The sequence below is a fragment of the Lissotriton helveticus genome, chromosome 6 (assembly GCF_964261635.1).
Source record: "Lissotriton helveticus chromosome 6, aLisHel1.1, whole genome shotgun sequence".
Classification (NCBI taxonomy): Eukaryota; Metazoa; Chordata; class Amphibia; order Caudata; family Salamandridae; genus Lissotriton; species Lissotriton helveticus.
Genome location: NC_136067.1, coordinates 1,680,585,773 through 1,680,874,130, shown reverse-complemented (window position 1 = coordinate 1,680,874,130; position 288,358 = coordinate 1,680,585,773). Strand labels below are relative to the sequence as shown.

At 44.5% G+C, this 288,358-nt stretch overlaps 1 protein-coding gene and 1 pseudogene across 1 annotated transcript; both read right to left on the bottom strand.

The window, feature by feature from the left end:
- Positions 1 to 59,682: 59,682 nt before the first annotated feature.
- On the bottom strand, positions 59,683 to 237,040 carry LOC144763693 (D-beta-hydroxybutyrate dehydrogenase, mitochondrial-like). Its single transcript, XM_078649529.1, has 4 exons — positions 236,323 to 237,040; positions 180,701 to 180,853; positions 131,466 to 131,596; positions 59,683 to 62,955 (listed from the first exon to the last, which is right to left on the bottom strand). The coding sequence occupies exons 1-4, from the start codon at positions 236,720 to 236,722 to the stop codon at positions 62,623 to 62,625; spliced, it is 1,017 nt and encodes a 338-aa protein (XP_078505655.1). The 5' UTR covers positions 236,723 to 237,040; the 3' UTR covers positions 59,683 to 62,622.
- A 3,872-nt stretch (positions 237,041 to 240,912) lies between these two features.
- LOC144762835 (uncharacterized) lies at positions 240,913 to 286,490 on the bottom strand (annotated as a pseudogene).
- Positions 286,491 to 288,358: the final 1,868 nt, after the last annotated feature.

The following is a 288,358-nucleotide window of genomic DNA, read 5'->3' as shown; positions in this document are numbered from 1 at the left end:
TGGTCTAAGGAGGAATATATGAAGGAAGCCATGTCCCAATTAACTGATCGGACTTGTTATAGGCTCAGCAGTGCATCAGTCATCAAGGAAACTGCCAATGCTTTTTATATGAAACTAATTGCCTGGAAAAGTACTGGTCTCATAATAAATGATGAATACCAATTTATGAGAAACGATTACCCAGTCATTCCAAACATTTATTTCAATCCGAAAGTGCATAAAAATGCCCTAAAACCACCGGGACGTCCAATTATCTCGGCCAGATTGAGCCTCTTAGAAAATGCTTCAAAATACATTGACTTCTTTTTGCATGACTGTGTAACTAGCCTGGCATCGTATCTAAGGGATACTAGTGACTTTTTAAGTAAAATCAAGGACTTCAAGTGGAATTCTAACTTTCACCTCTTGACATTAGATGTATCATCTTTGTACACTTGTAGTGACCACAAGGATTGTCTAAGGGCTTTGGAATTTTTTTTGAATAAGAGAAGAGCAATGTGCCCTGAACATGATAACATGCTGTTAGACATGGTCACTTTCTGTCTAAATAACAATATGTTTTCCTTTAACCAAACATTCTATCAGCAAACGAGAGGTGTGGCTATGGGGGCCAGCTTCTCCCCCAGTTATGCCTGTATCTTTATGGGCTGGTGGGAGGAGCTGGTCCTCAGAGGCACGCATGCTGAATGGTATAACAAGCATGTAAAACTATATTACAGGTACATAGACGATTTGTTTTTTGTCTGGGATGGTTCAGTGGAGGAGGCCCAAGATTGGGTCAAGGTTCTTAACACAAATAATGTTAATTTGCATTTCACCTCATCCATTGATATTGCTAGTATCTTCTTTTTGGACGTGGAATTTTATGTGGCCAACAACAAAGTGGAAACCAAGCTACATAGAAAAAGTACAGCTGGCAATTCGGTCTTGCATTTTTCCAGTTTTCACCCTAGGCACCTAATACATAGCATTCCCTATGGGGAAATGCTAAGAATAAAAAGAATCTGTAGTAATCCATTAGACCTAGTGGAGGCCCAACTTCCATGCAAGGAAAGATTCCTTGCTAGGGGTTACCCGTTGAAAACTATACAAACGGCTATCAATAAAACATCAAAATTAGATAGGGATACTCTCCTTGTCCCCAAAAAACTCAGGGAATCAGCTGGTAATGATGAAAGTAACCCTGAACCTGTGAGACTAATCATACCCTATAGTGCCCAGGAAAAAGCGATCACTAAGATCATTAATAAAAACTGGGCCCTTGTAAGAAATGATCCTGTGATTGGTACTGATATGCCATCAAGACCTAGCATAACGTTCAGGAGGGCAACCTCTATGTATAACAACCTGGTATCCAGTTGCCCTGAGTCCACTTTGTCCAACAAATGGTTAAAGACATCCAATGGTTTTACCAAATGCAATTCATGCAAGGCGTGTGAATATGGTGTAAACAAGAAAAGTTATTATACAGCCTTTAGTGGGAAAGAAATTAAAATCTCCAAGCCCCTTCATTGCAAAACAGAATACGCCATCTATGTTTTGGAATGCACTTGCCCATTAAAATATGTGGGCAGTACCAAACTTCCTGCTAATAAGAGGGTTTTGCAACACATTCGGGCCATTGTTAATCATGACCCAACTTACCCTGTCGCCAGACACTTTCAAGAGGTCCACAATAACAGCTTGCAGGACCTCTCATACTATGTAATTGACACCATCCCCAAAACTAAAAAGGGAGGCGACAGGGAACATAAAATGCGCAAACTGGAGACACAATATATTCTTAATTTCAATGGCAAGAACCCAGGAGGCTTAAACACCACGGAAGACCTACACACATGCATATGAAGAATATGAAAAATATGTAAAACAATTAGCATTTGTCTCCTCCATTTTGCTTAACTTTACCCCATAAATCCTTTTTCAATTTGGCCTTCAAAATGCTCTAATATGACTTATATATACATGGTAATTGAATACCGCTTTTTAAGTCATTATGAATCAACAACTTAAATTGAATATATTTGATTTTTAAATGATCAAAAATGTTTCTTCTTTTTTTCCATGAGCCGCCGACAGCTTTCCTCAACCATACAATATGTTGGTTTTTTAACCTTTAGTCACCTTATGCACTTTTTCTCTAATCACGTTTCCTTATTTCTTTGGCAATAACGAATTTTGGAGTATCATACAAGGTTTCACTCACGTTTGTAAGCCTTATTTCAAGAAACAAGCATTTAAAGCTAAACATTTCAAATTAAACCAGTATGGCAAACTTATACAGCAGGTCAGATAGATTACGACACTGCATGCAATTACTGTATCATTGGCAATTTTTCAATGCATTCATGCAAGTATTTTTAAATCAAAAACATTGTGAATATAACATGTTTTTTATTGATCTCAAATACAAGTCCATATATATTTTTGTACTATAATATATTTTTGTACTAAATATATTTTTTGCATTATGATATAGAGAATATATGTATTTATATCAATGTGTAAACCAATGTATTTATACAGTAATCACTTATGCTTGCCTTGTAAATACTGGGATAGAAAGATTACAACTTATTTTAAAGGTCGTCTTGTAATATGAGGAAACGAAAATTTCTTTTATGTCTATTATTCACTGCATAGTCACGTGCAATGGTGCGTTTTTTTAACTGGTCTACAATCTGTTTGGCGTTGTCATGTGATCAAGCCACCTCGGTGGTGAAACGCGTAATGGCGGATTACACGCGAAAGCATTTTTTGCACTAAAACTGGGTCTGTGTCTGCTTGCTGCAAAACATTTCCTGGAGGTGGCGTTCACACTCGCTCCTGTTATACCGAGGCCGGATCACTCCTGGACGGGTGCTGTGCGTGGCAGTGCCCCACGAAATATCCTCGCTCCAACTCGCTTTCTTGTCATAAAGACTTAAGTACTCGCGGGGAGAGTTTTCAGACGTTGTTTATTTTATCACAGCAAGTAGACAAACGCATTTCGGTATTCCTTCTTCAGTGTCTACCATCGACACTGTTTACGGCCATTTTAAAGCATGTGACATCACATTTCTGAAACATAGACAAGAGCCTTCCTAGGTAAAGTGACTTTCGTCCATCTTTAAATAATCAAATACTTTTAAACGTTATTTCATTGTCAAATTACATTAATTTGTTTACATCAGATATATTTTAAAATGCTTGGGTTGTTCCGCATGAATTTAAGCATTTTATAAACATTTTGTAAAAACATTATAGAAAAAACAAAACATTCTTTTATGCTTCTAATTTTAAACCGTTAAGTGCTATCATGCCGCATTTTTAGATTTGAGTGCGATATAAAGCCTCTAAGGGGCATATCATCTCTGAAATATATCTATTGATGACTTTGCCCATATTTATTTGGTCTTACGAGACCTCACCAAGCACATTACGTTATTCAGCTGTGGATCGGCAATTGTCACTGTATCCTGTTACTATATATTGCCATGTATTGGCACATCTCGTACACTTCAAAAAGTTAACACTCTGGAACAAGTTAAAATATGAATCCTGTATCTATTTACCCAAATGTGCTGACAATTCCTCGCTTTTATTCAATCCATTAGGTGTTTTGGTCCCTAGATCAATTATATACCGAGACTCTAGTCTCCTCAGTTTCCGTACCTGGTCCCCATCCCTTGGGCTGGCTGGGACATTGTCTAGGGCAAAATATTGCAACAGGTCCCTGTTGCTTTTATGTTTTATAGCGAAGTGTCTTGCCACTGGGTAATTAAAATCTTTATTTGCAATGGCACGTTGGTGTTCTAAAATAATGATCTTTTGTATGAGATGTGCCAATACATGGCGAGATATTAGTAGCAGGATACAGTGACAATTGCCAGGAGTTGGAGCGAGGATATATATATATATATATATATATATATATATATATATATATATATATATATATATATATATATATATATATATATATATATATATATATATATTCTAAAAGGTTGTGCTCTGCAAATGAGGACACCCACGCAACGTTAGTTTCTTCCTTTTAATGGTAGGACAGCAGCAGTGGAGCCAAATGTTCCTTCGAGCAAATATTTTTGTGGCCGGCTCGGGTCACGAGGACTACCCCACCGCTTCCGGCGGGTCAGTGTGTTTCAGTGTAAACACACAAAACAGAACAACGTGCCTGGCAGCAATCAGCGGAAGAAAAGCAGCCGATCTGAGTGTTTCCGAAGAACAACCCGATGGTAAATAATAATTGGAGGGGAGTGAAGAAAGCGGCATCCACTATGGACTATAGACATTGCTGGGTACTACATTGACCACAGTGCTTTACTGCTGCCACGCCCGGAGGGGCGGGACTCATCAACACCTGCAGTATGCTGCATAAAAACCCTGACGCTTTCATTTCCCACCTACCAGCACCAAGCCATGACTAAGGGAGAACACTTTCCAGAAACGCGTAGGCACAGATGGTGCGAAATTTGCTCGAAGGAACATTTGGCTCCACTGCTGCTGTCCTGCCATTAAAAGGAAGAAACTAACGTTGCGTGGGTGTCCTCATTTGCAGAGCGCAACCTTTTAGAATATTTTGTGGCCGGCTCAGGTCACGAGGAATACCCCACCGCTTCCGGCGGGTCCGTGTGTTTCAGTGTAAACACACAAAACGGAACAACGTGCCTGGCAGCAATCAGCGGAAGAAAAGCAGCCGATCTGAGTGTTTCCGAAGAACAACCCGATGGTAAATAATAATTGGAGGGAAGTGAAGAAAGCGGCATCCACTATGGACTATAGACATTGCTGGGTACTACATTGACCACAGTGCTTTACTGCTGCCACGCCGCGAGGGGCGGGACTCATCAACACCTGCAGTACGCTGCATAAAAACCCTGCCGCTTTCATTTCCCACCTACCAGCACCAAGCCATGACTAAGGGAGAACACTTTCCAGAAACGCGTAGGCACAGATGGTGCGAAATTTTCTCGAAGGAACATTTGGCTCCACTGCTGCTGTCCTGCCATTAAAAGGAAGAAACTAACGTTGCGTGGGTGTCCTCATTTGCAGAGCGCAACCTTTTAGAATATTTTGTGGCCGGCTCGGGTCACGAGGACTACCCCACCGCTTCCGGCGGGTCCGTGTGTTTCAGTGTATACACACAAAACGGAACAACATGCCTGGCAGCAATCAGCGGAAGAAAAGCAGCCGATCTGAGTGTTTCCGAAGAACAACCCGATGGTAAATAATAATTGGAGGGGAGTGAAGAAAGCGGCATCCACTATGGACTATAGACATTGCTGGGTACTACATTGACCACAGTGCTTTACTGCTGCCACGCCCGGAGGGGCGGGACTGATCAACACCTGCAGTACGCTGCATAAAAACCCTGCCGCTTTCATTTCCCACCTACCAGCACCAAGCCATGACTAAGGGAGAACACTTTCCAGAAACGCGTAGGCACAGATGGTGCGAAATTTGCTCGAAGGAACATTTGGCTCCACTGCTGCTGTCCTGCCATTAAAAGGAAGAAACTAACATTGCGTGGGTGTCCTCATTTGCAGAGCGCAACCTTTTAGAATATTTTGTGGCCGGCTCGGGTCACGAGGACTACCCCACCGCTTCCGGCGGGTCCGTGTGTTTCAGTGTAAACACACAAAACGGAACAACATGCCTGGCAGCAATCAGCGGAAGAAAAGCAGCCGATCTGAGTGTTTCCGAAGAACAACCCGATGGTAAATAATAATTGGAGGGGAGTGAAGAAAGCGGCATCCACTATGGACTATAGACATTGCTGGGTACTACATTGACCACAGTGCTTTACTGCTGCCACGCCCGGAGGGGCGGGACTCATCAACACCTGCAGTACGCTGCATAAAAACCCTGCCGCTTTCATTTCCCACCTACCAGCACCAAGCCATGACTAAGGGAGAACACTTTCCAGAAACGCGTAGGCACAGATGGTGCGAAATTTGCTCGAAGGAACATTTGGCTCCACTGCTGCTGTCCTGCCATTAAAAGGAAGAAACTAACGTTGCGTGGGTGTCCTCATTTGCAGAGCGCAACCTTTTAGAATATTTGGTGGCCGGCTCGGGTCACGAGGACTACCCCACCGCTTCCGGCGGGTCCGTGTGTTTCAGTGTAAACACACAAAATGGAACAACGTGCCTGGCAGCAATCAGCGGAAGAAAAGCAGCCGATCTGAGTGTTTCCGAAGAACAACCCGATGGTAAATAATAATTGGAGGGGAGTGAAGAAAGCGGCATCCACTATGGACTATAGACATTGCTGGGTACTACATTGACCACAGTGCTTTACTGCTGCCACGCCCGGAGGGGCGGGACTCATCAACACCTGCAGTACGCTGCATAAAAACCCTGCCGCTTTCATTTCCCACCTACCAGCACCAAGCCATGACTAAGGGAGAACACTTTCCAGAAACGCGTAGGCACAGATGGTGCGAAATTTGCTCGAAGGAACATTTGGCTCCACTGCTGCTGTCCTGCCATTAAAAGGAAGAAACTAACGTTGCGTGGGTGTCCTCATTTGCAGAGCGCAACCTTTTAGAATATATATATATATATATATATATATATATATATATATATTCACTGAAAAAAACATAGGTTTCAGGAGTTATATAGTTAGGAATTAGTTTTTAAAAAACCTTTGAAATTCACTCAAAAAACTATAAGTTTTAGTGGTGTTATAGTTAGCTGGACATTTTACTCATACAAAACCAATGAAATTGCTCCTATATAGCTAGTTGTACTAACTATATTTCGCGCACCCGCAATCCACTGCTGATGATGTCACATATTAGATCATTCATGACATGGTCAGTGACATCACTGATGACATCTCAAATGACATCACTGATGACATCATCCAGTGAATGTGGTTTGCTTCGTTATTTAAATATGCATTATATATATAGCAATTTACATTGAAGAATGAGTGGATATATATAAATAAATATTTGGATGGAGGATTTAGTAGCAGTGTAATTGACTGTTTACTTGACCAATTTATAATGTCTCACTAAATATAGTAGATAGTGACTAAACTGTGTGAATATCTGTATCACTTTGTCAGTTGTTGTGTAAACTGATTCTACAGTTGGTTACTAGCTATGTGAAAGTCTATATTAGTTATTGATTAGTTAACTGAGTATTTGTATGGGAGTGTGAAAGTGTGTGTGGTTCGGTGGGGGGGGTGTGACTGTCCAAAGATGTGTGAATAGTTGATTCAGTAGATATATGAAGTTAAAACTGGATGTTCTAACAGTTTGGGTGAGGGAATCTCTTTATGGGTGTGGTGATGAGCAAATATATTTCTCAAAGGTACAGGTCCAACAAACTAGAAAAATAAAAGGCAGTGTATGTGTCAGTTGTTGTATATAAATAAGTATACATAAGACACAATGATTGTGTGAGTGACTGTATGGATAACTGTATATTTGTAATAATGATTTTATAATTCACTAAGTATGACTTACTATCTAAATGAATAGAAGAAGTGGTGTTTGTATAAGTGTTTTGCTAAGTAAATATGTAAGTATGATCCATTGTTTGCATAAGTGAGTAGGATGACTTCATATGTGAATAGGATGCGTGCTGTTGTTTAATGTCGATATAGATGTATAAGTATTTCTGATAGTGTTCTATTGTTCATTGACAGCATGTATGAGTGAATCCATAGGTAAGTGATTAGATGTGTGTATACATTTATGAATCACTGAGTGGATTTTTAGATACTTGTATTGCTGTGACAATGGATTTAAATATGATACTCTGTATTTTACAAACAGTGATGAAAAATTGTAATAGTGTATGAAAAGGTGTATGTGATTGTCACGTGGATGATGTCATCAGTGATGTCATTTGAGATGTCATCAGTGATGTCACTGACCATGTCATGAATGATCTAATATGTGACATCATCAGCAGTGGATTGCGGGTGCGCGAAATATAGTTAGTACAACTAACTATATAGGAGAAATTTCATTGGTTTTGTATGAGTAAAATGTCCAGCTAACTATAACACCACTAAAACTTATAGTTTTTTGAGTGAATTTCAAAGGTTTTTTAAAAACGAATTCCTAACTATATAACTCCTGAAACCTATGGTTTTTTCAGTGAATTTCAAAGGTTTTTTTAAATGCTAATTCCTCACTATATAAGGCCTGAAACCTAGGGTTTTTTTCAGTGAATTTCAAAGGTTTTTTAAATGCTGATTCCTAACTATATAAGGCCTGAAACCTATGGTTTTTTCAGTGAATTTCAAAGGTTTTTTAAATGCTAATTCCTAACTATAACTGGTGTGTAACCTATGGTTTTTTCAGTGAATATATATATATATATATATATATATATATATATATATATATATATAAAATTTCTATGGCAAAATGAAACCCCTCATTTTGTTCCTTTTCAAATTAAATGTATTAAGTGTTACCACTTTATTCCAATCAAGATGACTTCAGGTGTGCCATACTTTTGTCATAAGTAAGACTGTTAGCGTTCTAGTTGTTCTTTAGAACACTCTGGGACATTCTGCCATTGGGCTATAGTTGGGCTACATCTGGCTGATATTTGGGCTACATTTGGGCTCTTTTGTCTCTGGTGGCCATCTTGGGAGACTGCATATCAGAATTTTTTTAATGAAATATAAGAGGATTTGAGAAGTCACTCAAAATGTGCCCTAATTTTTCTTTCTTCAGCACTAATCATAATTTCTATGGCAAAATGAACCCCCTCATTTTGTTCCTTTGCAAATTAAATGTTTTAAGTGTTAACACTTTATTCCAATCAAGATGACTTCAGGTGTGCCATACTTTTGTCATAAGTAAGACTGTTAGCGCTCTAGTTGTTCTTTAGAACACTCTGGGACATTCTGTCATTGGGCTATAGTTGGGCTACATCTGGCTGATATTTGGGCTACATTTGTTTTTTTTTGTCTCCGGTGGCCATCTTTGGGCTACATTGGGCTACATTGGGCTACATTTGGGCTCTAACATATATATAGCCCAATGTAGCCCAATATATATTTTTTCAAAGTTAATTTTCGTAAAAACCACTGGAGCACATATCTTGAGACATAGCAAAGGCACATCGGGCTACCAGTCCCTACAATTTTGCCAAGTTTGGTGGAAAACCATTCAGCCGTTCGGGCTAAAAGTGAGTCCAACCGCCCTATGGAAATTAACATGGGGAAAACACGTTTTGGGACCCCCCTTTTATCTCGGCCCCCGCTTGACGAATCCCCCCCAAACTTTCAGGGAAGGAGCGGAGTGCCGCGGGGCAAAGTTAAGAAAAATTTCAGGAAGATTCCTCAACCGGCGCCAAAGTTATTACCAATAGAATATTGCGATTTCCCTATGGAAAACAATCCTAACTATATATACCTACTGGCTATCGCCAGTACGTAATAAAATTTCTATGGCAAAATGAAATCCCTCATTTTGTTCCTTTTCAAATTAAATGTATTAAGTGTTACCAATTTATTCCAATCAAGATGACTTCAGGTGTGCCATACTTTTGTCATAAGTAAGACTGCTAGTGTTCTAGTTGTTCTTTAGAACACTCTGGGACATTCTGTCATTGGGCTATAGTTGGGCTACATCTGGCTGATATTTGGGCTACATTTGGGCTCTTTTGTCTCTGGTGGCCATCTTGGGAGACTGCATATCAGATTTTTTTTAATGAAATATAAGAGGATTTGAGAAGTCACTCAAAATGTGCCCTAATGTTTCTTTCTTCAGCACTAATCATAATTTCTATGGCAAAATGAACCCCCTCATTTTGTTCCTTTGCAAATTAAATGTTTTAAGTGTTAACACTTTATTCCAATCAAGATGACTTCAGGTGTGCCATACTTTTGTCATAAGTAAGACTGTTAGCGCTCTAGTTGTTCTTTAGAACACTGTGGGACATTCTGTCATTGGGCTATAGTTGGGCTACATCTGGCTGATATTTGGGCTACATTTGTTTTCTTTTTGTCTCAGGTGGCCATCTTTGGGCTACATTGGGCTATATTGGGCTACATTTGGGCTCTAACATATATATATAGCCCAATGTAGCCCAATATATATTTTTCCAAAGTTAATTTTCGTAAAAACCACTGGAGCACATATCTTGAGACATAGCAAAGGCACATCGGGCTACCAGTCCCTACAATTTTACCAAGTTTGGTGGAAAACCATTCAGCTGTTCGGGCTAAAAGTGAGTCCAACCGCCCTATGGAAATTAACATGGGGAAAACACGTTTTGGGACCCCCCTTTTATCTCGGCCCCCGCTTGACGAATCCCCCCCAAACTTTCAGGGAAGGAGCAGAGCGCCGCGAGGCAAAGTTAAGAAAAATTTCAGGACGATTCCTCAACCGGCGCCAAAGTTATTCCCAATAGAATGTTGCGATTACCCTATGGAAAACAATCCTAACTATATATACCTACTGGCTATCGCCAGTAGGTAATAACATTTCTATGGCAAAATGAAACCCCTCATTTTGTTCCTTTTCAAATTAAATGTATTAAGTGTTACCAATTTATTCCAATCAAGATGACTTCAGGTGTGCCATACTTTTGTCATAAGTAAGACTGTTAGCGCTCTAGTTGTTCTTTAGAACACTCTGGGACATTCTGTCATTGGGCTATAGTTGGGCTACATCTGGCTGATATTTGGGCTACATTTGGGCTCTTTTGTCTCTGGTGGCCATCTTGGGAGACTGCATATCAGAATTTTTTTAATGAAATATAAGAGGATTTGAGAAGTCACTCAAAATCTGCCCTAATTTTTCTTTCTTCAGCACTAATCATAATTTCTATGGCAAAATGAACCCCCTCATTTTGTTCCTTTGCAAATTAAATGTTTTAAGTGTTAACACTTCATTCCAATCAAGATGACTTCAGGTGTGCCATACTTTTGTCATAAGTAAGACTGTTAGCGATCTAGTTGTTCTTTAGAACACTCTGGGACATTCTGTCATTGGGCTATAGTTGGGCTACATCTGGCTGATATTTGGGCTACATTTGTTTTTTTTGTCTCTGGTGGCCATCTTTGGGCTACATTGGGCTACATTGGGCTACATTGGGCTACATTGGGCTACATTTGGGCTCTAACATATATATAGCCCAATGTAGCCCAATATATATTTTTTCAAAGTTAATTTTCGTAAAAACCACTGGAGCACATATCTTGAGACATAGCAAAGGCACATCGGGCTACCAGTCCCTACAATTTTGCCAAGTTTGGTGGAAAACCATTCAGCCGTTCGGGCTAAAAGTGAGTCCAACCGCCCTATGGAAATTAACATGGGGAAAACACATTTTGGGACCCCCCTTTTATCTCGGCCCCCGCTTGACGAATCCCCCCCAAACTTTCAGTGGAGGAGCGGAGCGCTGCGAGGCAAAGTTAAGGAAAATTGCAGGAATATTCCTCAACCGGCGCCAAAGTTATTACCAATAGAATTTTGCGATTTCCCTATGGAAAACAATCCTAACTATATATACCTACTGGCTGTTGCCAGTAGGTAATAAATATATATATATATATATATATATATATATATATATATATATATATATATATATATATTTCACAAATCTCCTTGAAGGAAGAATAAGTCGGCACTCACGAAGCTTTTCCTAATCTTCTTTTTATTTCCTTTTAATCACTCCAGCATAGCAAAAAAATAACCAACGCGTTTCGCAACTGAACGTCGCTTGTTCACGGTTAGTAAAACAAATTGTTTCTCCCTCCTATATTACGAAGGACCCATCAGTGACTTTCTCATCGTGATCTCACTTCCTGTTAGGTAAACAGAAAGTTAGATGGGAGTTGTAGTTTTTACATTTTTTATTGTTTTTTAAATTATTCTCTTTTTGTGTGGCAGGTGGCAGTTGTAATCTATGACTAAGTCTCGCATGCTAACCACCCTCAAGGATTTTTATAGTTCATTGCATGGTCTTTCCACTTAATTATTTGCTTGCATATCGAAATGTATTCGGTAACATGAAAATATCGCCCTCTAGTGGGCATAACAATTCATTTCATTTCGGTCCTTACAATTACTTATTTCCATAAATTATATCAAAATCATGCCCTCTGGTGGGCTGAAACAATTTCCATATTTAACAAGTAATTACAGACCTAATTATTTGATTTCTACCAAGGTATTCGAAAAACATCTCACGTGCCTTTAGACCAATACAATTAATTTTTATTTTTGTAGGGATTGCGTGCTGTACATATAACACTCTATGTAGACTTTTTTATATATATATAATGAAAAAGGGGGGCCACCTACACCACATCCCATCATTGTCTTTTAGTTATTATCACATTTGTCCATTATTTATATTAACAGTCTATTATCTGTTTGTACTTTGTTATTACTGTTTTCTCCTCTTTGAATTTCAGGATCTACCATATTACAATTATGTCCATCCAACGAAGCTTATAAATGTACATAAAGTTCTTCACTCTGATTTAAGCCCCATGGAGTCATTGTTCGAAAATTTAGGATTTGCCTTGATTCTCTACATCTCAGTTTCCGTTCTTGATCTCCTCCCCTCTCATGTGGCAGAATGCATTCAAGTGCATAAACTTTTAGGAGTTTCCAATCACTGTTATGCATCACCTCCATGTGCTTGGCTACTGCATTACTCCTATCTTGGTTTGTTGTTGCTCTTACATGTTCCAAAATGCGTTTCTTGAATTCATTTTTGGTGCTACCAATATATTTTAGTGAGCACGGGCATTCGATCACATATACCACAAGTGAGTCCAACCGCCCTATGGAAATTAACATGGGGAAAACACGTTTTGGGACCCCCTTTTATCTCGGCCCCCGCTTGACGTATCCCCCCCAAACTTTTAGTGGAGGAGTGGAGCGCTGCGAGGCAAAGTTAAGGAAAATTTCAGGAATATTCCTCAACCGGCGCCAAAGTTATTCCCAATAGAATGTTGCGATTTCCCTATGGAAAACAATCCTAACTATATATACCTACTGGCTATTGCCAGTAGGTAATAAATATATATATAGCACCAAACCCAAGGAAGATTCTATATCGATGGTATACGAGATTGGTGCATCAGGTGCTACAATACATATTTGATAATGGCAACGGGATTAGAAGCTCGTAGGAAGCAAACTGCGGATAAATTATTCTTTGCACAAAGTGGAGCAAGCAGTCACTCGTCACACCCATTACCAGTAATCTCGGATGAAATTAAATTGCAGAATCTCTTTACAAGTTTGGAAAAACTTTATAAGAAAGAACTTGCAAAATGGTGGGAGGCGGAGTCTCTTCAGCTCTATATAGTAGTAAAACGTGTGCCACGTGGGCTCCGCATTTTTACCATTCCCACATATGAAGATCCGGATGAGGAGATGATAGATGAATGGTCTAGTAATTCAACCTCATGCTCAATGAACATGATGCGGATCCTAGTAAAGTATGCACAGAGAGATCGTGCCAAATTAATTGCAGAAATAGACAAAGTTCTAGAAGAAATTGGTAAAATCATTAGTAAGGAGGCACTAGAAGAGCACATGAAAAATCTAATGAAAAAAGTGGACAAATGGGAGGAGGAGATAACAGCTAGAAAACAACGAAAGTTCTTACGAGATTACAAGGACTACCAAGCTGGGAGAACCTTGACCTTTAATCGTAAATACGATCATTTATTCGAGAAAGGAGGCACATCTAATATCCCAGCGGTTGGCAATAGAAGAATGACAGAGGAGATTACTGAAAGTGATGTATCAGATGGGAACTTGTCGGATGCTTCAACATCAGCCATGAATCAGGAAATCACCCAGGATCAACAGAAAAAGGCGAATAATTTTTTGTTACAGTTTCAAATTATGAGCCAAAATCGGACAGAATTCCATCAGGATGGAGGGGCCCAGAGGGGCCGCGGACGAGGAAACAGAGGAAAAACCAGAGGAATAGGCAAGCCAAGCAAAGGAGGAACAAACGAAGGAAAAGCTCCAGTGGGAATGGATACCAGGAGCCGAACACAAAGAACATGACTGTGGTGAACCTTTCCAAAAGGTCTCTTTCAAAGGATGAAATAGAGACCTTAGAATTAGGTTTATCATTCTGTCCATCATCCAATTTAAATTTTGCTCAAACGAGAATTGATCTTTTTTTATTTTCTCGTAAATTGAAACTGAAGAAATGGTTTAACACGGCAGTAAAAAACAACAAAAATGTGAGTAATCAGAACACTGTAAGCTCTATTTCCCTGGGTGATGTTGAACTATTGAATGAACTAGATGACATCAATGATATCAGTGGTAATACGACAAATGCAACCACTGAGTGGGAAGGCTGGGTAGATAACTTGAGTGGCAATCCAGGCAGTAAATTCAAACCCAAATCTGTTTTTTTACCAAATGTACAGTGTGAGGCCATTGATGTCTTCGAAAAGGGGGTTCTGAAGGACCTTAAGAAAATGAGATATGTTAAAATGCCCTGGAATAAGAAAAACCTAACAGATGCACAGAATATTGCCATTGATAAATTGAAATGTGACTCTAGTATTGTCATTCGACAATCTGATAAAGGTGGCAATGTGGTTGTCTTAGACAAACAGAAATACCTGGCTGAGGGACTTAGACAACTAAGTGACATAAACTGTTATTCCAAATGCACCATGACAGAAGTCTTGAAATTCTATACGGAATATAGGGGCTTACTAACTGATTGGCTAGATAGAGGATTTAGCACAAATATTTATATTGTGCCCATCCTAGGATTCCCGTCCTCTACCTACTTCCCAAACTCCATAAGAGTATACTTGATCCTCCAGGGAGACCCATAGTCTCATCTATAGGATCAATGCTGGAAAACACTTCGAGATTTATCGACTACTATCTCAGACCTTATGTTACTGCACTGCCATCCTACCTCAGAGACACTACACATTTTCTCACAGTGATTGATGACATTTACTGGGAGAAAAATTACATACTTGTTACATTAGATGTGTGTAGCTTGTATACGTGCATCAGACATGAGTTGGGACTCCAGGCCATACAACACTTCTTTAAAACTAGATCTATGACCTTTTATCATCATTCACAAATGATAGTGAAAATGATTGAGATATGTTTGACCAACAATTTCTTTTTCTTTGACGATGACATCTATAGGCAGTCACAGGGCACAGCCATGGGAACCTGCTTCGCCCCCAGCTACGCGAATTTATTCATGGGCTGGTGGGAGGAGCAGGTTGTCAGAGAGATGGCTGAATTTACCAACATTGCCCTGTGGCTGCGCTATATCGATGATATTTTTTTCATTTGGTGTGGGACAGAGGACTCGGTAAAATCTTTTGTTGACAAATTGAATGTGAATGTTTTAAATCTCCAGTTCACAAGCCATGTTAGCAATACTCATATGGAGTTCCTAGATGTTTGGTGGAGGTGAAACAGGATAAACTGACTTCCAAGCTATTTCGCAAAAGCACAGCTGGGAACAGCATACTGGAAGCAAATAGCAGCCATCCCCACAATCTGGTACGCAGCATCCCCTATGGGGAACTGCTGCGTGCAAAAAGAAATTGTAGCACTGAGACTTCCTTTCAAAATGAACAAATGACTATGTGTCAAAGGTTCTTGGAGAGAGGATACAATAAGAAGATCATAAAAGAAGCAGTTGAAAGGGTAAAGTTGAAAACAAGAAATGACCTGTTGCACTACAAAAAACAGGATGAGGATAGTGAATCTATCAGATTCATCACTACATTTTCTGGACAGGCCAATGCTTTGAGACAAATTTTCAAAAAGCATTGGCATGTGTTACTAACGGACAGTCACCTCAGTAAGAATCTGAGTAGCAACCCTCAAATCACATTTAAGAAAAGTAGATCTTTGAGGGATGAATTAAGTCACAATCATGTTCGATCGACCACATCTGAAGAAACCTTGAAGCCAGGTGGCTTCAGATGTTGTAAGAAATGCAAAGCCTGCAGGTACAGCAAGGACTGTGATGGTTTGATAGTACCTAATTCCAACAGGGAATTCAAAATCAGAAAAGATCTTTCATGCAATACCACACATTGTGTATATGTCTTAATATGCCCTTGCCAGAAATGGTATATTGGTAGTACCAAACATGAAGCCAAGAAACGTGTGCTAGAACACCTGCGGGCAATTAAGAACAAGAACAAACAGTACCCGGTGTCTCGCCATTTCACAGAGAAACATTTGAGTGACGAAAAACTAGTACGCATGGTGGTGATCGATTGTGTCAATATGGGTGTCAGAGGGGGGAATCGGGAACTCTCCCTACGAAAACTAGAATCCAAGTATATTGTAGATCTAGAAAGTCTTGCTCCAAACGGTCTGAATATAAGTGAAGAATTGGCAATTCATTTATATGAATAATCTGTTTTTGATCCGTATACAGTTTTGCTAAATGTAATTTTATCATGTTTTTATTGTAGATAATTTGAGCACTGAAAATTGACAAATGACGGCCTGAAGATTAATGGATTGCACAAAATGAAATAACATAAATTGTAAGGATTGAAATTGTATACATGAACTAAAATTACAGGGATGGCCCACTTGGGCAAAGCCGAGCTGAGAACCCAATAACTGAGATAAGAATTCTGCCCACTTGGGCATGCAGTATGATTAACAAGTGTTATTCATTCCACAAATACTTATTTCATAAGTGGCGTTAGACAGTGAAAGTTCGTCCCTTGAATGCATGGTTCACGAACAATTCTTGTATACTGTCACCTGAATTATAACAAATAATCACAATGAAATATATTTTATACATTTATATATTTTTCATGTTCAGTGCAAAAAAACGTATAATTTTCCATCAGGAAAGGAGCTATTAATATCTTTATGATTTAGGTAATGTTTATTTGCACATTACAAAATGGCCGCCGTTGTTCCTTTGATTGTCACATGATGTGTTTACTGTGTGTTGTTCACGTATTTAAACATGGTGGTTTATGGTACACACGAGCGTGATCAAGGGCTTACCCCCGAAACGCGTCGTTTTTCCCTTGCTGAATAAATTTGGATACAGCACCTGAAGAGTCTGAGTGGTTCCTTGGAATAGGGAGCCTTGTAGAGAATTGTTGGAAAGCGCCGGCTTTCGGGACTCGGACCGCCAAGACAGCCTTGGTCTCTTTTCCGGCAATCGTGAAGCGGAGATATATATATATATATATATATATATATATATATATATATATGTCATGTGATCAAGGCACTTTTGGTGCTGAAATGCGTAATGGCTGACTGAGCGCAATCTAATAAAGGATTCTGTGCACTTAATGGTGGTCCGTGCTCCTGTTTCTTGTGGAATTGCAAACGCCGGCTGGCAGAGGAATTTGTTGCGATATATAAATATAAATATATATATATATATATATATATATATAATATACTGCTTCAGTAGTTTGCAATAAAGTGTTGAGAAAGCATTATATATATTTACTTTGAAAACTGGCATTTCTCCAGGAGCTAATCACCAAGTTGCAAGATTGTGAAAGGGCCAGGCCCATAAATTCTGGACCTGTTCTAGAGACACAATCTTATAGTTCTTTTTCGCAGCATGAAAGCATAAAGGGTAGAAAAGTCATTAGGAGGTCAATCAATTAATCAATAATCCTCTTGGACACATAGTAACCACAGACAACTACTTAAGGTTAGTTGATTTATTGTAGAGCCAAAAATAATTGAACATAAACACACCTCAATACGAGAGTGTAGAAATACATCGGAATCAGCATGAGGCCAAATCTGCACATCCAGTTTAAATGATGCAGCATAAGCAATACAATTAGTTCAAGAAGTAAAATGCAAAAGATCAGGAGTCCAAATTTCCCTGCATCGAGGGTTGGTGAGTGAAAAGCATTAAATCTGTATCTACTCAAAGACTAAGATGACTTACCTACTGAAGCATGTTCAGGAGGAAGAAATAAAAGGTGTCAGCCTATGGAGACTTCCTAGAGTACCATCAATGGGTGATGCAGCATGACGCTACCAAGACAGAGCTCGTTCTGAGATGCTCTCTCTAAGAAGGCGAGAAAAGAAGTGGATGCTTTCCCTATTCCCAATGACACATTATTCTTATGTAGCATTCTCGGATTTTTGTGCAAGTCACTCCATCTGCTCTGGGTACGATCCCGAAGGTGTTTTCCACGGGACAATGGTGTTCTTTCTTTGATACATTGTGTCCTTGGTTCCCAGGCCTCTCCTCTGTGAAGCAAAACGACCTTCCTTTATCAACTCAAGCCACAGGATTGTAATTTCTTCCCTCCTTGCCAGACTAGTAAAATAAAGACATTATTCTATCTAACAAGAGAATTTCTTTCACCTGCTATACAAAATGTGAGAAACAACAGATTCCACTGTAGTGTAGTTCCTATATTCCCAATAGGCTCTTGGCATTGGAATAATATACCCTGCAGCTTAGACGTAAGACTGAGGTCTACTAGGTCTCTGCCAAATATATTAGACTTAATTGTGAGTGCCAGCTAGCTCAGAGGTCACTAGAAACTTCCTCGAATAAACAAGAAGGGATTAGTCCCTGACAACCATATAACATGACAACTTTGTTTCCCCTGAATGAAACGTATCTCTAGAGTCGCGGAAACAATAGACGGCTATTTCACTCAGAGGTGCATGCTTCGTTTCACCAGAGTTGCTTAGAAATAGAGAGACCGGCTTTTTCAATAAAATATTTATTGAGCAGTCTTATTTCTTAAGCATAAGAAATGCACTGCTACAATTGAAATGCTAGTTAAGAAGTACACTGCATATAATACGAATAGTATTATAAAATAGTACTGTAAAAGCATTATATGGTTTCTGAGCCATATACATAAAATACATAGAATGCATAAAATACATACAATGATAAAAGAGTGGCTAAAAGTACTCAACTGGTGCTTCTAACATACGCCTACCCCGGTGTATCTAACCTAACCCTAGTACGAGGGAGGAAGTAAGTGAGGAGTAGTTTAAGTATTTCTCTGCCAAGAATCTGTTCAAGAATTCTCTAGGGATCTAATCAGCTCCGTACCTTGGTTTTAGAATGATAGAGGTCTTGTATCTCTCTCTCAGGACTCGATCTCCCAGCACCCGGCAAGGGTAGCCTGGAAACACCGGAGCTGGATTTCTTGGCAAGAGAAAAGACAGCGTCTTTTCAGTGCGTCAGTTGGAGGGTCGGCTTCCTTCCGCACTTGCAGCAGCAGGGCGTCGGGCAAGTAGTTAGTCGATCTGCTCCTGAACCACCGTGCACTTGACTGGGCAAATGTAGGCATATTTATACCCCTGAAGGTGCTGAGTCTGACATAAGATTGGACATAATATCATCACTAGTGCCTCAGTTCCTTGAAAACTCCCGGATTTCTTGGATAAATCAGTATTCAAGCAGGGGGAGGTTCCTGACTGCTGAAGGCTGGTTTTACCACAAAATCAATGTGGATTCTCGGAGTTTAGTGGAAGTAGCCATGCCGTATTAGGGCTGCACAGGCAATAACTAAATAAGGCAATGATTCTTTATGCCTATATAAGGACTGGGTGATTTATACCTATGTATGGGCAAGAATCGGGAAAAATTACACTAGGGTCCTAGATTCCCACATAACTCCACAGCACACATGAAATGTAACTGTTAATTTTAAAGCAAGAGTTTCAGGTAACTGCATTTAAGGTCTAAACATTCAGCTAACATAAGTAAACATCACATGAACTTTATGAATTAGCATAGAAATAAGGCACTTTCAATTAATGCATGTACCTACATGTGAAATGACATGATCAATAAACACATTGAACACATAAATAAACTGCACAACACCAGTTCTTCACAATAACATTTTCTGCTACCTACATCCACTTTCTACGTTAATGTCCAATGCTACTTATCACTGGCCTAGAATACCTCACATTTTCATGTCATTACACTCCACAATTCTAACACTTCATGTTAATGCAACAAAGGATTATATGCGGGTGCGGTCTAAACATGCTTATAATGCACACCTAGAAATAAAATGTGATTTCCTCTCTTTCAGGTTGGTATATACAAAACTAATGGATGTACACCCAATAATTAATAACTAATGTGATCTCAAATATATAACTGGAAACATATACAGTGTAAAATATGTGATTACTATTGGTCTAACAAGACATAAAGACAATGAAAAACCACATCAATAGGTGTTGTATTTTCAATCAAAAAACACATAATTTAAAATAGGGAACCAGCAAAGGAGTAAAATGTCAGAATGTCATTATTGAGTAAAAAGTGCACAAAAGTATAAGAAATGCAACTGTGTGTTTTGGCCTCCTTGTAAAAGCTGATTTGGATCCCCTTAGAACGTTCTGGAAAGTGTACAGGGAACCTCCATAATGTATTTCTTCTTTAAACACAAAGGGATACCTTAAATTAAAGTCTTCTTTCTTTATTATTCAAAAATCTGAAATGTGTTGATGCATGGAATGCACCTTCTCTGAATAACGTCTGACTTCTTGACCGAGTCATGTTTGCTTTAGCATTTAAATCATTAATTTCATTTTTTGTAACATTTGTAGTAGATTTCAAACAAGTACCTAATTAGTGCAAAACTACCTTTAACTGTGGGATCCTACTCCATAAGCCTGGATATGCCTTAAGTGGCGAAAAGCTCCCACATAGGTGGAAATTCATTTTGCTTAATTGCAGAATAAGCTGAGACCAAAACTTGAAGTTATCAGACCTATTGATGACTTTCCAGAGGAAATTGGGCATAAGAAAGCCAACTCAGTGAATAAGAGAATGCTATGGAAGGCTGTGTACAGTCACGTATGTTTCTATAAACAGACATAATTAGTCTCTGAAGCTCCTTCGACTCTTTACCAGCACTCAGGATTCCAAGCTTACAGTCTTTTTTTTACCTTTTTTTTTATAAATCTTTTTATTAAACAAAGGAATCAACATTACAAGGCATCATTATTCATGACATTCTTCAGACTTAATACCGATCTTACATAACAATTAAGGTCTGAAATATTGGTTGGAAACATTATTATGGCGATGGGAGATCTTCCTGGGGTGTCAACACGGGAGAGTACAGATATTGCCCCGATATACATTCCAATCAGTCTATATGTGGGACCACTTTTTAGGACACCCCCTAGACACATTCACCGTCTTCTCCTGGAACATACACCAATCCATGTCCCTTTTCCAAGCTGACATGGCTGGCACCTGTATAGATCCCCACAATTTGGCAATATTTCACTTTGCCACCATCAATCCCAAAGTGACCCAGGTGATTTGTTTGTTGTTGAGATCTGTTGGCTCCCACATATTCAGGAGACACTGCTTGTCCTCTATGGGAACAGTAAGTGCAAGGACCTCACTAATGGTGTTGTGTATTTTCTTCCAATACCGCTGGATATATGGCCATTCCCAGAGTATGCATAGGAATGTGTCTTCACTTCCACAGCCCCTCCTACAGTTGTAATCCTCCGCCCTCCACATTCTCAGTAGACACGGTCCAGTCTTATAGATAAGGTGCAACATTTTAAGTTGGACTAGTTATAGTCTGGGTGATATAGCCACTTCTTGCGGGTAAGCAATCGCCTCCACCCAGTCTTCGTCATCCAATATAATGCCGTCCCTCTCACATTTCTCCCGTAGTTGCTTTAGGGGTTCAGCTGAATTATTTACTAACTTTCTATAGGTTAGGGAAATGGCTTTCGTAGGCAAGTAGCCGTCCAAAATCTTATCCTCCAGGGGTGAGGATTCAGGAGGGTTTTCGCCCCTGTGGAGGCATTACTGTAATGCGTGTCAAACCTGTAAGTATCTAAAGTGTTCAGTTGCGGCCAGATCATGCTCCTGCTGTAGGGTGGGAAATGATTTAACCTCCCCCTTCACCCAGAGGTCACCAATCCTAGGGAGGTCTATAAGGTCCCACTTGTCGAAGCCCCTAGTTTTCCACAAGTTACCAAGTAGGTAGGACTCCCACAGGGGGGTAGCTAATGTTGGTTTGCCCTCCCACCCCAAACTTCTCATAGCTGGTTGGCAGATTTCTACAGAGTGCTTGGTCGACCCAGTCAGATGGTGCTTCCCCTTGCATGTGTACAGAGCCCTGTTGTATGTCCCTCCCGGCAATAACCATCTGTCCATTGCGTAGCCAGGATCATCTTTCCACCTATACGTCACATGATGGATGGCAGCCAGGTGCACTGCCCAGTAGTATCTTTTGAGGTCGGGAGGCTAATGCCCCCATCCTACCAGGTGAGATTTAGTTTGGAGAGTGCTATACGTGGCCGGCCACTCCACAGCAGGCCTCTCTGCAGGCTTTCATTCTGCAACACATACAGGAAGCGCGACAAGGACAAGTAAGGATGCCCTGCCCAACAAAGAGAGTGTAAGCAACTTCAAGCGTTCTGAGTCTCTCTGCAATCGCTGTAGGGGTGGGAGGAGAATACAAGCAAATCTTCTAGAGGGGTCGGCTGTGATATAGGTGCCTAGGTACTTAAAGCCTGTCATGGTAATCTGCATCGGACACCCCCTGGGGAGGTCAGGCTGGGGTCCACGGAGGACATATAGTATTGATTTACTCCAGTTAATCGAGTATCCGGAATATCTGCCAAAGATTGTGAATATGTCCAGCACAGCCATTAGGTATGCCTTTGGGGAGGCCAGAAACAGGAGCACGTCATCAGCATACAGTGAGATACGGTCTTCCCACGTGGCTGCCCACCTGAGTCCGCGTATAACTGGATCCTTCCGTATCCAGGATGCCAGGGGTTTCAGTGCCAGTGCAAATAAGAGCGGGGAGAGAGGGCAGCCCTGACGAGTTCCCGTACTCAGGGTGAAGACTGCCGACTTTTTGTTGTTAACGACCACTTGGGCTAGAGGCTTTGAGTATAGGAGCTGTACCCACTGTGTAAACCGGGGGCCAAACCCCTTTTTTCCCAGGACGGCAAATAGATACGGCCACTCAATTCTATCGAACGCCTTTGTGGCATCTAGTGACACGATAAACGCTGCTTCCTGTATGGTGGCTGCTCTCCCCAGTACCGTACTCCATGTACTCTACGTAGATTCAAGGCAGTGTTGCGCTGCGGCATGAAGCCTGATCACCTTGGCCAGCCGAATGTCAAGGAGTTTAGCCAGAATCTTAGGTTCAGCATTAAGTAAGGAGATTGGCCTGTATGAGCCACAATCTGTTCCTAGACTTGCCTTCCTTGTGTATTGTCACCAGGGTCGCTATCCATTGGTCCCGTGGCAATTCCCCCTTTTCCCTACTTTCTTCGAACATTGCCCATAGATGTGGGGCAATTATGTCAGGTCTATGATTGTAGAGTTCAATCGGCAAGCCATTGGGAATTGATGCCTTCCCCGATTTCTGGTGTTTGATCGCTAGGGCAATCTCATCCGCCGTGAGAGCAACCTCTAAGTAGTCCCTGTCGGCAGCCGACAGTAGTGGCAGAGTGATATCTGTAAGAAGTTCTTGGGAGTCGTGAAGTGTATATGGTGCCTGCGAGCTATACGTCTCCTCATGCTGTGTGGCAAATGTGTTGGCAATCTCTTGTGGTTCAGTAATCCAGTGTCTTGTCCCATCAAGTAGCACTGGTACTAATCTACTGGCCAGTTCAGTTTTGTCCAGCCATGCAATTAGTTTCCCTGCCTTGTCCCCCTTAGTCATATATTCTGTCCTGCGTCTCTCTTCCCACGACTTTGGCTCTGTCAGTCACTAATGCTTTATAGCTATCTCTCTTTAGCTGGAGGATGTGGAGCATATCCGGGTCGGACCCCTACAGTCTCCTCTTCCAAATGGGATATTTCGTCCTCTAGCGCAACTTCCTCCTTCGCTTTCTCCTTCTGTGCCCCTGCAATATGAGAGAGTGCCTGTCCCCTTACCACTGTTTTGAACGCTTTCCACAGTGTCTGGTGGGAGTGTACTGAGCCCCCGCTTTCTTGGAAGTATTGTTCTATTGATGCGTGCAATGCTTTACGGACCCCCGGGTTATGGAGGTGCCAGGGCTTAATAGGTGAAATTCGGCCCACTCTATGTTAGCCCACAACCAAGTGGATATAGAAAATAGGGAGCGACCACAGGGTACCTCAAGTAATGATCAAAATGAACTCTCTTGGACCAAATCAAAGGTTATGTTATTCACTCTCATTCAAAGCTATTCAGACTTTCACCAAACGGTCATACCAATACCGCACAAAAGACATAAACTTGAACCCAGAAAACAACTGCATAGACACATATATCTATAACCACATTCAATAAGAAAAAACATGTTTTTATTATTATTGACAATTCATCATAGTATAAAATTCTCTTTGATCAAAAACTAAAAACATTTTATATCAAATTTCACACAACAGATACATATACAGAATCAAAAAATGCGAGAGACTACTGGCATGTGAAACATTAAAAACATCATCAAATGGTTATTCCAACCGTAATCATTCCGAATACTAAAAGGTCCACTGTTCAATAGTTAAGTAGGACCATACAAGTTCCTTGGATATAACCTCAACAATTATGGTGTCAACGCGTTTCGGTGGGGAAAACCTGATTATACAACCCCCTTCATCAGTACACGATTAATAAGTAGTCTCTCTTAGCACCTTTACGTGGTGTGGCTCTAACTGCTATATGATAATGGTACAGCAGAATTAAAACTGGAAATGTATCGTCCCTTTGTGGTATTAATTGATTTTAAGACTGCGTTTTCATCAAGTCTTGCTCACTCTCGAGAATAATAGTGGGGCACCAGTGGCAGTGACAGCCCCGCCTTTCACAGTAGCCCACGCATACGCAGGTAAACTGGCACTGCGCTGGCGCGGAAGTGCGGGTCCCGTGCTCGGGCTGGGATTGCATTTAAGACGCCATCTGATGCTTCCACGTCCTCCGGCTCCTTCTCCCAGTGCCACGTGAGGGTAGGTTGACTGATGCAATGTGCTCCGGCACTAGGTAAGTGCGAGTGCCGCCGACGGGACCTTGGTGGCTCACTCTCATGGCGGACCTCCGCCCCTTGGTACCAGCGAACCTCCCACCATGCACGGGTAATTTTGCATTGCGCCTGGATATTGTGTGTCGGTTGCTGGACACTTTGGGCTTGTGGCTCACTTGGGGCAACGGTTGTGTGACACTGCACTTGGATCCCCGGGCTGAGGCAAACCCCCACCCCCGGTCGCTCATGGGTCACCACGCCTCCGCGGCCGCTTCATTGCCGCCGTATGATAGATTAATGCAGTGCCCCACGTTGTTTCCTACCGGCCACATGCCTTTGCCGAACACCGCACCCAGTTATATTAGAAGCGCTGTAACTTTGCCAGCGATGGCACGTACTACCTGGGGTATTGGTACTATTGGGGTCGCTGGCACAACCATTGAAAGCTGGCTAGCTACCTAATCTACAAACCCCCCAATCCGCCCCTCAAGGTGGCCCCTTTTAATCACTGTTCCCTACTTCCTTCCATCAGGGCACATACTTTTGAAGTGCTCGTTTTGACGGGAGGAGACCGTTGAAGCCATACACGGCACACCTTAGGGTGAGGATAAGCAGTAATTTTGTTTTCTCCCTATTTTGAGACATGTACCTGACATCTCATGATTACTCCGTTGTTGATTTTCTTGTGCCTTGTTTTTAATTGTTTTTATTTGTGTGGTTACTTACCATGTACCTTGACTGGGGTGAATCCCTCCACCCTTGTCTAGATGTGTACCTTTGAGTGAACGGTTGACCAATGGGCTTGACTCCAAGTCCATTTCTCCACGTTCATACCTACCTTTTGCTTTTTCATCCCCAGGTTCCACTAAGAGGTGGTAGGACCTCCGGCCTACCTTTGAACTCCCTGTGGAGTAGGTAATCTTCTCTCCTTCCACATCGTGTAGATAGTTTTTATAGTTTTTAGGTCTTGATGAATTGCTCTGTATCCTTTAGAACAATTGCATGAAACATGTTGACCAACCACCAACTGACCACCTGGTAGAGTATACTTCCCTGGATCCTAGCACCAGGAAGTTTTCTCTCCCTACTGTTTTTACTAAGGTAGATAGCCACACCATTAAAACACTTTGCGGACTGCCTAACCTTTTTTAATAATCACCACCACCACTTTCGCACATCTACACACTTCCCACTAGGCCCTCATACCCACATGCACCAACTGGCAGGGACAAAAGATCTCCGATAAAGAGCCCCATCTGGGTGCCTGTCAGACATTGCAGCGCCAGTATGACGAGGAGCAAAACCCAGATGATGAAGCATGACACCTAGCTTGCTGGGTGTGTGAGGGTTTTAGCCCCAAAAGGGAGGATCCTCCTCCCCTTTCCCCTTTTCCTTCTTATGTCTATACCTGGCCTCTGTAGCTTCACTCCTTGAGTACACTTTACTTAGGGAACTGCGTACCTCTCTTTGTTGACACACGATAACCATGTTCCCAGAAACCATCAGTGAAATCCTTAAATGGGACCTCTAAAGGAAAATAAAGGGACATCACCACCGCAATAATCTTTTTGGTAATCTTCAGTATTGGAACGGTGCACCGGGAAGCGTTATTTCAATTATGTGGTCACCCTTTAGGTTTGCCTTTTCTTTCAATTTGTAAACGGACACTTGGTCATCAAGTAGTCCCCCGTGTTGAATGCGCGCATATTTGTATCTGTTGTGTAAAATTTGATATAAATGTTTTTACTTTTTGATCAAGGAGAATTTTATACTATGATGAATTGTCAATAATAATCAAAAACATGTCTTTTTTAAATTGATTGTGGTTATAGATATATGTGTCTATGTCTTTTGTGCGGTATCGGTATGACCGTTTGGTGAAAGTCTGAATAGCTTTGAATGAGAGTGAATAACATAACTTTTGATTTGGTCGAAGAGAGTTAATTTTGATCACCACAACGAAGTGGGCCCACAAGGTGGATTGATCCGAGATTTCCCTCTCCATGTGTCTGACCTCCTTAATATGTGCTAGTCGTTCTGGAGGGACCACCAGGTAATCAATTTGCGACTGGCTATTGTGAGCACCAGAGTGAAAGGTGTACTGGGTGGTGTCAGGGAGATATGCTCGCCAAGTGTCAAGGAGCCCTAGGGCACCCAGAAAGTCCGGGAGCCAAGGATTTGAAGGGCGGAGCTCTCGCAGAGGGCATCTGTCTAGCGTACCAGAGACCACAGAGTTGAAGTCTCCTCCAACCACTAGGAGACCATCCGTAACCGCCAGCAGGATAGAACCCAGGTCTTTGAATGCAAGTCCCAGTAGTATACCTGTTCCCCGCGAGCCCGTGGTGAAGCCTCCATGCGCCACTCATTTGTAACCCCAGCGGTCTAGGGCTCTACATGTGTTTCCCACCCACATCTGGGGCATGTCTTCTGATATATTGCAACACTACACAGCGATTCACCTTGTCCCCCAGACCATTCACAATCCAACTCATTAATTCAACACTCTTATCCCATTGCATTGTCATGAGGGTTCACGTATTACCAATCGACACTCGTAGCGGATCTTCGGTGCCTTGTCGATTCAAAACAAACAAACAACAAAACCACAACTCCTCCCAACAACCCCCCTCCCTGCTCTCCTGCACTCTCGGCTCGGAACTGCTCATGACTCACTTAATGGAGAATGCCTGTCGCCCCAAAACTATACTAAGAGAGGAAAATGGGGGGGGGGGGGAATACAGCTCTGTTCCCCCCTCCCCCCGCCCCCTCCCTTCTTCCCCCTCGACAACATAAGCAAGTAGTGACACTGGATATGGCCAGCCTTATGCTATAGTGGAATATTCAGATTAAGCCGCAGTATCTATATCAATCCCCCTTGTGCCTTATTCGCCCGGAGTCCATACAATAAGCAGTCTATATGTGACTGAGGGTCATCAACTTTACAAATTCAAAACCTGGTTGTTGGAGCATTCCTGTGCCAGCTACTGTTCGTGTGAGTTTTGTTCCACCGGGTCTCTCCAGCTGTCCAGGCATTCTGTAGCTTCCTCCGGAACGTCGAAGAAACTGACTTACCCCCGGCCTCCACTCAAAGTTGAGCCGGGAACAACATTGCGTACTTCAGGCCCTTGTCCCTCAGTCTCTTCTTGACCGTCAAGAACGATCTGTGCTGTCTCTGAACCGCCTGGGTGAAGTACGGAAAGAAGGTGATTACGGAGTTCTACCACCGGAGCTGGGGTGCAATCCTGGTCATTTGGAGAATAACATCCCTGTCCCGATAGTTCAGGAGTCTGGCCAGCATTGGGTGGAAGGAGCCCCGACCTTCTGGCGGCCTCCTGGTACCCCATGGGCTCTTTCCACAACAAAAATGTTCGACAAGCCTTTCGGTTGGAGATGAGTTGTGATTAGGTTCTCTACGAAAAGATCTGTAGCCTGGCCTTCAGCTTTCCCTGGCACACCTAGGATGTGTACATTGTTACGCCTCGATCGTCCTTCATAGTTTAATTTCCCTTCAGCGAACTTGCGGAATGCTTGTAGCTCCCTGACTTCATTTTGTAGCTAGTTGGTGTCATCAACGAGGCTCGTGGCTGTTATTTCGTGTTGTTTGACCTTTTCCCTGTTTGTAGATTCCACCCCGGTACCGACACTCCCCCCCAGGAGCGGGGCCTCCGCCACAAGTGCGGAGGCCATTTATGAATCAGGTCCACAATCTTTTAGTTTAGCTGTCTAACTGATTTTTTGGCTAATCACTTGCCATTTAAGCAGTACACATATACTGATAACATTCAATATAAATGGTTCCTGCATCAATTCAATTAAAAAAATGTAATGTTTGATTAAATAAAAGCACACAATACATATATCAAATCTATCGCAAACATCAGAATAACAAGTGGAGAGTGGAAATATGAGCCTGCATTTGAAAAATAAAATAACCTTAGTCACTAGAAGCAAATACACATAAAACCAAATATTAAGTATTAATTTTCTGAATAACATCCACAATTTCACATATTTTCTGATGGTAATGCTGTTTGTCACAGTCAAGCAATAGATTATTGCCTGATCACAATTCCTAAACGCTGCTTTATTCTATTCGTTCCTGTCCTGCTTCGCACTCCCAAATAGGAGACTACAGCACTCCCACACGGAGGCACACACATGGCGTAGCAATAAAAAAAACACCTGGAAAAGGAGTTTCACTCTCATAAAATGAGGCTCATAAAAAGACAGTTAAAAAAAAAAGCATGTGGTTATATTTGTACAACACTGTCTAACAGAAAGGCTTTCCCAGATGTCAAATGAAACAACATGTAAATGTATATATATGTACAAACAATAATAACTCACTTACAAATCAAATGCAACTGTTAAATGCATGGGAATCAAAATACATGCAGATAATAATGATAATATTACTGGAAGAAATAGGCACTGTTAAATCCAAGTAATCAGACACAGTGAATCAAAGGAAAGCATGATAAGATATAGAGATATATACACAGACAACATCAGATAATTATGACCACTGGAGACTTGAATCTGCACAAAGACACACTCACACATCACAATGCCAATGCCTCACTGACTGACAGGGCCATCCATGGTCAAGGGCCAGCGTATCTGAGGAGACGCTTTGTCCTGCATATGCCGAACCGCCCTCTTCGTTCTGCCACTCAGCGTCGGCTGGTCATCCCACGGTTCCGTAGGGCGCGTTTAGGTGGCCAGTCCATCTCTGTGAAAGCAGCTGTTGCCTGGAACGCCCTTCCTGTGGAGCTTCGGCAAACTCAGGACTTCGGGCTTTTTAAAAAATCACTAAAAACGTATCTCTTCAAAACGGTCAAGGACATTTTTCCTGCCCACTCTGTTACTGTTGTGCACGCGCCAGGACACTCCAGAGTATTTGAGCGTGCTACAAAACCCTGTATAACGTAACATAACTGCAATAACTTCATCTTAGCCCACACCAGACTGGGGGATTCACAGCTGCAGTCAAGAGACTCCACAATGAATAAGACGCGTCTGTCATTCAGATCCAAAACCCCGCTTTCCAAGTCAAGAAACCACAGTTTTAGGATCGCAATGCACTAGAAGTTTCAGAGAAGACTTCCTCTGCGCCAAGGGAACTTATTGGAGCTGGCCGATCTGCCACAAGCATTACAAAGGAAAAGGAGTTCTCATGTAATCTGTGCTCCCACATGTTCTAGACCCTTATCTGAATGAAGCTTGAGAAAGTAGAAAACATCTAAATGGAGGAGTACCCCCTGGAGGCTTCTCAGTGCCTCCGTCCATAGAATATATCGAGGTGCCACAAAGTAGAGGACAGGTTTTGTCCTTTGTTAGAAGACCCCTCACTCACCAACCTAGTTGGTGACATGCTTCATCATCGGTGTCCCACCCGGACAGCCGAGTGCCATCCGAGGGTGCTGCGACACCTGACTACAGTGGAGCGGGTTTTTTGATTTTTATATGTGAAGAGTGAAAGATTGAAAGTGAATATTAAAAATTGTCCCATGAGCTACTCACTAGTAAAACTTTATTCTGGAGTGATTGGGCAACAGATAAAATTAAGTGGAACACCTTTGTCTGATAACGTAGGCTGGTGGTGTCAAAACAATCGTGTAGTGAATTAAAATTTAGGTCTACATGTTTCAACCATAATGCGAGTGTAAGGTTTTCGTCAGGACCAGTGGGGGTAGTCCGGGTGGTGTGCTCACGCTAAGGCATACCCTGCCCTTGACTACGTGAAAAGACACATCCATAAATTAATGGTCGGTAAAACGCAGTAGTTCCTCTCCAGAATTCCTAGAAAAAACCTGTAAAGACAAAAAAAGGGGGGGGGGGGGCTACAAACACACAGTACATAAACATTAAACACAAAGTGTGCTTGAGGTGCTCCTCATGCGTAACATCCAACCAAGTGATGACAGTATTGTGGATCTTATGGGATGACTCGTACATTAGTCATACATAAGTGCCCAAACGATGGCACTGTAATGCTTTGGAATGTGCCTGTAACATTATTTGATACAACCCACAAAGTGAGGTGTTTGTCCGCATTCATGTCCCACTCCTTCGCACAAAAAGCGTGGGTGGGTGAACCCTGATTCACACGGAGATGATTATAAGTGGGTGTCAAATTCTCACGGAAACTGCGAGTGAAGCGTAAGTTGGCCAACTACAATACGTACGTGGTTTAACTTTAAAAATGTTTCGTGCTTCAAACTCTCCGCACATAGAGCATTGTTGGTCCATGGTTGTGAGCACGTTGTTTGCCGGGTGCCTGCTTAAATTTTGTTTTTGCAAAACATTTTTAAAGTTAAACCACGTATGTATGGTAGTTGGCCAACTTACGCTTCACTCGCAGTTTCTGTGAGAATTTGACACCCACTTATAATCATCTCCGTGTGAATCAGTGATCATCCACCATATGTCTTTGTGTTTGAGACCAGAAAGGAGCCCATTGGTGTGTCGGCGGGACTGCATTCTCTACAACAGTGGCAGTGCCTGCTCAGGCACCACCATAGGGATTACAATGTCCTTTTCCGCCAGCCGTTTCATGGAGGTTAACCCGCTATGAAAAGGCAGGCAAAAGTGACTTGGGGGCCCGTAGTGGGCTCTCTTCTCTCCAGGCCCTCCGATATGGCTTGTCGGGCAGTCCTGTTCCAGACAGGATGGTGGTCGGACACGCATCCGACCGCCATCATAATCAGACCCAAAGATATAGGCACAAATTATGGGACACTATGCAGGGAAGAATATAGCTTCCTCAGGGAGATGCCCCCATGAAAGGGCCGATATATGTTTTTGTTTTTTTAGAGGGCCATCATTACCATTAGTGCAGTAGGTACTGGGGACAAGAATGTACGTGGTCACTGCACTCCAATTATAGCTTTCTTCCTAAAATCAGAGTGTGGCCCATTGTCCTTGCAAGCATTAAATCCCTGCCACCATTGCTGCTCTTTTATCACTAATGGGCAGACAGTATCATTGGGGCTGTAGGTAGAGGTACCAGGGCCCAGCGGTAAGAGGAATCAACTCAACCCCAGTAATGGCTATTTCACCATCCTTCCTTGCTTGCATTGGGCCCAGTGTACACTTACTATTCCAGTGTTGCTTTGACCCTTGGAGCAAGGGGAACATGTAAGCAGAGAGGACACTTCAGTTTGGATTCAGGAAGTCGCCAGGGAGGCGGTGTGGCAAGATAGGAGCCCTATTTTTAACAAAAGGCATAGGAAACAGCCCACTTTGCAAGACAGTAGCTCTCATTAGTGAAGCAGGTGCAACAGCACTGGGTGCCAGCAGTCTGAGGTACCCACTGCATCACAATATGATAATAAAAAAGGGGCATGGAGGCTTATTTTCCTTTCTAGCAGTAGGGCCGAGGGCAGCCTTTCAGGAAAAAAGGGGACAAGATGTGGGAAGCTTCTTTAAAGATTGTTGTTCGGGCATGGTGGGGAAGACGGGAAAGTGGCAGAGGTTATAGCCTGCTACTCGGGTCCTCAGTTATCATTAGTGAAGCAGATGAAGTTGCATTGGGGCCCATGAGTGTCAGGGAGCAGCATTTTGGGGTCAAATAATTACTGGTGCTTGTTTGATGCATTTGCTGTTTATAAGTCTCACATTTAATGTGGCTCATGATTTTCAGATAAAGTGCCCCTGGAATGATGTCATAAACCCCACCCCCTGCACTCACCTGGCCCTCCAGCTCCGCCAATCCTTGCTATAAAGTTTCCAATCATTTTGCTTTAGTCTTCATAGCAAAAAGGTTTAGAGACGATCTGAGGAAGTAGATAGCCAGGGCAACTAGAATTAAGGGATAGGTGAGGACCAAATTATGTAGTAGAGCTGACTGAATTATGCAGCAAGACAAGGCAAGGTATGCAGCATAATGAGGCACATTTAGTGTTAGTATTACCTCATTATTTTGGAACTAATGAGGTTTTGCCTCATTAGTACCACTCAGCCATGGCCCCTGCAGATAAGAATGGGTGGGGGGGCGTGGAGTCGGGTTGGGGGATGATTCGACAGGCGACCACGAGGGGAAATTAAATAAATATTTCATTTTCTCTCATCATTGTCTGTCTGAATCCCGCCCCAACCGACCCCACTGCCCCACCGATCTTACCTGCACTGGCGGCAGCTGGTACCACTTTGACACTAAAATACAGAAATGAAAAAAACACAGCAATGTTACCAGTCAACTTTTACAAAAGGCCTTCCTCTGCCCGGCAACAGGTGTCACAGAGCTTTTAGTAACTTTTTATCCATTTGAGCTAGAAACATTTTTTTTTGTTGAAGTCTGCAACTCAAATAATGGCAAAGCCAGCTATTCCACCTCTCAAATCAAAATTCATATTAGTTTTTACACCCATAAGGCTTTGGCATATGGCTTTCATTAAGCCACACTTTTAAAAGTGCTAAGATGCAAAGACACTTTCACTTACAGACAAGTGTGAACCAGGAATGTGTTAGGTTTTTTACACATGAATATTTGATTGGGGCCATGGTCATATTTATTTATTTAGGGTTCATATTTGGGACAGTTATGTTAAAAAGTATGATGTCTGAGCCCGTTAGGACATCAGCAGAAAATGTACATTGACGAAGCAAAATCAGTCTGTACCGAGTGCGTGTGCTTCGGTAGCCTGTTTACATTCATTAGCAGTTCGTTATTGATAGAAGGAACCTCATCATATTAAATTGGTTTTGATTGCAGCCTAATGTGAATCTCCTGTTTAAAGCCTTCCATCGGCCTTCAATTAGTAAAAAGGCATGGTAAAATAGTAAAATACATTTTCAAGTGAAATGCAACTGAACTCAGAATCACAATTCCCTAACTCCAGGCCATGTTCACCACACTAGGTACACCTGGCCCCATTGGGACCTAAACCACGACAACAAATTTGCAATGCATATTCTCTGGCTGTAGACTGCATGATGCACCATAAGTAGCTAAGGCACTTTAACCCCCAGAGAAAATGTTACATTAACATCCATGACAACAGTAACTAACTAGCGCATTTTTCTTTAACACACGATGATATGAGTTCCATGCGCTGTCTTTTTACTGATGTAGACCGAAAAGGCAGTATACAAAAACCCCAACAAAATGTGCGCAATGGTAACATGTTGTAAAAATGGCAAGCACAGCTTTAATTTATGTGAATTTTTCAACTGCAATACCATTTCTTTGATAATTGCAAGCGGCTGCAAACCAAACCATAAAAAAGGGGTTTAATTCCTCGTTTAACCTTTTTGCTGTATTTCATGAGCTGATGCCTCTCTATGCGGAGAGATATGTGGCCACCCCAATCTTATTTCTCAATAATTGTCTGGACTACGTTGTTTGCTTATAAGCACGATGTGGTACCTTATGGTAATGCTTCCTAGAACCTAATTGCCACAGGTGCACAAACACCGAGTTTGAATTGGTGCATGCTCCCAATGGGTGCTCCGTGTAACCCGTGTTCTTGGGGCCCCGGGCAGACATATATTTGGGCCCCATGTTTGGAACAACTTTGTATATTACTTCTTCTAATTCAAGCCTGCATCAAGAAAACAATATTGAATTTGAAATATACATCTATATTTACTTCTCTCTCCCGCTCTCTCTCTCTCTCTCTCTCTCTCTCTCTATATATATATATATATATATATATATATATATATATATATATATATATATATATGAATAAATAAATAAATATATATATATATATATATATATATACGTTCCATCACCCCCTCCAACGACGAGAGTGAAGAGGCCAACAATAGGAGAACAGGTGGAAACTGCATTTAATCCATTTGAGCAGGTAATGGTTTCTTGTAACACCCGCTGTAGTGCGAATGCATTTCGGCTTTAGATTAGCCTTCGTCAGCGCCACGGGTGTAGCTGCTCCAGGTGGGTGCCATTTTTACTGATCCAAATATCACGCCCCTCCTTATAGTCCAGCCATTTCCCCGCCCCTTCTGGCTCCAATGCCTATTGCAATTGTCCGTTTCGTGGTCGCATAGTTAGCCGCGACTACCAAACCCAGAATGCAGTTCGTTTGATCATTTTCTGGTAGCGGTTGCGTGGGGGTTGGGAAACGCTGTAATTGTCCAAGTCTTCATACCCTGCCGCCGTAGAGCAAACCGTTCCCTCCTGTCTCCAACCGTCTTAACCTCCGTGTGTCTGGAAGCGGGGACAGGATGACATGCTATCCTGCCCGTGTGAAGCCTAAAAAGTCTTCTTACACCGCTGCAATTTTATCCAGGTTGGGAGGTGGGTCCTAACAAATCCCGGTACCCCAGGTAAATCCACAACGCCACCGAAGTAGCACCCAGTATGGTCAGGACCAACTTTGCAAGACGGGAGCCCCTTTGCACGGTATATATATTCACTGAAAAAACCATAGGTTATAGACCATATATAGTTAGGGATTAGCATTTAAAAAACCTTATTTTACTCACACAAAACCATTGAAATTCCATATATAGTTAGTTGCACTAACTATATATCGCGCACCCGCAATCCATTGCTGATGATGTCACATATTACATCATTCATGACATGGTCAGTGACATCACTGATGACATCTCAAATGACATCACTGATGACAACATCCAGTGACTGTATGTTTCTGTAAAGTTAAAATATGTCTTACATAGTGAAGAATGAGTAGATGTATAAGTGTCTGGACGAAGTATTTAGTAGGTGCATGACTGAATGTATGAGTGAGTGATTAAATGTGTCTCACTGAGTGCATGTTATGAGTAACTATATGGTTTATTGATTGATTGCCCAAGTATTTGTATGGGAGACTGAGTGTGTGTGTGGCTGGCTGGGAGGTGTGTGACTCTGTGCAGATCAATGTGTACTTGTATCAATGATTGTATAAGAGAGTAAGTATGTGTTAGTATATGTTTCAAAATGTAAGGTGCTCTATGTTTAACTGTATAGATTAGAAAATGGAAGTGTGATTGATTATTTACAGGACTGACTAGGTGTGTGAGTAACTCCATGGATGAGTGACAGAGTGTGAGAGTCTGTATAGGTGTATGAGTGCATATGATAGTGTTGTAAAGATGAGTGATTGTATGTATGAATGATTGTATGGGTAAATGAGTGAATGTGTGTGTAAACATAGGAATCACTGAGTGCGTATGTAGTAACTAGTATTGGTGTGTCAATGGTTTCAAAAATTATACTCTGTATTTAACACTGGGTGTAACAGAGGTTATATTAAAGTGTGAGGAGATGCATTGTATTGTCACATGAATGATATCATCAGTGATGTGGTCATTGATGTCAAATGAGATGTCATCAGTGATGTCATCAGTGATGTCATTTGAAATGTCATCAGTGATGTCATTTGAGATGTTATCAGTGATGTCATTTGAGATGTCATCAGTGATGTCATCAGTGATGTCATTTGAGATGTCATCAGTGATGTCATCAGTGATGTCACTGACCATGTCATGAATGATGTAATATGTGACATCATCAGCAGTGGATTGCGGGTGCGCGATATATAGTTAGTGCAACTAACTATATATGGAATTTCAATGGTTTTGTGTGAGTAAAATAAGGTTTTTTAAATGCTAATCCCTAACTATATATGGACTATAACCTATGGTTTTTTCAGTGAATTTTCAAGGTTTTTTAAATGCTAATTCCTAACTATATATGGTCTCTAACCTATGGTTTTTTCAGTGAATTTCAATGGTTTTTTAATAGCAAATATCATAAGCTGTCGAATGTCAAGTACGTGGTAAGTAAAAACATTTTCGTGTTTATGCACACTGATCTGCTTTGAATGCTGCCCCCCCTCCCCCTCATTTCTATTAGGAGTACTCTCTCTTTGCAGATAGTGAAGGGTAGTTAACGCAGGCCTTTGCCCCCGTTGTAATCCGTCGTGCCTGCTTCTCTCTCCATTTGATTGATTGTTATCCAAGCATTTACTGTTTTAGAATTGGTTCTCTTTGGTTCATTCTCTATTTACAAACAAGCACAGAGTCGCAATACTCTGTTTAGTCTTTGCAGATAGCGAAAAATCGTGTAAAAAAACAAAAGGAATCGAGCAAAATCAGTCGGCCACTAATGGGATCTCTTTTTGACCTCGCTAAAATAGAAACATTAGGAACAACCCCTCATGACAAACACGAAACTATTGAGATGAATTGAACTCCACACCATGATGGCTGCAATACAGCTCGGCTCCGCCACCCACCCCGCCCAAAATAACGATAAACTCTATGCAAATATTACAAATATATACAACACACCAGCAAAGTAACAGGGTAAAACATTTTATTAAACAACTATTTACATAACTATTTTATACTTTTTGTTGCCCGATCCGGCTAGCTCAATCGATCGAGCATGAAACTCATGCACTCTGATGGTTCAAAGTTTTGAGGAGTGCTTGTAACACTGTCTGAAGCTTATTTGCACTTGCTTCAGCTTCACTATTCTCAAAGTAAAGTGGGGGCTGTTTGAGGACGTTACTGCATTTGTGAACAATGTAATGCGGTGCCACCCTGAACCGCTTGACGGAGGCCCCCGAGGGACGGTGTGATGGCGCGGACTCGGAGGGGGCGCTTGGCTCCGGCTCCCTTCCCAAGTCGTGTTCTCCTGGTGTAGCCTGAGATCGCCCCCGACATAGGTGGCCGGCTCCCGGGATCAAGCGGAACTTTTTGCCTTTTGGTAACTCTTCCATTCTTGACCTTGTCCCACAATCCGTTTCACCTAAAGACACGCTGTAGTGGGGCGCCCCTTTACCATTTCAGTTGCCATTCCGCCCGCTTTTGCTACACTGTGCCTCTTCCGCTATTCAGCTGTTTACCGCCCGCTCTTTCGACTACAGCGTCTCGCTCACCATGTAGTTGAGTTGCTCCCGCTCTTGCGGTGCAGCGATAGCCGGCTGCCACAGTACTCTCAAAATGGCAGCCGGCTCTTCAGATTTGGGCGTGGTCCACTAAAATTGCCCTGCGACACCTTGAAACTCGGACGCTTGTCTGCTAGAGATTGGGCTCCATTCTCGAAAGCGTCCCCTCAGCCTTGAAGATTCTACAAAAGTATTGGGGGCCCCCGACTCCCGCAGGCTTCTGGTGGGGAGCGGCTAGCATTATTGCTCGTCGAATGGCCACGACGGAGCTACGAAATGGCGGTGCTCTCATGCTAACGCCAGCTTCAGTCTGAAACATCCAGAAACACTGTAGACTACCAATTCGATCAGTTCCGGTAGCGCCCCAACGTGTCCCGGTAGAGAAGAACTAGCCCTCCCCTCTTTGACTGATGGTTCTTGTTGCCTGTCCCTTCTGTTGTCATTTAACAGAACTATTTAGCCTGCTGAAAGGGGTTGTGTTCCGACCGCTGGTTGGTGGAGACATTTTGACTATATTCTGGACCTGCGTTGTCGCGTAATGCGTCATATGACGCGCCGCGTTAGCGCATCCGGAAGTGATCCGGGGCACGACGCGCAGCGCGTAACGTAAGCATAACAGGTCATGTGACTTGTTAATAAAACTTTTCATTGGTTCATTTTACTTTTCTTATTCTAATGATGAAAGGCTTGGTCATATGACCTAAAAATTACGCTTTTTATTACTTTCGAACATTATTTTTTCTTAAATATATGTTATAATGTTCCAGGCTAATGTACTTTCCCGGAAAATTTACAACTGTCCTGCAAGTAAAATATATTCCTTTTTCGAGAAAAATGGCGTTTCTTCGTCCCATGACGGAGCCGTTGAGCAAAAGGGGGTCGGCCTGCTGTCTTAGTCGCCGATACGCCTGAATATGAGATTCTTATCGATCACTTTATGTTGCAGGAGTAGAAAACACAACAGCCCTTGACCATTTATCTTTACTGCGTTCCTGCGTATTATACCTTTTACCCTTCATGTAATTGGTCTGCTTTATTTCACTTGCCTTTTCCTGATTCTAAAACAGTGACTATTATTAAAAACTTTACCAATGTATATACTACTACCATGTTTTCTTTTAAAAACCTTTATTGTGAAAATGTCATTATACAAATACGGGCCTATAACCACGTGGGCCGGCCACGGAGCAAACTGTAATCGTATATGATGAGTAGATATTTACACTGTAGAGGAACGTAACGGGCGGGCCATTAGGTTGCAAGAACTAAAGTGTCTAACAGTTGCGGAATCGGTGGACGTACATTTTATAATTAAAATACGACAGGGCCAGTTACAATAAAATTATCTAGATATACATTTGCGGGCAAGTACCATGGGTGACGTTAATTCGAACTTTCAATAGTACAGTAATCAATAACACATCAGAACTTAATATCAATAGGGATATCGAAATATTCAATCTATTCTCGTCCCCGCCCGCCATGTGCTTCAAAACTGCATACGTATCTCGTGATATCAAGGTTGTGCAACCAGTACACAACAAGGAGTTACGAGTCCCATTTATTCCGGCGCCATTTTGGGCGAGGACGGGCAGGTCCAGGATATAGTCAAAATGTCTCTACCAACCATCGACTATGATGATGTTCATATGCTGTATTTATTGGAGTAACACTCATCTGTCCACATGAAATTAATTTGCCACAATCTAAACATGTCATTTTAATCTTTCCAAAGTTCTTCTAAATATTTGGGACCGTTTCCCTTGCCTCTGATGCTGTCAGTGCCACTTCTTTGATGAATGTACTGGCAGGTCGGGGGTTCTCCTCCAAATCTCTCTTTTATGCAGCACTATAATTAATCGGTGCCACCTCTCCATATGACGATGCATGGTATAGTTACCATAACTATATTTTTTTTCGGTTCCTCTGGAGAGTACATCGTGGCAGATGAAGCGTGTAACGTACCGGGCATTTACCTTTTTTTGCATGTAGAGGAAAGGAAAAAAAATTGGAGCGTCCGAGTTCTAAGGTGTCCCAGGGCCATTTTAGTGGACCAGGCCCAAATCCAAAGAACAGGCCGCCATTTTGAGAGTCCTGTTGCAGCCGCCTGTCGCTGTAGCATCAAGAGCGGCCGAAACTCAGCTGAATGGCAACTGAAACGGTAAAGGGGCACCCCACTACAGCAGACGAGCCTCCACCTAGGAAGGCCCGTTCACGCCGCCTCCCCCCACCCCCCCCCTTCAGGCACCCCACGCCGTTATTCGGAGAAGGATTGTAGGATGGCCACACCAGTACGGCAACTTGCTAGACACCACCTCGGTGCCTACCGAATCTCAGCGCCTTGTGGTGTCTTCTATTCAGAAAACATTGTTGTGCTGCCTTCGACCTATTCGCCGCAAGTGCGCACGCAACTCAGCTGCATAGCTTTCTAGACACCACCTCGTGCTAACCGAATCTCAGCGCCTTGTGGTGTCTTCTATTCCGAAAATATTGTTGCGCTGCCTTTGGCCCCATTCGCACATTGGTCCGCTACTGACGCCATCTCACAGGCCAACGGGGCGCCCCACGCCGACTTTCAGCATTGTAGGATGGCCACACCAGTGCGGCAACTTGCTAGACACCACCTCGGTGCCATCCGGATCTTGGCATCTCAGCGCCTTGTGGTGTCTTCTATTCAGAAAATATTGTTGCGCTGCCTTTGGCCCCATTCGCACATCGGTCCGCTACTGCCGCCATCTCACAGGCCAACGGGGCGCCCCACGCCGACTTTCAGCATTGTAGGATGGCCACACCAGTGCGACAACTTGCTAGACACCACCTCGGTGCCATCCGGATCTTGGCATCTCAGCGCCTTGTGGTGTCTTCTATTCAGAAAATATTGTTGCGCTGCCTTTGGCCCCATTCGCACATCGGTCCGCTACTGCCGCCATCTCACAGGCCAACGGGGCGCCCCACGCCGACTTTCAGCATTGTAGGATGGCCACACCAGTGCGACAACTTGCTAGACACCACCTCGGTGCCATCCGGATCTTGGCGCGTTGTGCTGCCTTCGGCCTATTCGCACATCGGTCCGCTACTGACGCGAACTCACAGGCCAACGGGGCGCCCCACGCCGACTTTCAGCATTGTAGGATGGCCACACCAGTGCGACAACTTGCTGGACACCACCTCGGTGCCATCCGGATCTTGGCGCGTTGTGCTGCCTACGGCCTATTCGCACATCGGTCCGCTACTGACGCCGCCTCACGTGCCAACGGATTTTCTACGCTTTTTATACCCTATGCCGCATAACAGGTCATGTGACTTGTTTATAAAACTTTTCATTGGTTCATTTTACTTTTGGTTTCCTAATGATGGAAGGCTTGATCATATGACCTAAAAATAACACTTTTCATTGGATGAAAACTATTTTCTTTTCCCAAACTATGAAAGCCCCACCTTGTTTCTGGATGTTTCAGACTGAAGCTGGCGTCAGCATGAAAGCACCACCATCTCGTGGCTCCGTCGTGGTCATTCCGCGAGCAATCATGGCAGCCGCTCCCCACCGGAAGCCTGCAGGAGTCGGGGGCCCCCAAGACTTTTGTAGAATCCTCAAGGCGGAGGGGACGCTTTCGAGAATGGGGTCCAAGACCTAGCAGACAAGCGTCCGATTTCCAAGGTGTCCCAGGGCCATTTCAGTGGACCAGGCCCAAAAAGGAAAGAGCCTGCCGCCATTTTGAGAGTCCTGTGACAGCCGCCTATCGCTGCACCGCAAGAGTGGGCGCAACTCAGCTGAATTGCTGATTTTGACACAGTGGACCAAAAGCGGACGGAATGGCAACTGAAACGGTAAAGGGGCACCCCACTACAGCAGACGAGGCTCCACCTGGGGAGGCCCGTTCACGCCGCCTCCCCCCCCCCCCGGGGCACCCCACGCCGTTATTCGGAGGGCAGCAACTTACTGGACATCACCTTGGTGCCATCCACATTTCAGCGCGTTCTGCTGCCTTGGAACTATTCGCACAACAGACCGCTACTGACGAGCCACCCCCCGCCGTTATTCGGAGCAGCATTGTAGGATACCCAAAACCAGTGCGGCACCCAGGCAACATCACCTGGGTGCCATCCAGAACTCAGGACGTTGTGCTGCCTTGGGACTATTCGCACAACCGACCGCTACTGACCATTGTTCCTTCTTTTTCCCTAAAAATGTTTAAATGTTTTTACTGTTTTTGTTTTGTTGTATATATTTATAAGTTATTAAAGTTTTATAATCCTACTACTTTGTTGGAGTGCTATATATTTTTAATGTGACACATAATTGTAAAAACTTTGATGTACAAAGAGTCATCCCTGGAATCTTCCGCTTCAGGCTCGGTCCCCTCCCCAATCACAATACAGGATGGTTTTCAGATAGTAGGAACGCGTGTGGTGTGACGGATCTCATCGGGTGTGGGCCTTGATCTACTATAACTCCTTTGAAGAGGGGTGATTCTTTACAGCTGGGGCCATAAACTACATCTCCAGGGCTAGCTGATAGCCTGGGACCGGCCTGGACAATCGGACACAGAGGAAGAGGAGTGTCAGAGGGTGCGGTAGTGAATAGGGCGAAAGGGAGGTGTCGGGCGGGCACAGGGTGTGATTCTCAGGGAAGAGCAGCGCAGATGGGGGGAGGTTTATTGCCCATGCATAAGACAGAGAGCGGGGGTGACCAGTGCCTGGGGGAGATGCTTGCGAGGGTGGGGAGCCATGCTAAGGATCGACAGCGTGCAGAGAGTGGGTCTGGTCAAGGCATCTAAAATGGCTGCCGTGCACGACAAAAGTGTGGCATTTGAAAAAAGGCAAGATGGCGCAGACAATGTTTTTCAACACTTCCTGATTTCCTTCGAATCGAACGTTAACAGACGTTGGGGCATATTACCAAAGTTAAGCGATATTTATCCCTAACGATGCTTAGCAACGAATTTTTTACCGCTAAGCATCGTCAGAAATTATCGCAGATAAACCTTGCTATTATCAAGGTTTATCGCAAATGCGATAAAAAACGGCCGCAATGCATTAATATCGCTGAAAAGTCAGCGATATTCATGCATTACCGAGCTAATGCTCTTAGCCATGTTATCCACCTCCCATTGGATAACATGGCTAAGAACTGCTCAGGGCAGGTGTTACTTTTTGGAGATATTCGCGCTTAGCGCGAATATCTCCAAAAGTTGGTAATAGGAGATAGCGATGTTAGCGACTGTTTCCAGTCGCTAACATCTTGGCATGCCCACTTTGCATGTCATTAGTGATAAATATCACTGACATGCAAAGTGGGGCCCAAGATGGTCGCTATCTCCTACTAGCGGTCGCTAACTGGTGTTAGCGACAGCTAGGTAATACGGAGATAATTTTATCTCCGCTTTCTTGGCTTTTAAAGCCAAAAAAGCGGAGATAAACCCCCTTGATAATATGCCCCGTTATCTCTCCCACACTACCGGTCCCCCTGGGCTTAAACGCCGAGATGGTAGGGACTGCATCCCGTGAAGATAGGCCGAGACGTCACTCAGCAGAAAAAAAAGTTAAAAAAAGTCTATAAACATACAATAAGTTAAAAGTCAATCATTGTTCATTCCTTGTAGTACACTCCCCAGTCCGCTTCCCGTTACGCTAACCGGGCGCACCCCACCAAAAAAACGATTTTTTTTTTTTTTTGCCCCGCGGAGCCCTTTTAAAGCCTCCACATCAAACCTATGGGGTCAGGGAGGATCTACTATGCCCCCTTATGGTCATTTGCCCCTTCGCTTTGGCCTCCTCTTGTCTCTCGATCCTACCGAGAGACAAGATGGCGGCCGCTACGGACTGTTTGGAATGTTTACAGACGCCGGAGAACCAATCAGCTTCGCTTCACAAAGCTCCGTAACGCGAAAAGTACGCGAAGTGGAGCGCTGCCCGGAGCGCTGTTACAGATATATATCTTTTTTTGAACGTTCATTTCTCAAAATCCACTGGAGCACATATATTGAGACGTAGCAAAGGCACATCGGGCTACCAGTCCCTACAATTTTGCCAAGTTTCGTGCAAATCCATTCAGCCGTTCGATTATTATTATTATTTTTTTTTTTTGCCCCGCGGGGCCCTTTTAAAACCTCCACATCAAACCTAGGGGGTCAGGGAGGATCTACTATGCCCCCTTATGGTCATTTGCCCCTTCGCTTTGGCCTCCTCTTGTCTCTCGATCCTACCGAGAGACAAGATGGTGGCCGCTACGGACTGTTTGGAATGTTTACAGACGCCGGAGAACCAATCAGCTTCGCTTCACAAAGCTCCGTAACGCGAAAAGTACGCGAACTGGAGCGCTGCCCGGTCCGCTGTTACAGATATATATCTTTTTTTGAACGTTAATTTCTCAAAATCCACTGGAGCACATATATTGAGACGTAGCAAAGGCACATCGGGCTACCAGTCCCTACAATTTTGCCAAGTTTCGTGCAAATCCATTCAGCATTTCGATTATTATTATTATTATTTTTTTTTGCCCCGCGGGGCCCTTTTAAAACCTCCACATCAAACCTAGGGGGTCAGGGAGGATCTACTATGCCCCCTTATGGTCATTTGCCCCTTCGCTTTGGCCTCCTCTTGTCTCTCGATCCTACCGAGAGACAAGATGGTGGCCGCTACGGACTGTTTGGAATGTTTACAGATGCCGGAGAACCAATCAGCTTCGCTTCACAAAGCTCCGTAACGCGAAAAGTACGCGAACTGGAGCGCTGCCCGGTCCGCTGTTACAGATATATATCTTTTTTTGAACGTTAATTTCTCAAAATCCACTGGAGCACATATATTGAGACCTAGCAAAGGCACATCGGGCTACCAGTCCCTACAATTTTGCCAAGTTTCGTGCAAATCCATTCAGCCGTTCGGGCTAAAAGTGAGGCCAACCGCCCTATGGAAAACTCAATGTTAAAAACACGTTATGGGACCCCCATATTTTTTCTCGGCCCCCCCTTGACGAAACCCCCCCAAATTTTCAGGGGCTGCTCAGAAACAAAATGTTCCATTTTCCTGAAAATTTCAGCCAATTCCGTCCGCAAACGCCAAAGTTATTAGACATAGAATTTTCAAAAATCCCATAGAGAAAAAATCCTAACTATATATACCTACTGGCGACCGCCAGTAGGTAATACATATATATATATCAAACAAATTCTCCACCTTCGGAAAGAAAAAGCTGCACTCGCAAAGATGGCAGTCTGTAATTTTAATAATACATAGTATCTGCAGTCCTGACGCGTTTTGGTCAAACTGACCTTTTTCAAAGCTAAGCCTTAGCACCATTGTTTTTTTTTTTTTTTTTTTTTTTTTAAAAACCTTTATTTGAGCAAGCAGAAAGGTACAAGGATGGGCCTACAACCACACGGGCCAGCCGCTAAAAAGGAGTAGACACATATCATATATGCCCGCAGAGGTAACCGTCAATCAACAATGCAATATTCTACATTATATACAGGACCAAAACAGGTTTTATATATATGAAAGAACAAACATACAGAAAGGCGAGAGTGTATCACTGAAGGTCAGCCCAAGGGACGCAAGGGGGGGACAGCAGCGGAGGTGCAGTAGCAATATCCTAAGCACTAAGGAGTATGGAGTGGGGGGGGGGGGGGGGGGGAGGGGGGCAGAGATCAGGAAGAAGAAGGGGGGAAGAGCCGGAGACACCAGCTCAGTCCCTATATGAAGATTCCGGGAACGCTAGCCTAAGGAGATAGGGTAATCTCGATAGTGTCCACAAGGGGAGGAGTACAAATGTCGCCACGGTATTCGTTCCATTGACCCCACACCTTCACCCATGCCCTGGGTCTGCCCCTGGCCACATAGACAGTTTTCTCACGGAACATGGACCAATCCATATTATCCTCCCATTGCGAGAGGGCAGGGGGCCTGGAGGCCCCCCAGAGTTGCGCAATATCTCGCTTCACAATCATATAGCCCAGGGTGGCCCATCTAGTCTGTGCCACCGAATAGTCCGTGGGCTCCCAAACATTCAAAAGACAGCGACGAGGTTCCGGTCGCAAGGATATCCCTGTCACCACAGTCATCAGATCAAGCACGGCCACCCAATAAGCAGCCACCATCGGGCACTCCCAAAGAATATGCAGGAAAGTAGCACGCAAACCACATCCACGCTTACACAGGCCATCGGAGGAAAAGCCCATCACCATCAGTCGCGGTCCCGTCACGTACACCCGATGAAGGATCTTCAATTGGACCAGACAGAGTCGAGCCGGTATAGCCACCTCCTTTGGAGAGGAGAGGGCCGATTGCCAATCCTCATCATCAAGTTCCAACCCATCTCCCATCCACTGTTCCCGAAGTCGGGCCAATAAGTCAGTCCGATTGTTAATCAACTTTTTATAGATCAGGGAGATAGTGCTATCAGGAAGATGTTCGTCAAGGATACGGTCTTCAAGTGGGGAAGAGTCAGGCGGAATCTCACCAGGAGCAAACACCGAAACCAAAGCGTGCCTGATCTGTAAATAACGAAAGAATTCCCGACTACTCAGGCCGTAGTCAGCCTGGAGGGCCTGAAACGGGCGCACAGAACCCTTAGAATATACATCCCCCACTTTAGAGATCCCAATCAAGTCCCAACGGTCAAAACCCTTGGAAGACCAAAGACCGCCCAGACGTTCTGAAGCATAAAGCGGCGTCGCCAACGTCAAGCGATCCTCCCAGCCCAGGCTCACATTCGCAGCACGCCACACTGTCAAAGCAGTCAAAGTAGGTCCCACAAGATGGCGCCCAGCGGAGCGAGAATAGAGCACTCTATTAAAGTCACCTCCCGGAAGCTGAAGTTTATCCATCTCAAACGCCGGATTACGACCCGGAGAGAACATAGCGTGATTAATAGCGGACAGATGGGAAGCCCAGTAGTATCTCTTAATATCGGGGAGCGCCATGCCCCCATCGTACCATGGGATGGAAAGTTTCGCGAGAGCAATGCGCGGTCGCCCATCCCAAATAAGTTGCCTCTGAAGGCTCTCAATCTCCCGAAAATAGGTCTTGGGGATAGGATCATAATAATTCTGGAGAGCGTAGAGAAACCGCGGTAGTGACATCATCTTAAACAGGGCCGCCCGACCCAGTGGAGACAGGGGAAGTTTGCGCCAGCGGGCAACGTCCAAACGGAGCCTAAGCAACGGGGGAAGGAGATTACGATCAAAACGAAGGGACGGATCCAAGGTAACGAAAACCCCCAAGTATTTGAAACCATCCCGGACCACCTGAAGAGGAAGTCTACTCGGCAACGGAGGCAAGATACCAGATAAAACGTATACACAGGATTTAGACCAGTTGATGACGAGGCCTGAGTTAGCGCCAAAGGACGCAAGAACGTCAAATAAAACAGATAAAGACTTGCGAGGAGAAGTAAGATACAAGAGGATGTCGTCCGCATAAAGCGAGACGCGGTCTTCGAAGTCCGGGGCCCAACGAATACCTTTAAGGGACGGCTCCCAACGGAGCCAGGCCGCCAACGGTTCAAGAGCGAGCGCGAACAACAGAGGGGACAAGGGGCAACCCTGACGGGTACCCCTGCCCAAGGAGAAGGGGGCCGACACTCTACCGTTCACTACAACTTGCGCCAGAGGTTCCGCGTACAACAGCCTAACCCAGCTAATAAACTCGCACCCGAATCCAAATTTCTCAAGTGTCGCCCATAAATAGGGCCACTCCACAGTATCAAAGGCCATGGAGGCATCCAGGGACGCCAAAATGGCCGGTTCAGTCAAAAGCCCCGCCCTCGCCAGCGCGCCGTGGAGGCGACGTAAATTCAGAGCAGTGTTGCGATGCGGGATAAAGCCAGATTGATCCGGATGGACCAACTCCCCAAGAACCGAAAGGAGACGGGTCGCCAAAAGTTTAGCCAACACCTTAGGTTCAACATTTAATAGGGATATGGGCCTATACGAGGAACAGAGGTCACGCGGTTTACCCTCTTTGGGAATGACGACGATTGTCGCCAGACGCTGATCATAAGGAAGTATGTTCCGCTCACGAGATTCTAGAAACATGGCGCGGAGATACGGCGCCACCTTATCGGGGCGTAATTTGTACAACTCAATAGGCAAACCGTTCGGGCCCAGTGCTTTGCCCGAACGGAGCGATCGAACTGCATTGGCTATCTCATCATTCGTAAAAGGGGAGTCCAAAGCAATACGGTCCAAGTCGGTGACACAGGGCAAAGTGATATCACGCAGAAGAAGGCGGGAGTCGGCAACATCCCTCACAGACACGGGAGCATATACCACACGGAAATATTCCGCAAAACGATCAACAATGGCGGTCGGATCAATCACATTCTCACCACTCGCAGACTGAATCACGGGCACCACACGATTAACTCTTTCTTTCTTGTCCAACCACGCTAGGAGTTTGCCCGCCTTGTCACCCACATCGTACAATCTGCCCTGCTGCTCACGAAACATCACCTTTGCAGCGTCAGTGACCAGAGATTTATATGCAAACTGTTTTAGACCCAGGGCATGGAGTTTCTCAGGCGTGACACCAGATTCCAACTCGTCCTCCAAAGCAGAGATCTCCCCCTCAAGGTCCACCACCTCCTTCCTCCCTGCCCTCTTAGCTTCAACAATCAAGGAAAGGGCCTGTCCACGAATCACAGTTTTAAAAGCTTCCCACAGGGACACAGCCGAAGAGACCGACCCCTCATTTTCCAGGAAATATGCATCCATGGACTTGAGCAAGAGGGTACGAGTCTCAGGGGAGGAAAGATACCAAGGGTTAATGGGAGCCACTCGGCCCGCCGCCTCTACCCCAACCTCGAAACGAAGCCAGAGCGGCGAGTGATCAGAAATACCCCTCGGCAAATGTAAAATCTCGCGAACCGCCGATGATTGGGCTGCGGGCATCAGGAAATAATCCAGCCGGGACAGACTGCCATGGGCCCCAGAATGGAAGGTGTATTGGAGCTGAGTAGGATGCAACAGTCGCCAGCAGTCCACAAGGCCAAAGGTATCTAAAAACCCACCCAACCACTGCTGAGCCTGCGGGGTATCTCTAGGGGGATGGCGATCGTGAATGCCGGAAAGCACCGAATTAAAATCACCGGCAAGAAAGAGAGTGCTATCAGGGAGATCTAACAAAACACGGCCCAAGTCAGTAAAAGTAGAGGCCTGCAAACCCGGGGGAACATAAACATTGAAGAGAGATAGGGTGCGGCCTTCATACCTACCCACCAGGACAGTATATCTCCCACGGTCATCATGAATCACCTCATCGATAGCCAGGGGGCTTAGCACCATTGTTACTGATTACGAATCACAAGGCAATTGCATCCATTTATATTTTTTGCCCCCTAGTGGACACCTCAATGGGTCTTTTGTGTTGCATGCTGGTACTTACGGTTCTATACCCAGTATCCATTATATCCCTCCAGTGGGTGATGCCAATATTATTGCTGTTAAAATGTTTTTGGGTTATTTCTTGAGGTCAAGGTTGTAATTCCTGCTAACCGTTAGTCTGTAGCAGTCCTATTCTCAAGGCTGCTGGGATCCATGCCATAGTCAGTCTTCCGGCAGCACGTTACCCATTGTCGCTTTCACGAAAACACAGAGTTGGTCCTAATTGAGTAATTATGGCACTCTTGCTGGTGGTGCATTGCTTGTCTCAGAACCAAGTCGCTAAACAGCAAACAAATTCTCCCCCTTCGGAAAGAAGAAGCCGCACTCGCAAAAATGGCAGTCTGTAATTTTAATAATACACAGCATTGGTAGTCCTGACATGTTTCGGTCAAACTGACTTTTTTCAAGGGTATGCCTTGGCACCATTGTTACTGATTACGAACCACAAATCAATTGCATCCATTTATAGTTTTTGCCTCCTAGTGGACACCCCAATGGGTGTTTTGTGTTGTGTGCTGGTACTTGCGGTGCTATATCCAGTATCCATTATATTGCTCCAGCGGGTGATGGCAATAATATTGCTGGTACATTTTTTGGGAGTTGGTTTTTGAGTTTCAGGTTGTAATTCCTGCTCACCGTTGCTCCGTAGCAGTCCTATTCTCATTTTTATATATATATATATATATATATATATATATATATATATATATATATATATATATATATATATATATATATATATATATATATATATATATATATGTATTACCCAGTTATGGTCGCCACTGGGTAGTTATAGTTATGATCGTGTTTCCAAAGCAAAAGCATTTTTTGGTTTGCATATAAATGTGGCGCTGTTTCACAAATCTCCACAAAACTCTCTGAAAAAATGCTCTTTCACCTCAGTTCCTTGCTGCAACGTTTTGGGGTTTTCTGTCAAGCGGGGGGCATAAAATATGGGTCCTAAACTATATTTTCTCCATTCATTTTTCCATATGAACTTTAGCCACAGATACAGCCCTAAATGCCTGAACCGATTGACACCAAATTTGGCAGAAATCTAGAACATGGTCCAGACAGCATGCTTTGTGTGATTTGGTGTAAATCCGTTCAGTAGTTTTTTAGCAACTAATGCATAAATGAATGTATATATCAAGCAGCAGAAGATCTGCGGACCTGAAAGATCTCAAGCTGAGATCTGATTGGCTATCAACATATCAACAGCGACGAGACGGCAGCCAGCATAGTTCTCAGGAGTTAGTCGTGAGTCCTAGAAAGAAACACACAAAAAAGAATATGCGGGGACAGGGTATGGGATACCCTGCCCGCCTAGGTCTGGTAGGGAGTCCTAGAGGACTACTTGCTGCAAATTTGCAGAGGATCTGCAAGCCCACGGCAATTAAAAAAAAAAAAAGCATGAGCTCCAGCTCTACTAAAATTACCCCCATTGGGTGGGCCTGGGCCCGGGTGGGAGACACAGTACAGTATGGGGGAGAATAAGGGGGGGCAAGTGGTCCCCCTTTCCTAATCTCTGGGAGGCCCTGAGGATGCCAGCCCCCTGGGGACAACATCAATAGAAAGAGGAGGTGGGAGCACCACCCCACCCCCATGCCTGAAAAGGCCCCGGAGACCCCATCATCCCCCGGGAGCAAATAGGAAAAAAAAGGGGCAGGGTTATGCTGCCATTGCCCGACCCCATACCCCGGGGCTGACATCATTACAAAGGGGTGGGGGGCATGTGCCAGGTCCGAACTTAAATTAAAGGGGATAGGGGTGCACAGACTCCCCTCCCTCAGCCTATAAAGACCCCAGGGTCCCCATCCACAAGACCAGCTGAGTCATTGTGCCCTAGAGGCAGGCAAATATATGTCTGCTTCAACCTGGTGGGAGCTTTAATAATGCTCCTGCTGGGAGGGGGCAGACTTTTGTTTTCCTTCTCATGCGGACACGGAAACTCAAATTTCTCCTGGCCAGAGAGAGCAAGCAAAATCAGATGCTTCCTCCGGGCAGGAGCAAAGCCGGCTCTCAATGCACCTGGGATAGGTGTATTTGAGAAGCCAGCACCCCGGCTGGAGAGTGGTGTGGCTGCCCCAGGCATGCACCAAGGCACATGGGCGATGGGGTCCCCATAGGCACTATTGGCTCGGAGACGGGGGGCTGTGCGCCACCCTCCTCTTAAAAAAGAAAAGGCCCAAGTGATGTAGGTCCCTGGGAAACCATTGGCTCAGGAAGGGGGACACGTTTCCCCTCCACTTTAAATACATGTTTAGGCCCTGGGGATGGGCTCCCCGGGTCATTATTGACTCATGGAGGGGGCCACGCACCCTCCCTCCCTTTAAAAATAAGTTTAAGCCTGGAAGGATAGGGTCCCCAGGGCCTCTAATAGCTCTGGAAGGGCCATGGCCCTCAACCCTTACAATAAAAAAAAAAGTTCCTGGGGGATGGGGTCCCCAGGCCACTTTTGGCGCTGGGAGGGGAACTGCATGCCCCTCTCTCCTTAATCAAATAAAATATCCCTGGGACCCTAAAGGCTCAGGCCACCCATGTCGGGGTTGTCTGTCCGTTGGAGTTGGACACAGGGCCAACCCCCTCATTGGGGGTTGACTTTGTATGGTAATAAAATATTATTTGATAATGACAGCGCGACACATGAAAAGGATTCTAAAATCAAAACCTCATTCATTTAAGCTTCAATGGCACGTCAGAAAAAAACTGGGAATGTGTATCCCCTTGAATTGCTCACAAGTGCACAAGGTACAACCAGTCCAGGGTACACACTTTGAGCAGAGATGTTGGGGTGTCTAACTTAGCCACACGGAATCACACAGCTCACGAAAGGCCATTGATGAGGGCACCGTGGCAAACTGAGATTTGTGTGATTCCCTTTGACACACGGCATATTCAATTGTGTGGAACAGTCTTACCTACATTGAACTATAAATATGTTCTAAAGCGATTGACTCACAGGACTAATTGGTCTGTCCCAAGCCCCCAGTTGGTGATTTAAGTAGACCCCTGCCCCTTAGTTGACATGAGCTGCTACATAAATGTTTTATGTGACTGTAAAGGTTTTAACTAACCAAACAATAAAGATACTTTCTATGATGACTAGAGACTCCATTTGTAGTGGCAAACCTTTGTAAGACTCTTACATTGCTGCAGAAATAATGCTCTTTCTAAATAAATTAGTAAAGGGGGCAGAACTAGCCGATGGCCAAGATGATTGGGTTTCTTTTTAGCTTCTGCTAATGGCTCCCTTTCCTTAGCTGGTCTTGGTCTCGCAATGACCGCAGAGGCGCCAGGGGAGATTCAAGTCAGCAGGAGTGCTGGTACCTATAATGCCTTTTCTCACTGCCAGAAACCTGCGAGATGAGCCGGTTTGAGGTCCTATCATTTCCCTCACGGTTGGCTAGTGATGGGGAGCTCAAAGAGCAGGTGGTGGAAACCTGGCCACTTACCAGGATTGCTAAAGGGGAGCTATAGAGAATGCTGAGGCCAAGCTGGGAGCAAAGAATAAAACTGCTGAGACAGGTCCGAACTAGTGCCAGACGAGACAGTCTTATTTGCAAAATATTTGAATGTAACAAATGCAATCTAGTCATGCCTCTAATAGATTTTATTTTTACATTGATGGTTATGTGTTTGCATTTTGCGTTTCCAATTTGCATTGGAAAGTTGCCTAAAGGCAGGCAAAATAGCTAGTAAGGCAAAATAGAAGGGTAATCTCCGTGATCAAAACCTATGATTGATGGAATTTAACACACCCTTGTCCTATGGCACTGTGTGTTGGCGCATGGGAACCCAAAGTGCGGCAGCGCAGGGAGAGAGGAAAATACTACCATATATTAGTAGATATGGTGCTGTTCTACTCTCTCTCTCTCTCTTTCAAACAAGACAGAGGAGCAACTTTGGTTGCTGTGCTGAGTTTCATGTAAAGACTCCGAAGCTACCCCTTGATGTTTGCTCAGTATTTCACAGTTTCTATGGCATCAGTAATTTTACAATTTTGACTCAATAGAAATATTCCGTTTATGCTGGGCTGTTTAATTTCACTTTTGTTACTCCCACCAGGGTCGAAGGTCATATGATGTAATTTCCTGTGATGTCATGAGGGCCAAAGGGCATATGATGTCACTTCCACTACCCCTAGCGTTTTGACATCCATGCACCTTCTGCTACAGAATGCCAACTAGAGGACTGAGTAACTGTTGTGAGGTTTCTCTTCACTTAAGTATCTGCAGGGAGCAGCTCCTTCAGCCTAAAATACTTGTATGTACACACTTCTATTTGTTTTCCTGGTTATAAAAATGGCATAAAAGAAAAAAAAATAAACAGGAGAGAAGTTAAAGCCAAGGGTACCATCACACAGCGTCACAAAAGTCCAATGCTGAAGGAGGAACAAGATGGGGGAAAAATACCTCCCATGAATGGACCGAGGACACTTTTTACTAAACCGCTACTTAGTGAGCGGAAGATGCGAAGGAAGGGAATAGCTGTTAAAGTGAATGCAGTTGAACACAATATTGAAACCCTTACAGGAAGGATGGTGAACTTTGAGCAAGCACTATACAAATCTGAAAGCACCTTAAAGCGTTGGAACAATGCAAATCAGTGGTTAGCTACTCTATGACAGACCAGCAGTGGAATTTAGTGAGTGTGTAGTGGACAGTATGATCAAGTTGGGTATGACCATGAAAGCTCGGGATACTATGCAAAGTGGAGTTCAAGTGAGAGTGTTGCGAGCTTCAGGAAGGATTTCTTCACACATTCTGCAGTCTTAATTTGAGGGAATGCAGCTGGATCTACTGGAAGTATGTGAGAGGTTGTAGAGATCCCTGATTTAACGTATATTACTGCTGCAGTTCCTTGTTAGGTGATACTGATGTGGGTGCTATAGTGCTGTTGGGGCTGGAGGTTGGAGAGGCAGTGGTGAGGGTTCCAAGTTCAGCACTTATAAGAGTTGGTGGAAGAGGGGCTCATTTTGGCTTCCTCCATGGCCTCCGTGGTCTAGACCATAGCAGCTATCATAATTATGACTAGCAGAAACGCTAGAGGAGATATAGCCTTAGTACTCTTGTTAATTGTGAGCACTTTGAGAAGGGAGCCGGGAGCTGTTATGTTAGGTATTTTCTGCTCTCTTTTTCTCTCCTCCATGCAGTGTTCCATATGTTGTGAGTTTTCCTCTTGCAAAAGATATTAACATAAAAACAAAGATGAAAATGAATGTGTATGCACTGACTTACACCATTCCAATTGTGAGAAACTAAAGTCAGCAAGATCCATTTTCATTTTGCATTTTTATAAAAGTGTGCAACATGTCGACCATACATTTTGACACACTGAGTAATCAAAAATCAAAATGCAAAATGTGTGTGTTGCGGTCAGCTGCTCACTGCTGGAATAATCTAATTTACATAGATATCGAGGTCTTTATTTACACGATAGTTTAGTGCAATTTAATTGTGGGTATGTCCTCTACAAACTTAAATGTGTTACACTTCCAACTCTTTTCGAACCCTCAAAGTGTACCAAATTTAGAAATGGAACGGACTATACTGTAATCCAGAGAGAACTATATAGCTGTTTGAAGCCCCAGTCTTTTCCTTTCAACTCGGAAGCAAGTAAGAATGTCCCTAAGCTCTTCAAAAAGAAGTAACGTACCAGCAGGCTTGGTGACATAAGGGCAGAAAGTAAGATCAGCTTAGATAGTAATACCAACATTATTGGTCATACTAGCTGGGGATGGGTGTTGGTTAAGTGCCAGTAACTACCAAGCGGGGTCCAGTCCAGGTGCAAAGATGATCCCATAGAACCAACATCTCCATTTTATTTGCATTCAATTTCTAAAGATTATTGGGCAACAAACGTGCCCCTATACTAATGTATTCCTTAAGTTTAAGAGAAAAATCAGTTACTACCATTTTGTTGTATCATGAATTGAATATCAACCGCATAATTCAAAAAGGAAAAAAGGAAAAGTCAAACAAATGAATTAATGCAACTAAAGTGGTGAGATAAATGATAAAGACTTCCATTAACTGCACAATAATTCTTAATACAACAATGTCCAGTGTTTTTACTTTTAAAATGAAGAAACACTTTAATTCACATACAGCTAAGTACTAAAAACTTACAAATGTACACAATGGAAACAAGATATCTCTAGCACCACATCCTAAAGCTCTGTGTCAGAAGGTCTCCTAGTTTGAAATAGTTTGTAGCATCTCCTTGTGGTGTTCGTCAACGAGATGATAAAGAAAATTATTCCTATGACAGTTGTCAAAGAGTTCTCAATATAACATTATTTCCACTTTCATATAAAACATGGCTCTTAGGGTATTGAGCCTATCAAAGTGAGAGGGTTATCCTGTCTTTTTCATCCCTTGAAAGCAGTATGTGGTGGATAGTGGGACGCGGGAATCTTATAGATTTTATAAAAGAATCCTCACCCACAGGTACCACCTCTGGAATGCTTCATCATCGGGTCCTCACCCACCACATCTAGTGTGAGTGGGTGGGCTCAACGTGATCTGTAAATGGAGCACTTTACTATAAAGGGAGTGGTAATTAAAATTGCCTACAGTTTTCTCTAATCTGTTGTTTATTGTGACAACCTTTGGCAAGGTTAAAAACAGGTTTGCAAAATGATGCTATTAGGGTCCATTATGACCCAAAGACCAGAGGTCAGCATGTTTCAGCCCTGTTGATTGCCCCTCAGCATCGCTGGGCTTTTTTCAGGACCAAGACATGTTTCAGCACAGCGTATTGCCCTTCAGAATCATTGGGTTTTCTTCATGTCCAAATTTATTTTATAATCTCTATTCTCTGTGTATTTATTTTTACCAATCTGCAATATAGTATAACGGTGTGAAATTATCACATTCTGAAACATGCAGATATGTACAAACCATAAAGTGGGAATTTCCCTGTTTTTGTCTAGAACAAAAAGAAGAGAGACATATTTATCATCAGTCATATAGTGGCACATACTTGTGCTATTATGTACCGTATTCATTTGTAACCATGCACTGTGCATGTCTCAAGTCATGCACAATCGTGAATCCCCTTCATTCAATAAAAAGTTGTAGAAACACTCAAGTGGGAACATTCTCACATAATAAAAACCACAAGGAGTGTTGTTTAAGGTGCGGTATACACTCATGTGCAAGAGGAAAAAGTCCTAAGACCTACACTGGTGAAAGTCTGATTTATGGTTTCCTAACGTCTCTGGGGAGAAGTGACCCTGTAGGCGCACTCTGTTAATAGAGAAAAGTATGCTTGTATGCATAGGTTCATTATATAGTTAAGTGCATTAAGAGCTCAAAGTGTCCCAGTAACAGAGTAGCTAAAATACAAGTACCCTCATGAGATATATGCCCCAAGACTTACTTCGTCAAGAGTTCACACCCTGCCCAATACCTATTTTGTGTCCTCTGAGCCTCGTATCTTGCCCGCTTCTGACATTTCTCTTAGTTTTATCTGGACATTGTACCTCTATAATGGGGAGGGCACGGATGAGTCAAAATGCTGTGCAATAGAGACTAGGGACCTATTACTAAGGAGGCCGCTAAGTGGCGATAATTCTATTGCCCTATTTACAAACTGTCGCTAACAGCAGTTAGCGACAGCTTGTAGGCGATATCGAGCCGTTTGGGGCCCGCTTTGCATGTCAGCGATATTTATCGCTAATGACATGCAAAGGGGGCGTACCAAACCCGTTAGCGACTGAAAGCAGTCGATAACGACGCTATCGCCTATTAGCAAGTCAGGCATAGCGATGGAAATATTCGCGCTAAGCGCGAATATCTCCAAATACTAACACCTGCCCAGACCAGTTCTTATCCATGTTATCCAATGGGAGGTGGATAACATGGCTAAGAGTATTTTGCTGCTAATGCGTGAATATCGCTGTATTCTCAGCGATATTCACGCATTTCGCTGCTATCGCCTGGATTTTTATCGCTTTTGAGATAAACCTTGCTAATAGCAAGTTATCTCAGCGATCAAAAAACCGTGATGCGCGGCGATAAAAATATTGCCGCTAAGCCTACTTAGCGATAAATATCGCTATTTGTTGGTAATATGCCCCTAGGTCCCATGGGTCCCCCAGCGCTTGCTGCACATGCACGAGTGGGTGAAAGGAGCTTTTGTGGAAATGGATTACTGGATACAATGTATTGCATCCACAGCATCACCTGAGAACAACCTAATACATAAAGTAAAAATTTTCAATAATGGCAAACCTTGTTCTGATATATCCTGTGGGAGGTCTAGATGGTAATTTAACAAGGCACCCAAGGTTAATAAACCGTAGGGGTTCATGCCCTCGGCCATAGTATGTTCATAACGATTACAGTATGTTGTACATAAGCACTTGTGCTGTGATACATCAGTGTATTCTGTTGTGTATAGAAGTGGATACTGTGCTAAACCAATATACACCTGTCTGTCATTCATATAAAATAATTATCTGACGTGTGGGCCCATATCTCTTAGCCTAGTGTTGGAATGTATATTACAGGTTTTTTAAGGTATTGAGACAGAGCAATTGACGGCTGACTGAGGGAGTGCTTGTGAACTTGAATATCAGAAAAGAGCAACAGACAAATATACCCCTCAATAAATGAATGTCCAACCAAAGTATTTTCTTTAAAAAAGAAAGGCACTTTAATGCACATATTACTGAAATACTATATTCAAAATGACAAATTACAATATTTCATATGGCTTTACAAATTGAAGCACCTCCTTTAGTGGCTTGCAGGTTGAAAATGTTGTACCCCTAAGAAAAACTACATGGGGGAACTAATTTTGTGCAAGTAGTCAGCTTCCATGATCTTTGAGGTACCATGTGGCAATGTGTGTATCAGAAGGCTTTAACCATAAAAATACAGAAATTGTCATGTATATGACTATTGGAAAACATGAATTTTTCACAAAGAAAATGGTTAAGTCTTAAGGCTTTGTCAAGTTGTTCACTATGAAACAAGAAAGGCTTACTGTGTTTTGTCGTCATATTTAATACTCAAGCCTGTTAGCTACAGCCTTACATCATTCGATCTGAGAGAGACTCACCAAACAATTTATGTAGACCCAAAGCATTGATTGACATGAAAACTAACTCTTCTTATTAGAGGCACAAGCATTTACGTTGGCTTGACTCAAAAGGAAATATATATTCTAAATCCCTTGCTATTGCATTTGTCATGGAGTTGACAATGTAAAACCCATTCCTGTTTAATTTGTCAGATATTTGAAAAAATATAACCACTTCCTATTGATTTCTCAGACGGTACCCAATTTAAGGCTCCTGACTACGATGTTAAATATTTTACCATGCAAAAATCCTTTCCTGTGTTATTTCCTTTTGTATTGTTCGGGAAACATCCTTTACAACGCAACTTTTACCACGCAGTGCCTTTACGACGCAACCTTTACAACGCAAACCATTACAACGCATTGCGCTGGGGGGCGCTCTAGGATAGGGAATAGATTTAATTTACTATCCAACACCTTCCCTACTATCCACGGGGACTGGAGTTGGAATAGTAAATTAAACTATTCACTATCCAGCGCCCCAAAGCACTATGCGTTGTAAAGGTATTCGTTGTAAATACCGCGTTGTAAAGGCATGCGTGGTAAAAGCATGCGTTGTAATGTCATACATCCGTATTGTTCACGGGGTTACAGCATACAAAGCTGTATTTGACCTGATGTCTACATTAACAATGTCACTTCCAGTTATGATGAAAGAACCTACTTCTTGGGTGGGCTAACACAACTAATTTTCAACCAATTACTTGTAGAGAAGAAGATCAACATGTGGGCAGAGCCACGACCACTCTCTTAGTATCCCTTACAGCTCTTTTTCTGGTGATCACATAAGCCATCACAGACAGCTGCATGGTAAAGACAGGCCTAAACATCAATGAAATATTAAAAGCCATGGTTTGTAAGAGGGGATAACCAAAACCCTTGCCTACCACAGTAATCTGTGTGAAACAACATTAAAAACGTTTGTCTATTGGCTTTAATAATAATAGGCCACCCATAAAAACCTATTGGCTTTAATGTATGCTTTTTCACTATTAATAAATCAGGTCTAATGCCTTTCTCATAAATGTTCCTAAGTTTCAGACTGGCTCTATGGCATCTGAAATAATTTCCCCCCGTGAACCAATAAAACCTACAGTCTTTTTCAGTCTCTTGTTACCATAATCAACTCAGGCCTAACACATTGAGCATAATCTGTGCAACAAGCACTTTTTCCAGTGGATTCAAACAACTTCTTCCCAATCAAATCTAGTAGGGAGGGAGATCAACGTGCGGGTAGAGCCAAAAGATCTCTCAGTAGTGTTTCTTAAAAGCTCTTTTTCTGCTGATCACATTAGGTCAGACAATAACTGCGCTGTCCAGGAGACTAAAAAATTAGGCAAATTGTCTGGGTTTCAGCCACAAATTTTTTTATTGAGATTGAAATGCTCAGCTGAATATTTTTCATTTTTTTTCATAAAAGCCAAGCCCTTAGTATGGCCTAAAAACCTGAAGAATGAAATAGATGTTCCATAAGACATTAAGGGCCTGATTTAGAGTTTCCCGGATGGGGAACTCCATCACAAGTGCCCAATTACAAGTGCATTATATCCTGTGTTCTGTGGCACTTGCAAACATTGTAACATCTTCTCATGTTATTATAGGGGGACTCAATGAAAGGACCAAACTTTAGACCCTTATTACAAGTGAAGGAGTAAATATGGGAGCAAAAGACCTTGGTGCCCAATACTGAATAGTGAGTTGAGCGAAATTAGTATGCTTTGTGTTTTTTTCACACCACCAATTTATCTTGGTGTTGTCTGGAGGAATTTCCATGAGTAAAGAGGTTGTAACTTGGTGAAAAGTGCGGAATTCAGATGCAATACAATCTCAGCACTACTTTTTCCCCATTCCAAGCTCATTAACGTAGATTTGCAGAAGGGTAATATCTCTGATTGTAGAAAAGGACTTAAAGCTGAACACTGGACCTCAGAGAGGTCCTCAGAGTGTTACGCTATTAGCCTTCCCTATCATTGTAACTAACCTTTGTTTTATACAATAATTATAACCAGAACCCAGAAGAAGTAATATTTTTTTAAATGGCAGAAGTAGTTTGCTTTTGGCCTTTGCTGTGTAACAGGTGCATCATAACGAAAACTCTTCAAACTCACCCTAAAATGTATTTCTATAACATGCAGATGCCTTTCAACTTAGTACATCAGATAATATCAGTGCATCGAGAGGTATTTATTAAAAGTGACCGTTTTTAAACATATACTTAAAACTATTCATGCCCCCTGTGTGACATGACGATCATGCCATTAGTGAATTAAAAAGCAAGACAGCTATTATGTGCACCCTATATGTGGGCTGGATTTTTAGGAGGAGCAACATTGTATTCTATTTAAATCAGACACAAGAGAGGGCATGTATAGCACACACCCTCACCTCACGTATTTCAAAGAGCTCTCAAAAGCAATAAGGAAACAGGAAGTACTGTGAAATAAAATATTTGCCTAGAAGCACGCATTTAAGTCAAGCGGGACGTCAGGAATAATTCCACGTTTTCTCCAATCATATTGTGCCATTCAGCCACTCCTGACTTGTGCTTTGGTAGCCCTAGTTCAGCCCTTGAACCTATGGTCCATGGTATCAAGCCAGTACTACCAGCAACAGAAAATAAGTAGAGGTCTCTGTGTAGGGTGGCCAACCATCCAGCATTTTGCAGGAATGGCTCCTGTTCTTCTGGCTGCACAGAGTCACTGAGGGATACTCATAGCCCTGCATTTCGGTTCGCTGCCTTTGTAAAAGACTAGGAACCCTCACTCTTTCATTTCAGCCCTTTATGAGCTGCCAAAGTGGTACCTGTCGCTGGCTGGGAGGGAGGAGCTGCAACACAGGAGGAGTCTTGCTGCACAATGCATCTTCAATTCAGCTGTTGAGATGCAAATCCAGACACCTAGTGATAGTTAGCCCTGAATGTATGAATGTGAACCATGCTGGTAACCTGCCCTGATAGTATGCTCTCTGTGTTTATTTCTTCCATTAAGCCGGATTCAAAGTGCTGACATTGTGTCATATTAGAGCAAAGGCAGAGCATGACTTGTCAAGGATTCAACAGTTTGTTAGAGTAGTACACCCCAGACAGCACCACATTGCTACTTGATGCAGAGGCTATACATTTACCACCATATTGCATTTTGGTGAATATTCTTTGACACTGGGCACTTCTCTCCTCCCCAAGGTAATATCTAGTCCCTTTTTTAAACCGCACCATTACAAGCAGCCTTTAAACTGATTAATGTTAAATACTGCCCATCTTGCTGAAAAGGGAGCAGAAGAAAAGTTCAAAAAGTGATTGGCCAAGAGCACAAAATGTTTGCCAAATGGGGTCTTTGCTTAAAAATTAAAAAGTATGTCTCCTGGTTCTATGTTTCCAAGTTATCCAGTAGACAACAACTGGGCTGGCAGTGAATCTGAAGGCAAGGCCAAGGGACTGACCTTCCCAGGGGAATATCACTGTGCTGTGGACCCTGCCCAGATTTACAATGTAATGTTTTTTTCCTGCACACATGGGTGAAGTGGTAAAGCCAAGGTTAGATGTCAAGTAGTATTGCGTCATGGCTAAATTGTACCCAATACACCAGGTCCTTTGGCAATAGGTGGTTATTGGACAGTATGCATAGCAGAGATTGATATTTACCACTGGCGTTTCAGAGCTTAACACTAGATCGTTGTATTTGGATACCAGTGTCCGCTTGTGCAATGTATCTCTATACATACAAAACATCTTACGAAGTGATAACGTCAAGTTGCCCAGCCTATCTCAGAACCATGTTAATTTTCTGTTAAAACATCTAACGGGTTTATGAAGGGGTGTAAAGTGTGAAGAGTCAACTCAGTGACGTCAATAGGTGATGGTGTCGAAGAAAGTGTGTGCATTATGTGGGGACAAGAGGTGGAGAGGAAGTGTGGTCTAGTGGCAAGAGCTGCCAACTTTGTAACCTGGGGAACCTCGTTTGAATCCTGGCATTTGCGCTTGACTCTACATCATGTGATTCTGGCCAAATCACATACTCTCCCAGAGCCTAAAAATGTGAAATGTCATATTTGCATTGTGTTACAGTATGCCCCACTTGATGTACACAATCTTGTATTTTGTCTCCCATTTCTCCAAGTAATGTAAAGTGATCCGTTGCTTCCTAGCATAACACCAAGTACATTATGCCACTCCTGATACTTCTGAAATTGAGTGACTCGACATCCAGCATCCTCTTTCAGGAAAATACATGCCTATACTATACAAGATGAGGTCGGATAAAATCAAGTCCTTGGAAATATAAAATTGTGATTAATGTTTAACATGTATACCTATAAAGAAATTCCTTACTTATTTAAATTTTAAAGACAAGAGTGCATCCAGCCAAGAGGTTGGGCAAATATTGAACATAAAAACCAATATCTTCTCCTTTACACTTGCAACCAAGTACCGGGCCTTTGGGGTGGCGGATGTTAAAGCTTCTACAATAGCGTCTAGAACTTCATGTGCCTTGCTGCTTCCTTCCTTCAGCTTCGCATTAACGACGTCGGAGAGATCTTTCACATATTCCTGGCTGTATATCGCCTTCATTTCCTCACTGAGTCCGTTCCAGATTTCCTCTGCAGGCCTTTGTGGCTGGATGTTAGTTGCTTGTGCATAGTTTCCGGGTTCGATAATGCTTACCTGAAATAGAAGCACATATGCGGAACATATTAAATCACATAAACACTGCACTTCCTAGGTCAAGTAGATTAAGCGCTCTCCTACAAGCAAATATTCCTGGAAGGATCTCAGATTTGTTTTGTTTCCACTGAAAATGAACATTTTGAATCATAAGTACATGTAACATCTTTTGCATACTGCTAGTGGATATTTGCAGAAATCCAGCCAAGGAAACTCCAAGGCTCAGAAGTAAATTCTGATTTGTGGGGCTAGAGTATTCAACATAATCTACGAGCTTTCAAAGTGGCAGGAGACTACACCACACCCCCATCTAGTCTAAGCCACACTCGAGTGAAGTTTGGTCTTTTTTTTTACCATGCCCCCTTTAGCAATATGTCTATGGTCCTATTGCACCATTGGTTGTAGCCCTTCTAGACCATGCTTCATGATCTTTTCCCTCTGTGTATCTAATATGGCCTGTTACCATGACACCACCATTTTAAGAGGTATGCCCATCGCCCTCATTATGTAATTTTTGGATTATCTGCACTCCGCTGTTGTCTTTATCTGATTGAGACCACACCCAGTGCAGCCATTGTATTTTTTCAGTTACATAATGTGTGATCTGAATTATTTAGGGGCACATGTGCCAAATCGTGTTTAGTTTGGAGACAGAGTCACACATTAATTAGCTCTGTAGAAATCACCAGAATCCAATAGCTCTAGTGAGGTGGGCCCACGAAGGCCGCCTATCCCTTTACATGAACCAGTAGTTAACCACATTATTGAGGACTGAATTGTAGCACACACATCCAGCAAAGACCTGCGGGATGGGGGCCTAAAATATGTTTAGCCACCCTGCAAACTCCATTAATTCAGGGTCTTCTTTGGAAGAACAAAGCACTATTGCCATTTCTCCAACAGGCTGATTGATTGATTGATTTGAGAAGTTCTTCTCCTGAAGTGATAATACTCGTTCTCATGTGACATTGCAGATTGCAGATCCTCAACATGACACTAACTCAACCTAATCCTCTGTATAACTCTAGAAGCACAATTTACCACATCAGAACATTTCACAGTCCATCGTAAATGCCAATGGGCGTTGTAGGACATATCAGTTAAGAATTCTATTAAAACACACAGAATCTACATTTTCAGGATAATTCAGGGCGTATATAACTCAACAATTATGAGCTGCAGCTCATCAGAAATGATATCTTGCCTTTACGTCTGCCTAGCAACAGACTCTCCAATCTACCAATAATGATGTGGCAAACTTCTCCAGGAAGGCTATGGTGTTAGGGTCTTCCCATCGTGACCTGCTTACCTATCACAATCTAGTTTAGGCCCATCACACACTTTTCCATGTTTTACACAGGAGTTAGCAGTAGAAGAGGCATGAGGACAGCAGTCCAGAGCATGGAAGATGGAGGATGTCAGACAGAAAGATATCTCCAGCAATCTACATGTAGGTGGCAGAGAAAGGAGCCAAGGCCCGAAAAGAAAGGAGGATGAAATAGAAGTGGGGTGGGATTGGAACAAGATGAAAATACCAAAGAAGGATCACAGGGAAAGCAACACCCACAGCCCAAGGACATCCGGAGCTGACCCATGACCAGTTCGGAGATGGGACCGCGAGGAGCAATGGGGAAAAAGAATGGAAATAGAGTCCGAATCGCAGCTTCAGAGCAGTGACAAGAGCTGTCATTGGGAAGAACCTGGCGGTCCGCTTCTCTCCATATGACCCAAGAATGGGTTGTGGCTTCAGTGGAAAACCTAGTGGGATGTGCCCTTGCCCGCAGGTACTCTAGATAGTGTGTTAATTTTTCAGAGTGGCCTATCACAATCTGTGAGTAGCAGCAGCACTTATCATCTTGTATAACTCCAGCAACAGTTTTGTTTGTATAGCACTTCTAGCCTTAAGTGCGATGGGTATGAGACATCATTCCCTTGCTCACTGTGCCACTGGATTCAAAATAGCCTGGCTGATGAGGGGTCATACCCAGAAACCGATCACAGGATGCTTGTTGCTGGTCCATGAAGGACCATACTTGGCAGTTCGGGCTGGTCTGTTCCCATGAGGAGCTGGGTCAAAACTGATTTGCATATGGCTGGGTCTAAACTGAGATGGCATAGTGAGCAAAATAATAATGGATTTAACCGAGTTTTCTTTACTTGGGGGTGAATGTGTGATTTATTCAGCATTCTGTCCTTCATTTGTTTGCGTAACACTTTTCGCCCTAAGTGGGATGGGTATATCCAGATGTTGGTCCCTTGCTCACTGTGCCACTGGTTTCAAGCTAGCCTGGCTGATTAAGGGTAATACTGCAAAAACGGTCCCAGGATGCTTGTTGCTGATGCAGGAAGGACCTGACTTGGCAGATCGTGCTGGACTGTTCCATGAGGAGCAGGGTCAAGACTATTTTGCATATGGCTGGGTCTAATCTGGGGTGGCATAGTGAGCAAAAGAACAATGGATTTATCCAGATCTCTTGACTGGGGTGAATGTGTGATTTATTCAGCATTCGTGACATTTAACTAGGCCGGGGGGAAGTCAAATCAGTGGTCCTTTGCCATGCCTACATGGGTGGTGCAAAATATGCCATGACAGCATCACTGGTGATGTTTTGTACTTAAAATGAGTAAACAAAACTCATCATTTCCTTCCTGTGTCCCATTGTTCAGAATTCCAAGCTGCCCTTAAAGCCCCAAATAAGGCTAATTTGTACCTTGAAAACCATTCAGGGCTCCAGGAGAATGGATACATCCTCTCGAATGACCACCCTCTGTCTCTCGGTGTGTATGTATTGGGAAGTGCTCTGGCAAGCCCAAGGTGAGAACGCCAGGGACCTGGTTTCCATGCACCATCTCACAAAGTCTCCATCATGGTTTCCATGCGCCATCTCACAAAGTTTCCAGTATGGGAACCCACAGGCCTGAGGAGACCTCCCCTGTTTGACAGGAATGGGAAGCTTTAACTGGGTCAGAGTTCCGACTGGTCCAGGGGTGGAAGCCCCCAGCCCTGGGCTGCGTTACTTGGTCCACATTGTCACTTGGAGCCCGGGACATGGACCCACAGGTCCCTGGAGGATTTCTCTGCTTGCCCGGGATAAAAAGCCAAGACTGGGCCTAGGCCAGATTTCCAAATAGCCTGGGTATAGAGGCACCTGTCCTTGGGCTCCCTTCTAAGACCTGCCATGGTACAAAGTGCCTGGGATGGGGTCTCACAGGCCTGCGGAGGTCTCCCCTGCTTGTATGAGGTTAGAAGCCCTGACGAGGCCCCAGTACAGAGCCCTGGAAGGCCTTGAATTGGAAGCCCCAGGCTCAGAATTCACACGGCAACCAAATGAACTTCCTTCAGGTCCAGACATCTGGTCGCCCCGAACCCTGGAGATTTACTCAGGTGCAATGAGTTCCTATGGTGCGTCTAGGTGGTCGGTCTGCTCTGGAAGTCCCAAAGCAAGCCCATTAGACTTGTCAAGCTCAGTCAGGGCTCCTGGAGGTTCGGTGCAGTTTCACCAACACCCTTCTCTGTCACTTGGTGCACAAGACTACAAGAAAGGGGGAAAGCCTTGCTCCAGATTAGTAGGGACAGAGTCTCTGGGACCCCTTTGTTGTCTGGCCATTCTCACCCAGGTGAGACTTACTGGCAAGGAAGCCTACCAGCCCTCCCTGGTAAAATGTGTACAGTCATCCCAGCACAGGAGTGGACAGAAAATACTCACACGTGCCCCGAAAAATGCACCGGAACTTGTTTTGATTCTTCTCTTGTGAAAACAAGAGAGTAAAATTCCCTGTCTGAATGGCCATTCATCATGCTGTATATGTACCTGGAAATAGAATTCCAAAGCTGTGGTATTCATATCTAGTATGCTAATGCTATCATTGTATTACAATATGGTTTATTAGATTTGTCATAGTATTTTTATATCCCCAAAAAATCTCCTTTCTGATGTTGTGTTCTTTGTGTTTACATTTGTAAATGTGCCCTTATCCCATCCTATACTTTTCTTGTTGTCTGCCCAACGGACTACACCCACAAAAAAGGAAGTAAATCATCTGCAGAAAGGGATAACATTATAACAACTGATACTTTCAAGTATGTGAAAATTGAGATCACAGACTAAAACGTTTTAAAGCAAATTACATACGTTGAGACATTTAAATGTCATAAAAAAGTTGAAGGTCACTTTGTGACAAGTAAAAAGTTTAAATTGCAATTAGCAGTCAATAATAATGTCATAGCAATACAATTAAAAGTACTTCCTTGTAATCCTGTGCATGTTATGAAATAGTAAATCCTCTTGTTCTTAGTCTTTTCTCTCTTTCTACGATCTATGTTACCTCCCTTCCTCAACCTCTAAAATGGCAACTAGGCTGGTCGGGCACTGAGTGAGTCGTACATCTGCAGGGATCTACTCCCTTTAGAGCACCACACACCATCTGACCCCACTTCCGGCAGCCAGGAGTGTGGAGTGTTTGAGGCTCTTGTCTGACCAAACAAAGCCAACCACCAGTCTGCTGCTGCTGTTCAAGGCATACTAAAGCAGAAGCCTAGCAGAGTGGAGAATGCGCGTCATCTTGCCCTATGGGGAAACTCTCTGCTGCTCACTCACCTTTGTGCTTGCCCAATATTATCTGCCATATGGGACAGTGGCACATGGCAGAAGGGAACAAAAGAGAGGTTGCTCGCTGATCAGTCCGTTTGTCAAGGAGATACGTGTATGATTACAACAGACAAGCCTCTGCCCTGGTGACCAGCTGCCCAGAGGAGTGGTGAATTAATCATGTAGGAAGTCTGAACCCGAGGCTGCAAAGCTTTAGGTGCTTGGGAGAGTCCCCCCCCCCACCACCACCCACCACCCGGCTGGTAAGTAAGCCTTCCTGTAGTGGGGGGGATGCAGGCAATGAGAAGAAGAAGCCTCCTGTGATGACAGCATATGGGGCAACTTGCTGAATGAAGCTAGTGGGGGCTACCACAAGTAGGGGAGTGATGAGGGAATAAATAGTCTGCAGCCCAAGAAATATAGACATGAGGCCAAACTTATGAGATAACCATACAATTTCATGAGTAGGCCGATCCACATTTGACATCAAAATTCCCCCAACTGGGTTAGAGGATAGCGGAAGGTGATATAGCGGAAGGCTTGGGCTGTGACTTGGCCGTAACTAGGTGCTGCAGCAAAGTCCATTGTCAGTAGTGTCGCACTACGCCAGCATAAGAGCCTATATAGGGAAGAAGCATGCAATGGACAACATACCTTCTGTTCAGAAGCATTGTTGCATGACTAAGAAACATTGAAAGGGGCAGGAGGTGGGCCCAACACAGGTTGCCCAAGTACAGCTCACTGAAAAGAAGCATCACAGACACTGAGAAGAGCTTTAAAAGCACAAAGATGTAGCAACCGTAGCAGGAGGCTGGCTTTGGAGAGACAAGATAGAAGGATACCTCCTCCTGGTGAGGTTCTCGCCTGCTGCCCGCTCCACTGCCCGATCCTGCCTGCCTAGGATCCTGCCTGCCTTCAACCCGCTCCATGTCAGGCCCCTAGCCTGCAGCCCTTAGCCAATGCTTGTTCTCCCGCCACCGCTTTATTTAATTTAAACTTTATTTTTATTTTTTCATTGTTCTCACCGCTGCTACCCTTGTGGCTCCTCCCCTCCCAGACAGCCCCCGCTCCCGCCTCCCAGCCTCCCATCCCTCCCCCCTCGCCTATTTAATTGTGGACGCTCCGCGGGAGCGTAAGTAAGACCGCTGACCCCCTGATTTAGGTCGAATCCCTTCCCAGCAGCTCCGCTGTGCTGTCGCCGCTCCTCAGTCCTCCGACCGAGGGGAGAGGGAAGAGACAGGTGCCTGGGAGGGGGAAGTGGGGGCTGTCCAGGAGGAGGTGCCTCGGGGGCAACAGCGGCGGGAACAATGAAAAAATAAAAATAACGTTGTTTATGGTTGTGCTTTTAAAGCTCTTCTCAGTCTCTGTGATGCTTCTTTTTAGTGAGCTGTACTTGGGCAACCTGTGTTGGGCCCACCTCCTGCCCCTTTCAATGTTTCTTAGTCATGCAACAATGCTTCAGAACAGAAGGTATGTTGTCCATTGCATGCAGGTGTGATAATGCATAAGCGTTTTACCTGCTTCTGACTATAAAATCCTGATGGCTTTGCAAGACTATCCTTAGCCCCATATGCTAAGCCCATAAGCATTTGGGACAAAACATGGTCTTGCCAAGCCAGTCGACAATGCCTTTATGAGCTAAATTTAATACAGAGGAAGAAAGTTACCAAATTGCAGGCAAGCCTCTTACAACAAAAGGAGGAAAGACATTGGACCCAACCATAAACACTAAAATCAACTTTAAAGATAAACATGTAACAGAACGCAAGTGAGAAATATATGGATGAGAAAAGATCCATTTAGAAATCTGTACAGGAAAATCTTCAGTAGCAAACTGAATAAAATTACCTTTTAGACATTCAGGAACAGCTGCAATTTCTTACGATGGTTGAAAGGTAGGTAATGTTCACGCATTTCCCTTCATCACTAAGACATGAACGCAACCTCACCAGAATGCTCTCCATATGTGGAAGCATGCTTCGGAGGGTCAGTCCCACAATGTTTTGACCACTGCACCGAGATCTTTCAATAAGTCTAATGGGGGCATTCCAGGTAAAATTAGATTTTTCTTCAGTACAATGTGAATTTAACAATTGTGGAATTGTTTTTCAAGGTATTTCACTTAATGGTTTCAATTTACTCTCACCGGGAGAAAACGAAAGTACTATCAAGCAAATTCAGTAATCTGTTGTTTAAAAGAAACTCAGATTTAGAAGCCTGTAACTTTATATTATCTGTAAATAAGGGATATGCAGTCGTTGACCGATACAAATTCCATGACATGAAATTTTGGCTTCAAAAGACAAAGAATACATTATCAAGTATAAGGCCTTGAGGAGGGTTTTGGAGAAAGGAACAACAGAGTTTTGTTAAAGCGTTATTTAGTAAAGTGTTTACAAATACAGGACTGAATGCGATTTGCCTCTTAAAAAATAGCACAATGTGTTCTGTTTCATATTTAAGCGCTGGAGCCTAGACTAAACATAATTTAAGTATGAAACTTCATGCTAAGGGAAAAGCTACTTGCGTCATCTGGATTTAATAAGCCAGGTTGCAGACAGTGATCTATTCTTCCCAATCTGGAATCAATCTGGAATCAATGACTAACCATCGTAACTCAACTAACGAATGTTTTGCCAGTAGCATGTGAGGGCTTGGTCTCTCTACAAGTAGGAACAATAATGCATGCCTCGAGAGTTCAAACCACGGGAACATACTTTACATTCCAATGCCTGATGATGAATGCGTTTTAGAAGTATGGGCTCCTTGAGATGATTAGCTCACCTGCTGGTCATTACTACTAATAATAATACTCACAGAGGACCTGCTCCAGGAACATTAAATGTAGGCAATGGTGGAAAGGAAAGAAGAGAGGATAGAGAGAGTGGACGTGGGACGAAGGATTTAAAAGTGAAGAAGTATGAAAGTTTGCAGAAAGGTGACACGGGGAGGAGGAGATGGAGATGAAAATGTAGGGTGGAGATATTAGATACCAATCTAACTGCTGTTTCTTCCAACAGTTAGAAAGAGAATGCTTAGGTCGCCTGACTATAAAGAAGCAATGGTAGCGAGACCAGGCATAATATCAGTAAAGTTCCTCACATGTTTCCCTGTGACAATCAAATTTTGTGTCCAGGTGTTCTACCCTTCGATTTTGAGAATGCATTTGACACAGTGGACTGGGGACATTTCCTTTTAGTCCTGACAAAAATGAACGTCCCAAATTTCACACACTGTTAATACTTCCTACATCAAGCCGAGAGGTAGAGTGAGTGTTGATGAAACGCGGTATATCACCTTCCCCTCCTGTTCCTCCTTGCTATTGACCATCTGGTGGAATTGATCCTGAGGGATGCACTGGTTCATGGATTTGGTTGGAAGGGTTTACAAGGGTGCAAGGTGCCATTTACACAGATGATCTCTGATGTGTTTGTTATCCACAGTTGTCTAGTAGACCACTGATTAAAATCTTAAGAGATTTGCTCACCTGAAGGTCATCTGGGATACATCTGTCTTTTTTCTGATGCACGGGTGAAATGGGCAACTGAGTGGGCTGTGGATTCCTCTCCAACTGTTTCAAACTTGGGATGAATGTTATTGTCTCAGCAGTTGTCTTAAAACCCCTTTTGGTTTGGCTATAGACAGCATTGACTGTGTAGCAAAACCACACCTCACCACTTCAAACACCACAGACTTCACAATTTATACTATCCAATGTACCATAAAATATACAACATCCCAGGGGGTTATGTCATTTTCACTTTAGCCATTAGCTTATCTGAGTGAACACCCTTCTGACATTGTCTTGATGGGTTGCCCGCCACGGTTTGGGACAGTCCACAGCATTCCGTGGATTTCTTCATTGTAATTGTTACAATTTACATTGATAAGGTCAAAAGGTAGTCCCTCACAGATATGCAGATACTGCAACACCACTGACTGCAGTCTTCCTGGTGCTCAGTAGGAGTAATGGGGAGATACACAGAGGTAGTAAATTACTTTAAAACACAAGTTGATGAAGTTTGCTAGTGACAAGGTTTGGTGTGTACTTTTGTTTACAATAACGAGCCCGGCTTATTAGAACCACATTATAAACTGAGAGGTATCCTCCCGGGTGTGACGATTGGCTAGTAACATTACATGCTGAAAGGAATCCCTTAGATAAGATGGCCGCTGTGTCAAAGCCGTGATGCAATAGCCATCTTGCATGAGGAAATTAAATGGGCTGTAATATTAAGAATGAAGGACTTCTAAAAGAATGGCAAGGGAAAGGACATGAGTGCAAAAATGTAAGGCAATGCAGCAGGGAACAGAGCATCAAAAGCAGCCCACTGGAATGCAGTTCCTCTGGCCATTCCCTCCTCTGCACCCTTGCTAGCAGGCTATATCAATCACGGCACATCATAGGTGCATCTTGCACTCACAGATAATAATGCCTTAATAGGGCTCAGTGTGCACTCAAATGATACACATCCCTTTTGTTCACAAGTCCCTATACACTGAAATTTACAGTGTCTCATGGGACAAAAAAATGCACCTCCCATAACATCTCACAGAGCAGTGTGCACCCATGCACTGAGTAGGGCTAGCATGCACATGAATGCCACCTCTTATAGGACACCTAATGCACCCCAGCATGGCATACACCCCGCACAGTGAACAGCGGGAAACATCCTTTACGACGCAACTTTTACCATGCAGTGCCTTTACAACGCATGTTTTTCAACGCAAGTCATTACAACGAATTGCACTGGGGGGCGCTCTAGGATAGGTAATAGTTTAATTTACTATCCAACACCTTCCCTACTATCCACGGGGACTGGAGTTGGAATAGTAAATTAAACTATTCACTATCCAGCACCCCCCAACGCAAGTCGTTGTAACGTCTTGCGTTGAAAAACCTGCGTTGTAACGGCATGCGTAGTAAAAGCATGCGTTGTAACAACGTACATCCGTGAACAGCTTGTACTCACAAAAAGAAAAACCTCCCTGTGTGTAGGACAGCACTTGGAGGAGGGCAGGCAGCTCAAGACTGATTCATCTTTGGAAGATAGCAAGAAATGGGTCTTCCAAGGCTACAATTACTCCACAAGCCGTTATCACTCAAATATTGCAAAGCATAAGCTCTCAATTTCTGCATAATGTACTTGAAAGCAGCATTACTACTGTACCTCGTTGTGCTGTGCTTCTTCTGGTCTTCCCTGTCCTCCCAAAGTAGAAGCTGTGATGTCCCTATTTGGAGCTGTGCTCAGGTGGCAGATGTGCAGCAACTGGAGCACCTGTTCAACAAGGCTGGATACGTACACATAGAACTGCCACTGAGGGCTGTCACAGAGACACATGTGTCCCTCCTCACGAGCTTAGAAGCATGCTTCTGCCACTGGTATACAGATGAGAATCTAGAAGGCAGCCATAGAGACACATGTGTACCTCCCTCTGAGCCGTACACTGATCACTGGCAAACAGGCGAGACTCTAGAAAGTTACCAGAGAATTCCAAGCAAAACTATGATGAATTACACTGCATGGTCTGGGTAAGTCCACAATCAAGTTCTATCAAAGGAGCAGAGATTGCTATCATTGAGTACATGTGCTAGCATGGAACCAATCACCTGGGGAACGGGGGGGAATCATACTGCAAGTCTAGTCAATAGTGTGGCACAGGTCACCAGGCCACACTGTCATGATCCAGTCAGAGGTTAAAGCAGTGGCTGGTGGTTTATTGAATACAAATGAGGGGAAATAGGGTGCTATAGTGACAAGTGCCAAGATGGACACTCTTAAGTGTGTTTCATGGCACAACCGCTCTGTAATATGAAGATCCGGATAAAATACTGACATCCTAGCACTACAATTCAAGGAACTGATGAGGTGTCAACTGGGAAAATTAAGCAGAAGATCTGGGCAAGCTGAGGCGAGTGCAGAAATGGAGAGGGCTGCAGTCTTAGGCAAGATGAGAGAGTTATATGGAGGCACATTCAAAGTCTTCCCAGGACGATGGATGAGGCTTGGAGCCTTAAGGATTTCCAACAGTCTATCAGCACCTACTGAACTCTTTTAAAGCATCTGTAACAGGGTAAATAAAAGGCTCAAGGAGTAAAGATCCATAACTTCCCAAAGAACGTTGAAACCTTGACTGACATCTGAGGGGGTGAAGTTTGATGACCTGCAACAGTTAGTGAGATTAACTACTAAATTTAACCAGTTAATTCTGTGAATCAAAAGTGACATGTCATTTGTAAAATGGGCAAGATTGATAAGCAGCTGCCAAAGTCTCCTTCAAGAGGAGGTAGGAGGTACTGAAGATGTAAGAGGATGGGCATCATATCTACGGCCACCCATCGGAGAACATACAGATTTTGATGCCCTGATATGTAAATTGAAGCATAAGCAGACAAAATTATAAAAGGTGTGTGACCCTATTTGCAAGTTGAGCACTGAATCTCTGACCTTAAGTAGGCAGATGTTTGAACACTGTCTCAGTGAGTAAATTACAATCACAAATGCTACAGGTCTAATCTAAAGTCGATGACCTAGAAGAAAGACCTCGAAGGAACAATATTGTTACAGTAGCTATTGATGAAAATAAACAGGGAATATGGAGGACTTTGTGGGGCGCCTGCTGGGGTTGCTTTTGGGGAGCAATGTTTTTTTAGCTAATTTGTTGCAGAACAAGCACACCAATCATTATCTTTGGGCAGACACCTAGAATAGTCATTGCTCTGCTTTTGAATTATAGGAACAGAAACACGAACTTGGGAAATGGCTTATGGAAAGTGAGCCCTTTATGATGAAAGCTCCAGACATTCCAGCTTCTGTCCAGGGGTCTTCAAAGTCATTAAGTGAGGTGAATAAGCTGCAATCTGAGAATAAATTCAAGTAAGCAGTAATGTATACTTTGAAACTGCATGTGCAAGCACTTTAGGAAGAGGTCCCATTGTTTCAGCCCATTGGAAGAAACTAAGGAACATGTTGACCGAAATATTGTGGCTCTGCATGAAAGCACATCAGGGGCGAGGCACATGGAGGCTCAGGAATATGGACAGGTAGTGATAATGTAATATATGACTAATATAGTAACTTGCACCTGCTGCTCGGAAAAGAAAACAGACAATGGCAGAAGCAGAGATCTTTGTAATGGACCCTGGTCTGACAAAATGAAATGACAGACCCTCTCTAACACTTATTAGATCTAATGCAAGGTATTAGTCAACACCCCTTGCCATTATTGATGTGTGTGTGACTGTTCAGCTTAGTAAAAGATACTACAGCGAACACGGTGGAAATAGTAATAAAATGTCTGAGATAAAGAAAACCAGCAGTTGTTGTGGCACCAAGACATGGTACCTCTTGAGAGGCCACTCAGTTTATGGGACAGTTTAGAGTTTTTGGGGAGCAAGAAAGGTTCAAAGATCATTGATACTGATGGTTGTGGGGTTATCAGTAGGGTGGGAGTGGAGGGTTATGGGTAATGGATGTAAAATGAGGCCAATCACCGAACTCACAGGACAGACTGTAGATGTTAGGAACCAGTTGCTGCTTCAGAGCTACACAGGTTTCAGACCAGAAGCACACATCTGGGAGTGAAAACTGCAAAGCATATAAATATTCCTACATGGAATGTGGGGGCTTCACCACCCTGTTGAGGCCAAGAATGTAGAGGCTAATCTAGAGAAGCACAAGGAGAATATAGAATTATTACAGGAAAGTCATTTACTGTGAGAGGGACCTTTGTCAGAAAATGGAAGTGTGATAGGAATTTCTTATCATATTCCACAAATTCTTGGGGGAACTAACACTATTTCATAAATGTATCAACTTCAAAATGGACAAATTCATTGGGTACCCTGCAGGCCACATTGTGATTCCACAAGTATGTATAGAGGATCATAAGGTTACACTGGTGAATGTATACAGCTCCAACACAGACGATGCAGCATTCCATGAGGAAGAAACAGTGAGAGGAAGAGCCCAGGCATGATGTTTATTGGGCTGCTCGGGAAAGACCATGGCCGTACTATGATCCTGGGTGTTAGAAACCATAAGGATGTGATAGTAAACAAACCAAGTTATAGCAATGCAGAATTTGACCAATATTACAAGTTGCTCTACGTGGTACAGAGGACTGCTCCTACTGACATGATTACACAATACTGTAATCAAGTTGTGCTCCTATGGATTGAGGGGGCCCTGAGAAAACAGAGGGGCTGACCAGTGACTTACATTTTTTTTTTATTAGAAAACACTAGTGCCACACAAAGACAGTAAGGTGGCTTTTATGATATAGCTATTGAAACCCAGAAAAGCTGTCCATGCATGAGGGTCATATAGAATCCTGTTGGTCAAATAGAATCCTTGTCACTCATTAGTGTTGAATGCAAAATTCCTGCTAAAGCAGTTGCTAATCGCCTGCTGCTCTTAATGATGCAATTGGTGTTCCCAGACCAAGTGAGACTTATATTGAGCATATCCATTCCAAAGAACCTCAGAAGAGTGCTTGCCACTCTACCTCACGTTCTCTCATATGTGAGGGCGGTCTTGGTAACTGCTGATGCAGAGACTCCATTGAGTAGCCTTTTCTGAGAAAAGTCCTCTGATTAACAGAGGTTAGTGCTCTTGATTTGACTATGGCAACGCCCTATCTATCTGCCTATCTATCTATCTATCTATCTATCTATCTATCTATATATATATATCTCAGTAGTAATTAACAAATTATGCTATGTCTGACTCAAGGAGGGCTAGACAGGAGTGCCAACCATCTCCTCTTTTGTTTGTTCTGGCTTTTAAGCCGATGGCCTGTTTGCTGCATGAGAAAATTGCATATAATGGAATATATTTTTGGACAAGCTGTTGTTGCTTTGTGTGTAGACAAATGGCATCCTATTATATATATATATATAAGGGACCCAGAGGAGAACCCTCGACCTATGGTACAAGAGGTGACCCTATTTGGATAATAGTCTGGCCTTACAATTAGGTGGAGTAAATCAGAAAGCATGCCTTTGACAGAGAGCACTGAAATCACAGATAGTGACCTGGGGGTCATATGGAAAACCAACACCAAACACTACTTAGCAGTCAATGTCAAGGCATTTGAAGCCTTTTTAAATATAGTTACAGAGCACTGCTGAGACATTAGAAGTCCTATCCACGACATGGATTAAACTGCTGCTGTCGATAATTGGTAGGAAATTATTACTAACAATGGTGGTGCTTCACCCTCTGGAGACAACTTCTGCTGCTTATGTGGCATACGTACCAGTCTAACAGGGGCTTAAGGCCAACCCAGGTTAGTCTGGGATACCTTGGTGAGACCTTACGATAGTCCATTGTGGACTCTGACTTTCAAATACATTATTTAATGGCACAGGTGCACTGTGTGCAGGGGTGTAGCTATCGAAAGTGTAGCTGGTGCAGTGGCATCGACGCCCAAGGACTTGAGAGGCCCATTCCACTCCAAATACAGCTGTTTTTTTTACTACTAAACCAGGGGACAGGTCGGCCAATTTCCTTGCTTGCATTAGGGCTCTTGGCATCCGTGCTATATCACTGATTTTGTGTTATAAAAGAGGGAGGCTCGCCCACGTTTTCAGGTGGAGAATGCAATGGCGTATCTGATGGAAATAGAGGGGGGGTACACTTGGTAAAGTCCCAAAATCTAGAAAAAGATTAAACAGCTGGAGCACGGTGGGCTGGGCATGGAAACAATTGGAGGAGAGAATGGGTTGCCTATGGCATACGTGCCATCCCTTCTGTGTACAAATATCTCCAGGTTCGCTGTGATCTTTGAACAGGGATAGCTAGCGGGCTTTAATTCATCAATTACACATGATGTTTATGGTCAATTTCATCAGGGTAAATACAAAAGCTACTGCGTTTCAAGTATATATGCCAAATGTAGCACACCCCAAAAGAACCACAACGTGTGTAAATGGATTCTTCCAGCGGATGCAGAAAATGCCACCCAGATGGCGTTGATTTTTTGCATTTAGTGCCGATGCCCAACCATTCAACCATTCTGGAGAGAAGGTAGTAGTTTTACGGAAATAACAAGTAGAATGAGACTTCCAAGTGACTCCATGAGACCCACGGGGGATCCTGAACGCCATGAGGAGGATGGTTTCAACAACTTTTCTGATAACAAAATGCAGGATTGTGATGTGTTGGAGTAGAAAGGGTGAGTGTTAGATTTGGGGGTCCCTGGTTGGCACAGGTAGGCACTTGTGACACGCAGGGACCCTCTCCTCTAGTCAGGGTAAGGGACTCACTCCTCAGAATAACCCCTGCTCACCCTCTAGGTAGTGTGGCGCGAGCAGACAAGGCTAAACTTCAGGGCGTCTTAGTCAGTTAAGCATTTATGATCACACACAGCAATAAAATGACCCACCACAAATGGACACCAGGCGTAGTTATGTATCAAAAATACGTAGGCTTCATGTAAAAATAATAGATAGATGCAGGCTTAATACAAGACCAGTACAACGTTTAAATGAGGCCACAGTGCTTTGGGATAAAAATAGTTATTTCAAATGCTTCCACAGAGACTTAATTCACCAGTTCTATTCCCTTAAAAACGGTTCCACAATATCAAAAGCATCTTCCAGCTCTATAGTACGGTCTTTCAGGAAGGTAGGGCACGTTGCAGCGCTCCTGTGCGCTTCGTACGGTTCGAAGAGCGAGCCTCACCGACTTTCAAGCGCCGCACGGACTCTCTAGTCCGAGGCGCAGCACTTGGTGCGAGGAGTACCGCGCTGCAGGCTCGCACTGGGGTACGAGTCATTGTACTCCCGTGTGACGTGTACAGCGCTAGAGGGGAAGGGCTTTACCAAAGCGTACGCGCCTCGCGGACACTGCAGTCCGGGGCGCAGCGTACTGCACGATGCTTCCACAGTACTTTGGGAGGGAGGTCGCATGGCCACAAGTGAAGGCGGGCCCGGGGTTGAAAGTGGTTCACGGGGCGAGGCGTCTGTTTAGGTGTGCGAGGCGTCCTCCTCCAATACGCAGTTGCAGGTTGACGTACCTTCGGGTCTGCAGGGGGGTGGGCACGATGTTCCAGGCAGGCAGGTGTGGCACTGAACTCCTAGTACGGACCGTACTGGAGACCTCGTGGGTGTGCTGCACGGCCCTTCCGATGCAGGAGTGCTGAGCGGGGCGGCCGGGTACGTTTGCGAACGTCCCGGCCGTCCGAGGCAGGAGAACAGTGCTCCTATCGGATTCCGGCGGGAGGGGTGATGGGCGTACAGCACGCTCCAGGCAAGCGAGGTGACAGGGGAGCGGGCGGCCCGGCACAGCGTAGGGAGAGCGGCTCGAACTCGAGCGGGGCTCTCACCAGGCAGGGCGGTCAGGCTCCAGAGTGTCACGGCCCAAGGAGGGGGCGAAGGCACCAGAGGTCACGGCTCCAGCGAGGGGGGAACACAACAGCCCAGCAGCAGACGGGCGAAGGCAGGATGAGCCCAATGGTCCCGGGGCTCAGGTCACGGGGCAAGCTCGTTTCTCAAGCCCTTGGAGATCGTTTCAGGCACAAGTTCTACAAAGTCCTTTCTGGTCTTTTCCTCTCCTTTGCTCAGCAAGGCACCTTCTGCAGGCCAGTCTCCCAGGTCAGAGACAGTAATCCTCCTCCAGCTTCTCCAGGTCCTTCTAGTCGGGCAGAGATTCTTCGTGGTCAAAACAGGATCTAAGGTTTAGGAGCAGGGCTCCTACTTTTATACACAGTTTCTTTTGTCTTTGCAGGCCAGGGGGCCTGAGTCTGGTTCAACCCAGTTTTGGAGCACTTTGTTTTGGAGACTCTTGCTGTTTCTTTCAGGGTGCAGGGCAGAGACATCAGACGCTCTGCAGGAGGTGGAGCCAGCATTGTGGTGGCAGAGCACAGCCCTATTCAGAGTCAAGGGACACTCCACCCACCTATCCTGGGGGTAATCCCTCTATTCACCACCTGGCAGCCCAGACTGTCTCCGGGAATCCCCCAGCCCTGTCACTCACAGAAACCAGAGAGCAGATACACATCCTAGCAGAGGCGGGCTGAAATGGTCAGGCAAGCAAATGCTAACTTTCTAAAAGTAGCATTTGCAAACACAGGATATTAAAATAAACTTTACTAAAAGAAGTATTTTATTATTCTGAGTTCAGGCATACTAAACTTGACTTTCTACCATGTTACCTGAGCCTGCTGGGGTCATAGAGTGTAATAATTCCAGCAGCCCATTCTGGCCTATGAGAACAGGTAACCTTACAATAGTGAAAAACGAAAATGGCTGTAATTCACTATTATGACATGCCACACACATCAGGGCTTGTCCTACCTTATGCTTACAATGCACCCTGTCCTTGGGCCTACCTTAGGGGTGACTCACATGTAGTAAAGGGAAGGTTTAGAGGCTGGCAAGTGGGCGCACTTGCCCAGCCAGCATGACAGTATCAGACTGCACGCAGGGGCTGCAATGGCAGACCTTAGACACATTTTACTAGGCCGCTTCTGTGGGTGGCACAACCAGTGCTGCAGGCCCACCAGCAGCATTTGTATTTACAAGCCCTGGCACTCCTGGTGCACTTTACTGGGGACTGACAGCAAAACAAATAAGCCAATCATGGAAGTCAATTATATGTACACTTTTCTTAGGGAGCACTTGCACTGTGGCACTGATTGGCAGTGGCACAGTGCCCTGAGCAGCTAACACCAGCAAAACATCTGAGGCACATCAGCAAAAAGTGGAAGGGAGACTCATGCCATGGTGCCAGGTCTAAAAGTGAGCAAGATCCAAGCACCGGTTACCAGAGCCAAGGAAATGTCATGGGCTTGAGGAAAAATATTTAAAAGAAAATGAATCAAAGATTATGCCTGAAACATATATTTATTTCACTTGTACCACACCTCCCGTGGTGTACTAATGTTAGTATAGCACCTAGAATCAAGCACACCACCCAGGAGACGGGGTATCACTATAGAGAAGCACTATGATAGTTAGTTTCCCCTAACACATCTCGATAAAATACACTTGGTGAATCAAAGCTCATGCCCGAAACATATCTCGGCCAGCGGCGGTGCGTCCATTGGGGCGTTCGGGCGTTGCCCCACCAACCAATGCGCACCGCCATCTGAAACTTCACCGGCCGCACCAGATGTAGCTTATAGGGGAGAAAGTGGATGGGGCTGTACTTGATCGGGTTGTTGTGAGCGTGCGTGCTCACGCTGCTCAGCAGTGCTACTGGTGCTGGCGCGCATGTTTGCTTTGGGCTGGTCATTTTTCTGACCAGCCCGAACATGCGCAGTAGCCTCCCCCTTGGGAGACCGAGGGTTGCCTCATGCCGCAGCCTCCGGTCTCCGAATGGGGCAGGGAGTTACGCTGCTCCACAGCCAATCCTGGCGCTGATAAGCAACGGAGACCGCTTTTTTGCGGTTCCCAAGGGGATTGCAGAGGACACCGATTTAGAATGAAAGGTGGTCTTTTGGACAAATAAAATGACACATTTGACACCATTCTGACAGCGTAGTTGACCCGAGTATAAATATCTAGGAAGACTGATGAAATTGTTATGATACAACAGCACCAGCATTGGTGTCACTCTCGAGCAAACCACCAATACCGTGTAAGTAAGAATTCCAACACCCTTTGTCACAAACCAGACTCACCTGTCACCCGCCTATGTGCAGACTCCTGTTATCAAAATAACAAGATGTTGCGTGTGCACACTTTTGGAAGTGCACAGACCGTCACGCATATGCTTTATTTCACACTTTAACCTTTTCTTTGTGGCTAAGTAAAACCATCTAATGTGTGACACCTTCAAGTTGGTTCGGCGATTTAGATAACAGGATGTTGCATTCTGGGATTAGTAGTTTTGCTTTAAAAATCGTGCAGTTTTTTTAAAATGTTTGTATTTATTTCATGCGATTTTCTATTACGAGTAACTAGGAGATTCAAGTAAGCTGACCTCAATAAACATCCTAAAGAATACAAAAGGTGATGGATGGAATTCTTGAATTCATCAGGTGATTACACAGGCTGCATTCCAATTCGTTGTTTTTGTGCACACAATGTCACCTTAATTTGGACCCAGCTATACGCAAACCAGTCTTCACCCTGCTCCAAACGGAACAGTCCAGCATGGACGGCCAAGCCAGTTCATACATAAAGACAATTTTTTTTTGGGGGTGGGGGGGAGTGAGGGGGGTTTGTTCGGGTACGCGCGCTACGCCTCACCACTTTCAAATGTCACCAGCCGCCACTGATCTCGGCTTCATTTGTAGCACACCTCCTGTGGTGTAGGGATGTCAGAATAGCACGCAGATGCAGGGATAGGATCAAGGAGAAGGGATAGTGCTACAGAACAGCACTATGATAGTTCCCAAAAACGCAACACGACGGAAAGCACGAGGTTTAGACCATGAGTGGTTAACAGCGTTAAAGACATTGATTTCACAGTCCTCGAGGGAGAGTGAGGCAGCAGAGCAAGGCGGCGCCTGATACCATGACCTCGTCTGCCCTTGAGATAATGTGTTGTACAACTGCTGCAGGAATGAAAGGCATCTTGGCAGTTACTTAACCCCTTCGGGGCTGATGACGAGCTGGGCTCGTCATGGCGTAGCCTCCTCGCACGCTCATGACGAGCCCAGCTCGTCATGAGCCCCACCCTCGGGGGAAGCGCCAGCGCTCCCTCCGAGTCTGCCTGATTTTTTTTGTTTTTGCGGGGATGGCAGGGGAAGACCTTCCCCTGCCTCCCCCCGCCCTCCCCGCCCACGTCATCAATGACGTCAGCGCGCGAGGCGCGCTGACGTCACCGGAGGCTTCCTTTGTTTACAGACGCGCAGGGAAGCCATTTGCTTCCTGCTCGTCGTTGCACAAAGAGGTTAGTTTTGCGGCTGGGGCGGGGGGGATTGTGATGCAACTTGCATCAAGGGAAAGGAAAGGCTTTTCCTTTCCCTCGGTGGCATTTTAGAGGTTTCCTGCTGCACGATCGTGCGATCGTGCAGCAGGAATGTTAGGGATTTTTTTTTTTTGGGGGTTTTGTGATCAGTTTCTTAGTTCGGGGAGCGGCCCCTTGGGGAAGGGTCGCTCCCCTTGTTGGGGGAACATTATCTATGAAGTCTTTTCTTGGCTGCAATGTTTTGGAAAGGCCGTTTTTTGTACAAAAATGCTGATGGGGGTCATTTATAAAGTAAAATGATAGTGCATTGTAATGAAGGATGCAAGTGCCTCTGTCCTTCATTACTTATACTGATGTGTGTTTCTGAAGTGGCTAAAAAACACACCTGTGCTGCCTAGGCAAAGCTCACTAGTGTTTTTGGCCTGATGAATGTTTTTTTTTGTGTGCTGCTTTTCAAACACATGCTTTGTCTCCAGTGACCATGTGTGTGTTACTATGCCATGTGCGAAGGGGTCCCTTGAGTGAGCTGTCCATCATAGTGGGAAGCTCACAAATGTTTTTGGGCTGTTGATTGTTACCTGAATTTGTGCTGCAACTCTAGCGCCATCTTTGTCTCCATTGACCATGTGTGCGTTACTATGCAACTGCACAAATGTGCGCAGGGGTCCCTTGAGTGAGCTGTCCATCATAGTGGGAAGCTCACAAATGTTTTTGTGTTGATGATTGTTTTCCTGAGTTTGTGCCGCAACTCGAGCGCCATCTCCAGTGTCCATGTGTGCGTTACTATGCAATTGCACAGATGTGCGCAGGGGTCCCTTGTGTGAGCTGTCCATCATAGTGCTTGGTGTATGCACGAAACATGTCGACGATAGGAGTTGATAGGTACATCTGGACAATTTACGTTTAGGGCAGCCTATCTTTCCACCCCGTTTATTACCACCTAGAGGCAAGAATAAAGTTTATTGTAAACCTACTGGGCAGGTATTTCACACATCACATAGTCCACTCCTCAAATACACATGCACCACACATAGTCTAATAAAGTGCTCCTACGTAACTTTCGCAAGTCGCAGCACGCCCCAGCCCGTAGAGGACTGGGATGGCCCCAATGATGAAGCATGTCACCGTGGGGCAACCCTGGTGAGTGAGGGGACACCTAAAAGAGGAGCATTTCTCCCCTTTTTTGTACACAATACCATATTTTCACAATCGACCCCAATCGACCCCAGTGTGTGTTGGTTGTTATCTGAATAAACTAGCAAGGCTCTTAGGTATCTGGAAACAGAGACCATTTGTTCATCATAGTGGGAAGTTCACAAATGTTTTTGGGCTGATGATTGCTTTCCTGAGTTTGTGCTGCAACTCGAGCCCCATCTTTGTCTCCAGTGTCCATGTGTGCGTTACTATGCAATTGCACAGATGTGCGCAGGGGTCCCTTGTGTGAGCTGTGAATCATAGTGGGAAGGTCACAAATGTTTTTGGGCTGATGAATGTTTTCCTGAATTTGTGCTGCAACTCGAGCGCTTGCTTTGTCTCCAGTGTCCGTGTGTGTTACTATGCCATCGCACCAATGTGTGCACAGGTCCCTTGAGTGAGCTGTCCATCATAGTGGGTAAATTTAGGAAAGATGGTGCACTCTGCTAGTTGGTGGGCGTTGCCAATAGGGGATCTTCTGTGTGAGTTCACATGCCTCTTATGTGTATAAATGGTCAGAGACTGTTGAGAGCAGCAGATGGGGAGAAAGAAGCTCCTGGTCATAGGAACTGTTTTAGGATTGCGCTTGTGAAAATCAAGGATGCAAGTGCCTCTGTCCAGCATCGCAGTTAACCACAGTAATTCTGTTGTCCCCCTCCCCATGAGAATCCCTGATGATGTCAGCGCGCACAGCACGCGCCAACATCTTCAGGGATTCCCAGGCGGTCGGGAAGCCATTTGCTTCCTGCGCCTGGAGGTGTTAGGTTGGTTTTGAGATATTTGGGGGGGTTTGCAAAGAGGCTTCAGGGGAGAGGTAAGTGATTTTCCTCTCTTCTGATGTCTCTTTGCAGGGCATTTCTGGCTCACGGTCGCGCACAGCATTGCGATTGTGCGGTGGAAATGCCCTCACTAGCACCAGGGATTTTATTTTAGATTGTAGGAAGTGACCCATTGTGCAAGGGTCGCTTTCAGGTGGGTTGGATTTTAAATTTAGATTTTCTGCCCCCCCCCCCCCCGGTGGGCAAATCAACCCGTACTTTTGTCCGTTTTGCCCTTTTTGATGGCCCATCTGTGTGGATGTGATTTTGGGGGTACATTTGTGTATTGTTTATTCATTTGTTATGTTGTTTGTGAAATGTAGTATTAAATTATTTTTTTTCTTCTTTGTTTTTGATCCAGGCTTTTGCTGTTTGTATTGGTGTAGGTTGTGGTTCGGTTAATGCTGGTTTTGCAGCTTGTGTAGTTGCATGTGCTTGGTAAGTAAATGTTTTTTGTACTATTTTTCCTAGATAAAGTAATTGCTGTTTGTGTGGCTTTGTGTTTCTTGATTGTTAACTTTTTTTTTTGTATTGCTGCTTGATGTGTACTTTGTCTAATCTATACTTGTTTTTTTTTCTTTCCAGTGGGATTTCCTTTCTTTTTGCTGTGTTTCAGCAGAGTAGGTGCTGGTGAGTCTTCTTATATTTGGTTAGATTTGAATTGTTTTTGAGTGTATTGATTTTTGTGTGAAGACTCTACCTTGTTTACTTCTTCCTTTGCACAGTGTAGGTTGTTGTTCACTTGTGTGTGTAGTCTTCTTGATTTGTAAGGATAATGGCTGCTCGCAGGATTACTGCTAAGCAGGTTGTTAGTTTGCTTTTTGAGTCTTCCTCTGACCATGGTCCAGACACTGACTCCGATTCGGAGCTTGAGTTAGGTGCAGAAGATTCAGGCAGTGAGTTTTCTCTTCGCATGGTATCATCGGATGATGATTCTTCTTCTAGTGCTGATGAAGTGCCTGTGGTAGAGAGGGACATTGATGTGCCGGTAGAGAGGGAAGAGCCATGTGAGCGGCAGCCTAGGTCCTCAAGGTTTCCCTTTTTTTCTCGTCAGGAACAGGCAAGTGTGGGAAAGGCTGCGCCCAAAAGGTTTCACATTGCTGTGGTGCGCCAAAGGTTATCTGGTGCTGCTAGTCTTCCTGTTGTTGAGCAGCATGAGGCATCTGGTGCTGCTAGTCTTTCTGTTGTTGTTGAGCAGCAAGTGGCATCTGGGGATGCGAGTTCTTCTGTTGATGTTGAGATGCAAGAGGCAGCTGGGGATGTGAGTTCTTCTGTTGGTGTAGTGAGGCAAGAGGCATCTGGGGATGCTAGTGTTCCCGTTGATGTAGTGCAGCAAGAGGCATCTGGCCTGCAGGCTAGGGTGGCTTCTTCTCCTCATGTTAGTGATGACGTCTGGGTTGCCCCTGGCATGGTGCAGCCGGAATTGCCAGACTTCACTGGTGTTCCAGGGTGTAGAGTGGATACTGACAATTTTTTGCCAATTCAATATTTTCAATTGTTTTTTGATGATGAGTTTTTGCAGGAGATAGTGGAGCAAACTAATTTGTATGCAGAGCAGTATTTGAGGGACCACAGTGCCAGCCTTAAGCCCCATTCCAGAGCTACCCATTGGTCTCCCACATATGTTGAAGAGATGAAGAAGTTTTTGGGATTAACTTTTTTGATGGGCTTGCTAAGGAAGCCATCAATGTCTTCTTATTGGTCCACTAGTCCCTTGATGGCAACATCTATATTTCCAGCACTTATGACTCGTGATCGATATATGCTTCTTCTTCGCATGATGCATTTTGTTGATAATGATTTAGCGTTGCCACGCGATCACCCTGATTGTGACCGTCTTTTTAAGATTCGGCCTGTCCTTGATCACTTTGTTGATCGTTTTCCTGAGATGTTTGCACCTGGAAGAGAAATAGCTGTGGACGAGTCTTTGGTGTTGTTCAAGGGCCGCTTGGTTTTTAGGCAATACATTCCTAGTAAGAGGGCACGCTATGGCATCAAACTGTATATGCTGTGTGACAGTGAGACTGGATATGTTTATAATTTCAGGGTGTACACCGGTAAGGATTCCAGCATTAACACTTCTGCTTGTCCGTCCACTTTTGGAGTGACTGAGAAAATTGTGTGGGAACTAGGTAGACGATTATTTAACAAAGGCCACCATTTATATGTAGATAACTTCTACACTAGTGTGCGTTTGTTCAAGGAGTTGGCCAAAGTGGGCACTGTTGCATGTGGCACGATGCGCAGTAACCGGAAAGGTTTTCCAATAGAACTTGTTTGCAAAAGGCTTGTGCGGGGACAGTCTACTGCATTGCGATGTGGGAAGCTTCTAGCTGTGAAGTTTTCAGACAGGAGAGATGTTTACATGCTGACTACTATCCATGACGAAAGCACTGAAGCTCTGCCAGTTCGGGGTGAGACTGCTGAAGTGCGTAAACCTGTGTGCATTTTAGACTATAATAGGCACATGGGTGGTGTTGACAGAGTAGATCAGAGGTTGGAACCTTATGCTGCTCTTCGAAAGGCTTACGTTTGGTACAAGAAGTTGGCTATCCATCTTTTCCACTTGGCATCCTTTAATGCTTTTGTTGTTTTCCAGAAATCTTGTCCTGAGTCAAAGATGCCTTTTGTTAAGTTTCAGGAGACTATAATAGGCAGCCTTGTACTAGTGGAACAGGCAAGTGTGCCAAGATTTGGAGTGGTGGAGGAAGTGGCTAGACTGAAAGATCGCCACTTTCCAGAATACATTCCTCCCACAACTGCAAAAGACAAACCCACTAAAAGATGTAGAGTCTGTTGGCGAAGAGAAGTGCGGAGGGAGTCTCGTATGCACTGTCCTGACTGTCCTTCAAATCCTGGATTGTGTGTGCCAGCTTGTTTTAAATCGTACCACACACAAAAGAAGTTTTGGGAGTTTCATTGAGCTTGTAAGTGTACTGTCTGGTTTGTTTTCTGTAATATTTTTTTGTTTGCTTTTAGGTTTGCATTAGTGCAAAGCATTTAGGTTTTGAATTTGTGTTAGCAGATTTGTAGGTTTCTACATTTGATTTGTGGTATTTCTTTAAAAAATTCTAATTTCGATGGTGGTGTGTGCAGGATTGTGCTTGGATTGTTGGTGTGCGTGGACAGGCGCTTGGCTGGTGGTGTGCGTGGTCTGGTGCTTGGCTGGAATAGTGCATGGATTGGAGTTGTGCTGGGGGGGTTAGTGGATTTTTGCTTGGCTGGCGGAGTGTATGGTTAGGTGCTTGGCTGGCGGTGTGAGTGGAGTGGTGCTTGGCTGGCGGTGTGTGTGGAGTGGTGCTTGGCTGGCGGCGTGTGTGGAGTGGTGCTTGGATGGTGTTGTGTTTGTGGAGTGGCGCTTGGCTGGTGGTGTGCGTGGAGTGATGCTTGGCTGGTGGTGTGTGTGGAGTGGTAGTTGGCTGTCGGTGTGCGCTGAGTGGTGTTTGGCTGGCAGTGTGCATGGTCTGGTGCTTGGATGGTGGTGTGGGTGGACTGGCGCTCGGCAGGCGGTGTGTGAGTAGTTACTTTCTGTTGGTCACTACACACACTGCTAGTTGAGTGACACTCCACACAGTCCATCATTTTGTGTAGTTGCAGTGTCAGAAATGTGGGCGTGTGAAAGTGATGGGCCCTTGAATGGCGCTGTTTGCTGGTGTGAGTGTTGAAATGTGATGGGTCCGCGGCTGGCGGTGTGAATGTTTTGTATGTGTCACGCGTACGAAAGGTGTATGAATGGCCTGTAAAGAGGTTGGTGCCTTGACGTGGCTTTACAGCTCACGAGCTGCGAGTCAGTGGTTCAGTTTATCATACTTTCAATTATACGCAGTGTATTTCATTTATGATGAAATTACTTGCGTATCCAATTGTATGTACTGAATCATCACTCACCCTCGTGCCAAATCCAACCAGTATGTGTGTGTGCTTGCGGATTAGATGGGTGTGCAGTAATAATTGTTTTTTTTCTAATTTCTGCAGTAGGGTGTACCTTGCCCCTTATTGTGATTGTTGTTATGTGTTGCTTTTCCATTCGGATGGTGTCAATGGTCTGGTTTGTATCAGGTATGAAAGGTGCGTGAATGGCCTGTAAAACGGTTGGTGCCTTGTCGTGGCTTTACAGCTCACGAGTTGCGAGTCACTGGTTCAGTTTTTATGCATTTATTTATTGACAGAGCATTTCATTTTTTTGAAATATCTTGTTAATAAAATTTTATGTACTGAACCATCACTCGCCCTCGTGCCAAATCCAACCTGTATGTGTGTGTCTTTGAGGAATAGATAGCCGTGCTTGAATGTTTGACTTTTGAGTAACTCTGTTAAGGTGTGGTATCCTTTTACTTGGGAGAACAAGGGGAGCGCAGGGTGGTAGGACTTTTTTGCCGGCACGGCGATCCCACGCCAAAATGTTTGGAAAAGTGCTATTTTTACCTATTTTTAAGGTTTGCAAGGAGTTCTGGGTAGGAAAACATTGGTGGACCCACACATGCCATACCTCCCTGGACTCTCCCGGGTGTCTAGTTTTCAGAACTGTTTGGGTTTGCTACTTTCCAAAGAATACCACCCACCCCGGGCCAAAAACTCAGGTGCCTCCCCCCCAAAAAATCAAAGTTATATTGCTTCAGGGTATTTTATATTCACCACTGTTAGATTTGGACCTTTTCCTGTTGCAGCCACTATGGCTACCCACGCAAGTGAGGTACCATTTTTATCGGGAGACCTTGGGGAACGCTGGGTGGGAGGTAATTTGTGTGTGCCCAGTGATGCCACGCTTTCCCACACTAAAACGTGTGAAAAAACTGATTTTTTACCATGCAAAAATTGAGGTTTGCAAGGGATTCTGGGTAAAGGAACGTTGGCGGATCCACGCAAGCCATACCTCCTTGGAAGCGCCCGGGTGTCTAATTTTCAGAAATGTGTGGGTTTGGTAGGTTTCCATAGATGGCTGTCTCGCAGGGGGCCAGAAACCCAGGTAACCCCTAAGTCCACCAGCTTTTGCAAGAGGGGTTACCTGGGTTTTTGGCCCCGTGCGAGACAGCCATCTAGGGAAACCTACCAATCTCACACATTTCTGAAAAGTAGACAACCGGGGGCTTCCAAGGAGGTATGGCTTGCGTGGATCCTCCAACGTTCCTTTACCCAGAATCCCTTGCAAACCTCATTTTTTGCATGGTAAAAAATCAGTTTTTTCACACGTTTTAGTGTGGGAAAGCGTGGCATCACTGGGCACACACAAATTACCTCCCACCCAGCGTTCCCCAAGGTCTCCCGATAAAAATGGTACCTCACTTGCGTGGGTAGGCATAGCGGCTGCTTTAGGAAAAGGCCCAATTCATACTGTGGAGACAAAAACTTTACCTTTAGCCAAATAATCTTATTTTTTGAGGGGGTCACCTGAGCTTTTGGCCCGGGGCTTGGCAGGCATCTTTGGAAACTACCAAACCCAAACAGTTCTGAGAACTAGACACCCGGGGGAGTCCAGGGTGGTATGGCATGCGTGGGTCCCCCAATGTTTTCCTACCCAGAAACCCCTGCAAACCTGAAATTTTGGTCAAAAAACCCACTTTTCCATACTTTTTTGGGTGGGATCTCGCTGCCGGAACAAATGTCCTACCACCCAGTGTTTCCCTTGTTCTCCCGAGTAAAATGATACCTCACTTGTGTGGGTGGGCCAAAGGCATGTGACTTAGGCTGGGGTGCTTAATTTGTAAAACGTAAATATGAGTAAAAACTACTTTTTTCAAAATTCATTTTTGGCGTATTCTGCTTTGGGGCACCCACACAAGTGAGGTATCCTTTTACTCGGGAGAACAAGGGGAACGCAGGGTGGTATGACTTTTTTGCCGACCCGGCGATCCCACGCCAAAAAGTTTGGAAAAGTGCAATTTTTACCTAATTTTAAGGTTTGCAGAGAGTTCTGGGTAGGAAAACATTGGGGGACCCATGCATGCCATACCTCCCTGGAGTCCCCCGGGTGTCTAGTTTTCAGAACTGTTTGGGTTTGCTACTTTGCAAAGAATACCACCGAGCCCCGGGCCACAAACTCAGATGCCCCCCCCCAAAATCAAGGTAGTTTTGCAATAAGGTAATGTAAATTCACCACCGTACAATTTGAACCGTTTCCTGTTGCAGCCACTATGTTTACCCACGCAAGTGAGGTACCGTTTTTTTCGGGAGACCTGGGGGCACGCTGGGTGGGTGGAAATTTGTTGATCCACGCACATTCCAGAACTTTCCACCACAGAAATGTGAGGAAAATGTGTTTTTTTGGTCAAATTTTTATGTTTGCAAGGGATTCTGGGTAACAAAACCTGGGGGTAGGCAGGCGAGTCACCCCATCCTGAATTCCCCTGGGTGTCTAGTTTTCAAAAATGTATAGGTTTGCTAGGTTTCCCTAGGTGCTGGCAGAGCTACGGCGCAAAAACAAAAGGTAGTCTTTTTGTCCGAATCGTGCTAAATTTCACTGGGAAATTGAGGTGCGACCATGCTGCGTTTTGCGCTGTTTCATGTCGCAGCCACTATGCCTACCCACGCAAGTGAGGTACCGTTTTTTTCGGGAGACCTGGGGGCACGCTGGGTGGGTGGAAATTTGTTGATCCACGCAGATTCCAGAACTTTCCACCACAGAAATGTGAGGAAAATGTGTTTTTTTGGTCAAATTTTTATGTTTGCAAGGGATTCTGGGTAACAAAACCTGGGGGTGGTCAGGCGAGTCACCCTATCCTAAATTCCCCTGGGTGTCTAGTTTTCAAAAATGTATAGGTTTGCTAGGTTTCCCTAGGTGCTGGCAGAGCTACGGCGCAAAAACAAAAGGTAGTCTTTTTGTCCGAATCGTGCTAAATTTCACTGGGAAATTGAGGTGCGACCATGCTGCGTTTTGCGCTGTTTCATGTCGCAGCCACTATGCCTACCCACGCAAGTGAGGTACCGTTTTTTTTGGGAGACCTGGGGGCACGCTGGGTGGGTGGAAATTTGTTGATCCACGCAGATTCCAGAACTTTCCACCACAGAAATGTGAGGAAAATGTGTTTTTTTGGTCAAAGTTTTATGTTTGCAAGGGATTCTGGGTAACAAAACCTGGGGGTAGGCAGGCGAGTCACCCCATCCTGAATTTCCCTGGGTGTCTAGTTTTCAAAAATGTATAGGTTTGCTAGGTTTCCCTAGGTGCTGGCAGAGCTACGGCGCAAAAACAAAAGGTAGTCTTTTTGTCCGAATCGTGCTAAATTTCACTGGGAAATTGAGGTGCGACCATGCTGCGTTTTGCGCTGTTTCATGTCGCAGCCACTATGCCTACCCACGCAAGTGAGGTACCGTTTTTTTCGGGAGACCTGGGGGCACGCTGGGTGGGTGGAAATTTGTTGATCCACGCAGATTCCAGAACTTTCCACCACAGAAATGTGAGGAAAATGTGTTTTTTTGGTCAAATTTTTATGTTTGCAAGGGATTCTGGGTACCAAAACCTGGGGGTAGGCAGGCGAGTCACCCCATCCTGAATTCCCCTGGGTGTCTAGTTTTCAAAAATGTATAGGTTTGCTAGGTTTCCCTTGGTGCTGGCAGAGCTACGGCGCAAAAACAAAAGGTAGTCTTTTTGTCCGAATCGTGCTAAATTTCACTGGGAAATTGAGGTGCGACCATGCTGCTTTTTGCGCTGTTTCATGTCGCAGCCACTATGCCTACCCACGCAAGTGAGGTACCGTTTTTTTCGGGAGACCTGGGGGCACGCTGGGTGGGTGGAAATTTGTTGATCCACGCAGATTCCAGAACTTTCCACCACAGAAATGTGAGGAAAATGTGTTTTTTTGGTCAAATTTTTATGTTTGCAAGGGATTCTGGGTAACAAAACCTGGGGGTAGGCAGGCGAGTCACCCCATCCTGAATTCCCCTGGGTGTCTAGTTTTCAAAAATGTATAGGTTTGCTAGGTTTCCCTAGGTGCTGGCAGAGCTACGGCGCAAAAACAAAAGGTAGTCTTTTTGTCCGAATCGTGCTAAATTTCACTGGGAAATTGAGGTGCGACCATGCTGCGTTTTGCGCTGTTTCATGTCGCAGCCACTATGCCTACCCACGCAAGTGAGGTACCGTTTTTTTCGGGAGACATGGGGGCACGCTGGGTGGGTGGAAATTTGTTGATCCACGCAGATTCCAGAACTTTCCACCACAGAAATGTGAGGAAAATGTGTTTTTTTGGTCAAATGTTTATGTTTGCAAGGGATTCTGGGTAATAAAACCTGGGGGTAGGCAGGCGAGTCACCCCATCCTGAATTCCCCTGGGTGTCTAGTTTTCAAAAATGTATAGGTTTGCTAGGTTTCCCTAGGTGCTGGCAGAGCTACGGCGCACAAACAAAAGGTAGTCTTTTTGTCCGAATCGTGCTAAATTTCACTGGGAAATTGAGGTGCGACCATGCTGCGTTTTGCGCTGTTTCATGTCGCAGCCACTATGCCTACCCACGCAAGTGAGGTACCGTTTTTTTCGGGAGACCTGGGGGCACGCTGGGTGGGTGGAAATTTGTTGATCCACGCAGATTCCAGAACTTTCCACCACAGAAATGTGAGGAAAATGTGTTTTTTTGGTCAAATTTTTATGTTTGCAAGGGATTCTGGGTAACAAAACCTGGGGGTGAGCAGGCGAGTCACCCCATCCTGAATTCCCCTGGGTGTCTAGTTTTCAAAAATGTATAGGTTTGCTAGGTTTCCCTAGGTGCTGGCAGAGCTACGGCGCAAAAACAAAAGGTAGTCTTTTTGTCCGAATCGTGCTAAATTTCACTGGGAAATTGAGGTGCGACCATGCTGCGTTTTGCGCTGTTTCATGTCGCAGCCACTATGCCTACCCACGCAAGTGAGGTACCGTTTTTTTCGGGAGACCTGGGGGCACGCTGGGTGGGTGGAAATTTGTTGATCCACGCAGATTCCAGAACTTTCCACCACAGAAATGTGAGGAAAATGTGTTTTTTTGGTCAAATTTTTATGTTTGCAAGGGATTCTGGGTAACAAAACCTGGGGGTAGGCAGGCGAGTCACCCCATCCTGAATTCCCCTGGGTGTCTAGTTTTCAAAAATGTATAGGTTTGCTAGGTTTCCCTAGGTGCTGGCAGAGCTACGGCGCAAAAACAAAAGGTAGTCTTTTTGTCCGAATCGTGCTAAATTTCACTGGGAAATTGAGGTGCGACCATGCTGCGTTTTGCGCTGTTTCATGTCGCAGCCACTATGCCTACCCACGCAAGTGAGGTACCGTTTTTTTCGGGAGACCTGGGGGCACGCTGGGTGGGTGGAAATTTGTTGATCCACGCAGATTCCAGAACTTTCCACCACAGAAATGTGAGGAAAATGTGTTTTTTTGGTCAAATTTTTATGTTTGCAAGGGATTCTGGGTAACAAAACCTGGGGGTAGGCAGGCGAGTCACCCCATCCTGAATTCCCCTGGGTGTCTACTTTTCAAAAATGTATAGGTTTGCTAGGTTTCCCTAGGTGCTGGCAGAGCTACGGCGCACAAACAAAAGGTAGTCTTTTTGTCCGAATCGTGCTAAATTTCACTGGGAAATTGAGGTGCGACCATGCTGCGTTTTGCGCTGTTTCATGTCGCAGCCACTATGCCTACCCACGCAAGTGAGGTACCGTTTTTTTCGGGAGACCTGGGGGCACGCTGGGTGGGTGGAAATTTGTTGATCCACGCAGATTCCAGAACTTTCCACCACAGAAATGTGAGGAAAATGTGTTTTTTTGGTCAAATTTTTATGTTTGCAAGGGATTCTGGGTAACAAAACCTGGGGGTGGGCAGGCGAGTCACCCCATCCTGAATTCCCCTGGGTGTCTAGTTTTCAAAAATGTATAGGTTTGCTAGGTTTCCCTAGGTGCTGGCAGAGCTACGGCGCAAAAACAAAAGGTAGTCTTTTTGTCCGAATCGTGCTAAATTTCACTGGGAAATTGAGGTGCGACCATGCTGCGTTTTGCGCTGTTTCATGTCGCAGCCACTATGCCTACCCACGCAAGTGAGGTACTGTTTTTTTCGGGAGACCTGGGGGCACGCTGGGTGGGTGGAAATTTGTTGATCCACGCAGATTCCAGAACTTTCCACCACAGAAATGTGAGGAAAATGTGTTTTTTTGGTCAAATTTTTATGTTTGCAAGGGATTCTGGGTAACAAAACCTGGGGGTAGGCAGGCGAGTCACCCCATACTGAATTCCCCTGGGTGTCTAGTTTTCAAAAATTTATAGGTTTGCTAGGTTTCCCTAGGTGCTGGCAGAGCTACGGCGCAAAAACAAAAGGTAGTCTTTTTGTCCGAATCGTGCTAAATTTCACTGGGAAATTGAGGTGCGACCATGCTGCGTTTTGCGCTGTTTCATGTCGCAGCCACTATGCCTACCCACGCAAGTGAGGTACCGTTTTTTTCGGGAGACCTGGGGGCACGCTGGGTGGGTGGAAATTTGTTGATTCACGCAGATTCCAGAACTTTCCACCACAGAAATGTGAGGAAAATGTGTTTTTTTGGTCAAATTTTTATGTTTTCAAGGGATTCTGGGTAACAAAACCTGGGGGTAGGCAGGCGAGTCACCCCATCCTGAATTGCCCTGGGTGTCTAGTTTTCAAAAATGTATAGGTTTGCTAGGTTTCCCTAGGTGCTGGCAGAGCTACGGCGCAAAAACAAAAGGTAGTCTTTTTGTCCGAATCGTGCTAAATTTCACTGGGAAATTGAGGTGCGACCATGCTGCGTTTTGCGCTGTTTCATGTCGCAGCCACTATGCCTACCCACGCAAGTGAGGTACCATTTTTTTCGGGAGACCTGGGGGCATGCTGGGTGGGTGGAAATTTGTTGATCCACGCAGATTCCAGAACTTTCCACCACAGAAATGTGAGGAAAATGTGTTTATTTTGTGAAAAACTTAGCTTTGCAAGGGATTCTGGGTAACAAAACCTGGTGGTAGGCAGTCGAGTCACCCCATCCTGAATTCCCCTGGGTGTCTACTTTTCAAAAATGTATAGGTTTTCAAGGTTTCCCTAGGTGCCGGCAGAGCTAGGGTGCAAAAACTACAGGTAGGCACTTTGCCAAAAAAGGGTCAATTTGTAACTGCTAAATTTAGGTGTGACCACGTTGCATTTTCCGCCGTTTCCTGTCGCAGGCACAAGGCCGACCCACACAAGTGAGGTACCGTTTTTATCGGGACACTTGGGGTAATTCAGATTTGTAAATCAACTGTTATTACCAATTGAGCTTTCATGCATTTCTCCCTTTGAATGAAAGACATTGAGTAAAAAAAAAATCTTTATGAAAAATGACCAATAATTCTCATGCTAGTATGAGTATTCCCAACTTTGAAAATGTGCAATTATATACTGTTTCTGAAGTCTATAATTTGTACCCAATTCAGAAATACATAGGTGTCTTTCATACAGATTATTCCATGTATACATTTTCCAAGACAAAGTGCACTATACCCAGTAAATGAAAAAATACCATTGCAAGTTGCTGCTCAGTTTTTGGATCTGGGTTCGTCGGGTTCTTGGTGAAACTACAAGTCCTATATATCCCCACAACCAGGAAGGTCTAACGGATGTAACGGTATATTGCTTTCCAAGAGCTGTCAAAATTAGAAAAAGTTATAGGTGAAAACGTTGAGACAAAAGGCTGTTTTTTTCAACAAAATTTCAAATATTCCAATATCTAACTGTTAGTTTCTATAACGAAACCTTCATGGATTTAGACAAATGACCCCTTTCTGGATTCAGAATTTTGTCTACTTTTCGAAAATGTAAAGCTTTCCAGGATCCATTATTGCTTTTAAACTCATTTCTACCATTAACTGGAAGGAGGTTGAAAGCTCTAAAAATAGCAAAAATAGGCTATGTCCCAGAAAAATGCCAAAACTGAGTGAAAAATTTCGGTTCTCTGACAAAAGTCTGTCATTCCCTGAAAGCTGAGAAAATGGAGATTTCAGCCCCACAAACCTTTTTGTGATACCATTTTCAGGGAAACACCCAGAGGCTTTCATTTGCAGCCCGTTTTTCCCATTTTTCTGAAAAAAACAAAAAAATCACTATATTTTGCTAAATTTCTGGGCCCCCTCCAAGGGAATCCACAAACCCAGGGCGCCTTTAGAATCCACATGATGTTGGAAGAAAAGGACGCAAATTTGGCGTGGATACCTTATGTGGTCAAAAAGTTACAAGGGCCTAAGCGCGCACTACTCCAAAACGCCAAAAAAAGCCTCAGCACAGGAGGGGAAAAGGCCTAGCAGCGAAGGGGTTAAACACTGGACGCATGCACGACTGTGAACTCAACGCTAAAATATATCTGTTTATGCTGCAGAGTCTACCTTATCGCGCGAGGGCGGCCGCGAGCCGTGCCAGCCTGCGAGAAACTACGGGAATGGTGTGTAATACCTGCACGGTGGACTTTAGGAAACAGCGCCAAGAATGCTAGCGGTTCACCTGCAGGAGGCTGCTTTGCATGCATCTGTTTGATCCTCGACAGGAGCAAGCACCCAGGGTTCTTGCCATCTCGCTCAGCCATCTTGTCCCACAGTTGCACCAGGGTCTCAACTTGGTGTTGGTTTCTGAAACTGACGATTGATGACAGACCAACGGAGAAACACTCAAAGGCACACGAGAAAGAAGCTGTGTTTTCTTTTTCATTACTTTGCCCTAGCTTGACCTCTGCTTAGATATATGTGTATATGCACGTTATTGAAACATCTCTATGGTTGTTAAAAAAAATACAGTTACAACAGATTCATGTTTTTTGTTCTGAAAGAGTATGCAACTTACTCAAACTGTATCACCAAAAAGTACCTGGCTGTGGGCTATCAGTGTAGTTAGTACAACCCAGCCCGAGACGCCTCCTGAATAACAATTCAAACGCTTATAATGAGACCAACTGAAGATAAGAGGATGAGACTGGATGGGCACATTACACTGGAGCGATGTGTGAGGGTGCGGTGCTTCGAGGGTGCGGAGGGGTGTGGCCTCAAGAGGGGAATAACAAAATATACTCTTCCTGGTGTGGATAATGTGATTGATGTATATCATGTAGAGAATAAACAAAAGTTTAAAAGTAAATGAAAGTGCAGGTTCAGTCACGCTCTTTAGGTATTCAATATCCGAGGAGCCCCTACTCTTCCACCCTGTGGCGTGGCCTCTGGCTGCTGTTTGTGCTTCCCGTGGGCTACTCTCCACCCCGAGTAGCCTCTAGGTCATCCTTCTTATTGCATAGGTACTAGCCGGACACTGGAATTGGTGGGGGGGTCAGCAGCACATGCTTGGGGTGGTGGGCAGGAAGTAGGTGGTTGCTGTATGGTAGTTGTTTGCTGCTGTCCCCCAGACTGTGGCCAAGAGTAAATAAATGTAAATAATTTTTTTTTAAAAGGTAGGTAGGTGTTCATAGGTTTGATTTTTAGTACAATAAATGTCAAAAACACACTCCACTTTTGTATCACGGCACAGACGTCTCGTTTTATAAACGAAAAAAAAAAACGATTAAGATTTAGATAAAGAATCATCCTTCGTTCCAGTTGGAAATTTTAAGATCCCTCTTGCCACACTAAGCCGTCCAGACGTTTAGCTGCTCTAGGGGTTTACTACAAGCTACCTCTCGCTTCCTGCTTTCCAAACAATGATGCTATGGAAACAATCTCCTCGCTTGAATTGATGGGTATTTAATGTTTCAAATCACTTTAGGGTAAAAAGAAAAAAATCGGTAGTCTCCAGGTGAAGTGAGTGATAACATGGGTGGAACCACATCTTCAAATTTTACCCTCAAGGAAACTGCGTCCCCGCCTAGTTGGCGACTTCATATACCCAGCAATGAATGTGCATAGCAATCAATCTAACAATAAACTCACCAGAGACAGTGCTAACAATATATAGTCATTTTCAAGAACCACACATATATGATGGTTTGAAACAATCTGCCTCTCTTTTTAATCTTTACGTTCTTTCTGTAGCCCAGCTCCTTGGTTCAGCAGGGTGACGCATCATCTGATCTGAAGGCGACATGGATTCTAATGTCCCTTGATGATCAATCCCAGGATACAAGAGACATTCTTCAGAAATGCTTGATGAAAGTTTTGCCTTCGATAGGTAATAACTCCCTTAAATTGAGCACTGACAGAATAGACATTCTGGTGGTCTCTGTCCAGAAAAACATTCACTCCTTACCTGCTGACTTTGGACCCTCTGAGTTAGTTCCCCTTACCTTACCTGTTGTCTCTGATTGGAATCCTAGAATCCATCTTGATCAGGACCTTCCTCTTTCTACTCAAGTTAATAAACTATCCTTTTTCTGCTAGTTCCACCAGACACTAATTTGGAAAAATCTTCTATCCACTCAGATTCGTGCCATGCTTGATCAAGCTTTCATACTCAGCCACATTCACTATAGCAATTGCCTCTATCTTGGATCTTCTTTATACTTCCTACAGCGTCATCAGCGGAATCAGAATACAGCTTTGCTGTTCTTTCATCTACTTCTTCCTGCTTCCCATCCCTTCACTGTTTACCAGTTACCAAATAAATAATCTAAAAACCCTTATGCCTGGTGTTGTCATGTATTCCTATAGGTTCTGAATCGATCCCCCTATTCCTGGCCCTATTCTGGTTAAACTAACTATCAAGTTAACTAACAGTCAGCCCATGAGGCAAGAAAAGCCCCCATGATGCAGATACCGTTATCTGACGCAGTCACACTACGGCACAGGAACGTGTTATCTGATTAGGTCATAACGCTTGAGATCTAATTAGACAAGCGACATTCCTCCAGCCCCTGATAAGGCATACGACGTTCTCATAACAAATCAAACCTATGACAACCTGGAAAATCCGTGCGGCCATTGTTTTGATTTCACAGAGAACTTCAGTAAAAGAATGTGCTAACGAGCAAGTCGTATGACATCTTTATTGACGTATCTATGTCCATCCTTACGTCAATCTCGGCACCTTTAAGGTATAAATATTGCCGATCTTGCCCTATGCAAACACACGCGTGGTGACGAGACGGAGCAGTCATACTTGCCGAAGCCAAGAGCAGAGCAGACCCCGCTGGCAGCAGCCCCGCCTTCCTGACGCGCTGAGAGACGCGCTGCTATCTCCTGCCGAGAGACCCAGCACCGGCGCTTTCGGGCAGCCCTCGCAGGCGGCCTGGAATATCGAGAGCAGAGAAAGAGATACCATTCCTCATTTCATCCTAACTTCCAGGTACAGAACTGAATAACCCCTCACAGAGAATTCTTTAGTTATTCACTTGGCAAAAACAAACTTAACTTAAACTGTAACTTTCTATTCCCGCCCACGCATTAGACTTAGGTCAGGTACACGGGGTAGGCGTATTTAGAAACACCAGTTGAGTACGTTTAGTCAAATGTATATGTGTATGTAATATATTTTAATCATTTTAAACATCATATGGCTCAGAAACCATATCAATGTTTTTACAGTATTATTTTATACTATTGCTTTTAATGTATGCACTTTACTTAACTATAAGTATTGCAATAATATCGATCCATTTCTCTTGTACGAGAAAAGAGACTGATCAATAAATAACACCTTTTATTGAACACGCCGTCTCTTCCTTTTCTCTACAATCTGATGAGACTAAGAATGCACGTACTGACTGAGTAAAATAATTGCCTTGTGCTCACACGACTCTGGAGATACACTCTTGATTAGGGGAGAGCAAAGTTGTCATGTTCTATGGTTGTCAGAAACTAAATCCCTTCTTGTCTAATCAGGGGAGTTAATTCTTTCCTGAACATTCGAGAAAGTTTCTAGCGAACTCTGATCTACGCTGGCAAACCCAAAACTTAAGTCTAGTATCGACAGTAGTAGACCTAGTTAACGTCTGGCCTAGGCCTTTACTGCTGTAGGTATTATTCCAATGCGCAGAGCCTATTGGGAAGATAGGAACTACACTACATGGCGCCCAACGCGTTTGGAAAGGGCGATAAAACTAACGTAAGACATTTAGAGTAACTCAGTCGTGCTCTCTCACTCAGACCCCTTTTCCCAAATTCTCCAAAGACGTCTGGAGTGGGTGAAAGGTAATATCCTCCAAAACCTCGCAGGAGGGAACTCCTATGTATGGTTCTTGGTACAGTCAACGTTGAAGGATACACTGTTCCGAAATATTGTGCATCTAATCTTTGTTCCATTAGAAACCTGATCTGCAAACAAACATAATACCATCCTGTCGGTAAAATGGGAGACAGTGATGAAGAAAGAGAGGCAGTTAGATTAGCAGCTGAAATAGCAGCAGCAGATACTGCACTAAAGGATGCAGACGCGGATATAATACTCATTCCGGTCAGCAAAAGGAAATCTATAACCTTAAAACTTATAGAAAATGGACTGACACCTAGAGGTGGCACAGTCATATTCGTAATTGAGGCACACGAATATCGGCAGACAGAGGTATACTATACATGGATACATTTTCCAGCAGCAAATGCTGTAACAAAGTACTTCCACTATTACAAAATAGAGGTACCACCTGACATTTACACTCCTTTCGAGGAGGTGGAAGTACCACTCAAATTCCAAGAGCATTTGCTCTTATTTGATGGCGCCCTAATACATAACAATCACATTACAAGGCTCGGTCCTTTAGGTAGACCAGGAGCAACGTGGCCGGTCTTAGCCGGATACACACCACACCCAGACATCGAAGGGATGTCTACTGGAGAGCTGTTAATACAGCTAAAACAATTACTAAAAATTCATAGACAATTAGTCCAGTATGTAATGCGGACTTCAACAATTCAGCCAGCGATTAAACTTCCACAGCTGACCCCTCACCAGGGGAACACAAATAAAATTACACCACAGAACATCCAATCCTGCCTAGGTAAAGTTCCGGCTAAACGGGAACAGATACCATTCTGGTTGGCACAGAAAATCACTCAAATAGAGGCGGTGTTTCCTGACACCACCCCGCTAGAAAAACACAGGATTCTGACTATATGTCTCCCAATGGGAATCGCACCACACATAGAGGACTGTGACACTTGGGGTATAGTCTTTGCTTCAATCTACACAAAAACGCACGGTGTTCCATCCATTTCGGTAATACCAGATGTGCTAAAACAAATTCAAGATGAATACGGTCCAGAACCAGCTTTAACTCTTGGTATGAAATTACTGAAAGACTTCAAGCAGGTCTCGGCTATATTATTAGCCAATATGTATAGGCATTTATATAGCGCACTACTTACCCGTAGGGTCCCAAGGCGCTTCGACCGCTGCGAAACCCTTCCTGGCTTCCCTGAGAGATGGTCCCTTAATGGGTATCTCCAGGGTGAGACCAGGCATCCCCGGCGGTCTGGTGGGGCCGTTAGTGAAGATGAGGCAAGCTAATGCCCAGAGTTGCCGAGTGTGAACGCTGATCAGAGTGGGCACCGAGGCGAGAGAATTATCGAGTCCGCTGACCCTGGTCCAGAAACCTGCCGCGCCGGGAATCGAACCCTGGTCCCGGGCCGTCCTCTGCTCTCGGGTCTGCCGCCTCTAACCAGTGAACCACACTACTACACCACCACAATATAAAAGGTGAAGCAGCAAACGTGGCGATCCGCCAAAGGTTAAAAGAGACAGATATAGCAGACCAACCAGCTGAAATTGCTAGAATCATAGAAAAATCCTATGAGGAACTAGGTAGAGATAGTTTAGGTGGAATACCAGTAAAACCGCAACTGACTGAAAGTCCAGAAAAAATATTTTTTAATAATTCACCAAAAAAGAACTGGGATGGAAACAAACAATCCAATCCAAAAGAAAAGAAATTCCAGTCCCGAGGAAGGGCTCCTAGGCGAAGGGAGAAATCTCCGAACCAGAGACACAGGTCACCCCAGAGTGACCCCTCTGGGAAAAGATATAACCTTAGAAATAGGGATAATATTAAAAAACCTGATAGATATCAAGACATTGATACACGTCCCTCTCAATCTTTTCAGAATTCCTCGCAGAAATCGGAAAGAAGAGGACGATCAGAACAAAGAGAAGAGCACGCCAAGTCCAAAGACAAGGAACCTGCTCAGCTAAAAAAGAAATTACAATTTCCAAAAAAGAAGGTAGCCAGTATCAAGGTAGTTAACAATGCCGAGAATACTGAGGACACAACTGAAAAACGGAGAGTGGGCTCAGACAATGCTAGACAGCGCAGCAGAAGTGAGCATAGCTCGCAAAGTCCTTATGAATCATCTGGAGACAGTGGACACGAATGAATATCTTCAAGTGGAAACTGCAGACACCAGAGTTAGCAAACCCCACAAGATATACGAGATAACATTACGTATAGAGGGAGATAAGACTAGGAAAATAAGGGGACTATTTTGGGATAATCTCTCTAAGGGCTATGATATCCTTCTAGCTGAAAAAGACTGGCCACCAGAGTTTGTTAGGGAGTGCCCTCATGGCGAAGAAATAATTATGCCTGCCTTCTCGAATCAAATCCCGATTCATAAAAAATATACACTTGCCAGAAAGTGGGCAGTGGCTCTAGCACCTGCTTTATATAAAAATCATGTAGGATGGGATGAGGACTCCCCTCCTCACAAAATCCAGTTAAAATCACAACCTACTGCACAAAGGCAGTACCCAATTAAGCAAGAAGCTAAAAAACAGGTAAATGAAATACTAGATCAGCTAGAATACCAGGGGGTGATTGAAACTTGCACCTCACAAATGAACAATCCTTTGTTTCCGGTCTCCAAACCAGACAATACATATCGTCTAGTTTTGGATTACCGACACCTTAACACATGTTGCAAAACCTTTGCAGTGCAAAACTCACACAGTGCTGAACTAATGAATAACATAGTGCGCAAAAAATACAAAACAACCTTGGACATCTCCAATGGATTCTTTTGTCAAAACATAGCACCAGAGAGCAGATATTTAACTGCATTCTCAGTAAATGGCACTCAAAAACAATTCTGTCGGTTAGCCCAGGGGTACAAGAACAGCCCGGGGGTATTCTCAGCGAGAGTAACAGAATTACTACAACTATATGATGATGAAGCATTATCTTATGTCGATGACATTTACTTAACAGATGATGACTTGGAGACTCACTTGAAAAGAGTGAACACCATAATACTTGGGTTCGCTGCAGAGGGTTACAAATTCAACTTTAAAAAGTCCAGAATTGCCCATCTGACAGTCCTGTTCTTAGGATATGAATTATCAAGTATAGCCTGGTTGACAATTTTTTAAGAACTAGAAGAAGTAAAAAATCTAAAGTATGAAAAGACGTATCCTCTGCCAATCGACATTCTGCCTCTACGACATTACGCCTGTGTAATCTATACAGACGGACATGCTCAACCCCCCGTTTGGGGAGAACAAGCATACAACCCCACATGTGAGATTACAAAAGAAGTGTGGCGCGGAGGTAAACTAAAACCTCTATTAACAAAATCACACTCAGTAGAAACTAATTCAGAACAACAAACTGAAATAATAGCATTGAAAATGGCGCTAGATAATGCGGATCGCGAATTCCTGACACTTATAGTGTCAGATTCATATTACTGCGTCAAATCATATAATAGCGATTTGCAGGCATGGATTCAAAACGGTTACAAAGATGACACAGATGCACCAATAAAGCAGAAACTGCTCTGGGAACAAGTAGCTCTTTTACAAAAAGAACTACCAAAGACTCACGTGACTCACTCACTGAGTCATCAACGTGATGGCGTTCACGTTGTAGGGAATTCATTGGCTGAAGCAGCCGCAGCGGCAGCCACTAAATCGGCTCCCGTAGTTCGAAAAAAGCATACATTAAAATACATTGACGGTGAAACAGTGCTGGCGGTGAAAACGTCATCAAAAGGCGACTGCTCAGCATTACCGATCAACTATCCACTCAATTATACATACATAATCGATGCAAACTCCGTCCCTTTTGCTCGAATCCCTGGAGTGGGGGATAGAGTGATTCCAAACATGGACAGGAGAAACTTGTTAATCGCAGACGCACATATGGGCGAGGGTCTTAGACACCTTAAATTAAAAGATTCTCTGGAAGAATTACAATCACGGTACTGGTGGCCAGGCATGAGCCTGCATCACACCATGTTTGTAAAAAACTGCCCAAACTGCAACAGAGATCGCAGTGGGGAGAGAAACAGTTTAATACCTCGTCGTATCAAGGCAGATAATATCACCAGTAAAAAGCAGGGCTTGCGATTAACATATACAGGCTAGTTTCCACTTATAATGTCGATCCTCAGCACTCGGCTGACGTCCGGACTGTTATACAAAGATTTGCAAGTCTAAATGGCATATACGCTAAGAGCATGTTACGTTTGACCATTGTCTTCACTCTAGCCCTCCGGCCGGGGGGGAAACATGGCCAAATGAGCACAGCCCAGCGGGAATCTTCTCACTTCCTTCCTGAGGGTACGGGATGGTGTAAAGAAAAAACCAAGGCAGAAAGCAATCTATAATGGAAAGGATATTAGGTTCGGGAGCTGGGTGGGTCAAACATCTAATAAGTGTCCAACGTAGTCTAAATAACTTGCCAAGAAATTCTCTGAAGGGATTCAGTCCGTACGAATTATTATTTGGAACTAGAATGATTATCTCTGACCTCGACAGTCAGACTTCAGTGGTTAAAGAAAAAAGCTTTGATGTCAAAGACCGTTTGGCTATTTTGCAGGACTTAAACAATACAAGAAAAGACCTGAGCAACATACAGTTGAAACAACAGCCAACAACCACTGAAGAATCACCACCTGTCCCAGCAAGACCTGTCTGGATTCCAAAAGTCGGGGATCTAGTCAGGGAGAAGATCGCGGTAAAGAAGGAATTTGGGCCTTCTTACAGAAAAGTAGTTCCTGTCTTGTCTGTCAACGGGACAAGATCAGTTGTACTACCGCCACTTGCTGGTAAAAAGGAGAACCGAGTTGTATCCATCGACCTGGTAAAACCACAACATGTGGCCGATAACAAACAGTAGGCCAAGTGGACTCCCAATAAGTAGCAGAACACCAAGGTTTGCTACCAGTACAGAGGTCCTAACGAAGAGGCTCATCACATTCGAAACGCCTACAGAAGAACAACAAGGACTATGCAAGAATGCAATAGAACTAAGACCTCTGAAAACCCAAATAAAAACATTTAGCAGAGACACACCAATCTATAATGAAGTACCAAGTGAAAATGCAAGAAACAAAAATCCTGAAGCAATTGGAACAATTGACAGAACTGCATCCGGCTACTTCATAAACTTCGATGATTCCTCTGAAAGCCTCAGTGAATCAAAGACACAGCCATCATCAAAAACCTTTAAAGAAAAAGCTAATGAACTTTTGAACCAACTGAAAGAAACATATCTGATTTCTCCATGGATTGAATTTTGGGTGGGTTTTGGTGCATTTATCCTCATACTTTGGCTCATCATGGTATTAACTTTGGGACGCTTCATTGAGGGAAAATATGCTAAAATGGACACAGCAAGTCAGAACATCAACTTGATCCTCAAACCACACACATCTTCACACGTCGAGAAAAGAGAACTTTCTTCAGCCAACTTCACAGCCAATCCGATACCTGGTGGGGTAGCCTGGGACAACACTGACTATGAAATTTATGGTCCGGTCGAAATCCTGAAATATCCACACCAAATTAAGATCTCCTTGAGTGACTTTGTAAAACCAAACTCATTTGCTGATGATTGGGACTTCGAAAGCATTAATAACATGATGTCTGATTTAGTAATGTCTGCTAAATTTACCAAACATGATTATTTGCAGGGTTCTACAAATTATGACAGTATGTATTGCTATAACCACTATGGTAATCACTTTTTACATAGATCTGCACAACCTAGAAATGTGTTAAATTATAATCAATGGGAACATTGTGCAACACCTCCAAAAGGGAGCTCAAGAACCGTTTACGACAAATATTCATATTTTTCAGGTTTTAACACAAGTAATGCTGAAACATTTTATTTTAAATTATCAAACAAGACAGGGATGAAAACCATGATAACCAACACAAAATTGTTATATTCAGACTCATTTTTTGAACAAATGAATACTTTTGGATTTGATTATTGGGACAAAAATGTTGATTTGAAAAGTGTTTGGGGTACAAAAGAATGGCAAGTACAGGGTTTAGAAGCTTTGTTTAGAGCTTGCATGATCCCAGAACAAATGATATTTTTAAATGACACTGTTCAACAAACCACCTGTCTTGGCCTAGCCAAAATCAAAGATTTAAATAAACCGTCTATTCCAAAGCCAACAATGTTTAGCAATAGCTCTGATACGGATGAAGAGATAGACGTAAACCATATATTAAACCAAAACAGAACACATCCTGATTGGAAACAATGGTTGATCTGGCCCACAGATACAAATAACTGTCAAGACAGATTCCTGAATAAAACACAGGGGTTCAAAATGACCAGGCCAGACCCTAGATATCCCCAAAGACATCACCCAGGGATAATAACAACCTACAGTGTGGGCAAATTATGCCTTCAATGGCTTCAAACTTCCACACTGCCTGAAATTAAGCAACACCTAACTATACTTACTGATGGTGCTGACTTGCGTGATTTCATTTTGGGACCACGCAAACAGCGTCAGAAGCGTTTCATAGCAGCCTCTGTATATGCAGCATACAATGAGGCCTGGAAGGTTAATCAAATTGAAACAGCAGAGAGAATACGGGAAATTGACCGTATTAATTTGGAAAAATCACTTTCTGTAGTGGACAATGGGTTAATGACTCTGTCCTCCAGAATTTTTTCATTGGACAGCATTGTGTCTTCAGCAATCGATATATTATCGCAAGACTTACTGTTATTACAACATGGTCAGTCACAATTGGGTTCTATTGTACAGCTTGGCTGGACGTTACAAAATCTTCGTTCAGGCTATGTGCCTTGGCGTTTAATCAACACAACGTCACTATTCCAAATCTTTAACCTTACTGATAGACAAATCGGTATGGCGCAAAAGGGTGCTGATTATACAATCTTGAGCATTGAAAAACTAGAAAGATTACCAATCACAATGTCAGAACGACCTGTCAGTGAATGGATAATACACGGAATCATAAATATTCCAATCTCAACCTTCAGGTTTCAATACTGCCAAAAATATATACAGGCTGGCATGTACGAGAGATTGGGAAAGGGGTACCTTAAAACAACTTGGAACCTGCCCTATTCACATGCATGTGTCAGTAATAAAGGACAGAAAGTGTTTCTTAGTGGCAACAATTGTGCTATGTCACTAAGCGGCACGCTTCTGTGTAACGGAATTAGTTTGCATGGAGCCTGTGAAGGGAATTCATACAACCTTTCATGTCACCAGCAAGGCGCACCTGCAACTGAAATAGAACCATTCTTTCAAAGACTCTATAATGGGAGTTACATTCTTATTGTAGACCGCAGATGTTGTAGTCTTACGCCCGGGACTCCTTATCTAGTAACTACGACTGCGAAGGTCAAGTGCTGTGGACGTTCTTTGTTCCCCAGCTCCTTTCCAGACAGGGAGGCAAGGGCATGGCCCAATTTGAAAATTACTTCTATTCGAATAGATACTTTAAGCAGAATGAAAACAGTGCTTCTTCAGACGCCTACAAGGCTCACGTCATCAAAAGAAACCTATGATCTACAAGTCGCAAGGACGACTGCAGAGATACATACATTATTATCAACTAATTCACCCGTACATTTCGCGGAAATCCTGAGCGAAATCTTAAATATTTCTGATACCACTGGGGTCTCAAAGGTATTTAAGACAGTATTTTCGATGGCATTAACACCATTCAAAGCCATACTGGGTATTTTTCCAGATTTCGTCCATTCGATTTTTGGCGGACTTCCCCTGATCCTGGGACTAATTGCAGGAATCCTATTTTTAGTCCTTATTTTTCGTTATGGCAACCCATGTCACAGATCATACTCTCGCGACAATGGAAGATACAATCCTAGCCATTGGATACCGGGACCGGATATCAAAAATCCTGGGACTCTCCCGGCTTAGAGACCTGAACATGACTTGGTTTCTATCATTTCGACCAATGTGGCAAAGGTGTGTTTTACCTGTATTAAGGTGTCTGCTATGCGGAGAAGAATGCGTGTTAGACACCTGTCTGACGCTACAATCGGATGCGCCAGTGGATGCAGATACATTGTTGGTTCCTACCAAGGTTCACGCTTTGTGCTGCCCTCAAAGGCTGCCAATCCTGATGACGGCATTCGTGGAATCTTCACCACTACGATTGAAGAGTAGTGAAGTTCAAGATGAAAGCAGCATCGATCAGGTACGACCTTCTGTCAGCAATGCGAATCAGAATGTCAATGGAGGCAATCATGCGCACGAATGCATGGTTACACCTATTTCCGACTTAGTGGAACTTTCCCATGAAGCTGTTGACAGTTTTTTCGAAAGCCTTAATGATATGATGTTCTCTCCAGAACAGAAATAGAGACTTTTGAGCAAGCTCGCACACGGCGTTCCCTGAATTCGGCCTTCAACTTTGAAAATAAAGTCACATGAACAATTTTTCCCACCAGTTCACGGACAGCAATTTTTTTTAGCAGCCCCAAATTAATTTTTACAAAAAATTTCGGGACACTTATCTTCTGCTTAAAGTAAGAAACTATTCCTAGAGAACTAAGATTTCTATTTTTAGATACTTTATAAACTTTAGTTGCCCGCTGGTATGTTCACAAATATTTTATTATGTGATGAAATGGTCTCGCACTTTCTTTCTGTATAGCCGTATTAAGAGCCATTTCATGTGTATTTCTCATATACCATATACCATATAAGCAATAATGTATACAAATGCGTGTTTACTTTGGCATTTAATTCATAGCTTGAGTGCATACGATACATATGACTGCAATTTTTCAGTATATTTGAACGTTTCAAAATGCATTTATGTATTTTGGGGTGGTAAGGTATACACTATACTCTATAGTATGTTGTACTATGTTATACTATGCATAGATTAGTAAATATGACCATAGTTAGCGTGGAGTGGGTGTCATGTATTCCTATAGGTTCTGAATCGATCCCCCTATTCCTGGCCCTATTCTGGTTAAACTAACTATCAAGTTAACTAACAGTCAGCCCATGAGGCAAGAAAAGCCCCCATGATGCAGATACCGTTATCTGACGCAGTCACACTACGGCACAGGAACGTGTTATCTGATTAGGTCATAACGCTTGAGATCTAATTAGACAAGCGACATTCCTCCAGCCCCTGATAAGGCATACGACGTTCTCATAACAAATCAAACCTATGACAACCTGGAAAATCCGTGCGGCCATTGTTTTGATTTCACAGAGAACTTCAGTAAAAGAATGTGCTAACGAGCAAGTCGTATGACATCTTTATTGACGTATCTATGTCCATCCTTACGTCAATCTCGGCACCTTTAAGGTATAAATATTGCCGATCTTGCCCTATGCAAACACACGCGTGGTGACGAGACGGAGCAGCCATACTTGCCGAAGCCAAGAGCAGAGCAGACCCCGCTGGCAGCAGCCCCGCCTTCCTGACGCGCTGAGAGACGCGCTGCTATCTCCTGCCGAGAGACCCAGCACCGGCGCTTTCGGGCAGCCCTCGCAGGCGGCCTGGAATATCGAGAGCAGAGAAAGAGATACCATTCCTCATTTCATCCTAACTTCCAGGTACAGAACTGAATAACCCCTCACAGAGAATTCTTTAGTTATTCACTTGGCAAAAACAAACTTAACTTAAACTGTAACTTTCTATTCCCGCCCACGCATTAGACTTAGGTCAGGTACACGGGGTAGGCGTATTTAGAAACACCAGTTGAGTACGTTTAGTCAAATGTATATGTGTATGTAATATATTTTAATCATTTTAAACATCATATGGCTCAGAAACCATATCAATGTTTTTACAGTATTATTTTATACTATTGCTTTTAATGTATGCACTTTACTTAACTATAAGTATTGCAATAATATCGATCCATTTCTCTTGTACATGAAAAGAGACTGATCAATAAATAACACCTTTTATTGAAAACGCCCGTCTCTTCCTTTTCTCTACAATCTGATGAGACTAAGAATGCACGTACTGACTGAGTAAAATAATTGCCTTGTGCTCACACGACTCTGGAGATACACTCTTGATTAGGGGAGAGCAAAGTTGTCATGTTCTATGGTTGTCAGAAACTAAATCCCTTCTTGTCTAATCAGGGGAGTTAATTCTTTCCTGAACATTCGAGAAAGTTTCTAGCGAACTCTGAGCTACGCTGGCAAACCCAAAACTTAAGTCTAGTATCGACAGTAGTAGACCTAGTTAACGTCTGGCCTAGGCCTTTACTGCTGTAGGTATTATTCCTTTTTTTGTTTTTTTTTTTTTAGTTTTTATTGCTCAGAGTAAACAATGCAGGATAAATCTTAAATACATATCATATGTTGCAGTATAGTATCTAAAATGTAATCATTCGCCAGTTATAAATATAATAAGGGAACAAAAGTAAAAACAGCCAAATCTATATATATGTTATCCATGTTAGATAGCAACATTATTCTAAGCCAGCATAGCGGAAAATCATATAGTCCATAAGGAAAAAAGGTAGAGCGAGAGGTAGCGCAGTAAGATAAAACAAATCATACATTTAAATCAGGATTTCCACTTTCAGAATCATACCAGTTAGTAATGGGCTCCCACAGCTGTTTACCTATTGCCCTCATTTTCCTACCTCTTGTGGCATAAATTGCGATTTCCTGTTTATAGATGGCAATAAATCGACTAAGCCACATATGAAAGGTAGGGGGGTCTGCATCTTTCCATCTGCCTGCCAATATTATCCGAAGTACAGCATACCCCAGAAAGAGTACCGCCTGTTCTTCCCTATTGTGATCCAGGGATTCATCATGGCCTAATAAATACAACATTGTAGAGTCTCTTACCCGATGCCCAAAAATTTGGGCCCAGTACTCTAGTATCATAACTTTAATTGGAGCCAATGAAGGACATTCGGAAAACATATGCAAGAGATTTGCAAGTGGTTGTTTACATCTAGGGCAGTTGTCATCAGTTCTCAGCCCCCAAGCAAATAATTTTGCTGGTGTATAGTATAAATTGTATATGGTTTTATAATATTGGGCCTTTAGATTAGAAGCTATAAAGAGCTTTGCTGAAAGAGCTAGTGAGAGATCAATATCTACGTCGGGGTTTGCTAATTTCAAGGCCCAAGATTGTTCCGTACGCTCGAGGTCATCTGGAGTCTTGGTCATAAACATCTGATATAAAACCCCAATTCTTGTAGAGTTTTTCCCTATACTGTCCAATAATGGTATGTTATCTAGTAGAATTTTTGGTGTAGTATTGCAAATACTAGATGATATTTGATAACATTTTAGAAAATCGCAAAACGGAATGTTGTATCTTTCTTGAAAGGAGTCAAAAGATGATGGAATGCTATGGCCAAAAAAGTCGCCTATTGTATTAATTCCAAGGAGCTCCCATCTCTTAGATCTAATGTCGTTAAAAATGGGGGGGATAATCTTACAGTGCCATAGTGGTGTATATTTCGTAAATGTAGGAATACCCATATGTTTGCAGATAGCTTTCCATACTGCTCGTGCATCTAAAACTGTCTTTAATTTAATTTTTTTGTAGTATGACGGTTCTACCTGTCTTAAAAACAGCCCCTTATATTTCTCCCCCAAGCTAAGCTCGTATATCGATGGAATATGTGGGGCTAACGCAGTTGAAACCACAGGTTTCGCGGTCAAAAGTGGGTCCATATATTGCACTAATGTTGCCCAAAAATATAATTTTAAATTTGGTATAGCTAGGCCACCTCTATCTTTAGGTAGTGCCAGCAAAGGGAGGGCCCGTCTTATTTTTCCATAGCTCCAAATAAACTTCGAGATAAGGGAATCAATACTCTTGATAAAATATTCTCCGGGCAATACAGGGATTGCTCTAAAAAAATATAGCACCCGTGGAAATAAGTTCATTTTAACATAATTGGCCCTACCGATTATCGACAGATGCAGGTTATCTATCCTTCTTAGATCTACTTTAATTCTATCAATAAGAGGGGAGTAATTTAGATCGCTAATCTTGCTTACTTCCGTAGAGAGGCATACTCCTAGGTATGTAGCTTGTTTTACCCTGAGTTCATTTTCGTAATGGGTGTTATTAGTTGCTAATACCATCGTTTTGTCGCTATTCAAAGAGTACCCTGAATATTGCCCAAATGCCTGAGTGATTGCCTCAATTTCAAGGATTGCCTCAGAGGGATTAGTGGTTATAACAGCGACATCATCTGCCTATGCCAGGATTTTCGTGGAAAAAGACCCGGTAATGACTGGTTGGATTGCGGGTGACATTAATAGCTTCTGAATAAGGGGATCAATATAAAGGGCAAATAAAGCCGGGGAGCATGGGCATCCCTGCCTTGTGCCTCTTTGAACCTTGATAAACTCCGACTCAATGCTTCCTATGGTAATTTTGGCTGTGGGGTTGAAGTATATGGCTTTAATGGCATTAATAAAGTTGTTACCAAAATTCTTACTTTTCAGAATGTTCCAAAGAAACTGCCATGATACTCGATCAAATGCCTTCTCGGCATCGAGGAGGATCATCGACATCTCTCCCCCCGTGGCGCCCATGATGTCGAATAGGGTTATGGCTCTCCGAGTATGGTCTGTGGTATCTTTGCCAGGGATAAAGCCGTGTTGCCAGGGGGACACAAGATGCTCGATGACCCCACTCAGCCGGTTTGCGAGTATCTTAGCGTAAAGCTTCGAGTCGGAGTTAATCAAGGATATGGGCCTGTATGAAGAAGTTAGATGAGGTGGTTTACCCTTTTTATGAAAAATTATTATAGTTGTTTGCTTCCATGACGCTGGAGGAATTGTGTGATATTGTACTCCAAGAAAGAGATCAAGGAGGAAGGGGGTTATTTGATCACCAAGGATTTTGTAGAGATCCAATGGAATTCTGTCTGGTCCAGCCGCTTTGCCGTTAGCCAGCTCAGCTAAGGCAATCTCGACTTCAGTGAGCGTGATTTCTCTATCAAGATTGGCCTTAGTCACATCATCAATAGTTTTATGTATACCTTGGCCTGGGAGCCAATTATTTAAAAAGGTTGTTATATCGCTATTGGGGTGTGAAATATCGCTGTCGTAAAGCTTTTGATAATATTTCTGGAATACTCCGACAATCTCTTTAGAGGTTGTATGATCATTACCCTCGTATTCAATCTTTTTAATACTACCCGTTGATTGTTTTTGTCGGGTACGTAATGCTAACTGCTTTCCCACGTTTTCTCCTGCTTCATATAATTTAATTTTATTTGCCTGATAAGTTTCGGCAGCTTTTTGAATGAGCATACTATTGATCTCGTTTTTAAGTATCGCTATTTTGTTTAGAGTTTTTCCAGGATCTGAAGTAGAATCTACTTGACCTCTTTGAGCCTGATTTATTTGGGAAGCGTGATAAGTCTCGAGAATCGAAAGTTCTTTCATACGTTGTATATTAATTTGTTTTTCATTCTTTCGTTTATTTGCTACAAATGAAAGGGTTTCTCCCCTCAATGCTGCTTTAAAACAATCCCATACTATTAAGCGGGGCGCGCTGTACTGGTTACAGTCAAAGAAGGATTTGGCCCATGATTTTATATAGGTTATATATTCCTGATTGACCAATAATTTCCTGTCGAAGGTCCATTGAGTCTGTGGCTTGACCATGCTAATAGTATCGAAAGTGATAGTCAGCGCATTGTGATCTGATATTATTTTCGGGGATTTAGTTATTTCGATAATATCCGCCTTCTCTATGGATGACATAATATAATCGATTCTAACGTATTTATTATGGGGAAAAGAGAAGTATGTAAAGCCATCTGTGTTTGGTCCCCGAAGCAGCCCCCAGATATCCACTAGGTTATGGCTTTTCATCATCTGCCTTAATGCGCTGTATACCTTCGGCTTACGCCCTTTATGCTTTACAGACGGGTCGTTCTCTGCGGGCAGCCCCATATCAATATTAAAGTCCCCGCAAAAAATCAGAGGGCCGACCCAAGAAGCCAGTTCGATTTCAAGTTCCCGAAAAATATCTGGGTCATCTAGATTGGAGCCGTAGATTACACAAATAGTAATACCTAACTGCAGCCGAACTATGACCCATCTGCCATGTTTGTCAGCCAGTTTTCGAATTGGAGTACCTATTATAGGTTTAGCTAGGATGGCTACCCCTCTAGTTTTTGATGTCTGGGATGTAGTAACAATGAGGTTATAACCGGGTATTGTGAGTAAATCTCTGTCTGCATATGATATATGTGTCTCTTGTAAGCATATTATTTCAACTGGGTTCTGACGTGTCCATTGGAATAGTTGGACCCTTTTATTTTTTTGATTAAGGCCTGCAATATTCCAGGTGCATAACCTTATTCTCCCCATTTATTGACATAAGAGTCTAGCCCAGATTTAGCATATAGGAACCTTGCGACACTAAAGTTCTCAACCTGCTTTATACAATTTAGCTTTTTACTTTGGTTATGCTGATTATGCTGATTTATATCGAACAATAAGTGTAGTGTACATCTCCGCTTGCGTCCGTATTTGCCAATTTTTTTACATTTCCCCCCCCCCTGCATCCCCTTCCCCCCCTTGACCACCACCCCCATTCCCAACCCCCACCCCCCAGACACCACCCTTTGAGGCATATAGACTCTAGCTAGAGTCTGTGGTGATGGAGAAACACCCCCCACGCTGTGCCATATTATAACTTTTATGTTTATCTAATGGCGCATGTGTGGGCTAGTGAAGAATTACAACAAGAAGTTTAATACAATAAGGGTTATCCAATCTAAGACCTTATTGTGCCCACTGAGATGAAATAAAGAAGCCCATAAGTGCTGAACAATAAATTATTATAACAGAAATAAAGGCATCGTATTCCTAACCTAGGTGATTAGCATGGAAATAAAGATAGGTGCCAAAATTAGTGCTAGGTAGTCTCTTTAAATATGTTTACGCCTTCTATGTTATAGGTCATAGGTCATAACCCGCCTACTACGAATTAAGGGGGAGAAAAGGAAAAAACATAGTAAGCGCTGATCACTAATCACTGACCTTTATCATTATCTCATATTCCCATATTTAGGTCAAACTGTCTAAAAAGGCTTTCGCCTTAATTTCAGAGGTGAAAAATTTTACCTGACCCTTATATACAATTTTAAGAGTGGCAGGGTTATTCAAGTAAACCTTGGCATTTTTGTCCATAAAGGGTTTAATTAACTGACGGAGCCGCCATCTCCGCTCCACAGTTGTGTGACAAAAATCCGGCCTAGCAAAGTACGAAATATCGCCTCGAGACCGATGTGCATCGGGCCTCGCCTTCTCGGCGATAGTTTGGCGCAAAAGAAAATTGCCAAAGTATACTAGTATTGCTCTGGGGTATTTGCTTTGTGAGTTGTTATCCCGTAGTGTAAGCGGGGTTCTGTGGACACGCTGGACTTCTAGCTCCCAATTCCAGGAAGATAGTTCGGGAAAAGTATCCTTGAAGAGCTGAAGAACAAAGCCGCGTATATTGTCTCCTTCGCTTTTCTCCGGAACCCCCAAAATCCGGAGGTTGTTGCGGCGCATACGATTTTCCATCTCCTCGAGTTTCCACCTTACATCGGTCAATTCAGCCTCGTGGGCATCAACCTGTTCTTTCACCACCGTTGCTTCAGCCTCATTGACCACTATCCGGTCTTCCATATCTGCCATTCTTGCATTGGAGGCCGCTACAGATTTGGAGAGCTTTCGTACCACGCCTTGTACCTTTTGTAGGGCTTGCTGCGCCTTCCGACCATCTTTTGAGGTTTGCTCCCTATGGGAGGCAATCGCCTGCAGCACAGTGTCCATTACCGTTGTTAAGGTAGCATTTTGCTCTTTCGAGGGTGAGGGCCCCTGAGAGCTAAGTGTTGTCGCAGGAACATAGTCCCGGATACGCCCTGCTACGCCGTGATGGTTTCTTTTTTTCTTAATCACTGTGTGCTTCCCCATCGAGATTTTGTCCAATAGCTCGTCCGCATCCGCATCCGCATTGCTATCTTGAGTGCTGGTGCTAGAGCCTGAGTGTAGGTCGGATAGAGAATATAGATCAGAGTCCAATTCTTGATCCCTCCCAGGGTCCATGCGGCCTTCAGAGATAGTATAAAATTCTGTTGGTTCCAGGTCTGTATCAGAAATGCACCCAGCTCCACTAGCAGGGTCCGGCATAGGCATAGGCATAGGCGCCACTGGCTCCTCTTCATTTACGTTTTCATTGCCCAATAATATGTTTACAGCCAAAGTGCCTTGTGCCTGAGTTACAGTGTGTACGGAGGGGAGTGACACTAGATAACCCCCCTCATTAGCCATATTAGATGGGACAGGCAGAGTTTCAACATCCTCGTCATCTTGTAATTGTGGCTGTACTTTTTGTGAATTAGTAACAATAAGAGTTGTTGGAACAGCTATTAACAGACCTGGTTCATCCACTGTTGGGGCCACTGGTGCTGCTGGTGCTGCTGGTGCCGCTTGTGGATGTGGGTTCAATGTAGCAGGCGCCATTAGGGCTTTTCCCCCTGCTGCCTCGTCAGTCTCAACAGTATCATCAGCAATGACTCCTGGGCCTTCCACAGAGACTTCCAGGCCTTGCGATGGTGGTGGTGGTGCGGCTATGATTGAAGCTGTAGCCGGGATACTAGCAGAGGCTCCCTCAAGGGGCCTGGAGCGAGACACTGCTGCCTCCAGCGAATCCGCATTGGAGGGCGCCGCAAGGGCCGCGGGCAGCGCTGCAATCAGTGATCCGCTTGTTGCGTGACGGGGAGAGGGAGATGCCGCAGCTCCAGCCGGCGTCTTCCGGAGTAGATCGACAACCGAGGGACCCGAGCCCGGGATACCGGTGACTTTAGTTCCTTTCTGCTGCTTTAGCTGGGGCAGAGCCAGCCCTCCATCAGAGCCCGCATTTTCGTCTGTCAAGGAGCCGGCGCGCCTTGCCGCTAGCTTCTGGTCTCGGAGCGCTTGTTTGGCAGCCCGGGTTTTGGAAGCGGCCGCCACTGCCGCTGCGTTTTTCGGGGCCATCAGCCTGCTCAGCCCGCTCTGCCCGGCAAAATCAGTATCAAGGGCACTTGGCTTGTCTTGTGGCTTGCCTTGTGTTTCCCTGGTGGCACGAAGTTGAATGAAAAGCCTTATCACCGTAAGGCCAAGGGCTGAAGCGATGAAGTGAAGTAACGACCGTGATTCCCCCAATGAGGATGAGAATGTGGATGAGGATGGCGGGTCTCTTATTGCTTCAAGGTAGGCGCCGACCATTCTTTTTGCTTTCACTCGTTATCATTCATCTTTTTTTTCTTCTCTGCATTATGCCGCTGTCGTCCCAGCACGGTTAACTTCTTCCAATGTCTCTTTTACCCGTGTGTGGCGTTCTCAAGCGGGTCTGCGGTGGGCATCCAAGGTCCAAACGCTCCTAGCCCATTGATTTAGGCACAGCTCTGGAGAGTGTCTCACAGCGGTCTAGTGAGCCGCCGCCATCTTGCCTCTCTCGCTGTAGGTATTATTCCAATGCGCAGAGCCTATTGGGAAGATAGGAACTACACTACAGTGTATAAGGCTTACAATCGCTCTGTCCAAGTCTACTTGGGACTTTGTACAATACCAAAATCAACAGGTCTAACTTGTAACGGAAAATGCAAACCAGCAATACTGCTTTGCCAAAACCTGCATTTCTAGCAGTCAGCAGCTCAATGCAACAATTGAAAAATGCAATGCGCCAGTCTTCAGGACCTCATGGGTAGCTCTAGATATTCAAGGAGCAGGCAAGGACTATGGAGAAGGCCCAAACTTCTGAATCCACTGTGAGGGTGGTAAATTGAACTGCTCTAATGTGGAGAAAACCCACAACTGATGCTATTTTTATACCCAAGGCCCAGCTGTAGTGAGGTTCGCAATGGGAGCTAGCTCCAGGAGGAGAAAGGCCAGCTCAAAATATGAGAGCAATTGTGAGCTTCAGAGAAGAAGCCACATTGTGGACCCTAGAATGAAGACAACATCAGGAACTGGTGAGCAGCCGCGGGCTGTGCAGGTATGAGCAGTGGGGCGGTGGGGCTGGGTAGGGGGGGATTCAGACGGACGATGATGAGGTGAAATTAAATAAATGATGAATTTTCCCTCATAAACGCCCATTGAAATTCCCTCCACTTGGCCACACCTCGCTTATCTGCACGGGCCACTGCTGCTAGTGAGCACACTTATTTACCTTATGGGTTCCAAAGCAGAGCGTTCACCCCCTCTAATCCCTTAAAATTTCTCTGGGAGAAAGAACTGCATTTATTTTGTTCAGGTCATTATATTCTCTTTGAAAAAAATCAAGTAGCCCCTCTGGTGAACCACCATTTCATCTGAGCTACCAATGGAGCCAATGTCACTCGTTCCGCCAGGCCTAACCACTTACCAATCTAGGTCACCTATGCTGTTTGAGTATAGAACCAGATGAAAGCAAATGGATGTATGACGTTACAACGCAGGCTATTACAACGCCTGCCTTTACAACGCGGTTTTTACATCGCATACCATTACAACGCATAGCGCTTTTGGGTGTTGGATAGTGAATAGTTTAATTTACTATTCCAACTCCAGTCCCCGTGGACACTAGGGAAGGTTATTGGATAGTGAATTAACCTATTCCCTATCCTAGAGTGCCCCCCAGCGCAATGCGGTGTAATAGTTTGCGTTGTAATGACCGCGTTGTAATGGTAGTGCGTTGTAAAAGTTTCGTTGTAAGTGATGTTTACCAAGCAAATGGATCTACAGGGATGTGAAGGACTATAGTTGTTCTAAAAGCTGATCCTGAGTCACAATGACAACCCCTGACAGCCCCAGAGAGAGTTGTGGCATGTTCCCTTATGTTACAATCCCGTGCTGAATCTAACACTCTGTTGTCTTTAGCTCAGATAGGAGACCATGTATGAATAGATAATTCCATGGACAAAGCAAAAAGATTGCCAACTTTCCTCCTGTGCTAGTTGTCTGCATAGGGGATGATTCACTCTGTGAAAGAAGTATAGTTATCATGGCAGTAGCTAGTGTCTCTTCTTTAAGATTTGGCAGTAAGCTACGTCTTTCAGTTGTCAACATCAAAGTACATCTTCATCGAAATTATTCACATTTGTTGTGCTGGACGTAGTCAGAATCTTTTGAAACCAAAAGACATCTTGTAAGAAGGGGAGTCTCTGGTGTGCCCACTTATGCAACTCCAAGGATAGCCGGGAAACACTGTCAGTGCCATACACATGTAAGACGTAGGTAATACAGTTTTACCTGTGCAACATGTTTTTATGAAGTCAAACTCTTGTATTAATGTTGGCACCACCTAGATACCTATTCTTGGTTAAGTGTGTCAGTTCTTTATGCCAAAGAGACAGTCAGATGGAGAAGTAAATTAAAATTACCTGGTTTTGGAGTCTCTTATTAACAAGTCTCCATCAAGGTAATGTCCAGTTGTAGGTGTGTGAAAAGTTTTGGGTGTTCCAGGCTGAATGGAGGTGGGTAGGTGTCACAGCAGTGTCCGGATCATTCACAAAGTGTCCCTTATTTTGGTCAGGACCCTCCATTTTGCCTAAGGAGCCCGACTTTGCCTCGATCAAGGTGGAATCACTGACCGGCACCCACTGCAGGGTATCCGGTCCACACTAATAGGCCATCCTCTTACAGTGAGGAGATCCCCAGCCTCAGACAGGTGCTGGTACAATACTTTTTTCTAGGTCCTAATGAAGTGCTGCCTGACCATGGGGCTTTTATTGCACGAACCATGTTGACCAACCACATCTAACTAGTCAACACCTGAGACAAGTAGCTATCCTGGTACCTCAAGGCCACACAATAACACCACTGTTTTTACTTATCCCTGGTACTCTTCCTCATTAAAAGTGTTTTTATCCTAGACTACCAGGAACTATTTTAATCACTACGCACCCACACAACCCTTTCACTCCCTCACTTGCATTCATCTATACGACACCCTCAGATCAAAAGTTCTTCGATAACGAAGCCCCCAGGCCCATAAGGCATTGCAGCGCCGGCCTGACGAGAAGCACCCAATGATGAAGCATGAAACCCTAACAGGTGCGTGAGGGCACTTATATCTGATATTCAGATTTTTCAGCGACACACGACAGAGCCATCTAGTACAACTCTGTGTACCCACCTAGCTCAGGAGGAACTACCTCTTCTTTTGATAACAATTGACCAGTTTTGGGGAGAGACGGCAGCAGGGCAGGTTTTGCTGATTAATACTATAAATTTCCACTCTATGGGTCTGATTACAAGCTGGGCAGTGAAATCCATCCCATGCATAAACGCCTGTTTACACATGGAACAGAATTACAAGTTTGGTTTTATTTAACACATTCGATGCATTAAATAACCCAACATTCATTGAATATCGTCAGTGTCAAACCTGCTGATATTTGACAGGGGAAAACATATGGTATTTACCGTATCATGTGGATTTTGGTGTGTTAAACAACAAAATCCACATGTTTTTCCCCATAAACTCATATTAGATGTTATTTATCACACCGATAAAGAAAATACCCGTGGTATTGTTATCTATCAGTTGCGATGAATAACACCTCAACATGTAATGAGGCCCTAAGTCTTTTAGCGCAGAGAAGCAGTTTTGGGTCCTAGAACAAAGTGACGCTTTTGAAGTGAAAAGTACTCAACAGACTAACTTGCTGTTATCCAGCCATCACTTCTAAACCATTGACTGTTTTGACAACGTTAGCTGTTCAAATTCACAACAAACAAAAAAGCAACTCATGAGTGGAACATTTTGTTCTAATATGAGAGAACGGGTGAGGATACCAAGAACAGAGAACAAAATACCTGGACCACACTAGTCATCAGCTGCAAGAGTGTTTTTGCATACTAAACAGCACACAAGAAAAGTCTTTGCGCTGGGTATCACAGATGTCCAGGTACTACAAACTTGTTCACCCCCTCCCTGGGGTCCTGACCGGCCACTTCCCAAAAAGGTAAGACATTTGGGCATTAGATATTCTCCGGATCTTTCTTTAAGTCTACATACTTGTTCAAGGAGGCAGCCTTCAGCGTTCCATGCTGCAAACATCACTGCTACATCTCTGCATGGAGCATAGAGTCTACCAAACTAAATCAGTCTCAATTGAGTGTTCCGATCAATAAGAAAGTGGTATGCTCCAATGTGTTTAGAATCAGGTTGTCAGATAGACCTCTAATCTGAAAAATCAAAGCCATATTAACCCTACAATTATAATCATTCTCCTGGCTAACTGTTGAAAAGTTATCTGCGGCATGAATCAGGAAGATAAGTGCAATGGCCTGGGCTATCTGAAGAATTTAGTCCTTCATGCTGATGCACCGGACCCCTCAGGTAACTATGTAAAAGTAAATTCACCAACAGAAAGTCTGTCTTCAAATACACTTTGCACTCTGATTTATGGACTAATTGATTTTGCCTTCACTGAATTTAGGGACCAATGTAAAATTTGGTGGTCGGGCTGTCCTCCGCCACAGTGACAGAATAAATTAATCGGTCACCCTGGTGGAAGTTCAGACGACCGCATTTTTAAATGTCTGTCAGGCTGGCGGACATTTCAACCATCGACAGCGACCACTATCAAGGAGGTTAAAACATGATGGAACAGTAAGGCAAAGTTCAAATTTTTTTTTTTTCAAAAACAAAACCCCAAAGCGGCATTTTGTTTTTGAAAAGAAAGTAAACAATGCCCTCTCGGCATGGGAATTAACTCACATGTCAAGGGGGGATTACAGCCAGGGTTTTCCTGGTGGTCTTAGGCAGTAAAAACTGACGTCTATGTCTGTCCATCTAAATTAGGTGGGCAGACGTACAGGTCAACCTCTGAGCGGTCCGTGATCATTTGGGCCACTGGAGAGGGGTAACCATGGTCGAGACGGAATAGTCTTGGAAAGCTGAGACAAACCAAGCAGGTACAAGTGCACAGCTGGCAGATAAAGAAGATACAAGTGCACACCTACCCACCTCCATTCAGCCTGGAACACCCAAAACTTTTCACACTAACAGTCAGAAATCCATCATCAAGCCAACTACAACAAGCATTTGCAATGCAATAGGTCTCGCATTTGCGAGAGTTTGAGCTATTGGCATTGTAAATGATAATGCCATTTTTTAAAATATTTTTTAAACTATCGTTTCAACTTAAATTCCGTTTGCAGTTCAGGGGAACATGAAAGTTGATACAGCTATCAGCAGTTCAGGGGAACATGAAAGTTGATACAGCTATCAGATCCGATTGCCTGTCATCTCGGATTCAGTTAATGACAGGTTCAGTGGCGCAATGTAAAATGATGGGGTTACCTGCAGAATGTGAGGAGAAGGCAGCCCCTGACACCCCCGTAATATCACAAGTATTCATGGGCCCTGTGCTGGAAGGAGACCCCCTAAGCGTGGAGGCCCCTTGCGCTGCAGGGGCTGCATTTATGCCTTAGACTGGCTACTCGTAATTTTTTATTTTTTATTTAAGCGAGTTCTGACAAAATCATTTGTGTGCAATTAGAAAATAAACGTGGGGCATTTATAAGGCGAAAACATTTCCCCATAGAGTACAAGCAGTGTAAAGTACCAATGACTTTCCAATCGCAGTGTGACGTCACGGAGGACAAGGTCACACAATAGGTGTCTTCAGTAATGCCTTAGATAATCCTATTGCTCTGGCGACACAATTGTGACGATACCGTGAGTGCTTTAGTTTGCTGGAGGCTCTGTTTCCGCTTTTATCAATCATTAGACTAGTACCTGGCTGGGAACCTCGGAAGTTTGATATGTATTTTGCTGACAACAACTCTAACAAATATATGCGTGCAATGCTATTACAAGGTGTAGGGCACACGTGTTGGAGCTGGAATGCATGTTTTATGCAAGACTTTAAAAAAACTTTATAAAGACTTGCTATCAATGTTGTTGTATTTGTTTTTTTATAAAGCGATTTTACCCACCTTGCCGTGTCTCAGCAAGCTTTCAGAGAGGCTAAGTAGAGGAGCGGTGCGTTGCAGCATGGAGCATTTACAAGCACCCAGGGAATCATCTACACATGGGGAATAAAAGAGTGCTGGAAGATGCCCAGTACCAAATATGACCCTATTATTATTAATAATAGCAGTAGCAATAGTAGTAGTAGCAGTAGTAGTTGTATTGTTGGCATTGAGAATATTACCAGGGTTATATGTATTATTGTCAACACCAGCAACAAAACAACAATAATATAATATTAATAATAGTTATCGTTTCCATAAAATGGCCACTGTTTTATAGAATTGTACACAATGTATACCCAACCCACTCGCACTGAATTTCTAGACTACAAAACGATGAAAGTAGAGCCCGTCTTTTATTGCACCTTGGCACTTGACAGTTGACCCTAAAGGCAGATCTCAGCAACAAGCTCTTTACTCACTCACAAACTGTCACCGGAACCTCACTTCTTTGAAAAGCTCACGCTCTTGCATCCCTGTGTTTTCCTGCTTCATCACCGACACACACTCACTCGCTGCTATTACAATAATCCGCAGTTAGCTATCACCCGTTTGTTTAAAATCCCTCCACGTCAGCGCGCGCCGGAGGCTGCCGTGCCCTGCACACCCGCAGAGTCCTTCGAATGTGCCCTTTTCACAGATCCGCGCGCACCTCCGCCGCCCGGGATTCCTGGCCGGCCTCAGGCCTGGAGTGTGTCCTGGTCACAGCTCTGTCGAAGCAGCTGTGATCCCCGCAGAGGTGACTTATCTCCTCTGTTGACGGCAGCTTCTGCCGCCATGTTCTGCTGAAAGCAGCCTTTGACACGTCTATGCCGCTCCCCCTGATTTCTCCTGGGTGTAAATGCGCGATAGGCCCAAAGGCACTGATTGCACATTGATGATCTGATGCAGACGTGAGAGGTGTTGAGGACAAATTGTTGGCTTTGCGCACTGTAGAAAAAAACGGGCAGCCTACGGAACCAGGCAGACAGCAAGTTCTGGTTGTCCTTCGAACCCAATCTGTGGGCGGTATCCTGACGATGGGGCATGATGGTGACAGTGAAAATGATTTTGCTATGGTCTGGTCACTGCGCATGCGCGTTTCAGCCACTTCCTTTGGGCGGGACTTCCGTCTTCGGAAGTCCCGCGCACGCGCCCACGGAGTGCCTGAGAGCGGGGCTCCCATGCCCGAGGGAGAGCCCCGGCTACAGAAGTCCCGAATGGCGGTAAGTGGGGCTTAGTTCTAGGGGGGAGGGGGTGCGCTTGTGTGTCTGTGTGTGTGTGTGTGTATGTGTATGTGTGCGATGGCGGCGGCGGGTCTTTGTATGTGTGCGTGCGTGTGTGTAGGTGCGCTGGTGTGTGTGTGGGGGGGTCTCTGTGTGTGCGTGTAGGTGCGCTAGTGTGTGTGTAGGTGCGGCAGCGACGGGGGGGTGTGTGTGTGCCTGTGTATGCGTGTGGCTGTGTATGCGTGTGGCTGTGATGTGCGCATGCGTGAGTGTGGGTGCGCGTGCACGCAGTCAAATCCAGCTCCAGAGAAGCGCGTGGCACCCTTTTGTCCCTCATTCCCCCGAGACCGGCAGCTATAAGTCTCCAGCCTGGACGCATCCTTCGGATGCTAATTCCAGGCGAGACCTAAAAACGACTATGGGAATAGCCAAAACTACGAGGACAACTCTGCAGTACATCTGTACCATGTTAATCTCGTTACAGATCAAGGCAGAAGAATTTCTGTCTTTTGGTTCGGTTTACTTCTTGGTAATTCTCGTCTTCCTACCCTTCTGTGTCTACCCTATCTTGAAATCTACAATGATTGTTACCTATGTTCATGGGATACCTAACCATTGGCTCAAGGTATATTGTTTCAAATCTTTCCTCAGCAATGTTATGCAAATTTATTGTGTCTTTTTTCTTCTCAACTTCTGTCTCTGAGTTCATGGAAGCTTGTTAACATCAGTATGGAAATCACTCGAGTCAGCCTTGCTCCTTAAGAAATATTTCCAGTCGGGACTAAACTGCTCTCAGTTCGTTATTCCCAGTCTATTTGACCTCTTGGTTTCCGGTTGATCCATGTCACTGTCAATAAGTTCTCCTTCTTCTTTGTCTTCTTAGTCCTTTGACTGCCTATCCTCTTAAGTAGTTGCAGGTCTCCTTGACCTCTTCAGTATTCTTCTACTCTTGTTTTCAGTCCTTGGCCATTTGTCTTCATGATGCACTCTTCCTTTTGAGATAACAGCCACTTTAGATTTTTGAAAGACAGTTTCCCTCTCGGATTCACAGCATTCTCCTACTGCGTCTCTGTCATCATTGTCGGTCAGCTGTGCACTTGAGAGATGCCACACGTAATCATATTAGAGTGAATAATACAACCGTGATTAACCAAGAAAAGCTAGTAGGAAGTATTTCACAGGGTTCGATTTCTGAAAGTATCCTTTGCTATAATGTTTATTTTCAGATGCTATCTGAAAACGTGACGTTGATGCATGCAGAAAACTGTTTTGTTTGTTCTCATCTTCCTATGTCTGCAGCTGAGCACTCCTCAAATTATCATTTTCCTTTGTCCTATGCATTTTCTTGCAGTGCATTCTAAAATCTGTTTAATCATCAAGACTCGATTAAGCTGTATTATTCTGATTAAAAGTTGCCTCAGGAGACTGTACATGTTACCAATCCTTGGAATGTACATACGGATGACAAATCACATTTCTTGATTTTCGAACTTTCTTAAGCGATGAGGTAAACCAAAACATATGCCAAAATCTTTCCCGCCTCTTGCATGTTCTAACGTTACTAACCCAGATAAACAAAAGCTTTCATGAAAATTAACGATGCTGAGAGAGTTTTTGTAGATGAGCTCTCCAAAAGGATAAGAAAGGAAAATATCTACTACTACTACCACTACTATATAGTACAGAAAAGGAAGTGTCAGTAGAGGGAGTTAAGGAACAACCAGAGGAATGAAAAGAGAAAGGCGGAAAGAAGTATTTACATCCAAAGGTAAATCTGCATTTGTCAAAGAGAGGGAAACTATGTATTGCTTGAGGACAAGAAGGAAACCAGACAGTATAAACGGTGGGCTGGAACGAATATGATCAGAAATATTTAGTGAAGCACAATGTATGGACAGGACTTGAAGTGAGTATAAGGGAAATATATTTGGTGTGTGGAAAAGTAATAACACTTTCCTGAGTAGAAGCAGACATAGCTTTTCACAAATTTGGGGTGATATATTTGGTGCATTAATACCTTCAGTAGGAGTAGCTTTAAACAATGTAAAGATTAGAAAGCTGTGAACCTTAGTAGATAGATTAGCCACAAATAAGGTTGGCGCACTAACCGTGACTAACAAGGAGCTTCTTGCAATGAGGGCTGTGATCATTCAAAACAGACTTACTTTAGATATGCTTCACTCAAAGGAAAGGGAAGCTTGCAAGGTGATACACACAACTGAATGCTGTGCCTACATCCATGGAATAGATAACCAGATTGAAAAATTAGATATTAACATTATTAACATCACACAAAAACTAAAAGTGCAAGAAGAAACTGGCTCTTGGTAGGCAATAGCTTCTTTTGATAGTTCCAATCGGAGAGGATTTTCAACGATAGGTTAGGGTTTAGAAGCATAGGTGGAAAAATCCTTAAAATGCTTTAGACCTCTATACTGATCATACTAATTGGAGCAGCGTGTGTTTGCCTTTACTTCAGAGGCTGTAGAATAAGTTCATCGAAGAGTTTGATAAAATTATGGAAACAGAATCTGTCATCAACAAATGTAAGAAAAAGAAAAAGGATTGACATAAAATTTGTGGAATTTCAAAGTGACCTGTGCACTTGAGATGGAAGTGCTAGAGGAAACGAGATTGAAAAGTCTAAAGGGGATGACAACTGTCCTGTGAAGTCTTTAGGGGGCATGCTTGTGATGATTCTAGGGAGTAAGCACCGGTGGGTTAATATAGTGGTTTTGCTGAATTTCAGTTTTGCCTTGCAGTAATCCAAGTTCATACTCAAGCTAACTTGAAGCAAAGCAGGCCTTAGACTCCATCTTTGCTGTGACATTTCATTGTACCACTTGAATGGACCTACGTTCAGTAGAATAACAATGAAATGTGTCCTACAGAGAAGGATAAACACATTCATAGACTGTTCTGAATAAAATATACACATTCAAGGTTAAACCTTGCTGTCCCAGGGAGAATGACATATTATGTAACATTCCTTTTCCATGTGCAGATGTTGCTCGTGAGAAGCTCGATGTAGTAGAATTATGCGAATGTTGTCAAATGTATTGAGTTCTAAATGTTTAAGTTTTGCTTATTTCTGGTTGGCTAAGAGCCTGTGAACAGTGTGCTACAGGTAGTGGATTTATGAATTCTTTTGTTCAGAGCCCTATATAAGAGTGTGATTTATGGATGTAAGTGGGCAGATCTTTCTCCTTACTGTAGAAGGTAAACCTATGCTAGATTTCTCCCCCCATCTTTTTTGTTTGCTTGCGTTAAAAAGAATGCACCATTGTTGTTTATTTAGCTTTATTTCACAAACAAAGCTAAATAAAGAACAATGGTGCATTTTGAAAATGCAAACTAACATATCTTACTTTTAAAAAACCAAAAGGAAATGTATGCTCTGCAGCAATCTTTCTTTTCATAATTGCATAAAGGGTGCAGTAACTTAAGTGGATAACAGAGGTCTCTTTAAATCTCCACATGGATACCTTGGTATTGCTTCATGGAATTTCTTGTATTCCTTATGCTAGCGCTGGGATCATTTTTGACAAAAAATAAATCTAACAAACATTTTTATTTGCAACAGCAGTAGCTTAAACTGTCACTAATGTGAGATCTATTGAATTGAGAGAAAGCATCAGAAAGGAAGCTCCTTTGAAAAAAGAGCAAGCAGCATGCCCTGACTGCCAGAATCTACTGGCTGGAAGGTAGCTGGGGCAGCTGTAAGGGGAGACACCCCCTCTTTCTGGACCGCACTACTCTGGAGCCTTGATGCAACTAGAAGAACAACACAAAAACCAAAGTAGACTTAATTCACCAGTACCCAAACCTTTTATTCTGTGACCAGTGCGTGCTGTGCTCAAGGGCCTGTCAACAGAAAGCGGCCAAAGGACTTGCGACTAGGTGTTTGTGCTTGCTGCAGGCAATGTATGTGGTAACAACAGGGAAATCAATAGTAAAAAGTGTCCCAACAGACCATCTAACTTGCCCTCAAACAGCCAGAAAAACTATTCACACACTGATCTGTTAGACCATTTATTTGAGCCCTGAGAATGCCATGTACCAAAGCACTCATTCAACAGTCTGCATATGATGTTTCCACCTTATAAATATGGCGATCATAATCAAAAAAAGTTATATATTTCAATGCATCTTGTATTGAATCCAGTGAACAGCTGACACGTGTTTCGTCACACAAGTGTCTTTTTCAAGGCTAATATTTCAGTCAAGAAATCCTGATCCTATAGGGCAACAAGTGTAATTCGAGCAGTATGATAAAATAAAAATCACCGTAAGGTTGTATATCCGAGTATCTTAAACATGTCCAAATCTCCTAAAGGTCTTCTCAAAATTTCAGGGATACTGGAAGTCTAAGAAAATATTTTCCAAGATTTCAGGTTTCCCGAGACTTTTGCAGGGATGCGGTACAGAAGGGGCTTATCATGGCACTCCTCAGCATTTTAAGTTGATACAAATTGATGATGGGAGGACGAGATTCTACTTTCCCAAGGATACTGTTCTCGTTGATCGATAGACTATTCAGGATTTCCGTTTTGGGCTACAAAAGATTCGCAGTTGAGAGAACGGAAAGCTATACTGGACATTACTCACTATTGATAACGCTCTCAGGGGTCGTTTTCACCATCTGGAACTTGATTCCTGATACTAAGGATACAACCTTTAGAACATTTGGACATGTTTATGATACTCGGATATACAACCTTACAGTGAGTTTTTTTATTTTATCATGTGTCTCGAATTACACTCATTGCCGTATAGGCTCAGGACTACTTGATAGAACTATTAGCCTTGAAGAAGTAACTTGTGTGATGAACTACTTGTCAGCTGGTTTTCGGATTCAATACAAGCTGCATTGAAACATTTGGCTCCTGACTTTTTTTGATTATGATCGCCATATATACAGGGTGGAAACACCATACGTAGACTGTTGAATGAGTGCTTTAGTACATGTTTTTCTCATTTAAGCACAGAGACGTTTAAACAACGTGTTATGAGCATTTTGAGTAGTATAATGCATAAGTACCATGTAGCACCACACTATAAACATTTATTCGATAATCTCTTTACATATATATTAGCACTTGCCAAATAGAGGTGTGGTCCATAACCCATCACTACCCTCTCTAGCTTTGTATATCTCTTTTGGCACGGCCTGCATTTGTAAGGCAATACGTTTTGCATTTGCTCGAGTTTAAGCTATTGCCATTGAAAATGACAATGCCTTTTGTTTATGTTTTAAAAACCAAAACAAAAATAAAAGGCATTGCCATTTGCAATGCCAATAGCTCAAACTTGCATACATGTGAGATGCTTCTTTAGTTTACCAGAGACCTCGCAGACGAAAGCGCATGCACTGTCTTGGGAAATACCTCAAAAACACATCGTAATGTTCAAAGTTTGTCAGTACCAACAACCACCAAACAGTCATTATGCTGAGGGATGAGATGCTGAAGAAAACTACAAGAACTCATGCATAACCTTCTGAAAGACACTTTCGCTTGGTATACACTGATCCATATAATTAATTTCTTACATTTGAACTCTTGTCTGCAAAGGGAGCAAAAGTTGACACTGCCATGCAACCCAAGTGTGCAACCTGTAGCGGTCAACAGGCTTAAATTGCCAGATCGGCCCCGAAGTTTTTCACAATCATTTAAGGTAAAACAAAAGTTCAGTTACACGGAGCTAAAGGGTGAGAAAGAAATAAAGAACACCCATTCTTAGAGAGCGAAACAAAGTGTCAATTTAAACTGAAGCATATTCCTACTGTGCATTTTAAGTTTCTCTTGCTGCCAAAGTAATTTAGTGCAACAAAGGTGCTGCCAATCCAAACAGAGGCTTGCTTGAAGCACAGTAATGAATGATTAAAAAATTGAATTGCAACATAGAACATTGCTCGTTATATGGCTGACTTTGTTTAGCTGCGCGTGATGTGCACATTGACTAACAGAGCCAACAGTTTTAGAATCAACGAGTTAAATAAGCCTGTGATCACAACTGTGCATGAGAGACCCTCCTGCTGTAAAATAAGTTCATTTAAAAAAATGGTGCTTACAGACTAAAGAAGACGGACCGTGTAACAACCAAAGTAAAAGAGTCAGTCCTCATGGGAGGATACATATGAAGACAAGGCAGTACTAAGGAGGGACTAACAAGCATAATAAGGAATCAGGAGCCAGCATTTATGAAGGACAATGACACAAGCCAATGACAAATATGGGCAGAGAGTGGGCGGGGCTTCAAGTACATACTCCAATACAACACGGCTCGCAGAGCAACGCATGCGCTGCCCAGGTTCGACCTAAAAAAGTGATGGCTGTTACTACAGACACAAACTAGGGAAACCTGGCAGTGTATCAAGGTCAGAGAATTTATACTTTGGCTTCAGAATGTTTTGGCGACTTACACAGTACCTCTCGATTTCCGGGATGATCTATGGACTGTATTTACAAGTGGGACCAAGACACGACTTGGATGTTGTACCCTTAGTTTAATAATATATATGCATACATTTGGCAGGGAAAAGATAATAAAGCTGATATAGGAAAGCACCAAGAACACATAATGAGTTTCCTCCAATGAATTTACTACTGTACAAGCTTTATTTAGGAGTTTCCAACAAAGTGACATGGTACATCATCATATTTAAAAAGAGGGAATTTCAATTGTTCATAATTACTACACAATTTCTGACAACAACACTATATACAAAGACGCACAATTCAAATAATTTTAATATGAAAGTAGGCTCGTGAACCACTCATCACCGGAACAAAAAACTGTACTGCGACTTACTTGTACCCCAAACCTTCTCATGTCCAGCCTTAAGGCATCACAAAACTTCTCAAGGCCTGCTTTGGTCATGGAGTAGATGCCATTTTTTGCAGTCATGAAGGCATTGGTGCTGGACATAAAAACAATGCGTCCTGAAAGAGAAGCAAACAAAGTTTAGATAACAAACTCCATTTTCACATGAATTAAAAGATGTCAGAACTCTGCATGCACTGAGGAGCTGGGCTTGCACGCCTTTTTGGCACACATATCTGCCCGGCATGTCTGTATGGCCAATATTATTTTCACTGGCGTCCTGGTTTGCTTGGCTGTCTTCAATTTCATTTGGAGAGCCAAGGTCATAGAGAGTTATTGACCCCCACTCTATGCAGGTCAGAGGAGAGAGGGAGCCAGCAAACTCACTTTACCTCAGTCCGCTCTCTTCATCTCAGCCCACTCACAACACCTTTACTATTTCGCAGTGGATATTGTCGGTACAATTAGACCCAACCCTCACCTACAAAAGGTCGAATTGCATTCAAGCTTTGCATGCACATGGCATTAAGCCATGCGATAACATCTTATTTTATTTGATCAAACTCTCACACACTGTACGCATTTGTTCCGGATGAACCAGGCCCAGGGCCAAAATAGAGCCAGAAGTACTGTCTAAGGCACAGTTCTTCAAACTGTGGGGCGCGCCCCCCTGGGGGGGCGTGGATGGGTTCCCAGGGGGGCGCAAAGGCCTCTCCAAGCACATGTAAATGAAGACGCCTGGAAATGCAGCAATGTTTATTTGCGGCGTTTCCAGGCTGTCTTCAATTACTCTGAAGCCCTCAGAGTGTGGGGCCAGAGGTCAGTGGGTGTGCTGGGGGCTTGGCTGGGCAGTGTCTGGAGTCTTATTAAGACTCCAGCACCGAGTTTTTCACAGGTCTTTAAAGACCATTTACATAACTTTGGAAACTGGTTACCGAGCGTTAGTTTTTTCTTTTCTTTTTCCAGTACCCCCTGGGCACCAACTCTGCCTATTCCTTACATTTATATTTTTTTTATTTACTGCTGTAGTGTGAAAATGCATTTCATGAAACGGAATACAAAAAAGATTTGCCAATAGAAAAAATGCCAGCCATGTGTGTGTTTAAAGAGCCTGCAAAGACCTTGCTTTGACACTAAATAGGGTCTTAAATAAAAATATTGAACCACTTGAGGCCACACACAATTGTTGGAACCTTCTGCTCTCGACATCATGTTATCAAATGAAAAAAAAGTCATGTTTGCTTGATATGTCACAAAATTTAATTTACGTTTAGATCCTGTCTTGCCTTACTATTTGTCAAGATAGAGCTAGAAAAAAAGGAGGTTGATGTAATGTAACTTTCTGTCTGTTCCTTTTATTTTCAGTCATGAATCATTCAGGCAGCCCTAGAACACATTTAAAAGCGCTTTGTATTTGCTTTTCGAAATGCACACAGATAAGTTCTGGAAATAGGGCTTTAGGTAACTGTTTATTTTTGTACCGTCTGCAACATCGAAATAATGAGCTGGCAACCCTAATCATAAGACGGGAAGTTTGATGCAGGATCAGCACATTATTTCCTTTACCCTCGATTCCCTGATTAATTCCAGAATAGCAATAGTTTTACTTATATCTGTAACCCTATGCCCGTCAATAACATGCTGATTAAATTCAAGTGTCTGGGAATGCACCCTGCATTCAGACAACTCACTCCTCATTCTCACCCTTCACTTTCACACTCACCCAGCACTCACAGCGATCATAATGCACTCGCACTAATCACCATGCACTCACACCATTCACCCGCTCACCCTGTATGCGGACTCATTTTTATGTTTACAAATGACCACAGACCGGTTCTTCAGAGACATACCCCAAAGAAGGGGACAATATAAGTATTTTTGCTCTTTTAAAAGGGACATTCATTAGTGAAGCTGGTACTGCTGCCAAGTGTGTAAGTGGCCACCACTGCTGGTTATCATAAAGGAGCAGATGCAGTAGGACTGGGGACCAGGAATTTGGGGGACCCACTGCATCACAATTATGACTGTCTACTTTTAAAAAAAGAGGCATTATAGCTTATTGTCCTTTCAAGCATTAGGACAGAGGTGATGATCCTTCATGGTGGGGAAGAAGTAAAAGGGGCAGGGGAGATAGCCTGCTACTCAGGACTGCAGTTATCATTAGTGCAGCAGGTACAGTTGCATTGGGGAAAAAGAGTGTGAGGGGCTCACAACACCCCAATTATGGGGAGCAGTTTGTTTGGGATAGCTGTTTTTGTTTGATGCATTTGCTGTTTTTTAAGTCTCATATTTGGTGTGGTTCATAGGCTATAGAAAAAGTATTCCTGAAATCATCTCATAAACCCGCTCCCTGCACGCAGCCATGTCCCTCCCGCTCCCCCAATTCTTGCTATAAAGTTTTGGAGGGGGGCCCGACCTCAAAACATTTTACTTAGGGGGGGCTCAGAGTAAAAAAGTTTGAAGACCTCTGGTCTAAGGGAAGTAAATTCCTGTATGCGAGGCATGTCCGCATCATAACAGATGAAGTTACCTAAAGTACCAGATGCGATTGTTTAACATTATTTACTTATAACTGAAAAAATATGCAACGAGATTGTGATTTTTTCTAAGTGGTCTGTTGAAATACCTGCAGTGTCATGAACACTGTGATGTGAACATTAATTTGTGTCAATGCAGAAAGAAGAATAAGAGGAATCTCTTTCTGCTCGATTTTAATTCAATTTAAGTAATTAAGGTTTTTGTTTCTACCTGCAAATAAAAATCCTTCCGCTAGCCAGGAAACGGGGATGTTTACATTATGTAGGCACCACTGTCCTCTCTTTACATTCCTAATTACAGCGGCTCAAGTTGACCACCTAACTTTCCTAAAGTGTTTGGGGTGGACTGAACCGGACGTCGAGCATTTTAATAACTTTCAATCCATTTGAGCAAAAGTGAAATGATCCACTCCCTTAAATTAGAATTCATCTTTGTGCAGAACTGACCTGCGCAATATTTTTCCAAGTCAACTGTATAATGCGACTGAAATATAAATCTGCATGAGAATGAAACATTGGTACTCCTCTCCTGGATTTATTTAATCATAAAAGTTGGATATGTTATTCGAACATGAAAAGCTCTCCTGGGCGTCTCCGTTTGGTTTACTCAGGCACTTAAGACAGATGTAGAGTGCTGACCCTAGGTACCAGATACAGACTTCACCAAGTTTATGATGTAAATACCCAGTGACTTTACCCATCATTTGATGTAAATATCAGTCATGGGTGCCACTTTCATGAGACCTTGGGGCCCGGGCCCCTCAGACAGTTGTATGTTTGTTGGCTCCTGGGACAGGCCTCCATTTACAAATTGACCATGGTCTTTTCCTTTGTTAACTTTGATCTGGCCTGTCAGAAACACTGACGTCTAAAGACAGTTCTATACATTTATTCACAGGTAAGCAGCTCTGCTCCCAGTTGTGAAGTTCGGATCAGTTAAGCTACTGCTTAGTTAAGGGATTCGTCAGATTTTCTTTTAAAAATGTAGCTCCTTTGAAGAACGACAGGTAGTTTGGTATTTCAAAAGTTTTCTATCGAGAAAGTTAGAGAACACGTTAAAAGTTTTTCTTATTTTACACCATTAATCGGCTGTAACTGTGATTGTTTGACCACCTGTACGTCACTACAGCTTCACTGCGACTCCTATGGTAAGGCAATTGAGTAATCTGTTGTTTGTTTATTTTTATTTATTTTTACTTTGCATTTCTTATTATTTATATCATTATCATTGTGTTTTCTTATTGTTTATATCATTATGTTTTTTACTTTGTTCATTTTTTGAAAATTCAATAAAAATGACTTGATATAAAAAAAGGTTGCTCTTAAATAACCATCATACAAAGAACTACTTAGCCTAACTCCTAACCAAAAATATATCTCAAGGGCCAGGACTCATCATTCACAGAGCTCATGAGAATGAGAATGTTTGATAAAGGAGAGAGCGAGAGCAACAGCGGTAGCAGGAATGAAGGACAGCCTTATGCAGGGAGTGCAAAAAGAAAACAGTGAGGCATAGAAGAAAAACAGAGTAAGAAGTGACGAATCTGAGGGGTGTATCGAAAAGGGGAAGAGGATTGCATGGACAGAGAGATGATGAAGAGATGGAAAGAATAGAGAGCGCACCAACGGAATCGTCAAAGATATAAAAGCACTGGCAGGTTGGCGCTAGGCTTGAGATGTGATGTGAGATGACTGCACATCTCAAGCCTAGTGCCAACCTACCAGTACTTGTTGCAGAGCCTGTGTGAGGGGCACTATCCTGGTAGGACATGCATGGCATTGGGCCTTGGTATAAAACCCAGGTCTCTTGGGCCTATATGTAATTATGTGAACATGAGTCCCATGTACAACGTGATGGGCAAATGACCAATATGATAGTGTAACACAACAGTGTGGCGCAATTCTAAAATATAATTGGTTGGTCAGGACGGAGTCTCATTGCGAAGAGATGAACCTATATTAATCAGAGGCACCCTCCAGCGACTATGGTGCACATTGCATACATTCCATGAATCTGGCTGCAAGCTGGAGATTGCGGGGATAGACCAGCAGTAACTGCTTCCATGCATGATCTTATATGGGGCTGCAGGAAGACCAGATGCAGCCAAAAGCGCTTATAAACCAATAGTGGATCACAAATGCAGAATATGTGCATTAGGGACTACGATGGAGCAATGCAAAACCTACAAACCCGATCTGTCGTTGCAGTTATACGGACAACAAGGCACTCGTTTCGAGGAATTAGGCCACTCCTTAACCGTAACTCCATTTTCAGGTGAAGTTTCAGGGGATAGTCCAGGAACTTTATGATTCTACCCAGGTTGTATTGAATTGGGGCAGTACTTATGAAGGTCAGATTGATAACAGCTTCAGCGTCAAGCTCTCTCGAAATTAGCTTTGCCTGTTTAGCCAAAATTCGGCCAATCATTTTAGGGGATAAGGAACTTTCCCAGCACTCCTCTGCCTTCAAGATTTCAGTTGAAACTCTTAGATATTTAGACATTTTAGCTTTTCATTGGCAATGATTTACCAAATTGCATATTTCAATGAGCCACTAACTGCACCCTTCACTTTCAAACGACATGCCAAGAAGCGCGCTTTTAGTATCAGGCTTTGTATCAGTAAATTAATTTCCTATTGCAAACAAGAGCCCAGATATGAATTTGGGAGGGCATTTGTTTTGTGCCTGGTCCAGCCAAATCTCAAGATGGTGTCTAAACGTAAATGCACCACACATCAGGGTTGGCATTAGCTTGCTACTGATAGCCTTTCAGGTCGCTGACAAATTGGAGCTACTAATTTCTTGTAGTAACTTGCAGAACGTAGATATTAATACAGAGTGGGCACGTTTCAGCAAAGCTACCTCAGTCATTAAAACACATGCCCAACTATTTAATTGATCTTACTCTCTCAAGCTTAATTTTTTACAAGTACCAAGTCCCTTTGTTGTGGCTTTTCCAGCTTATTATCAAAATGTTACTTTTAGAGCTGTAGATTTGGATGTTATTTGCTTTACTGTAAGCCTCTGGAGCAGTCGGAGAGCGTTGTAGGCCAATCTGGGTATGGTCAGAGAATGATGGAGTCATCAGCATTTTGATTTCTGCCCATCTTGGTGGAAATACTCTTGATCTTGCTTGGTGGTCATTAATGTCGGCCAGGTACAGGTTAAAAAGTGGAGGCGCCAGGATTCAGCCTTGCGTAACTCCCCTTGATGTTTCAATGTTTTCAGTCGTAACCCAGTTGGACATTAATCTTATGCGCATCCACATTCGTGAATAGAGACTGAAGGAATTTAGCAATGCAGCCGGCAATCCCAATTTTGAATTCTGGTCCATAATAAGCCTCTATTCACACAATCAATAGCGATGGAAAAATCTGTGCATGCCGTAAACAGAAGAAGAGCCCCTTTTTAGGGCGAGGCCTCCGCCCACGTAAGTGGGAGGAGTTTCGAGATCCTAATGTTAAAGAAGAGAAAAAAAGTATCTCCTAGGGCTTTGGCGAGACAAATTCCACACATTCCTTAGTCTGGTATCTCATCTGGCCAGTGATTCGTCTTCGTTGTGTTGTCGTTATAATAGGCTTGAAGTGATAGGGTAAATGTAGTTTTGTTCCGCCATCTTGGGCATTTTTCGTTCGTGCTCGCGCAAAGAAGTACATTAATTATAATTAGGAGCTGTCAGGGTGCCTCCGTAAGTGAATCCAGATGGCCGGGCGCGTTCACCATTCAGCAGCGCTCAGCGCGCAGCTGCTCCATGCCAGGCCGGGAAAGGGCTTCATTAGTTCAAGAACAAGAGTCTGACGTTGTGTCATTTCCGCCCGCCCCCCGCCCCCCTCTTCTCGTTGTGCTTGTTTAGGTTAGGTAATGTCCCAGCTGATAAATACAAGACCATAAACACGGAGGCAAGGTCTGCAAAAATGCAATCAGCGACGACGTCTACCGGGCAGCCATTTAGCGGCTATCTGGTGTCTGCTGGGGAAACTTCAGGACAACACGATTGTGTGCTGGGCTCAGGGGGAGTTAATTGTCTGCTAAACGCCCTCCCTCCATTCAAGGTTGTGTTTACCTAACATGAAAAAAACACACCGAGGACTCTCAGCTGGGCTGCCTAGGGCATGAAACTTAAATTTTCTTTTTTTTCCGAAATAAAAAAAAAGATATTGAATTTCTGGTCGCGGGATTAGGAAGAAGACTTCTAGAGGGCTGCTTTCTCGAAATAAAAGGAAGCCAATGCAGCTGGCAGGGATTAGGGTGAGCTGGTGTCCGCTAAAGCAGGACCCGCGGAGCCCACCCGCGGCCTGCATACAATGTCCCCGCAGCGTGTGCGAAGAGCAGCGGCGGGGGGGGGATTAACTGAAGAGGAGAGCGCCCGCAGCATGAGGCGAGCTGCCGGGCGCCCAAACAATCAAAGCGGAGCCCACCCGCAGTATCGTAAAGCCCCCTCACCCCACCGACAATATTAACTACCGGCACCCGATCACCCAAAATAAAAATCTATTTTGCAGTAAATCCACCGGCACCCGCGAAGATGTAAGAGGCTCACAAGAGCACGGGGGACCCTCCAGTGATGCCTGTTACTGCCCCGGCACTGCGAGCGGATAAAGCAGCGGCCCCCCTGGGTGCGCGTGGGACCATAAAAGCGTTGGCACCCTCCCCCGCCGCGCATGAAGAGTCAAGCTGCAGCAGAGAGGTGTAATGAGCACGGAGACAACATCCGGCCTGGTGACAAGCGGAGCCCCAGCGCCTCCCTATGCCTCGACACAGCAGGCTGCCGGCGGCTAATCAGAGCCGCATTTGAAGGCCGGACAGCACATAGAGGACAAGTAATCGGAGGCTTACCGGGAGATCAGTGCCCAGAGTCCATCGAGGGAACCTTTGCCTCCCAGCTTCAGAAGAGTGTCGAGGCCCTGCAGGGACAGCGTTGAAACAAGCCCTATATAGAAGGGAACTTTTAGAGTATATCCAGTCTTACCCCTCCCTATGTATATAGAGATAACTCTAATCACTAGTTTACCTGTGTCTAGATGTGCAAGCCGTCACCTGTGGACATCATTAATTGCTCGTAGTTGGGGCCCCCACATTTGTGCCGTGGTCAGTCTACAGCCGAGACTACCCTCAGTGACTCTAGACTGAGTTTCTTTTCATGTAGTAAACAGCACTGCATCGCTTTGTTTGAAAGAAGTGCAGCCTTTGGCAGTGCTTAATTTGCGCCGGAGGTTTGCAGTGTTCGACACTGGTACATAATTGTCCTTGGCCTTATTCACCATAAACTACATATTTTAATTTCAAGAACTGGTGTGTGCATGGTTTCCATAAGTGAACACTTGTCTGTGGTTGGCGAGACATTAGTCTGGCTTCTGGCAAGGCAAGATCAATGCAAGGGTTGTTTTTTCTTCCTAGGTACAGTGGCATTCCCCCTTCCCATAAGAACGTGGCTTGGTTTTATGCCACAAGGGCCAATGTCGTTTGTATTGTTGTAGTGCAAGCCTGCCCCAGTGTGTAGTATCGCTGTGTCCCTAATGTTTCTCTGCATTCCCCTATGTCACAGTAGAGTGGCGGTGCAGAGTGGCGGTGCAGAGTGGCGGTGCAGAGTGGCAGTGCGGTGGTGCAGAGTGGCAGTGCAGAGTGGCAGTGCGGTGGTGGAGAGTGGCGGTGCAGAGTGCAGAGTGGCGGTGCAGAGTGGCGGTGCAGAGTGGCGGTGCAGAGTGGCGGTGCAGTGCAGCAGAGTGGCGGTGCAGAGTGGCGGTGCAGTGCAGCAGAGTGGCGGTGCAGAGTGGCGGTGCAGTGCAGCAGAGTGGCGGTGCAGAGTGGCGGTGCAGAGTGGCGGTGCAGAGTGGCGGTGCAGAGTGCTGAGTGGCGGTGCAGAGTGGCAGTGCAGTGGCAGTGCGGCGTGGCAGTGCGGCGGTGCAGAGTGGCAGTGCAGAGTGGCGGTGCAGAGTGGCGGTGCAGAGTGGCGGTGCAGAGTGGCGGTGCAGAGTGGCAGTGCAGAGTGGCAGTGCAGAGTGGCAGTGCAGAGTGGCGGTGCAGAGTGTCGGTGCAGTGGTGCAGAGTGGCGGTGCAGAGTGGCGGTGCAGAGTGGCGGTGCAGAGTGGCGGTGCAGAGTGGCAGTGCGGTGGTGCAGAGTGGCGGTGCAGAGTGGCAGTGCGGTGGTGCAGAGTGGCGGTGCAGAGTGGCGGTGCAGAGTGGCGGTGCAGAGTGGCGGTGCAGTGCAGCAGAGTGGCGGTGCAGAGTGGCGGTGCAGTGCAGCAGAGTGGCGGTGCAGAGTGGCGGTGCAGTGCAGCAGAGTGGCGGTGCAGAGTGGCGGTGCAGAGTGGCGGTGCAGAGTGGCGGTGCAGAGTGCAGAGTGGCGGTGCAGAGTGGCGGTGCAGAGTGCAGAGTGGCGGTGCAGAGTGGCAGTGCAGAGTGGCAGTGCGGCGGCACAGAGTGGCGGTGCAGAGTGGCAGTGCGGCGGCAGTGAGATTTGATCTGTGATAGACCTGCAGCAGTTGTGACTTGGCGAGATTTGATCAGTGGGGTGCAGAGTGGCAGTGCGGTGGTGCAGAGTGGCGGTGCAGAGTGGCGGTGCAGTGCAGCAGAGTGGCGGTGCAGAGTGGCGGTGCAGTGCAGCAGAGTGGCGGTGCAGAGTGGCGGTGCAGTGCAGCAGAGTGGCGGTGCAGAGTGGCGGTGCAGAGTGGTGGTGCAGAGTGCAGAGTGGCGGTGCAGAGTGGCGGTGCAGAGTGCAGAGTGGCGGTGCAGAGTGGCAGTGCAGAGTGGCAGTGCGGCGGCGCAGAGTGGCGGTGCAGAGTGGCAGTGCGGCGGTGCAGAGTGGCGGTGCAGAGTGGCAGTGCGGCGGTGCAGAGCGGCGGTGCAGAGTGGCGGTGCAGAGTGGCGGTGCAGAGTGGCGGCGCAGAGTGGCGGCGCAGAGTGGTGGCGCAGAGTGGCGGCGCAGAGTGGCGGCGCAGAGTGGTGGCGCAGAGTGGCGGCGAGTGCAGAGTGACAGCGAGTGCAGAGTGACAGCGAGTGCAGAGTGACAGTGAGTGCAGAGTGACAGTGAGTGCAGAGTGACAGCAGAGTGACAGTGAGTGCAGAGTGACAGCAGAGTGACAGTGAGTGCAGAGTGACAGTGAGTGCAGAGTGACAGCAGAGTGACAGTGAGTGCAGAGTGACAGTGACAGCAGAGTGACAGTGAGTGCAGAGTGACAGTGACTGCAGAGTGACAGTGAGTGCAGAGTGACAGTGACTGCAGAGTGACAGTGAGTGCAGAGTGACAGTGACAGCAGAGTGACAGTGACTGCAGAGTGACAGTGAGTGCAGAGTGACAGCAGAGTGACAGTGAGTGCAGAGTGACAGTGAGTGCAGAGTGACAGCAGAGTGACAGTGAGTGCAGAGTGACAGTGACAGCAGAGTGACAGTGAGTGCAGAGTGACAGTGAGTGCAGAGTGACAGTGACAGCAGAGTGACAGTGAGTGCAGAGTGACAGTGAGTGCAGAGTGACAGTGAGTGCAGAGTGACAGTGAGTGCAGAGTGACAGTGAGTGCAGAGTGACTGCAGAGACAGTGTGTAAGGGTGCAGGGTGCACATTGTGTGAGTGTGCAGAATGAGTGTGCAGGGTAAACAGTGTGTGACTATGCAGGGTGACATTGGGAGTGTGCGGGTGAGCAGTGTGTGAATGTGTAGGGGCAGTGTGTGAGTGTGCAGAAAACACCACACACACATACACCACACACACATAACGCACACACAAACCACACACCTCAGTCTCTCAACACCACACACTTGTCACCACTCAACACAACACACTCACCACCACACTCACTCCCCAGGCTCACCCCCACAGACTCACCACCACACACTCACCAGCACACAGAAAACAACACACACAACAACACACCCCCAGCCGTCAATGAATGCTTTCACCATGCACAAACACCAACAACCATCATCCATCTGTGCACGCTTTTACCAAGCACACACCCACCAGCCGTCAGTGCACCCTTCCACCAGGCACACACACCTCCAGCCGGCAGTGCACTTTTCCACCAAGCAATTGCAGTATGGTACACTTTACTTTTAAACATATTCATATAAAGCACAGCATGCCACCATTGGTAAAATTACAATTCAACCAACATACTTCCACTACACACCACATGCACACACTCCATAACACATGGCAAAAAGACATTGGCATTTACAATGCCATTAGCTCAAACTCAAATAAATCCGAGCCCGATTGCATTTCTAATGCTTGTTAAGTCTCGCCTCAGCCAGCGCATTGAGTAAGTGGGCTTTAGAAATTCGACCCGTGTGGCCTAGAGCTTTCGGTTACACGCACAGTTACGCGCGCAGCCGCCATATGCCTTTCCTATCTGTTCCTCATTCATCGTTCGTGGGCTCCCTTGGCGCCATCTGGCTTTCTTCTCTTGTGTGCGAGCAGCAGCATGGCCGGATGCCAGCTGCATACCTCGCATTCCTTTCGCGGCCATGTGGCCGCGCTTGTTTGCCTAACATGCACTCCCATTATTGCCCCTTTGATCAGACAGAATACGATGCATGTCTGAAGAGGCGCTTTGCCGGGTTGTGTCATTAGTCTCATCTGTCCTTGTACATAGCGCCAAAAGACAAGCAAGCTACTACATAGCACCAGGAGACGCTCATGCTATTATTACATAGCGCCAAGCAATGCCTGTGCTACTACATAACGCCAAGAAATGCATGTGCGTCTCGCTGCGCTAGTAGCCACAGCTCATTTTGGTCGTCGTGATGATGTTCAGCTTTGTGTCCTAATAGTGAATAGCGAGGGCAAGCAGTGGCTGCAGTGTGCAGTGAGTGCACGGGTCCTCCAAGATCTCCTCCCAGAGACCATCCAAAGGCACAGGCTGCCCCTCCACGCCCTGTGTCCAGCCTGCGCACCGCGTTCCCCTCTTTAAAGCCCGGTCAGTCTGTATTTATCTACACGTTCATTAATTCATCCTCGAGTACATTACAGAGTCGGCCGGCCCGACAGCGCCCCACTGCAACAACTCCCCCCTTAGAAGTGCGCATTCCAGCCAGGCTTATCAGTGGTGCGAGCCAGAGTGGGAGGATTGCCTTTCATGTGTCTCGAGCTCCCCCCTAATGAGGAACACATTTCACAGAGACTCTGAAAAGGCGGAAAGGTAGTTCTTTTAATGTGCAGCTCCCAACTGTAAATACGAAGAGACTTGACACCACAGAGTGAAGCTACTGTTCAAAAATGTACCTGAGAATAGACTGCGCATTTCTTTTACAACGAACTGCGTAGCGGTGCGTATGAAATTACGAATTCGCTGGTTAAATAAGGTGCATTCTCCTTGTGCTTTCTATTATTTATATAATGTCTGCATTGGGTGCAATATGCAGTTCTTTTTTGGATGTGTATTTTCAATGTGAAACACGTGGTTCACTTTATAGAGAGGGGCGAAAAAGAATTATTTGAAATCCCTCACAACTGCACCCGGACCAGTAGCGTTCTGCTTCCTGTGGCTTCTGATGGAGAAATACAAATTCAGTCCGCGTGGTGCCTTAGGCAAAGCCAGTAGGTCAGGCTTATAATGAAAACGCAAGCCAGACAGATTTTATTTCTTTGAAATCTGTTTTTATTGGTTATACTTTTTCACTTTCCCATTTTACAAATACAGCCATTAACGGGAGTAGGATAAAATATCAAAGTCAAACATGTTGCCGCTTGTTGGGCAGACTCTCACCTTTCATGCACGTTTCATGCAGTCACATACACTCCCCGGCATTTTTGAAAAAAAGCTGAACCTATTTTTTTAAAGTTTGCATGTTTTATAAGCATGACCATGAAAAAGGTCTGTTGAGGAGGCATATACACTAAGTTGTTTTAAAAAAAAAAAATGTAATAACTAAATATAGTCAGTCACATAACCAAGAATCCGTCAGCAGATCACCTGGATGCCAAGTCGGCCTGCCGTGGGAATTGAGGAACTTGACACTGATCTATATAGAAAAGAATAACAGAGCATCTCAACAGTGCTACCAGGTGTAAGGCATCAAAGTCTCCTCTGCTTCAGAGCATATCGAAAGGCATTCAGAAAACAAGCATTGGCATAGCCAATAGGTTTCGCCTTTGGGACCTTATAAGTGTTTAGCCATGCAACAGTTAATGTTGTTGCAGTAAGGATATTGTGCTTCATAACTAAATACTTATAATGTCCCAATAGCGAGACCTATTGGCTATGCCAGTCCTTGTTTCATTGCTGCTTCCGATAGAGCTGCCACAGTTATCAGGTTATTTTCGGTCCCATATCATCTACGGAAGCTCGTCTTTGTGCATGGAATTATGTTGTTTGCCGTTGCCCATTGCTCAAGTTCTTTAAAGAGAATTTTTCCGAATGATTTACCATTGATGTCCCACAGGGCAACGAGCCTGTGGTTTTCCAGCCGATCTCTGGGCCCCTTCTTGTTGATGGGTATCAGGAGAGAACCTCTCCAACTAACTATCTGGAATAATATTAAATTACAGGTAGTTGTTGAATAATGGAAACATCAAATCCGCCAATTTATAACAGGCCACTTAATATATTGTCTTGCAACCCATTTGGGCCTGGCACACCTGAGGTGCACATCATCTCGATTCCAATCAGTACTGAGTCATAAGTTAGATTTAAAGCCACATGCTCAGGAACTTGGCTGCACTCTGCATCTTGGCGTGTGTATTCCTCTGGAACAGCTGAGTTGTCAGGCGCATATAAGGTAGCTATATATCTGGATCACGTTACTACTGTACTACCTTAATGTTGCATTACACTGGTGCATTATTTGATCTCATTAATAGGCACACAAGGAGCAAAAATGCACGGGTTTGAATACCAAACAATGTTATTCATTGATTCCCCTGCCATTGATGTTTGACATCCAGAGCTTTCTCCTGTACTGTTCCCTAATTTGGGTCAGGGTGATTCTAGCTTGTTTTTTGAGCAATCACAGGCAATTGTCTTGCAGAAAAGTTTAACTTTCAGCAGTCTAATTTCTTCACCTCCTTCAGTGCTATTGATGGAAGACTTTTTTATGTCTGGGTGTACTTGGAGAATTGCAAATTTGCCTGGATTGTCCCGATCACTATGTGCCAGTTGCTAGCTGTGCCATTAAACTCTTTCAACATCCTCTCAAGACAGCATTTGAGTTTCTCATTCTGATCCTCATAATGCTGTGATCTTCATCAAATTTTGTAGACTGGTGTTAATTCCTCCTGGGAACCTAACAGACTTAATGGCTCTTTACAGTGACCTCCATATACTAACTGAAACTTTAAAAGTGCGTGATCACTCATCCCTGTATACAGCACTGTAAAGGTTTTAACTCGGGAGAAATGTTGCCCCGAGACCCAGATATAATCCAAGGTTGGCTTCTGATTTGGGGAAATTAGAGTGTGTGATGTCAGTTGATCAGACAGGATTCTTTAATTGATGCAACAAAGGCCTAGGTCATTCAGGTGAGTAGCTGCTAGAGCAACAGCCTTATCAAATTCACCAGTGTTCTTTTTTATTGGAAGAATTCCCCATTCTGCATCATCTACTTTCTGCTAGATTGGTATGCTTGTCCAGTCTAGCAGGTTTGAGTTTAAGTCATCTGGCAATACCCACATAGCTTCTGGATGGCGCATCCACTGATTGAAACCATACTTTGAAGTTGCAATTTCTTCTTTGCCACTAGTGGGTTGACATATACATTACCAATGATCATTGTTAAATTGAGATTTGTTGCAGGGAGATTAAAATTCAGTTGAATGAATACAAAGCCATGTAAACTGTATAGAATGGTGTAATATCTGCCCCCAGGAATTTAGTTAGGTGCGTTGCCACCCCAACAGAGGAGAGTCCTCCTTTTGCTGATAGTGGAGGTGGAGCAAATATTGTGCTATAATCTTGCCATTAGCTATCAGTTTGCTTCTGGTCTTGTGAGCCCATTATTAAGGCCCCTAATATTCCAAAAGCACACTGTCAGCCCCACATTTAATTTGAATTTCAACAGACAGTGCTACACTGGAGACTTTATTTTAGGGATGCTGATGACTTTCCAATTGGAAGTCCGCTTTGTACTTGTTTGTTCCCGCTTCTGCGTGGGTTTGCAGAATTTCATTGGCAAAGCTTCTAGATGTTGAAATCCCCTGGAAATGGTTGCCTATAAGATCCACTCCTCTTGCATTTATAAGGACTGCTGTTATCTCAGACAGATGGTCAGTTGCTGAATATTTAGCTGATTTTCTGTGGCCCAATGGAGAGAACACTTTTGGATAACTAATGGACGGAGGGTCAAATATTTGGATGTGCCAAGTCTCTAGGGTTGCTTTACGTGACAATATTTTTATTTTAGTTTCTCTATTCCTGAGGACTTCCTCGTTTGTTGGTTCACTTCTTGATTTGACCTAGTCTAAATGCCACTGATTCCATATTGGCTGTGGAAACTGACTCCAGGCTTGGGAGTGCTGAGAGAAGCAATAACTGATTTCCCCTATTTAAGATGGTCTCCATCATCATGCATTGAATTGAGATGGGGCGTAAGTGTGCATCTTGACTGTAATACCTTTGTGTTAGTATGCAATGAGTCTGTTACTGGAACTGCTTTGGTTAAGCCACCAATTGCTTTTGTTGCAGTTTTGACAATATTTGCATTCCATTTTATCTGGGGATTGGCACACAAGGGACGAGGGTGAGCTTGCTCTATCTGTTGCTGGGTAGGAACTTTTGGGTCTATTTTAGCAGGAGATTTGTCCTCGCGTGAAATATTAAGGCTTGCCTACTAAATTCTGAAATCCCCCTTTTTCGTTGCTTGAAATGTTGGAGTTCCTTACTGATTTCTCTGTTTTTGTCAATTCTGGGACACATATCGGATATCTCTCCAGCACTTGCACAGTGGCATTAAAGGCCTCGCACTGCATGCGAGTATAATTTAAAGTGGCTGCGTTGGTGGTATTTACAGCATTTTCTGGTACCTTTTTTTGTTAATTATTGATTTTGTACTTTCGTCGCATTTGTGCCTACTGTCTCCATCATCTTGCCCTGATATCTGGGGTGGCCTCCAGAGCCCTCGTAAATTTTGAAGACGGAGTAAAATCTGTGGGATGGTGTAGGCAGGATTTTTGCTTTCTTGTTCAATTTCTTGAGATGTTTTTTGTTTTTCCTTGAAAGTGCAGATGCTTATAATGGCATTATTTCTGGTGTCCCGTTTTCTTTTTAGGTTTTGCCTGCACGGCGCTTGGGCTGTGCTTAAGAAATCTATTATTTTTTAATATAAACGTAAAAGGGACTTACATCCCACCTTCTCTCTTTCATAGCTTCTCATCTGTTCTTGTGTGTGCCACTTACTTTTTCTCCACTTCCATTGGCTGTAGCATATTTTCCTGCATTTACCAATGCTTGTCCTTCTCTGCTTCTCTTATCAATTCCCCACAGCCGAAATACTGTTAACATCTGCGTTAGTGGAATTCTTTTTTCATAAATAAAGTTTTGCCTCTTTTGCTTTTTCGTCTTGCAGCAGATTTATATAGCACAATTTATCACAAGGAGAGATTAAGTAATTTTCCGAGAATCACAGAATGTTGCGCCACCGAGACTGGAACTAGAATCTCCAGCTCTCTCCCCCATCCCGTTATCCTAGTCAGGATTGGTCAGCAGGATCTACCATGTTGTGTGGCTATGGGTGTGTTAAGCAGGCTTAGACCTCACACTGCCACCACGCGCCAGTTTAATGATAGCCTGTAGAACTGTAGGCGCAGAAAGACAGACTGTATTTTCTAGCCCAGTCTCCTTTTCTGGGAGATTTATCCATGCCTGTAACCTACCCTCCATTATGTTCTTTTAAAGGCCGTGTAACAGGCCATAAATGGTCTCAAAGGGTGCTTTTATTAATGTTGACTAACTTCCTGTCATAGGCCATCACGTATTGTGGGATATAGGGCCATTTGTATCAAGCCTTTTTTCCCATTTGCAAACGGGCGATTCTCAGAATCTGCCCATTTGCGAATGGGGAAAAAGCCTTTTGGGATGTATCATTCCAAAAGGCCATGGCAAAATAGAGAATCGCAAAATCTGTGATTCTCTATTTTGCAATTTGCGAATGCAATGAAGGAATTGCAAATTGTGATTCCTTAAATGCAATTCTGGAAGCACTAGAAATTTGCTATTTGGCCGTAAGGAATCGCAGATTACCACCAACTTCAAGTTAGTGGTAATCTGCGATTTTCGAGAAAAAAGCACCTTTTGCTTTTGGCCATATGGCGCACATACATGCCCTCAGGGCATGTATGTTCCCAACAGGGGTACAACAGGGTGTAGTTTTGGCACCCTTGAAATTGCATTTGCAAATTGCGATTACCTATTTGGTAATCGCAAATTGCGAATGTCTTCCCATTCATTCCTAAGGGCCTCTAGACCCATAGGAATGAATGGGAAGGTATTCCTTAATTGCGATTCGCAATTTGTGAGTCGCAATTAAGGAATATGAAGGATTTGCAGATTTTTTTGCAAATCCTACATACATTTAATATTGCGATTCTCAAACTGCGAATCACAACTATTAAAATGTATACATCTAGTACTAGAGCTGTTGGAGCAGCGAGCAGTGAGACTTGATCACAGATGTAATCCCATTAAAAGAGTGGAGGAAAATAACTATTCAAACTGTAATCCAAGTTCACAATGAATTGGTGCTATAGTTCTGTGGGTTAGGCGGCGCCGTCTTACGATTTCTGTGTCTAATCTTCTGTAACTCTCGTGGGCTCAACCCTGTTGAGCGGCTCACTAATGTCCCACCACACTAACCGCCAGCACCTCCACTTGTTACTAGCGATGTCTCCACTTTATGCCTTCACCCTGAACTGCCCACGTTACGCAGTACATGGTAACCCGGCTTCAGAGCTTTAGAAACAAAGGACATGAGCACCAGGCTCCACAGGGACCACCAGGTCACTGAACTAGTGCCTCCTCCCGGTGTCTTATGTCAGTGTCTCTTATGATCCTTATGGAGGGGGCAGGAGTCTTAGCGAGTGGAACTCGGGGGGGCTGATATGGGCACCAATTTAATTTAATTCAGTTTGATTTTAATTTTGAGATGCGGGGGGCATGCTGTGAGCAAGCCGCACCAACACTTGGGCTGGCTACCTCCGGGCACCATGCCCCTGAACTCTATGGTGCTGCACCTACTGTACTGTAACCACACCTCCTCAAGGGCAGCATCCGTGGTCAATGTCTCCTCACAGCAATACAGCTCATGTCCATCGCTGTAGTGTTTTTCCTTGTGCACGTTTAGACAAAACAACCATTTGTTTCCAGTTAAGTGGTTCCATCCGTTAGTTTGCACCTGCCCTTCCCATAAGCTTAAGCCAGTGTACTAACATGTGTTTCCTTCAGGAGTCTTGGAGAACCTTCTAGATTCCTATATGTGCCACGTGGCACACATGATCCCATTGTATCCTTTGGACCATGAGCCTGTATATATACCACACCCAAACCCAAGCCCCTTGCTTGGCTTACGCTCCCTTCAAATCAAGCTTCCTGCCTACCCACTCACCTGAAGATTTCGCAGGACCTGGGCAGCGCTCTTCCCATTTTCAGTTAAAGTTCCTCTGGTGAGCCCCCTGGCTCCAGTTTCCTTGATGCATCCTTCATCTCTGTCTCCTGCTCAGCTACTCCAGTTCCTCTGCAGCTGCCTGAGTCAAGACCTCGAGTCCTTCAGACTTAGAACTAGTTGAACTACTAGGCTTAGCACTTGATATCAGGTTAGAGTGCATTATCCTTTTATAGTAGGAAACTGGCCAGAGTATCAGTGTCCTCAAGACTATAAACTTGTCTTCAAGTTTCCTCTCAGTGACTTCCCTCTAGTTCAACCTGATTTTGCTCCGGACCCTTCCTGCAATCTTTGCCTTTGAACTGAGTTGTACAAGGACTAGAGATTTTGCTCTGTGTTTCTCTGATGAACAGTAGTATCTAGAGGATTCTCATTAGAGCCTGTGATCCTTGTACCAATATCAATGTGCCTAGAATACCTTGGGAGTGTCATACTCCAAGCTGTGTGCCTAGTTTACCATGGGAGTGTAATACTGTAATCTGTGTTCCTAGAAGTGCCTGTAACTGCAATCCATATTTCGAGTGTAACATCGGGATTGCCAGAACCTCCAAACAATGTTTCTAGTGCAACCGTGGGAGTGCCAGAAACTACAAACAATATTTCAAGTGTAACCTTGGGAGTGGCAAAAAAATCCAACCCATGTTTTGAGTTTTACCTTGGGAGTTCAGAGGCTCCAACCAGATTTTGAAGCTCATCCTTGAGGGTGTCAGAGATTCCTATTTGTGAACCTGGTTATTGTACTTACTTACTGTATTCTAAAAGAGACTGTAAGTGTATGTTACTGATGTTATTGTAAATTTGTTATTTGAGAGGCCCGTATTGTATTGATGGTAATTGCCTCTTCTGTTTATTTCTAGTGCATTGTGTCTTCATGAAATCAGGTCACAGTTGTGTGTACATCCACAAATTTTGACTGCACCATAAATACAGATTTCCACAGTAAGTTAGTCCATTCCATCCATATTGTGTATCATGTATTCTTTATTTTTCACAAAAGTAGCATAAAAACAGCCAACGTGTTTTGTCCTCAAGCTGTGTAGTACATGGTTGGTGGTGCGTCACTATGGGCCAGATGTACAACAGCCAAAATAGCGCATCGCAAATTGTTGCTCCGTTAGCGATTCCCAATGGGGTTGCAAATAGAGAGGATCATGAATATTAATGAGCCTCTCGCAATTTGTGACCTCACTGGGAATGGCAGCCCCCCCCAGGTATGGTGGCCTGCTGGGCTCAGCAGACCACCATGTCTGGGACTGCTTTTAAATAAAGCAGTTTTTTTAATGCATCCTGTTTTCCTTAAAGAAAAACAGATGCATTTAAAAAAACGTTTTTGTTTAATTTTTTAAGGGCAGCCAGTGGTCCCTGGGAATAACCTTGTGAATTTCCAAGGCACTAAATGCTGCATTGAATGGATACATGAGTGATATTTATATGATCAAAGCATGAAATGTGAAATACCAAGTGCAAAATGAAAAGTAACTTATTTGATTGCATGTTTGAAATTGACACCCAGCATACAGTCTTTCTATTCTGCTGCCCTGTAACTCCAAGCTTGTTTTTCCTTCTATTTTCTGAGTTGGCACGCTCTCCTGACCCCGTAGCTGCCTTCCTCTTCCGGGGCGGCTGCCTGGGCGCCCGCGCTGACTTCCCTTGACTATGTCAACCTGAGAGGGATCGGCGACCCCCAGCCTTCCTCCCTCCAGATCTGTTGGCTGCCTTCCCCATTCAGCCCTGTTACTGGGGTAGGTTTCCTTGTTTGCTTTTCGACCGGCTTTTTGTTTGCCCGCAGTCCCGCCATTTTGTTGCGAGGTTATCGGGGTCCATGACCTGGATCCTCCATCTTGCGTTTTTGACAGAGTCCCCGAATGACTCACGCCGCTGGTCAGTGCCTTGTACCGCCAGATGGACCATTGCCTTAAGTCGACCCCCTCTTGAGACACCTACACCCCTCTCTTCTTGTATGGTCACTGTTAGACACCCTTTCGCCCCCTCCTTCAGACCCGTTCCATCTCTAATTGCAACCCGACGCAATGAGGGAGTCCGGCTCTGGATGCTGTTGATCACTGGACCCCTACCGGTTTGTCGACTTGCTTACTCTGGGACTTTTTGGTGACCCCTGAAGTAATATACTCCATGGCTGGTCTGCCGAGACCTGATCTGTATTCAAACATCTTTACTATTCCCACACTACCCTCTATGCTCCATTGGACTTGTTTTCTGTTATTTAATGCTCTAGTAACGGATGTAATTGTGTAACATGTTTTTTCTCTATGCTATGTTATGGTCTAGTAACTGATGTAACTTTGTAACACTGTTCTTTTCGAATTTTATTTCCTTTGTAATCTCCGTGAGAGCACAAACCGTACACCCCCACATGGGTAGTGTTCGGTTATTGGTGGTAGATCCTGTACTGTAATGTAACCAGAATTTATAAAGCATTCTATCACCCATTGGGGGTCTCTGGTCGTGTGTAATGGAAGGTGCTGGTCTAGTGTGTATGAGCATGTCTTTCAAGTTCCTCGTACATTTGAAAGCAAACCGAGCTGGGGCAATGTCAATTCACCAGATTGTAAAATGCCCCAGTGTTTCATGATAATTTTGAGGATTCTGTTCTAATCGGGTGTGTAGGTGGTTACGCATGTTAAGCAAAACCAAAGGGGATGATGGACGGAGCGTTTGAACAATGCAAACACTCACCCCCAGTCAACTGATCTGGGTTTAATCCATCATCGTTCTTTAGCTCACTCCACCACCACAGTTCAGATATGGCCATATGCAAATTAGTCTGACCCTGTGCCTCATGGGAACAATCCAGCCCGAACTGCCAAGCCATGTCTTCCCTGGACCGGAAACAAGCATCCTGGGACCGGTTTCGGGTTCATAACCCTCTTCAGCCAGGCTATCTTGAATCCAGTGGCAAAGTGAGCAAGGGACCCACGTCTGGGCATACCCTGCCAACTTAGGGCGAACAAAGCAAAACCAAAGGGGATGATTTTTTTTTTTTTTTAAAGACGTTTATTAAAGTTTCACAATGTAGTACATTTGGCGCAGCCTACAACCCATAGGGCCGGCCGCAACTGGAGGAGGCACTTATAAGACAGAGAAGCACAAGTAACATGTATGTAGTCGCGTACCGGTTACCAAGCATTACTTGTCGTGAGCAATAACCTTCACGCTATAGTTGCCCCTGTGTACAATATATTCATAAATGACGTCATGTTTTAGTAAATATGAGAAAAAATAAAAAAGAACATTTCAACTCTGTAAACTGGACAGTTCTCATCGGTATGTCCCATTTTGTCAGTTGTGTCATCAGAGAACCATTCCGCAACCTTGTTTGTGAGCCCAGGGAGAGCACTCGCTGACCTTAGTTGCGTGACAAGAATGTGGGTGTAAATGTGACACGTGTGTGGCCTGCTTATGCTTCGAATCGCTCCACCCACTGAGGGACAGTTGAATCTCACTTCTCATCTCTGCATCGTGTAGCGATTCGTACGGGTGGTTCTATATATCTACAGTGAGCTGGAGATAGAGACGTGGCCTGTGCCAGTCCCCTCGCCTAAGTCGTTATTCGTGTGTGCTTCCTGGTGGACAAGCCTCGTGTGGGAGATAAGAATCCAGAACTTATAAACAGGGGTGGTAGTATGGGGGGGGGGTTCACGGGAGGGGAGATCGAAGGAGTGAATCCTCGGAGGGCGGGCGGTAAGACACCAGAACAGGCCTGTGTGATTTCTTGTCTGGGGGTGAATGCCTATCGTCGGGGGGGGGGGCACCATTCATTCACCTTACGCACCTTCCTTCATTTTGTTCGTGTCATTGCATGTATTGTGGACCCTATATGAGTCCCCTGTTCGCACCTTCTCTCTGGAGGGATCTCACAAAGCCGTCCCAGAGCTGCGCAATGGGGAACTGTCGTAGGCCCGCGACCTCCTCCCGGTGTAAAGCTGTGCTTTCCGCCCTGGCCCAGTTAGTGAAGGAAGCGCACCAGTACTTAGGGACTGGCGGCTCCCTCCTCTTCCAATGTTTGGTGATCAGCCGTTTGGCCGTGATGAGGCCTAGATCCCAGAACCTGGCGTGCGTCTTGTTTAGCTTGGTCCTTCTATATAAACCTAGCATGCATGCCTCCCAAGTGTGCGGTAGTCCCGGGCCAGCGCTGCGCGTTAGGAGGGACGTCACCTCCCTCCAGTATGTGTCTAGTGAGGGGCAATTCCAGAGCATGTGTAAAATGTCCGCGCCTATCAGGTTGCATCTGGGACAGGCTGCGGTGTTGATCATGAAGTACTTGTTGATCCTATCTGGCGACAAGTATGCCTGGTGAATTATATACAATTGGATGGTGCGGAAGCGGGCATTGCGCGGGATGTTCATAGGGCAGGCTAGGATCATGGACCACTCCTTATCCGTCCATTCCCTCTGTCGATGGGCCGCCCACTTGTCCCGCGCCGGCTGCGTGGATCGTTGTGTGTGTAGGAGGAGAGCCTGTGCCAGCCAGTGGATGATGTGAGTACCGTTGCCCATTACATGGAGGTATTGCATTACATGGTGCATCTGCGGCTCCTCCCCAATGTCTCCCCAAGAGTCCGTATAGGCCCTTAGTATGGACGCATGGGTCAGGAACTGCCCCGCCGGTAGACCCGTGCTCTCCACCAGCTCCCCATATGGAAGCATTGCGCCGTCCGCATACAGGTCACCCATTGTCTCCACTCCAGCCTCCGACCAACACTCCAGAATGCGCTCTGTTACTGGTCCGTTTCTCCTGGGTGTGCCCAATAATGGAATCGCAGGGGCATACGGCTTGACTTCCCGTGTCAGTTTTAAACTGCGGAGGAAACACTTGCGGGCCACTGCCACATGCAGGGGCAGCGGGCGCGGGCCTTTGGTCAAGGGATGGAACAGTGCGCATATCTGCGCGTGCGTCCATGTGTACGTAGTGGTGGCCGTATCATCCAGGTGCGCGCCACTTAGCCAGTGCGTCACCCATTGCAGCTGCGCAGCTAGATAGTACAGTTCCATGTTAGGAACTGCCAGTCCACCCTCTGTTGCTGGGGAGTATAGTTTTGCCAGGGCCACACGGGGCCGTCCCCCATTCCATGTCAGGCTGCGGGCCATTGTTTCTAGGTCTCGGAAGAATTTAGCGGGGACGTAGGACGGGATGTTGGCAAAGTGATAGAGCAGTCTGGGCAGCGCTATCATTTTGATTAGAGCAATCCTGCTCGGTACGTTTAGGGGCAGTGTCCTCCAGAAAGCCATCTGTGCTCGTAAAGAGTTCACGGCACGTCCCAGGTTGCCTTCCAATATGCTCTCCAAGTCCCTATATATGTGCATTCCAAGGTACTTAAAGGAGGTGGGGTACCAGGTCAGTCGGACACCTCCAAGGGTCACATCACATTCCTGTGGTTCATGGCTGAAAGAGTACACTCCGGACTTTGCCCAGTTGACCCTAAGTCCTGATACTGTTTCGAATGTCTAGAAAATATCCGACAATTCATCTGGCACTGCTGCGAGGTCTCGGACGTACAGAAGCAAATCGTCTGCGTACAGTGAGACCACGTGTGTACCATCAGCCAGCGGGATTCCCCATCTCGCTCCCCGCGACCGTAGTAGCGCTGCTAGGGGTTCAATTGCCAGAGAAAAGAGTAGGGGCGATAGTGGGCAACCCTGTCTGGTGCCTCTGCGCACCCGCACCGCCTCAGAGTAGCCCGCCCGTTCGCACTCTGACACTCGGCTGTTGGTAAATGAGGTCCACCATTTCCTCGAACGCACCTCCCAGGTCAAATTTGTCTAGCACTGCCCCCAAGTAGGGCCACTACACCGAGTCGAAGGCCTTCTCGAGGTCTAGGACCAGACAGCCCGATCTCGGCCATTGTGACACCGCTTCTACCTGCACCCGGAAGAGACGGCGGATATTGTGCGAGGTGCTCCTCGCTGGCACAAAACCGTTTTGGTCAGTATGGACCAAGGCAGGGACCTCCGTGGCTAGGCGACGAGCCAGCAGAGAGGTGAAGATTTTATAGTCGGTGTTCAACATAGCCAGAGGCCTGTAGGAGCCCATGTTGGTACCGTCTCTACCTGGCTTCAGAAGAGAGACCAGGTTAGCTTCATTGAGCGTGGCGGGAAGTGCCGAGTCCTCTATCGCTGCGTTATACAGTTTGAGCAGTTCCGGGATCAGTATATCGGAACAGGTTTTAAAGAATTCGGCAGGGAGGCCATCTGGGCCCGGAGATTTGCCATTGGAGAGTGCGAAGATAGCTTCACGCAACTCCTCCCGCGTGAAAGGCGCTCCCAGGTTTCCCCGTCGCGCTTCCGTAAGAGACGGTAGTGGGATGTTTGCTAAGTAATCTGTGATGGTCGCCGACGAAACCCTTAGCTGTGACCTGTATAGGGCCTGATAATGCTGTACAAAGGCCTGATGTATTTTGCTCTGTGTGTGCACTACTTCTCCCATCTGGATGGCCGATATCGGTTCAGTACGATTCTCCTGTCTGACTAGCCAGGCCAGCAGTTTTCCGGGTTTGTCGCTGTGTTGGTGTGTCCGCGCCGAGTGCGCCGCATAATTAACGTGGCGCAGTCTCTCTAGCAGCGCCTCATGCTCCACACGGGCCTCATCTAGTCCGGCGTCCGTCCCCTCAACCGCCTCCTGTTCCCGGCGGAGTAAGTCAGCCTCCACCCGGCGCAGTTCGGTTTCTAACTGTTTCTGTATACCGCCCTGTGTTCCCAAGCAGTGACCTCGCATTATCACTTTGAAGGCGTCCCACTCGACCTGCGGGGAGGACGCCGTGCCTGAGTTGTCAGTGAAATAATCTGCTACGCGTGCCTGCAGGGAGGCTCGGAAGGGGGCGTCCAGTAGTAGGGCTGGCTGCAAGCGCCACGTGGGGATGGGCGGGTGGGGGCGTTCCCAAGCTATCAGTAGCGTGTGTGGGTTGTGGTCAGAGTGTGTTCGGCCAAGGTACTGCGAATCTGTTATGTGCGGTAACAATTCCGATGACACCATATATCTATCCAGACGGACATGTAACGAGTGTGCCCCTGAGTAATAGGAGTATATTTTGGTGTTAGGGTTATGCGCGCGCCATGCATCCCTCAAGTCCCACTGTGTCGCCCATTGGGCGAGCGCTTTAACTGCTCCCAGAGACGCGGCATCAGGCCTGGGTGGGGCCGAGCGGTCTAGTGCGGGATCCAGTACTGTGTTGTAATCCCCTCCCAGTACCCAGGGGACTCCATGCCAGGGTGCCAGTTTTTCCGAGACGTGTGCCAGGAAGCCCCCCTGTTCCGTGTTTGGAGAGTATATGGATGCTAGTACTATAGATTGCCCATCCATGCGTCCCTTTACCAACACATATCTGCCCTCCGGATCAGTCAGTGCTTCAATCATCGCGAAAGGAGTGCCTGGCTTCACCCATATGAGCGCTCCCCGGGCAAACGAGGAGTACTCAGTAGCATACAGTTGCCCCCTCCATCTACGCCGCAGTGCAACCACCTCCGCCTTGTTCAAGTGTGTTTCCTGCAGAAGTGCGATTTGTACCTGGTGTCTTTTCAAGTATGAGTATATCTGATAACGGCGTGCTGGTGTGTGCATACCCCTAATATTCCAGTTACATATTTTAGTCGCCATCATCATATATCAGCATTTTCTTCCTTCCCACCCTCACAACCACAGCCCAGCACCCACCCACAAAGTCTTCACCGCCAACTCTCCCCCGGCTACCCCCCCATCGCATTCATGATTAATCTGGAAGACATTGAAAAGGGGGGGAAAAACATGGAATAACAGTAACCAACTATAGGGAGACTTCCCTGAAATACCAAAAGGGCAGCAGCGTAACGGGCCACTGTCCATACTCTTTAAAGAAGAGGGACAACGATTCAAGTCTAGGGGGATCGTGTGCTACCCACGGTCCTGGCGAGTCAATTAAGTGTACAGTAAGGAAGATCAAAGCCCTTCCCCGGGCCGTATGAACAACATTAGTACCCAGAAAGGCAACCCCGTTGCGCGCTGCGGGGTAACCTGCTCACCGTATCCGGCAGTGGGGAGTCAGGAGCGCCGTTACCACCATGTCTCTGGCGCCAGACAATCCCCAAGCTATGCGGGCAGCTGGTGGGCGGGAGAGAATGTGCAGTGCTGCGGCGTGTTCCCGCATCCCATCCACCCCGACAGTGGCTTTATAGCCGGACTGGTACTCACTGCGCAGGTTCATGCCTCATGTCCTCAGGTCTGCGGTGGACATTACGGGCAGCGGCTGATAGGTTCATTTGCGCCGCAGCTGCCCGGACAATGTTCACATTCCCGCCGCCTGGGCCGGGTCTGGAATAGTGATCCGTGTGTGCTTTCAATGTAGCATGTCCACCGTTTGAGGCGTGACCACTGGTAATTCCACCGACTGTTGGGAGTCTGGTATCCCGTAGATTGCCTCGTCATCGCTGGGTTCCACTCTTGGGCTGGGGGCCTGTACCACGTCCGAGGTCGGCGAGGCGCTCAGTTGGGAGACCCTCCGGAGTGCATCACATTGTTCCTGGATCATCTGGTCCGGTGGTGGGGAGTGTCTCGTCGGCTCTCCTAGACGACCAGTTCCCTGTTCCCTGTTTCTGCGGCGGCGGCGTGGTCGTGGTCTCGTCTCGTAGCTTTGCGCCTGTCTGGGCGTTGAGTTAATACCACTATCAAGCCATTCGTTGACCTCCTCAGGAGTATTAAAGAAGTAGGCCTTATCTTTCGCTTCCACTCTCAGTTTGGCTGGATAGAGGAGGGAGTACTTGAGGCCCTCGGTGCGGAGACGTCTTTTCACGTCCAGGAAGTCGTGTCTTTGGCGTTGCACCTGGATGGTGTAGTCCGGGAAAAACATCACGGTGGTGTTTTCGATGCGGACTTCCCCAAGTCTCCTGGTTTCTCTCAGGATCGCGTCTCTGTCCCGGTAGTTCAGGACTCTAAAGAGTAGCGACCTCGGGTTGGCGCCTGTGGTGTGAGGTCTCGTGGGTACGCGGTGCGCGTGTTCCACCACAAATTGAGCCGATAGCGCGCCCTCAGGTAGTAGTTCTCGCAGCCAGTCCTCAACTCGTTGGGTAGGGCGAGGGCCTTCCCATTTTTCCGGGACACCCACGAGCCTGATGTTGTTGCGTCTCGCCCTCCCTTCGGCATCCTCGGCGCGCTCTTCAAGGAATTCCACTCTATCGACAAGGTCCTGTACCTGTTTATCCGTTTGCGTGACTTTGGGTCCAAGGTCCGTCACTGTGCCCTCCAGTGTTTTGGTACGATCAGACAGTTTCTTGTGGTCATCACGTAGGGGAGTCAGGTCTATGGTAACGCTGTCAATTTTGGACTCCAGGGACGTTCTGGTCTGCTGGAGCGATTGTTCCATGCGTTCCATGGCGGCTAGAACGCTGTCCAATCTCGCGGTCACCAAAGGGGATGATGGACGGAGCGTTTGAGCAATGCAAACACTCACCCCCAGTCAACTGATCTGGGTTTAATCCATCATCGTTCCTTAGCTCACTCCGCCACCCCAGTTCAGACATGGCCATATGCAAATCAGTAGGTGGTGCCTGTTTGCACAGGGTGGTCACTCCTTGACCACAAGGTAGAATCTTCAGTCTTCTAGTTGCAGTAGAATGTCTAAGGTCCAGAGTTTCGTGTCAGAGTTTCAGTTCAGGATAATCTAAAGTCTCTAGACTCAGCTCCTAGAGTTATACGAATTAAAGGGGCTGGATTATCTGCTAGGTCCCTCCTAAGGGGTGGGACCAGGGAAGGGGGTGGTTACACCCCTTTCCCTTTGACCAGTTTTGTGCCAGAGCTGGGGCTGGAGTGCCCCAGCAACTGGTTTCAACCGGACTATGCATGGAGCACCTTGTGTGCCCCAGGCAGTTTCTCATTCCTTTCAACCCACCCTGCCCCAATACACTATAGCCTGTATGGGGAGGTGCTAGCATCTCCCAAGGCAGGAAACCTATTGTCCAGGCCTCCCTCGCTGGAAGGACTCCCAGCTGCAGGAGATCAGACTTGTGTCTGTGGCAGCAGCATCCTTTTTGTGATGCTGAGGCTCTGTTTAACTTTAACCGGGTAAAGCTACAACTACATGTCTTCTCCCTCTAGAAGGGTGGAATGCTACCCCCGCCACCAGAAATGGCGGGGGCGGGGGGTAGTGTTCCAAAGCGTATGACACCTTACACGACATGTTTTGATAAAGCCATAAGTTGGCAGGGTATGCTCAGACGTGAGTCCCTTGCTCACTTTGCCACTGGATTCAAGCAATCCAGGCTGAAGACGGCTGAAATGCCAGAAACCGGTCCTCAGAAGCTTGTTTCCGGTCCGGGGAAGGCATGGCTTGGCAGTTCGGGCTGGACTGTTTCCATGAGGCACAGGGTCAGACTGATTTTCATATGGCCATGTCTGAACTGGGGTGGCAGAGTGGGCTAAAGAACGGTGATGGATTAAACCCAGATCTGTTGACTGGGTGTGAGAGTTTGATTGGTTCAGATGCTCCGTCCATCACCACCCCCTTTTGTACCGCTTTGTTCGCCATAAGTTGGCAGGGTATGCTCAGACGTGAGTCCCTTGCTCACTTTGCCACTGGATTCAAGCAAGCCGGGCTGAAGACGGCTGAAATGCCAGAAACCGGTCCTCAGAAGCTTGTTTCCGGTCCGGGGAAGGCATGGCTTGGCAGTTCGGGCTGGACTGTTCCCATGAGGCACAGGGTCAGACTGATTTTCATATGGCCATGTCTGAACTGGGGTGGCAGAGTGGGCTAAAGAACGGTGATGGATTAAACCCAGATCTGTTGACTGGGTGTGAGAGTTTGATTGGTTCAGATGCTCCGTCCATCACCACCCCCTTTTGTACCGCTTTGTTCGCCATAAGTTGGCAGGGTATGCTCAGACCTGAGTCCCTTGCTCACTTTGCCACTGGATTCAAGCAAGCCAGGCTGAAGACGGCTGAAATGCCAGAAACCGGTCCTCGGAAGCTTGTTTCCGGTCCGGGGAAGGCATGGCTTGGCAGTTCGGGCTGGACTGTTCCCATGAGGCACAGGGTCAGACTGATTTGCATATGGCCATGTCTGAACTGGGGTGGCAGAGTGGGCTAAATAACGGTGATGGATTAACCCCAGATCTGTTGACTGGGTGTGAGAGTTTGATTGGTTCAGATGCTCCGTCCATCACCACCCCCTTTTGTACCGCTTTGTTCGCCATAAGTTGGCAGGGTATGCTCAGACGTGAGTCCCTTGCTCACTTTGCCACTGGATTCAAGCAAGCCGGGCTGAAGACGGCTGAAATGCCAGAAACCGGTCCTCGGAAGCTTGTTTCCGGTCCGGGGAAGGCATGGCTTGGCAGTTCGGGCTGGACTGTTCCCATGAGGCACAGGGTCAGACTGATTTTCATATGGCCATGTCTGAACTGGGGTGGCAGAGTGGGCTAAAGAACGGTGATGGATTAAACCCAGATCTGTTGACTGGGTGTGAGTGTTTGATTGGTTCAGATGCTCCGTCCATCACCATCCCCTTTTGTACCGCTTTGTTCGCCATAAGTTGGCAGGGTATGCGCAGACGTGAGTCCCTTGCTCACTTTGCCACTGGATTCAAGGAAGCCAGGCCGAAGACGGCTGAAATGCCAGAAACCGGTCCTCGGAAGCTTGTTTCCGGTCCGGGGAAGGCATGGCTTGGCAGTTCGGGCTGGACTGTTCCCATGAGGCACAGGGTCAGACTGATTTGCATATGGCCATGTCTGAAGTGGGGTGGCAGAGTGGGCTAAATAACGGTGATGGATTAAACCCAGATCTGTTGACTGGGTGTGAGAGTTTGATTGGTTCAGATGCTCCGTCCATCACCACCCCCTTTTGTACCGCTTTGTTCGCCATAAGTTGGCAGGGTATGCTCAGACGTGAGTCCCTTGCTCACTTTGCCACTGGATTCAAGCAAGCCGGGCTGAAGACGGCTGAAATGCCAGAAACCGGTCCTCGGAAGCTTGTTTCCGGTCCGGGGAAGGCATGGCTTGGCAGTTCGGGCTGGACTGTTCCCATGAGGCACAGGGTCAGACTGATTTTCATATGGCCATGTCTGAACTGGGGTGGCAGAGTGGGCTAAAGAACGGTGATGGATTAAACCCAGATCTGTTGACTGGGTGTGAGTGTTTGATTGGTTCAGATGCTCCGTCCATCACCATCCCCTTTTGTACCGCTTTGTTCGCCATAAGTTGGCAGGGTATGCGCAGACGTGAGTCCCTTGCTCACTTTGCCACTGGATTCAAGGAAGCCAGGCCGAAGACGGCTGAAATGCCAGAAACCGGTCCTCGGAAGCTTGTGTCCGGTCCGGGGAAGGCATGGCTTGGCAGTTCGGGCTGGACTGTTCCCATGAGGCACAGGGTCAGACTGATTTGCATATGGCCATGTCTGAACTGGGGTGGCAGAGTGGGCTAAAGAACGGTGATGGATTAAACCCAGATCTGTTGACTGGGTGTGAGTGTTTGATTTGTTCAGATGCTCCGTCCATCACCACCCCCCTTTTGTACCGCCTGGTGACGCATGTTAATGCATCTGTCACTTGTCTCCGATTATATTCCACAAGTGCTTCTCTGTTATTGTTTTTGGCCCGTTTTTTGGCCAACTTGACACTATGTGTGGTATATTTGCGTTTGTTGAGGTGGTGTACAAGTTGGTCTGCATTTGTGTTGTAGTCCTGTAGGGTACTTCAGTTACGGCGCAGCCATAGAAAGAGCCCAAAAGGTAAGTTGTCTCTGAGGGTTTTAGGATGGTGGCTGCTGTACAGGAGAAGGCTATTGCAGTCCATGGGCTTTTTTATAAACTTTGTGGTGAGATGACCATCTGTTAACGTAATCATAAGGTCAAGAAAGGGGGTTTTGTTGTTTGATATAGTATTGATGAAGGAAAGGTAAGGGTTGAGGGTGTTGATCCACTTACAGAAGTGTTCACATGCCAATCTTTCACCTTTCCGAAATATCAGAATGTCATCAATGTATCGAAGCCATAGTAAAATGTTGGTGTTGTAGGGGTTTGATTCATAGAGGATCGTCTCTCTTTCGAAAGCTGCCATGTAGAAGCAGGCCAGCCATGGGACAAATGTGCTTCCCATGGATATCCCCTGGGTCTGGTGAAAGAGTTGTTTTTTTAATTGAAAGAAGTTATCAGTTAAGGCTAGGGTGGCGCACTCCATGATAAAGCTGACAGGTTTGGGAGAATCCCAGTTCTCAGGTAGTAGGGCACTCTCTACCAACTCTAATGTAACTGCTTGGGTGATGTTGGTGTAGAGAACCTCTACATCCAAAGTGACCAGCAGATCAATCTCATTTGTGGTATGGATGTTTTCAATGAGTCGTAGGGCATCCCTTGTGTCTTGTAAGAATGAGGGAGTTTTATGTAGCACTGGTAGTAAAAAGTAGTCGTAAAAGCGAGACAGTGGCTTTAGAAGGGAGATAATCCCTGACACAATCAGTCATCCAGGTGGAGGATGGAGACCTTTGTGAATTTTTGGTGGAATATAGAAATAGGGAATCCTAGGTTCCCTGTTAATGAGGAAGTCAGCTTCATTCCTACTGATCCAACCCTGAGTTTCTGCTGTAAAAACCATGGCATTAATCTGTGTGGTTAAGTGACTAGTAGGGTCACTAGCAATGGGGGTGTAATAATGTTGATTGGCCAACTGTTGGTTACATTCATAATCGTAGTTCGTAGTGGACATAATCACAGTAGCTCCTCCCTTATCTACTTGTTTGATTGTGATCTTCTGATCATTGTGGAAAGGAGTTTTTTATATCACCTCTAGTCACTTCTTTCAGAACAGCTAGTTCAAAAGTGAGAATTTCGTTGGGTACTTTGCTAGCATTGGGGGTGAACTTGGATGGATTGCGTAACCCCTTATCCATCTGTTCTTGAGTTGGTTTGTCCTGGAAGAATGCCCGCAGGCCTATCTTGTGGAAGAAGTTTTGTAGTTTGCAGTTGTCCATGAAGCTGTCTGTTCTGGGCATAGGCACAAACCCTAAGCCCTTCTTTAGGACTTTAGTTTCCATCTCAGCCAGAGCCCTGGGAGATAAATTCACTATCAATATTTCTTCCCTGATTGACTCCGGCTCTGCACTGTCTGTTGGGATGGCTCTTGCCACTGTACCCATCTTTGATTTCCAAGTCTGCGACCTCTTCCTCTGCCCCAGCCTCTGTCTAAAAAAGAAGGGTTAGGAGTGTGAGGAAAGAATTGTTGTGGGTGCTGTGGGAACATGGGTTATTGCCAATATGCAGGTGCTTGGTATGGAGGCATCCCATAGCCAAAGACAGGTTGCTGTGGACCTTTTCTTAGTCCATTGCTGTCCCAGACGTCATTGCTAAAGTTGCTGTTAGATGAGGAGTGTCTCCTATGGGAATTTTGACTTTTGTCTGATTAAATATCACCTCCGCTAGGTGATTAATCCTCTTTAAGATCGGTCTACACTCTCTCCTGGTCAAACTTTTTGATGTCCTTTCGTAGTTTGTTGATCTTTTGTTTCGTCAGGTAATCTTTATTCTCAGTGATTTCACTTTTGATTTCAGCTAATTTGGTTTCGTAAGCTGTTATCAATATTCCTATCTTGAGTGCCCCTTCCGCTATTTGGATTCTTGTCAATAGTGCGTCTGCTAACCGTTTGGCGGTGTTTATAATGTTTGGCTTTATCTTGTGGCACATTTTTATGGTTTGAAGTAATGGCAATTAAATTATATATACACAACTATACACATGTCAGTTCAGTTCAGTTCAAAAAGAAAGTTTATCTAGACCATTTGGTCTTTAAACCACAGCTCATACATTATCATTTAAAAAGTCTACACATTACAAAATTGTATTCTTAAGCAATAAAAATTATATTATCCTTAAAACTTAATTTCTAACAATTTTAAAACAGATAATTTCATTTTAAATTACAAAGCACTTAGCTACTCTTAAGCCTCTAATGAGGCAGGGAACTTATATACGCCCTGCATATATTTCCCAATGGCTATCGCAATATCTAAATTTTCCATATAAACAAGAAGCTCCCGTGTTTTTGAATGCGCCCTTACATCATATTTTAAAAATATTGGACAACGGAATAATTTACGTAAATTTGCCAACTGGTTGCTTTAAAACAGATTTTATTGCCCTATTTATTATGACCGGGTTAATACCAATTCTTATCTTAAGTACTTCCATTCTTACCCAGCGGTTCGGTAATATGTCTAGGTAAGGAAAGCTTATATCTTTCTCCCAGCTAGTACACATACATTTTACTGAATCTTTCTTACTCGAATACTCTCGGTCTATTGCTCTAGAAATTTCTTTACCCTGCATTTTAAGTACACGTTTATTACATTAATTTGTGGTGTCTTCTGGTCTATTTTCACATTCAGGTGGTCACAAATGGTCTGGAGTTTACTTTTTGTGGCTTTGGCCCACTTTAACTCACTGGATTGAATTTCTTTCATGCACCATTGAGACACCTTTGTGACCTCCCCAAGAACCAAATGATTCCAAAATCTGAGAAGACTTAATTGCACCTGAACATTCCACGCTGTTAGGCCTAATTCCAATCTGATTGCCTGGGTCACTGTCGAGCTAGGGAGTGACAGTAAAGATTTTAAGCATTTGCCTTCATCTTTATTCCATGAGCTTTTACCATCAATACAAAAAACTTCTGAACCATATTGGAGTTGTGGGGGAATCATAGCTTTATAGGCCGTCAATAATGGTTTATAGGACATATCACCATAACTATGGTTGAATCTTTTCAGCCCACATACCGCTAGATGTGCTTTTATTTTCTGTGCCTCCAAGTGCATGCCCCACTTCAGGGAACTTGTAAACCATATTCCGAGGTATTTGTATTCATTTACAATATCTAGTTTAGTTTGGCCCAAGTACCAACTAAACTTCGTATTCTTTTTCCCGAAGCACAACATTTTTGTTTTGTCCATGTTTACTGTAAGTCTTTTTGCCGTACAGTATTCGCTGAATATATTCAGCTTCCTTTGAAGACCCACTTCGGTTTGGTCCAATATTACTAAGTCATCAGCATACAGCAAACAGAACAAATGCCTTCCATTTACCTTTGGACTTGCGCCTCTGGCAGAGCCCAAGATAAGGGGCAAATCAGTCACTTGTTGACTGTACGCTTGCCTTTGACACTGTACAGCACTCCAGTGCCTTTTGGCTAGAATTGTGGTTTAGAAATACCACATACATACATACATACACTTTTGATGTCACTTTGGTCCATTCAGATCATTAGATTCCAATGTGGAGCTTTCATTGACTCTCAGCACAGAATCATGCCCTAGGCTTGCCATCTACCAGAGGCAAACAAAGGCCCCTTTACTTCCTTGGCTCATCTTTGTAAACCTGTGTACCTCGAGGAACCTGAAATGTAAGGACACTTAGCCTGAAAATTTGTAGGGAATAGTCCACATCTGCAAATGTCTCCTGATATGCTTGTTTTGGATAGTATATGACTGTCACTCATGGTTCTGGTCCGAAGACGTTCACTAGGCTTCAGACAAAGACAGTGGGAAGAACATTTAGGTTGAAACTTGTCTTTAGTTGCTTGTGTTTGCATTCAGTGCAAACCTGTCCTATTATTTTGGGCTGGACTGTTGCAATTGGAGCAGGATGTAGAATGACGTGCATATGGCTGATTTCAGTCTCAAGTGGCATAGCGTGTGAAAACCAATGGACTTGAACGTGGCCCGAGCTACTGCCAGTGGATGAGACTTTTACAAGCATTCCTCCCCAATATCTTCTGTTTTCCCTAAAACATTTAGGTATCATAGCTCCCTGATTCATGTTAAAAAATGATAGGTCAGTTACCAGGAGGAAGCACTTTTAGGTGTGTTGCAACTGCTTTAAGGCAATTGCTGCATCATTAAAGTCCACAAATACAGTCAATTCTCACGTTTATCTCCGTACATTACCATGTCTACTTTGTTCTAGTTGCTTCAGAATGCTGCTCAAACTAACACACATAAGGCATTGACTTGTCACACATATGTACCCTGGCAGGAAGAAAATGTCAAACACAGGCAAGCTAAAAACTTGCCCGCTATGGAGTTGCCCCTCACCCCAGAGTTCCCTGTGCCTCGGACAACTGCCTCCAAACACTTCTAATGATTACCACTTAGTATATCTGATGCCTGTCCTGTCTCCTTTAGGCAGTCACTGCATTATCTTCTATGTATTCTCAGCAATACCGCTTTCATTCTCCTAGCATTAGAACCATCTCTTACTGCTCAGCATTTCCAGTTATCTCTTCTTTCCTCTCTATTGAATGCAGTTGCTGCTTCCCATGCCATCTAACCTCTGCAGCTCAGCACAGCTTTCTCTGCTTTCTCCTCCTTATGGTACTCTTCCCATTTGCTTCTGTCTTTCCCTTTTCCAAAATTTCTTTTGTCCCTGTTTTATCCTCCCGTATTCTCCTCACTATTGTTTCTTTCAGCGCTCCCTCCATTTTACTTTCTCCATGCAATCCTATTCTCTCAGTAGTAGGTGCTCTCCCTTTGATTGTAGCTCTGCCTCTCTTAGGTCCAGCCTGAGCCAGTGCGCAAGCGCTGCTCTAGTGAAGATCTGTGGTAGTTCAGTACGGGAGAGAAGCCCCGCCCACTCCCCCACCCTTATTTTTCATTGGCTTGAGTGTTTATCCTTTGTAAATGCTGTCTTCTGATTCATTATGAGGCTTGTTAGTCCCTCCTTAGTACAGCCATGCCATAATTTGCAACCTCCCATGGCTACTGGCCCCTTTACTAAGTTTCTCCTACCTCAAGCACGGGGACGTGCTTTGCTTACGTTCAGCGGGTTGGGCCCGCTTTCACTTTTGCAGCAGCCGTGACAATGGCAGCCGTTTGTTTGCAATGTCATAGGTCCCCCATTTAAATGCAAGACCGATAGCATTGTTTCTGAATACCATTGCTTCGTTACTGGCTAATTCTGTCTTCTTTTATTCCGTTGTCCATTGTCGCTTTTAACAAGCTTCATCTGTTTGCCCACACTAATAACAGGACAGCAGCGCAATGTACTCATTTCTGCCCGCACCCGTATTGAGGTTATTGCTGATACATTCTGCAAGAGGGAGCGCTTTACGCACTTCTTATCATTCGCTCTCAACCGACCAATGATCCAGCAACGGTTTCAGCAGTTCAAAGGATGAAGTATTGGGAAAATGCTCAAAGGAACAGGGTTATGGTACGTGATAGCCGGAAAGGCGTTCATGCATTAGTGAGGCTCACTGTGAATTCAACGACATTGTTGATTTGCCCCCCACCGTCCATTGAGCTCCGAGTAGGTAGCATACATTTATACATTGAGAACATATCAAATATGCTCTTGAATGGTGTTTGATTATTATTCATCTGGATTTTAGTTCACCTTATCGAATTCCACAGCAGAATGCATGCTCGTGATTTTATTTCAGATTATTAGAAGGGGAGGCACCCTGAATGAATGAAATTCTTCACTAATGCAAGACATCTTTTTACCCAAAGGTTGTTGACTGGTGTAGATTTACAGAGCAGGCAATTAAAGTGCGAGCAGAAGTAGCTGTTAATTGTCACTGCAAATCGATGGGTCATTTCTAACACCGGCCGCACTCCATTCGAGACCACAGCAGAATTTGCTTCCTCCTTGCCCTGGATTTTTCTGTACTTTATTTTTGTTCCAAAGCTTTATTGATATTTTTAAACAGTATAGGAAAAGGAAAGAGCTCCCCAAACACATTGGAGTGAAAACAATTGTTATCCGGTGTTCATGCAGATTGATACGACATTTCTATGTATTGGTAACTTTTATGGTTCTAAAATGTTAAAACCGAATAAAGTTGTTTAATTGATTGATTGATTGAGACAACATTAAACATAATGTTATGAGGTAAACAGTTATATGGTGACATCTTAGTAAACATATCTTAATGACTGTAAAGTCAAGACAGATACTACAGGTAAGATAAAAGGCAAATGTTTATTCATCCGTTTCTCGTCCTCTTATAGTCAATACTCAAGGACATCTTTAAAATCACAGAACTGTGCTTGGAGATAAAGGAAACAAAACATGTGCAGTGGGATTCAAGAGATGTTAAGTAGAAAGAGAGAGTGGGACAGCGTAAGAGAGAAAGTCAGAAAAGGGTATCCAAGAGGGTACACAGGAAAAAAGAAAGATAACCGAGTAATAGGTCACTAGGGCCAAAATCAGGACTTCGTCCACCATAATATATTGGTGACTTGGTGTCTTTACAGACGTTCCTGTGGCCGAATCGTGATTGTACACTGCAGAGAAACTGGCGAAACAACAAGTGACATAATTCATGTACACAGTGAGTGATGGTGCTTAGGTGACATTGATCCAGCGCTCTCACCAAAATATTGCACAAATGACACTATCTACTACCACAAAACTTACACTACAACACTAGGCCCATAACAACAATAGAGCGCTTGAATCATGAGGCGATAAGATCTAAATATAGTTGTTTAAACCATCTGCAATAATCAAGACCAGCTTGTCATTTTAGAAAGTTTATTTTAACACATCTATAAAAACTTAGGTTTTGGTATTTTATTAAACAAGCATTAGAAAATGTCATAAAGAAAGATTTATTCAGTATTAATAAAAAGAGCATAAATCAAGAATTATTATTCATTAGCAAGAATAAGTAAAATTAAGCATTTTCCAAAATCCTAACTATATCTCTGTCTCTACCCTCATCACCTAGTAATAAAGTAATTAATAAAAACTCCTGTCCTCACGTGTAAAGTCCATCAGCATAACATCGTCCTCCAGAATTTCTCGAGCGTAAGCCAACTATGTGTTCTCTGAACCTATTCTTATACCCTAAATTGAGCTGAGCTAACTATTTTTCACATTCCAGCAGACGAATTCTAGTTCTCCATTGGCTGAGCCACCTCGTACCACAGTAAACTGTGACACCTCCTTCTTACATGCCCGGGCAAATTCACTAGTCCATTGTTCATTTAGAAGTCTTGGCAGCTTCTCCTTAGGCTGCTACATTTTGTAGCGACAGCTTCCTTTTAACCTTGAGCTAGTCAGCTCTGAACTCTCGTGGCACGTTAGCAAACGTTAGCAGATTTCTCCAAAAAGTCATCTTTTTAGCAGTTCAATCCAAAACCTTTCAAAATAAAAGCTCAGAGGCCTTTTCCATCCTTCTTGGAATTATTTTCACTTGAGCCATTTTCATCATTAGGCCTCTTTCAGAAAGCGTCAATTTTCTGCGCCACTGTCCCTGCGTCACTTTTAAAAGGGTACTAATTTTCCTGCAGCCATCTCTAAGCTTCACTTGTAAAACTATTATATAAACAAACACAAAGAATAATTAATGAAAGAAATACAGTTTGTTCTGTTGCCTCCCATCATTGCTAATAATTAACCCATTAGTCTAAATTACCTATCAGTAAAGCACAAATAAAGCAGCATTTTATATCTACCTGTCTTCATGAATCCATAAAGCCTTATGTGCACCTAGAATAGTAGAAATGACATCACATAGACAAGGGAAGCAAAATAAGCACATGCCATTATTTTAAAAACAGCTGCTATTAGTTATGACATGACAATAGACAGGATTAATTTATTATTTTCCACATACATAAGAATGCAACATAATGCACATTTATGAGCACACATGTTAGTTTCCCATGTGTTCTGTAATGTAATGTAACTTTAAACTAGGTTGAATTAGCATACACAGCACAAATTGTTAGCATTATTAATTTATTTATGGAAGTGTGACTTCACGGGTTTAAACAGAATTCTGTTTTCTATCCCGCTCCATCAACTCCCTCATCTGGTGATTAACAAATCACCACACCACCACCCAATATTTTAGCAAAATTTTTATCTAAGATGAACATGATTCAATTTCACCTGTGTTAGTATTTCTAAAGACTTATCTCATCAGTTTATCTACAATTCTCATATTGAGTTTTAAGAAACCCCTCTAGTTCTATTTCTTTCTCTTGTGTAACATACAACTGAGCTTCAATAAATGTGTTGCAAAAATTATAACTAATAAAATGTCTGTATCTTGCTTGTCATATTAACTTTAAACTTCTCCTTGATTATTTCTAAAAGAACAATAACCTAAATTATCCAAAGCAGAATTATAATTGCATTAAGCTTGCAAAGAAAAATAAAACAAAAATTTTTTAAAAATTTTACCTAAATATTTCTAACACCCCCCTTTTTCAAAATTGTTTTTTTTTTTTTTTTTTATACTCTTTAAACCTTCTAACAGTTTTTCTTCGACCTAATGTCACAAATTAATTTTTTTCAGCTAACAGAATTTCTTCGACCTTGTGTCATCTAACAAGATTTCTTCAGCCTTATGCCAAAAACAAAAAACCTAAAATTTAACAGGTATGTACCTCAATCATTGTCACTTTTGTTTTCAATCTCTTTTTGACTCTCATCATTTACCTCCATTACAGGTATCACTTCTATTTTCTTTCCTGCCTCACTTTTCTTTACAGAATCTTTTTGACTTGATATCTCATCAATCTGTTCCTTTGATCTGTATCTCAATTTGAATTTTAGGCCTTCATTTTCTTCTGGCCAGTTATCACTTTTTCTTGGTAATTTCTTCTTTTGCTTGGTCACATTACATTCTGTTCTCCAAGCTCCTTTTCTGAATTTTCTTATTTGAGAATCTTCATCATTCTCATCAGTTTCAGTGTCAGACATTTTCACTTCAGACTCAGGTACTTCTTTACTCAGCAGCTTCACTCCGTTAGGAACGTCATCTTTGTAGCTGGTATTTGGCAATTCATTTTCTTCTTCAATTACCTTCAACTTCCCAGTTTCAGAATTCTTGTTCCTGCTTTCAGAGCTACTTTTCTGCTTTTCAATACTCTCCTGGTCTTGAATCACAATCTGATCACATTCTTCTTCTGCTTCTTTTTCTAGCAGATTTCCATCATTTTCTGAGTCTTCAGTCACAACTTTCAAGTCTTCTTCAATCAAGGCTTCTTTTCTATTTATGTTCTCCAGATGTCGACCAACTTGTCGATCTTCAAGATCTGGATTCTCTTCAGGCTCTTCTTCAGAATCTGAATCAGCAATTGTGACACTATTCTCATCAGGATTTTCAGGTGTAGTTACACGAAAAGTATGGCCAGTGTCAATCCACCTCTTCAGTCTTTTGCACTTCTCTGCATTTGTCGTGACAAGACTGACTGACCTCCTTTTCTGCCACCTTGGCACTAGAGAATTTCTTTTTAGACGAACCTTTTTCCTGATCCTTTTACCTGGTAACCGATCAAATACTTGCTCTTTTTCTCTTGTTTGCACTTCAGTTTCATCTTCATCAAACACAGAAATCATTTCATCTGATAAATTCCTGCAGTTCTCCAAATTTATGCTATCATTGATAGTCATCATTTTCTTCTCTGGTATAAATGTCTGTCTCATGACCTTGTCCATCATAATCTCACGTGGACTGAAATCTGTCTTTTTATCAATAGTATCTCTCAGAAACATCAAAACAAGTGGAAGAACATCTGTCCACTTTGTACCTGCAGCTAGGCACATTTCTGCATCTCTGTCTTTTATAGTACCGTTCTCTTGCTCCTCAACATCTGAAATTTCTAGTCTATCTGTACAATGGAGCAATCTGTTTTCAATATGTTTTCTGTTATCTGATAACTTTGCAACAGTAATTTCATCATTATGTCGCATCTGAAATGTTTCAACCCATTTTGTAATCAAACAGTAAATCACAAAAATGTAGCACAGTTTATCATACAGTGACATCTCACAGTAATCTATTTGTAATCTGGTCAATGAACTACTCTCCTGTAATTCTGTTCTCAATCTCACAATTATTCTCTTAATTGTGTTCACTTGCTGATATGTCAGACACCTCTGGTAAAGAAATTCTGCAATTTTATGGTACATTATGTCCATATCAGTAATCATGTTATTTAGCAAAACCATTCTACCATCTTTGTGTGACAAAATCTCATCCTCATCTCGCTGTCTAAAATCTGTACTCAACCATGTGTTTCTCAACCATGTGTTATTCTCCTCATGAGTTGCTTCATCTTGTAAGCCTTTGACTACCTGCCATGTTTCAACTACAGATGTTAGTATTAGTGAACTCAAAGCATGTTCATCATTCATTTTGTATGCTGTACATATCACGACAACAAACCTTTCTGCCAATTGAATATCATCAATCAACCTTTTAATTAAATTTGTATTTCTGAAAAGCGAACCTGCAGAAGTCAATGTTTTAATCTGTTGATTAATTGTATCTTTTACTTTGATGTATTCACTCAAAAGACCATCATTTTTATACCAATATTCTGGAAGTGCATTTAATCTTTTTGGACTGTTTTCCTGTTCTTTATTTAATCCTGTATCTGTTTTCTCTGTCTGTTCATTAACAAAAATTTGCAATGGCAATGAAGCCATGTCAATCTGCTGAACCATTACCTGTCGCTGTATTTGTAACTGTTCTCTATTCAACTCATTTATCTCAATCTCCTTTTCCTTTGAGCATAATTTTGACTCATCAGGCTGTATCAATTTAATCAGATCAGTATCAGACTTCTCACTTACCAGAATTGAAGTCATCTCTATTTCTTGCTGAGTTGTAATCCCTACTAATTCAATCTCAAGTACAATAGAATAAACTTTTTCAGTTAATGGGACCTTTAAATTTGTGGAATTAATTTCATCCTTTCCCAGTGTAGGCACTATCTCTGTTTCCATAATTTTCATAGACTCCTTTAAATCATTTGATGAATTTACATAATCAGGAATATTAATTCCAGATAGACCAAGCATCTCATTTTGTTTTTCAGTTGCATCATTTTCAGAATAAGTCTGAGCTGACATTCTATCAATCTGATCTGGCATTTTTGGCGTTACATCAATCTGTTCTGGGGGTCTTCTTGAATTTCTGTTCTGATCCATATTTACAACATCAATTGTACACTGATCTCTATTTTCTACTCTAACACCTTTATTATTTATTTTCACTAATTTGGGAAATTTTAATTTACTCTCACATTTAGCAACAACCTTTTTCATTTTCTTGTATAAGGAAGACATTTTCTTTAATTAATTTGGTAAATGTACTCTCTAAATTTGCCTTGCAGCGTTTGCTGATCAATTAATTAATTAATTTAACACTATCAGGTGTATAAAACTTTATAATTTGGTCAATTTAATATATCTCCTAATTTACCTGTATCACTAATTATATTTAACCTGTAAAGAAAAACATGAATTTGCAAAAACAGTAGCAACGTAATATATTTATTTATAACAATAATACCAACATATATTCACATGTGTTTTAAAATGTACTTATTTTTCACTTACACACCATCTGCAACGTATACCTGTGGGAAAGAAAACCTAACTTATTTGCTTTTAATTTAAATAAAAAAGTTTTGCTTGTAAATAACCTTTTACCCCTTCTTATTAATTTATTTAAGCTAATAATTTAATTTGACTTGAAACTACAAATCACCAATTTTATTTATAATGAAATGTACATCTACCCAATACAATAGACTCTATTCTAATAAAAGCTATACCCAATATTGTTGCTGCTATATTTGTATTTTCAATCTCAGCAGTCAGTTTACTAAAATTTCACTACTAACAGTCAACACTACAGTATATTTGTTGTAATCACCACTATTTAACAACTAGTCCCACTTTAACAGACTCTAAAAGAAACTTCTGGGTACTAATGTTAGGAAATTTAAAGCACTAATATTCTTGGTAAAATTAAACAACACCTCATTTAATTATAACATCATAACTCTCTCAGCTAATCACAGCACTCTGGCTGCAAAATGCTCCAACCAATCAGAGCACTGCTTTCGCGACGCTCAACCAATTACAGTGCATCTATCACTGTGATGTGTACTCATTTGCTGGTGTTTCCCCTCGCACTCCCACAACCCAAGCAGTCCTTTTCCACAAATTGCAATCTCAATGGCTGCAGCTTCAACGCTATGCCGCTGCTGCAGTCCCTCTCTCCCCTCGTGCGCTTGTCACACATCAGCTGTCACCCTAAAATAATAGCGCTGTAAGAAAGGAATTCGAAGCGGCGCGCTTCAGCCAATCATAGAGTTTATTATGGCACGGCCTTGCCGTGATTGGCCAGCCCTCTCCAGCCAATCAGAACGCTCCTTCGCTCCGATACTCCAGACGCCTCAGTAAATCCCAGCACTGTCCTACAACTACGTTCCAGACACTTTCATCAAACAGGACACGGCGGCTCTGTAACATACAATCAATGTGGCCTCAACTTTCTCTTTCACCTCGCGTTGTCCCTCGCTATTATGTGTAATTTTTATTTCAATGTGCAATCACTTTTATTTTATTTAAAGTGTAGTTTACTTGAGGTTTCTCTTTTTATAACCTTAACGCGTCAAGGAAAAAGATGCTAAAACGATGATTTATATCCTTTTTCAAACACCTACACGTAGTTCATAGAGCCTCGCTCAATCAGAGCGGGGCTCACAGAGCCTTAACCAATAGGGTCGCGGCCCTGGTATGACGCTGCGCGTCAATATCCAATGGGTGCGCGACTTTTTCTGTGACGTGATAGGACTTCAACGAATCAAAGCGCAGGCCCCCTCGTAATTATTACAGTATCGAGGGAGACTATCAGGCTAAAAGAATACAGCGTATTAATACGCAAAGACCTTGCCAGAACCCCGCTCAATGAGAGCGCGGCTCCCCCTTGCATCAGTCTCCAGGCAACACACGGAGCTCTGCCCAATCAGAGCGCGGCTCCGTGCATGACGCGACGGCGTTCCAACCAATGGCAGCGCGGCGGCTGACGTAGACAGCCGCTGCAGCTGACAGCTCTCTCACTCGCTCCAGCCCCCCTCCTTCACAAAATGCTCCATACTCTAATACAGCGCAATTTTAACGGTAAAGCAGCTGATCTAATCCACTGCTCAAAATATAAAATACCAAACTAATCACACAGCGCTCCAGCCAATCAGCGCACCACAAGCCTAGCCAATCACCACATGGCTGTATCCATTCTGTCACCGCTGCTGCTACAGTCTCCCTCCACACAGAGCTCGCTCACCACACACGACACGCAAATAATTAGTTAATGCGATCTATGAGCAGAACTCAGAACAGGAACATCCGCAAAAGCCAAGAATCACTTCAAACTAACAATCACACCTTAGTTAGCCAATGAGAACGCTGCCTTGCTCCAACACTTCAGGCATAACAACCAATCAGAGCACGGCAGGCTCTGACGTACACAGCAGCTGCGGCTGCAGGCTCTCCCCTTTTGCGCTCTCATACAGTAAACAGCCCTTCCTCTATAGAATATTATTATAATTTCTTGCCACACATATCAGCCCTGTTTTAAACCATATAACTAATGTATTGAGGGAAATTTGGGAGTAGTGAGACACTTTCTCGGTAGACAGTGGTTATTTTAATCTAACATCGAGCAACAACCAATCAGAGAGCAGCTTTTCATTAACAATGCTGACGCTCTAGCCAATCCGAGCGCGGCAATTCTGACGTAGGCAGCTGCTGCAGCTGCAGGCTCTCTCCCTACACGTTCTCACTCGTAAAACCAGCCCCTCCCTTACAATTTTCGATCGGGGCACATTTTAATCGTTTTAAACTAGGGAGAACAATTTATTATTATTTTTAAAGCGTGGAATGTTTATAAAATGAATATTAATCACTTTTTTTTTTACTTACTTAATATTGTTTAACAACGTGGAATACCTTAATTATAGCCTAATTAACACAGAACATTCTAAAATGCTCCTGAATGTTTTAAAATAGCACAGTTCACCTTTTTATACTTTTCAACTATGCTGAACACTTTTGAATTGAATTTTATTAGCGTGCAGAGCTTTTAAATGTATTTAAACACTGCACAACTTCATAAAAAGTCTTAGAATGGTACAGACTTTATCCTAAACTTTCCTAAGTACCTTAGAATTACTTTTGGTACATTTTAGTGAATACATAAAACGAAACTCATCTGTCTGCTTCTCTAATTAGGATAGTTTACATACATTCAAGTATCCACACTTCGGAATAGACGGCGCTATTCACACTAAGGATAATTTTCATTTGCCAGTAGAGCAACTCTTACCCTACCCTTCTAACACGTAAGAATATGAACTCATTTTCCTCTGAACGCACCGCGAAGTGACAGTATCTCAGAGTTCCACTTGAACATACCTTACAAAACAATCACGCACTTTCACACTGAAAATTCCCTAACTTCAGTCACACATGAAATCCGTACAGGACTCTCACCTGTTTATAGAAATCATGCACCGTTAGCAAAATAACACCGTTATCCGTACAGGGCTCTCACCTGTTTATAGATATAAAACATGTACCCGTACAGGACTCTAACCTGTTTATAGATAATCATGCACCGACATTACCCTGCCCTTCACTCAAGCTCGAATATAACTAATACTCTTATCACAGTGAGTTTTATGGAAGGCGCTTTGTCCCTATTCTCATGCTGCTCTAATTTCTTAGAAAACCCTCACTATACAAGATTCACACCTAGCCCTAAAACTGTGTTGCACGGCGACAACACTGTATTGCACGGCGACAATACTTCTGGTACACGGCGATACCAACAGTGATACTCGGCGATATCACAGAAACAGATCAGATATTCTGCATGACTACTTTCTCATCACACAGTTTTTGTACCGGTACACACATAGCACAAAATAAACAAACTCAACATGTGTTAAAACTTAATCCTATGATTTTACCAACATATATGTATCATGCATGTAACATGTATGTCAAAAACAACATATATAAACCGTCCGATGGCTACCAGAAATTGATCCAGCGCTCTCACCAAAATATTGCACAAATGACACTATCTACTACCACAAAACTTACACTACAACACTAGGCCCATAACAACAATAGAGCGCTTGAATCATGAGGCGATAAGATCTAAATATAGTTGTTTAAACCATCTGCAATAATCAAGACCAGCTTGTCATTTTAGAAAGTTTATTTTAACACATCTATAAAAACTTAGGTTTTGGTATTTTATTAAACAAGCATTAGAAAATGTCATAAAGAAAGATTTATTCAGTATTAATAAAAAGAGCATAAATCAAGAATTATTATTCATTAGCAAGAATAAGTAAAATTAAGCATTTTCCAAAATCCTAACTATATCTCTGTCTCTACCCTCATCACCTAGTAATAAAGTAATTAATAAAAACTCCTGTCCTCACGTGTAAAGTCCATCAGCATAACATCGTCCTCCAGAATTTCTCGAGCGTAAGCCAACTATGTGTTCTCTGAACCTATTCTTATACCCTAAATTGAGCTGAGCTAACTATTTTTCACATTCCAGCAGACGAATTCTAGTTCTCCATTGGCTGAGCCACCTCGTACCACAGTAAACTGTGACACCTCCTTCTTACATGCCCGGGCAAATTCACTAGTCCATTGTTCATTTAGAAGTCTTGGCAGCTTCTCCTTAGGCTGCTACATTTTGTAGCGACAGCTTCCTTTTAACCTTGAGCTAGTCAGCTCTGAACTCTCGTGGCACGTTAGCAAACGTTAGCAGATTTCTCCAAAAAGTCATCTTTTTAGCAGTTCAATCCAAAACCTTTCAAAATAAAAGCTCAGAGGCCTTTTCCATCCTTCTTGGAATTATTTTCACTTGAGCCATTTTCATCATTAGGCCTCTTTCAGAAAGCGTCAATTTTCTGCGCCACTGTCCCTGCGTCACTTTTAAAAGGGTACTAATTTTCCTGCAGCCATCTCTAAGCTTCACTTGTAAAACTATTATATAAACAAACACAAAGAATAATTAATGAAAGAAATACAGTTTGTTCTGTTGCCTCCCATCATTGCTAATAATTAACCCATTAGTCTAAATTACCTATCAGTAAAGCACAAATAAAGCAGCATTTTATATCTACCTGTCTTCATGAATCCATAAAGCCTTATGTGCACCTAGAATAGTAGAAATGACATCACATAGACAAGGGAAGCAAAATAAGCACATGCCATTATTTTAAAAACAGCTGCTATTAGTTATGACATGACAATAGACAGGATTAATTTATTATTTTCCACATACATAAGAATGCAACATAATGCACATTTATGAGCACACATGTTAGTTTCCCATGTGTTCTGTAATGTAATGTAACTTTAAACTAGGTTGAATTAGCATACACAGCACAAATTGTTAGCATTATTAATTTATTTATGGAAGTGTGACTTCACGGGTTTAAACAGAATTCTGTTTTCTATCCCGCTCCATCAACATCAGAACTGTAACTGAGCTGGATCTCAAGAACTGTTCTTGAAACCAAACAGAACTAAACAAATCTTGACTTATAAGCCTGACCCACGTGAGGTTGGCCTATGGACACAACAACTGTGTTGACCACTTGCATACAAATACGAGACATTTCTATCAGTGTTTTATCCTCATTACGTGTGTCTTATTAATGAAGGAGTCTAAGGATTCCCAAGTGCACCGAGACAGGGTTGGGATGCTACAGTTGTGAGATTGGGCCTTGTGTGTACTTCTAAGGTGTGTGACCCAAGCACACCAAGTATGAAAAGAAAGAGGTTTGAAGTCTTTCCAATCAAGTGGGATAACTTTAAGCGCAACGGTGGTCAACAAATCAAAGAGAACAAAATTGCTGTCTGTAAGCAGGGGTGGATTCCCAGCTGCATGTGATCTGATCACATTAGTTGGAAAAACCAACGAGATGGTGGTTCCAAATATTTTAGTTATTTGGGTTGCGATGTCATACTAGTTTGAGGTGAGGTAAGGACATGAAAAGAGCATATGTTCCAAGTCATCACACGCTATTTTGCATGACCAGCAAGTGTCAGTGTCTTTCAGCTTTAGTTAAAAAAGTGTATTAATGATCCAGTAGAGTGAGTGAATAATTAAGAATTTAGTTTGTAGCAATGAAGGGATACACATACCATGGAGCAGGAGGGACCCATTCTTGCCCTAAATGTCTTAGGAGGGAGGAGTAATACCTTTGTTAGTGAAGTACCTGGACCATTTATTGCACAAGAAGAATGTAGCATGGGAAGAACCCTCACATATTAATTTATACAGTTGGAGGCCACATGTCCACCTGATTGGATATGCTGGAGGGTAGAGAAACAAACATTTGCAATGCAACAGGTCCTGCATTTACACAAGCTTGAGCTATTGGCATTGTAAATGACCATTTCTTTTAGTTATGTTTTTGTTTTTGAAACATAAATATAGGGCATTGTCATTTACAATGCCAATAGGTTAAACTCACTTAAATGCGAGACCTATTGCATTGCAAATGCTTGTTTCTTTACCATGCACTCCAAAATATCCCTGCGATCTCATATAACCCTCCTGTCAGTGAGTCATGCTTTAGCATTGGTACTCTGTCTGAAGATCACACGCTCCCCATGTTTAGGTCCTGCCTACAGACAGCTTTAACTGTATCACCAGCCTCATGTTTTATTAAAAAAAATACATACACACAGAGGGGCTTTCAGTCAGCTCTCTTCATACCTTGATCTATTCAAGTGCCTTTAACATTTTGCTTACACCTACCACAGCCCACTACACGGAGCAATGAGTAGTCCTACTTCATTGACTTGCGCTCTTTGCTATGGCGGCTGGCAATTATTACTTGGCTATGCGCACATCTGCCTAGCAAGTTCTTCACTTTTGTGCCAGGGCTTCAAGGCCATTCTCTGCTTTAATTTCTGTATGGGAAGTATCCACTTCTTTTCTCATTCTAGCTTATTCTCCTAAAAACATTTTATATTGTTTTTGTTCAACCTCGCCACGACCCCAGGTGCTTTAAATGGTATTAATAACATAATTCCACGAGAAAACATTGTTCCCCGTCTCAGGCTAGTCGCACTCAGGAAAAATAAAAATGATTGGTGTTTTTTACCCAGGGAAGCTTGAAGGAACTAACTCTGGAAACCTAACTTGAGACAAGAGCACATTGATAGAATACACTGAGGGTAAAAGTTAGAAAAACATGTATTTAGAAATCACTTCTGTATTATGTTCCACATGGATATAATTGATGTGTTATGTCACTAGTTACAAAACCAAATGTGTACCTTTAGATTTTCTTATAAGAGGAAGAAATGCCAGCGTGGTCCTGATACTCCCCAAAAGATTCACCTCAACAACTTGTTTGTATTTTGCAATCGGGAACCATTCAGACTCCCCCCAGGCAGAAATCCCAGCATTGTTCACCAGCGCCCATAAACCTGGAAAGAGACACACAGAGTTAGTTGCAAGTGTACACCAAAAATAGATTGGTTTACATTGACATCGTGCTAAAAAAAATTAAATTCTACATTATTTGGGTACACATACTGAATAATTCAGTTATACTGCAGTTATGAAACTTCAAAGATGCATTTCTACACATAACAGCCACATTTACCAACAATTTCTGTTACAAAAGCGAAGTGGGTGGTGGAGGGGAGTGAGGTGATAAATGAAACAGAACATTATTAAATTATTGTGAAAAGAATCTGATAAATCAGAAAGCCACTGCGAAACTATATTCACCATTCCGAGCAAGCCCGAAAGAATAATCGATTGCCATTAATATTAGCAGAATTGATTTTTACAAAGAGGTCACTGCAACTTACAACAAGCATTAGAAATGCAATCGGGCTCGGATTTATTTGAGTTTGAGCTAATGGCATTATAAATGCCAATGTATTGTTGCTATGTGTTGTGGAGTGTGTTCATGTGGTGTGTACTGCCAGTGATCTCACTACTCTACTCACTACTCTACTCACTACTCACTACTCTACTCACTACTCTACTCACTACTCTACTCACTACTCACCACTCTACTCACTACTCTACTCACTACTCTACTCACTACTCACTACTCTGCACTCACTACTCACTACTCTGCACTCACTACTCACTACTCCAATCACTACTCTACTCACTACTCTACTCACTACTCTACTCACTACTCTACTCACTACTCTACTCACTACTCTACTCACTACTCTGCACTCACTACTTTACTCACTACTCTACTCACTACTCTACTCACTACTCACTACTCAGCACTCACTACTCACTACTCTACTCACTACTCACTACTCATTACTCACTACTCACTACTCTGCACTCACTACTCTGCACTCACTACTCTGCACTCACTACTCAGTACTTTTACCGACACGGGAAAATGGGAAGCGACAAACAATATCTTTTATTGTCGAAATGAATATTTCTTCCCAAAATGAAGGCCTCCAAGTGCCGAATGTGGCGTAAAGGCACCGGCTGATGTGTGGGGAGCGTTAAACCAGCGGTGTTTTCAGTGGTTCAGCTGTGGAGATAATTTTAAGTGTATCCTCAACCCACTTTCGTGTTCTCGGACAAACCGTGGTAATTTGTGACTTATTCACGTTGAACATGGATGAAAATTGTTTTGGGACACGCATTTGCCCGAGGGCTTGGCCCGACTCTGCAATGCGTCCTCGAAGTGTAAATATATGCCAAAAAACGACATGCACACATGGGTCTTGCTGCTTGCAAAGAAGATGAGCAAATGACAAAACAAGTGAGTCAACGAAACAAAAGAATTTATATGGTGTTCGAACCGGGGTCTCTAGTTGGCCGGGGTACGTACCCTAGTCCAAGTAGGGACCACCGCTTCCGACAGGGTAGCTTGGCGCAGAGCAGGAAGGCGTAACTTCAGAGTCAATGTGTAAAGTATTTATGCAACACACAGCGGTAGTGACACAATAAACGCACTCACAAGAAGACACTACACCAATCCTTATAAAAATATGAGAATCTTTATCAATAGTTTAGGCCTGGTACACAATCCGGTAAATCCAGTTCTTAAGTAAGAGCAAACCAACAGAAGTTCATATATGCCAAGAGCTCTTAAGGTGCACTAATTGCTGATAGTGTTTTTTGGGGGAGGAAATAATCCTCTAGGTTTTGCCAGTTTTTTAGGCAAACGATTGTGCACTTATCAGTTCAGTCTCAGGTCTGTATTAAAGAAAGCAAATGTGCGCGGGGACTGGATTCCTCCTAGTCCCCCAGATAAGGAGCTATAGTGTGAGGCCACCTTAAGCCTGCGATTGGCAGCCACCCGTTCAGTCCCAGTCAGGCAGACAACATAAAAAAAAATTGTGCAGGGGCTGTCTTTGGCGCACAGGACTTCCCACGCTGCATGTTTTAGGTCAAAGTTATCCTGCAGATATTTAAATGGTAGTCCTGTGTTCCCACGCGTCAGGGCGGCCGAAGCGCTGCCTTCGTGATTGGCGTGAGTTGGGGACGTAAGGGAGCCTGAGAAGTGTGCCTAGAAGAGCGCTACATTTGCAAGTTGGCCTGGCGGGTCGGTGTCACTGCTATCTCGAACCCGCCACAGCCGAGGCACAATCTCTGGGGTCAGTTACGCGGGAATTGGGGGGGTAAAAGTCCCGCTGCCAGGCTAGTTCTAGCCGCCCACCTCTCCAAAATACAGCCTGTACCCTGACCACGATAGTACGACCCGCAGCGGCATAGCGCAGGTGTAGTGCAGAGGCATAGTGCGTAGTGCAGAGGCGTAGTGCAGAGGCATAGTGCATAGTGCAGAGGCGTAGTGCAGAGGCGTAGTGCGTAGTGCAGAGGCTTAGTGCGTAGTGCAGAGGCGTAGTGCGTAGTGCAGAGGTGTAGTGCGTAGTGCGTAGTGCAGAGGCGTAGTGCAGAGTGCAGAGGTGTAGTGCAGAGTGCAGAGGTGTAGTGCAGAGGTGTAGTGCGTAGTGCAGAGTGCAGAGGCGTAGTGCGTAGTGCAGAGGCGTAGTGCAGAGTGCAGAGGTGTAGTGCAGAGTGCAGAGGCGTAGTGCAGAGGCGTAGTGCAGAGGCATAGTGCGTAGTGCAGAGGCGTGGCCAGCAACATGGCCGGGTAGGTCGCGAGCACCGCAGCTCCGGCTACCGATATAGATCCGACGTACTTAGAGGTGACCCTGGACCAATATTACTGCATCCCCTGCTCCTGGATAGCTGCCGGCTGCGACAGTGACCGCTCCGCTTCGGCGAGGCCACGACGGCGGATTGTGAGACGGACGTGTGCCACTAACATGGCACTGGCTCCGTGTGCCTGAGGCCGGCGCTGCGGTCCGGTCCTGAGGGGAGACTCAGTTGGCAGCTGCCTGACCCGTCATACCCTGCTTGCCAGACCAGGCTGGTGAGGACAGCTCGGGGACAACGTGACTCCGGTGGGGTCGAGGAAGTGCAGCGAGTCCCCGCCTTCGGCCCGATTTTAAGGAGGAGCCGGCGGCGAGAGCCTACGCGAGTGCCGGGGACTGCTCCGGTAGAGAGGGCCTTTGCAAGTGAGCCCCCGGGAGCTTCCTGGTCAGGGGGGGAGTCGGACGCCAGCTGGCGTGTGCCCCGTGGAGTGATGAGCCTGAGACGCAGGGGGCCTGGGGCGGAGTGAGGCGATCCCCCGGACTGCGGCCTCTGTGTAGTGGCGCTCTGCAGGTGACGTCGGCCTGACAAGGCTGGAGAGACGGCGTCGCTGAGGCCTTGACACGGTGCGAGGTGAGCTTCCCTCGTGGAGCCTCCCGCTGCGGTCAGTAGCCCGTCCTGAGGAGCCCCTGGGATGGGGCCCATACTCCCCTCCCGCCCCCCGTCACCATTGAGGCCGGAACCGCCGAAGATTGGTCGGCAGGTCGCTAGGGGTTACCTGGAGTTGGGGCGAGCGGTGCACTGGCGGGAAGCTCCTCCGTCTTCTGGAAATGCAATCATGGCTGCAGCTGCACGAAGGGAGGAGCGGGGCAGCCCTTCCGGTGCTCAGCGCAGTCACACCTCCCGGCTGAGGCTGACGTCCAGCTGGGCGGCTTCTTCCCTTGGCGGCCGGGCGTCCCGGTCAATTTCAGACTGATTATACACTCTGGGCTAGCGGCGGTGATAAATTACACCGCGGGATATGTTAAAGGGGCCGGGGTGCCAGGGGGAAAAAAAGCACGCACTTCAAAAAATAAATGTAAATCAGGCGGGGAGACGGGGGTGAACAAGAGAGCGGCAGAGCAGCTCCCCGGGCCGGCAGGAAGGAGCCGCACACGGCGTCTATGCCTGTGTGCACGTGAGGAGGACGCGCGCCCGACAAACACACTGCTAGATGGTGAACGCGCGCGCACCATCTGGAATGCATTACACGGCCACCCTGACAGCTCCTAATTATAATTAATGTACTTCTTTGCGCGAGCACGAACGAAATATGCCCAAAATGGCGGAACAAAACTACATTTACCCTATCACTTCAAGCCTATTAAAACGACAACACAAGGAAGACGAATCACTGGCCAGATGACAGAACACGCTAAGGAATGTGTGGAATTTGTCTCGGCCAAAGCCCTAGGAGATACTTCTTTTTTTTCTTCTTTAACATTAGTTCTCTAACTCCTCCCACTTACAGTGGGGAGGAGTCCGAGCCCTAAAAAGGCTTTGCAGCAGTATACTGATAGAAAAGATAACCATTCTGGGTGTGATGAGAAAACCCATGGATACGATTATTAAGTCCACTTTTCAATTTAGTTTTGTAGCAACTACTGAGGTTATATGAAATGTACTCTTCACCTTGTAGTCTACCTCTTTGTGTGCTTTTTTTCTAGGTGGCTTTGACGCCCATCTAGGCTCCATCCAGCTCTGTTCTCTCTTCCCTTACTCATCGGTTTGCTTCTTGAGTCAGATATCTACTCACTCTCTCTCATACTTCAGGATCTTCCTATATTCCTGTTATTATTCTTTGTTTTGTTTTTCATTTATCTTTGAGCCCTTTCTGTTTCTTGAACTTGCTGGTGTGGCTCTCCTTCCTTTCTTTCTTATGGTCAGCTTTCACTATCAGTTCTTTCCATCGGCCTTTTCACTTTTACATGGAAGATAATCTTTTAAACTTTTCTTCATTCTCTTCGTGACTATACCAATGTAATGTTCGCTCTTCATTCAAATCATAGATATCTTCTCATTCTTCCATTTCAATCCTAACAAAAATAAAATAATTATCTACCCTGCATCTCAACTGTCCATGATTTACTATTCTATTTGTTCCATCATTTCGTCCTTTTTCGAAATAGGCAAGCAATTTGGCAGTGGTCTTTGTTTAATGTTTCCATTTCCGTCAGGTTCCAGTGAGTGGACTGTGTGGACCCTATAAAAAGCCCCTGATGTCCCTGAACACCTAGGCAGGTGAGTCAAGGTAACAACACACCACTTTAGGGATAGTAGGAAAACAGGCAAGGAGAATAAGAAAGAAACACTGGACTGGAAGTCACCCTCAGAATGGATTCACCATTGGCTAGGAACAGCACTAAGTAACCTTGATGGAGGAGTAATGGTAAGTCAGTATACCAGTTACAAGGTAAGTATGAGACACACAGGTAAATACACTGGTACAAGATTTGAAGGAGACAGAAATCTTAAGAGTCCCTCTGCTTACTAGAATTGGCATCGAAGTTGCTGTGATGAGCCCCCAGCAAATGAGGATACCAGACAGACACCCCATGGCATTAATGAAGACAGACTGGACTGGAGCTGGGAGGCAAGAGTGGGACAGGATACCCAAAGGTATCATGCGCAACAAGCACAGTCCATAGAGGGAAATACAGGCATTCCTGTACACAATGGAACCAAAAAGGAACACATCAACAAACAAAAGGACTACATAAATGGGTGCAAAGTAAAACATAGCAGACAGCTACCTACAACTAATAATGAATCACTGCCAGGTATAGACTCTGCTTCAGAGTCACCTTAAAAACTGTTGCTTCCCGTATGTCCCAAAACTGGACTAAGAGCCAGGAAAGGAGTGGGCATGTTTATCAGTCAGTTAGTGGTCTAGTGTTCAAGTCTCTAAGAGTTTCTATTGTTCTATTTGTAACATAATGTTATATATTTACATGTTTGTGTATTATTAACAATGTGCAGTTAGTGTCTTGTAAATAAAAGAATGCTGGAAATCTTTTGAGTCCTACTGTACACAGTAGGCCTGTGATGTATGCGTTGGAGGAATGAGTTGAAGCCAAGCTTAGAATGTTGAGTACTGACTAACGTGCAGCCGATAAAGACGTGTACAACGTCTCTCAATTTGTGTTGTTGTTATTGGCGGGTACCTGGGCTGCTAGGATGTTACAACTGGTGATGAGATAGGGGATATGAAGCCCAAGCGTTGAAAGCCATCTTCCAGAGAGTTTGCTGTGGTCCAGCAAACTGCACGTCCATGCCACGTGTGCCACAGTCGAAGTACAGAATCTATGCTCGCCCGATGGAGTCTCAGTGCATTGCCAGCCTGTGCAAAATATTTGAAGATAAAGAAAGTGACTTTGAAAGTCTACATGCCGGTGGCCAGGAACTGGGTGAAATAGCTGCAAATTAAAGGTATTGCGCCATTATGCAAATTAATGCTGTACGCTATACAGAGTAAGAAAGCTAAAGGTGGATGCAACCAGGTTATGAAAACAGAGCACAGTAATAGTTCAGTGCAAGTCAAACTGAAATTCATGTGCTATGAGCAAGAGATTAGCCAGGTGCTTGTGAAGAAACATTTAAGCACAAAGCCGAACAAATATTATAATGTTATCTGCTTTCATGGACTAATAGTGCAGAAGATATGTCTACTTACCAAAGTGACTAAAGAGAGCGGTTGTAATACAGCATGCTGCGGAGCGACCCCAGAAAGATGGTCAGGGTTGAGCTATCGGAGTTGTCCTCAAACAAAGTGACCCACCACAAATCTGCCATGTAGGGGCTTAGAACAATTCCTTATACCACCATCAAGTAAAGAGCTCTGATGGAGAGCCAAGGTGAGATCCAAGCTCATAAAGTCATTAAGGCTGACCCCTAAGTTAACACGTCACAGGGCGCTAGAGTAGCTTTGCATGATCAAGTTCCACAAGAAGCACTTGAAAAAGATGCCATAAAAAGGTGAAGTGACGTACGATCAAATCCAAACAGTCTTGAATGTCAAGTTTAATCCAGTGCCAAATGTAGATTATGAAATATACTTATTCAGTCAAGAACGCCAGAGACCAGGTGAAGCCATCGATGAGTTTGTTGAGAGACTGGATGTTCTGGTGAAGCACTGTAAATTCAATTATTTTAATGATGAGGAAGCTACCCGCTGCAGAATAATCGATGGATGTCTGTCAGATTCCTTTCGACAACGAAAGCTAAAAGAAACTCTGAGCTCAGAACAAGTCCTCAAGGCTGTCCATGCCGAAGATCGTGCTGATCATCTAGCAACAGACATGGAGGCAGGAGGTGCTGAAAGTGTGTCAGTCATGACCATAAAATGTAAGCCAAAGTAGAAGACTGGGACACAAGGTGATGTCTCCACAGAAAAATAAAACGTGTTTCATATGTGGACTGTTGTTTCCACACAAAGGTAAATGTCCCACCATTGGACAGATATGCATCAGCTGTGGTAAAGGGTAACCATTTCCTGACAACTTGCAAGGCGAAGAGAAAAGTAAGTGCATCAAGACAAAATGGCTGATCGAACGCTTCCTCAATGACATTCAACGCGCTCCCACATGGCGAAGCGGTCACATCAACTGAGGCAAATCAACACCAAACAAAGTCGATCGTCATGTAAATCATCGATAAAGAGTTCCTCATTATCAGTTTCCAGTGAAAGGAACAATGACAATTGTGCAATGTCGATGTTTATTTCAGGAAGGCATGCACATGTGGGACTAGTTGAATGTGAGGAAAAACTAAAACCAAAGAAAAATCGATATGAAATAGCAACAAAGACATTCAAACATTGCCTGAAGATCACTCTAAAGATAATTGGGTGTTCAATACCATACATAATTGAAAGGGGTGTGTCAATAAATATCATGCCCGAGGAGCAGTATCAAGAATTATCTCTGTTACCATAACTTATGAAGTCAAAGACTAAAGTAAACACATGGGCTGCCTCAGTGCCCTTAAAAAGTTGAGATTCCTTTGTAGCCACAATGAAACATAAGAAAACTGTGGTACAAGCACCCATTCAAGTACTTCATGGAACAGCTTCATGTGCCTCTTTGCTGAGTTTCAACTCTGCTACTGATATTGAACTGATACTAGTGAATTACAATATGAATTCTCATCATGAAATTGTAAGTCAATTTCCTTCATTATTTCATGGATTAGAAAAAGTCTAAACAATGAAAGTAAAGTTACATACAAATGGAATGTTCGTCCTGTTGCACAAACAAATTGTGTTCCGTTTGCAAGAAGCAGTTGAAAAGGAACTTAATTTGTTGCTTAAACATAACATCATTGAAGGCTCCACTGGCCCAACACCATGGGTTTCTCTAACTGTAGTAGCACCTAAAAGAGACAGTTAAGGAGCTGTAAGCATACGCGCTGACATGTGTCAGAGCAACAAGGCAGTTGAGCGAGAGAGACATTCAGGTTCACACGTTGCTGATATGATAACTCAATTGAACATTGCAAAGTTCTTCCATCAACTCGACTTAAATAAAGGAGGTCACCAATTGAAACTTGAAGAAAAATCCAGTTACATTACAACCTTTTGTAAACGTATTGGTTTGTTTAACTATAACCGATTGAGTTTTGGTGTATCCTCTGCTGCAGAACTTTTCCTAGACATATCATACAGCCTGTAGTAAATGCATTTAACTATAGCAGGGTTCTCCAAAGTCAGTCCTGGAATGCCAGACCCATGCCAGATTCTTAAGACAACATTTATCTAAAAGGGGATATTCTAAAATTCTGGCATGGATCCTGCCCTCCAGGACCGACTTTGGAGAATTTTGATCTGTAGTGATGACATGTTGGTTTTCGGAGCCACAGAGAAAGAGATGTGTTGAAAGGTGGATTATTAGTAGGGATAAGTATGCCCCTAACACTAGCAATAAGGCCACCAACACAATATAGGGCCCAGACAATGTCTCAATAAATTATTCCCTTGCTCAAACCTTGGTAGCTGGCAACAAGCAGGCAGGCTTAACTTAAAGAGACAGGTGTGTAAAGCATTTAAAAACACCAATACACTAAGTAAATAAGACACAACACACAATAAAAATAAAATCCACAACCAATTTATAAACATAGGAAATATGTTTTTGATTAAAATGACACCAAAACAAATAAAATCCAAAGTAGGGAACCAGAGATATTATTGTAAAAACAAATGTATGCTTTATAGTGCCTAAAAACGAAAAGCACCTACTTGGGATATCTGGTCGCACCTGAAAGGACAAAGTCAAAGTTTAAGGACGACCGCATTTGAGCACGGGTCAGATACACTAAGCGGTAAGGCCAAGTCAAGTTTTTACCTTTGCACTTAGTCGTTTTTCTTGAGCTTTTTCTCTCGTCAAGTGGGACACTTCGTCAGGCCATGATTCGGATCGACTACTGCAGCTTGGATTTGTGTGAGGCTTCAGTGAAATCCTGGAAGTCTTGAGCTCTGGAGCTTTTAGCGGGATGAATCTGAAATCCAGGCTGAGTCGCAGTTTGACGTCGGGTGGCATGACTCGTCGATGTGTTGGTCCACTTATGGAGCTTTTTCACAAAAATTCTCAAAAGTTCTCCAACCTTCAGGAGGTGCTTCCTAGAGTTCCTTTTGGGGGTCAAAGTGTTCACAAGGAAAATCCTAGGTTACAAAGTCTCCGAGTTGCTCCTTGGAAGTTGAGACTACAGTTCCTACAATGCACCTGGCCAAATCCTTTAAAGTCTAGCTGAAGGTGGCCAGAATCAGCTGGTGTCTTCTTGCTGGAGATGGTGCAAGTGGAGCTCTTTTAACATGTTGCTTTTAGAGAGTCCACTCCTTCTCTTTTTGTGGCAAGGCAAAGTCTTTAGGGTTTTAGTTCCTTGGTGTATAGTTGGTGCTGTCATTCCGAGTGCAGTCCTCTTGGTGCAGGCCAGGGTTTTGGCAGGTCGGTCCTTCTTCTTGTAGTTTCAGGCATAGGACTCAAGTTGCTATGCGGCTCTCCAATACGTAGCTCTAGGGTGACAAGTAGGGGGCACCCATGACCAATTCTGTACAGGGCGCCACCCAAAAGTATGACAGCCTCCTTCAAAGTGTGGCGAATTCTTGTTCACAAAGCAATGTACTACTAAAATTCTCGATGAAGAAACTTTCTCCTTGGTTAAGATCTGGCTAAGCCAACATATTGGTGTGGCTCATTTCCCTTATGACTCGCCTTACAGACGTCCTAAAAATGTCATTCCTGGGGCTCGCATATGGCCTGGGAAGCTTGATTCCAGTCCAGGGAAGACATGGCTTAGCAGTTCGGGCTGGACTGTTCCCATGAGGCACAGGGGCAGACTGATTTGCATATGGCCATGTCTGAACTGGGGTGGCGGAGTGAGCTAAAGAACGGTGATGGATTAAGCCCAGATCAGTTGACTGGGGGTGAGTGTTTGTATTGTCAACGCTCCGTCCATCACCACCTTTGTTTTTTCTTTGTTCGCCCTAAGTTGGCAGGGTATGCTCAGACGTGAGTCCCTTGCTCACTTTGCCACTGGAGTCAAGCAAGCCCGGCTGAAGACGGCTGTAATGCCAGAAACCGGTCCTGGGAAGCTTGATTCCGGTCCAGGGAAGACATGGCTTGGCAGTTCAGGCTGGACTGTTCCGATGAGGCACAGGGTCAGACTGATTTGCATATGGCCATGTCTGAACTGGGGTGGCGGAGTGAGCTAAAGAACGGTGATGGATTAAACCCAGATCAGTTGACTGGGGGTGAGTGTTTGTATTGTCAACGCTCCGTCCATCACCTCCTTTGGTTTTTCTTTGTTCGCCCTAAGTTGGCATGGTATGCTCAGACGTGAGTCCCTTGCTCACTTTGCCACTGGAATGAAGCAAGCCCGGCTGAAGACGGCTGTAATGCCAGAAACAGGTCCTGGGAAGCTTGATTCCTGTCCAGGGAAGACATGGCTTGGCAGTTAGGGCTGGACTGTTCCTATGAGGCACAGGGTCAGACTGATTTGCATATGGCCATGTCTGAACTGGGGTGGCAGAGTGAGCTAAAGAACGGTGATGGATTAAACCCAGATCAGTTGACTGGGGGCGAGTGTTTGTATTGTCAACGCTCCGTCCATCACCACCTTTGTTTTTTCTTTGTTCGCCCTAAGTTGGCAGGGTATGCTCAGACGTGAGTCCCTTGCTCACTTTGCCACTGGAGTCAAGCAAGCCCGGCTGAAGACGGCTGTAATGCCAGAAACCGGTCCTGAGAAGCTTGATTCCTGTCCAGGGAAGACATGGCTTGGCAGCAGTTTGGGCTGGACTGTTCCCATGAGGCACAGGGTCAGACTGATTTGCATATGGCCATGTCTGAACTGGGGTGGCGGAGTGAGCTAAAGAACGGTGATGGGTTAAACCCAGATCAGTTGACTGGGGGTGAGTGTTTGTATTGTCAACGCTCCGTCCATCACCACCTTTGGTTTTTCTTCATATTTGCAACTGTCTTTCATCTCAAGTTATCCAGTGCCCTATGAATATTTGCCACATCATGCTTGGGAGAGAATTACTGTTGATATATTTGGTCTTCTTGAGACTGGGCATCATCTTCTAGTCATTGTTAATGAATACACTTGTTTTCCTTTTGGTAGAAGATCTTTCATCCACTATACATGAAAAGGTTAGTCAAAGATTAGATGGCATCTTTACAACACGGGGTGTCCCTGCAATCTTAAAATCCCACCCTTTAGTAGTCAAGAATTCAAAGATTTTCTAAATCACCTCAAAATAAAGCAACAAAAAAGCTCTTCTGTTTGGCACGAGGTCAATGAACGGTTCATGAGTACGCTAAAGAAAGCTTTTCGGTGTGCTGCACTGTAGAATCTCAACCACAAAATTGTTTTAAACACTACTCTTCGACCTAACTGTTCAACCCCTCACTCAACGACAGGAGAAAGCCCTGCGACTCTCATGTTTGGAAGAGCCATGACCACCAAGCTGACCCAATATACCAACCACAGATCCAAGAATGAGGAAGACATTCATACAACAGACCTTGGTCACAAACAGAAAATGAAAGCCTATTCTGACAGACAACGTCATGTGAAAGATGTCACCTTTACAAGAGGAGATGGGGGGCTTGTCAGACAACCCAGAAAAAGAAAGTCTGATGCTCCTTTTGAGGCTGAACCATTTACCATCAATAACACCAAAGGACACATGGTGACTGCCCAGCTTCCTGGGAAGTCCCTTACGAGAGATTCCTCTCAATTTTGACATGTGACCATTCACTCACCAAACATCAATGTCAATGTAGAGACTGGGTCCCAACAGACGGCTGATGACTGTGTTTGCTGATGATTCCACTTCACTTATGCAGATCACTGACACTTCGACTGCCAGTTCCTGGTTTAAAGTGACCCGATCAGGACGTGTGATTCAGGCGCCACTGTGATTAATTGAAAAATTATAATTGTCTGTATATCTATGATCAACAGTGTGTTTATTCATGTATTTATGTGTGTATTTGTTTATTTATTTATCTTGTTTGAAAAGTTGTAACTTTTCATTTAACAAAGCGAGAGATGTAGTGTCTTGTAAATAAAAGAACGCCGGTTCACTTTTGGTTCACACTATACACCGTAGACCTGTGATGTAAGCATTGGAAGGATGAGTTGAAGGCAGGCTTAGAATGTCAAGTTCTGACTTACACAAAGCAAAAGACGTGTAAAACTACTCTCTATGTGTGGCATGGTTATTGGGGCATACTGGTGCTAGTAGGACGCTACATGCAGTATAAATTGGTACACACAAATTCACATATACAAACTGATTTCATATGATTGCTTTTGAAATGAGTTTTCATTGATAAGTAGAAATGTATTTTCTATTGTGTTGTAGTACAGTCACGTCTGTGTAAAGCGCTATTTTGACTAAAATGAAAGTCATCTCTGTCACTCATTCATGCTTCCCTCGCCCCAGCATCCATCCTTTATTCATAAGCTCTGCGAGACACAGGCAACCTAGATTATATTTGGATATTTTCACTGTTGATTTTGTTCTGGTCATATTAAACTTTCTCTAGCTTGTATGTGAGTGGAAACATGTTCCATGTCTTTCACTGCTTCACTGAAATCTATTAATTCACATAATGGACACTGTAAATGCATATTGTTTTGTTCAAACACCTCCAGATGACATTAGCATACAGGGTGCTGAATAAATATTCATGTAGTGGGATGGTGCTTAGGTGTTAAGGTAATGTGATGTTTATTGTTCTCATGCTTTGATTTGCTGAAGAAGTAATACATTCACTCACACCACAATGCTTCTGCAAAATATCTTATTTACTATACAAGAATTACGTATAAAGCCCCCATGATTTAGAGGGTGAGCCAGCGATTTTGAGAAGTCTTTCCTGTTCTATAAGAATACTCTTTGATCCTTTTCTGATTTTGCCGTCCATTGGGAAATGAAACATTTTCTGATTTTTACATACTCTATATAACTTTGCATTTGAGAGGCTTCATGGCTTTGTCCCTGTACAGCTTATTTTTAAATGTAATGAAGCACATTACATTTTAATTTATCTATTAGTCAGTTATTGATTGGGCCCACTTGATTTCTATTTAATCCCAATTAATGATTTCATTATATTTTGATTGTTTTTGATTATTTGGGAGGCGCCTTAATAAGGGATACATTGCCTCATGAAATTGAGTTTAGCTCTGTCTCCGATACAGCAAAATGAGGGAAGACTGAGTGATTTTTGGGGTGGCTCCAATTTGGGGTACCCTTTTGCTCCCACTTGTTCTCCACAATCTCCAGCCCCAACTAGCCCTATGCATCTGTGTCCAGCTGCAATCTTGACACTTCCTCACCTAGTAGTTTGGCTATTACCCTCACCTGTAATGCAATCATATAACATTCATAAAATCCAGTTTCTAATAATATTTGAAGCTGTAGAAATTTGTATTCGCATTGTAGTGTTGGCTGTTTGGATTACTACCCAATACTCTCTTTCATCAACCACAATGTTCGCTAGCAACTCTTCAAGCTGATCTTTAGTCATGTATTTGTCTTCTCACCAAGCCCTGTTTCTCCCCTGAATACTTGATCCTTTCTCTTGTCCCTTCCTTGGCTTCCTTTTAGCTGACATTTGTGTAGTTTATTGCATTGAAAAGTAACAATGGCCTTGCCACTCCTCGTCTGTCTCCTCTGGGTTGTTTTCATGGTCCTCCTGGTTCTGGGCATTCTGTATCACCAAGTTTGGTGTATTGCCTACTACCTCTAGGGCACAGTTTATTTTAATCCATTCTGTTAAAATACCATGAAACATTAAAATTCGTACTCGATTCGGTCCGCACATGTCTCTCTCATTTCACATTCCCTTGTAATTTTCGGCAAAAAGAGCATTTTAGTGAAAGAACTGTGCTAGGCCCACAGCCAGCTCTATATTTTGTGAGCAGGCAATGGCTGGGTCAGCAGAGGTGGTGCTTTCATCACCCACTGGTCAGGCTTTAAACGATTCCCAGAGTAATAAAGTGACCCCAGATTACTGAAGGGATTTCCGTAGGTGTTCCGCCTTTAGTTGTCCTTTTAGGAATTCAGATATGGTCTTAGGATTCGGGTTGAGCTATTTATGTTGACTTCTTTTGGTTGACTTTCCACTTGAGATGATGACTGTTTTCTTGCAGTTGATTGTTGTGGTGTTGACTACTTTTCTCCTCTCTATTAAGTCAGCCCTAACTAACCGCAGCTTCCTACTGCACAAGTGGTAGAGCTTGTTTCTCAAACTGTTCTGCCACTGCAGCCCTTTCTCAACTTCAAAGAGGACACACAGCCAGTCACAATTTCAGCTAGTGGCCCAGCCCTCTTAAATATTCCTAACTCCAGCTAACTCCAACATTTCTCTGCCGATCACCATGATGCCAATAATTTCATCAAAGCCAAGGAAGACCTGTACAATCACTCACCACAACATGCCTGCAGTACTCCTAATTCTGTACTTTTTGGCGTGTGCTTTGTTGGTGGGATTTTTGGGACTGTTTTTCAGTAGTTGATTATTGAAGCAATCTTCACATTTCATATCAGACAAGGTCAACATGTAAATGTGTAGATATTCTACTTAACTCCATTGATCCCCAAAGAATGTTTATAATGGGGATATTTTTCCAGAACCCACATTACAAACGTGCTTATCCAAGGTAATTTGGAAGATTTCACTCAGCATGTCAGGGACACCTAAGAGGGTTTCCATAGAACACCACCATGGGTTCCTTGGCTGTCTTCCACTTATGACACAGCTGAAAATGTATACAAAGCAGCATGCCTAAAATTGGCCAGCGAGTGAAATACCTTCTTCAGCTGCATCACTGTCACCTACAGAGGCTGCGGAAGCTCTGCAATAAGGCTTGTAAGCCTTCTCTGCCCTCATAATAATGCACAGGACCATAAAAGAGGGTGGCTGTTTTTGGAGGCAGATCTATTATTTCTCACCTACAAACCAGGCTGTTTGTCCTCCTTGGGATATCCCCAGTCGGAGTAGAGAACAGTACATGGGGCATCGGTCTCTTTTCGGGCCATGTAAGAGCACCATCCATTTGCTAGATTTGAAAAAAAAATAACTCTAGTGGTCCCCCCTTCTTGTTTGTGACTTTTGAAACACACAGATAAAAGATGCTGGACTATTAAGTGAAGAGCTGGTTTTGAAGAATCACATAGTCACTTCTCAGTTACTAACAGGCCATCAATGTCATTGTACAATATTGCATTGCGATTACCACGTTAATACTGTCGTTCTGAAATCTCCTAATGTACATTTAAGACACGTGTCAGACCGTGGTGTACAAAATATATACTAAAACAACAACAGTTGAAGGACAGAATGCAGAACAAGGTCATACATTCACCCCAGTACAGAGATCTGGGCCTAAATCCATATTTTTTTTGCTCACCATGCCATTCCAGTTTGAACCTAGCCATATGCAAATCAGTCTTGACCCTGTGCCCCATGGGAACAGTCCAGCCCGAACTGCCAAACCAGGTCCTCCCTGGACTGGAAAGAAGCATCCTAGGAAAGGTTTTGGGCTTTCAGCCCTCATTAGCCAGGATAGCTTGATTCCAGTGACATGGAGAGCAGGAGACTCACGTCTGAGCATACCCTTCCCACTCGGGGTGACAAATGCAAAAACAACAGTTGATGGACAGAATGCAGATCAATGTCATACATTCACCCCAGTACTGAGATCTGGGTCTGAGTTTCTGGTCCAGGGAGGACCTGGCTTGGCAGTTCGGGCTGGACTGTTCGTATGAGGTACAGGGTCAAGACTGATTTGCATTTGACCAGGTTTAAACTGGGGTGGCATGGTGAGCAAAATAATGATGGATTTATCCCAGATCGCTTGACTGGGGGAGAATGATTTGATTTGTTCTGCATTCGTCAATAGATTGTGTGTCTTTTGCTTTCTCGCCCTAAGTGCGCCGGGTATGCCTAGACGTAGGTCCAGGGATCACTGTGCCACTGGATCCAAGTTATCCTGGCTGAAGAGGGGTGAAACCCCAAAACCGATCTTAGGATGCTTGTTTCCGGTCCAGGGAGGACCTGGCTTTGCAGTTTGGGCTGGACTGTTACCATGAGGCATAGGCCCAAGACTGATTTGCATATGGCCAGGTCTAAACTGGGGTGGCATGGTGAGCAAAAGAATGATGGATTTAGCCCAGATCTCTTGACTGGGGAGAATTTCTTGATTTGTTCTGCATTCCGTCCATCAATTGTGTGTCTTTTGTACATATTATATAAGCAGACTACTTGAATGAACGAATGAATGAGCTCATTTATAAAGCATGCAGCTAGTCAAACAGAGTGTCCCGGTGCTCATGGCCCCCCTCTATTCTGCATGAAAGCCCTAGATGTTGACAAAACTAGGTTTATGCATTATCATAAAACTTCAGTGTCAATTGCGGAATAGCCAGGTTTTAGGCAGCTTTTTAAAAACGGCGAGGTCCGTCACAGTTCTGAGGGATAGCAGAAGAAGATTCCAGGATTGGGATCCCAGAAACCCAAAAGAACTACCTCCAGACTGGCCACGTTGTTTTCTAGGGATGGAGGCACGGCCCACTGAGGCTGACCTCAAGGTTCTCAATTGCGCATATTTGGAAACTCTACTTTTGGGATATCCCGCTCCACTACCACGCAGGGCCTTGAAAAATAACACCAGGGTCTTAAAGTTGATCCTCTTTTTTAGCACCTTGAGGTGCGGGATATATGAGTCCTGGGCTTAAACATAAGTGTCATTCTAGCAGCTGCATTTTGTGCCGCCTGCAAACAATTGAGAAGGCATTCAGTGAGGCCTATGTTACAGGATATTAACATAATCAAGTCTAGAAGTGACCAACGTCTGGATCACAGTTTTCCTGTAGTCCACTGGTAGACGGGGAATACATTTCCTCAGCATGTGCAGGAGGCCGAAGCAGGTGCCTACAACTGACTGGACTTGTGATCTCATCGAAAGAGTACAATCCATCATAATGCCCAGATTTTTTACAGTATTTTGCGCAGAGTGGGGACGTGACATATCTGCCGGCCACCAGCATTTCCACTCTTATGACGGTGGGGATCCAAAGAAAATGATTTCATATTTCTCTGGATTACATTTCAATTGATTCCTCCTTTGCCACATAAACATATTGGTGAGGCATGTTCTGATCTTCTCACCCTCAAAGTCTGCTCCCTTGTCACAGGTGAAGAGAAGCTGTGTATCGTCACCCTGTATTATTTTTGCCCCACACTCGTCCTCCAAAGGGGACATAAATAAGTTGAAAAGTGTGGGACTCAACACAGAGTCCTGAGGAACCCCCACTTTCAGGCTAGGGATGGGAACCGCAAAGGGAGTGGTCCAAACGTCCTGGCTTCTGTTGTCTAGGAAGGAGGTAAGCCATTCTAAAACAGAGCCACATATTCCAAGTTCTCGCAGCCCCTCCAAGAGCCTGTCATGTGGGACAGTATCAAAGGATGCCAATAGATCTAGTAGAATCAGAACAGCTTTCCCCCCCAGATCGAGCTTCTCCTTGACATGTTCTGAGACCTCCAGTAGAGCGGTTTCAGTACTATAGTTAGCTCTGATGCCAGAATGACTAAAGTGAAGAAAGTTATTTTTTTTCAGCATAATCTGGAATAACTGAATTCACAAATTTCTCCAGAACCTTAGAGAGAGACGGCAGAAAGGATATAGGCCTGTAGTTTGCTAGTACTTTAGGATCGGCTGAAGGTTTCTTGAGAAGCAACTACATTTTAATTTTAGCATGTTTCCAAATGGAAGGGATATGGCCAGCAGCTAGAGATTAATTGAATACCTTATTAACTAGAGAATTTACGACCGTGGCCACCGAAGACAGCAATTTAGCTGAACAAGTGCCCGCAGGGGAACCCGACTTTAGACGCTTTCTGATGTCAAGGGATATTTTCGGCAGAAGCTGAGGTAACTGCAGGAGTATCTCTTGAGGGGAGCGCCGCACCAGGGGCTATTTTGTCAGGATCATCCTCTGGAGAGCCCCTTGCGAAGGAGTGCTGAATAGTCACAATATTCCCATGAAAGAAACTCGTTAAATAGTGAGTCCATTCCATGGATGGAGGAGATCCCTAGCCACGGACGATGGGGTAGAGAAGGTTTTTACAATTTTAAAGATTTCCTTGCCTATGTTATTAGAGGACTCAATTTTATCTTTCAGATAGTTTTTTTTTGCATTATGGACTTTAGTATAATAGGACTTTAAGACCATCTTATATTTGAGTTTATCAGCACGTTTGCAGTATTTACGTCATTTTCTTTATAGATGTTTGCAGGCACTTTTGCTTCTTTTCAAAAGATCATTAAACCAGGGGGACGCAGATCCGACTTTCTTAGTAGCGAGTATAGTCAGCGGAGCTAACTAATCGATGCTATGATGTACCCAAGCATCTAGTTGAAGAGCATCCTTCTCTGGATTCCCTGAGAGAAGGGGGATGGTGGTTTCCAGCGCCTCCCCTAAGGCTGACGATAGAACTCTGTGATAAGCTCTGAACCCGCTGTCCCTTATCTTTGCAGGGTTTTGACCGCCTCTCCCCACACTGAACACCCTAAAATGTATGAGGCAATGGTCTGACCATACCATAGGAACAGGAAAATCAACCTCCAGCTCCACATTCGAGAAAATCTGGTCGAAGGTGTGGCCCGTAGTATGCGCAGGATGAGAGATACAGGGAATTAGGTTAAAGACTAAGAGAGATTCAGTCAAGGAAAGGACTTCAGGCTCTGTGGGTTTATCCATATGGATATTGAGATCGCCTAACACAGGAAAGTGACTGCATCTTAAAATGCTTAAGTTGGCTCAACCAATCAAAAGTTCTAAAATGCTGGCATTAGCTTTTGCTATTGGCCCTCATTCTCACTCAGGGTTCAATGAAAGTCTGAAGCGGGGACCTGAAGCCAACTGTGACTGTTGTCTTACCTGAGTGTCTGCAGGGGACAGTTCGAAGAGGAGCATCTAAGACTTTTTTTTTGCCCATATGTTGCTGGGTATTAATAGCTGCAAATTGCCATTTACCTTACTATGGGAGTTTGACCAGGGTGGTGGCAGCATCTTGAGACTACGCTTGGGATTGGCGAGCAGACTGCGAGAGTCTCTCTCTTCTGCTTACTCGCTCCGCGCTGTATTATTCATTTGGCTCATTTTAAAAATACTTTTATACTTCCAATTGATTTAATAATTGTGATGTATGTGTTCTATTAAAATTGTATCTTTTTAACACTGTGTGCGCTGCTTACCGGTCCCCCTGGGCCCCGTTCCACCGCGGCTTGCTAGTGCCGATTGTCGTGGAGGGCTAGGTCGGGCGCCATCTTAGGTAGTCCCGGACCCCTGCTGGACTCGAGTTAGCGGTCCAGCTCGGGGAGGGGCTTGGGCCTCAAATAGGATTGAATTTGGCGTGCCTGTGCGTTTGACCAGGGTGGTGGCAGCATCTTGAGACTACGCTTGGGATTGGCGAGCAGACTGCGAGAGTCTCTCTCTTCTGCTTACTCGCTCCGCTCTGTATTATTCATTTGGCTCATTTTAAAAATACTTTTATACTTCCAATTGATTTAATAATTGTTATGTATGTGTTCTATTAAAATTGTACCTTTTTAACGCTGTGTGCGCTGCTTACCGGTCCCCCTGGGCCCCGTTCCACCGCGGCTTGCTAGTGTCGATTGTCGTGGAGGGCTAGGTCGGGCGCCATCTTAGGTAGTCCCGGACCCCTGCTGGCCGAAGGAGCGCCAAAGGAGGGCCCGTCTGTGCCCGTCCGTGCCCGTCCGTGTCCCGGACGGGCCCAGGGCCAGTCATACTTCCCATCTTTCTCCTGGTCGGTTGCGGCCTGATAGGATTAGGTACTCCCGCTACGAGCTTCTGAAACTCAATTTGTCCGCCGGTAGAGATAAATGCTCTTGGGCGCGGCATGATTGTGTTATCACGAAGTGCTCAGGCTGTGGCTTTTTCTCCAAACCCTCCCTACCTCCACGATTGGTCGACGGCATAGGTCGTTCGACTGTTAGGGCTGGGCTAATTAATGCCAGGTCTATGGTTAAACATGCAGCCGAAATATTTGATACTCTGGTTGATGGCACGTTTGAGCTTTTTTTCATTACCAAGACATGGCTCAACAACTCATGCACTCCGATTGTTGAATCTGCTGTCCCCAGAGGATTTAAGATTGTTAGAGTTGACAGACCCTTAGGCAGAGGGGGTGGGCTAGCTGTAAGCTTTAGGGAGGGGTGGCATTTCGCCTCTGAGCAATCTGCTGCAGGGGCTGACTGTGAAGTTTTCCACTTTTCCCTTACCATTAACCCGCATTTCACTCTGGGTGGCTCACTGATTTACAGGCCTCCGGGACCTGCCAGCCATTTCATTGATACCTTGGAGGAGTGTATAGTGCCACGAGCTTTGAGCTTCCCAAGATTTCTTCTGGTCGGCGACTTTAACATCCATGTGGATGTCTCTGACTCCACTGAAGCTCGCCGGCTGGAGGAAGTCTTGGATCTGGCACAACTTAAACAATGGGTGGTCTCTTCGACTCACGACAAGGGTCACTTGTTAGATCTAGTTTGTTCCAACTTTCCCTTAAAGGCTCTCAGCCTAGAAAAAGTGACGTGGTCAGATCATAGCCTTGTTAGGTTCTCTTGGGAGGTGGAGGGGGCGGGCCACTCAGTTCCCACATTGCCCTTGAATCATCCCCAGAAGGTTAATCTGGCGGCATTTAGCCAGGCCCTAACCAGAGCCCGTCCGAAGCTCACGTCTGTGGTGTGTGAGGCGGTTAGTGGCTTTAATGAGTGGGTGTTGCAGGCGGCGAACTTGTCTACCAAACATACTACTGTAGCTAGGTTCCGACGCACCCCATCTCAGCCCTGGTTCTCCCCCGAGTTGAGAGAGTTGAAATTGGGCTGCAAAAAGTTGGAACGAGTTTGGAGACGTGGGTATAGCTTGGAAACAAAGTCTGCCTTACGCGCAGCTCAGAAAGACTACTACACCGCCATAAAGACAGCCAAAGGGGTCTACTATGCTGGGAGAATTGCTAAAGCCGAAAACAATAGCAGAGAGATTTTTTCTATTGTGATAAGTTTTGTATCCCCTGTTGCTGATACAACGATTCTCCCCTCATCTATACAATGGTGTGAGGATTTATCCAACTTCTTTGTTGACAAAATAGCTAAAATTCAGCAAGACCTGCTGTCTGCGCTACCAGTGGCTGGCTTAGCGACAGGCCTTTGCTCTTCATTTTGCCTTCAAAATATCCAACAGTTTGCGGGCTTTCTGCCAGCTGAAGAGTGCGATGTATTGCCTCTTCTTCAGTCCCTTAAATCAGGATCCCCTGCGGACCCTTGCCCTGCTCGGGTTCTCTCGGAGGTGGCGAGTATTGTTTGTAGTGAGGTCACTCAGATAGTGAATCTCTCACTATCTTCGGCTGAAGTTCCCCTTAGCTGGAAGCAGGCAAAGCTACTACCACTTCTGAAAAAACCTGGACTAGACGTTAACACTCTTGGAAATTATCGTCCAATATCTCTTTTACCAGCGGTGGCCAAAATATGTGAGAAAGTGGTCTTTCGGCAATTGGAGAGCTTTGTGGAAACTTCTAATGCTCTACATCCAGCTCAATCAGGCTTTAGAGCGGCCTATAGTACAGAGACAGCACTGGTTGAGATGACGGAGTCAGTTCGGGAGTGTTTGGACGGAGGCGGCAGAGCGGTCCTTATTTTATTGGACCTCTCTGCCGCGTTCGATACCGTCCCTCACGAGCTTCTCCTCGACAGGCTGTCTGCTGTTGGCATTGGGGGTGATGCCTTGGCCTGGCTGTCCTCCTTTTTGGCGGACAGATCCCAACAGGTCTGGATACCACCTTATGCCTCTCAGCCGAAACCACTTATCACTGGAGTCCCACAGGGATCTACTCTTAGTCCCCTACTGTTCAACATTTATATCACTCCTCTGATGTACCTAGCGGAACAGTACGGGGCTAAGATTATAGGATATGCGGATGACACGCAGTTGCTGTTCACCTGGCCAGATGATCACTTGGACACCTCTGTTGTGCAGCTTTGTTTATCCTCAGTATTCCGCTGGCTATCTATGGCACAGTTGAAGTGCAATGAGGGAAAATCCGAGGTCCTCTTTTATGGTTCTTTCCCCCCCCAATTTTAAAGACTCGCTGTGGCCCCCGAATATCCCCTGTCCGAAGGTGATGGGCGGCCCGGCAAAAAATCTTGGTATTTGGTTTGGAGAAGACCTAAGATTTGAGGACCATATTAAGAAACTTTCGGGGACATGCTTTGCCACTCTGAGAATGTTACAGAGATTCTTTCCATTGCTTCCTAGAGAGGCAAGGGAGACTGTTGCCCGAGCCCTAATCTTGGCAAGGCTTGATTATGCGAACGCCCTGTTCAGCGGCATCCCTGCATACTTAGTTAGACGTCTGCAGGTGATTCAGAACGCTGCTGTCCGTCTTTTATTTAATGTCCCGAGATGGCAGAGCGTTCGTTCCCAGCTGTACAGCCTTCACTGGCTACCAGTGTCTCAGCGCATACTGTTTAAATCTTTGGTGCTCTCGTTTAGAGCAATTCATGATCAGGGACCTGCTTACTTGAGGAAGAGATTTGCTCTTTATACCCCCACACGTGCTCTTAGATCAGCCTCTTTATGTAAAATGACTCTCCCTCGCTTCAAGCGATCTAGACTAGGGGGCCAGACCATAGCTGTTGTGGCTGCTCGAGCCTGGAACACTCTTCCTCTCCACCTGCGCTCTACTCAAAATTTCGCCCAGTTTTAAAAAAGTCTGAAGACTCACTTATTTAGGAGTATTGTATAAGTTGATCTCTGTCGCTCTCTCTCTGCTGATTCCCTTCGCGCCAGGATACTCCCAAGTAACAGAGCGTGTTATAAAACGGTTTATACATACATACATACATACATACTATGTGCTCTTGCCTTTATCTTGGGTCAATAAAAGAGAGGTGACAATTGACAGCAGTTAATTGCATCACAAAGCACAGTCAGATCTGATTATTTACTCTAAAGACACATATCGGAGTCAAACTCTGCGTGTTCTCACGTTTAACTGCCCAAATGAAAAACATAATATTATAAGATGATAAATATTAAAATAACCCCAAATAACTGCTGCATGCTGTGTGGTCGGGTACCTGAAACATTCCGGGATTTCTTGTTAGGTTTCATCTTGGTAAATAGCCTTCTGTTACATCACGTATTTATAGAGTTGAAACCTGGAAGCTTTCTAAAGAACTTCCTGACACAGTTCAAAGAAGGCGTGGGCGTGTGGGACGTGTATAACAATGGCTTTCCCCTCAAGTAACCTCTCAGAACATTGCCTTTGCGTGACCGTAAAATCTGGGAAACATTTCTCACTGTAAACATGTTTTTTTTTCCCATTGAGTGATATATATATTTTTTTGTATTGACTATGGTGAGACAATGATTCATGTGGCAGAAGAGGAAAGAAAGTTTTCCTACCTAGGTAGGTTCCTTCTGAGTTCAAGTTAATCTTTGATGTCATGCATGGAAGAAAGAGTGTCAGGATGTCTCAGAACCTAACACTGTTCATATAAATGTAGTCAGTGTTATGGCAGGACATTCCTTTGGCGCACACTTAAGGACATAACTTTTGAAAAGAAAACTATGTGTGTGTTTTTGTTATTTCACCAACGGGGGGACTGGAAAATACGGAGCCTGAAGACTGCCACGAAAGTTTAAGCATCCAAAAAAGGCCCCCTAGAGGCTAGATTTCAAGTACCTCGATTCATTTCTTGACTTTCTTCAAAGCATCGGACAGTACTTAAATGGACTAAATACTGTGGAGCAACGTTAAGTACTTAAGTACCTATAATAGTGAGCCTTCAACATAGTTATTTTAATACTTTGGGGAGAGGCGTTGGCCTAATGGCCAGGGCGGTCGACCTTGAATCTGGGGAACTGGGTGCCTGTCTTGGCAACGACGCTGAACATCCTGTGATTCTGGGCAAATCACTTAATCACCCTGTGTCTAACAAAAATGAATGCGTCCTCATGTAACGCAACTGATGCTATGTAAAGCGCTCTGATATCCGATACCTCCGGGTCAAGTTCGCTCAATCTAAAACTCCGTAAAAAAAAATTTTTAATGCCGTCTTGTGGAAAAGGAAATATATGACTGTAGATTGGTAGTCAATATTTCTGTTCAAAGTTTCCAGCGAAGGCGAGCCAACGTTTTCAGATGACAGCAGCAGTGGTTTGAGCCGCAGGGGCTGGGCTCTCACCTTTAGAAATAACTCTTGTCTGCTGATTGATCACTGACTCAGCCTTGAACTGCCAATCTGCTTCGGAGAGACAGCGCAACTTTGCATTCTTTAATCCACCCCGTGTTTGGGAGATCCTGTTGAAAATAGGTATGAGGATTCAAATGTGTGAGGTGGAAACTGGCCATACCCACCTAGGGAAACGGGGGTTCGGTGGACCTGGTCCCTCGGGACAACTTGTTAGAGTACTTATTCCTAGGGGAATCATAAAGAGCGTCCACCCCAGGAAGACGTTTTATGTGGGATTATTTCTTCTCTGGTCACTGCATGCTGCCGGTACAATCTGCGACTGATATCCCAACGGCCCGGGCTCCCTGGTTCCCTTTACCTAAGGGAATTGGGTAATGTCATTAACAGTTGAGTTGCCCTACAGTGCTTAACAATTTCTGCTATGAGTGGATTCACCAGTTTGTCACCTCACAAAGGGTCTAGCAACATTAAATCTATGTATATAGGGATGCAGCTTCTCATCCTCGTTGCATCCATGGGCATCCGCAAAAATGTTTCCTGGGGGGGGGGGGACATTTTAACTTCATCACCATCCTCCGATATGATTGAGCACAAGTATTAAATACATTTAAAAAAAATCTAATAAGACAAAGAGCTTAAATAAACAAAGAAACCCATAGGGGGGGAGAGAAAAATCTTGTGAGGCGCCACAGCAGACTACTACAATAAAACAGAGGGAAAAACTAAAAATGGCCGGAAAAAACAAAAACATTCTAAATCAGGTTGATGTGGTTCTAGAGCATAGGTATTCACAAACTTTCTCTCTGGGGTCAAATTTACAGTGTGGTTTGTGGCCGAGGGCCACACTGGTGGGGGCGGGGTCAGTGGGGGAGGGGTGTTGTGCTCGAGCAACAAAAAAACCTATGACCATGAGGTTGAACACATGCCCCTGCAGCGGACGCCTTCGTCCACTGATCCACCAGTCCCGGCATACACACATCTTTCTTCCTCTCTCTCTCTGTCTCTCTGTCTCCCTCCCTCTCTCTATCTCTCTCTCTCCCTCCCTCTCTTTATCTCTCTCTCTCCCTCCGTCTCTCTATCTCTCTCTCTCCCTCTCCCTCTCTGTGTCTCCCTCTGTCTCCCTCCCTCTGTCTGTCTACCTCCCTCTGTCGCCCTCCTCCCTCTATCTGTCTCCCTCTGTCTGTCTTCTCCGTCTGTCTTCTCCGTCTGTCGCCCTGTCTGTCTACCTCTGTCTGTCTCCCTCTGTCTGTCTCCCTCTGTCTGTCTCCCTCTGTCTGTCTCCCTCTGTCTGTCTCCCTCTGTCTGTCTCCCTCTGTCTGTCTCTCTCTGTCTGTCTCCCTTTGTCTGTCTCCCTCTGTCTGTCTCCCTCCGTCTGTCTCCCTCCGTCTGTCTCCCTCTGTCTGTCTCCCTCTGTCTGTCTCCGTCTGTCTGTCTCCGTCTGTCTGTCTCCGTCTGTCTGTCTCCCTCCCTCCCTCCCTCCCTCCCTCTGTCTCTCTCTCTCTGTCTCCCTCCCTCTCCTTCTCTCTTTGTCTCCCTCCCTCTGTCTCCCTACCTCTGTCTTTCTCTCTCTCTCTGTCTCCCTCTCTCTCGGTCTCCCTCCCTCTGTCTCCCTCCCTCTGTCTCCCCCTGTCTCCCTCCCTCTGTCTCCCTCCCTCTCTCTGTGTCTCCCTCTGTCTCTCTCCCTCTCTCTGTCGCCCTCTGTCTGTCTCACTCCCTCTGCCTCCCTCCCTCTCCCTCCCTCGGTCTCCCTCCCCCTGTCTCCATCCCCCTGTCTCCATCCCCCTGTCTCCATCCCCCTGTCTCCCTCCCTATGTCTCCCTCTCCCTCCCTCTGTTTCCCTCTCTCTGTCTCCCTCTCTCTCTATCTCCCTCCGTCTCCCTCTCTCTCTCTCTCTCTCTCTCTCTCGGTCTCCCTCCCTCTGTCACCCACTGTCTCCCTCCCTCCCTCTCTCTCTCTCCCTCTGTCTCCCCCTCTGTCTTTTTGTCTGTCTTAGTCTCTGCCTTTATCAGTCTGTCTGTCCCTCCCTCTATCTGTCTGTCTGTCCCTATCTGTCCCTGTTTCCCTCCCTCTGTCTCCATCTCTCTGTCTGTCTCTGCCTGTCTTCCCCTGTCCCTGTCTCTGCCTCCATCTGTCTCTGTCTGTCTCTATCTCTGCCTGTCTCTGTCTCCCACCCTCCCTCTCTCTCTCTCTGTCTCCCTCCCTCTCTGTCTCCCTCTCTCTTGCCCTCTCTCTCTCCCTCTCTCTCTCTCTCTCTCCCTCCCTCTGTCTCCCTCTCCATCCCTCTGTCTCCATCCCTCTGTCTCCGTCCCTCTGTCTCTCTCCCTCTGCCCCCTCCCTCTGTCTCCCTCCCTCGGTCTCCCTCCCTCGGTCTCCCTCCCTTTCTGTCTCCCTCCCTTTCTGTCTCCCTCTGCCTCCCTCTGTCTCCCTCCCTCTGTCTGCCTCTCTCTTGGTCTCCCTCTCGTCTTCCTCTCTCTCTGTCTCCCTCTCTTTCCCGCTCTCTCTGTCTGTCTCTGTCTGTTTCCCTCTATCTGCCTCCCTGTCTGTCGGTCTCCCTCCCTCTGTCGCCCCCTCCCTCTGTCTGTCTCCCTCCCTCTGCCTCCCTCTCCCTCCCTCCCTCTGTCTCCCTCCCTGTGTCTGTCTCCCTCCCTCTGCCTCCCTCCCTCTGCCTCCCTCCCTCTGTCTTCTCCCTCTCTGTCTCCCTGTCCCTCCCTCTGTCTCCCTCTCTCTGTCTCCCTCTCTCTCTCTCTGTCTCCCTCCCTCTGTCACCCTCTCTCTCGGTCTCCCTCTCTGTCTTCCTCTCTCTCGGTCTTCCTCTCTCTCTGTCTCCCTCTCTCTCTGTCTCCCTCACTCTCTGTCTCCCTCTCTTTCCCTTTCTCTCTGTCTCCATCCCTCTGTCTGTCTCTGTCTGTCTCCCTCTATCTGTCTCCCTGTCTGTCGGTCTCCCTCCCTCTGTCGCCCCCCCCCTCCCTCTGTCTGTCACCCTCTGTCTCCCTCCCTTCTTCTCCCTCTGTCTCATTCCCTCTGTCTGTCTCCCTCCCTCTGCCTCCCTCCCTCTGTCTCAGTCCCTCTGTCTTCCTCCCTCTCCGTCTCCCTGCCCCCCCTCTGTCTCCCGCTCTCTGTCTCCCTCCCTCTGTCTCCCTCCCTCCCTCTGTCATCCTCTGTCTCCCTCCCTCTCTCTCTCTTCGTCTGTCTCCTTCTCCGTCTCACTCTCTGTCTCTCTGTCTGTCTTAGTCTCTGCCTCTTTCTGTCTGTCCCTGTCTCTGCCTCTATCTGTCTGTCTGTCCCTGTCTCTATCTGTCTCTGTTTCCCTCCCTCCGTCTCCCTCTCCGTCTCTCTGTCTGTCTCTGCCTGTCTGCAGGACCGAAATACCAAACTGGAGACAAGTGTCACCAACAGAAGCGAATAGATATCAACAGGAGAAAAGAGACACTAACAGGAGCGAAGAGTGTTGCAATGCAAGAAAAATGAGAATTCCAGCCCCTTATATATACACAAGGACATCAAGGAAGTGACAGAACAGGAAAAGGAGAACCACCATCTTGGTTTAGGAAGAAAAAGGATAGAAAACCTCCATCTTGGAATGGTGAAGAAAAAAACAGTACTCAAGGCACTCTGGGAACCAGACAGAGGAATTTTGGAAAGAAGGAACACGAAAAAATAGCCCCTAACCATGACTGCAGGCAACTCATATTAAGGTCACTCGAAGATTCAGGTAAGTCTACAGCACTTGGTTTTCCCAGGCAGTCTCCCTTCCAGGTACTAACCAGGCCCGACCCTGCTTAACTTCAGACGAGATCAGGTGCTTTTAGGGTGATATGGCCGCTGCCTACAGTGTCGGCGTGCCCCAAGAGAAAAGAGAAGTGCTTCATGGCCCGTCTTTGCACCCAGAAAAGAAACTGCAGGGTGCCGCACTGAGCTGCGGCATGCCCAGTGTCCAGAAATAGGTGCCACGGACCGAGTTACGGCCTGCAGCTGTGAGGCGGGAGGTGCGCAGGTCATGACCCAGTCCACGGCGTAACACCACATCTATTAGATTTTCAAAGTGTCTGTATGTCTGTCCATATATCATACCAACTTTTCATTCTGTCTCCCTCCCTCTGTCTTTCTCTCATTCTACCAAACCCTCCTTTATCATACTGTATCCCATTATCCATCTCTTTCGTTATCCATCCCTCTTTTCCTCTCTCTCTCTTCCCGTTGTTACCCTGATTTTCCCATTTCAATTGCCCCTGCGCTATTTCCCTCCCTCTCTCTTAGTCTATAATTTACCCCTCTTTTACACTTGTCTCCCATATACACTCTATACTTCGTTCTATTTCTACCTCCCATGTCCTTAGTCCCCACTCTCTAAATTCCTATTGCTTCTTTGAGATTTACGTCAGTTCTTTTTCCTGTATTGAGAATTCTCCTGTTCTTCAGTATGTCTTCTTATGCCAACTACCTGCTTTATCAAACCTTGTCATTTGCAGAAGACCCTTCTCTAGACAATAAATAGATTCCTGTCCCTGTGAGTGCTCTCAGTTCTGCGTGCTTCTAAAGGTTAGGAAAGTGGAAAGACCTTGTTAAACCTTTAGTAGGCATTAGATCAAAAGAAAGTGTATTTTGAGTGGTAAAGGAAAATCCACCTATTTCTGGAGGAGTTGTTAGATACCGTGGAGACTCCACATGTGGCATTTCTTTTACCAAACTATCCTTTTCTTGAAGTAATAGTGTCATATTTTTTGGGTTCAAAAGGGGGTGGTGATGGACGGAGCATCAGAACCAATCAAACACTCACATCCAGTCAAAAGATCTGGGTTTGATCCATCACCGTTCTTTAGGCCACTCTGCCACCCCAGTTCAGACATGGCTATATTTTTTGGGTTCTACTCCTGATTTGGCACTTCCTCAAGGTATCACCAACCTCTAAATCAAGCTGTAGGCTGCTGAAAGTTAGAACTAAGAAGTGTGTGTGAGGCCTTGATTCATCCTTTCCTGATTATTACTGACCAGGAAACTTCGAATAATCCTCTTCTGCATCCATCCTTTGCATTGTCATTCACTATTCTTTTTACTCCCCTTGCCATCGCCCTACTCCTCTTTCGTTTCCTACCCTATCTTTACCTATCTCTTGCTCTAACCTTCTCTCCACTTAGTCTGTTCTCACTTCATCTTTTACTTGGCTGTTTCCCTCTCTCCTTTCCCCCTCTCCCACTCTCTCATTGTGCTTATCTATCATTATTTCCCTCCCCTCTCGCCTTTTTTCGTATCTTCTCTCTTCAATCATTTCTCCCTCTTTCTTCTCCCCCTCTCCGTTTGTCTCTACTCCCCACTCCGTCTCTTATTTTTCCTTTTGGCTCTGTCTCCCTCTCTATCTCTCCTCTGCTCTAACGTCTCCCTTTGTCTCAACATGGAGGGTTAAGTACATTTTTCACTACAACATTGTCAAAATCGAATTTTAATTTTTTTCTCCATTTTTAGTCATATTGTTCTTTAAATGTAGTTATTTCAGTCCTTAGTGTTTTTTCTGGAGTTTTTTTCACTCTTAGCTGTATACAGCACTCTCCTCATTGTACAAACGGATGGAATTTCATAAGAATGAAACTTTCAATTTCAATCCGGTCTGTTACAGTTTTTAAACTAAGAATGTTGGCACTAGCCCCGCTCCCCAAATGCCCCCACCCGCGACCCGTAGCTTTTTTTATCCGATCTTTGTGGCCTGTTGTGAGGGACTAAAGCTCTCGTCCCCTGCCTAACACTTGCTAATTGTGCTGCTCGAAAGCAACAGCAGATCCCCGAGGACTCTGTCATCTCCCGAGGCCTGGGATGGGAGGAGATGCGCCATGCTGTGCCTCCTCTGCCGGCCCATTGTCATTCTGCCCATGACAATGGGAACGGCTGACTCTGACCTGCCGAGATTCACACTCGGGCTGTAGCAGCCGTTCAGGTGTTGCCCCAGCAGGAAAGTCGGCCCAGGTATGTGGGCCCATCCTCTAGAACCGGGCCTGGAACCGGGCCTGGATCCAGGAGGGGGCCCCACCTTGCCCCCCCTGCGGATGCCCATGGTTGTATCCTACCCGGTACCCAACCTGGGCCAACAATGTCAGCTCGGTAACAGAATATAAGGACTTCTGCACCCCAGGGGAAACATCACCTTTACTCCGGTCTCACCACCGCTGTTCACCTCCAACCACACGGAGTCAGAACACAGTGTGTATCAGGGCTTGGGTCGTGCATGGGCTCTAAGTTCCCGAGTCAGACCCTTAGCATGGCTCACCTTGTTAATTTGTCGTCTCACCCACACAGAAGCTATTCAATGCAGCAGTTGAAGTACATTAAAAAAACTTATGAATACTGCCTTGGGACGAGGTCAGTGAGCGTAGAGGTGGAATCAAAGGTGTGGCTATAAAGAGGAAAATATGGTGTAAATGATGCACAACTTAACTGAAAAATAAATAAAAGTTAAACTAATCAGCAGAAAATGCACTTTTGTATGTTATGAAACCTCTATTGGTTAATACGAGCACCACAGATGTTTATGTGTGCAACAAGAGGCCCACAGATTTGAATCCTATATGGTGAAGCAGGGAAAAGTGACTTGTGTCTTTTTAATGCTAGGAGGTCCATGAAAGCACTGTGAATGTTTAAGTCATTATTGTATACATGCATTACACACAGTATAATATATGTTGCCAATAAATGCACATATAAATTTAGGCTAACGATAAAAAGTGCTTCTGAATAAAAGATTTCAGTAATATACAGATTATACCTAGTGCACACTATTTTTTTTAATAACTATGCATTAAGAGCACGCGGGCCGCAGCGCAGCTTGGCACACCCATACCATACCTATCAAAAAGAAAGTATCTTGTCGCCAGGAAGCTGCCAGTGACTCCATTAATTCACGGCTATCCAGGCTCCAGAGAGGCCTTTACATTTGCTGGTTGCACACATTTGCATTTCTTTGGGGAAACATATACACGGGCAAGAACAAGAAGGCCTCTTTCTTTTCAGCTGTCTGCCCCTCCTTCCGGAATGCAGCACAGGAGGCCCGCTCTTTTCCTCGTCCACTGAGGGAAGTACGTTTTGTCCTTTAGGGAAGAGGCTAAAATTACGGACGAATGCCGTCTCTGAAGACATCCATCACAGAAAGCGGACTTTAGAGCTAATTTCGGGACAATCCGTTAAAGTCACGGACGGTTGCTCACCCTAGAACACCCCCTCCCTTGACAGCGGGGTCATTGTGGGGTTTTCTCACTGGCCTCTGGCCCTCCCGTTCAATCACAGGCTCGCCGTGTGTTTTGAGGCAGATGCTGCCAGTCTGTGTCCAGTCTTCATGCAAAACTGACAATCTCAGGAATCTCCCCTCTCTCTGAGGATCTTTGTACTTGTTTCCTGCTATGAAATGCATCCAGGAGAAGGTGCATTCGACTGTTTCTGTTTTGATGCACACCTCAGTCCCATGCGGGACTATACCTTCCATTTAGGCGCCCATCAGCCTCAACTTATGCACTCGCTGTACCCAAACCAGCAGGGATGTTGACTCACTCAGGCGCACTTGTTCATGATTAATAACAAGCTTTTCCTATAGTCATCAGTGAGGGCTCAATTAGTGATGAACCACTTCACCTGCATCCATTAGCAATCATTTGCATTGAGTGATAGAGTGCTCTTTATTGCAGTCTAGTTCTGACATCACTACTCACATGTAATTAAAAAAATGATAACACTACTGTACATTATGTATTACACGTGACTTCTGATCTCTTGCATGATGCCAAAGCCTACCTAGCAGTATTAAAATGCCAAATCTTTTCTTGTTAAATGAGAAGTGTCCCCTCGTTTACTGTGTGTGGTCGGGTGTGTGTAAATAGATTTCTGAGTACATGGTTTGATTGAAGAGGGAAGACATTTATAGATTGATGAATGAGTGCATGAACGGGTAAGTTAGCGGGTACATGGATGAATAAGTGCCTGGATAGATGAGTGAATTAAGCTCTGTCCAGCTGTTGTGCACAGTAGAGCTTTAGCTTCCTATTTCACGAATGGCAGCTCTAATGAGCCAGTAACTAATGAATGTAGGCTGGTAAATGTGTGAAACATGCAACAACCAAAGGACTGACCCCATCCAAATAGTCCCTCTCTGAGTCATCCTACCTAGTTTCAGTTCTGATGAACAGCGAAATCCTTCTCTATACGCCCTAAGCAGTGGCGTAGCTAGGGGGGAGGCGGGGGCGCTATCACCTGCCATCTCGGGCGGCAACAGCCCCTCCCTGCTCCTCAATGCATTTGCCGCAAGGGGGCGTCACACGGAGAAAATAGTTGCCAGCACTTCCCCCCACTGCCACCCCCTTTTCACCAGGGCCGGACTGGCCAAATCAGGTACCTGGTGTTTTCCCGGTGGGCTGCCAGTGTGGGGGCCAGTTTTGGGCCCCTGGGGGGGGCGTTTTTGTTACCAGGGGTCAGCAACATTGTCTGAAACAGGCCCCAGCAGACACCTCGGGGAGAAGGGGGGGTGGGGGGGGGGAAGCCTGAGCATTTTGCCAGGGCCGGTTTCAGTTCGCAGTCCGGCCCGGCTCTTCACTCTGGCCCTAAGAACATGAACGCTCCAACACACTTATTTCAACCGGATAATGGGGAGTGGCCTCTCAGACTATCTTCTACTGCTCTACAATTTCAGTTGACATGTTTGCTAAACTAACAGGGTGGAAATGATGACTGTAGCTTCCTACCTGCCAACCAGAGGCATTAAATACATGTCTAAACATATCTAGGTAACACAACATGTATTTGTGGGTGTCACGGTCCACAATCTAGAAGAAACATTTAATTCTCAGGCCCATATGTAATAACACTTTGCACCAAGTTTGTATTTAATTTTGTAATGGACACCCGGCACAAAATGTTGTGGTGGTAGTTACTTTCCAAGTAAAATCAGTATTTGGCTTACGTAACACAACATAGTGCTAAGCTGTGTGCTACTTTGCATCAAGGGGGTGCCACAGGAGTTGAACATGAGCGTTCCCATGCAACCACCCATGGTTTAGATGCAAACCTCTAGCTACTAACATTGGTAAGGCATGGGCAAAGTGGGCCCAGGCCCCAGCCTATCAGGGGTCCCCCCATAGAGCCAGCTCTGTCCTTGCCCTGATGACCTTAAATAATTCTTAACAGCTTTTTTTGAGTAATGTTTTCCTTTAATGTATTTTTAACGTGGGTGATGTATTGGAGTCTATTACAGACATTTCACAGAGAAGTGTTTGTTTTTCGGCACCAAGTGACAGCTATAAAAACAGGGTCTTTTAGATCAAAACAGGACCTCACATATGAGAAATGGCAGAGGGTCACAAAGAATATTAGCAATATTAATGAGCTGCTGCTGAATTATAATATTTAAAACACACAATACTATCCCTGAATATTAGATGTAAATCCATTGAGAATTTGGACCATTGTGCCTTTGCCATGTCAGTGACCTGGCCAAAGAGAGCATGAAAGAGCTGAAATTGGATTATAAATTCAAAGCTGTTCTGAAATGGGGCCCCCAAAATACGTTTGGCCCTGGGCCCCCTAAAACCTTAAGATGACACTGGGGTTTTGCGCCAAAAATGTACACCTCCTCGAAGCAGGTATAACTGTAGAGCATTTTAAAGCTCCCCATATTTGTCCAACTTTGCATGTACGCTGCACTGCACAGCACACAATCAAAAATGAAAAAGTATGAAAGCAAAGTTTTTCCAACTTTGCATGGCGGCCGCACTGTAAAGCACACAAAGAAAGTGGGAAACGTGTTAACGCATTCTATTTGACCTGAAAGGTTCCCTTTGAAGTTCAACATCACTATGCTTGACAGAACGCACACACCCTTGTATACTTGTGCCAGGGTGTATGTGTTGGCACATGCAGGCCTAAAGTGTGCCAGTGCAGGGAGCGAGGAAAACAATGGCATATCTTAGCAGATGTGTCACTGTTCTGCCCTCTTCCTTTCGCACAGCACAACAACGTAGTTTCTGAGCTGCATCGCATGAAAAAATAATACATTTGCCCTTCAATGATGAGGAAAATGAGGGACCCTCATTCTATTTCCGGCATCCTCGTGACTGTGAGCACGCACTTGCCTCCGAGCAGTGAATCTGATTTATAGTGCAGTCAGGGATACAGAAAGGTAACAAGAAAGATGGAAGCCTGGGAAAAATAATTATCCGTTGTTATTCGAGACATGCCCCTCTTTCCTTCCTCCACGTCCACCCCACGCCCCCTCTCTCACTTGTGCTCTTGCACAGACACTTTTTGCCTGCTCAGATCAGCTGGAAAATGTCCGCGTTTTCTCCCGGGAATGGGGGAAAATGGATAGTAAAGGGACCAGTATTTGCTAGACCGTGTAACTATCTCCTCCATTCCGGTGGGAAAACTCAGACTAGCCGGAATTTGGTGCAGGGATACCGACGAGATATATGCATTCCAGCCAACTCGTAATGAGGGCTCAAGTATGGTGGACAGGACATCCGCCACTCTTTGGAACTCCTACATCAGCCAAACTCCAAATAAGGCCCTTCGTCTGCATTTAACTTGTAGGTCACCCATAATGTCCTTTTCCTGCAAAATGTGTTTCAGTTTAACAGTCGTGGTGTGAGTTTATGCGCAGTCACTATTTTTCACTTATTGCTATCTAGCACAGTAGTGTGTGTTTGCCGTGTGCTGCCTGTCACCCCATTAAATAATATTGTTTCCTCAAAGGTTTATGTTTTGCCTTCTCTAAAACCTGTTCACATTTCTCTTTTTTTATAAGCATGTTTTCCACTTTAAGGAGCTGCACCCATGAACACTTATCATTAGGCAGGCAACTTGTACGGTGAAGCAATCTGGTCTCTCAAGGACAGCCGTACCTGCATCAATCAGGGTGCTGCAGGGGGCAGGATGCTGTGCTTAATTTGTAAAAGCCTAAGTGCCAGGGCCCTCTGCAGGAGGCCACTGCAGCTTGCATCACTGCTTACTCCTGCCAGCGCTGTCAATGAAAGTATTAACACAACTACTAACCATTGCACTCCTAGACGTGTGGCAGTCCAGATTATTCAAGTCCCCCACAGTTATAAGAACAACTTGGGCGACATGCATTAGTCCTTTATATAATGTACATTAGTAAACAAAAGTTGTGGTGCTCATCTCTGAATCAGACAAGCATCGCTACCATGTGGTAGACTGTCATAAGTGCCAGTGTTGACAATAAAGTGTCAGTGCTGAGCACAGGGAACCACCGGTTCAAATTAAGCACTAGTTAGATGCCTCCTTTAGAATTTAGCGGAGTGGGAGTACATTGTAAATTGGCGGTGCTGCTGCCGGGCAAACTTGCAGTTCTCCTGCTCTATTTAGAATTGTAGAAACACAGGGTTTGGACCTGCAGGGCCTCTGCTCGGCCACCCAGTAGAGATCTTGACTTGACAGCCGTTCGCCAAGTGGCAGCCAGGTGGCAGTTACCCTCGTCCCATCCTGATGAGGGTAGGGTTACCATCACTCAGTTCCACCGCCTGTGTCTGCCATGTGAGGGAAAGCGCAAAATAGCAGGAACATTTTTAAATGGTCCCTAAGCACAGGGAGAAACTCCTTGCTGCTTGGGGCCCTTTCTTTTTTGTTCAGAGAAAACAATCTCCTGCTTTGGGAGTTTCTTGTCTCTAAACATAATAATTAACAAGATGGTGCTTAAAACATGGCGCCCGTTTGGGGATTTTTTAGTGCTGCAAAGGGAGATACTGTGGTGGTCTTTTGACAGCATAGAGATCCTTGCAAGGCCTCTCTAAACAGGGCGGACGGTGTCATGACCCATGTTATCCTAGTGCATGGGTGCTCACAAACTTTCTCTCTGCGGCCAAATTTACAGTGTGGTTTGTGACCGAGGGCCTAACTGGTGGGGGCGGGGTCAGTGGGGGAGAGGAGGGAAGGGCTAGAGCAAAAAAACCCTGTAACCATGAGGTTGAACACAGGCCCCTGCAGCGGACGCCTATGTCCACTGAGCCACCAGACTCGGCATACACACATCTTTCTCTCTCTCTGTCTCCCGCCCTCTCTCTATCTCTCCCTCCCTCTCTCTGTCTCCCTCCCTCTATGTCTCCCTCCCTCTCTCAATCTCTCTCTCCCCCTCTCCCCCCCTCCCCCTCTCCCTCTGTCTCCCTCTGTCTCACTCACTCTGTCTCCCTCTCTCTGTCTCCCTCTCTATGTCCCCCTCTCTATGTCCCCCTCTCTATGTCCCCCTCTCTATGTCCCCCTCTCTATGTCTCCCTCTCTATGTCTCCCTCCCTGTCTCCCTCTGTCTGTCTCGCTCTGTCTGTCTCCCTCCCTCTGTCTCCCTCCCTCTGTCGCCTTCCTCCGTCTCCCTCCGTCTCCCTCCCTCCGTCTCCCTCTCTCTCCTCCTCTGCCTCCCTCTGTCTGTCTCCCTCTATCTCCATCCCTCTGTCTGTCTCCCTCTGTCTGTCTCCCTCTCTCTCCCTCTGTCTCTGTCTCCCTCAGTCTCCCTCCGTCTGTCTCCCTCTATCTGTCTCCCTCTCCCTCCCTCGGTGTCCCCCTGACTCCCTCCCTCTGTCTCCCTCTGTCTCCCTCTGCCTCCCTCTGTCTCCTCTCTCTCTGTCTCCCTTTGTCTCTCCTCTCTCTGTCTGACTCTGTCTGTCTCTGTCTGTCTCTGTCTCTCTCCCTCCCTCTGTCACCCTCTGTCTCCCTCCCTCTCCCTCCCTCTCTCTGTCTATCTCCCTCTCTGCCTCTCTCTCTGTCTCAGTCTCTGCCTCTATCTGTCAGTCCCTGTCCCTGTCTCTGCCTCTATCTGTCTGTCCCTGTCCCTTTCTCTGCCTTTCTCTGCCTCTATCTGTTCCTGTCTCTGTCTGTCTGTCTCTATCGCTGTCTGTCTCTGTCTCACTCCCTCTGTCTCCCTCTATCTGTCTCCCTCCCTCTGACGCCCTCCCTCTGTCGCCCTCCTCCCTCTGTCTGTCTCCCTCTTTCTCCCTCTGTCTGTCTCCTCCCTCGGTCTGTCTCCCTCTGTCTGTCGCACTCTGTCTCCCTCTCTCTCTGTCCCTCTGTCTCCGTCCCTCTGTGTCTCTACCTCTGTCTCCCTCCCTCTGTCTCCCTCCCTCTGTTGAGGTTCCGTGATTTGCGAACCAGACTCCATTTTGTTTGCGTTGTTCGTGACGCCATTTTGTGTTGCCTTCACGTAGGCCTATGGAGGTAACCGAACGAACAAGTTGCATGGGCTTCGTTGTTCATGTACGCATTAACTAGGCCTTTTCTGACTTGTGAGTGAACTGCAAAGACGCTGACCCCGTCACCTGAAACTGACCCTTTTGCGAGGCCAATTTCTCTAGCTGATCGTTGTCTGAAATTGCCAATCAATGTTCAGGAAATTGTTAACTTTAGTTTCCTTGCACATATCTTATCCTACTGAGCATCTGAATTGGTTCCTTTTCTTACGACTTTTCATTACATGGGTAGTGCTTTCAATTTTGGGTTTGTCCAACTTGTGAAAATCGAATTTGGGACATTCCTAATAATTAACTTGTGGGTTGGTACAATGTAAATTGAGCTTTTTATGATGTTATAATGTGTGGGAAAATGTATTTCATTTGTCAGTATTTGTCGCAGTGGGTGTGCATTTGTAATGAGTACAATATGGATAAAAGCAGATGTCTTGCTCTACGAAAATTGAGTAGTTTCCTGAGTTGTACACTGTGTTGTATAGCTGGGATTACTGTTACTAGCTGCAGCTAATAAAATTTGATCTCTGACGCCACCCAGAAGTATTCCGTGTCTCTGTATACCAAGACAGGTGAATCCGAAGACTTCGGGTGTGTCCCTGGCACCGCTGGGTTCTAAGAAAACCTGGTTCTTCACTGTCTCTCCCTATGTCTCCCTCTCTCTCTGTCTCCCTCTCTCTCTGTCTCCTTCTCTCTCTGTCTCCTTCTCTCGCTGTCTCCCTCTGTCTGTCTCGTTCTCCCTCCCTCTCTGTCTCCCTCTGTGGCCTGTGTGTGCCCAGGGCTGGGAACCCAAATGCTGCTGGTGGGCCTGCAGCGCTGGTTTGCGCCACTCACAGAAGCAGCTTGTAAAGTGTACCTCAGACCTGCCACTGCAGTGTCTGTGTGCAGTCCAGAACTGCCATCTTGGCGGTGAAGTGCCCCCACTTCCCAGCCCCTGAACCTTCCCTTGGCATCATATCAGTCACCCCTATGGCAGGGTGCATTGTGTGTGTAAGGTAGGACATGGCTTGATATGTGTAGCATGTCATGGTAGTGAATTACACCCCATTTCGTTTTTTCACTACTGCAAGGCTACCTGTTCTCCATAGGCTAGAATGGGCAGTTTGATTATTACATTTTATAATCCTAACTGACTCAGGGAACATGGTAGCAATTCGAGTTTAGTATGCCTGAACTCAGAATGATAACATACATCTTTTAGCAAAGTTGTTTTTAACATTCTGTGTTTGAAAATACAACTTTTAGAAAGTAGGTATTTTCTTGCCTAAGCCTTCCAGTGTGCTCTGCTCTTATGTATATTGGCTGTCTGGGTTTAGAGGGGCAAGGCAGGCTGAGTCAGACCTGGGTTGAATAGAGAGATCTGCATTGAGTATTGGGGAGGGGTAGCTCCTTGACCTGAATAAGGCTGTCAAAACACCAAGACCTGGTTTCTAAAGCGCCTTTTTTCACATTCAAAACTTTATTAACCGTGTGCGAAGTACTATCATTTACTAAATTCTGTACTCTCCTCTTTTTTATTTTTAGTTTGTAAGGTAGTCACACCACGTTTGGCCGCCTTTCTTTAACATTCATAATTTTTGCAATAGACAGTCCGCCTCGTGGGGCACTTGACGTGTTTTCTGAATTGTAAGGCAGGGACCACCCCTTTTCTGTACTGTTGGTACTCAGCACTGCAGTGCTAAACACCAGGACGGAGGGCCTAATTTACAAAGCCATTGCGCCACCAGTGCATCACTTTTTTTGAAGCACAGGCGGCGCAGTGTGCCTGCCCATATTTACAAGGCAACGTAGTTACTCCGCTGACTTTACATGGCCTTGTAAATATGGGCGCCTTTCACACATTACTCTGTGTGAAAGGGGCATTCTATGGGTATTGCTGTGAGTGCTCCAACACAACATCCATAGAACCTGACACATTCCCATATGTACTACGCTTTGTAAAGCTGAGAATGCATCAAAATGGCGGCGCAATGAGGAGAAATACTTTTATTTCCCCTTGTTTTAATCCCTTTCTATGCATGCGGCATAGAAAGAAGAACATTCCATCAATGATTGTTTTTGTGCAGGAAGGTGTCCCTTCCTACACAAAAACAAACATCCGCCCAATGCAGACACCCTTGCAACATGATGCAAGGGTGCCTGTGCATGACATACAATTGTGCGCCAGCCCAGGTGAAAGCATACAGGTGCACCGTATTGTTAATGCGATGCATCCCTGTGCTTTTAAAATGACGCAGCTCAGCGCAGCAAAACGGTTTGTGGCGCGGGGCGCTGCGCTGCAGCATTTTTTGGGGCAAAGAGGACCTGAGTCCCTATTGGGCTCTCCTTTCCCCCCCCCCCCTCACCCTATCCTGGAAAAAAAATCCTCAGCCATAGTGTCAACCATCACAGGTGGAAGGGCGAGATTTTGATCGATACCTTATCACTATAGATCTAAACCCCGATCTGGTCGACTGAACCTTTGTTGCCTGTCATTGAAGGAAGAAAGTGCCTCTCTTACCAAGTTAGTTCACCCAATAAAGGACTCCGCTCCAAAAGATCACAAACAACTTCTAGCTTTCAAAAGTTTATTGTAAGGTTAGGATAAGCTGCAAATACAGGCATCTCAGAATGAGATTCACGAGATACACAGGTCCAACTACATACATGTGCTCTCTGAAAGCCCTCAGACGAGCAACGGAAATTACCAGCACAAGTTCTAAGAATAATAAAGCTATCAGCATTGACGCATATTGAGATCTCTCCTTCATTTAAGTTGGAGGAAAACACACAGGTTAGGCTGTCCCTACCCTGCTCTAGATGGTATCCCTACTTAACCAAGTCTCAACCTAACAAAAGGTGTCAGCAGTGAATGACCCCCAAGGGAAGTCACTCACTCTTAGTCTCTTGGTGAAAACCTATAGTTCTCCAGTCATGACCCCTCTCTGCCTACCCATCCGCTCTCTAAAGGGTCCTCAGGCATCTGCTCTAACTCCACCCAGGGGTGCTGTCCCTAATACAAAACAGTCAACAACATTTGAGACGCCCCTCGTGAGACGCCCCTCACGTGGTGTAGCTTCTGGCTTTTTCCATGCTGCTTTGTATTGGGCCTCATACGTTGGAGTTGACCTTGCTTCTCAGACTCTTCTCCGGCCCGCTGATACCCCTTAAAACATTCCGGAACCCTCCTCCATGTCTGGGCCGTCTACTGAACAGACCTCTATTCATATTATTTATAATCGGATCCTCCCTTTTCTCTTGCAGACAGACATCTGCAGCCAAGAACCCAACTCTCATAGACTTCCAAAAAGGTTCGCAACATTTCTCGGCCCAGACCAATACGTGTAAATCAATGTTAAAACATTTCAGGCCTACAGCATTTCTCATAATGATTATAGCATTCAACTTCTTCATTAATTAAAGCATGTTAATACTCTTATTCTATTATTCAGTAAACACATCTATAAATCATGACCCATTAATGCAATGACCAAAACATTAGTTCAATCTATGTCGTGAAAAGAAACACCTTCCCCTTCCCTTCTAGCTCTGGCCCTGAGGCCTACCACATTCTGCGTTTAACCACATGCCATCTTACATTTTAGCAGCTACACGACATGGATTCAGGAATAATCACATCTAATAAAATCATATAGTGTCACACATTTCTGTATTAGTTCCATTCCTACTTAAATCTCTACATTAGCTATACATTCAGAATATAATTGCAGATACTACTAGCACTCATGGCATTTCTCCTCATGATTTGTGCTTACTACGGGTAAGTGTGATGCACTCATACATTTAGGTCAGTTTGCGCTCTCTCAGTTCCCCCCTTTGATGACCTCTCGGGGTCATCACTAACATTTAAACTGCAGTTATTGCTAGCATAACTTGTCTCTGCGTTTCCAGAGCCCTCAGACTCCTGTACTGATTATCTTGTATGGCAGCCAATCTCTGCAGCTGCTCTCTTTGGGCCCTTTCTGACCTTCTTGCTCTGTACCATTTGAATACCCTCACCAATCCCCACAATATGATCCCACAGATCAATATTATGATGATAGGTTTTAGTATATACCACACAAAGCTTTTGCCTAAGGTGGAGATCCACCCTCCAACTTCACTCATTCCGTGGCCCACCTTTTCCCAGACATTTTCTCTACTCAAGTCTTCGATCTCCTTGTGAATATCAGTTATGTTCCTAATAACTTTCTCAAGGGGCTTTGAATTGTCTGGAATGTAAGTACAACATTCCTGGACCTTCAAAGCCTTACAGACTCCGCCCTCTTTTGCTAGTAGGACGTCTAACGCAAGACGGTTCTGAAGAACCATAGCCCTTATCGATTGCATCTCTCCTTCTACCAGCATTAAGGACTGAGCAGTGCTGGCAGACAACCTGTCGACGACTGTTGCCAGTCGTCTAATTTTAACATCATTAAGGATTAGTCCCAAAAGAGGGAACATAGCTCCAAAGACATCTCCAACCATTTCTGCATCTCCTATATCTCTCCTTCCCCTCGATGATGTCTTGCCCTCGATGATCTCTAAGTCTTGTGCATGATATATTTTGGGGAAGACAATTGCTAGGTAACATGATCCATACCAGTTGTCAGGTAGTCTCACGTAGGCATTTCTTCCACATACAAAATACACATTTGGAATCACTTGCATTCCCTTCAGGAAATCTTTAGTATAGTACTCTATATTGAAAGCATGTTCACAGCTGACTTCTCCCACGTATACATTTTCGTAATACGTTTTGGCTCGGTGAAGACATAGCTTTCCTTTCTGCGTCTTATCTAAAGCTATTGGACCACTACTACCCCTTCTCTTGTGTGCCTTCTCTTCCTCGGTCCAATCTGTTTTCCATTGTCCTGATTTTTTCAAAATCTTTTGTCTCCTGTAACGATTATCCACCTGCCCTATGAACTTCTTCTCGACTTCTGACACTTTGCATGTCAGGTTATTTCTACGGGCATGTGAAGTATCTAAGGTAATCCAAGGAATGAAGAACTTGGCCAATCTGTCTTCACTCTTCCAGTAGTCCCATTTGTTCATCTGCTTATAATTTGGGACTTCTGGCAACACTGAATCATAGTTGGAGAAATAGTATTCAAAACTATCTCTCCCATAAAATATACTAAGCAATAAGCTACATGTAATGCCATATGTCAGCGGGAGGTGATGATATCTAATGCCTTCATCTACAGACGCCGGCAACTGCATGCAGACGTAACAGTCCTTAACCTCCATGGCATCCACGTATTCATATAAGAGTTTAGCATAAGCATTTGACCTAAAGTCTCCTTGGGACTCATCTACGTGTAACCTGCGGGCTTCTGCAGCTAATAACGCTTTCTCTTGAGTGTTTTCCCTTTTCTCACCAGCAACAGTGGGTGTAAGCGTTTCTACAGATTTCACATCAGTTACCTTCGCCTCTTCCTCATGTCCCTTTACATAAGAAATTGTTACCACTAAAGCTATTAATATTATCACTCCTACTATTAGTGTACCTATTATACATTTAGCTCTGCGGTTCGGGGTGCCGGCTTCCATTTCGTCAGACAATACGGCTCTCTCTTATCTTGGCACAACTTTTCTTCTCGTTCCTTTACAGTCTCTTTTTACTCTTTTTGTCTTTAGAATCCACACAACTGGAAGCTGACAACCTTCTTCGCAAAGGTCCTTTAACAGTTCAATACAGACAACCCTAGCCCTTCTCCATCAACTCAAGGGAAGTTCCCTAATATTCTCTGCTTCCTGGGCGCTAGGTAATCTTCTTTTTCTGCTCGCTTTATTTACAAAGTCCTTTAAGCATCTACTATCAGGTTTGTGCCTGCAGCTTCGATAGCAAAGTTCAGTATTTCCAAACGAAGATTGTGCTCTTCATGGGCTGTTATCGTTGTACCAAAGTCGGGGAATTGCAATTCTGAGAGAAACATGTGTTTTAACTTGCTGAGGCGGGGAGGTCTGGGGAGCATGAATGTTAGTGACCCTTCTTGTTCGACTCCGGGTACCAACAGTCGTATTTCCACGGTGACGATGGGCTCAGAACTGGACACCACCACCGCTCGAATCCTCCCTGTCTCCTGTTTCAAAGACATTTGTCGCCAGATATGTCCACTCAGGTGTGGAGTATCTTCTGCTAGGCACACGCACTCTTCTTGACCTTCTTCGGTCCGGTGCTTCCGCGCCCTGAGCACCTTCTTCCGGGTCTGAGTCTTCTGATATCGGAGGGAGGGTTATCTCTGGAGTTGACCTCAGGCTAGAGCTCCTTCTTTGCGGCCAATTAGCTTCTCCACGTGCCCTTCTACTCCTTCTCCTTCTTGTCTGTTCTCGCTCTCTGTCAGACCTGTCAGTGTCTGACTCGTACTCCCAGCTACTTTCTCCTTCTGTAGCGTCGTCTGTTTCGCTGTTGTACTGACCGTCCTCAGCTTGGTCAGACTCGTTCCCTGCTTCCGCTGGCACCTCTACAGCTTGGCTAGCCCCCTCTATGGCTTCTCGGTCCTCTACTGGACGTCTATCCGAGAGAGGAGCTGTTTCTTCCCGAGGTGCTGGAACCCTTCGCGTATGTGACGCGTGGATCCAATTGGGCAGGCCTCCCACCTTTACAGCCGTATTCGCGATCAGGATGATCTGGAAGGGCCCACGCCAACGAACATCCAAGCAGCTTCTTCTCACATGTTTTTTCACCAGGACCCAGTCCCCAGGGTACAGGTCATGGCACGGGCCCTGGCACGATGGAACCTCGGCAGCCTGCACCTGAAGGGACACAGAATGAATGGCGTCAGACAGCCCCTTACAATAGTCCAGGATCATATCATCTGTGATATTTAACAGTGCAGTAGTTGGGACAGATGGCAGCCTCATTGTTCTCCCCATTAACACCTCATGTGGTGACAACCCCGTTCTTCTGTCTGGGGTACTACGAAGGCTCATGAGGACCAATGGCAGGGCGTCAGGCCAACTCAGGGTCGTTGAGGAACACACTTTTGCAATTCTGGCTTTGATCGTGCCATTGATCTGCTCCACAATTCCTGAGGCTTCTGGTCGGTAACTGCAATGCAATTTCTGATCTATGTTCAGAGCCGCACAAATCATCTTCACAAGCTCGCTGTTGAAATGCGTTCCCCTATCTGATTCCAAAGAGGCCGGCACCCCGAAGCGCGGAATGAGTTCCCTAAGCAGTAACTTGGCCACTGTGAGGGTGTCGCACCTACGTGTAGGGTATGCCTCAACCCATCTGGAAAATACACAAACAACCACCAGGACATAGCGGAGGCGGTTGCACCTCGGCATTTCAATGAAATCTATCTGCATTCGATTGAATGGACCTCCAGACCTTCCTATGTGACTCAGTGCAACTGGTGTTCTTTTCCCTACGTTCAGCTGCTGACAGGTCACACAACGCTGGCACACTGCTTCTGCTGCTATTCTAAACTTAGGATTGTACCAGGTCTGTCTAAACACTCTCAGCATAGCGTCTCTCCCTAGGTGTACGGGACCATGTATGTGTCTGGCCATTGGGCTCACCATCTCATTGGGCAACACTGCTCTGCCGTCTGCTGAGACCCAAAAATGGGACTCACCCACTACACATCCTGCCTTTTCCCATGTTTCTTTTTCAAAATCAGGAGCATTTTCTTGCATGTTTGCCAGTTCGTCCCAAGTATCAACAGTTTCCAATATCATGGCTAATTCAGTCCTTACATTTATTCCACCCACTTCCACCTCTGTGAAAGAGTACCCTTGTTCTGCGCAATACCGCGCGACTTCGTCGGCATATCTATTGCCTTTCGAGACGAAGTCCTCATTTCTGGTATGTGCGGTGCACTTTACAACTGCGATACCTGCTGGACATTGCAACGCCTCTAACAACAGGCGCACAAACTCTCCATTGCGAATGGGAGAGCCTGAAGAGGTCATGAACCCTCTTTGAGACCATAACTGCCCGTAATCATGAACCACCCCATAACCATATTGGCTGTCGGTGTATATGGTGACTCGAATTTGATTGCTTGCCAAGCAAGCACGTGTCAAGGCAATAATCTCGGCTACCTGAGCGGAGTGTACTCCTTCCAGGCACCCAGCTTCCACCACTCCAGTAATTGTACAAACAGCGTAAGCTGCTCTCAACTGCCCGACTTCGTCTCTTACACATGAGCCATCGACAAAGAAAATTTCGTCTGGGTCGGTCAGTGGCTCATCTACGATGTCGGGTCTGGGTTTGGTGCATAGTTCAGTCACATCGAGGCAGTCATGGTCTGTACATTCATCATCATCCTCGATATCATTTGGGAGTGGCATCAAGGTGGCAGGGTTCAAAACAGAGCATCTCCTGAGGGTCACATTCTCTGCAGCAAGAATAACTTGCTCATAGCGCGTGAGCCTGCTGTTGGTCAGATGCTGTGTTTTGGTCCTGGTCATCAACAGTTCAACAGAATGGGGCACGCACACCTCTAACGGGTGCCCCATGACGATATTTTCACATCTCTCAATGCTGACACCCGTTGCAGCAACGGATTTGAGACATCCGGGCAACGCTGCGGCTACTGGGTCTAAAGTAGCCGAGAAATAAGCAACTGGTCTACGGGCATTCCCATGGATTTGGACTAACACAGACAACGCGCAACCTTCTCTCTCACAACAGTAAAGCAAAAATGGTTTATTGTAATCAGGCATTCCCAATGCCGGAGCACGACACAGGTCCTCTCGCAGCTGTAGGAATGCCATCAAACAGTCTTTGTCCCATGGTACCGGATCGCTCACCTCCTTATGCGTCAGTTTTTGCAAGGGCTTTGCTTTCAGTGAAAAGTTCGCGATCCACTGTCGGCAATAACCCACCATCCCTAGGAACATCCTGACCTCTCTCTGTGTCTTAGGCGCATTCATTTTCATGATCGCCTCTATCCTGTCTGGTGACACCTTTCGTTTGCCTTTCTCTATTCTGTGTCCCAAGTACTGCACTTCTGTCAGGCAGTACTGCAACTTTCCCGGGGACACCTTGTGCCCATTGGCAGCTAGGTGATTTAACAAAGCAATGGAGTCCTCCCTGCAAGCTTCTTCTGTTTCTGACGCCACGAGGAGGTCGTCTATGTACTGGACCAGAACTGACTTCTGGGGCAGCACTAGACTTTCAAGATTTTTCTTCAAAAGCTGGTTAAAGATCGATGGGCTCTCTGTATACCCCTGAGGAATACGACACCATGTTAGGACGCGACCTTCCAGCTTAAATGCGAAAAGAAAATGGCTTTCTTCGTCCAGAGGGATCGAAAAGAAAGCCTGACAAAGATCAATCACAGTGAACCACTCAGCTTGGAATGGAATCTGAAACAGTATCACTGATGGATTCGGTACCACTGGACAACACGAAACGACTATGTTATTAATCTTTCGAAGGTCCTGTACTATCCGGAATTTCCCATTTGGTTTCTGCAGACCCATAATCGGGGAGTTGCATGGACTACCCACGATTTCTTTCAGTATTCCCTGTTTAATCATGGACTCGATCACGGGTTTTATGCCTGCAATCGTTTCTGGAGTCAATTTATATTGGGGTGTTCTTGGGAACTCAGCATGCGGTTTCACTACAATTTTCACTGGGTCCACCCCTTTGACCAATCCAATCTCTTCCCCAGTGAAGTCCCATACTTCTGGTGCCACTGTCTCTCTCAAGTCCCAGGGGAGCTCATCTACTGTCAAAGTAGGGTACAGCTCCACGCATATTCTTGAGTTTGCAACTTTGAAGTCTGCGTCATCATCATTGGTCAATACCTCCACTCCCTGAGGTGTACAGTATATTGTACAATTCAATTTACACAACAGGTCTCTGCCTAGCAGACACACAGGACTTGAATCGCAAACCACAAACTGGTGCTCATCGCTGTACTTCCCTATTTTCACCTGTACCGGTTCTGTCAATTGGCTGGTTATTCTCCTGTTTGCGACCCCCACCACTTGTATGGTCTCTCCAGACATGGGCAGGTCTGGAACTGCAGCTGATCTGATCGTGGACCTAGTGGCTCCTGTGTCCACCAGAAATGTCGTGGGGCACCCTGCTACTTCTGCTTCGACATAGGGTCCCCTCTGGTCCACCTCCAAGGCTGCCCCGAGGGTGCAGTCTTCTCTTTCCACTCTCTGTCCGGTTAATGGGTCCACATAATAGCACTCTTCTCCTTCTACAAACAGGGGCATCTGTCTATAGGTCTTACCCATATTCCCTACTCGGGGAGGTTGCGGGAACTGGGCTCGGGGAGGAGCCCCCCCCCCTTTGAGCACCTTTCCCTGGTATGGCGTCACCCCTCTCGTAGGCGCGCTCTGGACCTCTTCCTCCTCTTCCTCTTGTTCTCCTATCTCTACATTGTAGGGACACTCGCGTTTCCAATGCCCCACCTCGTTACACTGGTGGCACCTAGTCGTTTTCTTCAAGGCAGCTATGTCTATTCTGGGTCTAAAGGTGGAACTCTCCTCATTGCCCCTGTTCTGACTGTACTGCTTCTTTCCTCCTGTACCTGTTCCTTGCTGCTGTTGCTGCTGTCCCCCCTTCCCTGCTGCCTGCATCTGTACCACCATCAATTTTTCTTTTAGTTTCTTAGCCTTGGAGTCTATCTCATCACAGCAGTACCTGGCATATCTCAGTATTTCGTCTAGGGGTCTATTTTGCCAACAAATCAAGTGTTGCTGAATCATTAAACTAATATCCGGTCTCAGTCCCAGGACGAACTTGGACACAAATTGCCCTATGTCTTTTGGATCCATTACATCCAAGCCGCTATACTGTTTAAACGCCTTCAGCAATCTCTCATAATATTCGTGAACTGTCTCTTTGGGTTCCTGTCTGGTTCGGTCTATTTTGACCCAATCTATGTCTTGCATTGGCACTTTCTCTTTCAGCCAAGTCATCACTCTCTCGAATTTTGCCATCACAATCTCGGACGGCCCATTAGTCTTAGCATCTCTCTCCGGCTCCGTTGTGGGCCACTCAGCGCTAACCTTGCATGCTGTCCACAGATCTCCTGGTACTACAATGTCAAACAGCGTGTTCAGATCTATCCATAGGACCTTTGAGATTTTTACAAATCTCTCAACTTGCTTGTACCACTCCACTGGGCTTTCCCGCAATTTGGGGAAGGAGGTGGTAAAAGCAGCTAAATCTCCCCTACTCCAAGGGACATGTACATAATTCCCATTTGCGACTTCACGCAAAGGGTATGCTTCTATTCCCTGCAGCCTTCCTGGTGTCGTACCAAGCGTGCTTCTCCTGACGGTCCCTTTCTTGGACCACCTCTCTTCCCACTTATCTAGTGCCCTCCATGTCCTTATTCCAGTGATCAGTTCCCTTATGTGCGTTTTCAGCCCGATCGTTCTCCTCTCATCTAGGTCTCGATCTGTATAATGTAGCCTGTGGTTACCCTGTAATGCTTTGGTTCTTGACAGGTCCACCATATATTTGCCTGCTAGTTCGACTAACTTCTCATGGATTGCTCTCGCTTTTCGAGTGATGTCCTTTGCCATATACAGTATTTCATCCTGCTCATACATTTCCATTCTTTCTAAAGGCAGGGTACCATCTATCATGTCATCCAGGTCTGACCTTAAGCTGGCGACATCGAGTCTCTTAGCTTTTATCTCAGCTCGCAATATGTCTTTCGAAGGGGGCTCACTGGTCTCCCTACCATCCCAACTCCGAGCTCTACGTTTGGGCTCGGGAGAGTTAATGAGTGCTCTCCCTTGCTCCCATCTCTCCAGGTCCCATGCTCGGCCATCCGATCTTGGAAGGTGATGGAACACGGGCCTGTTACCCCCACTCTTGCTCTGCCCACTCTCTCCTGCTTCTCTCCTTTCACCGTACTCCTCTCTGTTATTTTCCCTCTGGTCGCTACTCTCCCTTTGCCTAGTATCGCTCAGTATCCGATACGATCCTTCCTGGTTCCCCATATTCCCTGGGCTGCGCTCGTTTCCGTCATCACAGGGACTATGGTGCGACCTCTCACAACTCCCATTCAGTTCTCTGGTGCCGGGCACACAGTGGGTACACTTAAAGCTGTTTCTGTACTCTTGCGTTCTCCTCTCCCCTTCGCTGAGTATTGGGCGCGCCACCCCTCCACTCCCGGGGCCCCCGTTTTCCAGGTCCGTTCTATCTCCACTCCGGGCCCAATGGGTGACTCCCCTACTATCTCTCTCTCTCCAGTCCCACTCCGGGCTGCTCTCCCCAGCCCCGCAGTGAGTCCGAGCTCTGCTGTCCTGACTTTCCCTTTCAGCTTCTGCAGCTATGATGCTCTTGTGAGCTTCCACTGCCTCATCCCACTTCTTCATGTACTCATTTAGCTCTTGAAAGGATTTTCGTCCAGATCCCCTCAGATCCACTGGCCATCTAGGGCCCCCAGGATCCCCTCCTGGATCCCCTGCTGTGTGCATCGGGGTGCTCCACTCTCTGGGTATCGGCATCTGACTTGGGGAATTGATCGTATCGTTCCTCCTTGCCGTCTCTGCTCTTTCTCCGTCCTTCCGTACCCGTTCTTCCCCTCTTGCTCTCTCTGGGTCATATATCGATACTATAGGACCTATGGTAACAGGTACCTGTAGTGCAGCTGGTAATCCGTAGGATGTGGCGCACTCCGTTTCCGGCGCTCTTTGTACCACAAACCTCCCGACTACCTGTTGCACCTGACTAGGCTGGGACAGCTCTTTCTTTGCCTCAGGATCCCACTCTGAACTGGGAAGCGGTCCATGCTCCCCTGCATTGCCCCCCTTTTCTCTTTCACTATGCTCGACCTCTCCCCCTGCTCTATTATACGGGGGTGGCCTGTCTGTCAATAATCTGTTTATCAGGCTGTCCTCTGTTTCGCTCTCATCATCTTCTTCTAGGGGGCTTTTATTTCCGGGCACCTCTAACACCGGGTACAGTTTATTTACTTCCATGTTATGCACTCTCCATCTTTTAGCATCCGCATCCCACCTGGCATCCTGCACTGCCCTTACCGATCGTTTCACCCTTTCTTGTCGTCTGTTCATATTTTTTTCATGCGCTGCCCTAATCCATGCATCAAGGGCTTCAAACTGGGTCGGTCTAGGCAAGGGTCTCATTGAGGTCATGACTGATTTTAATCGATGTAACACCTCTAATCTGAACGTCCCGTACTTCGGGAACGTCAGTTCCTCATTTCCTTCCGTGATCTTACTCCACTCTGATATCCAAAGGATCGTATGCAGCCCAACATTCACTGCCATGTAACGAGCCGGCGTACCCTCCGGCGGGGCTTCTTCCCCTTCATCCGATCCCCGCTTCTCTTTTTTAAACGCCGCTCTCAGCCATTTAAAACACTTCATAATTATGCGCACAATATCCAGCCTCGCTACTCTGTTTACTTCCTGATGACAATCCACCAATCCTAACGCGGCTTTGCTAACTTGGCCTATCGCAGCGCGGTCTTTCTCCGGTCGGCCAATCCCAGCTCGACACTTTCTGACGTCTTTGCTAGCTGGCCTATCACAGCGCGGTCTTTCTCCGGTCAGCCAATCACTGCGCGACACTTCCTGACGTCACTTTTCTCCGCTTCGCAGCAGCACCCCTCCTTTCTCAACTCGTCTCCCGGTCATGCATGCGTCCCATTCATACACCGAAAAATGACTACTTCCGACCAAGCGGTCACTTCCCTCGACTGTACGTCCACAGTCTATATGTAATTGTCAACACAACTGACGAAATGTCTATCGTCTCTCTGATAGGTTGCTTACACACACAGTAACCTCCGACCAGCGTCCGTTACTCACGCACTCACTCTTACGTTCCCCCTATCTCGGTCTTTCGGGTGATCAATGGTACCTCATGACCCCCTTCACACTATTTGACAATTACTCTGGGTGTCCGATACACCCGAACCACTTAAGCTCTCCTTGCACTTAAGATTTCCACCGGTTGCGCGCGCTCACAACCTGTTCCACAGTCACTCTACAGACATTCAACTCCGCCAGACATTACAACATAGATACAATACAAAAACACCGCAATCTAACACGCATGACCCTTTATACTCACTCTCGACCGATACTGCTGCTTTTTCTGTCTCACGTCATCCGGATCTTCTTCGGCGGGCGGTTCTTCCGATCATCGATCTCTAGGGGCCTTGGGGTAAGCTAACCTGGCCTAGGTCACCGTCCTCAAGAAGGCAACCATCCTCTGCTACCAACTGGAAGGGCGAGATTTTGATCGATACCTTATCACTATAGATCTAAACCCCGATCTGGTCGACTGAACCTTTGTTGCCTGTCATTGAAGGAAGAAAGTGCCTCTCTTACCAAGTTAGTTCACCCAATAAAGGACTCCGCTCCAAAAGATCACAAACAACTTCTAGCTTTCAAAAGTTTATTGTAAGGTTAGGATAAGCTGCAAATACAGGCATCTCAGAATGAGATTCACGAGATACACAGGTCCAACTACATACATGTGCTCTCTGAAAGCCCTCAGACGAGCAACGGAAATTACCAGCACAAGTTCTAAGAATAATAAAGCTATCAGCATTGACGCATATTGAGATCTCTCCTTCATTTAAGTTGGAGGAAAACACACAGGTTAGGCTGTCCCTACCCTGCTCTAGATGGTATCCCTACTTAACCAAGTCTCAACCTAACAAAAGGTGTCAGCAGTGAATGACCCCCAAGGGAAGTCACTCACTCTTAGTCTCTTGGTGAAAACCTATAGTTCTCCAGTCATGACCCCTCTCTGCCTACCCATCCGCTCTCTAAAGGGTCCTCAGGCATCTGCTCTAACTCCACCCAGGGGTGCTGTCCCTAATACAAAACAGTCAACAACATTTGAGACGCCCCTCGTGAGACGCCCCTCACGTGGTGTAGCTTCTGGCTTTTTCCATGCTGCTTTGTATTGGGCCTCATACGTTGGAGTTGACCTTGCTTCTCAGACTCTTCTCCGGCCCGCTGATACCCCTTAAAACATTCCGGAACCCTCCTCCATGTCTGGGCCGTCTACTGAACAGACCTCTATTCATATTATTTATAATCGGATCCTCCCTTTTCTCTTGCAGACAGACATCTGCAGCCAAGAACCCAACTCTCATAGACTTCCAAAAAGGTTCGCAACATTTCTCGGCCCAGACCAATACGTGTAAATCAATGTTAAAACATTTCAGGCCTACAGCATTTCTCATAATGATTATAGCATTCAACTTCTTCATTAATTAAAGCATGTTAATACTCTTATTCTATTATTCAGTAAACACATCTATAAATCATGACCCATTAATGCAATGACCAAAACATTAGTTCAATCTATGTCGTGAAAAGAAACACCTTCCCCTTCCCTTCTAGCTCTGGCCCTGAGGCCTACCACATTCTGCGTTTAACCACATGCCATCTTACATTTTAGCAGCTACACGACATGGATTCAGGAATAATCACATCTAATAAAATCATATAGTGTCACACATTTCTGTATTAGTTCCATTCCTACTTAAATCTCTACATTAGCTATACATTCAGAATATAATTGCAGATACTACTAGCACTCATGGCATTTCTCCTCATGATTTGTGCTTACTACGGGTAAGTGTGATGCACTCATACATTTAGGTCAGTTTGCGCTCTCTCACAGGCCTTTGATGTAACTTCAGATACTCCTTTGTTATGCATGCTGCCAGGGCCAGGAGCTCATCATAAAAGGTGATCACCTGATAGCATCTGAAAGCCCACCCACGGTAGAGCAGAACGTGGGATTCCACGGTGCTGGGCAGAGCTCAGGCTCTAAATGTAACACCTATACAGCCATTGCCTGCTGAAGGCTGCTAAAGCTGCTGCACGTGCTGCTGCTTCCCAGTATTAGCAGTTTCTAGACATTTTTCAAGCACACAATAAGAAAATAGTAAATATTTTACAAAGCGTTTCGTTTAATTTAACATTCCTAATAGAGCGTTATATCTATTTCACAGTCTTATGATTACAGAATTGAAGCATTCTCAATACTATTTACAGCAAAGTCATTGTCGTACTCGTGTATCTCATGCAGCTAAGAGCCATTGACAATACCAATGGTCCTGGCTTGTTTTAGAATTAATGCCAGTTGTTTTATTATATATATCTGCATACAGTAACAGAAAGAGGCAGCAAAACATTAGGGCGGCACTATGGTAAGCACAGAGTTTTAGCTTGCATGTTTAAGCCATGCCTTCAAATACATGGGCCACTCCCCCTTTGAGAGCGCCCACTCTTCCCCTAATTGTTTCATCCCACATAAAGCCCTGGGTGGAGGAGATGGGGTGTGGGTAGTGAAAACGGGACAGAATCACATGTGTGGCGCAAGATGCTGAAATATTGTGTGACGAAGAGCCCCTACAAAATTAGCAAAAGTGAAATGGTGTGGGTGGAGTTGAAGTCTGTGGGACAGCTATTTAATGAGAGAGGAGTCTTCAGCACCAAATCATGTGGTCCGAGTAAGGGTCAGACTGTGACAGAAAACATGCTCTGGCATCCAAATAAAAGTAGCGCACATTAGTAAATCAGATAGCTAAAAAACGTCAAACATTTGTAAATAGGGCCGTTTTGAACGCGAAGACAAGTATAGGTCTTTTGCAAGGTATAGGAGACTGCATGCATTATGTGTGCTTGCCACAGGCAATGGTGTGGTTACACCACGAAAACCAATCGTAAAACCCAGCCCACCAGATCATAAAACAGGCACGCAAACAGCCAGAGCAACAAAAACAAAAACAAAAAGTGGCTCACACACTGGACCCATCAGACCAGTACCATGGGCATTGCTTGACTGCCCAATAGTAGTAAGTAAGTAATTCTTTATTGCGTGATTAATACAAATCTTTGCAATTGGTATAAAAGGTGCTCAATAGGACAGACCGACCTTGGCTCGAGGAACAAATGCTGGAGTTGCACTACTGTACGTAAAAAAGTTTATGTTTTCGTAAACAGGTGTTTCACTTAGTTCAAAAGAAAATAAGAAGCCAGAAAAACACATTTTTTTTACGAATGACGTCAAGTTTGTCACACATCCTAGCTGCTTTTACTGACATGTCGAAATATAGTTTCCGCACACCGGAAGAGCAGCTGTTCAGCCACCCGGCCTGAGCAAGAACACAGCACCCCGTGGAGAGTCGCAACACCACCAGAGAGGCACAAAGGAATCCACTAGACTTTCAGCACTACTTTTCACCACCCTCTGATTACTCACTGCATACAATAGGGGAGCACAAGCAGACACTCAAGAACAACCAGTCTATGGGTACCAACTATTTCACTAGACTTTCGGCACAACTTTTCAACACCCGCAAAAAATCCACAGCAGGCATTGTATGAAGCACAGACAGGCACTACAGAACACCCAGTCTAGGAAAGTTACGCCACGGCATTCTTGAAGGCACTCATTTGACTCATCACCAGGCAGACTTTCTTTAGCCGTCTCTCAAGTAACTCCATTTGACTCTCAAACAGACAAACCATAGCACCCCCTGTATACAACAGGGCTGGAAGTTCAACCACAATACCCCCCTGGAGCATGCAATACCCCACTCTCCCCTTGCCAGTGCTTGAAATGGAAAAATAGAAGTGCAGGTACTCTGTGAGTATCTGCTTGTGTCTGAGAAGTGCCGGTACTCTCCAATGAAAAGTATTGCATTTCTCTTCAGAAGTGCGGGTACTCTCCCTCCCTCTCAAAATTGAAAAGTGCCGGTACTCCGCACCGGCCCATTTAAAGCACTGCACCCAGTCCGGGGAAGGCAGATTATAGCGCCACCCACATGTCGAGGCACACGTCGCGCGCTCACCTTTCTCGGGCAGGCGGCTGTGCACGAGCTGCTCGGCCTGGGTGACGTCGCCGTCGCTGGACACGTCGAGCTTGACCAGATGCAGCTCCCCGGCTCCGCGCGCCTCCTCGGTGGCGCTCCGCAGCTCCAGCGCCCCCGGGCCCTCGGGGAAGAGGCAGGCCGCGAACACGCAGAAGCCCATCCCGTGCAGCCGGCGCGCGAGCAGGTTCCCAAAGCCGGAGTCACAGCCCGTGATGAAGACCGCGCGGCCCCGGGGGTCAACGGGGGGCTCCGTCCCGCGCCGGCCGCCCAGGGCCAGCCAAGCCAGGGCGGGCACCGCCAGCACCAGCGTGGTGCACATCGGGCCCAGGCACCAGCAGAGGAGCAGCAGCAGCAGCGGGAAGCCCAGCCAGCGCCACATCTTGGACGGCGAGCAGAGGATGCTGGGGTTCACGTTTCACGGCAGCAGGCAGCACCAACACGGCAGACGTGCCTCCAACTCAGCGCAGAAGTAGCAGCTCTCGGCACAAACAACACGGAAGCCTCGGTGCCAAACCTCTCCCTGCTTCCCTCTACAGCTGCATCAGCACAGTAGTTTAATAAGGAAAGTAAACTGGCACTGCGCCTCACGAGACACTTCCACCCCGTCTCCTGTAACGCTCACTTGTTAGTTGTTCCCTTTCTGTAAAAACATTATACAAACCAGGGATGCAACTAGACCTGAACTTCGGGGGGGGGGGGGGGGGGGGGGGGGGGGTAGTAGGCGGGGCTAGCACTTCAAACAATGGGGCGGAGCTATCCTCAGAGCCTGTACAAGAAAACTGAATGGTACATTGTGCATTTTAAATGTATTGATCAAACCGAATATGATTATAGCAAATATGTTTTGGAGGTTTTGACAATATTTATAGCCTTCTGACGAGAGTGATTAGGGAATGAGTGAGACTACCAAAAAGCAGCCTTTACAGAAATGACGAGTTAATTAATTTTGAATTCCATCCTCGAAACGCGCTCCAGTCTGACTGTTGAGCAAAGGTACATTTTCAGTTTGCTCACTGGTACATTGCAGCATATGCTTTTTTGAGCAGGCGCAGAGGTACATCTCAGAACAATGCGCTTGGTGGGTTAATGCACTCAATTTCAGGATGTGTGACTGGCATGCATCAGTTTTGGTACCAAATACCTATTCCATTCCTCCTGAGATTGAATAAGTGAGTGCCAACCAGTTTGCAATCTTACCACCTCTTAATTACTCTGCTGGGAATCTGCACTATTCTAAATGTTTAAACAAATAGTTAGGTAAGAACCCCACATTGAGCTGTTCTCATATGAGATGACTGAGCTACGCACATTGAGGAAGCCACCAGGCCCATAGAACTGGTGAAAAGTTGTCACATCGGAATAATGTTGCAACAACTGGCGTTCTAGCCTGGAAAGGATACAAACAGTCCTTCAAGCTCCAGAACACAAAGAATATACAGCTGAAGGGCAATGTCCTGCAAAGAGGTCACTGCAAAAGAAAAATAAATAGTTATGGATGAAAGATATTACGCCAGGCATACAATGAGATTCAAGAACTCATCTAGCCGTTCAACTATGCCAACATGTTACAGCCATTTTAAAAGCCCATGCAGGTCTATGGCCTTCTTCAGGGCTCCTATGCTCCCTTCCTACCTGCATTCATTCCATGCAGTGATCATGAGGTCTAATGCACTTGTATCTTTCTTTACTTTATGACTACTGGTTCAGAGGGTGTGCACACAAGGCAATAGTAGGTGTTTCTGAAGGCATATCGTATTGATGAATGTGTGACTATAGAGGAGTGTCTCCTTGATCTAATCAGGAATACTCTGAGCTCACCCATAAGTTAGGGTGTTTGTCAAACGTCATTATGTACAGAACTGTACAAGAGCATTAGGCTGCACAAGGATATCAGCAGGCTCCAGAGATGGTTTTAGACCATCGTGGTACCAAACAACGGAAATTCCATAATAATACCAGATTGAATGTTGTCTTAAGCACTAGCATTGACAGCTTTAGTGAATGCAAATCAAGATCGGACCACAACTGGATGTGGGTTCTAGCATTCTGGAGGTTCTAAGAATTTCTACAGTCCAGATTGGATGGCGGACTTATTTGGCACTGAGTTGAAATTTCTTTGGAGAAGGAGATTTACTCTTCCACAGATGCTAAGGTCACTCTGTTTGACAGATTGTCCGAGGGTTGTGCAATGGATACACAGTGATATTGTTAGTTTGCACGTACCCCACACTGATATATTATTAATACTGAGCCAGATGATTTTGTCCTGAGGAGACCTTTACACTCACAAGGGGTTGAAACATCAACATACATCTCTTTAGGTTCATTGATTATTTGTAAGGCTCCCTGTTTTCGGTTTTACAGATAAGTACAGACAGAAAACAATGTGTTTTCTGTCTGCATTTATTTTTAAAAGTGGATAAATACAGAAAATTGTGCGTCTTTTAAGTCATTTTTCGTGCTGTCTTTCATGAATTATAGGCCAGCAGCTGAGCAGATGGAGAGCATGGGAAATAAAAAAAACAGGATGAAGTTTCTTTAACCCTATTCATGCTGCGGACGGCGCCTGGCCGTCCAACGTCACGGTGGGCATGTGCGGAGGATGGCCGAGGGCCATCCGAACCCTGCCCATTCTATATTTCGCCCGCACAGCGGGAATATTCGCGCAGCGCGAAAGGGGTTAAATAAGGGCATATGTCAATATAATACATTTATGGTATAATGCTAGTATTTACCAGTGGATGGATTGTTCTGTAAAATTTGAAAACTTAAATAGCTAAAACACGACAGCCATCAAAGTATCAGTGCACGTCTATCAGTTAAATAAATATGGAAATGTAGTTTTTCAACTTTATACACAAAACACCAAATAAATATGGATAAGTACAGATAAAATGGCCCAAAAATAAACATGGATAAATACAGATGGAAATGTTAAAAAAATAAATACCATAAAACCAGGAGCCCTAAATATTAGTAATCCTCATTGTGCTATGTTGTAAGCAGATGTATATTTGAACAATTTGGCTTAAGAACCTAGAAACATTTATAGTATCTTTTTCATATATTTTAATGCTTATGCAAACACCTGAGCACTGTGTTGTTTGCACTTTGTGTGAGTCACACTGTAATTTGCATTTGTATTTGAAGAGAATACATAACAGCAACATACACTTTTCCAGTATCATTGTCTGTTTTATGCAACCCAAGTATGTATTTACCATTAGGCTGCCTTAATAATACAATTAATGTGGCCTTCGCCTGATTCATGCAAGAGGGATTCAGCATGACACAAAAGAACCCCACGGTAGACTCTATTCATATAATGTGTTTTGACCCTGGTCCCCGTGGGCGTAGAGAGTTGTCTTTGTGGTATTATACACAGCTTAAAGTTTGTCAGCACAGGGAGAGGAAAAAAGTGCCATATCTTATGAGATATGCCACCGATAGCCATATCTTAGTAGATACAGAGATGTTCTCCTCTCACCCTTTCACGCAACATGGTGGATCAATTTTGGTTGTTGCTCTGTGTTAAAAAAAAGTTAGTAAATCTGTCCATTAATCTCTTTTCACATTTTGGAGCATCTTTTTAATTCTGTGTGTAATGCAATTTAAAAATAATAACTTGCATATTGTCAATGCTTCTGTCGCAGGCTGGGACCTTGAAGCATTATAAATACATGTCGCTATTCAATTGGTTCCTAGACCAGGATTCAGTTGTGGGACTGCCTGGTTATACACACATATTTACGGTGATGACATTAACCAACTGAGCTTTCATAGCATAAAAAAGGATTTCCCCTCAGAATATTTCAACATTTATTTTTCACTTAAGGTGTGTCCATTATATTAGACCAACAAAATAGTTGCAGAATATTTTGTTTGTTTTTTAGCCAGTCTCTGGCTTTATCAACATTGAACTCATGATGAGAGTAATTATAGTTTTTATATGCACTTCTATTTCTGGACGACCTAGGAAATATATTTTATATAAGCCTTTCATTGAGGCCCCCATCTCCAGGGCAGCCCTGACGCATCAGCGAGAGAATTGTGTGTGTCCCAGAAGCTGCAGCGGGCAGCGGCCCGGACTAACACACACAGGAGGGGCTGAAGATCTTTCAGTTCAATGGACTTTGTGTGCCTTTCACAAACTATGACTCAAATCCTTGGGCCATGTCTCAGGAATTAAAGCATGCCAGACATAGCACTCAGGGTCGGACTAGGACAGAAAATAGGATCAGGCACTAAAATAAAAGTAGCCCCCATCACTAAACTAGATTCCTAAGTGGATCATGTTTGCAAATTGGGTCAGTTTTGATCTTGCAAAGACACGCTGTATACATGTTTGTCAAGGTAAGGGAAATTGCATAGATTTGAGTTTGCTGCAGGTTTTGTTTTTTTAAATATCTGGGAAAGCAGCAGTAAAAACTGCTCAGCAGACTGTTGACGGACGAAAGAAAAGACAATGCAACTTCTGTTTGCAATATAGTATAACGTTTATAAAATGCACGCAGAAGGTCAATCAGCTCTGTGGAACTGGAATCTGAACGTCAACTTACAATGTGGCAGACAGTTTCTTTTATAACTTTTAAATTGCAAATCTGTCATATATTTGCAAATTAAATCACATATTTGCTCCAGCACATTACCTGTTAATACCAAAAGGTAATACTTTCTGCAAAAACATCTCACCACACATTTATGGAATGCGACTTGTACACGTGTTACTGACACATTTTCATTTCACAGCTGCACTACCGGTGTCCTTGACTTGTCTCGTGCTTTGAAACCTAGCAATCCTCTACTCCATATACTTCTACTGCTCGGCAAGCCCTAACCTCTCACTTTTCTTGCGCCTCTGTACTGCTTTATCTGTATATATTTTCTAAGAGATGTGTTCTTGCAATGTGGGTCTGTTACTTTTAATTTCTGCTGTGTCTAATTGTATTTCTCTATTCTATTAAAGCTTGTCTTCTCCCCCCACCCCACACCCAGGTCCTTACTCCATTTGTGCTTTTTATTCTGCTATTGTAGACAGCTTAGGCCAATATTTTTCCTTTGACACATACATCTATACACGTCTTTCTACTGATGCTTGCATTGATATGAGTCGGCCTTCTCCCATTTCTACACTCATTGTAACATTATCCCCTTTAGTTGAAATTTCAGCTGTTTCCTCACCTTCCCTTTTGCTTGGAGTCATTATTTTATCCTCAACGTCCTGCATTTTATTGACCAATCTCCTAGTGAACATCCCTCCCAACTTCTGACTAACCCATTTTCAACATCCTATCACTATCTGGAAGACACAGAACATCAATAGCAATATTACAAGAGCAGGCAACAATGCCTTTAATAGTCCTGACGTCAAGGATGGTACCCAAGTGAACTACCCTGAAAACCATTCGCAAGGGGCACACCCCCCTCATCCGCCATCTTCTTTTGCAAGGTATGCAAAGTTTGTATGGCCTCTGACAATGTTCCATTATCTGCATCATTGGCTGGAATATACGTGCAGCAAGCAGTTTGTCCTTGGCACATACTACCCCCCTCCATGGTCGTCATTAAGCCCAACACATATATATGCTGCATAAGACTTATTCTCGTAGCTCACAACTTTTGTTTGATCATGTTAAAGCCATCCTCAGTGGCGTTGATCGCCGTCATGAACTCCCAGTGGGTAATCTGAAGCCTATGTGCAGTTGTTTTGCTTGAACAAATGGAAGGATGCTACTGAAGAAGAGCTGTGTATATGTGAACAGCCTGTACTCTTGCAGATTGTCCTCCCAGGATGTAGTACCAAAATACTCTGCAGCTCTCTTCTTGCGATGATGGTGCAGCCAGTTCCTTGGACGGCTTATGGGATGCTCATGTAGTTGTGAGATGTCCACTCCTGGATTTACCAGGGAGGGGGTGTGCAGTGACCAAAGAACAGAGACCTTTCCAACCTGAAGGAAGTTACGTATACGGGCACTCACCACAGTTCCAGTAGTAATCCATTATGCTGGTGGTGCCTCCTTGCATGTCAGCATTATATCTTGGAACAACACAATTGATAATGTTTCCCACTGGGATTGTTATATTTCCCCTGAAACACAAAGAGAAACAACAGGTTTTCGTACTTGCTCGAAGAGTTGTACATGTTTCTACCCAAGTTAGCCTAGATATGTTCTCATCCCACACGGCCTGATACTTCTGTTGTGTGCTATTTACAGTCTGGTTTCCCTTTGCATAAAGAAAGGGCCCCGCACCCAAATGTAGCACCATGGGGCCAATGACCAAGAAATGTATACTGGTCCATCTACTCTGAAATATGGCCTTTCTTGACAATTGTAAGGCTGGGGTATGGCACAGTAATTCTAGCAGAAACGCATATGTTGGAATACCCCTTAAAATCCCTGATGCAATATTTTAGCTCTACAAGTTTCATCCTTGTACCTCATAATCCCTGTATGGCCATTGCACCCACATTCACTACTAGCTCTTTGCGGTATGTTAGGACGTTTATTGCATCTGCTAGCTCTTTCTCATATTGCATGGTGTTTACTCGGAATGGTCCCTGTTTTGTGGAAAAGTAAATTTTGTCATGTTCTGTGTCACTACGTGTCATCCATCATATGTTATGTGTGCATGACCAATATGCATATGTTATTCCCCATGTCCGATTCAAGACGCAATTACAGTTGTGTCCTCCTCTAGTATGCCAGTTTCCAGTCCTCGTGAATACTACGAATATCAGGCCTATGTAAAGCTACGTTGCCACGTTTCTCAGTGTGCACGTTATTTCATTATAAAGTCCCCGTTTCCAGGCCTCAACAGGGCCCGGACATCAGATTCAGCTCCTGCCTCCTGAGCCTCGCTGAGGAGCGATACAGCCCCCACCTGTATCCTCGACCTTTCACTTACTTCCTGCCTCGCAGTGCCCGGTGCAGCCTGGCTCTGCCCCTGAGTCTGCCAAGACTATGTTATGATTCCAGCTATCAGTTTAGTCCTCCTTCTCTGCATTCCTAAGCCACTGAACTGCATCAATAGTTTCCGTCATTGTCTAGCCTATGCGGCTCCATGTTAAGAGAAATACTGTATTTAATGGTCATTTAATATTCTTCATCACGCACTACATGTAGAATAATGCATGGTCCAGTCTTAGAATCAAGTTAGCTTTTCCCCTCATGACTTCTAGTTTATATCAACATGTTCCCTAAACATCAGATACTAGATAGGGTTTAGGTACATGTCGCTCCGACCCTCCAGACTTTAGTCTCTGCTCCTAGCACAGAGTTCATAGCCCCCAACTTCTCCTAGTAACACGTCATTGCCAGTTTGCGCGCACCACCAGGTTAGAGGTCCCGGCTCCTTAGGTAGCCCCCTCCTATGTTTCCGCCCATTCATGACATATTCTGTTACGTTTGCATCACATGTCTGAGTTACACCTTCTTTATCCCTTATCTTTCGCGACTGCTACGCGTCACGCCTTCTGCTCCACCCACTGCTACGCCTACTGCAATGTAATGCTATGTGTTTGCGTTATGTATATATGCTCGTGTATTGTTATTAAAAGCCAGCGCGCTCATCCCAGACCCAGCCCCAGCAGCTGCTGGGCCCTGTCATCCTATTCCTATGCAGGTTGTCCTGTTCCTGTCCTTATGCTGTATTAAACCTGCAAAACTCCTACTACCTCGAATCTTGACTCTTATTTATTGAGCTATCTGTTATGATATATGTCTAGTCAAAAATAGGGTATTATTTATTTATTTACCACATAATGGCGCCCGAATAGGGACTTGCCCTTTCCCCACGCGTCGGTGAAGCCACGCCGACCCCCTGACCCTCTGCAGTCGTGACGGAACTCTTCTGCGCAGTGGCAGATATTTCTGCTCAAGTATCCCTCAGGCCCACGGAGGAGACGGAGGAGGCGGTCCAGCATCCAGACGAGACGGTGGAGGAACGCGGCGAGTCCCGACCAGAGCCCAAGCCAAGAGTCCAAGGTCCGAGGTATCCGGAGGTCCACCCGTAACTGAAGTCCGAAGTTCGTCGTCGTAGCAGTCCAGTCCAGTCCGAGGCCTTCCGTTCTTGCTGCCCAGTGAGTACCGTTACTGGGGTGGTATCTAGACAGGGTCAATTTAATTGACTCTGGTCTGTGGGTTGGTGGTACACAGTCCCACAAACGAAGTGTTCACTTCGGTGGATACGGGTCCTGACGTGTCTCTTTAAGAGACCGGTAAGTTTCGTACTGTTTCAGCAGTGCATCTAGTTTCTGTTCTAGTCAGTTTCTGTTCTCGAGAAAATTCATGTGTTCTGTTCTCAGTATTTCCAGGTAGTATTCTGTCCGAACTGTTATTTTAAATGTTTTTCATGTATTCTAATGTCGTGGTATGAATGGGAAATAAGTATCGTGTTTATTGTGTATTGTATTGTGTCTAGATTACAGTTCAGTCATGCCTATATTTTCCAAGTTACGTCAGTTAAAGACTAGAAAGGGTCTGCTGGAAGCAGCAGTTCCCGTCCCGCCTAGGGACAGTCCAGGTCACTTTATGTATCAGAAGCATGGCATAAGTGCCATATTGTATCTAGATTTATGGGTAGAGTATACCAAACAGTTAGAAGAAAAGTATAGATGGCCCGTATCGGGTACATGGGATGCCGAATGCATCATGCGAGTAGAGGAAGCATTATGGAAAAAGAAAGCCAGGCAATCACAGAAAGATGCCATCGAGTTATGGCGCAAAGAAGCTCATAAAAGAACCGAAAAAGAAATCAGAAAGTCAGAACTAAGTAGAGAATCCCAAGAACGAGCCCAAGAAAGAGAATTAATCGAGATAGGTGAACGAGTTAGAACTGAGCAATTAGACAGACAGAGGAATGCCCTCATTAAGGGTATGTATCCTCTTCTTGCTGAGGGCTTGCCAAAAGCGACCCCGGAGGCATCCAGTAATTTCCCGCCACCATTAGTTCCGACCAAGCTACGTCACAAACCGACCGCAGCTGATATTTTTATTTCGTCCTATCTGGACGACACAGTCCCCGAATATGCAAACCCTGTTCGCACTCCGCCAGTCCCTGTAAACCAGGTAATTCCTGCTCCCCCAGATACCGGGGTGCCCTTAACAGCCCCCCCGGGTCAGTCCGCCATACAAGTCCAGCCCACGTTACAATTACCGACCCTGCCAGGACGGAAAGCATCAGTTGATGATTCTAGTTTAGGGGCCGCAGGAGGAGGTCTTCCTCAAACCCCGCCGCCATACAAGCGTTTATCAGCACTTGAATTACATGCTCAAGCATCACAGCGTACTCCCAAGAGTAATAAGTCTGTTGCAGAGATCCGGCAAACCCTTGGCGAATGTGTCTATGACCCAGTCCCAGGCGAGTTTAATATGGTTTTATATTCCGTACGCGTAAGGAGAGTGACCGAGTATCTAGTCACCCTGCGGAATATGAAAGAAGATCTAGACAGGATATATCGGTTCATCCGTACAGGGGATGACCCACAAAGTATTAGTGATGCCATGTCTCAAAGGAAAGCCGAGATTCAGCGCATGATATTAAAGTTCTTAATTAACTGTCTAATAAGAGAACAGGATTACCCGTCTAAAGACCCGGAAGAAATGAAAACTCTAACAAAGTGGAGTGATAATATAGCCGAAGGAAAGCACAATACCATTGGTGCCATGGAAAGTATGTACAAGAAAATCCGTAGAGAAATAATAAAGATACACGAACAACGTAAAGCAGCACAAGTAAGCGAGAAAGAAAGTACCTCTGATCCTGAAGAGGAAGACGATGAGAATACTGCCAGAATAGCGTATGTAGGAAAATCTAGATTTCCAGATCGCCATTTACGTCCAGAACACAAGCCAACTTTCCATCATCCAGCACCAGAACAAGGTTCCCTAGAACAAGTATTTCAAGCTACCGATCACATTCTGAAATCACGAATCGGTTACAGTGAGTTAAGTACTATGCATGAACAGGAACTAGCCCGATCAGCAGTCCGATGGATTACTGATTCTACCACTTTTCCAGACGAAATAGTGGCACAAATGTTTCTGAAAATGCCCCCAGCCGAGCAGCGACTGGTGGGTATGTATATGATTCAGCACCTCATTACTCTGTATGAGGGTCAACATTCTGATCCAGGCCCGTTACATGATATCTTGAACGAGTTACTCCAGTATAGATGGAGAGGTCTAGGTACCGATTTAATTAGTGTCATTCTAGAACAGCGTCACAAATATAGAACATTCTTGAACCCGCATTTTGTTCATGTCTCACCCCCAGAAAGTAAATCATTCTACATAGACAGACAGAATCCGTTACGAGAAGTCCACCCAGTCAGAGGAGCGGGTGGCGAAATGCAACGAGTGTTTGTATATACTCCAATCACAAAAATGGAACTCCTCGAAATGAAGAAATTAATTCCCTGTCATGACAAAGATCCAGCAGGGTTCCATAGAGAATTAAAAGACATGCTCCGTATGGGAGAATACACTTACCCAGATATCATTAAAATGTTAAAGGTTCTGCTACCCGCAGGGGTGTATGAAAAGCTAAAGGAAAAAGAATGGGAGGTGGGAGAGAAAAAGATAGATTGGGCAGTCCTAGAAGCAGAAGATAAGATACGTGTACCAGGTACTGGTCTTGGAGAGAAATGTAAAGAATTACCAGAATTATTAATTCAAGTTTTACCCAGATTATTAACAACGAGAAAAGAAGACTGGGATGCAATCTCAGCCTGTAAACAGAAACAAGATGAAGATATTAGTGATTTTTATTCTAGGTTTGAAAAGTGCTTTAGTATCAACAGTGGTCTCAAGACAAGTAGTGAGTCATACCCTCACCTTTTCGTTACTAAATTAGTCGAGAATTCAAGTCCACCAATTAAAAACCGAGTTCTGAAAGTCGAAAGCACCTGGCAAGCAAATACTCCGTCCCAGATGCTCCAGATGCTCCAGTACCACCAGAATAGAATCAGGGAAGAACAAGAACACGAGAGAAAACGTATGAAAGACACGAAAATGAAAGTGCTAGTTGCACAATCCGTTCCTCAAGACAGTCAGAAGAGGGGTCAGAATCAAGCCAGTCATCCTGCAGCTCCCGTTAAAGGGAACTGCAATTATTGTAAACAGCCAGGTCATTTTATAAATGAGTGTGCAGTTCTGAAACACAACATAGCTACTGGTAAGACTAAAGAAAGACCACGTCCGTCTAGACAAGAACAAGTTTCACAGACTCCTCAGCCACAGAATGCACCACAGACAGTTACAGCACCGCAGCCTATTGCTGCAACACAGCATGTTACATCGCAGATGTACCAGTATGCACAGTCTGAGTATCCAGAGTACCAGCCATATTCATGAAACAGCCTAGAGAGGGAGGTAGGCTTGCCTCTCATCGAGATACCTGTAGATCAAGAAGGTCCCTATGTTCACAGTCAAGTATTAGGGAAAGACAGAAAGTTTTTGATTGATACAGGGGCAAGTAGGACCACAATTAGTCATGCCGAAGTTCCAGGGGCTCCGCTCTCAGGCTCAAGAAATGTTTCCCTTGGATTTTCAGGAAAGCCTATCGTTAATGAGATTTCAAAGCCAGTTACTCTAGAAGTAGGTCCATTGTCCCGCACTACTGATCTGTTACTCACTAAGTCATGTCCAGAAAATCTATTAGGCATTAAAACACTGAAAGAGTTAGGTGCCGTTATATGTTGTTCCCCAGAGGGAATACGATTGTTCCTACGTGACTTTAAGGGTCACTATGTATTACGAGATTTTGATTGAAGACTGTCTAAAGTTCCGCAGCATTTATGGGCGCAAGGTCCAACTGATGTAGGTTACATGCAAATCACACCCCATCGTGTGACCCTGAAACCAGGTGTAGTGTTACCACGAATCAGGCAGTATAGATTGCCACCTGAGGCTGTAGCAGCCTTATCCAAAATTATAGACGAGCTCATGGCTCAAGGAGTAGTTGTAGAAACTGACTCCAACGTATGTAATTCTCCGATCATTCCAGTTATGAAACGTACTGATCCAAATGCACCCCCAGTATATCGATTAGTGATTGATTTACGGGAACTTAACAAATGTATTATTCCGCAGTACCCAGTTGTCCCAGATATCTCTTCCCTATTGACAGCCATTGATTCCGAAGCCATGTTCTTCACTGTCATAGACCTCAAGAACGCATTTTTTAGTGTTCCGATTCATCCAGACAGCCAGTTTCTTTTCGGATTCTGTTTAAATGGAAGGAGCTATATGTTTACACGAGCTCCTCAAGGTTTCACAGAAAGTCCTAGTATTTATAGTCAAGCACTCAAGAGACAACTAGACAATATTCACATGCCAACTGACACTGCCCTGCTCCAGTATGTCGATGATCTACTGATCACAGCCCGTTCTGAACGTGACTGCGAGCGAGCGTCACTGACGGTTCTGTATTTCCTAGCCGAGATGGGGCACAAGGTGTCCCCTTCGAAGCTTCAATTCTGTGTCCAGCAAGTGGTCTACTTAGGACACTTACTGTCCAAGAGGGGTAGGCAGTTGACACCAGACCGTATCCAGTTGATAGCGAGTCTTCCCCAGCCCAGAACCCAGAAGGAGGTACGTGCCTTTATCGGCCTTACTTCTTACTGCAGACAATGGATTCCCCAGTATGCATTTCTAGCCAAACCACTGATACAGTTAACGACACAGGAGGCAGCCGTATCGACTGTTCTCCCTTGGACATCTGAACATACACTTAGTTTCAACGAGTTAAAGAAAGCTTTATGCCAAGCTCCAGTTCTAGCTACACCGAACTACAGTAAGCCTTTTACACTTTTCGTTACTGAACGCGAAGGTACAGCATTATCTGTTCTCACACAAGATCAAGCAGGACAATACAAGCCCTGTGCTTATTTTTCTAGCACACTAGATCCAGTCGCCCAGGCTTTGCCTGCGTGCCTCAAGTCAGTTGCAGCCACAGCACTAGCTATCAGACAAAGTGATTCCATAGTTTTAGGACACTCCTTGACAGTACAAGTCCCACACTCCGTGGAAGTTCTTTTAAACCGAACACAAACACAGCACTTGACAATTGCACGTTTAACAGGTTATGAATTGACACTGTTCCAGCCACACATAGATATTAGACGCTGCAACATCCTGAATCCTGCTACACTGTTACCATCAGTTAGTTCAAATTCTGCCACACATGATTGCGTGGAAGTAGTTAACATTACGACAAAGCCAAGACAAGACCTGACAGACATTCCGTTACTAGATCCCGACCTGACACTTTATGTGGATGGTTCATGTATGAGAACTAGTACAGGAGATTTAGTCGCCGCGTATGCAGTGACTACTGACACCGAAGTTATTGAGACACACCGTATTGATACCCTGTCCGCTCAAGCAGCAGAGCTAGTTGCTCTGACACAAGCCTGTATACACGCCAAGAACCTGAAAGTTAATGTTTACACAGATTCACGCTACGCATTCGGAGTTGTACACGATTTTGGAGTGCTCTGGCAGGAGAGAGGTTTCATGACTTCTCATGGAACCAAGATTCAGCATGGTCTCCTTATTCAAGTTCTGTTAGATGCCATACATTTACCGACATCCATTGCTATCATGAAATGCAAAGCACATACGAAAGTTACTGACATTATTTCCCAAGGTAATGATCTAGCAGATCGCACAGCCAATCTTACAGCACAGACTCTAGACATTCAAGTTAATCCGACACAGACACACACTCCAGATCCGACTACATGTATGACAGTTAAGGACCCTACTCAAGATGTCATAGATATCCAGTTACATGCTACTCCCGATGAAATCAAGAAATGGTCTGAACAAGGAGGGGTCCAGACAGATCAAGGATGGGTGACGAAGGGTAGGACCGCATGGTTTCTCCCCGACTCTATGGTTCAAGTCATCATTAATACCGCACATAGTCCAGCACATTTAGGAGAAAAAGCAATGTTAGACAGTATCCAGAACATTTGGTTCAACAAGCATTTACGAGCTGCAGCCAAGCAGAAAGTCCGTACCTGTATGATATGTTGTCAGTTTAATCCAGGTAAAAGTGTCCCGGTGGAACAAGGGGGATTCCAGCCTCCTGACCACCCTTTTGAAGTCCTCCAGATGGATTATATTCAGATGGAGCGATGTCGAGGTTTCAAGTATGTCCTTGTAGTTGTATGCGCTTTGTCCAGATGGACAGAAGCATATCCAGTCCCAGATTACACAGCCGCGACCACTGCCAAGCAGTTGGTTCGTGAATTTTTCCCTCGATATGGACTCCCTAGAGTCGTATATTCTGATAACGGTCAGCCATTCTCATCTGAGTTGATGAAGCACGTTTCCCTGTTGTTAGGGTACCAGTGGAAGTTTCATTGTGTACGCCATCCTGAAGCAGCCGGTCTAGTCGAGAGACATAATCAGACTCTGAAAATCCGAATTGCTAAAATATGTAAAGATAAGGGTGTGGACTGGCTAGTAGCTCTGCCAGTTGCTTTATTTTATATGCGCATGGTCGCACATTCCAGATCAGGTCTGTCCCCGTATGAGGTCGTATTCGGCCGCCCCCCTAACATGTGGGGTACTCCTAGACCCCGAAGTATTACCGATGTTTCATGTAATATGCTGACAGATTACCTAGCTTCCTTGATGTCTGCCCTCAACTCATGTCGTTCACAGGTTGCCGCCGCATTTCCAGACAATACCGAGGTGGCACCGCATGAAATCGTTCCAGGTTCGATGGTGCTCGTCCGGAACTTTGACAGATCAAGTCCGCTGGAGCCACGTTGGAAGGAGCCCCGTCAGGTCCTCCTCACCACCCGTACAGCCGTGAAATTGGAAGGACGCCGCGGCTGGGTGCACCTTTCGCACGTCAAGAAATTCTACGGATTAAAGCCGGTCTCTAAAAACATTTCCCAGGATATCAAGACTTGTCAAAACATTGTTCCTAAGGACTGTCCCGCAAATGACATTGATACAACCCCTCCCTTGGTAGAGGAAACTCCGCAGCAGGAGTATAAGCAAAAACTCCGGTCTAGTAAAATAAGTCAGTCAGTTTGATTGTATAAGTCCTCCCCTAGGTGAAACGGTTAGCCTGTTTCTGACATGTATAAAATAGACCCCCATAGTGAGAGAGTCAGTCAAAACTCAATTCGATGTATCGTTTTTCTAAGTTTCATATTATTCATCAGCATAATGATTTCCTGCACTAGTTACGCATTTTTCCTGTGTTTTCCAGTTCCTCATGTAAATAAGCATTCTAATGTTACAGTAGAGCACACGTTTAGTGATCTGCCTCCTCACGAATATTCATACCGCCTCGCGATGCGTAACAATACATTTATCCGCATGTTACATTATTCACACCAGACCAGCAATGCCACTAATTGTTGGGTGTGTGGTCGACTCCCCCCTTTTCAGACGTCAAAGGGAGTTCTGCCACTCTTTCCTTATCCTTTTTCACATAATGGTTCGTGTGGAGCATGGTCCACGTTAACGTCATCCTTAACAGATATGTCTTTTCTTAACAGCACATGTTTCCCAGACAAGCAAGGTTTCCCCCACAGAACAGGTTTAGATCTAGAAAATGAAGTGTACAATTTAGGTAATTATTCTTCGAATTTCATGGTCCTGAATGTTCAGTCTGATACTACTCCAGACTCACCTGCTATTTCAGTACTACCAGTCAAAGGCGAATTATGTGTCCGTAATTATGGTTCTGTACACGTAGGACATAGTGATTGTACTACTATTATCCAGTATAGTGACAGTGGGAAATCTATTTTTAAAGCTTCACGTCATTCTTATTTTGTTTGTGGTCAAACTGCATATGTTCGTCTGCCCCTCGATTGGGAGGGAACCTGTTACATTGCCTTCCTACTGCCACCTGTTTTTCTAGCCCCACCTGACTACCATAGGAATTCCTTCCTAGTACATACCAGACACAAGAGAAACCTCCCGATTGTCGATTATACTGAAACTGCTGCAGAGCAATTCATTGATATTGATAAAGGTGTGTTCCCTTATTTAGGTACAGTTGTAAACAGTAAGCTAATCCGTAGGTTAACAAGAACCCTTGAAGCTGTAGTAGATGAGACTGCCTCCGCTCTAGGTAACTTAACCGAAGAGCAATCCTTTATGAGAATTGTTGTGCTCCAGAATCGTCTCGTCCTTGACGTCATATTGGCCGATAGGGGCGGGGCCTGTAGACTTATCGGATCTAGTTGCTGCATTTTCATTCCAAATAACGCGCCGTCTGTTTATTCAGCTATAACCAGACTTCACAAAATTGCCCATCTATTACACCAAGATCCAGGCACCTGGACATGGTCCGGTTGGTTCTGGAATATAATTTCCGCATGGGGATGGAAAGTCCTGTCCTTTCTAGGTATCGCAGTAGCGATCATATTCAGCTGCTGCCTCTGTATACAATGTGGCCCTGCGATTTGCGGCATGTGTGCTACCTCTTGTATTCCTAGTCCCAAGCCCCGTTCTAAATCCCGTTCCAAGACAATTAGAGATGAACAAATGGTACTGTATGAAATGATAGATGGTATCATGAATATTGATGTTTCCTGATGGAAACGTAGTGACAAGGAGGGAATGTGGAAAAGTAAATTTTGTCATGTTCTGTGTCACTACGTGTCATCCATCATATGTTATGTGTGCATGACCAATATGCATATGTTATTCCCCATGTCCGATTCAAGACGCAATTACAGTTGTGTCCTCCTCTAGTATGCCAGTTTCCAGTCCTCGTGAATACTACGAATATCAGGCCTATGTAAAGCTACGTTGCCACGTTTCTCAGTGTGCACGTTATTTCATTATAAAGTCCCCGTTTCCAGGCCTCAACAGGGCCCGGACATCAGATTCAGCTCCTGCCTCCTGAGCCTCGCTGAGGAGCGATACAGCCCCCACCTGTATCCTCGACCTTTCACTTACTTCCTGCCTCGCAGTGCCCGGTGCAGCCTGGCTCTGCCCCTGAGTCTGCCAAGACTATGTTATGATTCCAGCTATCAGTTTAGTCCTCCTTCTCTGCATTCCTAAGCCACTGAACTGCATCAATAGTTTCCGTCATTGTCTAGCCTATGCGGCTCCATGTTAAGAGAAATACTGTATTTAATGGTCATTTAATATTCTTCATCACGCACTACATGTAGAATAATGCATGGTCCAGTCTTAGAATCAAGTTAGCTTTTCCCCTCATGACTTCTAGTTTATATCAACATGTTCCCTAAACATCAGATACTAGATAGGGTTTAGGTACATGTCGCTCCGACCCTCCAGACTTTAGTCTCTGCTCCTAGCACAGAGTTCATAGCCCCCAACTTCTCCTAGTAACACGTCATTGCCAGTTTGCGCGCACCACCAGGTTAGAGGTCCCGGCTCCTTAGGTAGCCCCCTCCTATGTTTCCGCCCATTCATGACATATTCTGTTACGTTTGCATCACATGTCTGAGTTACACCTTCTTTATCCCTTATCTTTCGCGACTGCTACGCGTCACGCCTTCTGCTCCACCCACTGCTACGCCTACTGCAATGTAATGCTATGTGTTTGCGTTATGTATATATGCTCGTGTATTGTTATTAAAAGCCAGCGCGCTCATCCCAGACCCAGCCCCAGCAGCTGCTGGGCCCTGTCATCCTATTCCTATGCAGGTTGTCCTGTTCCTGTCCTTATGCTGTATTAAACCTGCAAAACTCCTACTACCTCGAATCTTGACTCTTATTTATTGAGCTATCTGTTATGATATATGTCTAGTCAAAAATAGGGTATTATTTATTTATTTACCACAGTTTGACCCTCATTGGTTACATCTGTGTTCGTATTCTCGAAAAGAAAAGATATCACAAACACATGGTAATATTTGGAGATACCTCTTTGGACAATTGTAAGCTATCTGAGTCGGTGGTGTGTGGAATAAAAGAAAAAACAAAGCAAGAGGTGTTAGAAGTCTGCGTACCTATCTCCGTCATATGCTGATACCACATATCATTTAATAAGCCAACACAAATACTATGGGGTATATGTTTCTGTTCAGGTACTGCTCTCTCCAAGCGTATGACTTTTTTACATAGTCCCATACATGAGGTAAAATACCATTGCAATGTAGCAGCCAGCATAACAAGGCATAACAATGAAACAGCAGTACAACACTGTTCGCTTGTAGATTCGACAAACTACTCCACTCGCACGTGGAAGGGAGATAGTGTTACTCCAGTGTTTCTCTTTCCCCCTCTTGTTTCCCTTCTGTCTGTGGTAGTGTCTGAGGCAAGGCGGGGTCCAGTCACACATCTGTCAAATGGATCCATGGTGTCCTGCCACCCACTTTTACTGCAGTGGGGGTCCTCATTGTCACTGAGAAGGGGCAGTCGGATCTGGGATCCTTTAATTTGCATACAAAACTTTGCAAATAAGCTTGTTGGCCAACAGGTATCAGACTGGTCTGCTGGGCTGAGGCAGTCTTCTCCTTTGCCAATGTTTAGAGAAGAACTTGACAACTTCATTAACTCAGACAAACAACCACTAATTTCATCCCCTAAAACCTCAACTGTCTTATGGGCATCTGTCTTTTGCCACGCTATTATTAAAGGGGTGGGCATAGGACATTTTGTCACTGTTTGATGTGGTGGTAAATGGTGATCGATTCCTGGCTGATTTCTGATGGCATAAAAAGCCAGTGGTAGGCAGTGTAGCAATTTATTTAGCAGAGTAGCACATACTTTGTTTTGTTTAATTCTTGAGTAGGCCATTCAGACACTTCACAATACCATTAGTTTTGGGGTGATAAAGAGATGACAGTTTATGCTTTATTCCTAGGGTGGTGCAAATGTGTTGAAATGCTGCGTTGACAAAATGGGGCATGTTATGCTTCTGCCACGCCCCACCTCAGTATCATCTCAATTATCAGAAAATTGGCTGCTGCTTTAGCATCATTAGATACACAGGGTCCCACCTTAATCCATCTTGAGAATGGGCGCCAAAATCTAAGTGTAGATTTTTAAATGAACCTGTTAGGCTTGGTTTTGTTTAGATAATCACCTTTAAAGTCTGCTTGGGGCTATATTGTTGGTATATTGTGTATTCTGCAATGTACATTGTGATCATTTCGGATAGTTGTGAAATAAACCAATCTGCCTGCACCTTAGCAAGAAGATACTCTTTTGCGGTGTGTGCTGGGAGGTGTAATTGCACTAGAGCCATGTACAGCAGGGGTTGTGGCATTACTGGCTTGCCTGTACTCTCTTTCCTGTAAATGAAATCTGTGGGTGACTTTGTGCAGCCTTATTGTTCCCACAGCTCTCTTTCATGGGGTAATGCTTGTTCTTGCAATGTACGCATATGTAACTTTCCTGTCTCGGTATATGGGGCGGTAATTCCATAGCATCATGTTGCCTGCTTGTGATCATACCTAATGTGTGGTCATCACATTGATGTCATTTGAAATGTGATTAGCTCAAACTCGCATAAATGCGAGACATATTGCACTGCAAATACTTGTTAACTAAAGCAGTTAAAAACAAGCATTAAAAATGCAATAGGCCTCGCCTTTTATTAAGTTAAAAGCCATTTGCTGTGCTATACAATACCGTTCGCAAAGCAAATGGGTTTAACTTAATTAAAGGGGAGAGCTATTGCATTTTCAATGCTTGTTTAGTTTGTCCTTCACAAGGGGGAAAAGGTAATACTGTCCCTACTATTGCAAAAGTGAACTTTTTCAATGGTTGGAAAAAGTGTGTCCAGAGAAAGAAACAAATAAAAAAAATTATGTTGGTTTTCCTAGGAATGTGCAAATTCCTTGTTGCGGACTTGCGGTGTGGCTTTTTGTTTCTGTGAAACATATACATTTCCATCAGCATTTAAAACCAATCTAGGCACACAGCTCAAGAAAATGTATTGCGAATTAGCAAAGATTAGTGAATTCCACAGAACCTTTGTGATCCTGGTCCGGCACCTTGAAATAACCAACATCCCTCGAGAAGCGAGGCCCCCTTCCTCCAGAGGCTTGGGTGGCCAAGCCTGTGGGGTAGGGCGTCATGTTGAGAACACCTGCTGATCTCACAGTCCGTTCCTAGAAACCCCCGGCAGTGGGAGGGCCAGAACCTTGTCTCAGACACTCTGTTCCTCAGCAGAGACCTAACCTACTCTGCTCTTGTCCTCTGGCACAGGTGAGATCAGCACACTCCGTGCTGACCCATAGGACCCTCGGCCACGATGCCCCCCCCCCGCTCGGAGGGCGTAGCCCCCTTATTAGCGAGGGTTAGAGCACGAGGAGAGCTGACCGTGCTGCTCCCGTTTGCATTGGCTTCCCTTCAAGGAAAGGGCCCGGCTGCGCCCGTGCGCCGCATGTTTGGCATCAAAAGAGGTGTTTTTCCAACTGTACATCTTCAGGCATTACCTAAAACATAACATGCATTGTAAAGCGCTCATTCACCCCCAAAGAGGCATCTTGGTGCCGAATAACAGATATGTATTGTTACCCATTCCAGTGGTACTCATTTTATCGACCTCAGAAGGATGAGCGGCTGAGTGGACCCGCACACACAGCATAATCGAGCACTCCATTTGTGAAGCACGCATTCACCACGAAAGAGATTGTTGGTGCCGTTATCTGGTGTTTATCAGTACCTTGTCAATGGTGCACTTTGCATCGATCCTTGAAGGATGAATGACTGGCCGAGCCCCCCAAGGATTTAAACCTTTTATTACATGGTTAAACAGAGACGCCTCCGATGGGTTCAGGAGTCCACCGAACTACCAGAAATGCCCACTCGCAGACAACCCTTGCCTGTCAAGAGGCCCCTCAATTACAAACAGTGCTTGAAATAGAAAAATAGAAGTGCATGTATTCTGTACCAGAGTGCCTGCTTGTTTCCGAGAGGTGCCGGTGCTCTCCAATTAAAAGTATTACATTTCTCTTGAAGTACCGGTTTCTCCCTCACAAAATAAAAAAGTTCCAGTACTCCGTACCGGCCCAATTAAAGCACTGATTTACAAACATCGAGCGTGCCCACATTAAGTGACAGACACCCTGACTTGTCACTTCACGTGCCTGCTGCTAGAAATGGCGCAACAGCCAGGGGGCGTCAAACCGCTTTCGTGCACTATCCTGCATGATTCCCAGTGCACAGCGATATATTTCAAACTTTGATCACAGTGTTCGAGGTTCCCGGCTCCCAGCCGATCTCAAGTCTTGCATTCAAACTTAGGATTTTTCTTTGAGCATGTTTAATTTATGCATTTATCAATTTAACCATTGCCAACTGAAGAAGGCATCCTCTCCGAAATGCACCGGGTGTGTAATTTAAATCACCTAATTGCCTTCAACAATAATGGAATTCAATAATTGGTGGAAACTGATAAATCCACGTACTTGCGTTTACCTCATTGTCTAGAAGAAGGTCAAATGGAATGCCAGCCTAGAACACTGCCTTGGGTCAACGTTTGAAAATAGTCATTGGTGTTCCATGGGGATCAAATTGTCAGAAAAGCCACAATCCGAAAGCAGCCCGGGCTGAGCGCGAGAGGGCGGGAGCTGCCCGCGCATGCGCGCTCCAAGCCCCGGCACCAAAGAGGACTGCGGCATCTGAAGTCCCGGGTCCCAGGAGGGGGCCCGGGTGAAGACCAGCGCTGCGGAGGGAGATTGAGGTTCGAGACTGACCCCCTGGCTGACGACAGAGACACGGAACACGCTAAAAGAGCCTGGTGAGTTTGGGGGGGGTGCGTGCGTCTGTCTGTGTGTGTGTGCCTGCGTGTGTGCCTGCGTGTGCCTGCGTGTGTGCCTGCCTGTGCCTGCGTGTGCATGTGTTGTGAACAGCCGGCCGGGATCGGAGCGCGTGACCTGATCCGATTCCGGCCGGCTGCGTGCTCGTGACAGTCTGTTGTCTCTGCCTAGTCCTTGACAGGGAAAATGACGGAAATGATTGCAATAGATCGCTTTGCGACAGCAGGGGCTTTCGCCCCTGCAATCGCAGGCGCGACCTAAAAAACGGTAGCCTTTTTTCCTTAAAGGAAAACGGTCTGCATTAAAAAAAACAATGAAGCTTTTTAGTTTAAATTTTTGAGGGCAGGCAGTGGTCCCTGGGACCACTGCCTGTTCTTAAAAAATATTTACACAAATCCCTTCCACTTTGTGAGTGGTTTACCACATTCTTGAAGTATGTGGTAAACTGCAAGTGTTTTGCCACCGCAAATGTGGCAGCAAAACAATAGTACATTGAATTGAGACTCGCTATTAGGAAGGGGCCCCCTTACTTATACCGAGCATCGCAAATGCTATTTTACGAGTCTGTGACTTGCAAAATAGCATTTGTATGCGCCAGCACCTGTTTTTATGGTCGCAAATGGGCCAATCTCCCAATTGTGACCTCAAAAAATGGTCGTAAATTTGGCCCTGCTTCAGTAAAAGGAACCCTCCTGTCAGCCCTAGAAAACCCTTGAGTATCCATTGACTTTTGAGAAAGTGGTAGTGCTCTTTCCTTTATACAAGTTTTAGTAGCCTGGGAAGCCACTGCTGAATGCAGGAACTTGACAGGTAGTGGGATCGATAACCAAACAAAGCCAAGTGCTGAGTGAGGCACGGCACAGCTTTAAATAGGTGCAGGTTTAACAGAAAACACCTGCACATATTCACCTGTCAGTTAAGCTGCAAGTTGGGGCAAATACCAAATGCAGTGGCACATTGTTCACGGTTTTGGTTCTTTGTATGCAGGCACGTTGGACTGATTAGGGAAATGAGGTGTTGCCTCGTTGGGGCGATTAGGATAATGAATGCTGCACCTTTCTCACAGTTGACAGTTAACGCAAGTGGCTTTGTTACTACATGTTTCTCACATTGAGGGGACATGTTTTCAGTTCATGTATGACAAGCATTGGTTACGCAACAAACAAGCATTGGCTACTTCAATATAAACACTTGAAGTGATGTAATCATGTACAATAAGCATTGGCTAATTCAATTTTTATATCACTGCCAGCAGAGTCAGTACAATGAGTTACATGAGGTACCTATATTCTTGTCATAAAAATGTCACACAATGTCATAGTGGAAGCGCATACTTAAAGCCAGTATTACCATCCTTATCAAGGAGAGCGTGTCTTAGTGGTGGCAAGTGGGATGCTACTCATAACTCTAACTTAGCTGTGGCCCTCTCTTCCTGTTCTGTCCTCTCGTCTTTTTCTTTTTTCACTTGAAATAATGTGTTATATGGGCTTGTATTTCTGGCCGCGGTTTAGTTTCTATTCCCACTATTCCATCTAGGCTTGCTTGTACATCCGTGGTCAGGCCCTGTAACAATACATTATAAAATAGTATTGCATTCCCTCCAGTATTTTCCCAGTTAAATCCTATTTCCTGTACCCATAGTTCTTTCATTCTGGTAATTAGTTCTGTAAGGCCTACATTCGGTTTAATGCACTCTGCCATAAGGGCTCCAATATCTAGTCTGTCGAGTATGCCCGCCGGATCGCATCCCAGACATATTGACAGATATTGTTGAAGGTTGACCCCTCAAACTATGTATCTATCAATATTTTTTGAGGGAATGCTGCACTGATAAAAATGGTATTTACTTCTTTTCCCACCAGAGACCTCACCAAGCTTCTAATATCACTGAAGACGAGGTTCACTCCAGCAGTGTGTTTCTCTAAGTTTCCTATCCATTCCCTGCTCCCTCAGACAGCGTGCGTAGTGCCTTCTTTAAATTCTCTTTATCCATTTGTGGCCATGTACGTATGTGGGCCGTTGTCCAGCCTTGAAAATGAGGGGTAACTGAGTTATTTGTTGAGGAATTAATGGTCTTGGGCTTAATCTCGGATCTGGTCTATTACTTTGGATCACTTCAGTTGGTTTGTCTATAGTATACTCCTCCCAGACTGCGAGGTACTCTTGCATAAAGGGGTAGTTTCAATCTGGATTGCCCTGTCCCTGCCGTACACATTTTATGGCAGTTATTAAGTTGATAGGTCGAAAAGACCCTTGTTGTGGCCATTTATTCCTCCCCTCCTTTTTAGTCCATCTTGGCAATTCAGCCGGTAAGGGTTGGAAATAGTAACTACACTTCTAGTATTCTATTACCTCTATGAGTGTTAGATCTGACCTAGTGTTTTTTCGGATTGACTTCTTCCACATTTCTGATGTTTCTCCTGCTGCCATTAATGCCCCTGTGGAGCACTTGGGCGGAAATTATGTAGTCTACGCTGAGTGTCCTGTTGATTTGCACAATTTTTATGCCCCTATATCTTGTAACTTATTTGGGGGTTCATGATATTTTGGCGTCTCTTTGTCCCTCTCCCATTCTTCTCTTATCCATTCCTCTTATCCATTCCTCAGCAGCCTCTCTCAAAGTTTCTCCCTGCCTAAGAACAACATGCTGCAATTCATTTATGAGTCTGTCTCTTTGTTCCGGTTATGGACCGGCCTGAGGGGTTGTAGGGGTTGGGTCAGAAGGTGGCTAGTCTCCAGCCACGGCCCGTGGAGGGAGTTGCAGTGGGGCAGAGAGGCGGGGCGGGGGAGGGGCAGGGTGGGGGGTGCTAAAAACCGCATATAGATAATTGGAGGTAAGTAAAAAATTCAATAAATAAAACTAATTTCGTACCGTGCCCTGCATTGCAAAATGCGATGCAGCGCGCGCTACAAAATTTGTTTTAATAAATAAATTTTTTTACTTACTTCCAATTATCCATATTCCGTTTTTTAGCACCCACCCTGATCCTCCCCCGCCCGCCTCTCTGCCCCACCGCAACTCCCTCCACGGGCCGCAGCTGCTAGTCTCCCCGTGATTTTTTCTCTCCTCTTTAGGTGCCGCTGTAATGGATGGAAGAATGGGGTGAAGACCGTCAGGCAGGGGTTTCTCTGGGGAAAGTGTTATTGCCTCTTTAGGTGCTGTCGGTTTCACATGTGTTTTTGTATCACTGAAAACCTGTCATAATGACAGGGTGGCTTCCCGTTTCTGTCCTTTCTTTCTATTATACTTAGAGAGAATGTAAGCCTATGTGTGTTCAATTATGTCTTTGCCGAATGTCTCTTTCTTTGGCCATGGCTGGTTTGGTCCTTGGTACCCTTGTACCATTGTTTACAATACTTTTGTATCATCTTCTTGCCTGAAGGGAAGGTTTTTATCCTGTATCCAGAGGGGTCTCTGTGGTCCCCTAAGGATGTCTGCATTTCCTATGTGTAATAGAATTGTCACTTTTTTTAAACCCTTGTTCGTTTGCCCACTGTCTTATGCCCCTTTTGGACCTGTCTCCTTTACTAATATGTTTGTGCTCTATGAATATCGCTAACTTATAGTAGTGGTGAACATGCATTGATCTTATGTAGTGTTACCTTACTTCACATATACTGCAGTGAGACCAAAGTGGTGAACATCAAGCATACTTATTGCTAGTCTGTGTAACACTTCTTCCATGGTTATATCTGGAGCGGGTCTATTTATGTGGGGTGTAAGAGGATTTGTGCCTGATGCAATACATGTTTATTATTATTATTATCATGGATATAAACAACTATTTGAGGTGCTCAAGGATATGGTCTCCTATTCATGTTTCAGACTCCTGAATCATAAATATCTGTGAGGAATGCTTCAAGATGGGCCTCTAATATGATGGGTGACTGTTATAATATGAATTCTAGGGGTATTACATGGACACTCGAGTTCTCCATGGTTCCAAAGAAATATAGATTTGAATTCAATCTCATCTATTATGTACCACAGTGATTTATCAGTCTCCTTCATAGGGAATTATTGTTCATTTTTAGGCTTATCTTGGGATATTTTATTTTGATTCCCTGTGTTTTTATCGGAAATATAGTGTTTCCACACTTCCACAACACCATGGGATTTTGTATGAAATGACAAAAATATCGGAAAGATCTTGCTGCCTTCCTTCCTTGCTTATACCAGACAGTATGGCAACTAGCGGGGAACACCTGGTGGCCCTCCGCCCTCGGAAAGCCACCCACCCCTACAGACCTCGCACAAAACCTCTGCATCATCCTCGACTCCTCCCTCTCCATGAACCGCCAGATCAATGCCGTCACCTCTGCCAGCTTCAACTGCCTGCGCATCCTTCGCAAGACCTTCAAATGGATCCCCCGATTGCAGAAGGACTGTCACCCATGCGCTCATAACCAGCAGACTGGACTACGGCAATGCCCTATATGCCGAAATCAACAGAACTCTTCTACACAAACTTCAAACCATCCAGAACGCGACAGGCAGACTCGTCCTTCGGAACACCACGTCACAAGCACATGACCCAACACCTACGAGACCTCCACTGGCTATCCTTCAAGCGCCTCATCCACACCTACAAATCCCTCAACAACATCGGACCCAAATACCTCAAAGAGAGAGTCTCCTTCCACGTACCCAAGAGGAACCTCCGCTCCGCCGACCTCTCCATGGCAGAGGTCACTCGCATCCGCAGAAACAGAGCAGGCGGGACAGCTTTTGCCTACATCACAGCCAAGACCTGGAACAAGCTCCCTGTGAACATCAGACACTCCCCGACCCTGCACACATCCAGGAAGGAACTCAAGACCTTGCTCTTTGACTGATCCGGAGCTGTCCCCCCCCCCACACCTTGGGACCCCCATGGGTGAGTAGCGCGCTTTAAAAAACCCTGATTGATTGATTGACCCTGCCACCTCTCTATGATTTGCCCCTTGCGATTACGCTGTACTATACTCTTTATGTCATCTTCCTTATTAATGGAGGGATATCTACGTGCAACTAATGCACTGTTTGGATTCACCACGAAGGGTCTGTCCATGCTCAGGGCAAAGTCAATTGACACCAGCAATTCGCTGCCCAGTTCTCTACCTGTCAGACGCTTCAACTGATGCTTCATTTTCTGTTGCTCTTCCTTGAAGATGCCTTCCCGATTTCTTACATTTGGGAGTTGGGCGTCTGACTTAATCAGAGTAAGGCATGGCGGCACAGATCAAATAACCATCTCTTTATCACGTCAACTTTCACACACTTGTTACCCAGTTCTGTCTCCCTATTTCTACACTATCCCTTCGGATCTAACCAGGATATCTATGGTCAGTCCCTGAAGGAATGTCCCTTCCAGGTGTTTACTGCAGGGTAATACACTACTACTTGCTAGATCACTTCCGAAGGAATATATCTTCCAGGAGCTTTCTCCTTGGTAATGCACAAATGCCTGCTAGACCACTCCGAAAGGAATGTCTCTTCCATGAGTTTCTCCTAGGTAATGAACTACTGCCTACTATTCTTCCCTTCTATTTCAAAGGGAAATTCACACTAGCTAGTCTTCCGATGTGTACCAGGAATCATTTGATTTAATTGCTCCAAACATATGATTGCATCCTGACAAAAGAAAAAAGAAAAATCCCATGCACACCTATCTATACTATAATTGCCAAAGACTCATGCAATTTAACATTTTAAGGTATGAAGTCTGATCTCTCCTTCACCCTTTTGATGGCGGCCTGGGATCTTCCCATCCCCCTTTTGAATCGGAAGACTTTAGTGTAACACTCAGTGTCTACTTACCTGATATATTTGCGCCGTATCTATTCAATTGTGGGCAAGCAGCATCCCCCTTGGGGGCAGTCTGGGAATGTTTAGACAAACTGCTGGTCGGGTCCTCCAAATGTTGCCAGACGAAAGAAAAGATAGAGTTTATAAAATGCCAGCTATAGAATGAATCTCAGTAGGGATTGTTGCAATAAGAACTGCTTCAGTATATAGCAATTCAGCCTTACGGTCGTATAATAAGTAACCAACTTAGCCCAATAAATAAGGATCTGGCAGTGTTCTCCAAGGTTTCAATTTCTACAAAAAAACAGTTACTGTTACCCATGTATCAGGTTGTACATCTAGCGACTGCAGATCGAGAGGGGAGAATGCCTGGGGCAGAGTTCTTACCTAATTACGGAACAGAAGTCAAGGGACTATCAATCGGCTCACGAGAATACAATGCTCTAACTTGACACAAACACTTCCTTCCAAATATTGTGGAAGTGGAGAAAGGAGAGGCGACCTGTTTCGCGGATGCACACAAATACCCAGAAGTTAGGTGCCTATGGCCCCCATTTCGAGCAAGTTGCTTCGTAGCAAGAAAGGTAACAATTTTTGATGACCAACGCTTGTGTCTTTACGGAGGGCAACCGTGTTCCACAATTATTGGGGGTAAACATACAAGGATAAATTAACCATAGGATATAAAGAGTAGGCCAGGAATAGTGTTCAATCTTAGTAAAAAAAAAACAGGAATTAGGTGCCTGTGGCGGCTATTGTGAGCTAGCTGTTTCGTAGAAAGACGGTAACATTTGTGATGACAACATTTGTATTTTTACGAAGCGCAACCGTGTTCCACAATTAATGAGAGTAAACATACAAAGATAAAAAAAACAGAAGAATATACATGGTTGACCAGGACTAGTGTTCACTCTTTGTCAACCAATAGGGAATAGAGCATTTATTATCACCAAGCAAGTCTTACTGTAACCACCAATGACTTTGTGTTTAATTCGACATATTACCAGCAGTGCTCAGGAACATCTATGGGGCCATTTTAAAGTCTAGCGAATTTATATGTGAGTAACCTGGAGACCAAATATATTACCACATTGAACAATCTATTCCATGTTAACATCAAGTGTTGGAAACAATATCTCTACAACATCTTTTTAATATGGGGAAGCACGGAAGACAAGTTGAAACTGTTCATAGACTATCTACATGATTGTCAATCCTACCTTACTTTTACTTACAATCCTGACAAAGAAAAGATTCAGTTCCTTGATCTGGAAATAAGGAATAAAAACAATCAATTGATATTGAGGTTATACAGCAAACCTACAGAGCGGAATACACAGCTACAATATAAGATCTTTCATCCTCGATGTACTCACCTATGGTCAATTCTTGAGACTGCGAAGAAACTGTACTGAAAAAGAAGATTTCTTTCGAGAAGGGAGCATTTTGAGTAGCAAACTGAGAGAAAGAGGATACCCTAAAAGACTAATAAAAACATCAATGAAAAGGGCCTGGCACAGCCCACGAAAGGAAATACTTAAATGCAAACAAAGGACTTCATGTAAAAACAACATCTGCATCACCACATTCTGTCCACACAGCACTCAAATTGTGAAAACCATCAAGCGGCATTGGCCTACACTAAACATCATTGAGATATTTTAAGACCTGCCAATGTTCTCACACAGGAAAAGAAAATATATTAGGGATCACCTAGTGCATTCTGACACAAGTATTTACAAACAAGAAGGCACCATTGAGAACGTTTGATCATCACCACCCATCAAAGGCCATTTTAAATGTGGTAGATGTACATCTTCTCAGTACACCTCGAATACCAAACAATTTGTACATGGAGAAATCACACTGAACTTAAATGACCATACCAATTGTTTCACTCCTAATGTCATTTACTGTATATGGTGTCCGTGCAATCTAATATACATAGGGCAGACATCCAACCAGTGAAAACACGGATAGGTGAGCATAGAAGTAGGATACATGACCTTGTACAAAATGCCCCATTGGTCCAGCACTATAAAGAAAACCTTCCTTCAGCAGAGGACATAGTCTGGCAGGTTAGTGAAAAAGCAAAAGTCCCACCTTGGGGAGGAGACATGTCTCTGATTCTTCAGTCCCTAGAATGTAAATGGATTGACAAATGTAATCCAATTCGACTAGGGTTTAACAGACTGGAGAAATGGCGGAAGTTCATTAGTTTTAACTGATTAGTGAGTAGCACAGAAGATACCTATGTGTCTGTATAACAGATGCATAGCTCCATCTTATAGTTCACTAGTGCCTATATGAGCAAGACATATATGATCTCTCTGCATGCATTAACGCCAAGAAACCAATACAATCATGGTACTATGCTGTGGGTGTCTTGGCTCATTGTTTATGATCCCTACTGCAAAGAATTATTTTTTAATGAGCCTTAGGATAATCTAGCTTATATACATACTATGACCTTATATCTAAAATTGTATTACCATATTCAGGCGATTATTCCATCTTGCCTAATTCTTGCAGTAACTGGCGGTTATGCAATGAATGCATACTGTTTTTCCATATATGTGATTTATGTGTTTCTTACATGTATGTCTTACAAATAAGTTGTTAAATTGCTCTATTTTCCTTTGTACATGATTTTTATACAAGTGTTAATATGATGATAAATACTGAGATACTATCTTGATTTATGTATAATATAGCTATCTATCATTAGTGCAAACTGAATGGGTTTATTAATAAATCCTCTATTCCCTATAGGTTGACTAAGACTGAACACTAATCCTGGCCACCATGTATATTCCTCTGTTTTTTATCTTTTTATGTTTACCCTCATTTTTTGTGGACCATGGTTGCACTCCGTTAAAATGCGAGCGTTGTCATCACAAATTGTTACCTTCTTGCTGCAAAGCAACTAGCTCAAATGGCCACCACAGAAACCTAATTCCTGGGTTTTTGACTAAGATTGAACACTAGTCCTGGCCAACGTTTTATATCCTTCTGTTAATTTGTCCTTGTATGTTTACCCACAATAATTGTGAAACATGGTTGCACTTTGTAAAGATACAAGTGTTTGTCATCACAAATTGTTACCTTTCTTGCTATGATGCAAATAGCTCGAAATTGCTGTCACAGGACCTAACGTCTGGGAGTTTGTGCTCATGCGAGACATAGTGCACCCCTCCCTTCTCCATTTCCACTATATTTGGTGGGAAGTGTTCGGCTTGAGTTAGAGCACTGTATTCTTGTGAGCCTGTTGATCGTCATTTGACATATGTTTCGTAATTAGGTAAGAACTCTGCCCCAGGTATTCCCCCTTTTCGATGGGCAGTCGCTAGATGTACAACTAGATACACGGGTAACAGTACTTATTTTTTGTAGAAATCGGGACCATGGAGAAAACTGCCAGTTCCTTATTTATTGGGCTAAGTTGTTTTTTTATTATACGACTGTAAGGCTGAATTGCTATATACTGAAGCAAGTCTTACTGCAACCATCCCTTCTGAGATACATTCTATACCTGGTGAGTCAGGTAGCTGCTTATCACCTGTGCCTTTTAAAAAATATATATATTGCAGGTGTATAACATTTTTTATTCACCTTATGTATTTAGGATATCCCACGTACCAATTGAGGGCAGTCTGTTCCTTTGGAGGGTTCGTAACTCTCTGAACCAAACTACTGATGTTCGCATGATTTTACATTATGGCGCCTTTTGGCATACATTGAAGTGCCTTGGGTAAGCTCAGGTCATCACTATTAATTTGCTGCCCACACAATTAAATTACAGCCTAAGTAACCCCATATGATTCTTACAGTCCCCAGAATTCCTGTCCTGAAGAGACTCCGATACACTTAGAGGATCGAAACGTAATTGACAAGTAATAAAGGATAGCCCGAAGAACACTAGAACACAATCTAGGACCTTATGATTTGTTCAGAATCCCTAAAGGACATCCTTTCAACTCCATTAACAAACCCCCTCTTTTAATACAGTCACTTTAGACTTATTCACTTGTTGGTTATGGTCCCTTCACTGTGGTCACATACGTCACGTTCATGGTCTTTTCATAAGTATGTACATAGTGTCAATATACAGTGTGGAAACCAATGTGGGAGCACACTGCTTCACCTCCCAGCTGAGCATTATGGCCAATGTACTTCACAAGCGTGTGTGCTTTTAGGAAAGTTTTGAGTAATTACACAGTTGTGCTGGCCATCTCTGGACACGTGTTTCTGGATCTTTATCCGTCATCAGCAGAGATTAGGCATCAAGTATTCGGGGTTGCTGAGCAGGCTGCCAAAGTGTTCTCGGGTCTCGGTACCTCTCAAGGCGCGCAGGTGCATCTCCACGAGCTCGTCAGCTCAACCGGCTTGAGGGAGCCTTTATAAACAGGAAACCAATGTGGGAGCACACTGGTGCTTGTGAGTGTATAGTTTTTGTATTAATAATTTTGTAATTGTAAATAAATATCACCCACTTCGGATGAAGTGAGTGTTGAAAACAATTTCTGTTGGGCTGTTTCTCTCCTGTTTCTCTCCAGTCATTGATTAAATGGAACTTTATATAATGAGAACTATTTTGGCACACATTGACTGTATCATTTGTTGATTGATTAAATCAGTGCAAGAAGTTGGAAACTTGCGAAAATTACAAAATTGTGAATTAAATGAGTTCCTTGTGAACAATCGTGCTGATGCTAATTGATTACCCTGTAGGCCAGTCCATTCTTTTCATCCCACTGAGTGAAAATCACTTCCCTCCCTCTCACATCCATGGCACAGTAGTGGATGTGCTTACCCTTAAAAGAAATTATAATTCAGAACGGATTTAGAGTAGAACATGGGTGAGAGATGTTTTCCTTTCAATAGCAGTGATCCAGTGTCTGCAGTTGTTTATATAACTCCTTCGACGCTCATGACGAGCTCAGCTCGTCATGGAGTTTCCATTGACTTCAATGGAAATTGCATTGAAGTCCAAGTTCATGCTTAGCATCGAAGTGGTTAAACACAAGCCCAAATGTGGGGATCCGGCAGTATCTCTAGGAGCCGCGGAACGCTCTACAGAGAATATTTCAAGGGAGAGTCATGTCCAACGTGACATATCACATGTCAACTTTATTTCTGTTGTACCATACCTCGGATTTACCCTCTTCTTAACCCCTCTGTTGTGACTCTGATGTGTGCAGATACACAGTAGTGGAGGAAGTTTTTGGTGTCCGAGGGTGCGAAATTTGCCCCAGTAGGGTACTAGTTTAGATAATTCTTCATAGTTTGAGAAATTAATGTGATCAAATGGCATGTCAAAAGTGCACTATCAGTCAAATATTATTACATTGCAAAAGTCATGTTTTATTATTCAATGCAGTGTAACTGGTGCGACAAAACAATGTTATTTGCCTTACACTTAATGCTATTACCCTTGTTGAGGAAGAGCAGGACATCATGACTTCACTTAATGAGATTCTTGCCGCTCTTCACACTCAACAAAGGAGGCAGAGTATTACCTCATGTGACAAGGTTGATAAAATTATGTGTACATATACTAGGAGTCAAGAGGGAAGTACAGGACTAGGTCGCCCTCCACTCGGTCAATCAACAATCACAAAAAGACCTAGGGCCCGATGTAGGTCGGTCGGTAACGGCCGAAAATCTGTATTTTCGGCCCTTACCGACCGGTATTCAGTAAATGGTATGTAGGGCCACATATTTTACAGAATCGGTAAATTTACCGATCGGTAAATTTACCGATTCTGTAAAATACCGAATCGGAATTTATACCTAATCGGTAATTTTGATATGTAGGTGGGACTCTTCTGAGTCCCACAACCCTTACCGAATCTGTATTTTACCATCAAATATATTTGATGGTAAAATACCGATTCCGGTGTGCATGCACATGTGTGCATGCACACCTGTGCCATATGACAGGCAGACCTGCCCTTAGGGCAGGTCTGCCTGTCACATGGCCCCCGAATCTTTTTTGGGGGTGCTAGCGGGTGTCAAAGTGACACCCCCTGCACCCTTGTCAAAATCGGTATTTACCGATTCGGTAAATACCGACCGGTAATGCCCCATTCTTTCCTATGGGCTTCAAAGCCCATAGGAATGAATGGGGCTTTACCGGTCGGTATTTACCGAATCGGTAAATACAGATATTTACCGATTCGGTAAAAGGAACATCTGGATGTTCCTACATATCCACCCCTTAGATTTACCGATTTTTAATTACCGAATCGGTAAAATTCGGTAATTAAAAATCGGTAAATCTATTTTACCTACATCGGGGCCCTAGTCCTTAAGGCAGTTTATCTTATGGACCTGTGAACATCTATGGATTGTCAAAAGATCATTCCAGCCACACCTCTAATTCTAGAGATTATTACTATGTTCCAGTCTATTGCCAAGATAAAAGATAGCCATTCTCTGATCAACATGTAACCGGACAGCACAGGACATACATTCACTAGAAGGACAACATTTGAAAAAATGTGAATAGCTAGATGACACCTCACGGGCGCACCACCAATGGGACCCCTGGTTGGTACTCACCAGGATGGCCCTGTTCTCATCATCGGTGCCACCTAGCTTAACGTAAACGCGTCCGAAACCCAAAGGAAAAGAGACAGTGAATGGTGCAGTGTACGCAAAACTTATATGTGACAAGGACTAACAACGTTCAACATATAACAAAAAAACTACTGTGCAAACAAGATACAGAAACCTTTTACTCGCATTCTCTTGTTGCAAACAGTAAACACATATACATAAAAAGGAGAGATGCGAATACTACCTATCGATTCGCACTCTGCTCACAGCCTGTGGGAGCACACTGCTTCACCTCCCAGCTGAGCATTATGGCCAATGTACTTCACAAGCGTGTGTGCTTTTAGGAAAGTTTTGAGTAATTACACAGTTATGCTGGCCATCTCTGGACACGTGTTTCTGGATCTTTATCCGTCATCAGCAGAGATTAGGCATCAAGTATTCGGGGTTGCTGAGCAGGCTGCCAAAGTGTTCTCGGGTCTCGGTACCTCTCAAGGCGCGCAGGTGCATCTCCACGAGCTCGTCAGCTCAACCGGCTTGAGGGAGCCTTTATAAACAGGAAACCAATGTGGGAGCACACTGGTGCTTGTGAGTGTATAGTTTTTGTATTAATAATTTTGTAATTGTAAATAAATATCACCCACTTCGGATGAAGTGAGTGTTGAAAACAATTTCTGTTGGGCTGTTTCTCTCCTGTTTCTCTCCAGTCATTGATTAAATGGAACTTTATATAATGAGAACTATTTTGGCACACATTGACTGTATCATTTGTTGATTGATTAAATCAGTGCAAGAAGTTGGAAACTTGCGAAAATTACAAAATTGTGAATTAAATGAGTTCCTTGTGAACAATCGTGCTGATGCTAATTGATTACCCTGTAGGCCAGTCCATTCTTTTCATCCCACTGAGTGAAAATCACTTCCCTCCCTCTCACATCCATGGCACAGTAGTGGATGTGCTTACCCTTAAAAGAAATTATAATTCAGAACGGATTTAGAGTAGAACATGGGTGAGAGATGTTTTCCTTTCAATAGCAGTGATCCAGTGTCTGCAGTTGTTTATATAACTCCTTCGACGCTCATGACGAGCTCAGCTCGTCATGGAGTTTCCATTGACTTCAATGGAAATTGCATTGAAGTCCAAGTTCATGCGTAGCATCGAAGTGGTTAAACACAAGCCCAAATGTGGGGATCCGGCAGTATCTCTAGGAGCCGCGGAACGCTCTACAGAGAATATTTCAAGGGAGAGTCATGTCCAACGTGACATATCACATGTCAACTTTATTTCTGTTGTACCATACCTCGGATTTACCCTCTTCTTAACCCCTCTGTTGTGACTCTGATGTGTGCAGATACACAGTAGTGGAGGAAGTTTTTGGTGTCCGAGGGGGCGAAATTTGCCCCAGTAGGGTACTAGTTTAGATAATTCTTCATAGTTTGAGAAATTAATGTGATCAAATGGCATGTCAAAAGTGCACTATCAGTCAAATATTATTACATTGCAAAAGTCATGTTTTATTATTCAATGCAGTGTAACTGGTGCGACAAAACAATGTTATTTGCCTTACACTTAATGCTATTACCCTTGTTGAGGAAGAGCAGGACATCATGACTTCACTTAATGAGATTCTTGCCGCTCTTCACACTCAACAAAGGAGGCAGAGTATTACCTCATGTGACAAGGTTGATAAAATTATGTGTACATATACTAGGAGTCAAGAGGGAAGTACAGGACTAGGTCGCCCTCCACTCGGTCAATCAACAATCACAAAAAGACCTAGGGCCCGATGTAGGTCGGTCGGTAACGGCCGAAAATCTGTATTTTCGGCCCTTACCGACCGGTATTCAGTAAATGGTATGTAGGGCCACATATTTTACAGAATCGGTAAATTTACCGATCGGTAAATTTACCGATTCTGTAAAATACCGAATCGGAATTTATACCTAATCGGTAATTTTGATATGTAGGTGGGACTCTTCTGAGTCCCTCAACCCTTACCGAATCTGTATTTTACCATCAAATATATTTGATGGTAAAATACCGATTCCGGTGTGCATGCACATGTGTGCATGCACACCTGTGCCATATGACAGGCAGACCTGCCCTTAGGGCAGGTCTGCCTGTCACATGGCCCCCGAATCTTTTTTGGGGGTGCTAGCGGGTGTCAAAGTGACACCCCCTGCACCCTTGTCAAAATCGGTATTTACCGATTCGGTAAATACCGACCGGTAATGCCCCATTCTTTCCTATGGGCTTCAAAGCCCATAGGAATGAATGGGGCTTTACCGGTCGGTATTTACCGAATCGGTAAATACAGATATTTACCGATTCGGTAAAAGGAACATCTGGATGTTCCTACATATCCACCCCTTAGATTTACCGATTTTTAATTACCGAATCGGTAAAATTCGGTAATTAAAAATCGGTAAATCTATTTTACCTACATCGGGGCCCTAGTCCTTAAGGCAGTTTATCTTATGGACCTGTGAACATCTATGGATTGTCAAAAGATCATTCCAGCCACACCTCTAATTCTAGAGATTATTACTATGTTCCAGTCTATTGCCAAGATAAAAGATAGCCATTCTCTGATCAACATGTAACCGGACAGCACAGGACATACATTCACTAGAAGGACAACATTTGAAAAAATGTGAATAGCTAGATGACACCTCACGGGCGCACCACCAATGGGACCCCTGGTTGGTACTCACCAGGATGGCCCTGTTCTCATCATCGGTGCCACCTAGCTTAACGTAAACGCGTCCGAAACCCAAAGGAAAAGAGACAGTGAATGGTGCAGTGTACGCAAAACTTATATGTGACAAGGACTAACAAGGTTCAACATATAACAAAAAAACTACTGTGCAAACAAGATACAGAAACCTTTTACTCGCATTCTCTTGTTGCAAACAGTAAACACATATACATAAAAAGGAGAGATGCGAATACTACCTATCGATTCGCACTCTGCTCACAGCCTGTGGGAGCACACTGCTTCACCTCCCAGCTGAGCATTATGGCCAATGTACTTCACAAGCGTGTCTGCTTTTAGGAAAGTTTTGAGTAATTACACAGTTGTGCTGGCCATCTCTGGACACGTGTTTCTGGATCTTTATCCGTCATCAGCAGAGATTAGGCATCAAGTATTCGGGGTTGCTGAGCAGGCTGCCAAAGTGTTCTCGGGTCTCGGTACCTCTCAAGGCGCGCAGGTGCATCTCCACGAGCTCGTCAGCTCAACCGGCTTGAGGGAGCCTTTATAAACAGGAAACCAATGTGGGAGCACACTGGTGCTTGTGAGTGTATAGTTTTTGTATTAATAATTTTGTAATTGTAAATAAATATCACCCCCTTCGGATGAAGTGAGTGTTGAAAACAATTTCTGTTGGGCTGTTTCTCTCCTGTTTCTCTCCAGTCATTGATTAAATGGAACTTTATATAATGAGAACTATTTTGGCACACATTGACTGTATCATTTGTTGATTGATTAAATCAGTGCAAGAAGTTGGAAACTTGCGAAAATTACAAAATTGTGAATTAAATGAGTTCCTTGTGAACAATCGTGCTGATGCTAATTGATTACCCTGTAGGCCAGTCCATTCTTTTCATCCCACTGAGTGAAAATCACTTCCCTCCCTCTCACATCCATGGCACAGTAGTGGATGTGCTTACCCTTAAAAGAAATTATAATTCAGAACGGATTTAGAGTAGAACATGGGTGAGAGATGTTTTCCTTTCAATAGCAGTGATCCAGTGTCTGCAGTTGTTTATATAACTCCTTCGACGCTCATGACGAGCTCAGCTCGTCATGGAGTTTCCATTGACTTCAATGGAAATTGCATTGAAGTCCAAGTTCATGCTTAGCATCGAAGTGGTTAAACACAAGCCCAAATGTGGGGATCCGGCAGTATCTCTAGGAGCCGCGGAACGCTCTACAGAGAATATTTCAAGGGAGAGTCATGTCCAACGTGACATATCACATGTCAACTTTATTTCTGTTGTACCATACCTCAGATTTACCCTCTTCTTAACCCCTCTGTTGTGACTCTGATGTGTGCAGATACACAGTAGTGGAGGAAGTTTTTGGTGTCCGAGGGGGCGAAATTTGCCCCAGTAGGGTACTAGTTTAGATAATTCTTCATAGTTTGAGAAATTAATGTGATCAAATGGCATGTCAAAAGTGCACTATCAGTCAAATATTATTACATTGCAAAAGTCATGTTTTATTATTCAATGCAGTGTAACTGGTGCGACAAAACAATGTTATTTGCCTTACACTTAATGCTATTACCCTTGTTGAGGAAGAGCAGGACATCATGACTTCACTTAATGAGATTCTTGCCGCTCTTCACACTCAACAAAGGAGGCAGAGTATTACCTCATGTGACAAGGTTGATAAAATTATGTGTACATATACTAGGAGTCAAGAGGGAAGTCCAGGACTAGGTCGCCCTCCACTCGGTCAATCAACAATCACAAAAAGACCTAGGGCCCGATGTAGGTCGGTCGGTAACGGCCGAAAATCTGTATTTTCGGCCGTTACCGACCGGTATTCAGTAAATGGTATGTAGGGCCACATATTTTACAGAATCGGTAAATTTACCGATCGGTAAATTTACCGATTCTGTAAAATACCGAATCGGAATTTATACCTAATCGGTAATTTTGATATGTAGGTGGGACTCTTCTGAGTCCCACAACCCTTACCGAATCTGTATTTTACCATCAAATATATTTGATGGTAAAATACCGATTCCGGTGTGCATGCACACATGCACAGCCTAAGCCTGTGAGCAGAGTGCGAATCGATAGGTAGTATTCGCATCTCTCCTTTTTATGTATATGTGTTTACTGTTTGCAACAAGAGAATACGAGTAAAAGGTTTCTGTATCTTGTGTGCACAGTAGTTTTTTTGTTATATGTTGAACGTTGTTAGTCCTTGTCACATATAAGTTTTGCGTACACTGCACCATTCACTGTCTCTTTTCCTTTGGGTTTCGGACACGTTTACGTTAAGCTAGGTGGCACCGATGATGAGAACAGGGCCATCCTGGTGAGTACCAACCAGGGGTCCCATTGGTGGTGCGCCCGTGAGGTGTCATCTAGCTATTCACATTTTTTCAAATGTTGTCCTTCTAGTGAATGTATGTCCTGTGCTGTCCGGTTACATGTTGATCAGAGAATGGCTATCTTTTATCTTGGCAATAGACTGGAACATGGTAATAATCTCTAGAATTAGAGGTGTGGCTGGAATGATCTTTTGACAATCCATAGATGTTCACAGGTCCATAAGATAAACTGCCTTAAGGACTAGGTCTTTTTGTGATTGTTGATAAAATTATGTCACAAGAAAGGCAAATTAGGTAGCATAATGCAGCACAATCTGAGCCAGTATTATTTTGTTATTTTGACAGTTTAACCATTATTAATAGTGTCTGGGGAAAGGTGCACCTCATTAGTTACACTTTTTCATCTGAATAAAGCAATCAACACTGAAAGGGGACCAGTTAACCTTTGCAAACTGCCTGCTACTGCACAAAACAACAAGTGGCACTTTTTATTTATCAATTTTTTTAACCATTTAAGCTATTAAACATTTTTTGTGAAATCTGCAACGTCGGCACCTGTAGTGAAATTATGTCGCAAATCCATAACCATGCAGAAATCATTGCAGCCGCAGAATGACATATTTCCAGTGGCCCTGTATCTTTGCTATCCATTAGTTGTTTAGCTTCTATTATTGCCCAAAAAGAGGTGGTAGGAAACGCATATTTCACAGGGACACCTGAAATAAGGGAAATGTTTTGCAGGTACTTGTGAAATAAGGGTTTTATCATTATAATGGCAGTCCCACTCCACTGTGAAGAGTTTGACCCTCACCCATTGAGTAATAAACATTTCATTCCACTCCCTGTTTATGCTAACTGCTCCAAAATAAGCATATAATGCAAAACACATAACGGGTAATGTGTTCAATGGTTCTATATTGCTATCTCAGATTGCATGTGACATTTACAAACTGTTGGCGTCATGGTTTTTTGTTTCACTGAAACCCCTAAAAGGCAATAAAGGACCAACATAAATGTTTCCCTGACATGTATACTTTATACTCTATTTGGTTATCCTATTCTTACTCTTGATATATTATTTTTTGGATATTATATAGTTCAAGTAAAGTACACCTTTCATACAATCTGAGGCCTGGTATCAGCCTGGCCTCCTTCCCTCACTCTCAAACTTTATAAATAATGACTGTCTCAAACCTCTGTGCTTAGCTTTCACCATTTCCTTCAGTTTAATCAGAATCCTCTTAATAAGATGTACACAAAGTTTCTGATTTCACCAGACTAGCCCACCTGTTACCTCAAGTAAGCCTCACACAGTAGGATGCCTGAGAGGTGGTCGGAGGCCAAGCACCTTTTTCCACCACTCTGCAAATGTGCCTCTCGGTGCACTGCTGGTGGGGCAATGAGGTGCCCTTGCCTTCTGAGGGCCTCAGGACTAAAGTGGACTTCATCCCCCAAGCAGTAGTCTGCCAGGTTTCCATGTTTGCAGTCCTTGCCAATTACAAATCTTTGTATCAAGTGACTGATCACCCCATGTAATAAGCTCAAGTAGCAAATAGAGGTGGGCCTGCCAGCACATTAACAGGGGAGTCAAGCCCAAAGTGACCCAAGTGTCTTGCTTGGCTCTAAGAGACCATGCACCAGCCAAGCCATGAAAAAGTTTAGCATGCATATGATGCAATAAACATAATGTAAAAATATGACACAGTCTGTTCAAAATTCAATAAGGGGTGCTTCTTTAAGCTGCACGAGCATTTCTTAGTACATCAGATTATATCACTGCATAGACAGATATTTATCAAAAGTGATAGCTTGCAAACTTTAATGTCTCAACTCCATAATCACAATGCCATTAGTGAACTAAGAGGTAACTCAATAGTTATGTAAACCCTAAATATGGCTTAGATTCCTATTATAGAAAGAGCAACATCATTATAGTCTATTAAATCAAACATAAGAGGGGGTTCTACAGGCACATCCTGGGCTCAGGTATTCAAAAGTACTCTGATATGTGATATGAAAGAAAAAGGAGACTTTGTGAAATACACTGTTTGCCTAGGATCAGGCAGTTTGGACAAGCAGGGAAGCTGGTATTGATTCCAGGTTATATAGTTTCACTTTTTGAAATTCAGCCACCAGATGTAAGTCTCTGTGTGTCTCTCTCTCTCCCATGTTTTTCATCAAAAGCAATATTTTTTCTTTTATACTTGCTGCACATCGAGAAACAGAGACATAGGCGTCTCCCTGACCTAACCACTAGCCCAGGAATGCTTGTATTTGGGAGGTGTTACACCCTAAACCTCCCCCACTCCCCAAGAAAATGCCCCTGTCCACTCCTTCTGCAATGGCGGTGCAGCTACACAACCAGGCCCTGCACTACAGAGAGATGCACACCAAAGGAGAACTTAAACGGTTTTCCAGAGAGAGGCAGCATGTGATATGGCGAAAGCAAAATGACTTGCCATGTATTTACATTTTAATTGCAGCAATTCATTTACAAAATTTAAGTCATTTTATTCATGCATCTGCTTTCTTTTGCAAATAAATGCATTGCGTTCAATGCATATTTTAAAACCAAATGCATACTGGGCATCATGCTGTGGGTGGTCTCGGAAGAATAAAGCAAGCCGTAGAGGGCCATTCCTTTTTTTGATTCCCCGCTGCAAGATATCCTACTGCAGATACGCGGTACTTGAACATCTGCCAGTTAGCAATGTAGCAGTGCGGTCAGGCCTGTACCTAGCAAACTTGGAATTTGTGGAATCTGTACACTGCTCTTTTTTCTTTGTTGACCATCCTATTCATGAAGAGGATGGGTGTGTCTCTGTGTTGATCCAATGGTTTATCAGGCCCACTGGAGTCTTGCAAGGATGTTAAAAATATATGATGGGAACAGAACCCTGTCAGAGAAAATAACTAGGCCCATCATTTCGCCAAAAGGTGTCTATGATCAAAAGGGAGATAGGACTGAACTTTGGCACACTGGGGAAAGTGCTAAGATGGTGAATAAAGGGCAATATAAAAAGTTTACCTTGGTGCCATGAACTTTGGATTGTTCTCAAGTGCGGCGGCTGCTGCAGCTGAACCGTGTCTTTCCCACCAAAGAAGGAAAGAGATATTTCCCTTTATGCGGGAAGCAGAAGGAAGGAGAGGATGGTTCCAGGTTGCAGATCTGAACTGAGGATGTCTGCTGGTTAACTTTTTTATATCATGGCAGGGTTGGAATTGATGTCAAAGAACATGGAGTGTGGTAGTAAGGGTAAAAGGAGTGTCCCAAAGCTTAGGAGAAGTATAGACCCCTTTATCGGATATGACCTGTCAATCCCAGGCAACCTTTATATGACATAGGGCCAAAGGGAAAGATTAATGATATCTAATCATTTTCACGGTAACAGCCAACCCTTCGTTTTAGCATGGCTATATAACAGATGTTGAGGGCTCCAAGAATACAGGAGTCCTTCTACGTCCATTTACATTCTTTACGTACAAATCATGTTATCTGGTCAATATTAATGATATCTAATCACTGCAATGGTACAGTCAACCTATCATTTTAGCATCGCTACATTACAACTGTTGAAGGCTCCAAGAATACGGAGTCCGTCTACGTCCATTAGCAGAGAACTTACTCTTTGACGAAGAGAAGCAATGTGGATTGTGACATTACATGCACATACCTACCTGCTGTGGCCCACTTACCTCGAGAATTTGATTGCATACTGCTATCAAGTCACTACAGCTGGTGTGGTCCCTTGGACACAGCCAATGCATTATCCCTAAGTCTAGGTTAAGCAGGCGAAGGGATTGTGATGATTTGCAGCACAGCGGTCCGAAGTGGAAAAAAAGTGGTAAATAGCACAATAGCAGTTTTACAGTTGGCATTTCCGACGGAACTCCTACCTTGCAGAAATTAAAATCAACCTTGGCACAGTCGATTCCGGCTCAGGTAAAACCGACGCCAATTGAAAAAAATGGACACATCTGCATTCATGTAAATATGGAGCAAATGAAGCACCGCCGTTGCATGAAAAAAGTGACACAATGGCGGCGCAACGGTCTTGTAAATAAAGCCCATATTAGCCAGGCACTGATGTTGGAAGAACTGTCACCTGATTGGACCGAGATGAACCAATTACTGAGAATGCTAACACACATAGCATTTAGGGACAGATTAATGGATAAAACCATTAACCCATTTTTTATTGTGACTAAGAGTGCCTGTTATATGTTATTCTCGTGTGTATTTGGATAGTATGTGCTGTTTCGAGAATGCTGTGTGATCTTGTTTGAAGCACATTGTTTCATATTGTATGCTGTTGGAAGGGAAATGTTTGGAGAATACGTGAATAGAGCTTTTTAAATTAAATGCAATCTTCTCTTTCTTTTGCAAGACCATTGGAGAAGGCAACTTATCGTCTCGGCAAATCTGCAGAAATGCGCTCTTGCTTCTCGTTTTAGTCCAGGCTGACAGCCAGGTTTTTTTATTTATATCTCTTTCTCTTCCCAGCAAGATTTGGTTGAATACCCTTATGTATGTTCTAGCCTGTGACTTGGAATTCATAACTTAGTCTGTGTAGTGGGCATGTGAGACCCCTGTGATCCATTTTTTGTGTGCTTGTTTTGTATGATTTATTGTAAAAATATTGGGGATGGGATGATGATTTTGAAAGTGTGTATTGACAGAAAATAGAATTTACACAGGAAAGTGGAATGAGAGTGGTATCCAAGTGTGACTGTTAAATAACTGGTGGTGAGGAAGGTTGTTAAAGGTCAAGAAAAAAATTGAGAGACTTTTAATTTGTTGCTCTAAATTCTAAACATATTTTTTTTTTAATCTAAATCGAGAATTACTTTGAGATGGCAGCACAAATCACTGGCAGAGCTGGTTTCTGTAATAAATAAGCGTGTGGGCGGTTTAGGGAAAAAGCAGACAGGAAGAAAACTGCCGACCCTGCAGATACAGACCTGAAAATGAGCAAGTGGAAGAGGGCAGGAATGGAAGTTGGTAGGTTCACACTACCTGAGGATTACTCTTGCTGTGAAATGTGAGCAGTCGTGTCACTGGAAATAGGTCTCCACAAACACACCACAGATGCCCAACATCCCAGGTCGTCAGTCTTTCAGAGATCCTTTAGTTATGACTGCTTAATAGTTTAATCTGTCGTTCTGCTCTCAAGGTTTCTGACTTCCCTGCACGTCTGTGGGCAGAGACTGCATTTTAAGCCTTCGGATCCCCCATTCAGTTTCAGATCCTCTTTCTATATCCATAGATCTTATATCAGACCTGCTCACTTCCTTCTTGAGATCCTCCTGTCTTGCCAAACTACTGGGAAGGAAATTGCAATGTAAGCTGAATTGCACAGTGTATTTTACAATCGATCGGCTTTACCTGGAGATGCCCAAAGATAATGATGTCGAACGAGACACTTCCCTGTGACTCTTTTCCTGACATTCTCTGCAATATGTTCCTTTAGAAGATTGCTTCACTCTCTGAAAGCATGTTTCCCCTCTGCAGTAGTCCCTGCTTGCTGGCTTGTCACTGACCCTGCCATGATTCCATTGAACCTCAAGAAAATACTTCTGTGAGTTCCTCAATGCCCCTATTGTCTGAAGCCTATTAGTGAAATCCTGTTAGCTCAAAAGATGCCTTAATTTCTACTTCTAGCTCCTGCAACTCCTCTGCTTACTCATTAAGAAACCTGCAGGCACATGCATCAAACAAAAATCCACTCGCAAAATTTGCGATTCGCAAAATAAGCCCTTTTGCGATCGCAATATAGCCCAATACAATGCATGAACACAAAATGTGCAAAAATACAAGAAATCGCAAAAATAAGGAATCACAAATAATTCTGAGACATACTTTGCTATTCCTTATTAGCTAATAAAATGTTTGCGAATCCCAAAGAGAAATTTGCAATTAAAGAATCGCAATGAAATGCATAAAAAATCGCTAATAGCTTTTCCATGGAAATTCACATTTTTGCAAGTGCAATTTAAGAAGGATAACAACCAGGTGGTAATCATGAGTGAAAATACCAGACAGCTGAAATTCAACAGAAAGCTATTTAAACACACCCAGAATGCCTCTGAACATTTCACAATGGCTGCGCTCCAGGTAGCCGCACACAGAAGGAGGAGAATACAGGAGCGTATCTTCAAAGTCCGCATTACACTGCTAGGACAAACAGATGAGGAAATATCCGAGAAGTAAAGGCTGAATGGTGCCATGATCCTTGAATTAATAGCAGAATTGGATCCCATTTTGCGGAGTCAGATTTCTAGGACCAATGCAATACCCACCTATGTGCAGGTCCTATGTTGCCTGCACCTACTTGCGTCAGGCAGTTTTCAGGGGGTAGTAGCTGTAGCTGGCCGGGTGTCACAAAGCGCACTTTCACGTATTTTCAAATCATTCTTTAATGCCATGATGTCAAGGATCAACTACCACATCAGCTTCCCCACAACCGCACATGAACTGAATAAGACCAAACAGGAATTCTACCAGCCAGCCCACTTCCCACAAGTATTAGGTTGCATTGATTGTACCCATGTAGCAATATGTTCACCAGCAATTAATGAATACATATTGAGGAATCGTAAATGCTTTCATTCGCTAAACATACAGGTAGTTTGCAATGCGAAATATAAAATGAATGACATTGTGGCTCAATACCCAGCAAGCACCCATGATTCCTACATATTTCGCCAGAGTGGCATACACACTCATTTGCTCAGGGGTGAATTCAGAGAGGGACATCTGCTTGGTAAACATGTGTTATGACTTCTCACAGACATTGTATGTATGCCAATGCATTACCGTCACTGACACTTTGCTTATTCCCTGTAGGTAACAGCGAATACGCCGTGCGTAACTACATCATGACGCCATACCTCAATCCAACAACCCTCAATGAGCAGAGGTACAATGCTGCGCCATCTCCACCCGGAACATCATTGAGCACACCTTTGGGCTGTTAAAGAGCCACTTCAGATGCCTATACAAGACAGGAGGAGCATTACAGTACAAACCCAAACAATGCTGCAGGATTATGGCCGCATGTGCCATGTTACACAACATTGCCACAAGGGGAGGCATTCCCATTGAGGTGTCTGACAGCGAGTCAGACGACGACAACCAGGAAGGGGCACAACAACATGCAGCACATGGGGCAAGCGCAGCAGAAGGACGCAGGAGACGTACAGAAATCACAATTACATCTGATGTGAGTAATGACGAGACAATACACAGCCTTTTTGAATTAACTATATTTTTCACAAATTAAATATCTTCTAGTGTTGCGGCACACATATCAGGTGCACAGTAGCACATGGATAGCATTACTACCAAATTATACAAAGACATACACATTAGACTTGATAGTCAGTCACCAGTATTGTCTTTGGCAATGGTTACCTCACCATTGTTGAATGTCTCTGGACATGCCAGTCTATCTCCTCCTCCCACATACACCCAGACGCCTTTCACCTGCTTCTTCTTCATCCCTCCAATTGGAGATTGTTAGACCTGGCATCGTTGGCGTGAGTCTCCCTTCCATTTTGACGGATTGACTCCTCTGTTTTGATATGTTTTTGCTGGATTTATGCTTTGGGCACTGTGCCACTGCTAATCACTGGTTAGTGCAAGTGCTCCCTATGTTAAATGTATGTACTAATTGGTTATACCATGATTGGGTTATTTGATTTATCTGTCAACCCCTAGTACAGTGCACCATGTGTACCCAGGGCTTGTAAATCAAATGCTGCTGGTGGGCTTTCAGCACTGGCTGTGCCACCCACAGAAGCAGCTTGTAAAGTGTGTCTCAGGCCTGCCATTGCAAGGCCTGTGTGCAGTCTAGCACTGCCATGTCGACATGGCCAAGTGCACCCACTTTCCAGACCCTAAACCTTCCCTTTGCTTCATATTAGATACCCCTATGGTAGGCCCAAGGGCAAGGTGCATTGTAAGTAGAAGGTAGGACATGCTCTGATGTGTGTAGCATGTTCTAATAGTGAATTACAGCCATTTTCGTTTTTCACTATTGAAGGCTACCTGTTCTCATAGGCCAGAATGGGCAGTTAGATTATTACATTCTTATAATCCTGGCTCAGGAAACATGGTAGAAATTCAAATTTAGTATGCCTAAACTAAAATACATCTTTTAGTAAAGTTGGTTTTATTATTCCGTGTTTGAAAATACCACTTTTAGAAAGTAGGTATTTTCTTGCCTAAATATCCAGGCCTGCCTCTGCTGGGTTGTGTATTCCTTGTCTGGGTTTGTCAGTGACAGGGCAGGGGGATTCCAGGAGACAGGCTGGGGCAGCCCGGTGGTGAATAGAGAGATCAGCATCTAGATGGGAGGGAGGAGTTGCATCTGGGACCTGAATAGGGCTGGGCCTTCCCTCTACAATGCTGGCTCCACCTCCTGTGGCTTGTCTGATGTCTCCGCCCTGCACTGTGAAAGGAGAGAGGAATCATGTCAACAGAGTGCTCCAGAGCTGTATCTTCCCTCCCCTGTGCTGGCTCCACCTCCTGTGGGGCGTCTGATGTCTCTGCCCGGCACAGTGAAAGGAAGAAGAGAGTCATGTAAACAAAGCGCTCAGGAACTGGTTTGGACTAGGCAGAGGCCTCTCTGCCTTCAGAGAACAAAGGATTTTGGGGTATAAATATTGGGACCCTGATCCCAAGAAATTAGATCACTTCTGGAAAAGAAACCTTTCTGCCAAGGAGAAGAACCAAGGAAGGTTGCAGGAGTTTAGACTGCCCCTCTGTCAGTGTGCTGTTTGCTGGGTTGGCCTGCAGTGGTTGCTTCATTGCCAAGGGAAAGGAGAAGGAACTTTGTAAGAACTTTCATCTACAGAATATTCTACAAGGGCTTGAACTATGCTTGCCTCCTGCTGACGTCTCAGGGACAATAGACTTCACCTCCAGCTCCCTCCTGAATTTCCTTGCTGGGAATTCTGACTCCAGACACTTGCGTGCCGCTAGGAGCTGGAAGCGCGACGCATCGAGAAGAAGCGTGTTGCAGCTGCAGCTGAAATCGTCGCAACGCTGGAGAAGCGAGCCTTCACCGCATCTCACTGGAAGCGTTTGTTCATCGAAGCTGTCGCATTACCTGAGAAGCATGACGCCATCGAGAGAGTCGCCATCGCATCCCCGGAGAAGCGTGTCGCAGGGCCTGTCGCGGCTCCAAAGTACAGAGTCGTCGCAAGGCTGCCAGGGCGTCATCGCATCGCCGCATCAAGGGTGCCATCTTTCGCATTGCAATCGGATCGGCGCATCGCATCAAGGCGCCATCTTGCGCACTGCAATGGGCCCGCAGGTCGAGAATCTACGCATCACGTCCGAACTGGTAAGAAACACGACACATCCCCTACTCTGCGCAAGCATTGAGGCCCGACGCATCATCTCCCCCCCTTTTGCGAGCCTTTTGTTTACTTTGCGTTACGCATCCAGGTACTGTTGAGAACTTTGTCACATTTACCATCAACTTGAATCATCTTTTAAGTAATCTTAAGTGTAGTATTGTGGATTTTTGTCGTTTGTGGTCTTATGTTTAAGTCTATGTAAAGAATACTTATTTTTATAAAACCTGTGTTGTGTCCATCTGTAGTGTTTTCACTGTATTACTGTGTATATTCACAAATGCTTAACACACTGCCTCTGAGATAAGCCTGTCTGCTCGTGCCAAGCTACCAAGGGGGTGAGCCGGGGTTATTAAGGAGTGTAATCCCCTTATCCTGACTTAGAAGTAAGGGTCCCTATTTGGACAAAGGTGAATACCATTGCCAACTAGAGACCCACAGATCTAGCAGATATGGAGGGTGTTGAGCTGCGAGTATTGTGCCTCCTGATAGTGTTGACAGGTAGTGACAGACTACTGAGACCTGAGGCCTCCTCACTCCCCTCTTCCCAGTCACATTGTCAGCCCCAACTGTGGCAGCATGCATTTGTTCAACCGCATTTGTCACCTGGCCCAGTGCCTTGGCCACATCCCCACTACAATGGGAAATCTCAATCTGCATGTTGACGGACCGATGGGCCAGCAGTGCAGTGTTAGTGCTCATGCAATTGTTTGCCCGTGTATAGCCGTACTAGCACTGCATCAACTGGCGATAGTGTCTCATCTGTGTCATTTGTCCCGCCTTCATCACCGCAATCAGCTCCTGCGTCTGCATGTTGCCCTCAAGCACAGCTATAGTGAGTTCCCTCACGCAATCAGTCAGTCCAGCAATGTTACCTGCCATTTTGCAAATTTTTGCCTGCAATAACCACATATTTTTTTCCTGCAGGCGCTGCACACGGAGCATCTGGGCCTCCAGACCACCCCAGACATCAGTACATTCTTCCTCCCGCAGTGCGACGAGGGTCATTGTAATGCGCTTCTGGCTTTGGGGTGTGGCATTCCGCGCCTGTGCTTGTGGTGTCGGCGTGGGTGTGCTTTGAGCCTGGCTTGTCTCTTTCGTTCTTTGGGACTCATCCTCAGTCTCCATGGTCTGCAGTGGTGCAACTGTAGCCCTGCATGTGGTGGGAGCACGGGATGTTGTCTGTGGGACCACAGGTGTGTGTACTTCATCCATAGCCGTAGTATCCTGGGTGTCCATGCAATCACTGTCCTCAGCCTCTCCTTTTTCTGCATCTGTGATGTTAAACAGTGCAAATCTTAATTATTTCTGTTTGTGATGTCATGTCACAATTAGCATCATTTTGCTCTGAATAAATGAATGACTATCACACATTATTCACGTGTTCTGACTTCTAATTGTGTCTGCCTACGAACCTGCCTGTGTCTCCCATAATGCACTTGGTTGTGTCTGGAAAACCTGGAATGGATTTCCTTTCTATACACTTGTCCTGAACTGGGGGGATGTGCTAATTTAATTATGTCTCTTGTAATGGTCACTTGCATGCATCTTACCTTGAGATGTGTTGGCCGCTCCAGATGTGTCCAGCTGCGTCAATCCCATCACAGCTTCAGGCTGGAGGATGGACTCCACCAGGGCCTCCATGGTCGTGTTCTCAGGCTCTGTTGGTGGTCCCCCTCTGGTCCTCTTGGCTTTCTTTAGCCTTTCAGCAAACCTTTCTTTTGCCCGGCTGCGTAGGTCGAACCATCACTTCTTCAGTTCATCAATTGAGCAGTGTGTGACCCCCACAGCATTCACTTTACCCTGGATTCTGAGCCAGATTTTTCTTTTTGTGCCTCTGGGACTTTCAGTGAAAGTTTTCAAAACAGCTTGTCATGGCTTATTACCACATCCTCAATGAGTATCTCAATTTCCTTTTCACAGAATTTTAGTTTTCGTTTTCTCCCTGAGGTACTCTCCCTGATGTTGTTTGATCTATTTTTGCCAAGGGACAGGTCTGCAAACAGAGTTTTTGGAAGTACTGTCCTGCTCCTGCACTCGGCTTCCTCCTCTCACAGCAAAAGAGCACTGAAGGAAGCATGGGCTGGCTGTCTTCCTTGTTGTGATGTCATCACCATGCATCAAAATGCGACCACGCAAATTGCGAAATCGCTATTAGCGATTTCTCTATTTGCGAACACGCAAATAGGTTTTCTTTAATAGCAAGTTTTAATGTGCTATTGCAATTAGTGATTGTGTTTTTTAGCGAATCACAGTTTATTCGCTAATATTTTCATGCATAGTAAATAGCAATTCTTTATTTGCGATTCTTTAAAAATCGCAAAAAAATAATCGCTATTTTGTACCTTGATGCATGTGTCTGCTGGAGTGTTTTCCCACACACCATACATGGATGACGTGTAGTACCTTAGACCAAAGAACAACATGATTCCAATAGTTAAGAAAGGACACAAAGCATTAAAGAGCAAACTTCAGTTCTGCATTTGTGTGTGTGATATCCATGTCATGACCACTGGTGGCGAAGGACGCCTGTTGTACCCAAGCCATACTCGCATTTGCAATCCAACCACTGCACTGCAAATGCTTACTCCTCTAAGTAAACTGGTTATTTTGCATAATGACTATTAGGATGCGGTGATTTGATTACACGTTTACAGGACGGATGTATGACGTTACCACCCATACTTTTACAACACATTTTTCACAACGCAACATCCATTACAACGCATTCCATTACAACGCAAGCCATTACAACGAATTTTTAAAAACTACCTTTGCAACGCATTACATTACAACGCATACTACCTTTACAATGCATACCATTACAACGCATAACATTACATTGCATGTATGGTAAGTATTGGATAGTGTAGGGGTAAAAATTACTATTCTAACTCCAGGGGGGTGCAACAGTAGGGTAAGTGTTGGATAGTGTAGGGGTAAAAATTACTATTCTAACTCCAGGGGGGTGCAAAAGTAGGGTAAGTGTTGGATAGTGTAGGGGGTAAAAATTACTATTCTAACTCCAGGGGGTGCAACAGTAGGCTAAGTGTTGGAAAGTGTAAGGGTACTATGCGTTGTAATGTTATGCGTTGTAATGGTATGCGTTGTAATGACATGCGTTGTAGTGGTATGCGTTGTAGTGTCATGCGTTGTAATGGTTGCGTTGTAATGGCATGCGATGTAATGGATGTTGCGTTGCAAAGGTTGTTTCCCTCACAGGACCTACAAGAAAGAACATCCTGAACATTTGCCTTGTTTAAGGAATCGGAGGAAGCTTTTCTTTCAGTGGGACTGACAGACTACTTGAAATATTTCAGTATGGTTTGGCATGAAATAAATGAGCAGTTTGGTTCAAGCACATGAGGACAATGTGCCAAATGCCAATTAATGTTATGAATTAGATGGGTCCTGCTCCAGCAGGGCTACCCTCATCCTTAGTAACAATAGCTGCAAACAATTATTTTCAAACTATGACTATGGCTAGTGGCGACTTTTCAAAGTGGTGGGAT

Coding starts and splice junctions, on each gene's coding strand:
- LOC144763693 (XM_078649529.1), bottom strand. CDS start 236,722: ATGTGGCGCTGGCTGGGCTTCCCGCTGCTGCTGCTGCTCCTCTGCTGG. Junction 180,854..236,322: donor CAGCCGCCTGCCCGAGAAAG/GTGAGCGCGCGA, acceptor GTCTCTTTCCAG/GTTTATGGGCGCTGGTGAAC. Junction 131,597..180,700: donor TCTTATAAGAAAATCTAAAG/GTACACATTTGG, acceptor CTTCTCTTTCAG/GACGCATTGTTTTTATGTCC.